At 39.5% G+C, this 288,358-nt stretch overlaps 1 protein-coding gene and 2 pseudogenes across 5 annotated transcripts; all 3 read right to left on the bottom strand.

Annotated features, from left to right (window-relative positions):
- Positions 1-19,874: 19,874 nt before the first annotated feature.
- Positions 19,875-20,292, bottom strand: LOC308507480 (small ribosomal subunit protein uS8-like; annotated as a pseudogene). The gene has a single exon. The product of its transcript is annotated as a small ribosomal subunit protein uS8-like (transcript).
- A 34,465-nt stretch (positions 20,293-54,757) lies between these two features.
- STAC (SH3 and cysteine rich domain) lies at positions 54,758-189,364 on the bottom strand. Of its 3 annotated transcripts, none has more exons than XM_081071934.1 (11): positions 189,086-189,364; positions 135,251-135,527; positions 107,707-107,807; positions 106,048-106,129; positions 104,805-104,920; positions 98,341-98,419; positions 92,010-92,074; positions 90,444-90,532; positions 69,813-69,864; positions 69,578-69,715; positions 54,758-56,508 (listed from the first exon to the last, which is right to left on the bottom strand). In XM_081071934.1, the coding sequence occupies exons 1-11, from the start codon at positions 189,194-189,196 to the stop codon at positions 56,410-56,412; spliced, it is 1,209 nt and encodes a 402-aa protein (XP_080928060.1). In that variant the 5' UTR covers positions 189,197-189,364; the 3' UTR covers positions 54,758-56,409. The 3 variants fall into 3 exon arrangements, with proteins under 3 accessions (XP_080928060.1, XP_080928062.1, XP_080928061.1); XM_081071935.1 differs by having other exon boundaries at positions 55,091-56,508; positions 135,251-135,494; positions 189,086-189,358; XM_081071936.1 differs by lacking the exon at positions 69,578-69,715.
- Positions 189,365-268,020: 78,656 nt separating this feature from the next.
- Positions 268,021-268,494, bottom strand: LOC308507448 (AP-1 complex subunit sigma-2-like; annotated as a pseudogene). Its single transcript has one exon. The product of its transcript is annotated as an AP-1 complex subunit sigma-2-like (transcript).
- Between the last annotated feature and the right edge of the window lie 19,864 nt (positions 268,495-288,358).

Raw genomic sequence — 288,358 nt, 5'->3', positions numbered from 1 at the left:
TGAGGAAGGCTATCTCAAATAAATGCATTACTAGCCACATTCTAGATAAAGATCCAGGCCACCTCCTCCCATTGAGGCTTCTTTGTTTTAGAGATCTTGGTTGATTACTATAACTGAGCATTTGAGTTACTTTTTTTTTTCTTTTCTCTTCCTAGTCTTTAAATTCCTGTTGTTATATTTTAAATTCACCAATAAAGAGACCCCATCCTTGACCTCAATAAAAGCCAAATCACCCTCCCCCTACCTTGCTATGTGTCTCCTGGTGTGCCTTGTAAGTTTCAGGGTCTCTAAGTAATAAACTATCTTTTTCTTCAAAATTTTCTAATGGTTATTGCCAAAGGGCTTCTGGCAATCCTAATAAGAACCACAGGGTAGGTCCAGTTGTAACATTGATTTAGAAAGGGGAGATGTCTGTGGGAAGCTCAGTGGGGCTCAGGAGAGTGCCCTTAGGCATTTCTAGCCAATAACAATACTATTCATATACTGAGACCAGCACAAAACAGAAATGCTTTGCACTTAGTTCATACAATTGCTATGATGTTGCGAGGTGATAGGAAATTTTCGACTCCATTATAATCTTATGTGACCACCTTGGTATATGTGGTCCATTGTTGATGGAAACATCAACATTAAATGACATATATATCTTTGCCCCATTATCTACTAACAGTAGCACACAGGCAAATTTTTAAATGAAACCTGGCAAGAATATAGGGGAATGTCTTAATTTACCTGAGAATGGAGATATTTAGAATATTCTGTAAACTACCTATGTTCAATCTTATTAATTTCTCCATTCTTGATATTAAATGAGATTAGGTCCAATTAGGAAAGTCCCCAAGATTGAGAACCTTAAAGTGGAATATATGGACCCCTCAGGCTTTTGTATGGGTGAAGACCACAGCATCCAGGATAAGCAAGGTTCTACTTCCTGGAATATCAGTATCACTTGATCCAAAGCTTCTTAAATGCTAAATTAAGCCTGGACATATTGTGCAATAAAATGCAAGATGTATAATAAAAATTTAAAGATATCACATAAGACTTCCAGGAAATTTTGATATTATGGTAGGATCCAGCAGCCAGCGTCCAGGACAGCTGAATGTTGAGTTCCCCAGTCTCTGCTATTAGTGAGTCTTCAGTGAAATGTTTGAGAAACCTGCAGTAAGGGCTTCACCTGTTTAAGGTGGCCCTTGTCATGGGGAGAGAAAGGATCCCAGATATCATCAATGTCTACCTTTAATATTGTGAAGATGTGGTCCTCATGCTGTTGGCCCTTTTCCTGAGGCCATTCCAGATACAGTGTTGAGAGGAGTTTGCAGATATTCTGGAGGGTTTTCTTCTTGGCTGACATTCAAAGGGAAACTTTTTTTGCTAGGGTTACAAGGAGGTCGACATCTCATTAACAGTGATGACAGATTGTAGGGGCTCTAAGAGAGCCTTATGCCAAATGTGGAACAACCAATATGTTTATGAAATCATCTAATCCATAATCAGGACATATAATGAAAGGGGATGGTGGCTTGGCATCAGCATTCACAAGGCTGACACCATGATATGTTTCTGTGAATTACAGATTCAACAAACTGTGCAATTCATGAGTCATGGGAAAAAAGATCCATCTAGGCAGTTCTTGAAGCTTGTTGAGGCAAGGTGATATCTTTAATCAACCTGAATATAAAAATCACACTCGTTGAGTTATTTTGCTCTTTTGTTCAAAATTAGTTTCCTTTGGTCCTTAGTAGTTTCTAAGGGATTTGAGAAGCAGAGGGGGTAACATTCTTTTCAGCTTTGCTGATTATAAATCTGCTATTTTCTAAAGATGTTATAGACATGCTACGATTCTTTTCTGTTGTCTTTCAGAAGCAACAGAGCTGTGACTTTCAGTGTGCTGCTTGTATTGACCTTGAAAAATTACTTGAGTTGTCTTTCATTGGATAAATTGAGAATCATAATTTGGCCACAAACCAGGTTGCAGACAGAGTATCTGTGAGATTACTATGGACTCTGGGGTTTCTTATCATCTTCTGTAGTGGAATGCAACCCCTCTGTGAACTCTGACCACACTGATCTCTATTTCATGGGTCATTAACTGTGTTCACAGCTATTTATTCCTTTATGACTATCTTAGAAAGGCCCCATATATCAGCTTCCACAATCACCTATCTGTGTTGTGTTTGGGACTGCAGGTCAAATTTAATATATATTCAACAAATCCATGCCTACCATGAACTTTAGTGTCTTTATCTGGAAGGTGATGATAATAATATTGATTTTTATGGTGGTCCTGAGGGTGAAATGGTCAATAAGTATGAAGCACCAGCACATTGGTGCTAAATTCCTGTCACTTTGAGTGCCTTTCCCTCACCGGCATATGCATTCAACAGGTTCTTCCAGGGCAAGGAAAGGTGATGGAGAGTAACTATATGCTCCTTCAGTATTTATGGATGTGGGTGGTGCCCAGAACTAATCAAACCAAGGGTGTAAGCTTATAGGATGAGCATCAAAAGAGGCAGACAAGTGTTGGCTCCATATCGTTGTTGCAATTGTTATATACACATTTTTTCCTGCTATGCCATATACTTTATAACCTACCTTTTGAGGAAGAAAGGTATAATTTTGTGTTAAATTTCAGCTACTCTTATGGCCCTGAGGTGCATTGCTCTCTGCAGTAGCATTTACCTATACAATGCTGTAGGATTTTAGTATTAGAGCTAAGATATGTGTGCTAAAAATGCATTCCATCAGTAACTGGAATACACAGGGGTAATGGGCTTGGCAGTGGAATCCAGTGCTAGGTTTTCACTACACCTGCCTCCTCCCCACTTTTGTTCTTTATTGTATCTGGGATTTTTGAACAATTTAGGCTGTGGTCAGATATGGTCAGGGAACCTGAAGAAACACTTCACAAACCTTAGTATGACCTCAGTATTTACAGATATACCTCTTTCTGGCATAAGGGGATTGTTTCATACTCATGACCTAGTCCTGAGGTTTATAAAAATAGAAATATTAGGCTAATTTATATTTTTTAGAAAGAGCCACTTTCCCCATTATCCTCAGAGAAATAATTAATGACACGTACACAGATATGATATGAATGTTCACTGCAGCTCTGTTTATACTAGCAAATAAATGAAAAATGAAAGTATCCATAATTATTATTGAGATATCAATTTCTTTGTAACCCCCACAAAAAGAATTCCACTTTAAATGTCAGTCCCAAAGTAAATTCTCTGAAACCACATCAGTTCTGTAAACTCTTCTCAAGCACAATATCCAGAATGGCCTAAAGTAAATGGTCAGTGGCAGGGCCAGAGGGAAAAAGGCCTCATCCATAAAATGTGAAATTTACTCCTGTCAACAGGAGCCACCTTAAATAATGGGAAATAATCACAGAGCCATATCTCTCCAAAGTTCTCAGTAATAGGCGAGAAGAGTGAATGCCTTCACCTGGGGGACCACGGTGTGGTGTGAGGGGGAGTGGTCTGGCATCATGCTGATGTTTTTCACCTGCATTTCAAAGTACCCTAGAAGTCTTAGGTTTTATTTTTAAAAATTAACATAAATTCTATATCTGCCTGCCAATGATTCACAATAATCCATCTTTTAATATTTAAGACGTTTGAAGTTACTATTATAAGTAAAATTGGTGCCCCAAGAAGCTGTGCCATGTTTATCCTGGGCTTTGAGGAGCCCATGGCCTTCTGCTAAGGGTCAGTCACCCCCAGTGTAAAGCCTAAAGTTGGGTGCAATTTCTCTGACACTCACTCTTAAAAATGCCTGCTCTGATGTTTCCTGAGGTAGTGGTGTCACTTACTGAGGTGGTAACGCCAGCTGTGCATAATGTCAGGAGCAAAAGGGAGAACCCAACAGCAGGAGAAGAGGGTAGATGTGGAGGTACTCTCAGGGGAAGCATGGGGACAATGCGGCATACCGTAGTGGTCTGGGTCCTTGTGAGGGTCAGTCATCCTCCTCAGTTTTGTCTCAGCAGGAACATGGCCACTCTCCTTGTAGTCAGGCAAGGACATAGGAAGACAGTCTGATTCTAGGGAAGGAGGCAGAGGCAGTACCGTTAAAATGTGAGGTTCAGTCAGTCATTCTGGCTGTAGTTACAGGTGAAATGAGGAGAAAAAGACCGAGTCCAAGTCCTGGGCTGTCTTGAAGGAAGTGAGAAAGCAGGGCTCACTCTGTCAGTCACCTGAGGCCAGAGTAGAATTTCCTTCTTGGTTCCAGACACTTAGATGGGATAGAAAAAGTCAGGTACTCAAGAGACCCTTGCAGAGGGGGAAACATGGGTAGTTTGGCCTTTGGTGGGAGAGGGGATTCCACTCAGCCTTTGCCTAAACTTGGGGGCTTCTTACTTTGCAATGAAGAGTTGGAAAAGGTAGTCTCCCAATTCCGTTCGCAGCCCTTGGCCTTGTATGATTTTAGAAGGAGGCATCAAGGATGGCTGTGGGACTGGACCCTGGACTGATAGTGTGTGCAGGAGCTAATGACCGCCAGCAGAAAGTAGAAGAAGAGGAAAGGCAAATAAATACTAAAAGCAAGAACATAATCTCAAAGGCAGAGGACTTTGAGAGTGATCACTAGCCAAGGAGTAATAAAAGGATTACTCAGAAGTGACTTCTGGCAATGTGTGTTGTCCAAGGAAAGCGAGAGGTTGGCTAAGCTTTCGGTGTAGTTTCAGCATGGGGATAAGGAGGCAACATTTGGTTAAGACTAAAAATGTTCAGGCATAGATTTACTGTGAATGAGTCACACACAGATGATCGGCTTGAGCAGCTTGAGGTTGAAACGGGCTTCAGGATTTCTCAGAGCTTCATAATTCATGAGAACGGCTTGGTCTCCCAAGGAGTTAGATAATTCCTACCATGTTTCCTCGAAAATAAGACCTAGCTGGACCATCAGCTCTAATGCGTCTTTTGGAGCAAAAATTACTCTGTCTACTTCACTGATGATTCACTGATATTACAATAATATCCTCCATCTCATATTTTCTCAACCTTCTCACCTTCTGTCCGCAAGAACCTGCCCAGACTCATGCATTCATAGCCTGGAAGTGGGAGGTTAATGGCCAATTGGGGACAGAAGCTGGTGAATAACTTCTCCTCTCTTGTCCTTCAAGTAGAAAATTTTACTTGGCTTCTCTGATGAGATTGAGCTCCAGTTGTCGACAGAAGGACTTGCTCAATAATATACCCTTTTATTGGCTTTCTCTCCTTTCCTGTTTTGCTCTCCCCAGTCTTCCGTTCTTCTGCCATGGGATTATTACCTGAAATAAATTTCATGCATGCTGGGTCTCAGGCTCTGCTTTCCAGGGAATCACAGGCTAAGATGCTGTCTTTTAGTTATACTCATATATCTTAACCTCATATGTTTACATCTTTGTTCTTCATTCCTTTCCACACACCTAACATTCCATATGAAATAATTTTTCTTCTGTTTTGAAGTAGTTTCTTTATACCTGGTATGGGACTGTTGGCAAAATAGTCCCTGAGCTTTGTCTGAAAATATCTTTATTTTTCCCTTGTTCTTAGAGATTTTTTTTTTCTGGATATGAAATTTTAGATCGATAGTTATTTTCTCTAAATACATTGAAGATATCATTCCACTTCTGTTTTCTGTTATTGCTAGTAAGAAGCTGCCTGCCAATGATTGCCATCTATTGTTTTCCTTTCTCTGGCGGCTATTGCAACATTTTTTTTTTTTTTTGGTTTTGGTTTTCTGCAGTTTTGCTATAACATGTCCGAGTATGAGCTTCTTTTTAATTTATTCTGTTTGGGATTTATTCAGCTTCTTGAATCTGTGAATTGATGTTTTTAGTCAGGTCTGGAATATGCTTAGCCATTTTCTTCATATATTGTCTCGGCTCTACTCTTTCTCTCTCTTTTCCCTCCTCGGATTCCAAGTAAATGTATTCAGCCCTCTTATTGTATCTTCTATATCTCTTGTGCTCTCTTCTGTTATTTTCCATCTTCTTGTCTCCATGCATTATATTTTGTATAATATAAACCTATATAAACTTTCCTATAAACCAAATTGCTATTCCCTCATTGGCAAAGTCAAATCTGCCTTTAAATTTTTGTTTATTGCATTTTTTATTCTTAATTTATATTAGGTTCTTTAAAAAATCTGCTGTGTCACTTTTTATCATTTTTAGTTATTTCTAAAACTTTTAAACTTGGCTTTTATGTCTTTGAAACATTAAGCTAGTATCCTATATCTGATAGTTACAATACTCTATGAATTTTTTAGAATCTGTTTGTGGTTCTGTTTCTTCTGTTTCTTGGTCATAGTGACGTGCTTCCTGTGTGCCTAGTTTTCTTTGGCTGTATGTTGTACACTGCACTTAGATTTTTTTACAGGAATAATTTGATGCCTAGTATGCTGGTTCTCTTTCTCAAAAGAGGTGTCTCTCTCTCTCTCTCTCTCCCCCTCTCCCCTCCCCGCCTCAGTTTGATAATTCCTCTTTTCTTAAAAATAATGTTTTGCCTGGATTTATAGACATCTTTAGCAAGAGGATTGGTCTGAATTACTCAGACTTCCATTACCGGAAATAGAAATCCCATTCAAGGATTTTGAGCAGGAGATGACATAATTTGTTATCAAATTAAAAAATATCAGATTGGCTGCCGTGTGGATGTTGAAAACAGGGCAAGAGTGGCAGCTGGGAGACCAGTAAGGAGGTCTTGCAGTTGACCAGGTGAGAGATAAAGATAGGATGGGTGAAATGGAGAGAAGTAGACAGATTTATTTCCGAGCCAGAACTGACAGTACTTTATATTAGACTATAAACGAGTTATAAGGGAAAGAATAGATTCGTGGGTGACTTCTATAATTTGGCTTTAGTAATTCAGTGGAAATTGTGCCATTTACGAGAAAGGAAGGAGTGATCACTTCCTGTTTGCCCTCACATCCTCTTTCCATTCTACCCATGTTACGCTGTATGTCATAAGACCCCTTATTTTCCCGGTCCCATTGTCAGCTGCTTTTGGTAGATTTGGTCAATGGAGGCAATGGCAGAAGACTGATTAACAGGAGGAAGGGACAAGCCATGGGTATTTCTCCCTTTGATTCTGTGTAATGTATTTCTAGCAGAGGTTTTGTCTTTTCCTCTAGCTTCTGTCAGCTTTTATGGTCCTAACTCTCACTGGATGGCACTGTCTTTTGGACTCTGATGACACCTCCACCTGTCTTTTCTTTCCAACCCTTCAGGTGCTGGTGACTTTCTGCTGTGACTAACATATGGGTTGCTCTACCATCTCTTGTTTCTGTCACCTGCATTATCAATTTCTGGTATTAAATCCTCTCTGTTGGAAAGACCTAGAGTGATTCTGTTTTCCTGACTGGACTCTGGTTAGGACTAAGTTGGTTGGAAGGAGAGGGGAAAGTAAAAACTGTCCTAACATTTGAGGTATTTTTTAGATATCAAAGTAGAGATGTCAGAGGTGGCTTGACTTGAACCCAGAATTCAGGGGAGAGGTGAAGAGATACAAATTTGGGACTCATTAGCATACAGATAACACTGAAAGCTAGAAATGGATTGTATGGATAACATGGAGAAAGAAGAGGAAGTGTCTAGGACTGCCTTGGGGAATTTTGACATTTCAAATTCAGGTGGAAGAAGAGGAATCTGCCAAAGGAAGTATGAAAGGATTGTCCAAGGAGGGAAGAGGAACATCTGTGAAGTGTGCAGTTGCTAAGAAGAAAAGAGATGTATAACAAAGAGGACTGGGTATGTCAAAGGAGTATGAGAGGTCAAGGAATATGAGAAGAGAAAAATAGCCACTGGATTTGTCAGCCTAGGGCTCTCTGATGACCATGACAAGAGCAAATTTATGGGAAACATGTGGACTGGAGTGAGTTGAAAGTAAATGAAAACAACTCTTCTGTGAATGTTTGCTACAGAAAGACACAGAGGATTTAGTTCTCTGGCTGCCAGTTACTTGTCTGGCTCGGCACTCAGTCTCCTTGGATTTTTTACAACAGAACCTGGGGATACTTCTCTTTGTCTGTGAGGTTTCCAGTGTGAAAAATGGGGACAGCATGTGAGCTTCTCAGTTCCAAAAATGAATTCCTTGACTTTATTTTTAATAAGAGTAAGAGCTGGTGAGTGAGACACATGGGGCTGTCCCCGCAGTGTTGGGGCGATGATGTTACAGCTCTGACTAGGTGTGACTAGGTGTGACCTGACACAGCTCTGACTAGGTGTGACTAGGTGTGACCTGACACACGAGCAGTTGTGATCCTGGAGGAAAGCCTTTCAGCTTGGCCACAAAGATGAAGATTGAGGACACTGGACATCTCACACATAGAGACATTCCCCCCCCACACACTCTTAGCTGTTGTTGAGCGCAGTGTTTCCCAACCTCTTATTAAGGAGCCTGGATAACCATTTTCCTACTTGCTCCTCCCCCATGAAATTTCTAAAACCACAGATATACTGTGTATCTGTTTATGTACCATTGTATATCTTTGTTTATACGTAAAAATGAGTAAAATTTTTTTTCACTCCCTGAAAATCATTTTTATTGTGATATCACTCTTGTGAGCATGCACGGTCTGAGTATAATAATTTTTTTTTTATCATCTCTAGAGGGGCTTGGCAATTTTTTTCTGTAAAGAGCTGATAGTAAATATTCTAGGCTTTGTAGGCCACATATGGTCTCTGGTCTCTGTTGCATATTCCTTTCTTTATTTTTTAAAAAATGACTCTTGGAAAATATAACAAAATTATTTCTAGCTTGCTGGCTGTACAAAAACAGCCAACTGTACAAAAACAGGCTGTGGGCCGGATTTGACTCACATGCCACAGTTTGCCAACTTCCTGATTTGTAATGGTAAAAAAGCTTACATTTCAGTTTAAATATACAATGTTGATTGCAGGTTTATGGCATGCAGTTTGAAATCTTTGATTGTGTTATAGATTTAAAAGTCTACACAGCATTCATTCAGTTATATACCACATAATAATTGACAGCTTCTTGTATACAAAAGGTATGAATAATTTTTATATCAGGACAAAACAACATACCGCTGGTTGTTTTGACTCATTTTAACTAAGTATTAAAATGAGTCAAAACAACCAGCGGTATGTAGAACATGCTCTGGATGAAACTGGGGGAAGGCTAGTGTGGTGTAGAGGGACTTGCTTCGGGACTGGGATCAGATAGACTTGGATTTGTATCTGCATGACCTTGGACAAGTTGCTTAACCTTAAAGAGTCTCAGTGTCTTTCATTGACAATGCTGCTGACAGTAAGCCACCATGACAGGGCTGTGGGGAGGATGAACTATAGGAAGAATACAAGGTACCTGACCTCCCACAGCATCTCTGGAGTGATAATTTCCTTTTGCTTTCCTTTGCTCTTAACATGACTGAACTGCAGAAATTCATGTGAGCGTTGTTATAAATTATGTTAGAAAAGCAAATATATACTCATTTCAGAGATGAAGATGATACTGGCACAATGTTTGTATAATGAGGATACTAATGGAATTCAGGAAATATGTACAGAGCACCTCGAGGAAAATAACCACCTGGACAGTCTGGTTTAGGAGGTCTCAGGGGCACTCGGAATGCTCATTTTTTAGAGCATCCCAGGTGTATCTGATGCAGGTAGTACATGGGCTGCATTTTGAGAGGCACTGCCCAATTGTTAATCAGAAAGAGTTGGTTGAGGTCCCTAAGACCCCATAAATATATAGTTTTCCTACCAGGTTTCCTGAGACTTCAGAACAGTACAAGGGGAAAGATGCCAGGTTCAGGGGTGGGGGGTGGTCTAACTTGGATATCTAACTGGACGTCCATGTTAAACAGGCTCCCAAATGAAACCAAGTCTAGCTTGATCCTGGCCCAGGTTGGCACCCTAGGTACTCACCCAGGCAAGTGGCCACAGCAGACAGAGGGGCTCCCACATGGTCCGGGGTATTCCGTCTGGTGTGGGGCAGAGCCTTGGACAGCTGGCTATTCAGGAAATGTGATCAAAGTCAGGAGAGAGATGACAAGAACTAGATGAGTTTCCGGAGTCTCAGCCCTTGTCCAGCTTTGTATGTTGGGGTAAGACAACCAGTTTTACTATTCACTAACTGTACGACAATGTCTCAGGTCATTTTTCAAATCAGTAAAATGGGGTACTAAGTTCTATTTTAGAGTGATGCCGTGAGGATGACATGATATAAAGTATTTAAAGGACCCAATATGGTATCTACACACTGTAGGTTCTTAACATACAGGGGTAGTTATTATGATCGTGGCTGGGTGAGGTCCTGGTTCCAGCTGAATCCTGGAGAGCTCATCAGGAAAGCAGACTCAGGCCAGTCTGGCAAGGGCTGGCCTCAGCTCCTACATGTATGCAGCCAGGTTTTATTTATTTATTTATTTATTTATTTATTTATTTATTTATTTATTTATATTTATTTATTTATTAGTTCCAGGTGCACAAAACAATGTAATAGTTAGACAATTATCATTTACACCCCTCACACAGTGACAACCTCCCTCCCCCATCCACTACCCCTCTGGCATCGCCCACTACCTCTCTGGCATCGCCCACAGCCATTACATTTCCACTGTCTCTATTCCTAATGCTGTGCTCCACTTCTTATAACTATATATATATATATATATATATATATATATATATATATATACATACATACATACATATATATGTATATATATATATATGTAAAATTGCAGTTGACATTCAATATTGTTCAGCTTCATCTTCAGGTGTACAGTGCAGTGATCAGGCATCTACATCACCCCTGAGGGGGTCTCCCTAATGGGACATTGGATACCCTACAAAATCTTTATAACATTATTGATTACATTCCCCAAATTGACTTTTGTATCCCCGTGGCAATCTTGTGGTTACCAGTTGTGCTTTCTAATCCCCTCATCTTACCCCTTATCCCCACCCTACCTCCCATCTAGCAACCCTCAGTTTTTCCTCTATGTCTCTGAGACTGTTTCTGATTAGTTCATTCATTTATTCTTTTCTTTAGATTCCACATATAAGTGAGATCATATGGTATTTGTCTTCCTCTGTCTGACTTATTTCACTTAACATAATGTTCTCTAGGTCCTTCCATATTGTTGCAAATGGTAAGATTTCTTTCTTCTTTATGGCTGCTTAATACTCCATTGTATAAATGTACCACAGTTTCTTAATCCAGTCGTCTACCGATGGGCATTTCGGTTGTTTCCATGTCTTGGCTATTGTGTATAGTGGGCAGCCAGGTTTTATGGCAGTAAGCATTCCTGGATGTCCATAATAGGAGTGTGAGGCATTGTGTAATGGCCCTCAGTGCCTTGGACAGAAGACCCATGGTCCATGCAGCTGAGCCCACAGGGGGAAGGGCTCATCCCCTGCAGTGTCGGGGGCTTGGCAAAGCAGCTCCAGAGAGCTGGGCTTCAGGATCCAGGCCAGCAGAGGTGGCCTGTCTCACTTGGGACTGAGATTTCCTCCCCATTCCAGCCAGCAACATCCATTTTTGGTGGGATTCACTTTCAGAGACTTTGTTTTTTGTATTGGGGCAAGTCAAGAATATACATTTTAAAGTATTCAATGACCTCCCTTCTACCAGCACAAACACTGTCTGGAAGATAGGAAGAGGGCGGTATGGAGCAGGCTTCTCACTTTTTTGTGTATGGATTTTTGGCAGTACACTCGGAGGGGTCATAGGAATCAATCTGGCACAAGCAAGCCCGCAGCTACCCCAGCTACCACCACTGTATAGCAGGGTCTCACTCTGCCCTTAAAGCATCCCGTCACTGCACTAGTCTCTGATTTGCTCCTCAGAATCGTGCTTCTATTTGAGCTCAATCATTCCTGCTCTGACCACACTCTTGAATCTACCCAGGGGACGGACTTCTCTCATTCTTCCCTTGTGTACTGTTTGACTTTTTTCTGTGCCTCCTGCCTCTCTTTCTCCCGTACATTGTCCTCTAGGGCACAGAGTGTCAGCTGATGAACCAGACTGTATCCCCTGTTGGAGGAAGAGTAGCATTTCCAGAGCGATCAACAGTTCTGGGGCACAGGATGTGAGAGCCATTTGCATAGATAGATAGGGGAGAGAGAGAGACATCCACAGCTCAAAACTGGAGCTGAACTGGACAGAGACAGATGGGGCAGCATTTATTTCTGTGAAAGAGCAAAATGTTTCCACGAAAGCCTTTTCCATAGGAGTTAGTGGTTGCAAACAATTTTCAAGCCAGGGTAAAACCACTCCTTGCTTCCCTGACGTCTTATGGATTAGAAGGATACGTCCCAAATATGGACTGACTCCATACACCCCTTGATTAGCTGGGTTGTCACAACAATGCTGGAGCTTTCTGCTGGTCTAGTTTAGTCAGAACATGAATTTAAATGAGTCTTTAGAATTCACTTCTGTTTTTCCTCTGGGGTACCAGAATTTATCTGTGATTTCTCTCTTTCTGGTTTGCTGGTGAAAGCACAATGTGTTCATGTTGACAGGATTTGTCTGGCTGAAGGTGTTTTCTGCTGTCATTTTGAATGTAAAATTACAATTATTATTTACAAAAATTTCAAAAAAACATATTCCTGTGGGGGTTAAAAAATACTAATCTTTTTCTCCCACCTTTTAAGTTCTTCTAGCTGGGATAATAATCAAAATAACAGAGACAGATTAACAGCAGAAAATAAAAATTTTAATACACGTGCATGGAGAATTCACATAAGCATGAAAATTCCAAAGACAGTGAGGCAACATTGGGTGTATAAGACATTTTTGGAAAAAGGAGATGGGGTTGGGGAAGGGGTGTTAGATTTCAGAAGTGATAATGGACCATTTACAGGTAGTTGAGGAAGAGTGGAACATACAACATATGTGGCAGGAGAATTCTTGTTAGGCAACTTAGAAACAATGGGATACAAGGGGTATCTGGTCAACAGCTTGGAGTCTTCCTGACTAATCCTGGGGTGAAGATTCTTAAGGTGATTAAGTCCAGGCTCCCTTCCTGAAGCAGGTTTCAGTTCTCTGAATCTCTTGAGAAGGAAAGGGGGTCAGGCCAAAGGTTCTTTCTGAATCTTTTCTTAACAGACAGCTTAAAATCAATATTCCAAAAAGCAGCTTTAGGGTGGCAAAATTCTGGTTCCCTTCACTCCTTATAAATGAATGTAAAGTTAATGTTGTGTGGAGATGTCATCATTTAAAAACCAAGGACACAAATGTCTGTCATTTGCGATCTACTTGGTTTTGGAGGCAAAAACAGTTAAATGCATTGCTCCAAATATGCTAACTTTTTACAGCTTTTTGAGTTAATCTCTGATGTTTAAAAGAGGCTGTGTTCATTTGCCCTGAGATTTGCAGAATGAAGTACTGACAGGCCAATTTTTTCAAATCCTCTAGGTGAGCATTATTCAAAGTGTGTTCTGAGGACTATACTTGGCCATCTGTTTATGACTGGCCCCCAAGGAGATAAGTATGGAAATGAGAAGATGTGTTTAGAAGTTTGATAAGCCATTGGACATGGCTGCCACATCCAAGCAATGATCAGCTTGTGTTTAAATGAAATAACAGACCAGTTCTGGTGGTAAATTTCATGGTGGGTCACATGTACCATAAGCTGTAAAGGTAGGGCCACGTTAAAAGAGAGAAATGAGTATCTTGAGCTTGCTGAAGTGGCTTTAAGCTCTCTTCTTCTATTTCTGTCAACATACCTCTTTGGGATTGGTTTATTTGCTATGAGTCTCTGAGTGTTATTCAAACAAAACACAGAAATCATTTAGATATACCGTATTCCCTGTGAATAATAGCGTTGTCAATCCAATTTAGCATTGCAAATAGATTTGTTTCATGAAAGCTTTTAAATGCTAACATACATGATGTTCACTCAAAATGTGCATATTGGTGCTTAATGTGGAGGCTTGCTAACTCATATTTTTCAGTTTAGTTACAAATGTGAAACAACAAAAATTACAACGATAATAATTATTCTCCATGTCCATTGCCTCTGTGCACACTTTTCATGAATAAGATGCACAGATTTTGTTCATTTCCTGTGTCATATTTTTTCTAATTATATTTATTGATGAATTTATGTATTTATTGACATGAAATTTTGTACCTGTTGAATCTAATAATAAAAAATATGGGTTACTTGTATATACATTTTTATTTTATTTTATTTTTCTAGTAATCTATTTTTGTTGTATTTTATAAAACAATGATTTTGTGATGGATTGGAACTTAAAAAAACGTGATTCTTTACCACATATATGTAGAAAAGTCATTCTATGGTAGTATTTCTCAAAATGAGGTCAGTGGAATACATACATTCAAATCAATTTGTGGAACTTACACACACTCCCTGAAGCAGAATCTCTGGGACAGGCTTGAGAATCAGCATTTAAACAAGTTGCCCATTCTGAGTCTTACTTAATTTGAGAAAGACCTGATTACAACATCAACATATACTCTATGAAAAGTACAATATTAGGTACGTTTCTGGTTTAGGATTCTTGGAGGACTGTTGTACAAAGGAAAGTACAATTGTGTTAGAAGTACCACATCCATCCCCGACTGCTTTACTCAGAGCTGATCATAAGGTTGTTGTCAAACTCGAGACAAGAACAGAATCCTGGATGGTGCTCAATAGGACATTATCCCAAGCCATAATCTTGTAGTTTTATTTCTGTGACTGTGGACAATGCTAAATGTTCATCACAATGGGTTGTTGGCAGGTTAATTGACAAATAATACATAAGAATCCACATGCAATGTCATGTATTTATGAACACGGTTGGCTCATTTGCTTTGACATTTTCAGTGACTGAAAGGAATCAACATTGTGGCTCTCTTGCGGCTTTTGTTTTGATAGTTAACTGTTGAGGAATGAGGAAATATATTGAAAACTGAATTTAATCATATCCCCTTCCCACTCCAAAGTGGGTCCTTTACTTAATGTTCTCATTTTTATATTGAAAGAAATCATTACTCTATCCTTGTATCAGTGTACTATTCTTCTAGCTCAGTAGTTTTGAGAAATTTATTTTAGTGGTGAACCTCAAAATATGTTTAACCCAAGAGAGGCTTAATGTCCTATGGCTATATCCTAGTGGCAATCAGTTTTGGTAAATTATACTCTCCTAGGAAAATATACATGCCATCCAGTTTTTCATAGTCTTGAGTAATGTAGCCTGGTGTAAAAAAAAAAAATATCTATCTCTCTCTCTCTCTCTCTCTCTCTCTCTCTCTCTCTCTCTATATATATATATATATATATATATATATATATTTCTTTAAATTAAAGTTTATTGGGGGCGACAATTGTTAGCAAAGTTACATAGATTTCAGATATATAGTCCTGTAATACATTATGTCTCGTTTTTATAATAAAGTTTTTTTAAAAAGTTTTTGTTTTTTTTGGAAAACAAGGTACCTTCAAGGTAGATAGAATATATATCGGTAAGGTCTTCTACTGCTCTATTTGGCTTTGGTCCAGCAGACTTCTGTTGGGTGATATGATTAGGGCAGGACGAGACAGGGCTTTCTATAGCCTATGGCTTAGAGTAGGTTCCACTTTTGCCTGGGTCTAAGATGCCACTGTTATTATACATACATCAGAAGAGTCAGTATTAAAAAGACTGACAATAGCAAGTATGGGTGAGAAATAGGGCTTCTGGAACTCTTAAACACTACTGGTAGTAAATTGTGCATAAATTAATATAAACACTTTGGAAAATTCTTTGGCAGCATTTACTTTGTGACAAAATTTCTATTCTAGGTGTATACCCAACAGAAATGTGCACACATATGTACTAAAATCAGTGCAAAACATGTTTATAACAGTATTATTCATAGTAACTCCAAGCTGCAAACAACTCAGAAGTCCATCCACATTAGAACGGATACATAAATTGTGATATATTCATTCATTCAATGGAATACTACACAGAAATAAAAATGAATTATCAACACACAGCAATGTGGATAAATCTCACAATGTTGAGCTGAAGAAGCCAGACCCTAAAGAATATTTTCAGTGTAATTACATTTACACGAAATTAAACCACAAGCAAACTAATGTCTGGGGGCAGAAGTCATGATATTTGTTGCTCTTGGTTGGAAAGAGGGACTTCTGACTGGGGGTCCATGAGGGTGGTTTCTGCATGCTGGTAATGTATTTCTGAATCTGGGTGGTGAATAGATGGGTGTATTCTTTTCTGATGAGCCTGTATAAGCATAATTTTGAAGTTCTCTAGACATTTGCTATAGTTCAATTGAAAAGATTATTAAAAAAAATGGCAGCTGCATATGTTGGGTTTTTGCTGACCTGAGATAATCAGCCTTCTTTGTCAAATCTTCTGACTCTTACCTTTTCCTTGCTTAAGGGACTGAGGAAGTAGAGGAATCTTCGTTCATAATCCAAGGTAGTTGAGAATGGATGATGTGGTCACATGTATTAGATTGGTCAAAAGTAATTGCGGTTTAAAAGGTTAAATATTTCAAAAACTGCAACTGCTTTTGCACCAAGCTAATAAAATAAATTGCCACTTCTCTCTTCCTGGTAGGTCTGGAAGGTACAATGTAACCCAGGCCAAGAGGGCCAGGTTTTGATCAGGTGGCCTGATTGAAAATTGGATGGACCTACAGAACAAGTACAAACCTTTGTCTCAGGAACAGCAAGACAGTCCAAAGGGTAGTGGCTGAAGGTCTACTTCGTGAGCACAGATCAGAAATGGGAGATGAAGCCAGCAAGTCAGGAGCCAGGCAGAGTAGGGATGGAGCTGGGCAAGGATGGAGGTGAAGCCTGAGGGTGAGGGGTACTGCCTCCTGTTGGTGCAAGGTTTGATGAATGGAGAAGAGCTGAGCATAGGGAGCAGGGAACAAGAACCTGACCTAGTGAAACCTTCCATGTTTTAATCCTGCAAATGGTCTTATGGATATTTGCTCCAAGATCAAGCTTCAAAATGGATAAAAACAAGTGCATAAGAGTTGCAGCATGCGTGTTACCCATTAAATGGGCCACCTGGAGTTTAGCTGTCTTCTTTAAAAAATGAAAATAAAGGTTTTCTGGCAAGGTGTTTATACTAACTGCTACCTATGGTGCAGTTAGAGCTTAAAATAGCACAAGGTACTGTTGGGGGCTGTGGGGGTGTTGTATTGAAGTTTGTTTGTCTTTGAATTATTGTTGGGGCCACAGTAAAACACAAGGAGGGAATGTTTTGCAAAAACCAGGAAGTTATAAAGTATTTTTTATTTCAGAACAATTTGGTTGTGCTAAAATGTCAATTAAATCAGCAGATGGTTAGCTATTCTTTACAAGTTCAATGACATAATTAAAAAGACTGACAAATTCTATGTACATTTATTCCATTTCTTTATTTAGAGACACGTCTTTCAAGTCAATTTTATAATCTTTTACCTGCTGCTCCCCATACCCTCCCCCTCATAAGCCTGGCAATGAAATAGCCTTGGGGTCCGGGGTACTGGCACAATTTCATATAGTTTCTTCTGGTTCGTCTGGATTATTATCTCAGCTTTTGAAACTGATGGATGATATATTTTTTAATAGTGAAAAGGAAAGATGTGAGAAGGAAAGATGTGAGAACGGTAAACTTTTCCAAAGTCACTCAGGTAGGGATTGGGAAAGCTAGAATTGGAATTCAGATTTTCCTGTAGCCACTGAGGGCTTACTCACTGCATGGGATCGACATGAGGTCTTGCTCAGATACACTTGTTTGGGGCTTAAATCATCGAATCACAGAAAAGCATTCAACAGTCGCTAGGCAAGTCAGACATGGACAGGACACTAACAGGAGCCAGTGTGACGTATTTATTGGTGTTTAGACCTAATCTGGAGATAGCAAGAAAGCAATAGAAGCTCTTATCTCTGACAGAGGCACCGCAGGGCAGTCCAACAAATTATGATAGAGATAGAAACAACAAGGGGCACTGGTCTGTCTGGGTCTCTTTTTATTTATTCTTGACAAATGTGTTTTATGAATTCTGGTTCTTTTGTCCCATTATAGAATGAAGCTATCTGCTTTGTGCCCTGACACCATAATTTTGTTCTAAGCCATTCTGTGTATTTGTATGCATTTCCTGGCACATTTGTGAACCTGCTTGTCAGTTCCATAAATCATTATAGATAAGCAAATCCTTCTCCTAACCTTTTGGAAAGATAACATGACCAGTATTTTCTGAACATATTCATGCCAGCCTTGCTTTGGGGAGATAAATGTGGCCTGCATTGATGGTGCATCACTAAATAGTAGCATGATTTATGAGGGGGGTGGGGCTTGTTTGTTGTAGCTCACCCAAAGAGAATTTTCAAATGTCTTCTTGGAAGAACCATAGTGAGTTTTAAGGAGACAGTAAAGATTTTTTGAGAAATCCTGTATTCAGGATTTCGGCACTGGTTTGTATACACCAAGGTGAGGTAGAATGTGAAATTTTTAATATGGTACCTTTAATTATCTAGATATTCTTTTTGAGGGATATAAACCTTATTTATGTTTTTTTCTGTATGTTTACATAGATTCCACCATCGAGGTCTCAACCAAGAAGCCTCCTTCCAGCCTTCTTCCAACTCCTAAAGATACATACATGCAGTCTGCTAGAACGAAGGGAATTTAACTAAGATACAGAGTAGAAATGGAATGTATATCGATGTATAGGGACCGTAGCATAACCATGATATTTCACACTAAAGAAAGGACACATCAATAGAAAAGCACATCGAGCATAAGCATCAGAGAAGGAAAATGTATCATGATTCAGACACAGGAGTTAAGCAGGGGTGAGTTTTAATCCCGGTTTGTTAATGGAGTGAACTTGGGCACTATTGGGAACCGATATTAAGTTCACCTGTTTTGCTGTCTTGTAAAATGAGGATAAGATGTACCTCAGAGTGTTGTCAGGATTAAAAGAGACATTATCCTGGCTTTCAGTGAAGCTTTCTTTTTCTCTCCGTGGTATGGAGAATTGGAATGATCATATCTACGCCTCAGTTTATACCCCATGATTATCCTTATTCCCTGCACAGCCTCTCTTTTATTATTTTACTCATTGCCCAGTTTATCTCCCGTTCCCAATCCTGTTTTCTGCTATCAACATGTACTCACTCCAGGGGAAAGTTGGATGTGTCTGCAGCGTGGTGTTCAATCATCTGACCCACTGCTCTGTGCTCATGAGCTGGAGAGCAGAGCTTCAGCTCCCAGGGCTGTCTTTTTACTTTAGTTCAATCTGCAGCATCTACAGAATTCCCAGATAATATTCTTCACTGTTGGCAGAAAGAGGTTGAGACTTTGTTTCAGGAAAAACAATCAGTCAATCAATCAATCAATCAATCAATCAAACAAACAGACAAACACATACATGCTTTTCTTTGTTTCCCTTTTCCTTTTCAGGGGACATCATGGGATTTTGTTTGTATATTTGCTAAGCATTCACTTATTCCATTCACGTAGATCTGCAATATATATACATATTTTTATTATGCTCATTTTTTTTTTTCTTTTTGCTGTTGGAATAAGGAGAGCCCTATCTAGATTTGACCTTTACCCCCAGTTCTTGGTGTCTTTGGTCCTGTTCTAAATCCATGTAGGTTCTGCCTGAATTCTCTTTGGAGGCAGATGTGACTAATTCCTAGCTCACTTTATCCTGGGTCCCTCAGCAGGGAAAACAATTTTTTTTAAAAATCACCATTAACTTTGTTTTTCTTAAACAAACGGAGTTTATGACAATCTTTAGTTCCCATTTTCTACTGCTGGTAGAGCAAACTGGGCTTTCCTTTTGGGGCACCTTGCCTCAACAGACTGTCAGTAGGCCTTCTTTTCTTTCATTTTTTTTTTTTTTTTTGTCATGGAGGTATTTTATTTGTGCATATGCATTACATCCCTAGAAAAAGAATCCCAGGATTTTCCCTCCTGTGTGTTTTCATCTTGCTTCTTCATGGTCCATGATTCCCTCTGAGGTTCTCAGTACAATGAAACCAAATTGGCGGGATGGGAGCAGGTTGTTCCGCTGTTTTTCTAGATCTCTGAGTTGTACATCAAATATGGGACTGATCACTCCACACTTGTTTAACTTGCCCATGAGGTTCACAATGGTTTTCCCAGCTCTGTGATCACCAGTGATTTCAAATTCGCCAATGTAACCATGTTTCATCATCACAATTAGAAAACCGGACGATGACCTTGGAGCATGGCCTAATAAGAACCTGGCATTTGCCTCTCTTCTCGGCATTGTTGATGCTCTTGAGAGCATCAGCCAGGATATTCATGTGCACCATTATGGCCACCTGGAAAGATGGTGGAAAGAGCCCCCTTCTCTTCTTCTAGGATTGTTTTCTTGGAGTTGCAAGATGCAATTTGATGTAGAAAGATCCTGAGGGAGTTGGGAGTTTTGAGGGCTGGTGGTACGGCATCCTGATTGCCATACCACCAGCAAGAGCAGGAGCAGAGTTTTATTGTGTAAACCTTGAGGCTATTAACACATCAAGTTTCATAATTTGGTTAATTTTAATTATATACCCTATAAAATGACCCTTTTTATACCTTTAATTCTGTTTAATTTGATTTTTATGTTACCACCATGGGTTTTTTTTCCTTTATTGTATTTTTTTCTTGTCAATAGTTTAAGAAATCCTTATGTGCAAGATGCAGTTGGGTTTATTTTTTAATCCAATCTGAAAATTTTCCCCTTTTGATAGGGGAATTTAATTCACATTATTTTTGTTCTAATGGAAATATTTAGCCTTTTGACAACTTTGTCATCTATTTACTTGTCCACATATTTTCTTTCCTTTTAATTTTCCTGGTCACTCATTAAATGTACATCATGCTTTCAGTTTTGCTCTTATTGTTTAACTTTTTCTGAAATATTAATCTCTATTTCTCAAATTTTTAAATTTGAAATCAACTTGATTAAAGGTTCTCCTTGTCATTCTTGGGATTAAGATGGTTTGTATTGCCCTCTTCCTTCACCATGCCATTTCCTGATCTTTGATACCCTAATCTGGGATAATAAATCTGGACTTTTATTACCGTTGAATATTTTTCTTTGTATTACATATCTGTAGGTTTGATTCTGTTCTTTATGAACATCAAAACAGAATTCAATTCTGACCTTCTGTTTTTATTACTTGCACCATTTTTTTCAGTGACTTCTTCATTTTTTCCAGTGAGTTTTTAATCTTAGCCCCCAACCTAACAACCCACTGGTTTCCCAACATGATACACTGGGAAGGGTCAATATTGGTGGGTGACTTGACCACTTTAGTCTCCCTCTTTGTAAAAAGAGAAAGATGGTGCATTTGCAGAGTCCTTTGCTTTGTTTGTACAGGCTGCTCTTTCTCTCACTATTAAAAACACGGCTGGGCTGTGGGGTGAAGGACTGTTTTACCCTTAAAGCCCAGAACACGCCTGTGTTTGTTCTGGAGTCTCTTCCTGGGAACTGTCAGAGTGGTGTCTGGGAGGCCACAACACTTCTGGTTGTGATTAGACTTGCTATGCTGGAAACAAATCGAGGGCTGGGCCCAGGCTGGCTCTAAGAAGCTGCTGTTGGAGGTGGGAAAGTCTCACATTCACACTCCTTGGATGACTCGTCAGAAACCTGGTGCTCGGATCTCCCATCTGGTATCCCAGGTCTCCCTGATGTTCCTCCTCCCAACCCTTAGCTTTCGGTCAGCTTTGCTCAGGCCTTTGTAGTCTCCTTTAGATTTAGTGTCACCACACAGAGGAATTTGGATGGCTCCTGAAGTCTTTGGTCAAGATCATATTTAAACTGAAAAACTTGGCTTTAAGCCACTTCAATGTGAGTCTATTCTGTCTGGACCTGACTTTTCATGCTGCGGTCCACCAGCCACCAAGTGGCTCAATGTAAGTCCTTCCTGTCTGAACAGAGTTCCTCTCTGCTTCCTGTGTATGTGGTCATCCCGGCCCCACCCCTCTTAGCCCGGAATTCTTTCCTGGGCATGAACATTTAGCAATGGAAACAGAACAACCTTCACCAGTGGCTCAAGCTGTCATTCTTCTTCTGTATGTATGATCACATCGTGCTTTTCTCCTATTGTAGATTAGTTCAGATCCCACCTGTGAGTCAATAATTGGTGACTGGGGAGTCAACATTTACAAACATGGTAATACCCAGGGGAATCATGTATACAGAGTGCTGGGCGGGAGGAGGGGAAGTTCGATGAAGAAAGGGAGTGGTCGTTGTCATACCATCCATCCTCTTGATCATTAGAGTGGGGATACTTAGGCAGGCAGGAGAACAGATGCTGGCTCGGTATTAGTCAGCTTTAGTAGTAACAAACAACCTAATTCTCAACAGAATAAAACCAAGAACTTATTTCCTTTTGACATTAAATGAAGGCTATGAATTGGCTGTGATTCTGGAGGGCTTTCCTGGGTTCAAGGCATCTTCTCATTCCAGGCCTCAGGCTGAAAGAGCAGCCTCTATTTTCTGCTGTTCTCCTTGAAGAAGGCAAGAATTCAAGAGACCAAAATGAAGGGAGTGAGCACATTTAAGTTTCTGCTTACAAATGGCAAATACGTTTCTCCACATTCTACTGACCCTCTCCAGTCATGTGGCCAGAGGGTCAGTGGGGTAGCCTGGAAAATGCTCAAAGTCACATAGCAAAGGCTGTTGATGAATGACTCACATCAATCATTGTAGGGGAGGGAGCAGGAGGTGAGAGTGAATGGGAGTGAGGGCAGGACAACACATGCAGACTCCTTTTTAAAGGAACTTAGCATTTAAGGAAATGGAGGTGTGGTAAATTGTGAGGGGGAGTGGTAGATCAAGTTTTTTGTTGTTGTTGTTTATTTTTTTAATGGAGGAGACATTTCTACATAGAAGTCTAAGAGAAAACACAAGGAGAATATTGTAAAATAATTTCATGCTTTTAGCCTACATTCTTTGAGAGGTTACTCTGTGTGGCCACTTTACATTGCCATCTTGTCAGTCTTCAACAGCTTATGAGTCAGGTACCAGTATTATCTTTGTTTTACCAATGAGGACAGCAAGGCTGATGTCATATAACTTGCTTAGTCACAGAGCAAGCAGAGTAGTAGATGGACTATGGAGTCTTGGCTTGTATCTTATTTACTAAATGAAGATGATAAAAACATGTCCTTCTCCACTATGCTCTGCCCCCACAACCCACCTCCCCGGTCTCCCCGGGGAGGAGGTCTCCCCGGTCCCACTGCTCCACCATCCAAGAAATCCAATATGCATGTAGGTGGTTTTTTGCATGTCCTGGAGTAGGTGGCAAATGTTTGAGTCACTGAGTGGCACAGGGTGAGATCATTCTGCTCATAGGGACATTTCGCCCTCCTAACTGACTCCAGGTGTCCTATAAGCATTGGACAGCTTTGCAATGAATGCGGTGGGCCTTTGGTAAGGCTTTCTGCTTCTCTGCTAGATGTCTAGATGGGGCCAAAGCAGCCAGAACTCTTGACGATTGCATCCAGATGTTGCCTTTAGTTGGAAAATAAACAGAGTCTACCTCAGCCTGTCTCTGGATTCAACAAAAGAAGTTTTGCATTTAGTGTACTTCTTGGTGGATTTGCTGACAAATTTCTTTTTATTTAGGGCCAAATGTTCTGAAAGCAGAGTCTGCATTGTATTTGCCAAACATGCATAAGAACACAAACAAAACTCATGTTTGCAAGCCCCAAATAAGTGCTTCTTATGCCATAAGTGCCTTTAGGAAACCATCCAGCACCCCAGTGTATAAGCTTTCTGAACAATTCTCCATAATTGTGTATGCAAAGGATGTATAGTCACAATTGTGTGAATGCCTTTAATTCCCTTTGATTACATGGCACTCTCTGTTCTACCTTCTTGAAATGAGGGTTCTTTATACCAATGGCTTCTTCAATTTCTTGTAGGTTCCTGTGGAGTGGAATTTTGTACAAAGAAATTTTCTAATTGGAGCTGGGGTAAAAGGAGAGGGAGGAGAAATGGAAAAGGACACCAAATTCTGAACAAACAAAAGAAAAATCCAAGTGTAAGTTGTTACATCCCACTGTTCTTCTCCCAAACAACTCTGTGGGAAGAATAGCATTGGTACCTCAGCCAAGTTCCCTCTGGGTGGTGGACAGGCTTAAACAGCATCTGGTGCTTCTTGGAGTCTTGTTGGGTAAAGTTCAAAAGGTCCAACCATAGGTAAGACAGAGGAACATGTGGGGGAAGCATAGTTCATACTTTTTATTCACGCCTCATGGTTCCCAATATCCATCCTCACCATCTATGCTGGGGATGGAGGTGAACAAGACTTATGAAGGAGTCTGATCGTCAGATGGTGGTTGTCCATATGGGACTGTGGATGGAGGCTGATGAGAATCTCCAGGATCAGACAACTGTTATTTCACACTAGCTGACAAGGAGACGGGTTGGCTGCTGGCAGTTTGTTGTCCTTATCAGAAGACAGTGAGAAGGATAACAACTTAGCACCATTGTGGTTTACTCAAACCTCTTAATTCTGGTGTTACAGGCTGACCTGATTCAAACTCAGGCTGTAGTTTTCAAATTCTCCATTTTACTCTCTCTATTCTACCAGGGTTGTCTTCCCCTCTCCCCAGTGCTTGGTGTCTTTTAATATTATCTTTCAGACAGAGAAAGTTGCTTTATAAGAATGTATTTCTACTTTTCTGATCTGTGTTCTGGCCCATGGCTTCTTTTGATTAGTATTTGAGTGTTTGTATGTTTTGTGTGAGTTCTGCAGTGGATAAATCCAACCCAGCTGTTTGGACTTGGGGCATGAAGTTCAGAGTGTAGGAGTGAGGAACATAAATATATGCCATTTATTGAGATGCTCGCACAATGAGACAAACACTGCATTTGGGGCCTCCTGAAATGTTATTTTCCCCTCCAACAGATATGCAAGGCACATAGTATCATTCCATTTTAACCAATGGGAAGACTATGGTGAGAGTATCAGTAACTTCAAGACCTTGGAATGCAACAAGGATATGTTTGACTCCAAAAGATGAATTTTTTTTTAATTCTAATAAAAACCTAACTCATTGTGGATTGCCAGGGTCTGTTTTCCTGTCTGATTTTCCCTTGGATCCCCATTTTCCCTCATCCCCATTGCTCAGTGACAAGTCTCAGTGCAGTCCTCTAGCGTATCAAAGACAGATCTGAAACCTATGTAATTTTACTAACAATTGTCACCCTAAAAAACTTTAATTAAAAAAAAGAAACTATATTATGCCTATTACTTGTGCATTCAAAATATTGAAGATTGAAGATAAGCAAAAAAAAAAAAAGGCAGATCTGATAGTGATAATTTTTACTGCTGCATTGCTGCTACTGCTCTCTGGTTGGATGCATTTTGGAAATGTGGTTTTGGAGGTTAGTTCCAGAGGAGCTTTTTCTAAACGGCATTTATAGGGGTGTAAAGGTACTAGAACAAGGTTTGCCAGTGTTGCTGTTTACAGAATTTTTCTAGACAAAAATGAGGCCAAGTAAGAGTACTCTGCAAAGGGACTGTGATCCTCCCCCTCACCCCTGCCCCTACCCAGGTGCCCTACATTGGGCTGGTGTATCCATCTGACAGCTTCTGTGAATTTCAGTGGTACTGGCTCACAGCTGGAAAGCTGGCCTTGGCTGAGGGATGCTACCGGGCTTGAAGAGCTGCAGAAGTGACTAATATTGGAGTGAAAGATCCTTTACTTTCAGAAGGAACATCTCTAGAGTGTGGATTTTACCCCGTAGACCCTCTGTAGATCAGGACAAAGCCAGTCCATACCTGAGACCACATCCTTGTTCAGGCTCCACCCCTTGCCCTATGCTGCTACCTTCCTTCCTTCACAGGTTTCTCCTGAGAATATGTTCCCAGGAAACCATGTATACCAGATTCTTGTCTCAAGCTCTGCTTCTATGGACACTGACCTAACATAGGCTGCTTACCTGTTTGGTCTACTCTGAGCACAATCTTGATTGTAATAGCTGAGCAAGGTCTCGTATTCCAACAGTCATGCCTCATAGTAGCATCTGGAGGACTTATTTAATGGATTTTAGGAGACATTAAAAAGACTATTTGAGAACAACTGAAACCACTTACTGAATAAAAACCATACAAACTTTTCAAAAAAGTTAATTTGCACATAAATACATGCAACAGCTATGGATTCTTTGTAATGGGGTGCATATACTAATTTCTAAATCCCTTTTCACTTAAACTTTGGTTAGAATCCTTGACCAGATAGATCTTCCCAATGATGAATGCCATGTGGTTTCACTTCTATGTGGAATATAAGAAAACAAAACGAAGAGAATATTCTCTCTTGTCATCTAGTCTGGACTTCCTTTTCTTTGTTTGTCCATGTTCTCCTGAGTGTAAATTGCTCCTCTTGGCCCACACCATTTTTGTCCTTGCAGGTATGCAAGGGGAGCAAAGTTTTTGTATCAGAATGTTGAGTCTCACTTTCTCTTTACATACTTGTTTCAAGTTCATTTTATATATCATCAAATTATTGGAAAAATCCTTAGCTAAATCCTTATTGTTGGGGACAAGTTTCCTTCTCTGCTTTAGGGACCTTTGTTGTCTATCTGAAGATTGCAGCCAGGTGCTGCAGCATTGTCGGTTTGTTCTGCATTACGCCTGCCTTTTTTTCTGAAATGATCCTGGCGAGAGTCTGAGCTGCAAAGCATCCCTTTTAGGATTGAATCAAGGCACCATGACCATCCCTGTTATGACATCACTCAACATCATTCTTGTTGCAGATTAGAGGGCCCATCTATTGAACTACTTCATGTCTGATATACTTAGAGTAAATGATTTAGTTTGGTATATATTTTTTGAAGTTTGTAGGTTTCTGAGCATGTTGCCCTTTTATGTTTTAAGTCAGTTTTCCTTCTGGATTCGTCTTGCTGATTCTTCAAATACTTAAAGGAAGGGAAGAGATGAGGATAGAAAATTAATATCTATTCTATCTACTTTCCTGATATAGGAAAGCAATCACTGAGCTAGGCAATGGGCTGGTAAAGCTTTTCTTATTTGCAAGGTCTCTTCACCCTCCCAAACCCAATGAGCCTTTCTCACTGACATGCCTTCGCTCCCACCAATCCCTCTGCTTGAATGCTTTAAGCTCTTCTTTCTATTTAGCTATGTCTCATCCATATTTTAAGTTCACATCTCACTGTCCTCAGGAAGTCTTTTCTAAGTGTTCCATTCTTGCATCACTTCAGCCTCTTTTGAACTCCTCCAGCATTATCTATATAAAAATAACAAATAGATGTCATTGCATATGTCTGCTCTGAGTGATTGGCGGTAGCTCCCAGGTCTAGTGTGTTGAGAGGATATTAAAATGAGGCTTCATCCAGGCTTATTGGGCAAAGGAGGTGTGAATAGCAATGTCAGCCATGGATATCAGTAATGGGGGTGGCTCGATGTTTGCCATACTTGTTCCATACCCCTCATTGACAATTTTATACTTCCTGCTTTGTTTTTTTAGTTATCTCTTAGAAACATTATCTTTCCCTCCAGATAGATTTTGCACTTACCTTAGAAGAGGACTGTATGCTTTTCTGTAGCCACAGAGTTTAGTTTCTGGCACATAGAATGTTTTCATTGTAATGAACCATTAATGATCTGTACTAGATTAATAATATCTATAAACCCCTATGGCTTCACTGTTCTCCAGATAGATAAAAACTTCTCTTGGGCATTCTCTTGACTATTTAACCCACAATCAATTTAAGAAAGTATCAATTTAAGAATTATAGGCATGAAACATGGTTTTACAAAGTTGGAAGAATGAAGATGAGATTCCAATTGATCCAGAAACATCATTAACACATACTCATTTGCCAGTGGGGATGTTAAAATACATATTGTTCCCATTGCAAAAAAATGATTTGTGAAAGAAAACCGCGAATTGAAGTGAACTTAAAACTCAAACTGGATCCTTTCATGGAAAACCAATTATGAATTACATCTTTATTAAATCCGTGTCTACAAACATGTAAAACTCACCAGATGAGGAACATATTTCTTCATTAAGTATAAATCCTAGGAGAGTTTACATCATTGCTTCTGAGAAAAGACAAAGAGAAATATAGTCAAAATCCAAAGTTATTAAATAACATAGGTCAAGGGTCAATAGTTTTCTTATTTAATTTTTTAATTCCTGAAGTTTGTGATGTAACATATGGGTGGTTGTTTCTTTGTGGGTATATAAGTAGAGTAGGTTATATCACCGAGGCTTGGACAGTAAAGCTTGGTTTGTATGTAATCGACCAAATATCAGAGAATTGTGAGACAGCCACAAGAATTTGATCACCTAGTGGAAAGTATAGAAATTATCTGAGGGTAATTTTCAAACTCATTCAACAGCTCAAGAATCTCAAGAAAGCATAAGATTGCTTTTGAGAATGACACTCTTCAGTGAAGGAACTAGAAAACACTACAGCTTGATACATGTGTCTAAAAGGTACACATATTAAGTGTGTCATAGTTGTCAAGCATTGTGCCCAATACTGCATGCCTTATGAAGATGAATAGATACAAAACAATTAGAGAGGGGATGAATGTCACAATTACGTAATTATGGATTCAGGCTGGCACTGGAACTAATTGTAGGAGTCCAAGGAGGTTGCTGACCTTTTCTGAGCCTCAGCTTCATCATCTAATGATACTGATTTCAAGTGCTGTTGTATGAACTAGGTAGATGACATGAGGTAGACCTAAAGATAGTTGAGAGAAAGAGAAGTTGCTTAAATAAGCCTTAGATGAGAAGCTATTGTTCACTGTGGGAAGCTAGACTATGAGATATGGTATGGCTATCCTTCTTGACATTAGTCGGGGTTCTCCAGGGTAACCAAACCAATAGGAGACATTATCTATCTATCTATCTATCTATCTATCTATCTATCTATCTACCCACCCACCTACCCACCTACCTACCTATCTACCTATCATTTACCTCACACTGATATACCAACATACATACATACATACATACATACATACATGTGTACATACAACCTTAGTAAAATCTTATTTATGGATAGGAAAACAAGGCTCCAGTTTGTTAGTGGTAAAAGTGGAAAGGGAACTTGTTCTTTCTGCTCTTTCCTCCTCAATAACCTCCTTCTTCCCCCCTCAACCCAGATTGTTTTCACTTCTGGCTTGAATATTCTATAATCTTAGTTCAAAGTTAAAGTAAATTAAACATGCTGCTATATTTCTGTTTATAGTAATATGGCAAAGAAGTTACTTCTATTTTAGGAAGTCTAAATGAAGGCAAATAAATACAAATAGGAACACAGAGTGATTTTACATCTATTGATACAGCCATCTTTTAAAGGCAAGAAAAGAGAAATCATTACTTACAGCACAGAAAATGTTCTTAAATTGTATATTATAACTTCTAGGAAGGAAAACAGAAATGTGATCTGTTTACTGGATCTTAATTTCTATATAGCTTTAAAAGTAAAACTTTTAAAAAGTAAACTTTCAAAAGTCAATGGCAGGAAAGATATTTCTCTGCGTTCACTACCTAGGTTATATGGTTACACCTTTTGGAACAATCAGATGGTATTACAGTGGTGGGTGAGTTTTATCTGAATTGCTGAAAATTGTCATAAAGCTTTATTTTTAAAACACCCATTTTATTTCCTCTGAATATATATAACGTTGCATAGTAATCCTTGACAAAATGCTTACAGAAGACTAATTTTTTAAAAATTAAAATTTATTGGGGTGACGTCAGCAAAACTACATAGGTTGCAAGTGTACAATTCTGTAATACATCATCTATATATTGCATTATATGTTCATCACCCAGAGTCAGTTCTCCTTCCATCACCAATATATTTGCCCCCTTTACCCTCATCTACCATCCCCTTCCCATCTTACCCTCTGGTAACAACTAAACTGTTATCTGTGTCTATGAAGTTTTTGTTTCTTTATTTGTTTGTCTTGTTCCTTTGTTGCCTAGAAGATTCATTTTTAATGATTAATAATTATGTTCTTGCATTGAACTTCTACTATGACATATATTTTGGAGTACTTTGGGGGAGATTCCAAATTAATAAAAAAGAGTTAGGTATTAGTGTAAGTGTTCTCATAATATGAATTCATACTTTTCCTTCATTGGCTACATTAGTAATGAAATAGAGGAAATCAACCTTTTTCTAAGCATCTGGAATATTTTGTAATTCTTCCAAAGGAGCCGGTAATTGACCCTTTTTAAGAGGAGTTAAGGATATTTCAGAAATGTAAGAAGAAAAAAAGGAAAAACACCTAAACTTTTTGAATTTTTGTCTTCACTACTGGACAAGCTCATGTGCATACTTGTAAGATGATAAAGTCATTCATAGTAGAGATGTATACTGCTGGGTTCCTTTAGGCCAGGGAGTGAGTTATGAGATACCTATTTTTTCCGTTTCACCTGTTAGTTTTCATGATGATTGGTTAATTCTGAATGAAATTCTGGGTTGATTGGATAGAGAAATGAGGATATGGGCAGTGGACAAAAATAACCCTTTAGCTGTGGTGATGCCGTAGTGGTGGTGGTGGGGTCAGTGAGGAGTCTTTACAACTTCAGAACAGGGTGATCCTCTGAGTGATCCAAGTAAAACTAACTGGGTTTGTACTAGGTCAGACAATTAAGATCACAAACTCATTTTAGAAAAAGTGCTCCATACCTCATTGCTGAATATCACCATGGTCAACTGCTAAGCACTCTCCTTGGGAAGCTATGCACTGATGCCAGTGCCTAGTCTACACTTCAAAGCAATTTTGGAACTCTTTTTCTGGAATGGCCATCAGAGCTGTCATTGTATTACCTAGATGTCCTGAATATCATCAAAATGTCTTCCTTTCAATATTTCCTTTATCTTCGTGTAAAGAAAGAAGTCATTGGGGGCCAGAGCAGGTGAGTAGGGAGGATGTTCCCATACAGTTATTTGTTTACTGGCTAAAAATTCCCTCACAGACAGTGCTGTGTGAGCTGGTGCATTGTCGTGATGCAAGAGCCATAAATTATTGGTGAACAGTTCAGGTTGTTTTTGTCTATCTTTTCTATGCAGCATTTTCAGCACTTCCAAATAGTAAACTTGGTTAACTATTTGTCCAGTTGGTTCAAAATCATAATGAATAATCCCTCTGATATCAAAATGCTTAGCAACATTGTTACAACAAGTTCATGAACTTAATTGTCTGACGTCATACGTAGTGAGCTCTCCACAAACGTCAGTTTAAATGTTGGCTGATCTGCCACTATTAACAGATCGAAAGAGACACTAAGGGAGCAGAAGAGTATCTTTGAAGTCTAGAAAGGGGGTCATAAGCACAAGTGTTTGTCATAAGCTTTGTCACAAGCACCAGTGTTCTAGTCCTCTTGGCCACCATATTGATTTTGGGGGACGGGAGCATCAGACATTTGGATCTGCCACAAACTCTTTTTCCTACTTTTTTGTGTGTACACAACTTTATGATTATAATTTATACTGCCATGTGACTTTGCCTGTGTAGGAAGATGTGTATATCTGTGAATATGAGCATTAGGTTTTTTAACAGTCACCATTTATAGAATGCCTACAATTATGCCAGCAGTATCAAGCATTTAATATACATTATCCTAATTTATCTCACATTAGTCTTATGAGGTTGGTTTTTTGGCTGTCCCCATTTCACAGATGTGGACCTCAAGGCTCAGAGGAGTTAAATCACTGTCCAGAATCATGCTTTTGTTAGGGGCAGGGCTAAAAGTTGAAATCACGTCTGTTAATATTCAAAGTTACTTTCTGAGCTCTTCACAGAGGAAAGAGTACTTCTGATATTCTTGGTAGTCTGGTTTTTCATTGTAAAGTAATTATGCTAATTGTTTCTCAGATGCTAGAGAAGTTGATTAGTCTGACTGAGTCCATGAGAAACTGATCAACTCGGGGCTAGGACAAAGCTGATTTCTGGATCTGAAAAGCTAAGACATTGGGTCTAGACAGGTGATCTCACCAAATTCTTCACCTGCTCCAGCCTCCATCTTTACCAGAAGAAATCCCAGCCTCGCCTGCTCTAGTTTTAACATCACATATCTCGAGAGGGGAGCTACAGCAGGCAAGGAAGAAAATCACCATGGGAGAATGTCATGAGCAGGACGTGATTACCAAAAAAGCAGTCTCACACATGTTTGTGTCTTTCCACAATGTCAGACTTTATTAGAATAAAGCCATGGATCTATTGCTACTGACTTGGTTTACCACAGACATTAACCAAAGCTCCGGCCAGAGGATAGCCTCCAACAGTTGAAGTACAGAGCTTTCACACAAGAGGGTCACACATGCTTGCAAGCAAAAGGGCTAGACAAGGCGAACAAAGTCTTACGAAAAGAAGGATGGGAGAGGGAGAGTCCTGTGTTCAGTGAGAATCCCTATGGTGCTGGGGTGCATAGCATAGTGTCAGGCATCAGGCCAGGCTGTGGAGATGGTCAGGAGGCAGGGCTTCAAGTGCTTGGTCTGGGACAAGTGCAAATGTGGCTGTCAGCTGTCAGTGAAGGCCTGAGCAATAAGCTGTCAGAGAGCTCTGATTTTATGCTCAAGACTAGGTGCGGTGCACCCATCTGCAGCCCAATAAAGCTCATCTGCAGTCCAATGAAGCAGTCAAGATGGTCACACTGCACCCTGTGTCTGGAGTTATCTGGTTAGAGCGTTCACTGGGCATTCCTTTCACGTGATGCTCTCGCATGACTGTCACTTTGTGACTGACGTAACTATCAGAGTCATAATTAATGTTCTATACAGAGAGTGTTTGTTTTGTAAGAAAAATTTTTTATTTATCCTCAAATTCCCAAAAGCTTCAAATTTGTAGTGTAACTATTTACTTTTAGAGACTTTACAATCCATGACGCAAAGCAGAATACTTTTATTTTAAAATGGATAATGCCAAAGCATGTCCTTGCATAAGTTTCTGATGTCTAGGCTCTCTGTATTTAATGTGTATATGTATAAGTGGTTTATTTTGAGCAGTTAGAGCACTGGTCAAGGGTTCTGGATTGTCAGCCTTCAGGTTTCAAAGTGCCCTGTTGAGCTGCATGGGAATTTGAATGGCCTCTCTTCTGCCTGGAGTACACTGCCTCTGTTCTGAGAGCTGTACTGCCTTGCAATTTTCCAAGCATTGTGCCCTTGCTGGTGAATGATCAGCTCAGCCAATTGTTTGGTCTGAGGCAAAATTATTTTTCTTTTCATTGAGCAGTATTTGGCACACAGAGGGCACCCAATAAATACTGCTTTAAAGAATGAGAGACTGGAAGTCTCAGGAGAACAGAGAAAGTGGAGGAGAGGAAATAATATAAGAAATGAAAATAAAACATTTATCTAGCTGTAGAAAGGCACAGGTTTTCCGACTGTAATTTCCTACCTGGTGCTAAGGAATATAAATTTCATCTAGTCAGAGTCTAGTAAAATTTTATACCTTTAAGCGGAAAGAGAAAATCCTAAAACCTCTGAGAGAAAAAAACACCTAAGGAATTAAAAAATTACACTGACATCAAACTTTGCACTAAGAACACTAAGTGCTAAAAAAAATTGCTGTAGAGGTCATTATTGGGACAAATAGTGAAATTTAAATAACTGATGGTTAGATAATAGAATTATGTCAATGTTTAATTTCCTGATCTTGATAATAGTACAGTAATTATGTAAGTTTTTTCAGGAAATCCACACTGAAATATTTAGGGATGAATAAGCATCTTACCTATAATTTATTCCCAAATGGATAAAAAAATAAAAATAAACAAATGCAGCAAAATATTAACTGGTGAATATATGTAAAGGATGTATAGAAGTTTTCTGTATTATCATTGCAAATTTTTGTAAATTTAAAATATCAAAATTAAAAGTTAAAAATTCTGATATAAGAATGTATTTTGAATTGAAAATGCTATTATCAGAAACTAATATCAATTAGTTGTGAGGGAAGATTAAGACATTGTCCAAAACCAAATCATAACATTTGCCATCCTCTATGAAATACTTAGTGATATTAGGTCAATGAAATTAAAATATCTAAGACAGAGACTTGAAAACTATGCAACACTAGTGAAAGAAATCAAAGGTGATATAAGTAAATGGAGAAACTTACCATGTTCATGGATTGGCAGAGTCAACATAGTAAAGATATAAATTCTCTTGAAATTGATATACGGTTTTAATGAAATTCTTATCAAAATACTGGAAATTTTTTTCTATAGATATAGAAAAGCTTATTCTAAAATTTATATTGGTATGAACTAGAATGGCTGAAACAATTTTGAAAAAGCAGAATAGAGTGGTAAAAACCAGTCTACCCAATTCCATGACTTATTCAATAGCTGCATTACTCAATACAGTGGAGTGTTGACCAAGGGATAAACAGATCAATGGAAGAGAACAGAGAACTCAGAGAACCACACAAATGTGCCCAACTACTTATAACAAAGGTAATTCAATGGAGCAAAGATAGTATTTCCAACAAACAATGCTGGAACATTTGTATAGGCAAAAAAATTAACCTCGACTTAAGTCTTACATCTTACGTAAACATTCACTGAAAATGGAACATGCAAAATGTAAAATTATAAAACTTTTAGAAAAGTATAAAGAAAATCTTTGGGATCTAAGGCTGTACAAAGAGTTCTTAGGTTTGACATCAAAAGCATGATACAGAAAAGGAAAAACTGATAAATTGGACATTATCAAAATTAAAAGCTTTACCTGTAAAGGACTATGTTAAGAGAATGAAAAGACAAGGTACAAGCTGGGAGAAAATATTTGCAAATCACATGTCCAGTAAAGGATAAGTTTCGAAAATATATAAAGAATTCTCAAAAACTCAGCAGTAAAAAAGCAAACAATTCAATTAGAATATGGGCAAAAGACTTGAAGAGGTATTTCATTGAAGAGGATATGCAGATGGCAAATAAACACATGAAGAGATGTTCAACATCATTAGCTATTAGGGAAGTGACAATAAAAACCACAATGAAATATCACTAGATACCTATCAGGATGGTTAAAATAAAAATAGAGACTACACCAAATGATGACAAGGATACAGAGAAACTCTGTCACTCATATGTTGTGAATGGGAATGAAAATGGTACAACCACTCTGGGAAACAATTAGACAGTTTCTTAAAAGAACTAAAAATGCAACTATCATATGACCATCAATTACATTCCATGGTATTTATCCTAGAGAAATAAAAACATGGTCACAGAAAAGTCTGTACAAGGATGTTTATAGAAGTGTTATTCATGATAGACAAAAACTGGAAACAATTCACACGTCTTTCAATGGACGAATTGTAAACAAACTGCAGTACACCCATACCACAGAACACTATTCAGCAATGAAAAGGGACAAATTATTGACATTGACACACATAATAACTGGAATGAATCTCCAGTGGATTATGCTCATTGAAAAAAACTAGCCCCTAAAGGTTACATACCCTATGATTCCATTTATATAACATTATCTAGATGGTGAATTATGGAAATGGACAACAGATTAGTGGTTGCTAGGAGTTAAGGCAGCCACGGGGAGCTGGAGGGAAGTGAGTCTGGGATCCGTGTACGATAGAAATGTTTTCTAGCTTGACTCTTGTCTATGTCAACATTCTGGTCGTGATATTGTAGTATGATTTTGTCAGCTGTTACCACTGCGGAAAACTGGATAAATATTACATGGGACTTCTCTGCATTATTTCTTACAACTGCATGTGAGTCCAAAGTTATCTCAAAATAAAAAGTTTAATTTAAAAAAACCCTCAAAAAAGTAAATTTTAGCTAGGCTAATCTAAGTTGGAAAAACAGACTCAAGGTAATGGCTCAAAGACAGCAGAAGTTAACGTCTCATTCATGTAACAGTCCCAGGTGGGTTCTTACCCACAGGATAATTTGGAAATGTAGTTCCATCTGTTTTTGATCAGCATCCACCAGAGGCTTGTTAATGATTGAGAGTGGGTCACCATATCCAGGGTAATTCTAGTGGGAGGAGAAAGGATGCATGGAGGTGGCCCGCCATTTCTCAAAAGCCTTGGCCTGGAAGTGGCTCACATTTTTGCTAATATTCTGTAGCAAATATGGCCACATTTAGGTCTGCAGAGGACTTGGCAAAGTAGTCTTTGTGGAGAGAGCAGCTTCTGAGATGCAATGATGGATGGGATGAATATATTTTACTGCAAATGTTTGTGCTCAAAATCTAAAAAAATCCAAGCAATTTGTAAGAATACAAAAAAAGAAAATGAATATCCTGGCATTATGGTTCTGTTCTTCCTACCCGCAGAGGTGATCACTGCCAGTGGTTTCTAGTATTTCTTTCCAGATTTTTTCTAGGGATATGTAATCATAGGTAAATAGACCCCCACAGAGAGACTGACCAAAATGAGTGCATGTTCAATATAGCATCAGGCTTTTTCTTTTTACTTACTAATATTTCTTTCCATTGTTCTCTTTATTTCTGTCTCTCCTCCCAGCCCTTTACACACACACACACACACACACACACACACACACACACACACACAGGGTTTTGATTTTTTTAAACATGCATTCTATTTCATAGTAGAGATATACTGTGTTGTTTATTTATATTGCTATAGAACCATTCTTTTTTGTCCTATAGATAGACTGTTTCCAATTTTATGCTATATATAGTAATACTTAAACAACTTTGGGGCAAAAGCTGTTTCTCTATTTAGTATGTTTCCATTTATCCGACTCAGAAATAGAGTTCCTAGGTCTAAGATCACTGGGTTCAAGGCCTTCAGTTTCATTTTTTCACTCTTGCCTCTTTTTAAGATGTCCTCATTAATTTCTCGTCAGCTAAGATTTTCTCTGCAATGGTTTACCGAATATACTGAGGCCAAAAGTCAAGTTTTATTCTTGTATCGGTTTGAATTTCATTGTTTATTTCTTAGTGTTTGTGACTGTCATATTGGTATGTATGTGGAAAAATAGACACAAGACCCAGTCTCATTCTTGGAAAATTGTAGGTTCCCATTCCCAGAGGAACATGGGATGGAGGGGGAGAGTTTTCAGTAAAAGGCCGATCTCTGGATCTGTTATCCCTGATTCTGTTCTCAGGATTTGTTGAGGTCATTCATACATGCAGTTCATGTTTGTTGACTTAGCAAATTTTTTTTTTAATCCCCTTCACCTTTTCCCCCCTTTTAAAAAAATTTCAATTACAAATTGACATTCAGTATTATTTTATATTAAGTTCAGGTGTAGAGCATAATGGTTAGACATTTATATAATTTAAGAAGTGATCCCCCTGACTAGTTTAGTACCCACCTAGCACTATACATAGTTATTACCATGTCATTGAACTTATTCCCTATACTTTACATCCCATGACGATGTTGTAACTACTAATGTGTACTTCTTAATCCCTTCAATCTTTTCACCCTGGCTCCAACCCCTCCCATCTATGTCCCCAACAAATCTAGTACTCATCTGATACCATACTAAGTTATTACAATATTATTGACTATATTCCTTTTGCTATACCCTACATCCCCATGATTATTGTGTAACAACCAATTTGTACTTAATCCCTTTTCCTTTTTTCACCCACACCACCAACCACCCTCCCATCTGGCAGCCATCAAAATGTTCTCTGTATCTATGAGTTTGTTAATTTTATTGTTTAGATTCCAAATATAAGTGAAATCACATTGCATATGTCTTTCTTTGTCTGATATACTCCACTCAACACAACATTCTCCAGGTTCATCCATGCTGCCACAGATGGCAAGAACCCATTCCCTTCCATGGTTCAGCAATATTTCATTTTATATATATTGATGGACACCTAGACTACCTCCACACCTTGGCTATTGTAAACAATGCTGCAATGAACATATGAATGCCCATGTCTCCTCGAAGTAGCACTCTTAATTACTTCAGATAAATACTTTGAAGTGAGATTACTGGGTACTTCATTGTCTCTTGTTACAGCCTTTGTTTTAAAGTTTGTTTTGTCTGGTATAAGTCTCCCCCAGCATTTTTTTGTTTCCATTTTCTTGAAATATCTATCCCCCATACTTTTATGTTCTATCTGTGTGTATCTTTCAATCTTAAATGAGTCTCTTGTAGGCAGCATATGTAAGGGTTTTGTTTTCTTATCCATTCAGCCCTCCTATGTCTTTTGAGTAGAGTATTTAATCCATTTCCAGTGAAAATAGTTGATAAATATGTAGCTTTTGCCATTTTATTATTCATAATTTCTTTTTTTTCGTCTTAAAGAAGTCTCTATAAGATTCCTTGTAATACTGGTTTGGTGATGATGAACTCCTTTAGCTTTTTCTTGTCTGGAAAGCTCTTTATCTGTCCTTTGATTTTAAATGATAGGCTTACTGGGTAGAGTAGTCTTGGTTGTAGGTTCTTGCTTTTCATAACATTGAATATTTTGTGCCAATCCCTTCTGGCCTGCAAAGGTTTTGTTGAGAAATCAGCTGACGGTCTTATGGGAGCTCCTTTATAAGTTACTAGTTGCCTTTCTCTTGCTACTTTCAGGATTCTCTTTGTCTTTAACCTTTGCCATTTTAATTATAATGCATCTTGGTGTGGGCCTGTTTGAGTTCATCTTGTTTGGGACTCTCTGCATTTCCTGGACTTGTATGTCTATTTCCTTTGCCACATTAAAAAAGTTTTCAGTCATTATTTCCTCAAATAGGTTCCCAATTCCTTGTTTTCTCTCTTCTCCGTCTGGTACCCCTATAATGTGAATGCTGTTACACTATTGTCCCAGAGGTCTCTTAAACTCTCTTCATTTTTTTTTTTGATTCTTTTTTCTTTTATCTGTTCTGATTGTGTGTTTTCTGCCAACTTGTCTTCCAAATTGCTGATTCAGTCCTCTGCTTCATATAGGCTGTTGGTGATTCCTTCTATTGCATTCTTCACTTCTTACTGGTTCTTTTTTGTGGTTTTGAAGTCCTTTTTTTATGCTTGCTATCTCTTTGTTGAAATTCTCATTAAGTTCCTTGAGCATCTTTATAACCATTGCTTTGAACTCTGTATCTGGTAGGTTGCTTGCCTCCATTTCTTGCCTCCATTTCTTGCCTCCATTTCTTGCCTCCATTTCTCCATTTCTCCATTTCTTGCCTCCATTTCTCCATTTTTTGCCTCCATTTCTCCATTCTTTTTCTGTAGTTTTCTCCTGTTCTTATATTTGGGATTCATTTTTTTTTCTGTTTTCTCATTTTGGCTGTCTCTCTTTGTTTGTTTCTATGTATTAGTTAGACTGCTCTGTCTCCCAGACTTGTCTAGGTGGCCTTATGTAGTGGGTGCTCTGTGGGGCCCTGGCAGTCTCCCTGGTCACTTGCTCTGGGTGCTTCAGGAGTGTCCCTTATTGTAAGTTATAGACACGCCTTGATTCCTATTGGCATGTCAGTGGGTGGGATTGGTCCTCAGGCTGATTGGCTGTGGCTTTTGGCCACATCCACAGCTTACAAACTGCTGTGTGTGGGAGTTCACCACACAGAGCAGGATTTGCCTCAGAAGGCTCTGGTGTCTGTTGAGACCACTCTTTGGGTGTGCCACTTGTAGGGCTAATTGTGTGGTGCTCTGCTGTGGTCTGAAGCCAACCTCCAAGTATGTTGGTTCTGGGGCCTCCTGGGAGGGGCTGTGATGGAGGTCCAAGTCACTTGCTGCCTGTTACTGGCTGGGGGCTATCCTGGTAGGAGCTACAAAATGATCTGCTGCTGTTTGTTGCTTGTTCTAAACCTGGAGGCATGTGGGAGAGGCCATGCTTCGAACTGAAGACATCTGCCACCAGTACTGAGCTTGGGGTAGCTCCACAAAAAGCACAGACACCTCACAGCCTCCTCTTTTAAGGTTCAGCTGCTCATAAAGCCTCATGCAATATGCAAGTTGGGTGAGGCAGGGTCTCAGGGAGTCACTAGAGTGGGAAGAGTTGTGGTCACCAAGTTAATGTAAATTCTGGTTTGGTGCCAGTGATGAGCCTGGAGTGACTCAGCAAAAGTCTCAGAGAACACCAAGGTTAGTTGCTGCCCACCTGAAGCTTGCCAGATTCTGACAGTTTTCCAACAAAGAGTGCAATGTGGGCAGGGCTTGCTGCTTCTGGAGAAAGGAGAAAGTGCCTTCAGCATTGTGGGAGTTGGCTGGGGCAAGGTCCCAGCTGAGCTCACCAGACCAATTGAGATTCTATTTGGCCTGTGGAGGAGGGCTCAACACAGGAAAGATGGCACTCGCTTAGCAGCTTCATGGAATAAGGACCCCACACAGGGAAAATGATGACTATCTTCCAGCCCTTGTCCTGAAGCCACTCACCTCAGTCTGTCCCCCATATTTCTCCAACACCCCTGACCTCCACCAGAGCCCAAGGTGAGTGCCTACGAGTGAGTGAGTCTGTGCACAGGCCGTTTAAGGGGACGTCTGGGTTTCCTGCAGCCTTCTGTTCCACCTGGATAGTCGGAATACCCATAGTTTTTCACAGCTAGATGGGCTCTTCTTCCTGGCACCAGTATTCCGGGCTGGAGAGTTTGGTGAGGGGCTGGGGTCCCTTGCTCCTCCAGGGTGTGGGGGACCTCTGTGGCAGAGATATCCCTCTTGATTCTCAACAATCACATGGAGGTTTAGGGTTCATTTCACACCTCTGCTTCTCCTACCAGTCTCAATGTGGGTTCTTCTTTATATTTTCAGTCATAGGACTTCTGTTCAGCTAGACCTCAGCTGGTTCTTCAGGTTGATTGTTCTATAATTTAGTTGTAATTTTAATGTGTTCACAGAAGGACATAGGCACAATGTTTACCTACTCTGCCATCTTGGATCTCTCTGTTGCCTTAGCAAATTTTCACAGAACTTAGCTGTTCTTTTTTGGGTGACTACTTCTCTTGAGTTCACAGGTCCAGACACTACACCGAGTTTCTGGCTCTGCCCAGTTTCAGATGCTTTGTTTGGAATTAGTAAGATCTTCTCCTCTCTTAGTTCTATACCTATCATTAGCTTCATATTAAAACTTTTTATTGCTCAGTCAATCCCACCAACAATCTTTATTCTGTCCTTCTGGTTCTTCTCTTGTGGGAAGTCTGTATATGTTTTTCTCCCTTGTCTCCATGGCCATTTATGACCTGGCCATTTCTCTCTTTATAAAAGCATCTGGACTTCTTTTTCCCTGTGGGAGTTTATTTCTATCTTAAAAGATTTCACAAGGTTCTGCTCTACTCCTCCAATACCTTTTCTTGGCTGATTTTCTTAGTTGCCCCTCTTGCCTTCCCTGTCTTGTCTCTTTCCCATCTGGTCTCTGTCCTCCTGTGTGCTTTATGCTTGGTTGCTTCTATTTTACTATTAGATGGTAGTAGAGTATGTTTTCTGGCAACCCCCAGTGGGAGATGGAAGAGGTCTGGTGAGCAAAAGGGGCTGATGAAGTACTGTTGGGCAGGCAGTCTAGAGAGATGAGCATACATTGTGGAGCCAGAGTAGTATGGTCACATTTGTGTGTGTGTGTGTGTGTGTGTGTGTGTGTGTGTGTGCATACATGTGTAGTAGACAACAGAAAGCTAGTAAAGGAAACAGGAAAGAAAATCTTAGATAAAGGAAAGAAATCAGGGAAAATATCAGGGACTTTAAAGAGGTCCAGAAGAAGAAGGAAGGAGGAAAGTTTCCTGAAGATATTTAAAAAATGTTGAGAGGGCCGGCCCGGTGGCTCAGGAGGTTAGAGCTCCATGCTCCTAACTCCGAAGGCTGCTGGTTCGATTCCCACATGGGTCAGTGGGCTCTCAACCACAAGGTTGCCAGTTCAATTCCTTGAGTCCCGCAAGGGATGGTGGGCTCCGTCCCCTGCAAGTAAGATTGAACACGGCACCTTGAGCTGAGCTTCCACTGAGCTCCCGATGGCTCAGTTGGTTGGAGCGCATCCTCTCAACCACAAGGTTGCCGGTTCAACTCCCGCAAGGGATGGTGGGCTGAGCCCCCTGCAACTAGCAACGGCAACTGGACCTGGAGCTGAGCTGCGCCCTCCATAACTAAGACTGAAGAGATAACAACTTGAAGCTGAACGGCACCCTCCACAACTAAAATTGAAAGGACAACAACTTGACTTGGAAAAAAGTCCTGGAAGTACACACTGTTCCCCACTCCTGTTCCCCTCCCCCAATTAAAAAAAAAGGTGTCGAGAACACTCTCTTTTCTTACAAAAATAAGCGGTGAAGACAGAAGCCAAACTATATTTAATTAAGGAAAAAATGGATAAAGACTTGAAACTCAGGCTCTGGAATCAAATTGTCTGTGTTCAAATCCCAGCATCACCATATACTAGCTAAGTGACAAGGGACAATCTCCTTGTTTCTGAAGTTTTTTTATCTGTGAAATAGGGATAATAATAGTGCGTATCTTTTAGAACTTTTATGTAGATTAAATGAAACAATACATGTATTTTACCCCATGGTCTATCAGAAAAGAAGAACTACTCTAAGTAATATAGAAAACCAAATTTATTATAAGGATTAGTCCCTGCAATTATAGAAACTGGAGGAGGAATTAATGCTGGATGTTGTCTCTTCATGTACCATTGAGTCTAAAGCAACATTATGTTAACCAAGTCAGCAGTTAAATAAGAAAGCTGGGTGTGGTTGAGAGCAAAGACAAACTGGAACCCATGAGGATGAATTGACACACACATCTGTCTTGCTCCACCTCCAAACTCAGTGCTGTGGCTGACATGCAGGAGAAACTGGTGCCCTTCACCAAGATGCCATACCTGCACATGGAGTAGTTGCAGGTAAAGACAGATCAGGAGATGGAGGAACTGATAGTGACAATGTAAGCCAGCTGCCATAGTGCCTGGTGCCTCATACTGACCTTCAGAGCATAGTGCCTTGTGCCTGATGCTAACCTTCCAGATTTCAAGTCTTATTCAAAATTTCTCTTGTGACCTGCACTGACGTGGAGCCATTTGGGGAAGGGAATTCTGGGAGATGTAGTTCTGGTTTAGTTATGTTGTCACAGTGCAAAGACAACAAAGCCACCATACCATGTTAAAGACGGGGTGAATAGTAAATGATAATAATAAATGTTAACTAATGGTATGCTTTAATTAAGGGTCCACCGGAGGTGTATGTTTGAGGTACAGGGAATTACTATGTGAGGTAGAAATCCTTCTGCTTCTTCCTGTAGTAGTTATTGACACTGTCTCAACTTGGCAGGTTGGTCCTTTGCCCTCTCCAGCTGCTGATAAGAGCACTTTCCCCCTCCTGTTGCATAAAAGTCTCCCTTCTTAGCTCTTTTAGAGTAATATTTTCCTCCTGAGAAGAGGCTTATTGCAACCACAGGAACTTTGCTCAAAATGGGAAGTTGGTGTTTTCTATGACAAGTGCTGTAACTGCTCACCTTTGGAGTTCTGGCTTATCTGCTTGTGCTGACATCACTGACTCAGACTTTTTACCTGATTAGGGCAACCCTCTCCCTCAATACCTGCCTCACCACGTCCCATAACCTTCCCAGCCGTGTTAGGAGAATAGTAGGCTGTTTTTATTCAAGGAACCACAACCATTCTCTGGAGATCCCTGCTGACACTCCATGCATTCCCAGGAAATACTGGTCTTCATGTATAAACTAAATATGTACATAAGGAGTGAAGAATCTGTAACAAGCCCTCTGATTTATCCCTTCCATGCTTCAGTTTATTTGTATGGAAGATAAGGTTGTCAGCCACCTTCCTCAAAAGGATATTCTGAGGTTTCACATTGGTGACTTGACATTTATTAACCAGGGTCATATGAAAGCCTTGATTTAATCTCCGGAAAAATGCCTTGAGTGTTTCAGACATAAGGACCATATAAGCATAAAGAATTTTTTCCATAGCTCTTAAAGGAGGTGGCGGTCAGTCAACATGGGTGTGGGCCAATCCTTGGTGTGTTCTGTTTACAGCTGTGTTCAGACAATTTACGTGGAGAATCAGGAGATCAGTATATAATACTCTGGTTTATTAACTATTAACTATTCACATACTGAACAATATTTACCATATGATAGCATAGACTCCTTTTAATCAACAGCTTACGATGGGGCAACAGCCTCTTAATAGGATAATACCACTTTTGGGGTACAAGAGTAAAAATTTTACAGCTTTCTATGTGCCAGTCACTACATTATACCATTTCATATAAATATCTCCTTTAATTCTCCCAATTCTTCCAGTAGATATTAGTATCTCCAAGGCTCAGTAATTTGTTGAAGGCCACAGGCTAGTAAGGAACTAAATCAGGGTTTCCAACCTTGGTTGTTTATATTGAGAAAAATCCATGCTCTTTTTACTATATTATAAAACACTCATAGTTGCCTTCTAGGTCGACAGCTAGATTGTTAAGCATTTACTATTTATGATCTTTTTGTGATGAGGTGGTAATATAAGTAAAGATAAAACAATCTTTTAAGGACAGTAGTTATTATTTTTTAGAGTACACAATTATATTAGTAGTATACCTAGATTTATAAAAGAGCAAATAATGCTGTCACTTTTTTTGTGCCTTTGTGAAACAGATTATACTCCTTGGAAGAAGGATTGTGTAAGTAAGATCAATAACAGCTGAATTCTTGTGAAGGGAAGGCCAAATACAACCAGTTCTGAAGGAAGCTCCAGGGAACTGAAGAATACAAATGTTAAAAAGAAACCAGAAGTATCATTAAAAAGAAAGCCTACTTGTGCAGTAAAATCATGGTGTTCCAGACCATTCCATTTCTGCTGTTTGGTTGGAGGTGTAATTTCTATTTCTCCAAGATCAACTATCACCAAGAATCCCTCGTGATTCATTGTCTGTGACATGATGGAAAGGTGACTTTCCAAAAGTAGCCTATTTGCTGTAATTATGGAAATCTCAAATCAGAAACCCAATAAAAATTATTTTGTGTTCATCATGAAAGGAAGATGTTAATAAACAAATGAACATGCATTTCACCCCACCAGTAGTCATCTGAAGAGCTGAAATAGTGAAACTTTCAGAAATAGGTGTTAAAAGATGACATGAATCCAGGGAAGAGACATTCTCAGGTCGGACATGTTGCACAATTGAGAGTGTTTGAAGAAATGTCCTGAGATGCTGACGGTGGAGCTGTGTCCTCTAGGGAAGGAACCAGTGGAAGAGCCTGGAGGGAGAAAGAGAAAGAGGCTTGTTGCTGCTCAAATGTATAGTTCTAGATGGAGGCTTTCCATGGTGACCAAAGTTTGTATTGTTATTATTTATAATTTTAATGGTCATCTAAATCCTTCTATAGAGAATGGGTCTTGTAAGAAGGAAGACCTCTTGCCTTGTGGAGCATTTTGGTGCATTTGGATGTGCAAAGTGAGTGAAGAAGCTGGAGAGAAATACTTTTCTCCCTTAAAAGAATGAGGCAAGTTTAGAGCTCCTGGGGGTAAGGTGGGAGGGAGAAGAAAGGGCAGGGAAGAAGGGGGGGTGGCAGTGTGTTGGTGGAAAGTCATATGCTAGGACTCCTGGACTTCTTTCTGACATCATCAGGGCAAGTCTACTAAACTCAGCACACGATTTATGGGAGCGGATTTCTCATAAACAATGGTGAGAAGGCCGAGTTTCGCTTTCAGCCTGAGATAGTGCAGAAACAGAAACAGCTTGTGGGGGAATAAGAAGAGGGAGGCAAAGGGGGGCCAGGAGAACATAAGTCTTTGGGAATTCCTAGAGATTTGATGGAGGCTTAATTAATCAGAGATTAGAGTTTATAAATAGATAACATGATTACAACATAGTAACCAGGGCTGGCTACATACTTTTATTTTTTTTAATTTATTTTTTCAGCTTTACTGAGATACAAATGACAAATAAAATTGTAAGATATTTCAAGTGTACGTTGTGATGATTTGATATTCGTATACATTGTGAAAGGATTCTGCCCATCTAGTTAATGAACATATACATCACCTCCCATATTTGTCTTTTTTTTTCATTTGCTTTTGGTGAGAACATTTAAGTTATATTCGCTTAGCATATTTCAATTATACGATAGCGTTATCAGCTGCAGTCACCCAATTATATATTAGATCCTCATACCTTATTTATCTTATAGCTGAAAGTTTGTACACTTATACCAACCTCTCCCTATTTTCCTCATCCCCCCAAACCCTGGCAATAATTTTTCTACTAAGTGTTTGATTTTTAAAAATATTCCATATATAAGAGATACCATGCAGTACTTGTCTTTCTCTGTTTGACTTACTTCACTTAGCATGCCTTCAAGCTCCATCCATGTTGTTGCAAATGGCAGGATTTTCTTCTTTCTCATTGCTGAATAAATTCCATTGTATGTATGTGTGTAAAAAACTCCTTTATCCATTCATTTGTTGACGGATCCTTAAGTTGTTTCCATGTATCAGCTATTTTGAATAATGCTTCAACGAACATGGGAGTGCACATATCTCTTTGATATCCTGTTTTCATTTTCTTTGGACATATACCCAGAAGTAGAATTGCTGGATCACATGGTAGTTCTATTTTTAATTTTTTGAGGAACCTTCATACTATTTACAATAGTGGCTTCACTAATTTACATGGAGGCTTTAGACTTTTTCAGGCCATGGACTAGACACTCCTAAGTAACACTCTGTAGATTTCAAGGGTTAAACAAACAAACAAACCTAGATGGCACCTCTGTTTGGGAGAAGAATTCAGTTTAATTCCCGAACCAGTTATTGAACATTCACTGTTAGCAGAGAACTGTGCCGAGTACACACAGGAAATAGATTCAGCTGAACATTCCACAAATGTGTGTTGCTGAAACTATGAAAAATATCAGTCCCTCCCTTTAAGTTGCTTATAATCAAGTAAGAGACAAGGACAAACAAGCACCTAGTTTACAAAGCAGAATGAGGCAGAAAGTCCTGGCAGGGCTTAGACAGCCAGAGAGCAGTTGATTACAGTGAGAAGTATGTTCAGAGAGATTATTCTCACCTCGTGCATGATGTACACTTATAGAGATGTTTTATAGAGTACTTACTATGTACCACGACTTATGCTAAGATCTTTCTATTTAATTCTCTAAACAACCCAGTGAAATGGGCATTATTTGGTATTAATTTTATGGCTGGGGCAATGGGCTATAAGTTCACACCGGGGGGGGGGGGGTGAGTGATGAGTCAGACCGGAACCCAGCTAGCCTGAATGCAGAGCTCTCACCTGTCACTATACTGCATGGAGTCTGGGACAATTTGTGGGAACATCTGGGCAAAAGGCTCACAGTCCCTCCTTCTTGATGCTAAGGCAAGTCTTATAGTTAATCTAAGTCACAGACTTATCCAATGCAATTTACTTTTAACATCATTCATAGCTTGAGACTTAAAAGTCACAAAATGCAAACAATTCCCATTCTTTTCCCCCATACCCCACCTGACCTGAGCTGTCTCTAAAAACAATAAAGATGCAGAGGGGTAGTTGCACAAAGGGGCCTTGTGGAGGCAGCCCTGTCATCAAATGCCCTTTAAGCTGTTTTACTGGAGGTGGTGATGATGGATCTGAAACATCACACCCTGACCTTGTGACTGGGACTGGAGCTGCATTCCCTGCCAAGGAACAGGACAAAACCATATCTCTAGTCCAGGTCTTGACCTTGATCGCTATCTTGGTGGGCTGTGCTGATTGATTTAACCTGCTATAGGCAAAGACCATGGTCATCTGTTGCCATGACCTGGATATGCTAAGAGGTGGGAGAGTGTGCTGGTTCTGACAGATGGGGCCGCGGATTTTTCTGATGATGCCAATACTCCGTGGTACTCTGAACTTATCACAAAAGGTAGTGATTTCTTTCTCCATGGCAATCCAGCGTGGCATTCTGGCCTCGAGGAGTTTAGAGGCTACTCACTGAAATACATTTTAAAAATTACCTCCAGTTAAACATGAAATGTAGATGTCAGTTTAGTGGTTTTGGTCAGGGCTATGTAGTTTTAGAGCCGCCGAGCTTGGTCTGGGGCCACCAGAGCAGTCCTCCCCTGCAGGGGCTGGGCTGACTTCTGTAGACCCAGGGAGCCACTGAGGGGTTTGAGAAAGGAGCCAACAGGAGCAAAGCGATGCTGTAGGAAGACGATTCTGGCTTTAAGGTGTGTGCCAAAGAACCACCTCCAAAAAAGGCTTTGCAATGGTGGAGGAGCTGTGAGCACACAGTGCCAGGATAATGTTGCCAAGCAGACTGGCAGACCTCGCTGTGCTGCCACGGGTCCCTTCTTGTTGCCCTATATGGCTGTAGACTCTGCCCCTCAGACACAGGCCTCCCTCTTTTCTAGCAGGCTCCCTCTCTTGTTCCTAAGAGTGTCTTCCCTTCTGTTTCAGCTCTCCCAATATCAACCGTTTCCACTGCAACCCCTACAGAATATTGATTTCACCCACAGTTCATGCCATCCCATCAGCCTCTTCTTATTCTTAGATATTTTCATCTATCTGAATCACCCCAAGTGTGTTATAGTCTCCTTATTTCTAACAATCCTCTCTTGATTAGACATCTCTTTTCCCCATGCTTTGTAAGTTACTTATTGCTGTGCAATGATTGATCTGTCTTGAAATAGAAATATAAAGTGCATTTGAAAGATGAACTGCAGCCAGGGGTGGCAATTCTTATCATCTAACCATGTCCTTATCACTGCACCAGAGCTCATCTCTCAGTCTGTTCCCATTTCACACAAAGCCAGAGGTCACTGAGACCCAAATTCACCCTTCCCCTCTAGAAGAAACAGAAATTGGGAGGAGGAAATATATCATTTACATTATCTACTGAGGCTATGAAATGTACAAGATAGAAGAGAAGTGTTATTTCCTTAAGAAAGCTGGGTTATTTCTGTAGGGACTGAGTTGCAATCTTGAGTGGTGTTGGTGATAGGGTCAGTGGAAGAGGGAAGGGTTAAAGAGAGCGGTGTATGGGAGACGCCTTCCTGAGACCTAGGCAATCAGACTTTGCTTTTTGTGTATAAAATGAGAAAGGAGTAGCTTTGAAATCACAGAACAGATAGCTTCTTAAATCTTTATCAGGGCCCAGTATGAATTCCATCTGAGAATGTGGGTGTGCCTGCATGCACCCCTTGGATGCCGTCCTGCGGACCAACCTGAGGCATCTTTTCTCACTTCCCTCATCCCCAGAGGCTGGCGCAGTCTATTATTTCCCAAGGAAGGAAATAATAGTTTCCCAGCTGGTTACACATCACTACCATGCTATTGGATATTTCCTATTCTCTTTGCTTAGCTGTTTCTGAGTTTTGGGAGCTGTTTCTTTGTTCCTCGTCCATATTTGCAGGCTTCTGTCTTTCTTGGCAATATTTTTAAGACACAACCACATGGTTTAGTTAGATTTCTCCTGTCATCTCTCCACCTTCCCAAGTGGCAGCGTGACCTGTTTCCTATTGGTGCTGTAACAAATGATACAAACTTACCGGCTTAAACAAGACAAATTTATTATCTTACAGTCATGGAGGTAAGAAGTCCTAAATGGGTCTCATTGGACTAGGTCCCATAGGCTCTCTTGTAGCGGTCAAGGAGACTCAGCTGGGGTCAAGCTTGCAGACCCCATCAGCAACACAAAAATCCTGCAGGTAACAGGACACATCTTCCCTAAAAGTCACGTTAGCATCAATCTGTTGTTACTTCAGCTGGTCCCTTTGAGGGTCTCACATTCCAAACTAAAGTCTCTCAAAATATTTTGTCCTTCAGCGGACACAGATGTCTCCCGGAGGTTCTGAGAAATACAGCCTGCTCGGTATTGCTACTGTGCTAATGATTCTTCACTGACAACTGCTCCTCCATCCCCACCACAGGGTTGCCCTGGAATCTCATCTGAGTCCAGCTCTGCTTCCCACGACTGCCCTCCTGGCCGAATCCTTGCACCCTCAATGTTCTACTCTCCTTTCTACAGAGTATATGGTACTGCCCCTCAGATGGCTGTTCTTTCTGTGAGGACAAGTAATGTTTCTTGGGCCTGAAAGCCCACAGAGTCCTTTATTTCCATCACTGGCTCAAGAAGATTTGCCTTGTACTGTTTCATTGCATTAAATTTTATGGTTTTAGTATTACATGTCTGCAAGAGTTATGGATTCTATGAAACTGATTTCTGAATATGTAAGGTTTTAACTTTTTTCTCTATGATTGAAAGGAGGAAAAACAACTTTGCAGCACTCGGGGTAAGCAGTGTCATGTTTCTGATCTCTCTATAGCATAAAGGCTCTTGTGAGGTCCATCGTGAATAGGACAGGAATCTGACCCAAATCATAAGATGTCTGTGATTTTTTTAAAACACTTGTTCTTTCTGTTGTGAAGAAGTCTGTATATGTGTTTCCATTTTGATGATGTTTTAACTTTTATTAACCTATACGTTTTTTTTTTCTGGGTTCCTAAACTTTAGGATTGATGTGGGATAGATAAGGTCATACCTGGATGGCTCACTGTCCTTGGGCAATTTCTCTGGAGATAAGACATGAACCTAAATCTTCTTTGGGATGAGACGTAGCACAGATAAGTAAGCAACCTTCTCCTTCTATCCCTACACCATGCTCTCAGCCAAACCCACCTCCTCCTCCTCACCAACTCCTCTACCTTCCACCTAATCTTTTACCAATACTGCTAATATTGCTCAAATATTCAACACTACAACATGAAGGGAACACACTGTTGGAAACATACTAAAGAATTAAAAAGAATTACCTCCCTGCCACAAAAACTAACTCTACAAAAATATCCTCATCTACACAAAATATTCTCCTTCATAATCCATAAATTCTAGTGAAACTAAAGTGTTTCAGGTATTGGAGAAATTATAAAAGAGAGTTCTGAAAAGCTACCTGACACTTCCAACCTAAAATTGCCTTTTTGGAAAGTGAGAACATTTTGGACATGAGACCTTTGAACTTTAGTAGACCCAGTTCCTAGTGAAATCAGCATAGACACAGTATATTCTTGAGGTTCATTGTTTTTTCTCTGTTGTAGCACTAATCATACATTTTCAGTATTCTTTTTTGTAATCTTTCTCGATAGACTCCAACAAATATTTGTTGATTTCACTGCAAAAATAACAACCATAGTAATGACCAAAGGAAAACCTGTGGTTTAAAACCAGAAGCTTATGGTGTACTGTGTCCAGATTTAGACTCTTAGGTGTGAATACATTTCATCAGTTCATTGTGTGGTTTTTTGGTCCTTACCAGTCTTGTAGGTAGCACACCCTGAAGTTGTGATGTGATTCCACCTAACAGTGATTGCTGATTTCATTGAAACTTTTCTCTCTGTCAAAATTCCTTGACCTAATGTTGAAAATTTCCAGGAATATTTTTGGAACCTCTTCACTTAAAAGTGGTTCCTTTACAGTTTTCTCCAGGGTATTATGGAGAATGTTGATTTAGAAAATGACCTTAGTGATTCATCCTAAATGTGGAAGGGGAACCTGTGGTGGACAGCATTGGATGTCATTTTCTTCCTTCAATGGCTGGCACTAAGGAAGTAATTGGAGGTCTGCGCAAAGTGTCTCTCATTTCAGTCCCTCTGTTGCTTGCTTTTGGCTTTCTTGTCTTTGAGAGAACACCTTAGCAAAAATAAATGAGAACACATATGACCTGAATACTTTAAACATTTATTTAGTAGATACATATTGAACTTTATACATTGCAGACATGACTTTTCTACCAGCATCCATTAAACATTTATAAAGATTACTTATATATTAGAGAAAAAAATAAAATGACAATTAATCCGTCAAAGCAAAAACCACATGGACCATATTTTCTGACTACAATACATAACAGTTTTAGTGTCACACACACACACACACACACACACACACACTAAAAAATCTAAGAGAAAAATCAAAACTGTAATTACAGAGTATTTAGAAATGAACAAAAATAGGAACACTTTAATATGGTCAAAGCTGAACTCAGAAGACAAGTCATAACCTTGGATGATTTTTTTACCCTAAAAAAGAATGAAAGTAAATGAATTAAGCACACAATTTTCAAAAACCTGGTTTAAAAGGAGAAGGTAGACAAAGAAAAATATTTTCATGCCTAGAAAAAAATAGGATTAGGGGAATAATCTGAGAGGCCGAGCAAATGAGGCCAGTGGAGGAAAGCTAAAAATGATCTACCATTTTTCTTGGAAATAGGTGTTGTACTTTTCCAGGGTATATACTTTTCCAGGATGTCAGTACATCCTGACTTCCATGAAGACATGGAAGATGTTCAGTAGCTGTTTAAACTTGATGATGAGATGATAAAAAAAAAAAAAAAAAATCTGCCATTTTTTTTTCATTTTAAAAGAGGAATATAAAACAAATTGCTATTATCTTAAAATTTCAAAGTATATTTAAAAGTTTCTACTACCCACAGGAAGATTGAGGATTATTTAAAACTCCTTATTAGAAACTGAGAAAAACATAAAAACAAGGGTAAAAAACTACAGGTGTTGTACAAAACACACAAAGAATGGCAACTGAGCAGAATCTAAAAGGCAATTACAGGATGTCATCAAACTAGTTTTAGTTCTTTGTTTTGAGTTGTTTACAAGTTTTTGTTTTGTGATCAATCTGTTAGACACACCTGCTCATTCAGTTTTCTGAGGGTGCTATTTTGGGCAATGCTGAACTTTCTTTTATTCCCAGATTTATACCAGCCTATGCTTTGCTGGTCAGTATCAGAGCAATACAAAGCTTCTCTTCCTCCTGAAACTGGGGGACCCAGATCCCACTTTCTCCTACTCCCTACAGACTCAGATTCCAGAATAGATTGTCTTGCAGCCTTAGTTTTTACTATAATTGTACACTTCTGTGCTTTTTAATATTTCATAGGTATTTTAATGGCAGAGGTTTTTTTATCATCTCATCATACCTATTAGGGGGGTACAATATCCTCCAAACTATGTTCCTTGGAATATTATCATTGATGTTCATAGGTGTTTCCTGGTTCTAAATCCCCCTTTATAGATTCACCATGAATATTAGGAAATTAAAGGCTTAGAGAAGTCCAGAGTGAAGAAGTATGGTTCACATTTAAAAATCTGAGTTTCTATTTAAGCACACAGCATTTTTTTCACAGCTGCCTGGGCCTGGCGCTAGGCTGGGGTTGACCAGTGGGCTTCCTCCCTTGCTCTCTTTTCCTTGGAGCAGCCAGTGACCCGACCAACCTTTGGACTTCTGTGGTGCTTTTCTTGCTTTTTACCAGTACTTGGCACCAGGCTATTTACATATGTTGTGATCTTTTCACTGATTTTATTTTTCTCTCTAATAGCAAAGAAGACTAACTCTAATAAGCTCCTACCATGTGCTACCTCACTGGTTTGCTTTAAATATGTAACCCAGATGCTTGACTCTTCCTCTTGATGGAGGAGTGTGTGTGTGTGTATGTGTGTGTGTGTGTGTGTGTGTGGTGTGTGTAGAGTTGAGGGCAAAAGTGGTCTGTGCAATCCACCCTACTATTAGCCCCCTGGACAGCTACACGTTGGCTCTCTTTTCAGCCCCACTGCCCACACTAATGGTGTCTCAGATATCTGCTAGTGATGGAGGTGAAAGAAATTCTATTCTTCACCTTCTGGAGCCCTGAGGAAGGTTCAAACAGTTCTTTATTTCAAATTCACCATGATAGAATCCAAGTCCTCCGGCCTTGGTGGTGAAGTGTCGGGCACAGCTCCCCTGGTTTAGTTACATATTCACTATCCCTCCGCTGGAGGCAGGGGCAGGTGGGAGGGGGTACAAGGCTGCTCCCTCACATGGACACTGTGCCACCCAACCCCTTTGTTCTTCTCATATTGGCACTTTCCTTCTCTGTCCCCTCATCAGAGTCTTTGTCTCCAGAGGCCTTCATCTCATCCTCATTCTGAAACTGTGGCCCTTCTTCCAGCCATTTCTTGAGTCTTAGAAACTTTCAAGACTTTGGTAGGTCATACTATCCTCATTCTTGCCATTTCTGTAGACAGGCAGGAGGAGAAGAAATGGTTGCTTTCTCTCTCTCTCTCTCTCTCTCTCTCTCTCTCTCTCTCTCTCTCTCTCTCAGCATCTGTGGCAATCTGCACTCTGAGAAACAGTTGCCTTTTTCTCTGATATCTGGATAACTCCAGAACTTAAAGGCACGCTAGATATCTTGCATGTGGAGGGTCACTTGATATTTGCAAAAACGTTTGGGTCTCATTGTGCAGAAAGAGTATTTTTTCTCCTTTCTAACATTGGCTCAAATGACAAAGTTCCTGTTCCAGTTATCTATTTCTGTATAAGAAATCACTTCAAAACTTTGTGACTTAAAAATGAAACCTAACCATGTTTATCTTGCTCATAAATCTATAACCTGGCCAGGGTTCTCAGCAGGACCCACTGCTTCTTCTTCAGCTGAAGAAATGGGTGGTCTCTCTACTGGGTCTCTCCTGCATGGTGGCTTCAGAGTAGATCAATTTAGGTGGTGGTGACTCAGGGTTTCAAAGGTCAGTCTTCCAAAAGATCAAAGCAGAAGCTGCAAGGACTTTTTTGACCTAGCCTCAGATGTCACGTGGTATCACTTCTGCTGTATTCTATTGGTCACATAAGACCAGCCCTGATTCAATATGGCAGTGAGCTACACACAGGCAAGAATATCCAGAGGCAGGGATCACTGGGGAACCCCGTGGAGGCTGGCCCCCACAGCCTCCTCCTATTCGACTGCAACAGACAAACTGAGTTTTTAAAACGCAAATTCAGTTTTCATAGCATGTGGCACCACCGTACCTAAGAGCTTCAGTGGATATTCCACCAGAAAGAAGAAATCGGAACACATGTTTTCTATGCTACTTCCAGCCACTGTGGTTTTTTTTTTTTTTTATTATTAAATGGAATATTGAATTAGAGGCAAAGAGCATTTGTAGTCCGGCATTCCGTTTTACAGAACGGCAGTCATGTCATGGTATCCACCCTGGCTTTCAAAGAATCCTTCTGACTCTCTACACTCAGTTTTGCACATTATATCAGAGAGGGAGGCAATTCAGATGCTGGCTTTAAAATGAGAGTAAGGCATCCAAACTACTGTGACAGCAGCAGCCATCCCATTTCAGCTCCCAACTTCAGGCTGAGCAGTAACAAAAGAAACAAATGGAGACTAATGATGCTTTGGTTTGGGAAACGATGCTTACATGCACAGGATATATCCACTTAAGTCTTTTAAAAGCCAATTGTTCTAATGATTTTATTGCTCTGTAACAGAATAAATCAAATGGACACTGATTCCAAGGTCATTGTGAATTGAAGTTTAACCACATTAAAGACTAATAGGATGCAAGTTTGAACAAGGAGAAAGGCATCACAGTATATTGCATTCTTGTAAACATTAGTACAAGTACAGAATAAGAGCTACTCCCCTAGTTAATGCTAAATAGGCCCCAAGTTCCTCCGCTTGCAGAGGCTGAAGCATTAAGGATTCTTTCCCATTTACATCTGCTATGGTAAAATATACTGCCCTAAAGAAGAATGGATTCGAAGTTGGCTACTTTTCTCATAAGATGCTGTTGGTTTTCCTCCAGGTTTCTGGTTCTCTGGGAGGTAGACTCAGCCTGCAAGAGGGAGTGCTACAGGATGGCACGAGGGAAAAATGCTGGCCCTAAGACAGAAGATATAAAATGGAAGTGAAACATATCACGGAGGCTTTGGGCCACACTCTCTTCCCCAGCTCCATCTCCTTGGGAAAAGGACTTCATTACTGAAAGGGCTGTATATCCTTCAATAAGTAACGGGGTAAGTAACCTTATCCCTACTCTGTCCTTTGTCTCTATGCCTTGTGTCCTGCTCTGTTACCTCCGTTGGTCACTAGAGCAGCAGGGGGGAACTCCCTGTCAGCCACCTTTGGGCAGATCAGGTCTTTGCAGTTGGTCTGCAAAGTGTCTCCACATCAACTTAGCTCTCACATCTAATGTACATCACCAGGATGTCTTCGGAGGACAGAAGAGACAGCACAAACACAAAGTGAGGGGCCCCGAGGGGAGCCCTGGAATGTTGGGGACTAGGAAGTATGACTTCCTGATGCTCACAGAGAGACTGTGTGGGGTCTCATGTAATGATGTTCATTAGTTGGTACTGAGGACAAAGGTCTGGAACCAGAATCACATTTGTCTACATGGATCTGAACCTCACCCTGGGGCCACACTGCAAACTGGAGTCCACTCCAGCGGATTAACTTAGGCCACATGGGCAGGGAGGGAGTTGAGTCCTGGGAGACAGCTGTGGTTACCACCCTGCTGCTGCCACCAGGTAGGATTCTCACTCTGCCAGCGACTCTTTCAGCCACATCCCCACCTTGGGCAGCCTGGATATGCTGTGCAATGGACCCTCTGTCTTGTGGCTGTTTCTCCACAGCCTTAGGCCCTTGAGTCTTGTCTCACTGTTTCCTGGGTGGCCGGGTCAGTGTGACAGCTCCTCTTGGTTGACACAGTGTGAGATGAGGCATTGCAGCAGAGCTTGCTTATTGCAAGAGGAGGAGGGGCCAGCAATCAGACATTTTCTAGGACATCCAGGGGGACAAGGCCTCTCTTCTTTCCACAGAGGACTCTGATAAAGCCATCTTGTTCTTCTTCAGAAGTCAGGCAGATCTGAATGCCAAGGAAGAAAAAAAACCAGTGTCACTAAGAAAGAAGCTAGAACCTGCAGCATGAAGCCCTGCTGACTAAGGTCAGCAGAATATCAAAATGGAAAAGGGAGAGCAGTGTCAGGGTGGGAAATTTTGACTCTGTGAGAAAAAGTTTTGGTAAAAAGATAGGCTGAACCCTGGGTTTGGAACTAGGTCCAGTCATTGAATGTTTTCTGAGATCCAGCTTGACGAATGAGGATCAAGGAAACCTTGAGAATCTACCATCTTAGGAAGCCTTGGCAGAGTGGAAACTTTCCCTTTCATTTGGAGGTGGAATGGAAAGATCAGCTCAGAAGATTAGTCTGGGTAGAAAAGGGTGGAAAGTGAGGGAGAACCAGAGGAACTCCTTTGGACCATGAATGGGGTGACCAACTTATATTAGTTTGCTTGGGACTTCCTCAATTTTGGCACCGAAAGTCCAACATCCTGGGAAATTCCTCATTCCCAGACAAACTGGATGTTTGATTATCCTAGCAAACATTTTACTCTTCAGGCCAAGTCAGAGATAACTCAGTTGTCTACGGACCCTCAATTCCCTCCTTTCTGCTTTTACTCATTCATTCAACACATTTTCATTGGGTGCCTACTACGTATGTGCTAGGTACCATTCCAGAAGCTGGGAAAGTAGTGAAAAAAAAAAAAAAAGACAGATCGCCATTCTCATACAGCTGATTGAGCAGGCCTGGAAAGACATTTCATTGATTAATTTTATGTGTGATGAATGCAAGGTTCATGCTATTTTGATCACTAATTATTCAGTGACCAACACTTAGCAAACTGACAATATATACAATTAATATTTTTTGAATGAATTAATGAGTGAAGAAAAGGGTGCCAATGTAACAATATATGGCAATCTTATCTAGCCTAGGGGGTAAGAAAAATATCCCTGAAGAAGTGACATTTAAGCAAAGAGAGGGGAGTATTGTGGGAGGGAAGGAAAAGTGAGTAGAATATGAACAAATTCCATTGTCAAGAGATTGTGCCACTTTAGAGTAACTAGCTAGAGCAGTAGTTAGAACTGTGGATGGAGGTGGTGAATAGTGTCAGATAAAGCCAAAAATACTGGCAGGGCTCAGAATGTGCAGGAAACCCCTGGTAAACCCTACTAAGTCCCTTAGCTGACCTTCTGGACCTATCTCATTGATTGGAACTGGGTCACAAGCCAACCAGCCAACCAGCAAGGAGAATAAGACCAATTCAATCAATTCAGTTAGGATTTACTTAAGTTATGGAAAGCAGAGATGGACAAGAGAATGAAAATCAAGGCTCTGTAGTATGGGAAAAGCGCAAAAATGACTTGGTATCAACCAACAGTTGGGTGTTAAAGGATTCTAAGTGGAAGAAAGAGATAGATTTCTTTAAAGTAGTTCTTTATTCTTTCTTTTCCTCTTCTCTCATCTCCCCTCTTTTCTTCTTCTCTGGTTACCTGTTGTCATTCTTTCCTTTCTCCTGTCTCCTCTCCTTTTCTTCCTTTCTCGCTCTCCCCCTCCGTCTCTCTTTTCAGAAAGAAGACTCCCAAAGGCGGAACCAATTTTCTTCCCACGGCTGACCAGTCCTGACCGTGCACTCAGCTTGCTAACAACAGTGTAGACCTGACCTGGGTGCATCACGTGTGTAGCACTGGTGAGCTGAGCATTTCAATGCCAAGGTGGGTGCAGTCTATACAGAACAGAAGCACCCCACATACTCAGCACTCCATCTTCAGCCAGCCCAGTGCTTACCTAACTATCAAGCCCAGCTACACTCAGCCCCTCAGCATTGCTCAGAAACCTTGCATTCCTAATAGAAAACATAAAAGTTATGATTTTCTATCGTAAATGACTTACCCCATTTCTTGTCCTATGTCTCAGAGCCTAGATTCTTTGCTGGGCTGCAGGTTCAACTTGGTAGTTAAACACTCAGCATTAAATTTTTGGTCTTTTCGTGTTAATTATAGTTGTTGTTGTTATTCTTACTTTAATACCACTCATCCATATTTCTGCTCTGGTTTCTGCATTTATAGCTCTACCACCCTCCTGCTTTCACACCCCCTAGTTTTTAAAGACTATGGGACTGGACTGGATTTTCCACACTCCTGTCTCTACTTGATATCTGGTTGCTGACCCACTCACTGGTGCTCCCTTTCTTCTCCTGTGTTGCTCCAAATTCTGCTACCTGACAGTTAAGTGCCCCTATTGTCTCAGTCCCATTCCATTTTGCTCCTACTTGGCTAAAGTCCTACAGTCTAACCAACTATTAACATCAAAGGTTGTCCTCTGTGTTGCCTCCAAACTCCTTAGCATTCCAATGTGCTGCCACTTATAAAAGATAAGCAATCACTTTATTTAAATATATATATATATATATATATATATATATATATATATATATATATATATATATATATATATATATATATTTAGTTTTGCCTATTATTTCTGGACTGAGTCTTTCCCTCAAAATACCCATGAAAAGACAGGGGGTTGGAGGTGGAGAAGAAAGGTCATAACATTAATGCCGAGACTGAAGGCCATTCCACAAGCAGACTGGAATTTCCATAAGACCTTTGGAGTTGAACTCATAGATGACTGAAGCAAGTTGTGCTGCTAGATTAAAGATAAAAAGAAGAGAATTCCCCCTCTAAGGTCTGTCCCAGGCTCAGAGATTCAGCATCTGTCCAGATCAGAAAACCGGCCAGCCATTTCTCTTTTACTATGGGCTCTACTTTCTAATGTAGCCAAAACATACTTTTTCTTTCTCACACTACCCTCTTTCCAACCAATGCCTCTCTTTCTACATCTATTAGGAGACTGTGGTCCTCCAAGAAAGATATATGACAGGAAGTAGGGCAAATTAGAAATGGCACAAATGTTTCCTGGAGGCAAGTCCCCAGCACATAAAACACAGTGGATGGGAATGGAGACAGAAAGACTATGGGAGGTCTCGCAAGAAGGCAAAAGTAGTTTTTCATGAACTGCAGGAATTTAGAATGCTAGGGGCAAGAGCAATGGTGATGAAAGCAAATCCTAACTCAGCCCAGCAGACCGATGTAGGATGAATGCCTCTTAGATTCCAGAAGTTACTATGAGCCAGGCATAACTATCTGTGCCTCCAACTAAGCACCCCTGAAGGCACTAGAGTGGATCCTGAGCTGGACCCACCCTGATCCACTCATCTTTTCAGCTGGGGAACCTCAGCTCTGCACCGATCACTCCTTGTCCTAGGATAAGTAAATCGCTTGAGGCAGACACTGTTGGTTGATATCAATAGTCATTTCTGCTTTTCTTCCTATGCAGCAGAGCCCTGGCTTTGTTCTTTTGTCAATCCCTATGCTACATGACTCAGGAAAATCCTAATGGTCCCAGTCTGTTTCCATTCTTCTTGCTAGTGATTCTCTTAGTGCTTCCATGGGACTTAGTTTCAGCCAATAAACCAGGATGGGAAGGTGTGTTTTCCTCTTCAAAGAGATAGACTAGGAAGAAAAATCTCTCCTTGTCTGGAAGGGATTCTTGGTATAGCTGCAGTCATCTGTGACCATGAGGGGAGGTGGCTAATATTTCAATATGGCAGAGCTGAAGGGTAGAAGAATCTGGATCCCTGACTATGGGATCAAGCTGCTGAATTACAAATTGAAGAACTTGCTTGTAACCAGAACTCTTATTATGTGAGTAAAAAAATACCATTTGAAGTTGATTCAATTTGAAGATGCGCATTAGTTCACTATTGCTGTTATAACAAATTACCACAAATGTAGTGATTGTAAACAACACAGTTCTATAGGTCTGATGTCTGGTGAGCTCAGCTAGTTTTAACTGCTTTGGGTTTTACAAGGCCAAAATCAAGAAGTCAACAAGGTACTATTATTATAATTATTATTTTTGCATTTCTCTAGGAGATAATTCAGTTCCAGGCTTATTTAGGTCATTGCTAAATTCAGTTCCTTGTGGTTGTAGGACTAATGTCCCTGTCTCCTTGCTGGCTGTCATCCAGGGGTCATTCTCAGCTTCCAGAAGTCACCTGCATCCCCTAACTTGCGGTCCTTCCTGTACCTTCAAACCCAATAAGGGTGAGTGGAGTCCTTTTCACATTTAATCTCTCTCTGATCTACTCTTCTGCCTCATCTCTCTTCTACCCTCTTCTGCTGCATTTCTCTGACTCCAGCCAGATACATTTACTGTTTTTAAGGGCTCAAGTGATTAGCTAGGCCAACCTTGACAATTTAGGATATTTCCTGTTATAGAGTCTATAACCGTAATCACATCTGTAAGTCCATTTTCCATGAAATCTGGATTTGTTTTCTTTGGCTGCTATAACAAATTAGCACAAATTTAGTGGCTTAAGACAGCACAAATTTATTATCTTGCAGTTCTGAAGATCAGAAGTTCTAAAATGAAGGTGTTGTCCAGGCTGCATTTCTTCTGGAGACTTTAAGAATCTGTTTCCTTGCCTTCAGCTTCTAGAGGCCACTTTCATTCCGTGGCTCCTGACCCCTTCCTCCATCTTTGAGGCCAGCAGCATAACATCTTCAAATCTCTCTCTGATTTCTGTTTCCATCCTCACATTCACTTCTCTGACTCCCACCCTCTTGTCTTTCTCTTATAAGGACTCCTGTGATTACACTGGGCTCACCTGGATAATACAGGAGACTCTCCCATCTCAAGATCCTTAACCATCTGCAGAATCCCTTTTGCCATGTAAGGTAACATATTCAAAGTTTGGGGATTAGATTATGAGGCTGTTATTCTACTTGCCACAAGACGAATGGATCAAGACTATTAATATAAAACATTAAAAATATTAGAGAAAACAAGGGGCCTATAAGTGAAAGAATAATTATCAGATATATTGAATGAAGTAGGTTAAAGGAGGACTCGGTCTCAATGTTTTGAGAGAATTTCTTGAGGTGAAGAGTGATGTAATGAGATGTAAAGAGAACATGCTGCAGAGGAAAGGAGGCTGATCGAGAAGAAAACACTGCAAGGAAATAAGTACTAAGTTAAAATCATTATTTCTTCACATAGGTTGTTTATCTCTTGCTTTCTTCTTCTGGTACCCCTGTGACACAAATGTTGTTATGCTTAGTGTCCTGGAGGTCTCTTAAACTCTCATTTTTTTAAATTCTTTTTTCTTTTTGCTGTTCTAATCAGGTGTTTTCTGCTACCTTATCTTACAAATTGCTGATTCAGTATAGTGCTTTATCTAGTCTCCTGGTGATTCCTCCTAGTGCATTCTTCATTTCAGTTATTGTATTCTTCACTTCTGACTGGTTCATTTTTATGGTTTCTATGTCCTTTTTAATGCTTGGTATCTCTTTGTTGAAATTCTCGCTAAGTTCCTTGAGCATCCTTCCTTATAACTATTGTTTTGAACTCTGTATCTGGTAGGTTGCTTGCCTCCATTTTGTTTAGTTCTTTTTCTGGGGTTTTCTCCTGTTATTTCATTTGGGATGTACTTTGTTTTCTCGTTTTGGATGCCTCTCTGTTTGTTTCTATGTATTAGCTAGATCTGCTATGTTCCCCAGTCTTGGTCAGGTGGCCTTATGTAGTACGTGCCCAGTGGGGTCCAGAGGCACAGTCTACAGTCTCCCTGATAACTTGTACTGGGTGTTCCAGGAGTATTCCTTGTGTGTGAGTTGTGTGTGCCCTCCTGTTATAATTGAACCTTGGATGCTATTGGCATATCGGTGGGTGAGATTGACCCTCAGGCTGATTGGCTGTGGGGCTTGGCCACATACACAGCTTACAGGCTGCTACGCAGGGGGCTTACCCCATTGAGTGGTATTTGCCCCACCAGGCTGTGGTGCTTGTTGAGACCACATTTTGGATGTGCCACTTGTGGGGCTAATTGGGCTATGCTCTGAAGCCAACCTCCAAGTATGTTGGTTCTGGGGCCTTTTGCGAGGGGCTCTGGTGCAGGCTCAGGTCACCCACTGCCTATGACTGTTCATGGCTACCTGGTAGGAGCTGCAAAGTGACCTGCAATTGTTTGCTGCCTGTGCTAAACCTGGAGGTGCATGGGAGAGGTCATGCTACGAACGGAGGATATTTGCCACCAATACTGGACCTGGGGTAGCTCTGCAAAGAGCCAGGAGACCTCAAGGCCTGCTGCTACCTGCCAGCTCCCCTAAGGTTCAGCCACTGATAGAGCCTTGTACGATATGAGAGTTGGATAAGGCAGGGTCTCAGGGAATCACTAGAGCGGGAAGAGTTGTGGTCAGCAAGTTAATGTAAATTTTGGTTTGGTGCCAGTCTGAGCCTGGAGTGACTCAGCAAAAGTCTCAGAGCACACCAAGGCCAGTCGCTGCCCGTTGGGGGCCTGCCAGACTCTGACAGTTTTCCAAGAAAGAGTGCAATGTGGGCAGGGATGGTTGAACCTTGAGAAAATGCCTCTGGCATTGGGGAAGTTGGGGTTGTCTCGGTTTCAGTGAGTCAGCAGGGTGGAGCCTAGGAGCCCACCAGGCCAATGAAATTCAGATTTGGCCACAGAAAAGATGGCAGCCACTGCTGGCTGCATGGGAGAAGGACCTCACACAGGGAAAATGCCGACTGTATTCCAGTCCGTCCCTTGAAGCCACACACCTCAGTCTGCCCCTCGTATGTCTCCGAGTCTTCCTGAGTCACCATCCCTTCGCTGGAGCCCAAGGTGAGTGCCTGCGAGCGAGCGAGTGAGTCTTGTGCACGGGCCATTTAAGAGGACGTCTGGGTTTCCTGCAGTCTTCTATCCCACTCGGATGGTTGGAATCCCCACTGTTTTTCACAGCCAGATGTTGTGGGGGCTCCTCTTCTTGCCACCATACTCCTGGCTTGGGAGCCTGGTGTGTGGGGCTGGGGTTCCTTGCTTCTTCTGGGGTGCTGGAACCTTCATGACCAAGATATCCCTCCTGATTCCCAAATGCCAAATGGAGGCTTGGGGCCAGTTCTGCGTCTCTACCCCTCCTACCAGTCTCGATGTGGCTTCTTTGTTATATTTTAGTCATAGGACTTCTGTTTGGCTTGACTTCAGGTGGTTCTCCAGGTTGATTGTTCTATAATTTAGTTATAATTTTAATGTGTTCATGGAAGGATGCAGGCACAGTGTTTATTCCACCATCTTGCATTTCTCTTAGAAACTGTGTTTTCATGAACATTCAGTGATTAAGTTAAAAAATATGTTGGGAAACTAAATAGAATATGATATCAAAATGTGAATTAGATGAAAAGTTTAGTAGGAAATATGTTGATAATAGCTTGATGGTTGAATTACCTGTGATCTTTATTTACTTTTTTCTACTTTTGGGGTTATTTTCCAAATTTTCTCCACAATAAATGCAGTTCAATTTTATAACCTAAAAATAATTTGTTTTTTTTCTTTAAAGATGGATAGAACACAAATGATAAATAGAAACAGTTCTAGAGGAATGACATAACTATAGGATGAGAAGTAATTAAAAATACTTTATGATATTTAAAGTTGATTTATAAGGACATTTTTAAAATTTCAAAAATACAGAAAACATATTCATGTCAATGCAGACTCTAGTTGTGTTCACAACAAAAGGGTAACTTAATTCTATTTGGTGACAAGGCTTCTGTGAAAATTTAATATAATAACTGAGACAAATTAATCCCAAAGGCAGAAATGTGATTTAATCAAAGAGATGCATTGCATTTATTTTCAGAATCAAATTTCTTCTATTTCCTTGCTAACGACCATTTGTTTATATTTTTAGAGTTATAAATATCATATTGGCTATTTTCTTATGCTTACTAGGTAATTTTACTTAGGTGGCATTGGCCATTGCAGATGAATTCTCCATTAGGCTTTACTCTGAATGATGATGGCAGCAAGGCAAATGACCTTGCTAAGCACCCGTGGTGGCCAGGTACTGTGGGGCTTTACACAGATGATAACATTTTACCCTCATCTCCAAATCAAGAAGGAGATGCTACTACACATATTTTACAGATGAGAATATTGATATTCACAGGTGACTTTGCCAAAATCCCATAGGCTATAAATCCATTTCTGTGTGACACTAGAATCCATGTTCTTGCTACTACATTATACTTCCCTCAATTAACAAGCATGCTTTGAAATTTTACGCTTAAAATAATTTAGGATACTAAAGTGGAGACAAATTTTGAATTTTTTTCTCAATAGATTTTTAAAATGTAAATGTTCTTTTAATTGGGTGACATTTTTCAAAAATTGGTTACCACATTAATGACAAAGATTGAAAATAGGAATTTGTGTAGCAGTAAAGAGATTTTAGTGGCTTTTGTTGACCAGTATGTGATTGGAAATAAAAATGCCTTCAATTATTACAAAACTGTTAGGTTGGTGCTTAAGTAATTGCAGTTTAAAAGGTTAAAAATAATTGCAAAAACTGCAATTACTTTTGTATCAACCTGCTGCTACAGGACTTCAAGTGAGGTAATAAAAATGAAGGTCATTCTCAAAGGTTCACTTTGCTCACAACGCCTGAGAGTTTGTAAAAGAGACTGATACTCTGCCTTTATCCTGAGGGGTTCTGTTTCAGCAGGTTTCAGGTGGAATCAAGAATTTGCATTTTCAGCAAATTCTGATTCAGGGGGTCCAAAGATCATGTCTTAATATACACGAGGCTGGACAAATATCGGGGTTATGGCACTTTCCTAAGGAATTCTGGTCAGATCACGTAGCTCCAAGTTCAGGCTGAAAAGCTATGTTGTGTCTTGAGCATGTCTAATTGAAGAGGCTGGGTTGTCTTGCTTTCCCCTCACCCCGCCGATTGTTAGTTCAGCTGTGAGAGTGGAAAATGCAGGTGTGAACCTATTTCCAGAAAGTGTTTTTTTGGGGCAATATGGCCAAGAAATTGATAGAAGTCATTGAACAGATGTTTTGCTTCTGGAAATTGATCAACTTGAGCAGACTTTAATTTGCCTTCTGGTTTCACTGATTTGTATTTTAATAGCATAAAAACAATGTCTAATCTCAAACAGGAAGAGCAAGATTTTTCTGAGAAAAAAAATCAAACATCCTGGCAAAATTATTTAATAACACTTTGCCAAAAAAAGATGAACATCCTTCCCAAATTTATTTCATTCCAAAGACTTTCCAAATTTTGGGAACAGGAAGGATACAGCTGGGTAAACTTGGAGAAGTTTGAAGCACTGGCATGGAATCCACCTGGGAAACATGCTCATTTGCTTTGTTGGGGTATGTGTGGCATTAGAGATGGAGTCTCAGTCTGATGAGGATGATTCCATTGCCTGGAATCAAGAATGACTCACTAGGATGCCCACATAAGCAAGAATTTATTTTTAAGGGGCCCTTTGGTCCTAGGGCACTTGCCTTTATGACATGTGCCTTCCCTGGGAACCAAACTAAATAAATGGTGCTGTACTGTTCAGTTTGTTTCACATTGTCCAGGGCACGTGGCTGAGTGAAAGGTATTGATTTGGAGCTTGCAGACCTATGTTTAAGTCTGGTCACTTAGGAGGTTTTTGCCCTCTTAAGCAAGGCACGTGACCTCTATGAGCCTTTGTTTTCTCATTTATAAAATATAAATAGTGAATAACTAACCTATAAAATTCATAGGGCATGTATGGAACCTCGAATGAAATGTATATAAGCTTTATAAATATTGTATAATATATATTATGACATTTAAAAATAATAGTAGTGATAATACTGATAACAATTGTTAGTTATTGTGACAATGTCTAAGAATTTTAATCTGTTCTTTCATTCTTTGTGAACCAGAGGTTGGAGATAAAAGGTTCTCTCTCATGAAGCAGATGTAAAAACAGGGCATCATAATCCAAAAAGGAATAGCTGTGAGAGTTTTGCATATATTCTTGTGGGAGACAGAGTGGTTTATATAATCTGCGAGGGATACAGGGTGTGGTGGGGTTCCCCAGAGGTGCTGTTGTTAAGGGGAGTCCCTCAGATGCCACTGGTCTTTATAGGCAGATGATGGCTTCTGTTATCTCCGGGGAGCACATGGGCAAGCAATGTGTTGGACAAACACCAGCTCTAGGGAAAACGAGCAATTTTGGGCAGAAAATGAAGGAGCAGGAGATCTTTTGCAAGGTGTAATTTATGCTGGCACATTGACAGCTTTTGATCTCTTTAATATATACTGGTACTTATATATTCTGTTCACAAGTGACCAGGTAAAGGAGAGGTTGTGTAATTTTTCAAAATGCCGTCTGTCCTAAAATCGGTACACCTTGTAAGCATTTTTTATAAGTAGAAAGAATGCAGATTTCAAGTAAAACTGTGAAACCAGAGAGCTCAGTGACCCATTTTCCTAAGGATATAAGAGATTTTGATAACCCCAAACCACTAGATGGCATACACCTCTGGAGGATACTTGCATTTCTATAAGTAAACGCTACTGCAATTAGATGCAATAACGGTGGCATGTGGTGGTGATGGTGGTGCTGGCAGTGGTGTGTGTTTGTGTTTATGTCTGTGGGCATGTGCAAGATTGAGGCCCAGGAAAAATCACAGCAGCCCTGTGTACGTTTCCACTAACTGATTCAAAAGACTGAGTATTTTTAACTTCGCTTCTTTTAAAATTTAGTTTTTAAAAATTTACACTATGAAAGTAATTTAAATGGAAAAAAAAAAGCCATTAAACAAATCTTCCATTTTTTTGTTTTCCCTCATGTTTGTGTTAATTTTTTTTACCACTATTGTATCATTAATGTTTAACTTACTCCTTTACTGTTTATAAAACCATCATGTAAGATGGTGATACAGTCTTTGAAGATCTCTATCCTCTTGCCTAGGTCTGTCCTCAGTTCTCCAGAGAGAGGAGGTCTGATTGGACATGTCCCAGCAGGGCTTTATCAACATCTGTTAAAACATCTCCTTTCTGGTCCTTTCTGGGAGGTCATCAGGTCATCTTGTCTCCTGTGCCAGTTTTGTCACATTCCTTCCTGATCTCGCGTTCTCCTATGGGCCATCTGGTGCTGTAGGATCCTGAGATTCAGACAGGCCTGTGGTGTGGTGGCAGTGGTGGGGCTGTGGTGAGGAGGACTTTCAGGATTCTAGGTCCCATCTGGTTCCCTGTGTTTCTAATAATAAAGGGCATCAGGCCCCATTTTCCTCTCTCCCTTTGTATTTACCTTGGGAGAGTGGTGAGTGGGATCTGGGTCTGAATTCCAGCATTCTGCCCATAATACTATCATAACACCATCAAAACTGCCTTGGTTCCTAACACTAGCCACTACAGAAAGTATTATATTATTGTTGACTTACTCACCCCATTGTGCAAATTTTCTTATTCTCACCATATGGACACCACTGTGACAATTATTATCTGTTTTTGCATATAGTTTCCCCCTCCCTGCCATATTTTAGATTATTTTCTTTGCTACATTATAGATAAGGGAATTTATTCATTCATGAGGTGGAACAATTTCATGGCTCTTAATACATGGCAACAAATCAGTATACAAAATGAGTGAACTAATGTATCCTATCATTTATAAACATGCCAATTTCACTGACTCCATCCCCAGCCTTTGTTGTAATATATAGGAAAAATGATATTCCAAATTATTTATCTCTCATATTTAGTAACTTTTATTTACTTGAATGTAAAGGGAGGGAAAATTTAAGATTTTAAAAAGCTGTTCCTCTGCATTATAATTTTTAAAAAGATTTTTCTTTTAGAGATTCTTTTGAATAGCCATAAAAAGATAAATCATTATGTTTTGAGGATGTATTTGTTAGTTTGAAAGTGATTAAGTCATTTGGAGCCATGTGTGGCATATAAAATCGTTCATCAAATTGGGTAAACAATTTTTTAAAAAAGTTATAAATCATATAAAATTATAAAGTAATGGCTGATTTTCTTGTGGGGCTTGGAAACCGTCTTTGAAGGCAATTCCCAAACTGACATTCAAGATGTGTTTTGGGCAACTCTACTGAGGAAGGAGAGTATTAAAATCATTAGTGCAATTTTCATTTTGTATTTCTTTGTAGGGTGAGCCTCATCATTTTTAACCAGAGGTATTGATTGCCTCAGAAAATATCAGAATTGTTGTATTATGAATGCAGATAGAAGCAGTGGCAAGCTTTTGACTTCCAACATGGGAAATTTGAGTTAACTGAGACTTTATTAGGAGAGAAAATAAATTTCTAATGTCTAATTTCCTAAAGCATCCCCAAGTATATTAATAGCAATCTTAGAGGTCTGAGTATCTGAGTATATTATTTTAGTCTGTAGTGAGGATACAGGATATGACATGAGGAGAGTTGTAGTTAGAGAAGGGGCAGGAGGAAAACCTCCCTCTGCTGCAAGAAGACAAAGAGAGGCAGAACAAGACAAAAGCTGAGCTGTGCATGTCTTATCTCTTTGCCTCTGTCAACATTCCAGGAGTGAGATGGGAGAGCCTACAGCAAGGAAGTGAAGGCATATACATACAGAGTGTTCATGCCTCACTTCTCAGGGAATTGACGTCACCATAATGAACTTCACATTTAACATGATAGTGGCGCAAGATGGCACCAGACACCTCTACATTAGGTGAAGGGGAATATCTAAGACATGGACCTGAGGTAGATCCTAGTTATGGAGTGGTGTGAAGGTGTCATGGTTTCCAGTGTGCAGGCAGAAGCTTGGATAAGGAAACCTGAGAGGGGTCTTTGTGACTGAAGGCAAATGCAGTGAACTGTGGAACACAGTGTCAAATAGCAACACAATATTCCCAAGAGACCATGAAAAATTAACCATACATTAGTGGAGATCAGCACAGAGCCCACACTGGAGTAGCTGCTCACGTCAGAGACCAGTAGTCTTCAGAGAAAAGGATGGAGACTAGATATCCTCACTCTCCTGCCATGATACACATTTCCTCTTGTAAACAGATATTACCAAATGAGCTTCTTAACTTTTTAGTTTTACATGTTTAGATGCTACTACACTAATATTATTGGAGTAAGCATATCTTTTCTCAAAGTGAATACTTTGAATGTGACCCTACTCATTGAGAAATATATGTAGTGCTATGTTTGTTAAAATGACTCCTACCCTATTTTGGTCATACTTGGTATGCGTTGTGTACTTTACTCACCTGGTTCTCTTTCAGTGTTATCTGCCCCTGTTCCTTACACCCAATGAAGGTTCTAACACATCTAAAAATCTTCTCATTTTGTTGTACTCTCTGAACAAAGTTGGCTGGAAAGAAGCCAATCCTGTCTTGAATTTTCCCCTGAAAGGAAAAAGGAGGCATGCATCCACAATTGTAGCATTCATTGTAATTATAGTAACCAAATGATTTTTTTTCTTAAAGAAAGAGACACACTTACTTTCCACCAGTCTTCATTGGAGTCCTCTAGAAGAGTAATCATGTCTCCTGGTCTAAAAAAGAATGAATGAGTTGGGTGGGAAAGTAGAGAGGGGAGAAAAGAAAAAATGGTATTTAAAAGTTGGAAGTAATAGTTTTTCATTTATACAAACAATGCTAAAATAAATAGAAATAAAATTAGCATGACTATACCAGTTCTTCATGCCCATAAAAATAATTTTGTTAGATATTGAAATTAAGTGTGATTTCTATGTTGTATTAAAAAAATAATTCTGTTTTATTTTTATACATAGATGATCATATTTGCATTGTAAAAAAACTCCAAAATTTGGAAGTTGGTAAGTTTCAGGTGCTAGTTGCCCTTTGTAGTCTGCCCTACCATTCCCCTCCCATTGCTCAGAGGTGACAAATGTTAATGGTTTCCTGTATCTCCTTCTAGACCCTTTCAATGCACTTACACTTACACGTAGATATACACATGTAATTTGATTTTTCTTTTTTAAATATTGACATCTAGAATTAGTCATTATTTTTATCATTATCTGTGTTTTCTCAGTACCTTCTTGAAAGCTGTATACTTTTGCTTAGCTCCACTTTCCAGGCCTGCCACCTTTTGTGTTGCTATAATTTGGAACTTTTCTCTAGACGTGTATGTGTGTGAGTGTGTGTGTGAGTGAGTGAGTGTGTGTGTGTGTGTGTGTGTGTGTGTGTGTGAGATTTTTCATCAAGAATTACTTGGGTTTAACTGAAGATTTACATGTTTTTGTTGATGTGGTGGTTATTTGCCACTTCTCGATTTTCACATCCACATGTGTGTTTGAGTGTTTGGATGTGTGTTTTAATTCCTTCTACTCAGCCCTTGCTGGAGCTTTTATAATCTGACGACTCATTTTATTTTCAACCTAGGAAAATTTTCTACTATGTTTTTTACTGTTTTCTCCCACTCATTTTCTCTCTTTTTTCTTTCTAGAACTTCTAGTCAACACGTGCTGGACTTTCTGAATCAATTATCCACACCTTTTGTCTTTCTTACACATTTCTTAACATTTTTCTCCATCTATGTTCTTAAAATTTTTCTCAATTTTATCTTTCTGATCACTTATTTTGTGTTTAGACTTGTCTCTTCTATCATTTAGATGCCTCTGGTTCCTTACTCCCAATGAAGGTTCTAATACTCCTTTTTAAGAATTTTTAAGAAAAAAACAAATTAATTTCCAAGGGTTCTTTATTATTTTCTAAAGTTTCCTTTTCATATTTGCCGCTTTCTGTTATGGATACAATATTATAATGGATTTTTTTTTTTTTTTGGGAGGGCACAGCTCATCATGGCTCATGCGGGGATCGAACTGGCAACCTTGGTGCTAACAGCACCATGCTGTAAGCAACTGAGCTAACTGGCCATCCCCTTATAATGGAACTTTTTGAGGATATCATACTTTTTTTTATTTTTTTTATTTTATTTTTTTATTTTTTTATTTTTTTTTGAGGATATCATATTTTTTAAAACAATATTTCTTCTCTTTATTGAATTCTTTATTTCCTCTAGGATTAGTTGGCTTATTCTTTATCTTATTATTTCTCCTTCTTATCAATCGATTTTCTCCAACATCTGTGTTTCTTGGTTGTTTCTTTATAGTAGTTACTGGAAATAGAGGTAGTTGTGGGTAGCTGGGTGAGTTTCTTTGTGATTACATACATCTGTGTCTGTAATGGCTCTCTCTCCCAAGTGTGAGGGCTAATTGCAGGTTCTGTTTAAGAGAGCAGGGTATGTCAGTTGATATATCTCATTTTTGGATGCATGAATAGGAGGCAAGCTGTCTGGGGGCCTCCGACCTCTACTCCAATCGCTAAAAGAATGAGGGCTTTCTTAACGTTGGTGAGGGAGAAGATAAGCTTGTTTACCTGCTAAGTTGAACCACCTTTCCCTTCCCCCAATGCTCTCAAGAAGATCTAGAGGTCCAGAGTTATCTAAGCAGTTCTTATTCTTGCTCAGAGTTCTGTGCTCACAGAGGAACCCTCCTTAGGCATGGGTTCCCTTTCTTTCAAGTACAGGTATTGATTGAATTCTGGAGTCAAACACCATTGCTGCTAAACATCAACTGCTCATTGTAAGCACTGATGTGATGTTCTATACACAGGTAGGATTCAGTATCTGTTATATATTGCTATGACAATGCTGTGTAACAAATAGCCACAAAACCTCAATGCCTCAATCCCATGCTTGGGTGCTGGCTTGCTGTTGGCTGAGATGACCGGGGTGACTTTGCTCTTTTCCATGGTTCTCATACCCCGGAAGGCTAATTTGGATATTCATGGCAATGCCAGAATTTCAAAAATAGCAAATGGAAACATGTGTCGTGTGGGGTGGCCTGCGGGGTCTCTGCTCCCGCTCCCCACATAAGAACGCAGGATATGGCTAAGCCAAAAAGGAACACCCACGGAGCCATAAGTAGGGGAGTCATACCACTGTGGTCTCACTGGAGGCTGGGTTCACACGACACGCAACCTGCTGTCTGCTTTGCTGCCAACCAACCGACCGACTCTTCTCCACTCTCCTCGACTTCCCTCCGTGGCTGTGGCAGTTACATCAGTGGCCAATAGCTCAACGGTTTCAGCTGATGGCCAACCAGTCACAGCTGACGGCCATCTACTACCCGAGCCAGCACCTCTCCACATGAGGCCGAGAGCCTGGAAACTGTTCTCTGGGGCTGTGTCCCCACATCATGCAACACAGAAAGCCCCTAAGCCCTAGGCTCAGAACTGCTACATTGTCACTTCTGCCTCATTTTATTGGGCAAAGCCAGGTAAGAGGCCAATCCAGACTCAAGGGATGGGGTAACAGGCACCACCTCTGTGGTGAGAGGAACTGCAGAGTCTCATGGCAAAGGGCATGAAAATAGGGAAGGGTGAAGAATTGGGTTATAATGCAATGAAGCCATCAGAGACACCTCATGCTCTTCAATGAATTTGCTGTGAGTTCAGTATCTCTCTCTGTATGTGTTCTTACTTCTAAAGTTTTTTTTTTTTTTTTTTTCCCTGAGTACTCTGGTTTCTGTTCATCTTCATTTTTCTCAACTCGATTCTATTTGTTGTAGTCTGCCAGGAAACTCTCAGGATTTGGGGGTCTCTGATAGTATTATTTCTTGTTTTCTGGTACTGTTATGGATGCATTCTTTAAAAAATATATGCATTTTCTGACATTTTAAGGGATTATAGCAAGAGAGGAAGTAGATTTGTGTGCTCATTTTGCTCTTCTGATTCAATCTCCTCTGCTGTCATTTTCAATTCTCAGTTAATATCTATCTTCGTAGGGGATTCCAAATATAACAGGCTTGTTGCACCTGAAACATTAAACACAACTGGCATTTGGGTATTCCAGCAGTCACAGTTTCATGCTGATGCCACAGAAAGTGAGATGGCTGAAAATCACTCTTTTCCCAGGTGAGGGATTTAATTAAGCAGCAAGGATGAAAGTCGATGCAGAAAAATCTCTCTAGCTCCAGCAGATTTTATTTAACCTAATAACCTAAGAAACCATGTGTTGGTATCAACTACAAAGACTTCACAGGTGGTTTGGTAGAAATCGTTCAATAGGGAATAAAGCTGGAGATTAGGGGAGGCACCTTTTCCTAAGTGTGCAAAAGGATGCTGCCTGAACCCAACCTCTATTTTGCGAGTCTAGATAGAGACTCACTTTTTCCTGTGCCCAGAAGTGGACAGTCCCTGAGCCCATGGCCCATGTTAACCAAACCACACAGTAGAATAAGGCAAACCCTGAAATACAAGCTATAATTTTACGAGAACTACCAGACATACTCCTGACAGTGTGATGGAGATTCTGTTCCTGAAAAAGAGCTCCGCCAGTATCAGAAAGTGGGTTGGTGAGCAAGGAGAGTTACATTCATCCAATGTGTTCTTTTTATATTTTAAATTTATCTACTCATTTAAAAAATATTCTAGGCGCTGACTCTGAAAGAGCCATTTTTCCAGGCACTGGGTATGCTCTGGTGAATAAAGTCCTCACTGAGGCTAATATTCTAGTGAGAAAGTTGCATAATAAACAAGCAAATTTATAATAAAACAATAAATACATAATGTGTATATTTTGTGAATTGTCTTAAGGGCAATGAAGGAATTAAACCGGATGCAGTCATAAAGAAGAGTAGATGCCTGACAGTAGTCAATGCTCTAACCATCTTATGGAGACAGTGAATGTCTCCTTTTCATTGGAGGGAGGAACTTGCTCTAGGGCAGCCCTTGAATCCAAGACAGCAGCTGTCTAACATTTGGATCAGCCTGTGGATTTGTGCTGCCCCACACCCCTGCCTGGCATCAGCCATCAATCTCAGCATGCTTTGCTCCTGAGCCTGCACTTAGACTTACCAGTCCTTTTTAACACTGGGCCCCAGGTGGTGGATCTGAGTAGGCATGCAAGATAAAACCACTCTGTGTAATGCAATGTTTTACATTTATTGTTTTAAATGTGTTTTGACCCAGTTTTTAAATTCTGGCTAGAGGCTGCTCAGTTCCCCTTAAGCCGCTGGTTAAATCAATACCCCAACCACTTCCCTTTGGGCTCTAAAACTCCAGGCCATTAGACACCACCAGTTCCAGCCCTAACTGCTCTGAGGGCCAGGTACCAGACAACTAGGGACAGCCCTTATGCCCTGGAGCCAGGGAAATGATCCCAGTTAACTAATTCACGAGGAGCCTGGGAAACCCAGCTCAGCCCAGCTGTTGGCCACACCTAAGCTGCCCCTATAGCTCCTGCTTGCTGTTATGTGACTCCCAGTGGCCCATGTGGCCCTGTGTGGCAGGCCTTCACTCTCAACTGGGAGTTCTCTTCTCAGATTGGTTCTCCACTTAGCTCTTTTCTCTCACCCGTGGTGTTGGGGTGCTATGTCCTGCCACCAAAGAACTAAATCCAAACATTCTGCCCACCTGCCCTTCATAGGGAGTGCCTTGCCATTGTTTCCCAAGGTTGGAGGCCTAATGCCTACAATTTTCCTTCCTCTCATTGGTCCTAGGATGGACATTGCTGGTGTAATGACACCCTGCCTCCAAATGTTTCATACCTCTGGGCTGACCAGGACCCATTCCATGGAACAATTTTTTCTTAGTTCAGGTATCACACTCCAAATGTGTTCCGAGAAAGCCCTGCTCTGGTCTAACAGCTATTCTCTTTTTTACAGGTAACTTGATGATCCTGATCCATTATGTGTAGATTTTATAATTTAATTCCTTATTTCTAAAGTCATGGGGATGAACTTGTCAGGCCCCCAAATACTTATAAAAGGTTCCCTTTGCTTAATTCAATCAGCACGTCCTAAGTTCAGGTACAAATTCTGCTTGCACTGGAACTCAGAATTATATAGCATGATACAAAGTATAACGCAATTCATAAACAATGGAAGCATCTGTTTCCTATTTGTTGCAGATAGATCAGAGTGCCACAGATGGCCTGTTTCTGTTTGCTCAGTAAAATTTGTATTGGGCCCAGAAGAAGATTTTCAGTTTGGCTATATCATGATTTTATGGAAAGTCTTGAACTATTGAGGGAACTATGAGCTATCAACAAGAGTAGGAATAAAATAAAAAAAGCTAACTACAGGATTATTGTTTAATCTGTGAGCGTGCCTGTGTGTTTATGTGGTTCTGCATGTTGCTATCTGGGTTCACTTTCAGCAGTCTTTTGCTTCTCTCATTTCTCAATTTTCCGCTTAGACATAAGAGCCCATCTCTTCTCCCACCAGGTGAACTGGTTTCAGGGACTCGGAGAGCACCATGTGCACTGATGATATGAATGATACAAGTGGAGCCCAGCCAGCTAGAGGGAACTGTTCTGCAAGGTGTTAGGAAGGTGCCTTCGTATTCTGTGGGTGGGAGCTCCGGGAGGGTGGAGTGTGAGTTGTTCGGAGGTCCCCCCTTGCCCAGCCTCTCTCCATTCCCCATGTGGAGCACAGAGTCCTAGGACTGGAGACCCCGACACCTCCTGATGAGGTCCCTGCTTCTGAGAAACATTGTCCCCATTGTCTGGGATAACCTGAGACCTCACACTGGCCCTCTTTTGGAAGACATGGTCAAGGCAGGATGCCCTGGGCCTTCTTTGCTTTCGTAATGGTTGGGACATACCTCATATTTTGGAAAACAAAGGATATTTGTCTTTCTTTACCCCTCCATCTTTGCCTATGGAGACGAAGAAAATTATATGACATTCAAGTATTTCTTGAATACTTATGACATATTAGATTAGATATTAGATTGCACAACTGAGTGTGCACTAAGTGTACAGAGATGAAGAAAGTTTTTAAAGCATCAGTTGTCTTATCTGAAGGCGAGAATAATAACTGTACCCACCTCATCAATAGTTTTGAGGACTAAGTGAGGTGATGCTTATAAAGAAATGTAGATAAGCCCATAACAGATGGTGGCTATTGTGGTTAAAACATCGTTACTGCCCTCAAGATGTTGGTAATCTTAAAGGGGAAAGCCTGTAAACTGGTAATTTATAATCAATGTCATTGCTGAATGAGAAGTAATAGGCCTGGGGGCGCAAACAAGTGTGGAATTGACCTGAAACAAAATCCCAAACATATGTGCCTTTTAAAGACTCAGCTACGTAATTTATATTTGTATAATTATACACGATGCACAACAAATACATAATGAACATATATTTACTTTGCAAAGCTGCTGTGTGGATTAAATGAGAATACATATGTGGAAGTCTTTAGCACTGTGACTGAAATCCAATAAGGGTTTACAAATTACATTTCCTCCTAAAAATGTAAATCTTCACTTGGAAATTAGACGATCTAGTGATTACTGCCTTTTAATTGAGTGCCCTTTTAGGTGTTTGGAAGGGACAATTGGTTAATGAAATAGCCTCTTAAGTGGCCCCTGACACTGTCCTGGGGTATGATTCAGAGCTTTGGATAAGCTTTTTCCCTCTCTTTTACATTCCCCATCCCTTTTGGCCCTCCACACCAGGTGTGGCAAGGCCTGGGGGCTGGAGCTGATATTCTACCACCCAGGGGCTGATTGCAATGTAGACGCTGGAAGGATTGAGGAGGGCAGCCAAATAGCCTGGAGCAGAACTTCAATGTTCACTGAGTGATGTCAGCATGACATGTTGCATTTTCACACAAGAAGGTTCAGAGAGCCTTCACAGTAATACGCAGGGGTTAAATCCACTTCTAACACCCCTAGATCGAGCTGCCTCTTGTACTACCCAAGCCTTGTGAGAACTCATCAGAACTCTCCATTTTAATCTGCAAGTACTTTGAGATATCTTTAATATTTCTCACCCTTTCCCATTCATTAAGCAAAAAGAACCCCCAATGAAGCCTACAGCAACCATACTCTCTCAGCCAAAATAGATGTTCTAGAAAAACCAGGCTAAGGGTAACAGAAGAAGAAGCTAGCCAAACTGCTCCATTAATTTTAAATCTACTTCTTAATTTTTCACTAGACCTATTTTTCAATTTCCGTAATCCTGGTCTAGAGCCATTTAGTCTGAGAACATGGGTAGGTAACAAGGAACTACACAATTTGATTTTGTCTTAAGCCTGGTATCCGTAAGACTGCCAGCACTTTCCCACATTAAGAGACTAGCTCAGAGAAAAAGCATTCAGCTAAAGGGAAATTTGGATGGGATTTGGTAAATTTTCCTGAACTGTCGTGGATCACGCTCTCCAGGACCTAATTGAAAGAGGCATTTGAGTGAGAGGGAGGCTGCTAAACACATTAGTGACATTTGGGAAGATCTGGATTTCTTGACACAGTGCAGTATCAGAACATAATATGCATCAGAGACTTCCCTCAAATAGCCTTAATTGCATTTTGATGTCCTGGTGACTGTGAAGATTATTTTTAAATCAAATTGGTGCATTAGAATTACATTTAGTTTTAATTAAGTTGATGCATTTGCCAAGCAGTAATGTACTTAGAGAATGGAAACAAGACACCCAGGGAGTCTTATTCTGGCTGACTCTGTCTCAAGGGCTCTCCTCTTCTTATTTTATGGAGGGTGTATAAAACCTTACAGAGCGAGGGACATCATCACATAAGTTATAAGCCAAAAATCCAGTGTGGACCATATACTGAGTATCGGCACTGAGAATTAGAACACCTGCCTTCTGGCTGGGGCTATGCCACTGGCCCACTGAGTATCTTTGGATAAGTCACAGTTGTTCTCAAATCTGACAGATAGCCAGAATCCAAAGGAACATTTAACATACAGATTTCCAAATGGGATTTGACTCTCTAGGCCTGAGTGGAGCCCAGGAATCTCTATTTTAATAATACTCTCCAGGATATTTTTATGGCTTCTAACAAGAATTAACCATCTTCACCACAGTTTTCTCCTCTGTAAAATACTACTTGCTTGGATAACCCAACAGATTTGCCAAAAGAACTCAAGGGGGTGTCAGAGAAAATTGTGAAAGACTTTGAATGGGCAAATGATTATCGATCTGGGTGTCTAACTTACCTTTCCAGGTCACCTCCCCCTTTCAACGTCTGAGCTGTTATTTTACATTTCCACAAGTTGTAGAAAACTGGTGATACATACAAATGACTATTGTCCATAGAAATGCAAGTAAATTGTGTCTGGTGGAATCTAATGAATTGTTACTCTGTGAATACTGACCACTTTTGCATGAATCTGTAAATTCATACCAGCACTCATCATTACATATATGCGGTTCTTGAATTCTCCTTTGAACCAAATGTGATACATTACGAATTCTCTCATTAATTAATGAGTCTAGTAAAAGTTCTGACATGTGTACATTTTATATTTGTATAAGAGTCATGATTTTACCTTAATTTTTACAAATTATCCTTGAACAAGAGTGACTTTTCATTAACTCATTCGATAGGCTACAAGCTTCCTGGTCTTACAAATAAGCTTAACAATCTTAACAGACTTGTAAGAAGTGATGTGAGTGGCCAACAGGGGATAAGTTAATACATTGTCTGATCCTGCTGATTAAAATATAATTGTCAACCTCATCAGAGAGGAAACCTACCACAATCAATGTAGGATGGAAAGTTTGGGGTAAGAGGAAGATGAGTGGACTTATAGCTTGCCTCCCTGGCTTACAGCCCTGAGTCTCTACTTTCTACCTGTGAGTTCTCAGTCCTGGTTCTTCTACCTTATCCCCTAAAGGGTAAAGAACCATAAATTTGCTCATTTGAATATGAACAAAACACTAGATGCTTTAAGCTTTACAGGATTTTAAGATAGTCTTTCCAGAATGAAGCTGGAGTGAATGTGGTTATCTCAATATGCTCCTGCTCCCGCAATGAATTTGCACCACCTCTTTTGTAATGGAGTTTTCATGTGCCCCCCACTTGGTACCTCTTAAAGTAATTCTCTTGTTCAGCTATTTGACCTATTCTTCCCTTATCCTTTCTTCACTGGAGAGAGAGAATGACTGCTCACTCACCAAGCTGCACAAGCACTCATGTCCCCTTTCCTGAAGTCCTGGCTTGGCTGTGCTGTCACCTCCTTGCAAAGCCTTCTCTGACTTCCCAAGGCTGCTTGGATGCCCCCTTGAGGTGCTGTAGCAGCATCCTGGATTCTCTCCTGACCCACAAGATCTCACGCTGAAGTGTACCTTCTTGTGTCCTCTTATGCCAGCCCCCAGCCTATGACCACCTGAGCTTTTTGAGGACAGGATCTATCAGTTGTTCACCCAGCAGAGAGTAGCTGCTCATTCATGACATGATGAGCAGTGGATAGATGAAACATCCTGGAAACAGCCATACAAGGGTTAAAATCAGTTTTAACTCGATTTCCAATGGTGCTTTGAAAAAATCAGAAAGAGATGAATTCAGGCCATCTCATCTGCAGAGGTTCTTGTGAATTTTAGCTAATGAGACAACTGGTTGCCCGGTTTTATTCAGACTCACCCATGGAAAGAATCTGAGACTCACTGCTTCCAAGAAAGAGTCTGGTGATTCAAGAATCTAAATCTTAATTTGGGGTTATAAAAGAAGATAGGTTTTTCTTTAAAGCCCCTCAAAACTAGGTGTACTGACTCACATTGAAATAACAATTGATATGTATCCCAAAATTTAATACATTGAAAAAGCAGTTCCTCTTTTCCTCTCTTGGCTCATAAGATTTGTGTCACTTCTCTCCCTCTTGTTCCTCTCCTGCCATAATGAAGCATGGCTATTATATAAATCTGTTTGGGGAGGACTAATAAAAATGAAAATGTCTTAGATGTGGGAAGCCAAAGTAGATTCTTTGGAATAGGCATTATATAGTCACTAAAATATGCATTTGAAACTTTAAGTCTTTTATTTACTATTTTTAAAGATTTTTATTAAAATATAGCTAACATACAATATTATATTAGTTTCAGGGTACACGGTAGTTATTCAACAGTACCCATCTGGCACTATAGTTATTACCATATTATTGATTTTATTCCCTATGCTAAAGAAGTGATCACCATGATAAATTCAGCAACCGTCTGACACCATACCACACTATCACAATATTATTGACTATATTCCCTATGCTGTATATTACATCCCCAAGACTTTTTTTTTTTTATACCTGGAACTTTGAAACACTTATTCCTCTTTATCTTTTCCCCCATTAAAATTTTTTTCAATTACAGGTGACATTCAATATTATATTAATTTCAGGTTTACAGCATAGTAGTTAGACATTTATATAATTTATGAAGTGGTCCCCCTGACTAGTACCCACCTGGTACTATACATAGTTATTACTATATTATTTACTATATTTCCTATGCTTTACTTTACATCCCCATGACTATTTTATAACTACCAATTTGTATTTCTTAATTCCTTCCCCTTTTTCACCCTTCCTCAACCCTCTCCCATCTGGCAATCATCAAAGTGTTCTCTGTATCTATGAGTCTGTTTCTGTTTCATTTGTTTGTTTGCGTATTTTGTTCTTTAGATTCCACTTACAAGTGAAATCATATGACATTTATCTTTCACTATCTGACTTTATTACACTCAGCACAATACCTTCTAGGTCCATCCATGTTGTCTCAGTTAGCAAGATTTCATTCTGTTTTATGGCTAAGTAGTATTCCATTGTATATATGTACCACCTCTTCTTTATCCATTCATCCATTCAGGGACACCCAGGTTGCTTTCATATATTGGCTATTGTAAATAATGCTTCAATGAACATATGGATGAACATGTCCCCTCAATGTAGTGTTTTGGGTTTTTTCAGATGAATACCCAGAAGTGGAATTACTAGGTCTTTCTTTGTCTCTTGTTATAGTCTTTGCTTTAAAGTCTATTTTGTCTGGTATAAATCTTGATACCCACACTTTTTGTTTATTTGTTTCCATTTTCATGAAATATCTTTTTCATCCCTTTACTTTCATTCTGTGTTTGTCTTTCGATCTGAAGTGAGTCTCTTGTAGTCAGCATATGTAAGGGTGTTGTTTTCTTGTCCATTCCGTTCCCCTATCTTTTTTTTTTTTTTTTTTGAAATTAAATTTTTATTTATATACAATTTAAGTGTTGATAAAGTACCCAGAATTACAGTTTATATATATGTGAATTTTGAAAATGAAATGACACTTTTAACACAATTTGACCTGAAAAAAATTCTACATACATGTATATGATCAAAACATAATCTTTTCTTGTTTGGGAAATTTCCCATGCACAGTAATCTCTTTTAAAGTCAACAAATATGAATATATCCACTGTTAACTGTGTCCCACCTAGTATTCAATTTCTGCAACTACTATCCTACAAATATAAAATTGCTATTAAAATCCAGGTTCAAAAACTGTGTTTTTGAAATTTATAGTCACAAAATTAGATAATAAAAGAATATACATAATATCAAAATTAGTATAAGAATAGCCACATGCTACTTAAATACGTAAAACAAACCTATCATTTTTTTACTTCAAATGCAGTTTTCTACATCCCTTATATTGTATCAACATTTCAGCGGAGCATATAAGTAGCTAGACTATACAGAAGGATACTGAATCATCAACAGACTAGTCAAAACTAGGGCTTAATTATAATAAACAGTGAGTGTAGGGCAAATGGCTTATTCACAGGGTTAATTCATCGTTCCCCTATCTTTTGATTGGAGCACTTAATCCATTTACATTGAAAGTAATTATTGATAGGTATGTAGTTATTGCCATTTTGTTATTCATATTTATGACTTTTTTTTCATCTTAAAGAAGTCCCTCTAAGATTCCTTGTAATGCTGGTTTAGTGGTAATGAACTCCTTTAGCTTTTTCTTGTCTGGGAAGATTTTTATCTGTCCTTGGCTTCTAAGCTTTGCTGGATAGAGTAATCTTGGTTGCGGGTCCTTGCTTTTTATCACTTTGATTATTTTGTGCCAATCCCTTCTGGCCTGGAAAGTTTCTGTTGAGAAATCAGCTGTCAGTCTCATGGGAGCTCACTTGTAGGTAACTAACTGCCTTTCTTCTGCTGCTTTTTAAAATTCTCTCTTTGTTTTGAACCTTTGGTATTTTAATTATAGTGTGTCTTGGTATGGGCCTCTTTGGGTTCATCTTGTTTGGGACTCTGCATTTCTTGGGCTTCTATATCTATTTCCTTCACCAGGTTAGGGAAGTTTCCAGTCATTATTTCTTCAAATAGGTTTTCATTTCCATGCTCTTTTTCTTCTCCTTCTGGTACCTCTATAATGTGAATGTGAGTATATTTTATGTTGTTCCAGAAGCTCCTTAAACTATCCTCATTTTTTTGGAATCTTTTTTCTTTTTGCTATTCTGATTGGGTTTTTCTGCTACCTTATCTTCTAAATCACTGATTTGATCCTCTGCTTCACCTAATCTACTGTTGATACCCTGTAATATATTCTTTATTTCAGTTATTGTATTGTTTATTTCTGACTTTTTTTTATGTTTTCTATCTCCATTTTTATGTCTTCTATCTCTTTGTTGACGTTTCCCCTGATATCATTGAGCATCATTATAAACTGTTTTTGGAACTCTGCATCTGTTGGATTGCTTGTCTCCATTTTGTTTAGTTCTTTTTCTGGAGCTTTCTTTGTTCTGTTGTTTTATTTGGAATGTTTCTTTGTTGCCCCATTTTGGCTGCCTCCCTGTGTTTGTTTCTATGTATTAGGTAGGGCTGCTATGTCTCCTGGTCTTAGTAGAGTGGCCTTATGTAGTAGGTGTCCTGTTGGGCCCAGTGTCACAGTCTCTTGGTCGCCAGAGCCAGGTGTTCCAGGTGTGTCCCTTGTGTGGGTTGTGTATGTCCTCCTATTGTAGTTGAGCCTTAGTTGCTGTTTGTACATCAATGGAGGAATTGACCCTTGGGCTCATTGGTTTGTGAGGACTGGCTTTTACTATAGTGACAGAGCTGTTGTGCAGGGACTGATCCTATGGGGAAGGATTTGCTTTAGCAGGGCTCTGGTATCTGCTCAGTCAGCCCTTTGGGTGTGTCATCCTTGGACAAGGTTGGGTGATATTCTAGCTTGGTTCAAAGCTAGCCACAGGGCATGTCAGACTCAGGGTCGCCTAGGAGACCTGCTGCTGCTGGCCAAATTCAGCTGAAGCCTGTGCCCTTCCCAGGGCCACCTGGCATGAGTCACAGAGCAATTTGCAGATGGCTGCTACCTGCTCTGTGCTTGGAGGTGCCTTGAGAGGCAAATCTGGGAATGTAGGCCAGCTGTCCTTAGTGCTGGGGTTGGCGCTGCTCAGCCTGAGGTATAGGACATGCAGAAACCAGATTCTGCTTGTTTGGGTTTTGTGAACCTTTGAGAGACTTTAGGAAAGTCTGTAGCATGAGCCAAGGCAGGTGGTTTGTATGAAAAAGTCACTGGAAGTCGTTTGGGTGGGCTTGAAAGTTGGGTGGGGCGTGGTCTCAGAATCACCAGGGTTGAGCCAATTGTGTTAAGCTGGCTGATGGAGACTCAGATATGGCAGCTGCTTGTGACTGCACGCTGGGAAAAGGGAGAGCTTAACAACAACAAAAAAACAATGGTGCCACCAGCTCCTCTGTCTAGGAGAAAACTGCCCCTTCAGCCCTCATCTTGAAACCAGACATCTCAGTTTCCCCCTATACGTCCCTGTCACTTCTCCAGCTACTGCCCCAACGCTCTCTCAGAGTCAGCAATTCTGTGAGTAAGTCCATGCTCAGTCCCTTTAAGAGGAACGCCGGGGACTCCAGCTGCCCTCTGTCTCACTCAGCCACAATCTCTGCTGGTTTTCACAACCAGAAATTATGGAGACTTCATTCCCTGGCACTGGAACCCTGGGCTGGGGTGCCTGGTGTGGCTTTGGGACCCCTTGCTCCTTTGTGGGCAACCTCCTCAGCCGAGATATCCCCCCGATTTTTAATGGTCACATGCAGGTGTGGGACCAGCCCGTTCTGCATCTCTGCCCCTCCTACCAGTCTCAAGGTGGCCTTTTCTGTATGTCCTTAGTTGTAAGGCTTTGGTTCAGCTAGACTACAAGCGATTCTTAATGATGGTTGCTTTGTAGTTTAGTTGTAATTTGATGTGGTCATGAGAGAAGATAAGCACAGCATTTACCTGGTACACCATCTTGATTGGAACTCTCTCTTTTATTTACTCTCGATCCTTTATTTCAGTCTCTCTGTGATGTTTTATGGGTTTGTGTTTACTTGGAGTTATTTACATCTGCTGATTATTTACATGATACATCAACTCAGCAAAGCCACAAAACTTATTCTTATTGATTTTTAAAAGATGTCTTGGTATGAATAATAAATGATGGCTCTGAGACTGTTTGCAGACTACTGAACCCCCAAACAGTGAGGATAATGAGACTGGTTACATTGTTAATATGGAGCGCAGGATTTACTTTCTTCAAAAAGCTAAGCATGTGTTATTAAGTTCTTGTTAATAATTGTGTGTGTGTGTATGAATGAATGTGTATTTGAGTGTGCATGAGTATGTGAATGTGTGCATGTGAGTGTGAGTGGGTGATTGTGTGGTCACGGAGCTCTGACGATGAGTGTGTGAGAGTGTATGTGCACATGTAAGTGTATCACACACACATACTCACCCACTTGCCCAAGAGGATGATTTGACACATGGCCAATGTGAATGAACAAGGTGGTACATAATGATAATGATATCAGTGCTGATTATAATGGGGTTCTCCAATTTACATGTCAAGTAGCATTTTAAGGAGCCTTGCTCATGAATTAAGCCTGCAGTCCATAAAGTGTAATTTTCCAAACTCTTTAAAAAAAACCTTGATAATAAGGGTTATTGGTGGAAATTGTTAGAGACCCTTAATTACAGAAGGTCATCTACTTACTATACAAGCTCATTACACTCAGAGGAACCTGAGTGGCTGTCTAATGCTTCCAGACTGCAAATCATCAGTAATAATTAGAGATCCCACACATGATGGCCTCACATATTTCATGTCAATGGTAAAATTCCATGCCTATGGTGTGTCATGTCAACAACTGCAAAACCTCCTTAGAAGATTAAGGACAGAGTATCACAGCCTCCTTAGCTCTGGACCAATTAGATAAAGTCTCATTGGATGTGCTCATAGGCCAGAGAGAGCCTTTGTGTTTTCTCTACTAAATATCCTTAGGGTAGTGTTAATGAGGTTGCTAGGAAGACTAGGAAATAAAACATATTGTGAAAGCATGCAAATTCTGAAGAGAAGGTATCTAAAATATACTGTGCACCTCGCTTTGTACAGGACATGAAATTCCATCTTTCATTTATATTATCTTGTTAAATGAAATATTAAATGAAATATCCTCCCTAGGAAGGAAAAAACTGAGGCTCCATGAGATCAGTTTGCTCAAATTGGTGCAGCTAGTGAGAATCAGAACTGGAAGGAAGGTCAGGTCTATGTGGCTCCCAGATATCGCTCTTTTCTGTCCTGCTACATATTCTTTTCTATCTCTGCCCATGATGGTGGAAAGATAGAGCATTATCATGGGATGTGAGCTCCTGCAGTTTGGAAAGGTAAAGGTTAATAAATTTACAAAGGAAGTTTATTTTGCACTGAAACTGTAGCAAAACAGACTGTGTGGAACCTTTGTCATTAGACAGCATTTGGAGACTAATGATGGGACCATAGCATTTCTAAGAGGAGTACTTAGTGCCTTAAGAATAAGGGGGCAGCACCTGGCTTCTCATCTCTGTGGCTCATTCCTCCACCCTCAACTGTGAGTGCTCAGTAAAGAGGTACAGTAGCAGGGATTCTTGCAAATTGTCTTAAACCCTTTGTTCTTTATGAATACAACCATGGGCTAATTTGGTCTCCTTTTCTATAATTTGTTCTTGACAAATAGTTTTATCATGGGGTGAAGGTGCTTCTCTAGGAAACAGTTCCTGGCTAACCCCTCTGAGCTTGGTTTGCTTCCTCTGTTATAGTTTCCATTATATTGTCACGAACTTGATGTGCCCACTAATTGTAGATGTCAGGCACAGCATTAGTTCCTTTCATCTCCACAATATTCATTCGTTCATTCATTAAATATCTATTAAGCATCTACTATATTTCAAGAACTGTACTACACAGTTAGCAATTATGGATTTGTTCTCAGGAAGGTTAACCAAAGAATTCCAGAAATACATAAATCTCAGTTGAGAAAAGTGCTTTAAAGGAAAGAAACATGGTGTCATGAAAATATATAACAGAGAAAAATCAGATTGTGGGTATCAGGAAAGGCTGCATCAAGAAAGCAAAACCTGAGCTGAGATCTAGTGGGTTCATGATAGTCACTGGAATTGTGTGTGTGTGTGTGTGTGTGTGTGTGTGTGTGTGCCCGTGTGTTGTGATGATAGTGGTGTTGGGTGGGTAGGAGGGTGGAAGAGGGGAGGAACAGACTGCAGGAAGAAAAATCCCTTGGCAGGTGGTAGTGTGGTCCTTCTGGGGAAGGAAAGAGGTTATTGTGGGTGGAGCAGAAGTGTGAGAACACAAAGTAGAGATGTCATCAGGGATGAGACAGTATGGGTTCTGGAGGTCCCTGAAAATATTCTGGTCTTTACACATGGGAACTGGGAGGACACTGGATAGTTTTCAGCAAAGATATAGTTGTCATGAGCAGACCTAAAGCAGGCATAATGACTATGTTCTTTTACAAGAGGACAAGCAAAGGCTCGGATGTGCTTCATGGGGGAGGGGTCGTACAGCGAGTGAGAGGCCTAACTTGGACTCAAACCCATGTCAAGTGATGCCCACACTTTTTTTCTTAAACATGTAGTGAACCCTTGTTGATATGATCATTCTCATTCTCTCATTTCTTAAATCTGTAAAGGAAGCATCTACTTCTGGAGGATGAATAGAACTGATTGGAACTAACATTATTAAGCTCCTACTATGTGCCAGATATTGTTGTCTTATTTAATCACAGCCAACCTATCGGGGCAGGCTTTGTATTCCCATTTTCCAGATAAGAAAAAGGAGGTTCAGAAAGTGAGGTAATGTGCTCTATTGTTAGAAAGTAGAGTAGCTGGCATTTGAATCCATTTTATCTGACTCCATAGTTTAGACAACCCCAGTACACTGTACTGTCACCTTAGAGTCCTCTCCAATCAAAATGGATGAGAAGGGAAGAGTGGGAGGCAAGAGTAGAAACACAGAGTCCAGGTAGGACTGCTACACCAACCCAGGAAAGAGGTAAAGGTTGGGATGGCTACAGTAGATTTTAGGCAAAGACATCCAGAAGGACTTGAACAATAAATACCATTTGAGCACAAGGCAAAAGGAAGCCTCTGGTGGCTGGCTTGAAGCCTGGGCAGATGGTGACATCATTCACCTTGGGGAGCAGGTTTGTAGGAGGGTGGGTGGAGCTGCTGCGTGCCATGCACGCCTAGAGTAGGCAGGTAGGGATGTGTATCTGGAAGTCAATAGAGAGATCTGGACTGCTGGCTGTTGGCAGAAAATCTTTCCTGATTACTAAGCAGGTATGTAACAAATGCTTGCTGAAGCGGTGATTCATCTGCTCTGATGTCTGACGGTTGGTTTCGCCAGTGGGGCCTTCTTTGCCCTCAAGCTCACATTCCTAACATCCCCTGTACTCTCATGTTCTTTGTTCTCTTTCCTGAAGACAATGCCCAGCAGGCTTCCCTGGATCAGAATGCAGGTAGATAGGAATGGTATTTTCTTAAAAGAGATTTTTTTCTACCTTATGTTTTAAGGAGAAAACAATAATTCACAAAGTCCCAGTTCCTCATTCAAGGAATTTCACCAAATCCCCAAAGCATGGCCTTACACATTCTAAATCAAGTGCCTGGCTTTTAAAATGGGAACCTACAATCTCTTGGCAAAAGAAAAAAAAAAAGTAAGTACAATCAATCACTCCAATCTTGCAGTCTATGTAATGCAGACACTTCACTCCTGGGAACGAACAGTCCTGTGTGCTTTGCAGCAGTTTGTAAACGTTTGATGCGGGCCTGACAACTTGACTTTTAATGGCCTGCAACTGACTAAAATAAGCACAAAAAGTTACGACCGCCACCAGGCAGATAGACGTCATTCCTCAGCACCCCAATAACATTCTTTGTTTAGCTGGATTTTTTTTTCCACCTGATCACTTCAATATAAAATTCTCATATAAAATGGTGGGACTCACACACTAAGTAATTGTTACAATTTAAATTTGAGACTCCCAAATGATAATCCGAAGAAGGACAAAATATACTGTATTTATTGCAAAGTAAATACCGGGGTTGCCAAAAAATTACATACACATGACTTGTATTCATCTTTTGTTATCGGTATATCGTGAGTATTACAATTTTAATACAGTTTTTTCCTTTCTTAAAATGTGTGTATATATTTTTGGCACCCTCTGTATATGGCGCCATTGTCTTTGTCAGCAGATAGGTAATTGCGGACCATCAGGGAAAGGCAGAGCACCACCCCAGTGAATTCTAGGTGGGCTCTAACCTTCAGGGCTTGTTACATCTCTGATCGACTCGGCTTCACTTGGTAAATGCTTTCTCCTCCTGCACTGATGCCAGACTGTTCAGGTAGCATTTACAATTCCAACCAGTGACTTCAGCATGGCACTTCTTACACAATGATAGAGAAAACTCAGATGTACAAAAGCAGAAATAAAAGGAGATGTGGTGTAGACCCTGAACCCTGTTCTGGACAGGCCCAAGAGTCACTTGGAAGCAGACCCTAGAGGAATACTGGAACACAGCTGACCTTGGGAGTGAGCCAGGAGGAGGTACCAGACGCTGGCAGGATACACACATCTGCCATAGAGGCTGCAGCATGAAGGGCAGTGAGCTGCTGAAGTTGACCCAATGGCTATGGAACCAGGAAAAGAGGGTCTAACTGGAACTTTTTTGGTAGCTCTCTCTTTTTAAGGGGTTTTGGGGAAAGTGGAAGAGGAGAGGCAGATTTCACTGAGGTGGGGAACCATATCCTAGCAAGTGTGAGAGGGACCATGCCTGGGAAATATCACAAGCCTGAGGATGTGGAGAAGCCCAGGTAGCCCCAGGGTGGAGAGACAAGTCCTTCTGAAAATGATCTAAAGGGAATGACTGGTGACTGGCAACATTCAGACAAGTGGAGTCCACCCCGAGATGGAGGGTATTTCACTAATGCTCTGACATTTCAGTAGTTTTCAGTGCTAATTTATCTTTCCACTCTCATCATATTTGGAAAGAACAAATCTCCAAGGGCCCATTTGACTGGAAAAGCAGCCCCTTCTATCCTGCGCTAGGACTGGAAAACACCATGCCTTCTCCACGGATTACTTATGTTTTGGGGAGATGAATCAAATAAAGGAGTAAAGCCTTTTCTTCGAGACAGGCCAGTAAACACCATATTATAAAAATTGTAACAACTACCAGTTACTGACTGTTTATAATGGCCAAGCACTGTGCTGTAGGTTTTATGAACATTATTCATTTCATCCTCACAAATACCCGAGAGGGGAGAGGTCATTATTATTCTTTTATGCATAAGGAAATCAGTGTGTTGAGATGTTTCTAAATTGCTTAAGATCACACAGATGTGAATGCAGGATTGACTCCAGTTTAACTACCCTTGAAACATGGGAACCTAAACTGTGGTCAAGAAAAAGGTTCAGATTTCCTAAGGATCCCAAAGCTCACCTAAATCTCCTCCCGTGTCAGTTACCATCAGTGGGATGGGTCCTACCTCAGGGTGTGAGTCAGGGGGAGGTACCAGTCTCCAGCAGGAGAAGCAAACAGTTTACATTTGAGTCTTCAATCAATGTTAATTTGGGTATTCAATACATTTTTGATTTTCTATTAGACACCCCAGGATGCCAAGAGCATTTGATGCCCAACTTGCATGAAAACTCCCATTAGCAGTTCTGTAGACGATGTGCTGAAACAGTGCTTCTTAAAGCATGGCTCCAGATCAGCAGCATCGGAACCACCTGTAAACCAGTTAGAAATGCAAATTCTCAAGCCCCACCCCAGATCTGCCGAATCAGAAACTCCAGGGATTGGTTCCAGCAATGTATGTGTTAACCAGCCCTGCAGGTGATTTGATGCACTCGAAAGCCCGAGAATCACTGCTCTAAAGCCTGAGGAGGTAGCACAAATTGAATTATTTTTTTCTACATGGAAACACATCGACTTAAAATATTTCTTTCTTTCTTTCATTCATTCTTTTCTTTTTCTTTAAAACATGTTTTTACCTCATTTCCAAATCTTCATTCTCCTGTGGTACAAATTTATACAAGGCAACGTAGGTGTTCATCTGTAATGGGTCTTTGGAAAGAAGTCCCTGAAAGAGAAAATAAAAGAAAAATGAGAGAAGGAAGGAAGAAGAAATGGAGAGCAGCAAGGGGCGGGGGGGAAGGGAAATGGAGAATTAAAGCAGTGTAATCCATTGTATGGCTCTTAAGTGTTAAAATATCTAACCATTATTAAACACTGTGTTTCAACCATAGGTTTATTTTTAATTTCTTAGCTGAGTTTGATTTCATTGCAAACCACTGGAAAACAATCACGTGGAAGTCTTTGTCAGAGATACTGTAGTTTTCTTCAAGTAACTTTTTTTTTTGGTATAGTTGTTCATGAAAGGTTACATGGGGTTAGCCCCAGGAATGAGAATATTCTCTCTATACAAAGAGTGGCATGTGAGTTGAAGTAAACAATTTTCTAAAATTGACTTTTCATTACTTAGCCTAAAATTTGGTATCTGCATATCACAGGGAACCAGGTATATTCATCTGGCAATTAGTTCATTCACATTGTGGAAAAAAACATAGATTTTGGCATCAGGCTTATTTAGTTTATATCATGGAATCATCATCTAACTGAAATCTTGCAATAATTATAATAAAAGTTACTATTTTTGATAGCAGTCTGTTACATGTATTAGCATACTCAAACCTCACAATTGCCCCATGAGGTACATTCTATTGTCCGTAATTTGTAGACTATACAAAGTTTTACAAGTATTATAGAAATACTAGCTATTATTGTGAACCAAATAAATGTAACTATATAAATGTCTATACTTTGTAATACATGCAGTAAATTAAAAATGATGTAACATGTAACAAAATTATGTAATATTACATATCATATAAATTAGATATTATATATTCCATACATTTGTATAATATGTAATATATGTATATATAATATACAATTATACACATATATATAATTGTATAATATATTTAAATGCATGATAATAAATATATTATATACATGTATATATATGTTTCATATATATATTTATATATATATATATATAAAACATAAGCAAAAGTTGCACAGGACTATATCTTTTTTATCTGATTCACTCTGCTATCCAAAGCTCAAGTACCTTATGCTATATATTTTTATTCTATTCTACTCTATTCTGTTCTGTTCTATTCTTATATATAAATGAACATAAAATATATAACTATATACTTATATACTATAACATAATTGTAACAGATTATGTAATTATATAATTTACACACTGTAGAGTATATACCAACTTCTATGGAACTAATATAATGGAAACAAAAAGTGTACAATACAATACTTATCTTTTTTACCTTTGATATACCTTTTATATTTGATATTCCTATGTTACTCCATGTTATCTATTCTATGGCAAATTATGCTACATTACTGTATTGTATGCTCTAAAAATGCTGGCCTGGGACCCACTGCGTTGATACCATGACCCACGTGGGTGGTGACTGGCAGTATGATCTAAGGACCCTGTCTGGTTTGCCTTGTGTGACATCCATAAATACCTGGTGGTTTATATTCTTTGCTTGGTCTCTGAAGTCATCAGTGCCATTTTCTGGATACGTAAACACTGAAGGAAACAAGAGAAAGTGGGAGCTTTATGAATCCAGTCACTATATTTTGTAAACATGCCTGAAAAATATGGCTTTATTTATTCCCTGTCCCGTAGCTTCTACTTCACTTCTCACTGCCTTTTCCTTGTCCTTAGTGACCCAGCTGTCATGTCGCTTTCCACATCATCCCTGCCTCCCCATGCAGTGTCCTGCACCACCGTCTCTGCCCGCACACACCCTCCACATGCCTCCATCTAGCACACATCCTCTTGAGTGTTTGGCAATTGTGGGTTCACAACTTGGTCTCCTTTGACAGAGCTCTTCTCATGAGCAGAAACCACGTCATTCATCTTTGTTAAATGTATTGAATGCTTTGTTAATTTGATGGAAGGGGAGGTATGGCATCATTTAATTGTATTTGAATTACCTTTTCTAAATACCAGATTCTTTTATCTATTTTCAATATGTTGATTCTAGTTTCTTAATGGTATCTATATTCTAGTTTGCAGATTAGAGCTTTAGTTTTAAACTTCAAAATATTTCCTTGATCTAGTATTATCAACGCATTGAAGCTGTTATGTGGAATAAAAAATAAAATCGTGTTTCTGATTTAGTTTGTTCTTGGGATGTATAATTCTCTTCCTTTTGCATTTAAGTAGCCGCTCTGTAGCTTTTGATAAAGAACACGGCTTCTCAAAATGAGCAGGAGTTTTCACTGTCCACACACAGCTGTGGGAGGTCCCTGATGGGTATGAGAGCCCTGCCTTAGCTACTTCCATTAACCAAGTCTGCCCCAGTGACCACCGTCATGGCCTTATTTTCATCGGGTGTATTCTCCTTAAACACAAATGTGGCAAATGCGTCCAAGTTTATACAACACAGTTATGCTTTCTAAACTAACCTACCAGTTAGATGACTTGATATTTACAAGTGAAACATTGCAGCTTTATTTTCCCCTTTGGTCTCCCTTGAGATTATCAAGGAACTATCAGTTGAGGATGAGGAACACACCACAGAAAGCTCTATAACCTATTTCAGTTAGTACATTGACAATCTTCCCTTGTCCTTAAAATGGACTCAATAACTGTGATGTAGAAAACACACTTCAGAACAAGAGCCCTTGTAAATGTACCAATGCTTAGTACATATCTATTCTCCACAGGTAATAGTTCCAGAGCATGTGGACGCAATTCCATTATCCCTAGGAAGTCAGTAAGCCGTCATTGGAGGAACTCTGGTTTGCAAGTAAGTGGAAAATGCAAATCTGATCCCATGGACCTTGTCTGACTCAATAGTTGGCCACTCAACTCAAGAGTTTAAAATGAGCAAGGCCAGCAAAACTTTTCTCTGGTATTATGTGATTACCTGAAATCCTGGTGTAAATACTTGATTCCTTAATTATCAAACTCTATACTTCTAAAAGAACATTGAATATTTCAGTGAAAACACGCAAAGGGAATCTTCCTGGAAAATTCTTGATTGGAGCTAAAAAGGGGGATGACATAAGCTACATATGCAATGATTAGTTTGGACTGGTTTTACAATTTTGTAATTTCACATTATTTTAGCTTTTTGTTGAATACCCACTAGGCATCTGGTTCGAACTGTGTATCATTTTTGTGAACTCCACTAAAAATTATTTAAAGTGACCCCAAATGTGTTTTCAGCTACATGATTGCAAGCAGAAATGGAACAGTGCAAAAATGATTTTTAAAACCCATTCCTTCCAGAATCAAGTCTAAGACACTGATTTGAGGGAAAAGGAATAAGGAAAGGTAACTATTTTACTAAAATTATATCATGCACACCTTTTATGTTTGGTGCTTTAAATGCATTTTATTAAAAATAACTTGGTTGTTGATCATCCAAGACAAGTATTCGAAGAATATGCCCTTTACGTAGACATATTTTCTAATGTCACAGATGCAAAAAGAAGCTCTAGTTTTGGCCACAACCCCAAAGGACTTTCCTCTGCTCCTTTTTCATATTCTGTCTGTCTTTTTTGCTCTGCAGTCCTGCCAGGCCCATGTCCACCATTGTTTTCTAATGAGACGATTATTTGTTTTTTCTTCTTTAGCCAGTTATATTACTGGCTTACCTGACATTGATGCAAATTTGCATCCTTAGAACAAGTCCAACTTGGTAATTATGCATTACCTTTCAAAAATACATTATTGGATTCAGCTTACTAAGATTTTGTTTGAGATTTCTGAGTCTATTTTCCAGAGGAAGAGTGGCCAGTGATTTTCCTTTCTCATGCCATCTTTGTTTGGTTTTGAGGTTAGTATTATACTGGCCTCAGAAACTAAGGGAATGCTGCTGCCCTTCTTCCTTGCCACTCTGTTGTCCTGAAAAAGCTTATGTCATGTGGAAATATTTTATTCCTGACACGTTTGGTAGAATTTACTTATAAAGTTGTCTGGGCCTGGTATTTTCATTGTGCAAAAATTTAAAATATTGATTCAGTTTCTATGATGATTAGAAGCAAATTCAAGTTCTCTATTACTTCTTGAGTCAGATTTTGGTCATTGATATTTTTTCTTGGTGCTGAAGATACTAAGTGTGTATTGCAGAAACACACCGTAAATATTTGCATCTGTAATGTGGGAATTGTCCACTGGAGGGGGACCAGAACCAGAGGTACCTGCCAAAAGAGCCATTAAAACATTTGCTTCCTTTTTTTGGTGACAACTCAAAATTTGAAATTTAGAAGCAGTGCATGCTAAAGGCAAGGATAAGTTTTCCAGATCTGAGCTTGGACTTTTTCCTTCTGGGCACAATTTCTTTGCTTTAGTGCAACATAAGGGACTATTGGGCTCCGTAATATCCTCAAGTGGATTTGATTAACCCTGTCCATTTTTGAAGAGTATTTTTAGGAATCTGCCTTGCTTATGTTTCATTCTCTCTGCCTCTCTTCCAGGAAAGTTATGATCATATACAGTCAGACTGAAATGCAATTATGGAAGTTAGCCAGTAACATCATTATTTGGCATTTTGAGCTGAAATAGGCAGCCTAGTTGTTACTTCTTCCTTTGCTCATGATCTTGCTTCTAGTGAAGTTTCTGGCATTTAAATCAAAGGTGAAAACCGATAACTCTCCCCATCCATATTTCTGATGCTTCCAGGAACAGTGTTGAAAACAACCAGAAACACTCAGAGCTGCCTAAGATTTTCTATAAAAGAGATAGAAGAGACTACACTCTTAGCAGTAAAAAAATGAGCATGCATTGTACTCTCTTCTAAGGTGGCTTTGGAAATGTTCCTCAAAGATTTGATGTGACACTTAGCTGGCAGAAATAATACCTGTGTGCACTGTATATTTGTTAGAACATAAATGAAACATGGGCTTGGCAAGGGGGTCCATGGTGAACACTGATGCTTATTTAGCAAGGAGAATCATGGGGGAAGCCCAAGTGCTGCTTCTGAAAAGCCAGCACTCTCCTTGCCATGGCATTGAGAAGCCTAGTGGGAGCTGGGACCCCAGAAGCAGAATGTTTTCTCTGGGTTGTTTCTCAAACCGCATGGACGATGGATGAAATCCGATCAAAGGAAAATGTTTTGAAGCAAACTGCTGCATAATTAATCCCTCTAGCTTCCAAGGGTGTGTTATAAAGAAAGCTACTCCTGATCAAAAGAATGGCTAATAGATCTCCAAAGATTTTTAGAGCTTTATTGCTTGCTAAGTTCTTTTAACAGATTTCTTTGAATGAGGCTGTGAAAATGTCCCTTAACATAAAAAAGATGGCAAATAATCAGCTTTGGAGCTGACTGTGTTACTCCGTGCCTCAGTTTCCTTATCTATACAGTATGTGGGGTGTGTGTGTGTGTGTGTGTGTGTGTGTGTGTGTATTGGGGGGAAGGGTGGACTCTATGACTTATAATCCTGCTTCTCGAACTTAGTAAAATTCATATCACAGATTCATGTCACAGATTTGTAAGCAAATTCTGATTCTGAAGTTGTTCTGGGATGGCCTGAGATTCTGCATTTCTAACAGGCTCTTCAAGTGGTGCCTGGGCTGCTGATCGATGAACCACACGTCGACTAGTGAGTCTCTAAGTTGCATCTGATACTTGATGACCTTATGATGACTTCATTAACAGCAAATATACTTCATATTGATGATTCCTAGATATAGCTCTTCACATTATAAAATCCTATGAAGATCACTTTGAGTAAGGAAACCCCCAGGGCAAATAGAGATCTTAACTACTAAAGGAATGGGCGAGCAATTGCATCCATAAAGCTGGACCAGGATGGCTGAGGCAGCTGAGGAAAGAGGAGGGCCCAGGCTGGGCATGATTTTAAAGAGCTGGAGATAAGATCTGCTGACAGATTAGATATGAGAAGGGGTTGTCAAGGCTGATGTCAGAAGTTTGGCCTAATCAACTAGTAGAATGGAGTTCCTATTTATTGAGCAGGGGCAACTATGGAAGAGCTGGTTTTTGGTGGACGAGTGAAGGAATCCAGAGTCTAGTGTTAACTTGAAGATGCCTATTCCATATTCAGATGTCATATCCAGTAGGCAATAGGTGTCTGGGGCCAGGAAAGAAGCTTAGTGCTGGAAGTGGAGTTTCAGAGTCATCTGAATGGTATTTACATTCATTATCTCATTTAAAGATCACAACACCCTATGGGGTCAGTGGTTTTTTAGAGATGAGGTGATTGAGGCAGAGAAAAGCTAGGTCACTGCTTCACGGACACACAGTCACCAAGGCAAGTCCAGGGCAAGCAGGGGCCAAGGACCAAATATGCCCAGCATAGTTAGGGAAGAGGAGGGCATCACACTGGTAAAAAGCGTCTGGTAAGGTGCAGGTAAAGTCAGACTCAGGGGACAGAGCAGTTGACCAGACCTGAAGCATTAAAATGCAGGCATGTCTGCTTTATATACCAGTTTCTGGTGAGTTGGTTCTTCAGATGCTCAAGAACTCCAGGGTTGCTGGCCAAATTCAGTTGCTGGGCCTTCAATGCTGGACAGACTTGAGCTGGGACGGTCCTGCCGTGTTACTGCCCACTGAGAGAATCCCCAGGCAGTTGGCGCTCTTCAATTTGTCTCTCTAACGGCACTGCTAAATGCTCAGTGAATGTTTGCATCGATCTAAAAGGACAGTTTTCCCCATGTGACACCAAAGAATCCTTACCCTTGCAGCGTGCTTTAAGAAATATTGTGGGCTTGGCAAAGGGGGCCATGGTGAACACTGATGCTTAATTAGCAAGGAGAGTTGTGGGGGAAGGCAAGCACGTGCTGCCTTGGGACTCACAGGCACAGTCCTAACTAGAGAAGGGACATACCGGTACATGGATTCCTAGAACTCAAGAAGTGGGAGTGATACCTCGTAAGATTGCTGCTGACAAAGCAGCTATGGGATATTGAATGCAGAACTTCTGCTTCCATTCTGGAAAAGGCCAGGCAACTAGGCAAGTGGAAAACCTACCCAGGGTGGCACATCCCCACGCTTCACATCTGGGATGAGAGTCAGGAGAGATGGCTTCTCCCTCCATGATGCACTCAGCCTGAATAAATGAAGTACGTCAGGACGTGCAACCTTGCTGGATTAGGAGTGACCTGAGGACACACTTTGTGACCTATGTACCTTTGCTGGTGATAGTGTTTTGTAAATATGTTTTGAATAAAGAGTGGAGATGAAGCTGCTGATTGCTTCAGAGAGGCTTGGCAAGAGGCCTCCATAAGGTGCTGGTTATGTTTCCTTAAGCTCTGGTTTCAGAGGCCGTTCGTTGTTAATGTTAACAAGCAACAAGATGCAGTTAGCATTTAATCAATGTTTTAGAAATTCTTGTAACACGAGTTTAAACTATTAGGAAATTAAATAATAATAAAGAATGTTTGGCTCGATTGCACATATCAGAGCCTTAGTTATCTCTTCAGGGAAGGAGTCAAGTGTGAGGCACCAAACCCACTTGATTTGAGGTACTTCAGGTGTAGCATGGAGTGGCTTCTTTGTGGCATAGTTTGCTAATCTCATGTAAGTCAGTGGGGGAAGTGACACATTAACAAGAAGGTCTAAAAGTGACTCTTAAACCCCAGTATCACTAAGTCCATTCAGGAGACAGGACTCAGGGACCGTTATCGTCAAATCAGTGAAATCCACTAGCAATTCGGCCCAGTTTTTCTCCAGAATGTTGAGCACTTGCCCAGATTGAATTCCAGAGCCAGCAGAGGAAAAGAGGGGACTGGAAGTCTTCTTTCTCCGCCCACTGACTCACATGACTAACATGATTGGCATTTGTACTGGGCAGTGCCTGATGCCCCATTCCCTCACTCACCGCTGTTGCTGCGTTTCCGTAGGTCATACCCTCCTCCTGGCCCATCAGCTTCTTCAGGAACCTCCACAAGGTCTGAAGTCTTAGAAAAAAAGAGGGAACAGCATGGAATAAGCAGTGTCATATCAGTGGACTAACTGAACAAATTTCGATGTCAGTAGAGGAACTAAGGTGGAATCACGATACTATCTTAAAAATCCAATCACTGCTGTCTTGTCTGGCTAATTTCAGAGAGGCTGTGTTTTCCCCCGTGGGCACTGTCCCCCTTTTCAGGTGTCAGTGGCAGTCTCAGGCCTTGGCACATGATAGGTCCTCAATGAGTGTTGCACGAGATGCTTGGGTCACAGTTAGGTTTCTTCCCAGGAAGAGACAACAGAGAGAAATCAGAATTTCCGCCCATATCCTGTCACTTAAAATTTTCAATAAAGCGATAGCTTTTTCCATAGGTGAGTTTTAAAGATTAATTATAGAGAATAAGATGCATCATTGAGGGACGCATTACTTAGGTACGAGTTAAATGCTGTTTCCATTGCTGCGAAAATCAACTGTTTTTGAAATACTTATTCTGCCCTTTTTAAAAAACAAGGCAAGTCATAATTGTTCTTCTACTTAGGTTACAGAACAACAACAACAACAACAACAATAGCAGCACTGTAGTAATGGCTCCCGATCATTTATCATAGAAGTACTTTATACGCATCATCTCGTTTATTCTTCACAATAATCCTATGATAGGAATCTGAAGCCCAGAATCAGTAACTCTACTTGAGGTCCCACAACTAAGTACTGGGCCTGGGGTTCGAACCTCAGGTTTTGTCTCACACTCTTAAGCACTAAGCTTCATCCAGTGCTGTGCTAGAGCGACTCATGTGGGCTGCTGGGAGACTTCAGTGTCTTCACTGTTGGTAGCTTGAAATTGGTCACAGTGGGAGTAGTGACACCATGGAAATTGGCAAATGCCACAAATTAGGGTCCAGCCCCAGATGATAGTTAAACATTTATTAGCATATCACTGATTTCAAATGGCCTCTTTCAAAGGGCCAGATGCCCCATTTGTATCTGCCTGGCTTCACCCTCTTTACAAGAGGAATTTAGGGGGCCTCAAAGGAGAGTTTTAAAAACATTTTATTTATATCTTATCAAGAGAAGCACAAGTTTGCCTGTCTAACTCTCCTAGTCAGCGCTAGAGCACTTTAGTACCACTCTCCAGAGACTAATTTTTATTACAAAAATTTTAAGTTTTTATTTTTTTCAGCCATTCTTACTTTCATGATGCATCAGAAATATGAAAAAAAAATGTCACAGGGTCTCTAAGTCACTTTCACCCTGCTCCTTTGAACCTCACTGCTTCTGAACAAAAGTTATTATTCTATTAATTTCATCTCATGAAACTGAAGATTATTCATAAACTTGTTATGAATAACGTTGGCCAACCAACTCCTAAAAGTTTTTGAATTGAGTTTCGGCAGGCCTTCCCAAAGCCATTAAACCTTTTATGTTTTAGAGCATTGGAAAGACCATTAAAGGAAACATAACGATTTAGAACAAGCCAGGTAGCAACTTCCCGACAACGTGAGGCAATTGCCTCCACAGCCCTGGAAGAAAATCAACCTGCAGGACCGAGCTTTGCTGTGTGCAAATATATTAGCATTAGGACGTGAGACTGCAAGAATGGCAACAGGCTGAAGTTCATTACCATTTGACCCTGCAGGAAGGAAGCAAAATCGTTTTAAAGTACCAATCTATTGATTCTATTTTCTTCCATGGAGTCAAGTTGGACTCTGCGGAAAGGGTAAAGTGACAGATATTTAAGCACAATTTGACTTGTCTTTGTCTCCCTGTGAGTCTCAGAACAATGCTTTCACAGAACAAAATTCCAAGAACTATTTACTGATGACACCAGTGGCAGGAAGCGTAAGTGGACTGTAATGAACGAGCATCTTACTGACATTCAGAAAAGTGTGCTTTTTGTCCCTAAAACCAGTCTGTAGGGTCCAGACGTTGCTAGAAACAAAGTTATTTTAGACAGGAAAGCAAATCTCCCTGATGGTCTCGCTGTTTCTTAGCATGAGTCCAAAGTATGGAGGCTGATATGTTCGTTGCCTGCTGTGAGTGTTCCTGACGCTGTCCCCTCGTCATGAGTTCAGCAGAGCCCAGAAGTGCAGGAACAGCCATCTGGGGCTGATGTGGACAGGTCAGGGCCATCCCTGGGGAATCCTCCTTTCTGCTCTTGTCTCCCTTGGCTGGTTGTCCATTTGCTTTCCACCCATGCTGGCCTCAGACAAGCCTGGGAGATGCATGAGCTATGAGCACAATGAGCATAGATTGGCTCCCCCCATATATGTGAGAAAGGCCTGTTCAGCATGTAGCTCAAAGGAGACAGGTCTGCCTGCTCTGCCATTGCTGTTTGCAGTTTTCTTTTGGATTGCTGGGTTGTATTTACAAAAAGTCTTGACTTGTAAGGAAGGGGTGGCTGCAGGCTAAGAGCCAGCTCTATGTGGCTTTGGGGGAAGCGACTTGGCAGCAGTGGCCCTCCTCACTGTGATGAGAAAGGAGCTATAACATGGTACATGGGGTTAGGGACATGGAAGCATTCTTGCATCTCTATTCCTGACTTCAGGTCCAGCCTGATGGCCACTGTAAATGTGTGATTCAAGAGCTGTTCACACAGAGGGGGAGCAAAACAAGTGCGAGCTAGTGAGAGAGAATATGAAAGAGAAAGAGGAAGGGCCGGCAGGGGCTGGTTTCTTAAGTCCTCCATTTAAGTCCTCCATTTAATTCAGTGATTCTCAATCTTTACTGTGCATCAGAATGACCTGGAGGGTTTGTTAAAACACAGATTGTTGGGCTTCCCCCTTAGATTTTCTGATTCTATGGGTCTGAGAAGAAAACACACATTTGCCTTTCTGACAAGTTCCCAGGGAATGCTGCTGCTGCTGATCCAGAGGCCACACATTGAGAAGCACTGATTTAACACATGGCAGGTTTAGGTCCTTCTTAGAAGTTTAGAGAGTTTGACTGAGAAGGATGTTTGTTCATTTATTCATTCATTCACCACATATTTAGTGACACTCTACAATGGACTGACAATGTATTGATCAGTGGTTCCCAAACTTTATCAGGATTCAGGATTAGCTAGAGAACTAATAGAGCGCACAAAGGTCCAGTCTTGTTGAAGTAGCACATGGCCTTGGCCTTCATATTTTAGAATGCTCTTCAGTTATTTCTGATACCAGCCAAAGTTTGAGAATCATTGGCATTAAGTAATGGAAATAAGAAGTGAGAAGAGTCCTTGCATTTAAGCAGCTTAAGACTAAGCTAGTTGAGGGGGGGACTGGAGAAGAGAGAGAGAAAAAAAAAGTAAAAATTATCAAGCAATATTCAAATCACATGATTAATGAACTGGCTGCCTATGGGAACCAAGGGAAGGGCACTTAACCCAGACCAGGAAGAGAGATGCTGTTTGCAAAGAGGCAGAGACGAGGTGTGGGCAAGACCCAGTGACTGGAGAGAACATGGCAAATTGTGCCTGGAGCTGAGGGCATGAAAATGAGGTGTTGACTGGATCCCCGAAGGTTCTGAGGTCAGTTTTCAAGACTCCCTTGTTAATTCTTCCTCATTCTTCAGACATTTCTTGAGTGTCCACTATGCACCAGACCTCGGTATAATGAAATGAATAAGAAATGAGGCCCTGATTTATAGCGGCTCAGTGGCTAGATCAGGAATGAGATGCAAAAGCAGATCATTGTAATGCAGTAGCCTAAATCATATAAGAAATAATTTTTATTTTAAAGAAAAATTCCTGAAGGCTTGTGGGAGGAGCAACTCACCATGTTTGGGGAGTCTGAGAACTCTTTACAATGTTTGTAAAAACCAAGCTGGGTCTTAATGAATTTCAGCTGGGGGAACAGCATGTTCTAAGGTGCGCAGATGTTAAAGAGCTTGGTGAGTTTGGGGGAAGGAGGGTCTTTAGACAGGCCTCATTTGCCACACTAAAATACTTGGGCATTGCCCTTTGGGCATAAGCTAGTCAACAGAGTGTTTTAATCAGGAAAATTGAGTCTTTAATTAGGAAAAAGAGTCTTTCTTTAAAAGATGATAAGTCTGGAGATACTGCTAAGAGTAGATTCAAAAAGAAGAGTGTTGCACCGTTATTCCTTTATAATAATTTGGGAGAGAGGTGATGCATTCAAACCTCCAGCATTGGTGACAGAGAGGGACAGTACTTTTGATATACGTTTCTGAGTTCTGAATTATAGGACCTAATCAGCAATGGAGCATGAGTTAGTTTAGACATGCTCACTTTGAGATCTGTAGGACTGGTCTGAAGCTTGGGAAAGCGGGTAAAATGGGAAACCCCTCAGGGAGGCATCAGCTTAGACATGGTGGTTGGACAAGAGGAATGTGAGAAAGGTAACCAGGAAGAGCATGTAGAACATGAAGACCAAGCCAAAGCACATTCCTGGAGACGCCCAACCAAGGAGTGACTGGAGGACATGATAGAGGGGACAGGCTGACCAGAACCCTTGAGTGACTCAGGGGTTTCCTACAGAGGCCAAGTATGGACCCTGTTAAAGGGTGGCTCTGGGAAACGCTCTTCTCAAAGACATATTTACCTTCCAAATGGATTACAACCTTTTTTCACGTTCATAACTCCAGTTCAGAGAAAACCTAGCTAAGGCTTAGATGCTTAATGAAATAAAACAGCAATGACTTCCACTTACTGAGCGCCAGTTATGCCAGGGCCTGTGTTAGGAACTAACTTACTGATACTATTATTATCATCCAACCCCTGCAGCAATAAAGTATTTTTATATAATATAAATCCTGTCCATATGCACTTTGTATGTTTTTATTACATTTAGCACCATTTCTAGCCTTCTTTCAGTAAATGAATGACCATTATCATTGGGACTGCCAATTCGATTTATAGCATCTTTAGGGTCAGGATTAAATATCTTAAAATGTCACAAATTATACCATTTTGAGGCAATGTCTACTAAAGCTAAATACTTTTCATCTTTACTATGAAATCCTTCAATACTTACATGACATAGTTATTATAATACCCTTAACACATGTGTGTTATGTTCTTCTTCCTAATAAAGATAGGGTAAGACATATAAAACTGTATTTAAAAAATGCTAAATAAGCCACCATCCTCTGCTTTCTTCTCCATCAGTTTGGTCTTCAGAAATAAGTTGTGAATTCTGATGGTTAAGAGCCATGTCCTCCAATTCTTTTGTGTCCCCTCCAGTGATCGTAAACTGTAAGTACTTAATTCATGTTTGCTAACTAAGTAGTAAAAGAAAGAACTAATTGACTTCAATTTTACGTTGAGCAAAGAAAAAGTGTAAGAACTGTTTTTGTTTCTTCCCTCTCAGATATTAGTGGAATGTAGGAAGAGCAGGACTTTTAGAGAGTTTAAAGATGGCCTCTAGGATAACCATGTGGCATTAGTCAGAGGACCTACAAACCTACCTATTCATCCAGCTGACCTACCTACCTACCATAGACTATAATCTGTTATCTTGTGTTGACCCTCACCCAGTGAGGACGCTACCTTACCTCAGTTTCTGAGGACCTCTCCCAGGGGTCTGCCCACCCTTCTCCCACAATCCACCCTAATCACTGGATATTGAGAGGACCCTTTGGGGAAGACCATTTGGAGGCTCATCTGTGTCTTGCCCAGAAGTCCCCAGTCCAGCAGAGGCTTCACTAATGGAACGAATAACTGGGTACAAGCTATCCTAATTGGAAATATGAATTGGAAGGTCCTTGTCTTTTTGTAGGAGAGAGGGTGGCCTTCCGCATGAGCTGCAGAGTTGGGCGGCGTCTTGGGGAATTTATAGAAATTCTGGTTGGGACCGCTAGAGGCAGGATAATAATAGTAGGTCACAGAGATGCATGGTACACTCACTTTAGATCAGGCATAACAGGAGAGGTGCTTGGGATGATGAGTGTCCCATGGAGAGAAGACTCACTAAGTCATAGGTCAAGTGCCTCTGGAAGGCAGTTTTTGTGTGAAACCAAGGATGTACCTCGCCATAGAGAGAAAGGACTGAGAACACGTGAGAAATGGCTGGGTTCTTGAACTCAGGTGTATCTGGAAGGAGAACTGAACACAGCTGAGACTCCTTGTTTTTGCTCATTGTTTGGGTCAAATTTTTCTATGTTCACTGACATGTTATCTAATATTGGTGGGAGGGTGAGGGAGAAGGAGGACACGGAAGAGCGAATCAAGGAGCCTGAAGCCAAAAGTGTGGTCTTTGAGGAAAAAAGTAAAAATGATTCCTAGGTGTTGGCAACAGCGGGTTAACCTTTAGTGTCCCTAAGCCCTTTGGGTTTCGCTTTGGAAGCTGCCTGACTCCCAACACACCCACCCTTATGATGCATTTAGGTGGAACCCCTCACACTGCCCTGCCTGAGAGCACCCTTATGGACTGAAGGAGGCAGAGGACATTTACAGAGGTTCTGTGAGGTGAATCAGAGCCACTGCCGGAGCTGCTCTTCTTTGTTCTCTGAGCCAGGGAGGTGCCGAAGCGGAGGGTCTCGTAGACAGGGTCCACCTTATTGCCACAGGCTGCAAAGGAAGAGAAAGCTCATCTGAGACAAAGGTTTCCTCAACTCATTGTCAGGAATGCAGCCAACCACCTGCCAAATCTCCTGGGTTGCATCTTGCATCACTTACCACATGCACCAGAGAAGCAGTTTCTGAGCAGCAGACACAGTAACCCCTGGGAAAATGGAGCTTTTGTGGTCAGCTTTCCTCACAGATGTGCTTCCCACGGCATGTGCCCATTTGCCAGGTCCCTCCACTGCACCCAGCACTCTCTGCTCCCAAAGGCTTCCTGGTGGATTGGTTTTCCACTTTGCTTATCCACGCCCAGGACTCCAATTTCAAGGTTCTTTCAAGAGATTATCTTTACTTCCCCTAAAGAGCTCTGCTCACCCATGTGTGAAGCCTTGAGACACAAAGTTTGCAGTAGGAAGCAAGTATATTTGAAATAAATGGACATGACCAGGCTTCATGTGTTTCTAATGCAAAGCTTTCTAGTGTATAAAATTTGTCCCCACCCCTGCCAAAAGGCAAACATCGATGTAGAGATTTTCAGACAGAGAGAAATAAATAGAAGTACAGTGAGTGATATTGTTACAGGATAAATGCAAGCCAGAAATAGCTATAAATAGAAGGCATTTTTTTTTGTCCTCATTAAAGAATAACTGATATTCATGGAGTTCCTTCTCAGCATTGGTCTATAATTTATATTTATTTTTACAACAACTATCAAAGGAGACCATTGCTGTTCTCACTTTATAGCGTCTGACAGGTTGAGTAGCTTGTTCAGACACACAGTTAGTCAGTGGGGAGGCTGGGCTTTAAATCAGGTCTTTCAGGTTTGCCATACCCTCTTCAGGTTTCCACTCCACCACGCTGCTGATGGGTGGTGTAGCATGTGAGCAGCCTTCAGGACTTGCGTGTTTTTTGAGCTTCATCAGGGAGAGGATGAATATTCCTACAGAATTTGGTCTACCTTATGTGTCCCTTCCAGCAAAATACACAAACAATCATAACCCCATTAAATGCACCAACCCACAAACAAATGCCCAAACACATCCCACTGATTTTGCAGCCCTGGGAGAGCAGCAGCCATTAATGCTAACATTGCCGTTCAAAACCCAGCTCAAACCATCAATGTCCCCACTCACCAATGGGCATAACTTCTTTAATGCATCCAAATTGTTCGTGAATGAGCAAGGGGGAGCTGTAGTAACGCCGAAACCCCTTTGGCTGGAGAGAGAGGAGAAAGAGAAGGGCTTAATGTCACTGATGAGATGGAGAAAACCACATAAGAACTATAAAAATCAAACCAGTTGGTTTCTCTAAGGGCATCCCCCTGTCTCCCTTTAAGTTGCTGACTTGTCCTATAATTTATCCCTGGAGAGCAGGGATATTCAGGTGGCAATAAGCAAGCTACCCTCCACCCGGGAAGCAAGCCCCAGTCCCGGCCATCCCTGTCCTGCTTCTCCTCCCTCTGCAGCCCACAGCAGCCTCCCTCATGTCCCGGCTCATTATCTCCCAGGATACAAATGGACCATTATGCCTTATTTTACCACAGCTTATTATTGTAGTTTATAAAATCATAAAAGGCCTGGGCATGGGAAAGCAGACCTCAGAAGTCAGCCTAAAGGCCCTTGTATGTCTGATGAGCTCTCCCCAGAGCCACATGCTTTGTGTTCTAGATTTCATTCTGCTTTTGTGACCTCTCATCCATGGCCTCTGTCTTCGCCTGTGGGAATCACCATTGGAGGAGAAGGGGAACAGGTGAGGCAGAGGTTTTAGAGAAGAGGACTTCTTCGATTAGACTGAGCTGATGAACTCTCTAACAACTTCAACTTACGATTGTATATCCTAGTATTGAAAGAGAACTTAGTGGACCAGTGCCTACTAGAATTCCAGAATTGTATCCAATGTTCCTGGCAGTGGTATCCTCCTTGGTTTGGCTACTGCCAGTGATAGGAGGTGGGTGGGAGGAGCTCTCACCTCAAGACAGGTCTTTGGTGACGTTATCTCCGATTGTTAAGACTTGGTACCTACTGATTCTAGGTCTTTTTCTTGGAGCCACAGATGACAATAGGATCCTTCTTGTGCTTGTCTTAAAATGTTTTGAAGACAGCTGTTGTGGCCTGAGTTTCTCTAGGGTAGACATTCTTGGTTCCTTCTATAATTCTTTGGTCATCCTAGTCTCATGTATCCTTAAATGTGCTCTGGGTTGCTTTTTATCAATATGTGGCAGACTCCTGAGGTGGTATGATCAGCCCAGAATGGGCCAGGGTTACCCAACCTCCCTTGGTTTGACCACCATGATTCTATCAAAGTGCTATAGATTTTTATTACTTTCTCCACTTTTGAGAACGTGGTTAATCTCTATCCCATTCATGACACCCACTGAGCTGTCAGCCAATTCAGTACTAGGGTGACCAAGCACCCTAGTTTGTCTGGGGCTGGGGGTGTGGTTTCTGGGGTGCTTGATTTTCACTTTTAAAACCTGGAAAGTCCAAGGAGGTGGGACTTCCTATGCTAAAACTGAGACAGTCCCAACTGGGACAAATTGGTCACCCTGGTAAGTACATTGAGTCCTTTTGCCATGGGGAACATCCATCTCTTAGGCTGACGAACCTCCACCACTGCTCTATGGTTTTGTCAACTAGGAAGCCAAGGGGACAGGCCAAGGCTCTGGGGCTGCCTTTCTGGTGTCCAGTTGTCAAGGGTGCTGTATGGGAGGAGATTAAATGCAGTGATCTCACTGGGGCAGGCAAGTGCCTATGCAGGGGGTTCTGGGATTCGGTTCTGGCACAAGCCCTTACCAGCTTGCCCATGCACCGCTGGGGTGCAAGGCCATCCATGCACTTGTGGTGAATGCTCATCTTACAGGCTTTGCAGCGCAGTCCATGCTTAGCATTTGTTCCTGTCAGACATACGGTGAGCTTTGGTTAGGATACAACCTACTCTTTTCTGGTGACTAGTATGAAATCACTGAAAAGTGATTACTTCCATAGCCCAGGTAATTCTTCTTAATCTGTGACTTTTGCATGAACCTTTCAAAATGGGCAAAATATTATGGTCAATTCTTTACCTTCTCTCGCATGTTCTACATAAGGTGTCAGCTCTTGTTTTCTCCACTCCTTTTCTATTCATTACTCCAGAAAATCTTAGCCACTTCCACTTTCATTGTTCTCTCCATTCAAGCTGTCAAATTTCAGTTTTGTTGCTCTTCATATAAGTCACTTGTTTCTGCTCTTCTGTATGTATTGCTGAGTAGAGCAAGTCCTGAAATTTTGCCATTTTATCTGAATTCCTATCACTGAGTCTGAGCTGTTGGATAAACTCTCTGAAAAATGACCAGTAAAGGGGGGAACAGATATCACACTGTGTATCACAGCTGATTATAGATACAACATGAGGATATCTCAAGATATAGAAAATCCACCCTCTTCTCCACCATTGCCTCTTCATTTAAACCACCATCATTCCTTGTCTGGACTAATTCCCAATTGAACTAACTTTATCTGTTTTTACCTTCCTCCGGTCTGTGCAGAGTGACCAGGGTAATCTTAAAAATGTACTTGAATCACCAACTTCTCTTGCTTAAACATCTTTCAGTAAGTTCTTCTGGCTTTCTGATGTCATACAAAATGTTCACCATGGTGGTGAGGCTTTGTATGATTTGCTGGGAACCCATTTCTAACTTTCCCTCAGGCAACCCCTCTCATTCACTCTGCTCTAGCCACAAGATCTTCAAGTTCCCTGAATACACAAGCTCTTTAATGCTTCAGGGTCATTACGCATGCTGCCTCATATGCCTGGAATGCAGTTTCTATCACTCTTCACTTGTCTCACTACTCCTCATCCTTCAAATCACTTGTCATTTCTTCAATGAAGCTTTCTTGGAAACATTCCCCTTCCACTGTCTAAATTATCTTTTTCCTATTATTCTTTCTCACAGCACTCTGTCACAGTACTTTTTATCACAGTTACTATTTATTTCAGAATTTGTTTTTGTCTGCCTTTTCCTCTGGACTCTAAATGCAATGTGGCTAAGGACTGAGTCTGTCCTGTATACCCAGCTCTCAGTATGATGGCCAATAAATATATATTAAAGAAATTAATAAACAAATTCATAATCACATATGTACTGAAAGTGGTGATTGATTTAGGCATTCAGAGCTGAAAGAAAACTTGAAGATCATCTATATGTTTGGTTTTATTTTACAGATGAAAGCCTGAGGGCTCAAAGAGTAGAATGATTTACCTTGCATCTGAGGGGGTCCTGCCTAGTTTTACTCTTTCACTGCTTGAACCAAACATTTTCTCTCTTTATTTGGTTTGTTTAACCTACATTAAGATGCAGTTGGGGATAATTAGATGATAAAATAAGAGAGTACAAGAACCTAAAATTCAGTTGGAAAAAGCAATGGGAAAACCCTTGACTCAGCAAGTATCTAGAAACCCTTCAGAAGGTATTACCTGAAAACTCCTTTTAGGAAGGATTCGTTTAACATAAAGCATGTCTGCTGTTTTAACCACGGAAAGTCAAAGAGACATATAAACACACCATAAATTACTGTATATGTGTGCCTGTTCATAAATACTAGCTGGAAAGTCTTTTTCTTTTAGAGTAACAACTTAGCTGAAAGACAGCATGCCTTCAAAAGAGAATTTAGAGAATGCTATTTGTGCCCTATGTGAAAATGTAAGTAAGAGCTTCAAAGAAGAAAGTCATTTCATTGTGTGATGGACTCTGAAATAGCACCATTATATATTAAAATATATTTTCCTTCAGACCTAAACATCATAATTTCAGTTTTTCATGTGTTTTTTTTTTAATACAATCCACTGTTTTGTACAAGTCAGACCACCAGCAATTATTTGATTTTAGGGGTTCCAATTTTCACTGTGGAATAACAAGAGTGATTGAAGAGGAAAGCTTGTATGCTGTGGCTCAAAAATAGTTTAAAGGAATAATTCACATCACAACAGTGTTGTTAGTTTACTGCAGCAAGATATGGTGAAGCTATGTTCTTACTTGTGCTATTACTAGTTACCGCCATCACAAAGATATCACTTGAATGTGGCCTTTATGTCTCAATAGAGTGAGAAAACTGTGATTTTAAATTCAAATCTTTCTCATGCTGCCGCCTCTTTACACTTAAAAAAACTACTAACAATCTTGAAGCCTCAGCTGTTTCTTCACCAAATGGAGATAGTATTACTCTAAGGGTTGCTAATATAGTAATAGTGTCAAAATATATGCAAAGGGGATTGCACAGGTTTAAATACTGGGAAACAGAAAGATGTCACTGGACTTTGTGTAAACATGGAAGACTGGCCACATGAGTTTCATACCAAGAGATAATATGCTTTGTAATTTTAACCCCATTAAAATTACAGTCAAAGAATAAAAACTTGGTACAAACCCCAAATAACAAGGTTACTGGAAGGAGAAGCAAGAGTAGAAGAGAGGTAAACATATATTTAGAAAATGGAAAGCAACTGGAAGAATGATTAGAAATTTCTCAGGAGAGAGGAAGACTGGCTCTACAAATAGCAACTTGTAAACAAGAAGGCAATGGACCTTCAAAAACTGTGGAATTTCAAAATTCTGAGAGAAAATAATTTTCAATTTAGAATTTTATACCCAGCCAAATTACCAACAAGTATGAAGGCAGTACAAACACATATTCAGATCTTCAGGGATTCAAAATATTTACTTTCCACATACACTATCTTAGAAAACTACTGAAGGATGTGCCTTAGAAAGACGAGGTAATAAATCAAGGAAGAGGAAATTGTCAGATTTCCTGACACAGAGGAGAGGTAAATAATATGCTCATATGAAAATACTGTAATAGCCCTAGACAGGTGCTGTAAGATGAAGTAAGGCAGTAGACTTGGGGAAAATGGAACTTAAACGTTTATTGATGTTTTTGAGATTTTGATATTATAATAGATATGGCATTTCACAGATATATGTGAGCATTCATAAAACACAAATATAGGTGCATGAAAAGTCAGGAAAATGAAAAAGGTGACTTCTAATTTGAGGAAATTAAAACCTGTGTAAGGAAACAAATGTAATCATAGTACAATGCTTGAATTAGAAGTTAGCACTAGTGTATAAATTTATTATCTAATTAACACAATTATGATAAAACTACTTGGGAAGGAAGGAGCAAGAAAGCAAATATTGTGATATAACATTTTTGAGAAGTTGAGAGCAAGGAAGAGGGGGACAATCAGGGGATGCTAGAGGGGTGAAAACTGAATCTTCCTCTTCTATAGCAGGAAGCTAATTAATATTTGATTAATCAATAAATATTAGTAGAAGCAAAGCATTTAGAAATATTAAAATAATGCCAGAAACAATTAAACAGGTTACAAGTGGCTGCCTTTCAGAGGATGAGACAGTTTCCACTGTAGAATTTTCAGTATCATAAGTATTATCTTTAAGCTAATCTCATGTACTACTGTGACAAAAAAGCAAATAAATTAAGTTGCTGGAAACTGGGTCATGTCACCTCCTTGGAATGATCTGGTCCTTGGTATTGGAGATGCAGGAAAAACATGGGTCATATCATCACATAAACTATCAGTTCTTCCTGAGATTTGAACTTCCGGGATAAATCTAAGACAGTTCTATGAGTTATAATACAACTGAAAATTGTTATGAAAGTTATGATATTCAAATGGAATTTTGAACGGATCAATGTGAGCCAATACAACACTGATTAACTATCAGGCACTGGGTTATTTTAGGAGCATGGTTTCATACACCATTACAGATAAGTGAGCTGTCCATAGAAAACCAAGTGTTGAAGCTCTAGTGAATGAAGTCTATACATAGATATTAGGAGAAAATATTGAAGGGGTATTCTCAATGCAAGTGTCTAAATCAACTACATTGGATGACAACCCCCCCCCCTTTTAAAAATGAAATTGATTACATATATCTTTTAAAAAAACTGGCCATAGTCATTTTGATAAGATTTTGCCATTGAGACATTGCTTAACCCTTAGTCAAATTTCATATAGTATCAGAATTGAAGATAAAAAGATGATTTGCAATTGAGATCACTTACCTAGAGAAGTAATATAAAGAATGAGTAAAAATGAACTTGTGTAAAAAATGTCATGTTAGTATAGTACTTAAATAAGCAGTGAACAATGGTTATAATTGTTACTAACAGTTAGTTTGTTTCCAGATTGTACAACTGTGGAATTACGCCTACAATTTATTTGATTAAAATTAATGTAAATTAGACAATGAAATAGACCACTGTGATTTGGGAAAAAACTTTTCAAAAAAATCTAAAGCTATGTATATAAAAATATGAATACCTATAAACAGATCCATAAATATTTCTTGGAATTCATGAACTATTTATAAATGATTCAAAGGTAAATACAGATGAGCTACTTCAAAGATGTTCCCCTGTTCTTATAGGTTTAGTTGCTGGACTCCCCTCAACCCCACCAGTATAGGCCATGGCTGGGAGAGGAGATTGCAAGGGATCAAGAGTGTGCAGAGTCTAGAGAGGGACCATGTCACAGAAGGGTCTCAAAGCCAGAGATATGAAAACAAAAGCAAGGGGTGAGTTTTCAGTACCTGGGCAGACCAGAGGCACTTGAAGGCTAGGGATTATAAAAACAGTAGTAAAGATGACAGAGTTAGTATTTTTAAACTAAAGTTATAACAAAACCTCTGCTAGGTAATAAAAACAGGCATTATAATGCAGCTAACATTATTCATGGAGGTTTACCTTGAATATACACCAGCGCAGGGAATGAAAAAGAATTATGTGGGAATCAGTTAAGAAGTCCTCCACGACGGGAACCCTGTCTACTTTCCTGGCTTTCTTTTCAACACACGCCACTCATCCTTTGTTTTACCAGGTCATGTGTGTTCCTGGCAAGGTGGCTGGATCATGCCTCTTGAGGGTTGCTCACACTGTGTCCTCTGCCTTTCCTGTTCTACTGCTAAACAGCTTCTCACCTTGAACTGCTCAGTATTTTCCAAAGCTGCCTGCACACACACCTTCCCTCCTTCCACGACTACAGGACCCACCTCTCTCCTCTCTTCTCTCACTGTTCTAGAGTACCTTTCACAACAGGACCTTGCCATGGAATGGTGGTTTATTCACTTCTGGAACCCCTGCGGCCAGGAAAGTGCTTGGCACAAAGTACATTACTGTCCGTCAGGAATGACCAGCCTAGTCAGGCCTGGGCAAGAGAGGTGCCAAGGCTAAGAGAAGGTTGGGGCTCCACTCCACTCACACTATGGAAAGAGATAGATATCTTCTTGTGGCCCCCTGCTTCTGGGAGGCTTGTGTGCCTACTGGGCTCTAATCTGCCTGCAGCTCTTTGCTGTATGGGCTCCCACCTGACTGGTCTTGCCTTCCATACCAATGTTCCGGGGTGACTAAATCCTGATTTGTTGGGACCCAGAGCTCTGTAAGCTCCAGGTGACCCTACAGTCCAGGCCAGATACTGTTCCATCAGATGCCTGGCCTAGGAAGCCAGCTGAAAGCTGATTCTGGGACTCCCTCCCTCTGTCTCTGACACTGTCTCTTCATATGTTCCATGAAGCAGATGCTGACTACTCTCTGGACCAGAATCAAATTAGCTGTGCCCCTTGACTTTTGTCATTTTGCTTGTGGATTCCTCCTGGCTCACAGCTTACACTGGCCTCTGCTTCTTCCTTCTAGTATGAATTCCATCAAGCCTCCCAGAGGAGCTATTACAGCGTCTGTGAATGCTCTGTCACCCTCACGGATGAGAGATGCCTTAGATTTCTGTTCCTGTGTTTACCTCATATATATTATAGCCCGGAAGTGCCCGCCACTCTACACCTACACAAACCTATTTGTAGGCGTGTGTAAGCATAACTTCAGCCACGATTTCATGCACTGATGCAATGAAAACCGCCTGACTTCACACATATAAACAATGGCCTGAATGATCTCATGTAGAATTTTGATTTCTGGGACAGAAATGCATACATTTTCTATCTTTAGTGCCATTATTAACAACATGAGGCTTCAAAATCTGAATAATCACAGAAAGATGGGAAGGAGCCAGTGCTCCACAGTGGAATTAGAAAGGACGCATACAGAACAGAGCTTGTATTCCCATTACTCTTACACACTACTTCTCTTTGATGCCAAGTAAGGAGTTGGATTTCTTCTCTGCTGAAACTGAAAGGGTAAAATTAGGGCATTCATGGCCCTTTTAGCTGTGACTATCTCTTATGATGATAAAATAAAAATACAAGGATGTAACTACAGTCAGTGAGGATGGGGTTGGAGGGTTGGAGGAGAAGGAGCAAAGAGGCACCAAACATTATCCTTAGAAGATTCTAGGTCTGCAGCTGTTCCTATCCCGCACCCCCCTTTGGAATAAGCATTCAGATCACATCTGAGGTGGGTTACAAATAGGTCCTTATAGTTCACATATGTGAACAGGAATTTTCAGGTTGAGCTAGCTGGCCACTGGAGAGATGCGGGTCCATGTAACCAACACGTGTGAGGGATCTGCTCTAGTGCCTCACGCAGGCCCTTGAAAGCACGCAGAAGGAAAGTGCAGGAAATAGAGTCCTTCCCATTGCAGACTTTATTGCCAAGCCCTCTAAGTGGGTGATTACTGACATGATCAATAATGTCATTAGGAGTCCAGGCCGCAAATGCATTAGCTGATGTAAGTGTACACTCCTGTTTCGAGTTTTGATATGCATTTACCCAGGGACCTATTTTTTGTTTTGAAAATGGCATTGATGTCATAGATGCCTAAAAACAGTGTTCTCATCTTGGTTGATTCTTTTAAAAAGAAGAGTGGAGCCAGGGTGGAGAAGTATAAGTGGAAGAATACAAAAGTACAAAAGGAGGGCAATTTTACAACTTATTAAAACTTCTGTGCATACATTGTATTATATTTGTATGTTCGTATCTGGATCTGTGTGCATGCACATGCATATATAATATATAGACATCACGGTGGGATGGAAGAAGTTGGGCCCAAGGGATGAAAAGGTTTAGATATCAGTCCTTAGCTCTCAGACCTTGGACAAGGCACTTGATCTCTGAGCCTCAGTCTCCCAATCTGAGAAAGGATGTTTTGAACACAAAATGGGAAAATCAAGGGGCCCTCTCTTTGGTAAGCATAACTCACCATGAAAAAGTAAGCAGTGATATGGCTAGAAGATGTACCATCTGCAACTCTGAATAGTGACTTTCCAAGGGCATGACTTCCAGATTCCTTCAGGCTGAACTGGACATTGCAAACTCAGGATTGGATCAGGTATGGCCCAGAGAGAGCATAGTCTACATTCTATACCGAAATCTCTCCCTTTTTAACACAACTTACAAACATGTAAGTTGATCCTTGTTTTGTAAAAGTTTATCTCAAATACATTTTGAACATGAAGATGACATAAAATATTAAAGAAATGTATCACTTATAGAATAATTCACTCCATGGTTCTTTTATAAATAAAAGTCATCCTTATGTATCAACTAGATTAGTATTTTTATTCAAATACTTTTTGAATATTTAAATAACAATATAAAATAATTGTATTTCATTTATGTATTACTGTGATAAGTGAACTTTTCAGGGACTTCAAACAAACTGAAAGAGACCAAAAGGATGAATGTTCTAAGAGCCATGGCCAAACAAAGAGAATTAGAACTACTGGTTAAAGCCTGTGTGAATGGTCCTTGTGCACAGAATTGATCCCTCAGCTTTCTAAGAATATGTCTACCGTGTAAGGTTGGGCTTTCTTTCTTCTGGAGAGATCTTCCAGGGAACTTTATCAAAGAGCTATACCAGGAAAGGTTTGAGAATGAGGAGAGAATATTTTTTAAAAAGCAAGACAAAAATGAATGGGTATGCACTCTCATTTACACTATAGACAGATGGGCTGCTGAGACATCCAACTTCATGTTTCAGATCAGACTAGGATTTGGGAAGCTTGGGCAAGGATTGTGGGAAAGTGGTAAGAACTGAGAAATGTCAGTTCTACCGACATTGGTGGTTCCTTTTCTTATTTTCATTTGCCGCTTTGATTTATATGGAAATAGGGGAGAAAAAGAGGCTGAGGGCTGGAGAGGATCATGGAGGTTAGCCTTCTCTGGAGTTTACCCCTCAGGAGGGAGAGAGAATGGAATTACTCCCCTGTGCTTACTCTCTGGTATTCATCTCTCCCACACTGAGCAGGACACCCGTGTGACACTCACCACAGCACTAGAAATCGTCCTCTAGTGTAGTATTTTAAAAATGTAGTTTTCAGGCTAATCAAGTGAAGACATAATTAACAGGAGGGAGGCAGATAGCTCCCAATTCCTTCTTTGAAAAACACCTACATTCCAAGAATCTGGAGATTTTGGCAGCAGAATGGATAACTTCTTCAGAAGAAAATCCTTCAACAATGACAAGTTTGGCCATAAAGTTAGGAGGTTCCCCCCGCCCCCTTCTGAGGAGTTAGAATAGGGGCCAGAAAAGTTTCTCTGTAAAGGGCAAGAGAGTAAATATTTTGGGTTTTGCAGGCCACATGGTTTCTATTGCCTCTATTCAACTCTGCTGTTGTAGCATGAAAACAGACATAAATAAAGGAATCAAAGATTTTTGCTGTTAGGAACGTAGGTCTTTCTTAAAAGCACAGTGGCACAAAGTGAACTTTCGGAAAGTGTGGGATACTCTTTGCTTTATCTCATTTGGCTTAAGGAAGCTTTCATGGGAACATTCTGTTTTCAAATAGTGGGGGAAACCTGTAATAAGTAAATAAATGAGCATGGCTATTTCTGTAAAACTTTATTTATAAAGAAATTTATATTCCTATAATTTGAATTCTTAAAATTTTCATGCATCATGAAATATTATTATTTGTATTTTCTTTCAACCATTAAACATGTAAGAACCATTCTTAGCTCAGGGCTATATAAAAATAGACAGTGAGCCAGATTTGGCCTGTGGGCCATAGCTTCCCCTTCCAGTATTTTTTTTTTTTTATTGAGGTGGAATTCACATAGCATAAAATTAACCATTTTCAAGTGAATAATTCAGTGGCATTTAGTACATTCACAATGTTGTTCAACCACCACCTCTATCTAGTTCTAAAACATTTCATCACCGCAAAAGGAAACCCCATACCCATTAAGCAATTACTTCCTATTCTTCCCTCCTCTCAGCTCCTGGAATCTGTCAGCCAGATTTCTGTCTCTATGGATTTACCTATTCTTGATATTTCGTATAAATGGAATCATACAACATGTGACCTTTTGCCTCTGGCTTCTTTCACTTAGTATGTTTTCAAGGTTTATCCACACTGTAGTATGTATCAGCATTTCATTCCTTTTTATGGCTGAATGATATTCCATTATATATATATATATATATATATATATATATATATATATATATATATATATATACACACACACACATATATGTATATATATATTCTGTATATTATAGCTTATTATTAGAAATAATTATTATTCTAATCTGTCATATAAGTAGATTACTCATTCTGATTTAAACTATTAGTGAATGTGGGATGGAAGGATACTCCATAGTATAATGAAGGCTACACATCTGAAATGAGCCTCTGTGATACTTAATGAACAAACACTGGAGATTCTCTCTCACCAGTCCACCAAAACTGCTCTCATCAAGGTTAGCAGACACCATCACCTGGCAAATCCCAATTCCTGGTCATAGTTCTTCCCATAATTGATCTACCAGTAGTATTTGACAAGGCTGTCCATTCTCTCCTCGTTAACATATTTTTTGTCTTGGATACTAAGGTACATAGTACATCTACTGCATGGTCACTGTTCCCCAGTCTCTTTGCCAGTTCTTCCTTTTCTATCCAACTTTTGAATGTTGGAGGGCCCCAGGGCTCAGTCTTTCGTCCTCTTCTCTTCTCTGTCTATAATTACTCCCTTGGTCATAGCATCAGATCTTACTCCTTTTTATACTACTTATATGCTGAGAACTCCAATATTTATATCTCTTATCTAGAAAAGACTCTCAAACTCCACATCTACTTATACACCTGAGTACTGGACATTTTTCTATTTGGCTGTCAAATAAACATTTCAAATTTCAGCATGTCTGAAATGGAATTAGTGATCTTTTTTCCTCCGCACATACCCCCGAACCTATTCTACCTAGAGTTTCCCCATTTCAGTTGATGGCAATACCATTCTTCTAGTTACTTGGGCCAGAAACCTTGGCAGCATCCCTGTCTCCTATTTTTCTCAGGTAGTCCACATGCAGGAAATCCAGCATGTGGGTACTTCCTTCAAAATATATCAAGAATCTGGGCTCTTCTTAATTCTTCCTGCTGTATGTTGATCTCTTTCTTGAATTACTGTAATAGTCTCCTGTCTTCTCTGCTTCAATCCTTGTCCTTATCCCACCAAAGTCTCTTCTTCACATAGCAGCCAGAGTGACCCTTTGCAAATATAACTAGAGTCCCATAATTACTCTATAGAGTAAAAGCCAAAGTCCTTACAATGGCCTGCATAGTTGCACAAGATCTCGGCCCTCCTTTCCGTTTTGCTCCTCATTCATCAATTTGCTCATCATTCATCACCCCACACTGGCTACCTGGCTGTTATTTACACAGTATGCTTCTACCTTAGGCGTTTGCTGTAGTTGTTTCCTTCACTTGGATGTTCTTTCCTCAGAGTTGTCTCAACTTCAAGTCTTGCTCAGATCTGATCTCCTCAACAATGTTTACCCTGATCATCTCACATGATGCTGCAACCTGCCGCTTGGATCTACAATCCTGATCTTTCCCACTCTGCTTTATACTATTCTTCTTTCCACAGCACCTCTCACCTTAGAAAACCTATCCATTCATCCACCCATCCATCCATCCACTGTCTCCCCAATATTAACTCTACAAGGGCAAAGATCTTTGCATAGCTTCCACTGATGCATTCTAAGTGCTTAGAACAAAACCTGGCACAGAGGAGATACCTCATAAATACTTGTTGAATGAATTCCTATTTAAGTTGGAAAGAAGACAAAGATGCTTGATGTTACTAATACTCAACATGTTATTATTAAGTAAGAAAAAAAAATGAATTGAAGGGATGCCAATTTTCTCCAAATAGTTCTACAGATTTACTAGAATTCCAGTTGAAATCTCAATGGGATTTGGGTGGGGGACTTCAAAAATGATTCTAAAATTAATCTTGAGGAGTAAATACTTGGGAATAGCAAAACACATTTGAGAAAGAATCTATTGTAAATCATAATAATAAACCAGAGAGCTATTGGTGCTGAACAAACAAAATAACCAATAAAGTGAATCGAAAACCCAAAAATATACTTAAGTATCTTTAAGGATTTAATGTTTGATAATAGTGACCTTTAAATCAGCAGTGAAAACAAGGAATTATTCAACACATATTGGTGAGTCACCTGGCAAGTTATTTGTGGAAAACACCAGATACTTAACCCATAACATATTCTGAACCAAAATTTGGATGGGTTAAGAAATTTTCATAAAAGTTGAAACTATTAAATTAATTGAAGAGATACAAATACTAGCTTATTAATTCTTGGCCCTGGTTCCCTGCTCGCCATGTGCTGTACACTCTGCATGTGTTGACATGAGCAGCAGGCTTTGTGTTCCTTTCTTGGAACAATGTCCTTCACGGCGTGGCCATCCCCTGGGTTCCTCAGAGCATGTTCTGTAGTAGAAAGTCAAGCTGCAGACTTCACAGACTATTCCACTTCAAGTGCCTCTGGTTGGAAACGAGAAAGTGCCCATTTCCCTTCAAAATTTAATGGGCAGCTTTCAATGTTTTATAGATTTCAAAGCACTTTTTTTTTTTTAATCCAAGTTTTCTGAGCAGAGTTTCTGAGCCTCTGCACTATTGATATTTGGGGCCTGATAATTCTTTGGTGTGTGTGTGTGTGTGTGTGTGTGTGTGTGTGTGTGTGTGTGTGTGAGAGAGAGAGAGAGAGAGAGAGAGAGAGAGAGAGAGAGAGAGAGAGAGAGAGAGAGATCCTGTGCGTTGTAGATGGTTAGCAGCATTTCTGGCCTCTACCTACTTAACACAATAGCACCCCCATCCTGAATTGTGACAACCCAAAATATCTCCAGATATTATCCAATGTCCTTAGGGGCAGGGTTGCTAAATAAATTATAGAAAGTCCAGTTAAATTTTAGTTTAAGATAAATTAGTTTCTAGTATAGGAATATCTCAAATATTGTATGAGATACTTATATCCCAAATATTGCTTGTGACACACTTATACTAAAAACTTATTGGTTGTTTTTCTGAAATTCAAACTTAACTGGGTGTCCTGTCTTTTTATTTGCTACATCTTGAACCCCTACCTAGGAACCCCTACCTTGAACCCCTCCCCAGTTGAGATCCATGGATGTAGATAAACAATTATTTTCAGCTTTCTATTTCTGAGGAAACTGAGGCTTGAGGCGGGGAGTCCTTGGTCTAAGGTCAATGGAAAAGAGGGTGCAGAGATGAGATTCGAACCCAGGTTTCTTGATTACAAATTCCCTCTTCGTTCCTGTACACAGAAGAACTGCTTGTCTTTATTCTTGAAATGCTGAAAACTGAGAGACCAGCAGGATCAGGACCACTTGATAGGGGGACTGTGCTCAGGATCACCAAGGATTAGGAAGCTTCCATATGTTCTTTGAATTGTGTTGCTATTCCACACTTAACAGATGGAAAATTGAAGATCAGGTAGCTTAAACAATTTACCCAGGATTATATAGCTAGTAAGTGGGAGAGCTGCAATCCTAAATCAGGTCTGACTTCATCCACACCTGGCATTGCATCACTGGCTGGTGTCCTCGAATTATTTATTTCTTCCCCTCAAGCAACTAGGTTTGACCGAAACCTTTTAGCTATATTTTCTGGTTGCATCAAGGTATCAGATTTCCATCACATTTGGAAATTGGGGATAAAATGATGAACTTGTCGAGAACTCTTTTTAAATACCATTTCAGACCAAAGCCAAATAGTATAACCACCTGATTTGCTTTTTGGAAATGATGCTTCCCATGTGAAGTCTATGAAAAGAATAGAGCGACAGTGGTTAACCTGGATAAATCTGTAGGCTATCTCTTCATCTGATGAGAAATTAAGAGTTGACTGCTATATTTTTCTTTTAAAGAAAACCTGGCACGTTTTGGTTCTTTGTACTCCACCGGAAGGTGCTTCTAAGAATTATAATGAGTTTGGTAGGGAGTGGTGAACTCTCATTCATCCTTCAGTTCCCTACTCAAGTGCCACATTCTTTATGGAACTTTCATTGACCTCTTCCTCCTCAGGTAGAACTATCGTTCTCTTACTTCAGTTTCCCTAGAACTTTAGGTTGGTGCAAAGGTAATTGCGGTTTGAAAGGTTAAAAATAATCACAAAAACCAAAATTACTTTTGCAGCAATCTAAATATTTCTTGGGTTACATATTTACATATGTATCCCCAATTATTTATAAGCACCCCATATTTATTAAGTATCTGTGGAAAGAATGAAATGAATATGTAAGAAACAAATTTATGAAAATTTAAAATTAGCTCTCTTCTCTGTTATTTCTGTACTTCATTTTCTCTTTCCCAAGTACCTAACGCCTTCTACATAGGTCTTAGTGATGTGTGGAATTAAGAGTGTGTAGTGCGGGGTGGCCTGCGGGGTCTCTGGTCCTGATCCCCACATAAGAACACAGGACATGGTGAGGCCAAAAAGGAACACCCACGGAGTCATAGATAGGGGAGTCAAACCAATATATTCTTGCTGGCGGCTGGGCTGGAGACACAGGAAGCAGGATCTACATAATCTGCAACCCGCCGTCCTAACAGCAGTCCGCGCTTGCCAACCACCGTCTTCTTGCTAGCCCCCATTTTTTTCTGCTAGCATAGCCACAGCAGTTATATTAGTGGCCAATGGCTTACGGGTTACAGCTGATGGCCAACTAGCCACAGCTGATGGCCATCTGATTACAGTTGATGGCCATTTACTACCCGAGCCAGCACCTTTCTATGTGAGGCCGAGAGCCTGGAAACTGCTTTTTGGGGCTTTGTCCCCACAGAGTGTCATCGAATTTAGTTAGAAAGATAACTTAGTGCCTTGCAACATAAAGAGCGGCCTATGGACCAACATCATTGGCATCACCTGAGACCCTGTAAGGAATGTAGAATCTCAGGCCATAACCCAGATCCACTAAATCAGGATATGCATCTCACCAAGATTTCCAAACGATCTGCATGCATATTCAATTTTTGAGAAGTCCCGCCCTGGAGATCGGTAGCCTAGAGATAGCAAATACATAGCGTACGTGTTGAAAAAGCCCTTCATTTTGTGTACATGGCAGACATCACTAATCAATCACAATAGTTATCTCATTGAGCTATGATGCAGGTTTAGAAGCTTCTTTGGGCAATCATTGGCAATCAATTAGTATGGAAACCAACGTGCCCTCCCAGATCTAGTCAGCCCTCTCATTTGACAGATAAAGAAACTCAGGCTCCGAGAAGCAAAGTGACTTGACAAACATTATACTACTCCTTTATGGCAGAGCTGGTTTTAAAATACTAGTGTCCAGCCTCATGGTCTAATGGTCTTCTTGTTGCACCATGCTGGTAAATTTAGCAGACATAGCTCAAACCTCTTTCCTAAAAGGAGCCCTAGGTTACCTGTCACTGTCCTCATAATGTGGAGAATTAGAAAGAGCTTGAGCTTTTTAATCAGAGCAATGCAGCTTAATCTTCTCCCAAACTCTAGATATCACTCAATAGTGAGAAAGTTTTCTGTAAAAGAGCAAAAAGGGGAACATATTTCCCATCGCAGTTGAACTTCAGTCATGGGAACTTGATTAAAAATAACCCATTCTATCTCTCCCATACTATGATTTCAATTGAACAAGATGGTTTTCAAGTTTTCCGGGAAATTCACTAATATAGTAATTCACCAGTGACTTGAAATGCCATCAAGCAAGCAGAAAGGACCACTAAAAATTGTGAAGACTGCTGGGCTCTCTTTCCCTCCCTATATTCCCTACTCCTTGCTATACTACAACTTTTCCAACCCCTTCTTAGCTTAAAAAAAATTAATGGCATTCATTGTTTATAAATGCCTCTGTTGATCTTTCCTATTTCGGTTCTTGACTACTAGTGGAAAAACTCTCCCAACTTCCCCCGCCCCTCACCCGCACTGAGCTTTAAAAATAGCAACAGGAGTTGGGTTGGCTCAGGGCTTTGAGTTTGGAGTCCATAACCTTTGCCCTCTGGGTCATCAGTTCACATTGTGATACCAGGGTCGCCAAGCTTTCCTTCTGTTTCGTATGTTTGGCTTAAAATTCTGAGAGGCGATGCTCTCCTGGATGATCATTTTCTCATGACTATCTGGGCAATCTCTGAACTTGACACCCCTGACCCCAGTATTAATAATCTCTGCTGCTCTGCCTTCGCCTCTTCTCTAAGGTCTGCAGTTTTCACATTCTCATTTGCTTTCTGCAGAATTGTTCTTCTAGCTCAAGTCTTGAGAATTTGTATTTATCCTCAGACCTCCCAAGAATGGATTGACCAATCTATGCCCCACTCCTTCTCTCCCCCCAAAGTGCTTTCCAAGGAAGTTGGCATAGGATTAATATTAACCTTTCATATATAAAGATAGCTTTAATAATAGTGAACGGCTTTTCAGTTTTATAGTAGTTCACAAAGAACATTCATATATATCACTTTGTCAGTAAATTCCATTAAGTAGTTACTGTTATTTTCAATCTCATTTGAAAGACACTGGGATTGAGAGAAGGTCAGTCAGTAAGTACCCAGCCCTGACCCCTCTGCACCATTCTGCCCCCTCTCCTGACTCTCTCTTGTAGGTCTGTATTTTGAGTTAGTTTGTAATGACCCACTTGTACATGTTCACCAGTACCATTGATGATGACTGTTAAGGGTAGAGAATGAAATTTCACCTTCTACAAATCTGATGAGACAAAGACCTTACTTTCCCCCCTTTGTCAGCTACTAAAGTTTTAGAATAAGCATCAAGCTAGGGGTTTGAGTGTAATTCTTCAAATCTCCTTTTCAGAGATATCAGGCTGATCTCATGCAAAGTGATACAGTCCTGCATCAAACACAGTCAGGCTCATTCATTGGCCCTCCTGAGTTTTAATAACATACAGTTCTTGTTACTTCTCTTGATGGCATTATAAACAGGATGAAGATGCTACCTGGATCTCCTATTGTGAGGGGTCAGGCACAGGCTGAAGTAGGTATGAATTTTTTAAACCATGATCCTGCAATGTCAATGGAAACACATTTCCTGTGTGGTAGAAGGTGGAAGTGTGGGAGTGTGTGTATGGTGTATACATGCACGCACATGTGTAAGGGTGTGCACTCATGAACTTGTTTGTTGTCATGTTGTGGGGGTGGGGTGTGCAGGGTAGCTATAGGCTTCTGGATTTTTCCAGAAATAAGCTAAGCTTTTCAGATAAGCTTAGCATGTGAAAAAATAATCTATGCTTTGTTTTTCTGGCTGTACAACCAGGCAGTGTTTGATAAGTTACAAAAAGAATGCTTTAGTAGGATTGTGCCATGCATTTCTCTTGCCCCCATCCTCTGCCCTTAATGGCTGGGTCACAATGTACAGGTATCTCCAATAGACACACACACACACACACCTCTGCCTGGTGCTTTGAGCCTCAGACACATACAGGAGGCTGTCCCATTTTTTACTACTGGCCCAGTTCTATCATTTTATGGTGTGCTGTCCACTGTGGCTGCACAACCAAGGTGACCATTCCAAAGTAGGTCAGTGGATCATTCCCTGTTATGGCCACTGAATGGACGCGCAGGCTACACAATTTCCAACAGGTCTTTATCTCGCTGTATTTATAATTGGAGATCTTATTCCTGTAGACCTCTAGCCTCCAAACACAGAGCTAATCGTGGGTCCAAAGGCAGGCAGCCTCTCTACATTCGTCTGTCATGGCTTGGGCTGAATCTCAAGCAGGAAGGCTTGAATCAGCAATAGCACAGTCAGGACAAAGTGTTGCAGCTTCAAGTTTAGGAACCCTCACAGTGTATCCAGGACTCACAGTAGTGCCTACTCTCTGTCCACCCAAGCTCCACCTTCAATGATTTCTGCTCCTTTCCTTCTGCCCTGGGCACCATTTTTATTTATTGGTTGATGGGACAGGGAGAAAATATATGAAGCCCAGTGGGTCTTGGAAGAACATGGAAATATATATATACAGAATAGATTTGCTATGATATTACTAAATAGCATCTAGCTGGTGACTTATAGGAAATAACTAAAAATTTAACAAAAAACCATCTTAAATGATAGTTATCTCCTTTCTGGTCAGTTATATATGCAGTGAAAATACTTTCCTGTATTGTCATTTCTTTCTGCTAAAGTATGGTCTTAAAAGGCCCAAAATACAAATCTCTTCTTTTGGGCAAAAAAAACCCACTTATTTTTCTGAAAGATCCCCTCTATGCCATGATTCAGGAAATCAACAAAGCACTTGCAAGCATCATGATCTGTAATTTAATAAGAGGGACAGTCTCTTTCCTTTGGCTGACTTTTTCTTCTTCTTCTTTTTTTTTTTTTTTTTTTTACAATTTTATCCAAATCTGACCATGTAAGACTTTGGTCAATTACTAGTAAAATAAACAGTTCACAAGAATGAAGTTCCGCATTTTCTTTCTGACATTGATAAGATAGCAGTAGTGTCTGGCAACTTGGGAAGATTTTATTTTCTGGAAAGCTGTACACATATAAAGATTCTCTTTTCAGAACTTGGTCCCTTTCTTATTCTTAATAGTCATGAGATGTTTAATGATGGGGTGGAGGAGGGAGGCAGTGTCCATGTCTTCCTAACATCACCGTATGTGTGCATTAAGAAAAACAGAATTAGGAACACATGCAGAAGTGCGACCGACATCATTGAGACTAAGCAGACTCTGACAGTTCCTTTGGCTTCCTGACTTCCCCAAACTGGTCCCCCAGATGGAGTTCAGATATTCTCCCATCAGTGATCTGGCTTCAGGACATCTCAGCCTGATCAACTGGATGAGGGTAGGGGATGGGATGCCCTTGGGATGCCCGTGAGAGCATCCTGAGACCTATTAGACATACCTTGTCCTCTGAACACTGCAGAGTATTGTGGAGGGAGGCCCAAGAGGTCTCAGCTTAAAGTGGCAGGAGCTCCTTCTTACCTCTTCCAGTTTCTACATAACTTTTGTTCCCTTTCCTTTTGCTACCTCTTAGTCTCCTCACTTGAATTTATGATGATGTTAGATATCGGCACAGGGCCTGACACTCAGTGTTTAATGGATAATTTATTATTGGGATTATCCAGAGTTCCTCCTTCTTAATTCCGAATATGTTGCTTTGTGTATAATAAACATAATCAGAATCATAATTCTGATAAAATATTTCTCATTGGCTAAGCACTCGTTATCTATTCATTTATTCTACAAATTCATATTGAACACCTATTACAGAATGGGTGCTGGCTTAGTGCTAAGGATACTACAGTGAACGCGACACATCATAGCCTTTGCCCTCTGGACTCTATGCTGTCACATTTGCCAGGTGACTGTATTACATAACCTATTGTCTTTACTCATTTCAAAAATGCCATAAGAGAAGACATATTTTGAAGGGTTATGTACTATGTCGAAAAAGACAATTATAGACAACATCTGCTTTTGGCTGACAATAAAATACAAGAGAACCATATATAATGATAAATGAGTCAAAAGAAGAAATTAAAAAAATATATCTGGGTAAGTGGGGAGGGTGGTGGTAGAAGAGTGGAAAGGGGGTCAAATATATGGTGATGGAAGGGGAACTGACTCTGGGTGGTGAACACACAGTGTAATATCCAGATGATGGGTTATAGAAATGTACACTTGGATTAAATTAAATAAATTTAATTTAAAAAACCATGGGAGAATTCATGGGAAATATAGGGAAGCAGAAAATAAAATTTCACAATCAAAATGCCTTTTAGGGGTAGTGGAGGATATGACAGATGATTTAATTATTATCATAAAGCAGCAGTTCCCAATCTTTGGATTTCATGGACTAATATGGAAGGGGAGAGTGTGCTATTAGCTTCAGTAAAAGCAAAGTGGCAAGAACATAAAACCACAGAATATGGCTGAGGGACATTAAGTGGAAACTACCAGAAGCCCTGAGTTGGATTCTGCACCAATCAGCCCCAATCTGTAAGAGATTAATTAGCCAAGCAAGTGTGGCCCATGGCAATTCACTCCCTATGCCTTTGGTGCTCATGTTCACTTCTTGAAAAATATTACTGCAAATATATACTGAATAACTGAGAAACAAGGTAAAAATAAGAGCTTAAAAATGGAGATGTTATGTAATAGTAGAACTGGTGGTAAATGCTGAAATCACTTAGAACTAGAAATGTCTAAATAGATATATAAATCTTGTTATAAAATATACACATATCTTAAGATTTATTCTCAAAGGTCTGAATTGCAAAACATTGGAATAACAATAAAAATCTGGATTGACAAGAGTGCTATATTTAATTTGCAAAAAAAGGAGTGGAAATACTATTGGTGGGGTAGGAGTTGGGATTAAAAGTTTTGTGAGCTTATCTGGAATAACAGAGGACTCAAAATATAATATTTATTTTTACTTTTTTATAACTTGAGAAATGTAGAATAGTGTTTTTTTAAAACCTCATTAGGAGAAGAATATATTATACATCTTCCAAAATACAGGAGGTTAGAATAGGAAAGAACACATAAACCACACACTGCTACCACACACACACACACACACACACACACACACACAATGTAAGAAAATGGGAAACATAAAATAGAAATCACGTAGTAATAGACAGAAGGAAAGCCAAATATTTCACTTATAGCAAAGAATGCAAATCTATAATCCTCTTCTGTTTAAGAGTAAAAATTCAGGTTGAGGAAAAGGAGGAATCTAAGATCCAATGAAGTATATTTTCAAAAGAAGCACTTAGATAACATGACAAGCAAAGGTGTAAAGTTAAAGGGTAGATAAAGTCATATCAGGCAAATATTTAAAAACCAAGTTGGAAGTATTATCACAGTGGGATTCATAACAAAAATATTAAACAGGATAGGATGTCATTTTATTTGATAGGGATATAATTTACAATGAAGATACCCCTGTGATGTTCCTTTGTACACTGAGTAATGTTCCTTTGTACATTAAATTATGCAACACAAATGAAGTAAAAGATGACAGATGAGAAAACCAAGTTTCTGTGTCAAGCTTCCTTTTGGGCAGACTTGGGTAGCCCTTGGGCAGCCTGGATATACTTGGGAGTGACTTTCAGAAGAATTAAAGATTCTGCCATGTTTTCCTCCTATATTGCTTTTAATTCACTTCTATTTCTGTTGGTTAGTATTTGAAGGCAGATTATGTTTTTCCCCCACTTACTAATTACTATTTTTAAATGCTTGCTAAGTGCCAGGTGTGTGCTGAGCTAGCTGCTGTGGGAATAGACACATAAATTAGAGCTGATTGTGTCTTCAAGTAGATCACCAAAGTCTAATCTGTTTGGGAAGTGGCATGCAAGTTCAGAGAAAACAAATGGTCACCCAAGAACTGGAGAAAGCATATTAATTGGGTCTTTATACATGTGGGACTCGGATAGATGGAGAGAATGGAGCAAGAAGGAAAGGTATCCCATATGTTACAGAAGGAAGAGCAAAACACTAAGGCACAGAAAAATGGGCTCGGAAAATAATATTAGGACCTTCCACACGGAATAGGATGTCTGAGGGAGAGTGGGGAGAAATATAGTAACACCGGCAGTCCTCTCCACCTCTTCTAATCCTGTCTTCTCTTGTGGCTGCAGGTCAAGGATTTTCACATTTTCAAAGGGATGACATGCTGGTCCCATGTTCTGCCCCAGAGCATAACTAGCCCCTAACAGGCGTTGCTTCCATTTCTGTGTGAGACTTTAAGATACGTCCTTTCTTGGAGCTCACCAACATTCATTTCTATTCCATCTTTGCTGGAAGGCATGTGGTTTACTTTCTCATTTATGTAATTTTCAGTGAGAGATTTCTTAAAATAAACATTGCATGGCAGTAGGCCTCATTTTTCAAGAAACTAATAGAAGATGGTGGCTTAAAAGTATTTTGTGCCCCTTTCATTGAACAGTGCTGGGTATAATATTTTCTGGGAACACTGGGCCTAAATCGACATCTCAATAACTCTTTAATGAATTTGCTTTTGCAGGCATTGGAAAGGCTTTGTGAATGGTTTACATCAAAGAAATACCTGCCACACAGTGTTCAATAGCAGCCAAGCGGAATTAGGGACAAGTAGACATTAGGAGGGAGAACTCTTTAGTTATAATCCATTTGCTCCACAGCCTCTGTTCTCCAATGATAACACCTGGTTGTTTTCAGGACAGCAGGGCTTCGAAATGCTAATGTGTGCTATGAATAGCTAAAGGAGTAGAGTGCACAGCATTTTCTAAACATATATTTTACAGTGGAAAATCCCTCCTCCCCAAATCTAGGGAGCCTACTTCCAGAAGCGTTTAGAAACTTTTTTCCTTTTAGAAGCTTTTCCTTTTATTGTCTTGAACTGCCTCATTGTATCATCCATCATTGCACCCTTGAAACCCTGGCTGAGTTTAAATCCTCTTCTAGATAAGCTCTCCTCAGCTATTTGAAGACAAAGACCATGTTCTCCCAAGTCTTCTCCATACCAAACGTTGCCAACTCCTGCAGACATTCCTCATCTGGTAGAGTCACCATCTCCTTAGCCCAACTGTGCTCCATTTTCTTACTTTCACTTAACATTCTGTTTCTAAGATTAACACGATTCTCTCAAGGGGGTTGGATAAGCAAAGAAGATAAAGAAATGATGTTCTGTTGTACTGGGCATTACATTGTATGTTGTCCTCTAATAGAAAAACAGCAGGTAAGTTAGTGCTATTGTTCAACAGTGAAGACACCAGAGATTATTAACAACCCTGTTGGAAAAACCACTGGAGTTTGCACACTGCATTTTAAGATGGACACATAACATGGCTCCAAAGAAAGGATTTGAAATTTAAGAAACATTTCTAGAGAGCATTTGTATTTTCTTATTAAGCTATAAAGCTTCTAAAACAATTGCCCAGTTAAATGATTGATGGTACCTCAGAGTTTTAATTTCATTCTGCGAGTACACAGATTTGACATTTGCTTTTTAGTATTCCCCTTGATTTCTGTTTGGCCTTTCCAACCAAGAGACAGCTTCATTGGTGAGTGAACACTGCTTTGTCTGTTTAGTTGTGTGTGTGTGTGTGTGTGTGTGTGTGTGTGTGTGTGTGTGTGTATTTTTCCCTTCAAGGTTTGGTTGACCTGGCTTTTCTGAGCAATTGGATGAGGTCAGAATAGGTCAGGAAACAATTAAACTAATGGTCAAACAAGATTAGAGCAGAAAGGTCCTAGACTCAGTGTAATGTAATATTTCCTCATGTTATATTATTCATTATAATGGTAATGCAATGTTATAGGTGCAACAATGCCAAAGGTCCATCTGCATTTTAAATTCACTCCTAGTGGAAGATGATTTTATGTTGCGTCTTGTAGCATTGGAGTATGTGTACAGATGCAGCGTGCTGTTGGTGCCTTTTCCAGGTCTTACTTGTCATACTGATGCTGTAAGTGTTGGCTGCTAATGGCTCACAGGTGCCCTTTTTTTCAGAGAATTGTTCTCAGCCAAATGGGGTCCCCCTTGCCTGAGATATCACACCCCACTTCCTCCTGGGGGCAGCCATGACTGAGTGACAGAAGTATACAAAGGCCAGCTCCTTTGTCTCAAGATGGCACCACTAGCTGATATAATATCTGTGCTCCAGAGCTCCCTATGAATGGGACCAGTCTGACGCCAGTTCCAGCTGAGGCCACGTCCTCAGCTCCTCCCCCTGCGCCCCCTCCTTCTCTGATTGCCCTTCTCCTGAGGGCACTCCCCACAACAAACCACGTTCACAAGTATCTCTGTCTCATACCCGTTTCAGGGATTTTTACCTAAGACAAAGCCATTATTTCCCCCAGTGCTTGCTACATGGACAGGTGGAATGTGCATGATTCTTTGAGCCTGCACTAACTATACAAAGAAAGTTGAAATTTTAGGCAATAAAATCTAACCATTTTGCTAAATATTTGTATAGAAAATATGAGCCCATTTAATAATCCATGCCTTCTAAGTGGACGCCAACTAAAAAGATTTTGTTAATTTAAAAATAGTTTTGGAAACAAGGTATCTGGCAGTCAATAGAAGAATGGAGTGCCTTGGAAAAGCCTCCTTAATATGTGGAGTAGATTCATGCATTGAGCTAGTTACATTAGTAACTAACACATGTTGAATTGTTCAAGTCTTTGAAATTTCAATGAGATGCAGATTACCACAAGGAAATACAAAGCTCTCTCGAAATGAGTCATCATAGACAGTTAATTCAATGTAATGACAGAGTGTCATAGATGGAATACATTTAGTTGATGCATAATGAAGATGAGTCCTCCACCTAATTCCCATTGCCAAGGCCTAAAGATGGCAAGAGTGGATGTGCTTGGTGGAAGAAGTATGTTCATCTAACGAAGCACAAGAGGATTATCCTAGTCTAAAGCTAGGTCTTGGGTCCTGTTGACTCAAAGGCTGGGGCATCTAGCATTGGGATTGATAGGCACACTTGACTGTGTATTTCTCATGGGTCTCCATGAAAGCTTCGGTTGATCACGTTTGGCTTTCATAGGTGACCAAATTTTCTGCAAAGGAATAGTCTAAGGAGGTGATCATAAAGGGTAGCAATGTCCTGGAGGCAAGATTAGATGAGCAGGAAGGCATGTCGCAGTGCCTGCTGAACCCAAGAGGCCTGGGACCTGGGTCAACAGGGGAGGAGTAATCTCAGGTGTCAAGTCCAAGGGCAACAGGGAATGAGTTACAGAGTAAAACAGCTAGGGAAATTATAAATGGGTAGGCAGGGAATGAGGCTGGGGTCCTGGTCTACCTTTAGTGATCCCATTCTTGTGGCAAGTATGTAGCCTTTCCATCTTTCAGGCACAGGCATTCAGGCAATGCCCGATGCGAGGCCTTGTAAATCCAACTCTGAGTGTCCATTTCAACTCCAAAGTCCTAGACAGTGAGGATGCCAGTTTCCTTTTATTTTTAAACAATTATCCATCCACTAGAAAGTGCACCAATGATATTTGATTTTCCTTGGCCACCATTATGTAACCTTTGGTTCTTATTTGAAAGGAAAAAAAGAAACAACTGCTTTAATATGTTTTCCAAAATGTCATTCTAAGAGGTTAATAGCAGGTGGTCTTTCCCTAGAATTTAGAATATGAAGATGACCTGTGGCTGGAAGAAACAAATCTTCAGGTGATATATGTAGAGACAGGAGACTAGGTTTGAAGAGTAAAGAAAGTGAAAAGGGGGAGATCAACTGTTCTCTGTTATTACAGATTACAAAGCCCTATGCATTGTTTCAGGAAGTTAAGACATTTATCAACCTCTACTTTACCTCACTTCTCTTCCTCTCCTCACCTCCTCCTTCCTGCCTTTTCTCTCTCCCCTTTCCCTCCTGCCTCGCACTGTCTCTCTAATCCCTTTCTTCTTTCCTAGAAGGAGTCTACTGTTTGGTTTACTTTGTTTTCATCTGAAAAGAGCAGCATGCCTTGGTGACTATTTTTTCCCTCTTTCTTTTTTAAGATAAAAAGGCAGCTGCAATACATATTTGTGATGAAGAAACATATAGTGTAATTCTCTTTGGCACAGGGCATGTTTTGTGTGTGTGTGTGTGTGTTTTCAAAATAATCTTTTAAAATTGTTGCTATACTTGAGGTGTACCTAGAATCCTCTGTAGAGTAATAGTTGTGACATTCCTCCGACCTGAACTCATTTCATTAATCATTTAAAAACAACATGTTCTGTTTGTCTTTTCACACTGGTCACGATGAGATTGAAAACGCCGACTTTTCATCACCTTCTTAAGCATTATAGCACTGCCTTGACAAGGCCTGGTAGAAATTTGTGTGGAAATTGAAAGGGATGCGTCAGAAGCTGACAAGGCAGATACAAAAACTAAGTTGGAAACCAAATTCCTTATTCTCTGAACATAGAACATGGTGAGAACCGCTCCCCACCATGCTCAGAGTAAGATGCCAGGCGTTACTTCCAGATGGGGAAGTGAAGTGGAAGGGTGGTATGGCTCCAGACTTAGCGGAGTCTACCAAAGAAAGAAAGTTAGTAATCCAGAGGCCAAGTTTAACACTGTGGTAGATTGAATTGTTGACCCCATTCTTCACCCCTCCCTATACCTGTGCCCTTTGCCAGATGGCTTTGAGTGTACACTTCTCCGTCCCTTGACATGGGCTTGGCCCGTATCCTGGTGGAATGCTAGCAGAAGAGACAGTGTCATCTCTAATTGAAGGCCTTAAGAAGCTTTGTATGCTTCCACTTGACCTTGCCATGAGAAGAACATGATATGGCTAGCCCACTGGTCCAAGGTAAGGGTAAGAAATAAGAAACAGGAGAAGACGAAGTGACTGAGCTGAGTCTGGATCAGCCAAACCCCAGCTGATTTGAAGATGCCTGAGTAAGAATAAAAGCAAGCTACTTTAAGTGCTGGAGTTTTACAGTATTTGTGATGCAGCATTGTTGTGGAAATCCTGACTAACCCAGCACTGTTCCTACGTGGGGTGTGTTTGAAGGAAGACCATGAATAATAGTAACTAGAAAATGAGAATGTGAGTAGATAATGGTTTTCTAAAGGTGAGGACAGGCCTTGTGTGTATGGTCGCAAAAGGGGCTGGCATTGCACCCCACTTTGAATATCCCTCTCCTTAACTGGGTCTTGGTCAAGGGTGAAGCGAATCGCAGAACCTTGCCTTCCTGGCCATACTGGAAACCACTGATCTGTCCAAGTTCAATGATGACAGACACTGGCCTCTGTAGGAAGCAACAAACATTCCAAGTCTCATTTCAAAGAGTATCAGTTATTTACGTAAGAAAACACCTCTGAGATGACCTGTGCCTAACGGAAGTTAAACCACACACTGCTCACAAAGCAAGCCATTCAATTACAGGTCAAGTGTATCAGTTAGATGGTTAGATTCTCAGTGAAATTTGCCTTTGAACTTTACCCCTTGTTCCTAACCCTTCGCTCTATAGCCACACAGAATGAGTCTTTTGACTCTTCTAGTATTGTATTTTGAAATACAGCTGTACATCCTTAGACTTTCCCACACCAAACTCCCAGGGTTTACTCACAATTTTATTTTGACATACCACTCAGCATTCTGATCACTCTCTTCTAAACACCCACTTGGTCATAAAATATGCAATGCAGAATTAGAGATAATCCTTAAAGTGTATGCAAAACATTGCTATGTAGGTGAGGGACTAATTACTTATTTCAACATTATTTTTTGAAATAGTTATGCCTATTAAGTTTAATTTTTTTCCCCGTAAACTAATTTGGTTTACCCTCCGAATATCTCTCTTTGTTTCAAGGAGAGTAACGACTATTTTCTCCTTTAATAATAATGATAATAATACCAACCCCAATGGGCTCTCTTTACTGAGAGCCTACTAGGTTCCTGGTACTTCCCCTCTGCCAGTTCATTAATCCATACAGAACCCGAGAGTGGTATTATCATCTCCATATAAGATGTGGACACAAGTTCAGAGAATGTGAGTCGCTGGCGCTAGGTCACCAACTGCATGGGGCTCCAATCCAGGCCGTCTGATTCTATGCTTGTGCTCTTTCTACCATCGTCACTCCCTCATTTTATTTTATCTGGGAAGGACAAGGGCTAATTATGACACAGGAATATCCAGGAGCAAAACATGGGTCACTGTCCTCCCACTCTGTGCATCAAACAGAAAGGTATGTCTTTGCCCACCTTGAATGGAAAGGCCTCTCATTTGTAATGAGACATTACAAAGCCATCAGCTGGAAGCCAACAGTCGTATGACTGTCATCAGAGCCAGGATGAGAAGGAATCAACAGAAGCCAGTCTTGTGATCAGCCAAAGTTTTCTTCTATTGTTGTCATGGATACTATTTATGCTCTGACTGGATACCCTTTCCTGGGTGTGCACAGGCAGAATGGCTTTGTTACAACGATAGCACAACCCTCTGCCTAGTCCTGCTTCCTTACCTATTCACAAATACTGTTCCCCCAAAACACTCCCAAACAATCCTCCTGTGTGTATGTCTCTGAGGTACAGAGTCTGTCTGCTGGTACTTGGACCCATGCTACACCACTGTCCCTTGGCTTTCCAGGGTTGTTCTGGGGCCTGGAGGAAGGGATGGGGGAAAGCCTTACCCACAATCATGTGGTTGCAGACGTCACAGAAAGTGGGCTTCTTGAAGATGTATTCCTGAAAGGCATGGGCCTTGCCACTGCCTGGGTGCAGGCCAGCCCTGGTGGGCGTGGATGTCAGGCTTCCAGGGGCAGGGAGCGGGCTGGAGCTGGGGCTGACCTCAGCCAGCATGTCTGCTTGCAGCTTCACATCGCTGTTGGTTCGCTGGAAGAAGTTGTCAGCACTTTTGCTCCGTAGACTCTTGGTCTTGAAAGAAAGTGATCGTTTTAGTTTCTGGAGCTGCAATGCAATGACAGAACAGACTCTCTTAAAATCAATCGTGCAGACTCATGCTGTGGGGGTGAGGTCTGCTCCATGCACTTCTCTGTTCCCACTGACACCCTTAGACCCTAGGAGGCTCATATGTGCCCCTGTGTTGGTGGGGTGATGTCAGTGCCTAGAGAGAATTTGGCTGCCGCCCACCCCACCCTGCCAAGCCAGACTATAGAAAGAGGTTCCATGCTGCCTTTGCTTCTGCCCCTGCTTCTCTCCTGCCCTCTTGTGGTCCCACCGATGGGGTGTCAAAATATCCCATGACACTGAGTTTTTCACACCATTTGTCTTTTGAATTTGAAACATTGGAAATGTTAAGTGTACAAACACCTGGGCTCAAAGGCTGGGTCTGTAATGCAGGGACCTCTGCTGGCCTTTCTCTTTTATGGTCACTTAACAGTCAGGTGTCTCTATGCACAGCAAAGTAGGAGAAGTCACTGTCAAACTCAGGATCAATCTGGCTAAACCAGCCACAGAACACAAACCAGAAACTCCCAAGCCTGCTTGGGTCTGAAGCACATGGCTAAGTAACCTTGTGCACGCGTGTGCGTGTGTGTGTTTGAGGAGGACACAGTGTGGAATTATCCATTTGACTTTCTCTACTCTTCCCCCTGCCCTGCCGCTTGTTTTTGGCCATTTGGCGAATTAGACCATTTCTCCTTTGCCTGGGGACTCATGAAGAGTCACCAAAATGGGTTTGGAAAAGTACTAACTTCCAAAAGTCTGGGTTTGGTTTAGTCTATGCCTCCAATCCAGCCCTCACGTTGGAGCAAGATAGATCTTTCAGAAACACAGATGTGAGTCATTGAAACTGTTGTTTAAAACCCTTCATGAAATTTCGTTTGTTCTTAAATTTACAGAAGAGCTCAGTGTCGTGAGCTCCAGGGAGGGGCAAATTCTGGATCCTGATGATAGTTTGCACCAATGTCCACCTTGCTCTGTCCGTCTCAGCCACAGTGGCCTTTTAAAAGTCTCTGGTATTTATTCTGCATTTTTATCATCAGCCCCTCTGCCTAGATAAAGGAAAGAAACCACTTAGTATCCGTCTGGCCTTTAATAGGTCACTTTGTCTTCATGGTAGATCCTTTTGGAATTGAATATCCGTGGGGACTTGGCCTGTTGCTGGGAATGAATGTCTGTGGCCTAAATCTGCAGACAAAAAGGTGCTACATACATTATTCTCAAGTGAGGTCAGACACCCCTACAAGATAAGCAAGGTGAGTTGGTCTGGCCTTGCCAAGCCTAGCCACTTCTGCGTTACCCCCCCACCCCCCCGCCCCAATTTCTCCCTAAGAAGATCAGGCAGATGTTGTCTGTAGTGCTGGGGGGTGACTGCAAACATGCTACAGTTCTCTACCTTCCCCTTCACCATCCCCCTTTGCAATGTGACTTTGCGGCTCCTCACATCATTGATGGAGCACGTTTCCTCACTCCTCGAATCTTATTGGTTTGGGGAATTTGACCAACAGAAAGTGGGAGAAGCAACTTCAAGCCAGTTCCAAACCCAGACTGCCAGCTGCCTTGCATACTTCCATCGTCCCTCTTGGAAATGTGCCAAACTGTCATATGAACAAACCCAACTTAGCCTGAAGGGTGATGAGAGACACACATGCTCCAGTCACCTCCCATCATTCAAGGGAGACCCCAGAAGCAAAGCCACCTGCTTTGCTTCCCTGCAGGGAATAAAAGAGTCTGGATGAGACCAGAAGAACTGTCCAGCTGAGTCCTACTCAAATTGTCACCCACAGACCATCAGCTAAAGAGATGGTTGGTGTCTTAAACTGTTAAGTTGGGTATCTATTGTGCATACACAACACAATGCTGTTCTCCTTACCTTCCTTGCACGGGTTGTGATTGTACTTTGTTCATCTGAAGCTGGCTATGGCTGTGTGAAGCCAGCTTTCTACCTCAGGAAGCCATATGGAGGGAGGCCTACAGGGCCCTCTAGAGAAGCTCCCCTGGGACTAGCATTGGGACATCACCAGCCAGAAAGGGCTAGCGAGAGAAGCAACATCCTACGTGGAAAGGTAAAAAATGGTGGGCCAGCCAAGATTCTTCTCTGTCTCATTCCCTCTGCCCTACAGCCCAAACCCAGCAGAGGAGCTGGAGCTATTGAAGGAGGAGAAAGGAGTAATTTTGTAGTTTGTTGCTGTACCATGATCTAGCGTATCCCGACTGATATAAGAGAATGGAGTCACGAGCCCCTGGAAGGACAGCGTTTATTTGGAAGAGGACCTTCTGTCTCCAGCAAAGCTAAGTGAGAAGGAGATATGAAACAATCACTCTCTGAGACTGAGTCAATCCGAGGAGAGGACCTGAAAGTGGCAAAGAGAAGAACAGACTTTCTACACTTGAAGTCCTTCTGGCTATCCACTGGACTGGGGCCAGAGGAGGGGAAACTTAAACAGGAGGGGAGATCAGAGTTGTATTTTAGACAGATTTTAATCAGTTCAAGTGACTAGGAAGTTAAGGAATCTGCCAAGATTTTGTTGTGGGCTGTGCAAACCAGGACGAGAGAGGTTTATCAAAACAAACAGCATCACGTAAGATGAAGTCATTTTCTGTTTTTTTCCCAGGGAGTTCAGATGGTTCAATAAATTGGCTACCTTTGTCTCAAACATAGAACAGTAACACCTCCTCTGATTGTATCAGGGCACGTTCGTGAAGGTTGCCGAGGATAACGTATGATAGAGCTGAGAATTCTACATGATAAACATGGAAGGAGGATGAGAAGGAAGAACAGGGAAGGAAGGAGCTGGGAGTGGGGAGCTAGGTCTTAGCTTTACCAGGTGATCCCTCTTCATCTTCCAATCATTCAGTGAAGACTTTGTTATTTCCTCCTGGACAAATGAAGACTGAGAGAGGTTAAGAAACTTGTCCAAAGTCATACAGCTTATGTGAGTAAAGACCAAGGTTCAAAATGAAATCTGCCTTCCTCTAAACCCCATGCTGGTACGTTGACAGAGGATGGGTGTGGGGATAGAGGAGACCTACCCCTCATCCCCAGGGTGATGGAACTACTTTTGGTGGTCAGTGAGGGTGGGAAGGGATGTGGAGTGGGAAAACAAACCTGCTTTTGGAGAGCTATTGCCTTAATTTTGTATGTTTCAGATTTCTTAAAAATTATAAAGAGGCATGCCTTCTTTATCAAAGGGGAGCATCAGACATCTGCCAATTCAGGGAAAGCAATGCGGTGACGCCTCCGTACACGCACTCTGGTCTCTCTCCTGTGCTTGTGTGATTCATGTAACTCTTCCATCACACGTGGTGTTCTGTGTTCCCCAGAAGTTTAGTATGATGCCAAGAAACCCGTAATAATTTTCTTGCCCTGAGGGATGTGGCTGGAAATTGTGTCAGAGACCTTTGGAGCCTGCCTGCTTCTAGAACTGGAGAATTGGCCTTGGAAGCCAATGTGGCATTTCTTATTCAAGTGGACAGCTTAAAAGAAATTCCTACAAGTTAAACAAAGTCCGAGCAGTGAGCTCAAAGGAACATGCTTTCTCCAATTATCCCTAAAAGAGCAGAGGCCAGATGGGAACATATGAAACGCAGAAATAGAAGCAAATTCCGATAATAGCAGATGTCACAAAATGAATAGCTTCCACGCACCACTGCCACAGCCTAGCTCCATTCTGTTTATAATAATAATGGTAAATGAAACAGATAGTTTTGAGTACTTTACCATGTACTAGAAACCTCTCGAATTACTTTATTTCATGTAATCATCCCAGCAACCCTATGAGTAGGGGATCATTCATTCACTCACTTTTTAAAATAATACATTCAGTAAATACTTATTGGGCTACTACTATGAGCCAGATACAGCCCTTGGCTTTGGGGATACAGCAATGGAAAAAGTAAAATCCTTCCCATTAAGGTTTTAACATCTAGTGAGTGGAGACAGAAAATAAACAATTAATAATATAAATTTGGGTAGGGATAAGGGCTATGAAGGAAATAAAAGCAGAGCCAGGCTGTTTTAGAAGATGACAAACGCTTCTCTGACAGGTAACATCGGAGCAGAAACATAAAGGAAGTGAGGGTTTAGTTCCTTTGGAGAAAAGCATTCTGGGTAGTGGGGAAACGAAGGACAAAAATGTCTAAAAGAGAGCAAGATGGTTGTATTTGAAGAATACCAAGAAGTCTGTGTGTTTGGAGCAGAGAAATGAGGGAGAGAAAGGGCAGAGAGATCAAGGGAGGGCGAGCTTCATGCTGGAACTTGCAGGTCATGGCAAGGGCTTTGGGCAGGGAAGTGACAGGGCCTGACCTTTTTAAAAGGGTTACTCTGGTTGTTGTGTGGAAAATAGACTATAGGAGGAAAAGATGGAAGCAGCGAGACCAGTTGGGAGACTCTTGCAATTATCCTGGTGAGATTTTGGATTGACCAAATATAATTATAGTATGACATGGTTGAGTTTGGGGCATGTTTTGAAGATAGAACCAATTGGGTTTATTGAGGGACTGAGTGTGGAGTATGAGGCAAAGAAGGGAGTCAAGAATGATTTGAAGTGTTTTGGCTTGAGCAACTGGGTCAACGGAGGAACCACCTACTGAGAGAAAGAACCCTGGAGAAGAAACAGGTTGGTGCAGGGAGTGGGGTAGAGAGCAGAATTGAGTTTTGGGTAAGTTAAGTTTGAAATGCTTACTTTGAATTCAAATGTTGCTGCCAAGTAGGCAGTTGGATATTTGATTCTGGGATTCAGGGGACAGGTCCACGCTGCAGTAACACACCTGGCAGTCATGAGCCTATAGATGGTATTTGAAGCCAAGAGACTAGACGAGATTACTATACAGTGAGTGCAGACACTGAAGAAAAGTGATCTGAGGACACAGCCCTGGAACATGCCAATATTTAGAGCTCAGGGAGATTAAGAACAAATAAAGAAATCTGAGAAGGCGGGCCTAGTGAGAAAAGAGAAGGATGAGAAAGAGGGATGTTTTAGAATCTAAGGGAAGAAAATAATTCTGGGAAGAGAGAATAATCAGCAGCATCAAATGAAGCTTGTAAGTCAAGTAATATGAGGTATAGGGGTTGGCCATTACATTTGGCAAAAGGAACGTCTTTAGGAGACCTTGACAGTAGCCTTAACAGGAACTTCCCAGATTCAGTGAAGAGGTGAAGGTGAAAACCTAACAAGATTTCAGGAAAGAATGGCTGGAGGGGAAGTGAATGGAGGTAAAACATGGGCAGTTTTGCTATAAAGGGGATTAGTAAAACGAGGCAGTCGCTGGAGAGGGGTGTAGCATCAGGAGAGGTTTTCTGTTTTGTATTGTTTAAATATGGAAGATTATTTCAGCATGTTTTCAATCCAGTGACACAAGAGAGAAAGGGAGGAAATGCTAGAGTGATGTCCTTGAGTAGATGAGAGGGGGCGAGACGCCGTGTATTGGAAGAAGGATGGACTTTAGATGAACGAGGTCGTTTATCCATCAGGAAAGAGATACATAGGGAGACAGTTGGTGCTGGTTGGACGTGGATCTTCTTTTTTGATTGCTTCTGTTTTCTCAGTGCACACCAAAACAAGTCTATCTCCTGAGTGAGTGGAAAGGGGAAGTGCAGGGAGGAGATATTGGAAGTTGGAAGAGAGAGAAGCTATGGAAGAGCTGTGTCAGAGGGCAAAGAATAAATGGACATGAGCAATGCACAGGAGAGGGATGGGAGGATGGCACCGAGAGTCCATTTCGGGTTATTATCTCATTTTACAGATGCGACAACTGAAACCCAAAGTTAAATGGCTAGTAAGTGGCAGAATGAAGATCTATAAGCGGGTTTCTAACTCCAAAGGCCCCTTAAGCCAAACAGACTCTCACGAGAAGGTTTTCCACCCTGATCTCTTCTTAGTAAAATTCCTCTGCTTGGTGTGTTTTATCTTCCTGAGGCCAGCTGGAATTTTAGCAATAATCCATGTGGTCGCCATGTTCAGCACTACTTCTACGGCAATTAATTGGGGGAGAGCAGAAATCAGGCATCATTAGAGCGATGGAACACAGAGAATTACAGCCTGCAGGTGACTGTAGTGGCATGCTGATTGATTTATCAGTCGGTTCTGCAGTGGCACATAAAGTTAATTAACCAGCTCGCGCTTGATCATTTCAGCCAGCGTCTAAAATCCGCACTATGTGGGAGAGCCGGGGATTTGGAGGAAATGAGTCTCCACCCACACAGGCATAAATCAGCAGGCACAGTTACCATGTCAGTCCAGTTTCCTGCCTGTTGTCATTTAACCATGCAGTTGCCCCTATGGACATCTCTTTTGCTATTTAAGACCACAATGATGCACTGGCTTTTGCTTCTGAATTGAAACGAGGTCATCAGAGAACATTCGGCAAGCAAATGTCTCATCCTGGATGCCCGTATGTGATCTACATCTTTGATTTTAAGATGAACATTTTTTTTTTCGCATTTTAGATTTTCTAACATAAGGCTATGCCTTCAGTTGAAATGCTCATTCTTTTCTCTTTGAAAAGTTATTATTAAATCAATTGATGACAAGGAAACAGGTTATTTGTCATACTGTAGCATAATAGTCCCTGTGAACAGCTTTTGAAACCTAGCACCCTTCATACTCCATCAACCATGCAGATTCACGTCATTTATTCCAAGTTCAGCTGATGCTGTGGTTTGTCAGAGAGCTTCCCACACTCACCCCTATTATTTTACCCATGGCTCTACAGTCAGAGTGAATATTGGGATCTTGAGAAATGTGATGTCTATGGTGAGGACTGACTTTCTCACCAACACTTTTACCCATCCACAGCCCGATTTCCTTTAAGGCAAACACAATATATCCCAGGTCCTGATTTGATTTAGTTTGGATGGTGACTTTAAGTCAGAAATCATCTCCTTGTATCTACCTGGCTTTGTCACAACCACCTGCTAAAACCAGTTGTTAATGAATGTATCACTAAAGCAACAGCTAGTGAAAACAATCAATTGCATGCTCTGTCACCAACGAGCTGTGTGGCCTGGGTAGGTCCCTCAACTTCCTTGTCTTGGGTTCCATCAGTTAATGGAGAGGATGGACTCAGTAGTTGCCAAGTTTTCTCCATCTCTGGCAATTTGGCACAGTAAGGGAACACGAAAGACCTTTCACAGCCTCTGCTTACAGGAAGTCAAAGATCTAATTCTGGAGACAAGGAGAATGCTTAAAACTATCCAATGGTGACATAAGACCCTCTAGTTATATTATCAAGTGATAGAGAGAGTGTTTTGACTGTTGCCTGCTCTAATATGTCATAAAAGGGAGCCATCAATGGGGTCTGAAATAATCAGAGACATTCTTTCAAACCTTGAAGGATGAATTGACTTTAAAACAATTTAACCGTTTAAGTGCTTTGATAACCCCCTCACTTCTAGGTTATATCCAAGCTCCTTATTGTGGAATACAAAACCCTTCCTGATGGATGGGGGCCATCAACCTGCCCAGCATTATCTCTAATCACTTCTCCTTTGCCCCAGGCACACAGACACACTAAGAACAGCTCCCAGATTTTTAATGATGCCTAAGCCTTCAGTGCCTTTTTTTGTGCCCTGAAGGGGCATTCCAATCTACCTGGAAAATGCCTGATTCTCCTTACTTCTCTCTGGAATTTTTCCCGATGTTCCCTGCAGGTAGATTGGGACCTTCTTTCCTGTGTGACCGCAGTGTACAGCAGGCCAGTCTGTTGTGGGAAGGGTTGGAACACAGGGAGACAAATGAGTGTTTTTCTACTGACCCTAAACCTTGAAACCAAAGGAAAAGTTCCATTCCTCAATTTCAAAAGGGGAAGGGAGAAGTGGTGATACACAGTCAAGGTAGAAGAGCTGCAGTTGTGGCCAGCCAAGACCAATGAATGGGTGAAACCCAGAAAAGCAGGGGGGAGCCCTAAGATGGACTGAGGACAAGCAAGGGAAGGGAGCATCTTCTAGGGTACAAATGTCAGCTCTCAAAGAGAGAGAGAGAGAGAGAGCACTGTGAAGGCTCTGAGCAGGTTCTAACATGTCCCCGCCACTCCCAGACGTCCTCCTGCTGGTGGACAAAGCCAGGGTATATGCATGTTGTGGCCTTGGCAGATCACAGGGGGCTTATCTGTTTACTCTGGTCCTCTTTCACGTGTTTCATGGAGATGGCACTGGGACCTTAGGTTAATGGTGGGACCTTGGCAGGTCATATGGAAAAATTAGATTCTTATAGAGAACGGCACAGAATTGATAACCCTGTGTCCTAGAAGCGCATCCGGAAGCAGTCCTCCAGCTCAATTCCTCATTTACAGACATCAAGTCAATAAATGGCATACCATTTCATCCAGTTTATCAGGCTCCAAATCTTGGAATCATCCTTGACTCCAATTTATCTCTCACATTTCATATCCAGTCCATTAGCCAATATAGTCGTCAACAAGACTTTCAAAATATATGCAGAACCCACCCACTTCACATCACCTCCACCACCATCATCCCAGTCCAATCTGACATCCTGTTTCACCTAGAGAACTACTTCCTCAAGGTTTCCCTGACAAATATGTCAATTATATTCTATTTTCGTGCTCCATTGTACTCTACTTTCCGCAAAGTAGACAAAAGTGATTATTTAAGATAGAAGTCAGACTGTTTTAGTACTCTGCTAAAAATCTTACACTAGTTTCTCATTGCAGTTACAATAACATCTAACATACTTTCGAAGGCCTACAAGGTCCTACATGATCTCACCACTGACCATTCTTACTACCATCCTTCATCACTTACTCTGTTCCAGTCCCTCTAACCTCCTTGCTGCTCCAGAAACACACCAGAAACATGGCCATGTCAGGGCCTTTGCTCCTGTTGTTCTGTCTTCCTGCAATGTTCTTTCCTTTTCACAGTTTGCTAACTTCTCACTTCCATCAGGTCTCTACTCAAAGGTCGCCTCATAAGAGGCCTTCTCTGCCTCCAATGCTCTATCTCCCCAACCCTCTTCAGAACACTCATTATTATTGTTTTAAAAAGATTTTTATTGGGGAAGGGGAACAGGACTTTATTGGGGAACAGTGTGTACTTCCAGGACTTTTTTCCCAGTCAAGTTGTCCTTTCAGTCTTAGTTGTGGCAGGCACAGCTCAGCTCCAGGTCCAGTTGCCGTTGCTAGTTGTAGGGGGCGCAGCCCACCATCCCTTGCTGGAGTCGAACTGGCAACGGTGGGGTTGAGAGGACACGCTCCAACCAACTGAGCCATCTGGGAGCTCAGAGGCAGCTCAGCTCAAGGTGCCTTGTTCAATCTTAGTTGCAGGGGGCGCTGCCCACCATCCCTTGCGGGACTCGAGGAATTGAACTGGCAACCTTGTGGTTGAGAGCCTGCGCTCCAACCAACTGAGCCATCTGGGACTCAGCTCAAGGTGCCGTATTCAATCTCAGTTTCAGGGGTTGGATCCCACCATCCCTTGTGGGACTCGAGGAGTTGAACTGGCAACCTTGTGGTTGAGAGCCCACTGGCCCATGTGGGAATTGAGCTGGCAGCCTTCGGAGTTAGGAGCACGGAGCTCCAACCGCCTGAGCTACCGGGCCAGGCCTCATTACTATTTTTTAAAGCTTTTTATTTTGAAAATTTCTGAACCCATAGAAAATGGGCAAAAGTTGTTCAAGGAATGTTGATAATACCTTTCACCCAGATTTGACAATTATTAATGTTTCACAATATTTGCTTTTTATTGTTCTCTCTAAAATATAGATATTATTGCAATTATTATTGTCATTGCTATTATTATCATTACTGAATATATTACATATTCAGTATGTATTATCATTATTTTTTGGGAATTATTTGGGAATAGACTTCACAACCGTTTATCTCTAAATACTTCACTGTGTATCTCCTAAGAACAAAAATGTTTGTTATGTAAATACAATGCAAATAATTAACAGTGATGCAACACTATATCTACTATGCAACGCATATTCAAATTTTGAAATTAATATTCTTCATAGCATTAAAAATCTGCTGCAGACTTAATTGCTTTTAGTTTTCATGTATATTTAAGTCTCATTTTATTTGGAATAATGTCTCAGCTATCCTTTGTTTTTTCGTGACATTTTTATTTTAAAGCGTAAAGAACAATTGTCTTGTGCTATATCCCTCAATCTGGGCTTGTCTGATGTTTCTTCACAATTAAATTCAGGTTACACATTTTTGTCAGAAATATCACAAAAGTGATGCTTTGAACTCAGTACATCATATCAGGAGCATATGTTATTTCTGACTTTGTATTTTTATATTATATGCTCATTGACTTGTTGGTTGATTATCTGCCTCCAAAACTAGAATGTAGTCTCCGTGAAGGCAGAGAGTTTTCACTATTCTATTAACTTCTGTGTCTCAGGACCTCAAACAAAGCCTGGCACGTGATTAGGTGATCAACAAATATTGAAAGACTGAATTCAGGTGTGGCTAATTCTAAAGGTCAGGTACACTTTTAAAAAATATTTTCATTAAAATATAGCTAACATACAATATAGTATTAGTTTTAGGTGTACACCATAGTTATTCAACATTTATGTATCTGGAGAAGTGATCACCATGATAGGTCCAGCAACCATTTGACACTGTATCACTTTACATTTGCTATCACAATGTTATTCCCCTATGCTGTATATTACATCCCCATTACTTGTTTTATTTATTTATTTTTTATTAAATAGTTATAGGTGCACAAAACAATGTAATAGTTAGACATTTATCATTTATATCCCTCACACAGTGACAACCCCTCTCCCCCCATCCACTATCCCTTTGACATCGCACACAGCCATTCCCACGACTTGTTTTATATGTGGAACTTTGAACATCTTATTCCCTTTATCTTTTCTCCCCTTTTTTACTTTTTCAATTACAGTTGACATTCAATATTATTTTATATTAATTTCAGGTGTACATCACAGTGGTTAGACATTTATATAATTTAAAAAGTGATCCCCCTAACTAGTCTAGTACCCATCTGGCACTATTCATAGATATTATTTTATTATTGATTATATTCCCTATGCTTTACTTTATATCCCCATGACTATTTTGTAACTTCCCATTTGTATTTTCTAATCCCTTCACCTTTTTCAACTTCCCCCAACCCCCTTCCATCTATCACCCCAATAGATCTAGTACCCATATGACATCATATATAGTAGTCGCAATGCTATTGACTATATTCCTTATGCTATACCCTACATCCCCATGACTATTGTGTAACAACCAATTTGTATTTCTTAATCCTTTCCCCTCTTTTACCCACCCCAGATCCCCTCCCATCTGGCAACCATCGAAATATTCTTTCTATCTTTGAATTTGTTTTTGTTTTATTTGTTTATTTTGTTCTTTAGATTCCACTTATAAATGAAATCATATGACATTTGTCTTTCTCCATCTGACTTACTACACTCAGCACAATACCCTATGTTGTCATAAACGCCAAGATTTCATTGTTTTTAATGACCAAGTAATATTCCATTGTACATATATACCACCTCTTCTCTATCCATTCATCCATTCAGGGACACCCCAGTTGCCTTCATGTCTTGGCTATGGTAAATAACGTTGCAATGAATGTCCAGATGAACATGTCCTTTCAAAGTAACATTTTTGGTTTCTTCAGATATATACCAGAAGTGGGATTATGAGGTCCTCTTTTTGTCTTGTTATAGCCTTTGTTTTAAAGTGTATTTTGTCTGTATAAGTATTGCTACCATAGCTTTTCTTTTTTTTTTGGTTCCATTTTCATGAAATAGCTTTTTACATTCCTTTACTTTGTGTGTCTTTTTTCCTTTTTCTTTTTTATTAATTTAATAAATAATGGTTGATTTATGGTGATAATGGTTAGTAATATTATGTAGGTTTCAAGTGTACATTTCTGTAATACATTATCTATGTACTGCATTGTGTGTTCACTACTCAGAGTTATTTCTCCTTCCATCACCATATTTTTGGTCATACGTGAGTTTCTTGTAGGCAGCATGTATATGGGTCTTGTTTTCTGATCCATTTAGCCACCCTGTGTCTTTTGATTAGAGCATTTAATCCATTTACATTTAAAGTCATTGTTGATAGACATGTAGTTACTGCCATTTTATTATTTATTTATTTGTCTTAAAGAAGTCCTAAGAGTTCTTATAATACTGGTTTAGTGGTGATGAACTCCTTTAACTTTTTCTTGTCTGGGTAGCACTTTATTTTTCCTTAGATTCTAAATGATAGCTTTGCTGGGTAGAGTAATCTTTGTAGGTCCTTCCTTTTCATCACTTTGAATATTTCCTGATAATCCCTCTGGCCTGCAAAGTTTCTGTTGAGAAATCAGCTGTCAGTCTTATGGAATCTCCCTTGTAGGTAATTAACTGCTTTTCTTTGGCTGCTTTTAAGATTATCTTTTTGTCTTGAACTTTTGGCATTTTAATCATGATGTGTCTTGATGTGGGCCTTCTTGGGTTCATCTTGTTTGGGACTTTCTGTGCTTCTGCACTTGAATATCAATTTTCTTTGCCAGGTTAGGGAAGTTCTACATCATTATTTCTTCAAATAGGTTTCCATTTCCTTGTTCTGTCTTCTCCTTGTGGTACCCCTACAATGCAAATCTTAGTACACTTGCTATTGTCCCAGAGGCCCCTTAAACTGTCCTCATTTTGAGGGGTTCATTTTTCTTTTTTAAAAATTTATTGGGATGACAATTGTTAGTGAAATTATATAGATTTCAGGTGTACAATTCTGTATTACATCATCTATAAATCCCATTGTGTGTTCACCACCCAGAGTCAGTTCTCCTTCCATCACCATATATTTGATCCCCCTTACCCTCATCTTCCACTCCCCACCCTCCTTACCCTCTGATAACCACTAAACTATTGTCTGTGTTTATGAGTTTTTGTTTCTCATTTGTTTGTCTTGTTCTTTTGGGGGTTCTTTTTTCTTTTTGCTATTTTGATTGGTTGTTTTCTGCTACCTTATTTTCTAAATCGCTGATTTGATCCTCTGCTTCATCTAATCTACTGTTGATTCCCTGTAATGAATTCTTCATTCTGTTATTGTATTTTTTATTTCTGACTTTTTTTTATGTTTTCTATCTCCTTTTTATGTTTCCTATCTCTGGTGGCTGTGCAGAACAGGGACCTGTGACATTCCTGGATGGGGAAGATCTGTAAAGTGTGCAGGTGAGAAGTCATGCCAGATGATGCCCACTGGGATGTGGAGGAAAGCTGAGGTGTTTCACAAGTTCACAGATTTGTGTTTCACAAGTTCACAGATTTCTCAACACAGTTACATTATCCTTTGGAGCATTGGAAGGTTCCACCTGTCCAGAGTGCGACATGATTGAGGCCTCCTAGAGCTCTTGTTTGTAAAATTCCTTAGTGATTCAGAAGTGGGAACATGAGTGTGAAAGGTGAAGAGGAGAAGCAAGGTGGAGTCTGACTGAAAGAACAGGCCACAGTTCATTTTCCCAATGCAGGTTCTCAAGCCAGGTGAAGCTTGAGCTGGGTGTTTGTGAATAGAGGTAAGAAGGAGGTTGGTGGTGGGGATGAGGGAACAGCAGTGAATTACCTGTCAGGCTAACATTTTGCTTTTGATGGACTAAACTTTTAATACGTGGAAATGAGACTCTTATGACTAACAATGAAAGCTATGACATGCTCAAATGCTGTCAAGAGACAATAAACAGAATTCCAACAAACCTTACTAGAAGAGTGTGAGAGGAAAAATATGAGGCTGATAGCTGAGGGCACCATGGTATATTCAGGCCATTAATAAACTGGTTTTCTTATCTCTGTTTAAAAATTAGTTTCATATACATTAGATAATTACTGGCAAGAGCAGAACTTGAACCCAAGGTCTGGAGACCTCTCCTATAGGTTCTAATATTCTGTAATTATATTAACTCAATATAATATTGATGTCTTGAAAAAAGTAGCTAAGAAAGTCAATTTATATGCTGAATTTTTTGTGCATCTCCTACATTGTGTATGATCTTTTAACTTTTCATCTTCAAACTGCTGCAGAATACCTCTAAAGCTTTGATTTACAGGAACCTAGTAAATGGCTTTTGATTAAATAGCTTTCAGCTTTAAAGGCAGCTTGGAGAATCAGAGTGGCAAGTAGAATCCTAACTCTGTTTAGAGCCTCATCCGGCATTTTTCTGGTTTTAACTACATAGCTAAAGATAAGATAGGGGGCAATTTCCTTTGCCAAATGAACAACAAAGATTTTGCTTCTTCTGGGTAATAAATGAAAAACCCCAGAGGTCGATTATACCAAATGAAGGAAAAAACTACAGGTTTTAAACATTAGCTCTTAGGTGTTGGAGAATTATTCCGACCTTTTCAAGTCAGTGGGCTCTGGATTGCTTATTTATGAAAGGGCAACCCAGTGAGAAACTACACAACCTACTTCTTTTTGTCACTTTTTATTTTTAAATAATTTGTCATACAGAAAAATTATAAAATAGTAGAGTCCCCACATACCTTTCACCTGTTTCCCCCTAATGTTAACATCTTACAAAACTATATTAAATTGATTGGAACCAGGAAATGAATTCTGATATAAAACTCTTAACTAATCGATAGACCTTCTTAGAATTTTGCCAGTTTTCCCATAATGTCTTTTCTCTGGTCCAGGATCCAATCCAGGATTCCATATGGCATTTATTTATGTTTCCTTAGTCTCTTCAATCTGTATCAGGTCTTCAGTCTTCCTCTGTCTTTCATAACCTTGACCCTTTTGAAGACTTCTAGCCACTATTTTGTAGAATGCCTTTTAATTAGGGTTTGTCTGATGTTTTTGTGTCATTAAATTGAGGTTACATATTTTTGGTAAGGATGGAACAAAGTGATGCATTCTTTTCAGTGCTGCATATTAGGAGATACGTGATGTCAGTATGTCTCATTAATGGTGATATTCGCTTTGCTCACTGGGTTAAGGTGATATTTGCCAGGCTGCACCACTATGAAATTATTCTTTTCTCTTTGTAATGAATGAGTTTCATGTAGGGGAAATACTCTGAGCCTATGCAAATATCCTGTTTCTCATCAAACATTTGCTCTCGAATTTCAACATCCATTGATGATTCTTGCCTGCAGAACTTATTACCTGATGTTTGCCTAATGGTGCTCTTCTAGTTCCATGAGTTCTTTCGTATTTATTTGTTTATTTTTGCTTTTGTTTTCCCTTGCCTTTCTAATCAAATCCACAAAAACATCTCTGAAAATGACATCCAGACTCCTGGCACCTATGTTTTCTTCTATGAATTCTATGGTTTCAGGTCTTACATTCAAGTCTTAAATCCATTTTGAGTTAATTTTTTTTGTATGGTGTAAGATATTGGTCTAGTTTTGTTCTTTTGCATATCACTGTTCAGTTTTCCCAAGAGCATTTATTGAAGAAACTTTCATTTCTCCACTGTATGTTTTTGGCTCTTTTGTCATAAATTAGTTGTCCACATATGGGTGGGCTCTCAATTCTGTTCCATTTGTCTGTTTTTCTGCCAGTACCAGACTGTTTTGATTACTCTAGCTTCATAGTATAGTTTGAAATTGGGGATGATGATATCTCTGGCAACAAAAAGAGAAAATACAATTCCTAGGAATAAAGTTAACAAAGGAAGTGAAAGACCTATACTCTGAAAACTGTGAGATGTTGTTGAGAGAAATTGAAGATTACACAACAAAATGAAAAGACATTCTGTGCTCATGGATTGAAAAAATTAACATTGTCAAAATGTCCACATCACCTAATGCACTCTACAGATTCCATGGAAACCCTATCAAAATCTCAATGGCATTTTTCACAGACGTAAGACAAAATGTCCTAAAATTTGTGTGGAACCCTAAAGACCCGAAATAGCCAAAGCATCCTGAGAAGAAAGAACAAAGCCAGACGTATTCTCCTATATTTATTAATTAGCATTCTACTATAGAATTCTCCAGTTTCCATTCATTCATTCAGTTATTCATTTCAACAGTATGGACTGAGAGATATTTGCTTTATTCTAAGAGTTACAATTTACTACTCTCGTTATTTATTTTGTTGCTCAAATTATCACAGGTTTGGTCATTGGAAGCTCTTTTAGTTTGGCATCTGTGTCTTTTTGGATATCCCCTAATTATTTTTTAACACTTCCTTATTTTCTAACACTACGGGATTCTCCAGGCTTATCTTATATTTTCCCTAGATCAGTCTTGAAGCCAACCATTTTTCTAAGCCTCCCTGGTTAGTTTTATTGAGGAATGGTACTTACAAACTGATACCTGGGTACTAGATGTACCCATTGCTACTGGGGTGTCATTGATGTTAGGCTCTCTCAGTGGACAGAACTAGTAGATATATGAATGAGTATTCCTACATTTATTTTTGTATCAGTCTATATGTATAACTATTAAAAACCATGAGTTTATGCAGACCCTTTCCCTTATTTATTAAAACATGGCTTATTGTTCCCTGGTTGATATATGTGTGGTTGGATTCTAAGGTAGGGTCCTTTAGACTACACCAGAGGAAGAAGGGAAAGAAATTAGTTGGGAGTAAATACACAGGACACAAACAGAGAAATGGGAAAAAAATTGAGGAGTGGAGAAGCTACTTAAAAGAGGTATCAGGCAGTCACTTAATAAATGGTGTTTAAATTAAGTGGATGGGAGGACCTTTTCTCTTGTACAAATATTTACTGACTACCTGCTGTTTGTCATCCATTCTGCTAACAGAATGGATGGCATGCCCTTTGTCCTTGAGGTTTCATCTCACTTGGGGGGGGAATATTATGGCAGTAAACTTAGTTTGGTGAGGAAAAAAAAAGAAATAATGTAAAATACCAGTATCAGTGTTGGAAGAGTATTTGAGGCAGAAAGACTATGAACAAAGGAAGGAAAATGAGGAACAGCGCAGGAAGAAAGCTTCAAGTCCAAGGCCTAGGAGGGTAGACAGGGACCTGAAGGAAAGGAGCTTGAAAAACCTGTCAATAAGCCTGCACATTATCCATAGCCACAGATAATTGCTGAAGGGTTTTAAGCAAAGAAGAACTTAATTCATATTTACATATATGTACATTTTATAATATTAATAATGATAAATACATATGGTAAAAAAATTGTACAATATAAAAAGGGAACTTACTGAAAAGGGAACTTACTGAAAATAAGTTTTCTTCTGACATCAGACCCCTAGCTCAAGTCAGAGTTAAATCTCCATTAGTAGCTTCTTCTTGTAGAAATGCTCTGGGCATATACCTGCATATAAGTGTATAGAATACCCTCTTTTTAAAAACATAAATGTGAATACTTAGCGCACATTTTTTTCTGTATCTTCCTTTTATGCTTCACTATATATATTGGGATCTTTCTATCATACGTATCTAACAGAATGGAAGATTTAACTCATTCTTTAATTGCATGATAATATTCCATTGAATAGAGATACTGTGTTAACTAATTGTTCCTCTTTTGATGGAGATTTGATTGTTTCTAGTATTTTCTTGAGGCAGAGACCTGCAGATGTTCATCAAAATCCATTTTGATTTTATCCTGGGTACGTGGTTTTCCCAAAGCTTTTGGCACATAAATGCAGAAATGGGACTGCATTCTTGCTAATGGAATATAATAAAATGAAATGTATCACTTATGAAACTAGGCCTTAGGCTGTGTGCGTGCTTGCTCTATGCCTTCCCCTTTCACACCAGCTTCAATGGATGTGGTATTGATCCCACTCCAACCACGGATATTATGACAATGCCCTAGGGATAGGTAGAGTAATATCTTAGAGGAAAATGGGTCCTTGAATAACCCATAGCTGCCCTGCTAACCTAAAGACTTTAACTTGCGACAGAGAAATAAATGTCTACAAGGTGTGATAAAAAAATATGGTGAATTTTTTTTTTAATTTATTGGGGTGACAATTGTTAGTAAAATTACATAGATTTCAGGTGTACAATTCTGTATTACATCATCTATAAATCCCATTGTGTGTTCACCACCCAGAGTCAGTTTTCCTTCCATCACCATATATTTGATCCCCCTTACCCTCATCTCCCACCCCCCACTCCCCTTTTAGTGGTTACCCTCTGGTAACCACTAAACTATTGTCTGTGTCTATGAGTTTTTGTTTCTCATTTGTTTAAATTAAAAACATTTATTACAGTAAAAGACACATTGCCATTAATCCCCTCAAAATACTCCCTGTCGTTTTGAACACACTTATCCCATCATCCTTACTACTTTCTGAAGCAATTCTGGAAAGTCCTCTTTCGTGAGTGTCTTTACTTCATCCTCCATCATGATGTATTCTCTGTGTCACACATCGCTTCTGGTATATGGCAATTTCTGTCAAATAAAAACATTACGTTGTGTCCTCATTCACCTTATTCACCAGATCTGGCACTGGGTGACTTCTGGCTCTTTCCCAAAGTCAAAATGACCAAGAAAGGAAAACGTTTTGAAATGATTAAGGACATCAAGAAAGCCATGATAGTGCAACTAAAGATACTCACAAAAGAGGACTTTTCAGAACTACTTTGGAAAGTGGCAAGAACGAAGGGATAAGTGTGTTTGAAGCAAGGGGGAGATTTTGAGGGGGAATTAATGGCAATGTGTCTTTTATTGTAATAATTATTTTTATTTAAACATTCACTGTATTTTATTTTATCACACTTCATATATTTTTTGAGCCATTGAATATTTGTTGGGTTTCTTTTTTAGCAGCATATCCTTCCACTTAATAATATGAGTATATTTCTATTACAAGCAATACTGGAATAAACATTTTTTTTACATACATCATTGCAGACACATGCAAAGATATCTAAGAGCTACAGTGCTGAGTGCAAATTTGCTTGGCCAAAAATGTATTTTTAAATTCACAGACCCATTGGTTCATATAAGAGAATGTCTTTTTCTCTACACCTTGGGCAATGCTTGCTATAATTAATTTTAGGTAATGGGTTTAAAAAAAAGTAGATGAACCGTAAAAACTTTCAATTTCTTATCTATCAGTAGGGCCAAATGTAATTGTATATGTTTATAAGCCAATTTATGGGGCTTACATGGACTTAAATGCTCAAAATTTAATATATTTTTAGTCAGTTATAGATCTTTTTATTGATATGCAAACATTTTATAGATTTATAAAAACTGCCTGCCATTTGTGTGGCAAATATTTTTCTCAGTTTGTCATTCATCTTTGACTTTATTCTTTGACTATGTTTACAGTGGATAGATTTAAATTTTTTATGAAGTCAAATTTATCAACAATGCTGCTGCTGCTGCTGCTGCTAATGGCCAACATTTATTGAGGATTTACTATTTGCTTATTCTACGTGATCCCTGAGGCCGTTGCAACTCAACTAATGTTATAAACTCACACGGACCTCCCGACTCACTGAAAATATAAGGATTCTAACAACATCCACGTGAACACTAAAGAGATCATAGGAAACTTTTCTCACTACATTTAGGCACAAATTCCAGGTCTTGAAAAACTCTTTTCATTTAGAAATGAGGGAACATAAAACACAAACCAATACTATGGGGTCTGTGAAAACTCCTGAAACATAAATGAGTAAAGATTATAACGCTCAGGTTCTAAAAGAAGAACATAATTATGAAAATACTGACTATCGGAGTAAAAAGTCAATTTTATGTACTCTCTACTTTACGCTCTCAATAAACTTGAAGACATATAATCTCTGCATAGTAAGATATGAAAGCTAAGATGATCAAAGTAGATTAGAAAGGGAGGGCTCTGGAGGCATTAAGGAAAGAAATTGTAGCAACTAGTAATACCACAGTAAAATTTAAAACAATAGAAAAAGGTAAAAGCAAGACAGACTAGCTCTGGAGAAAGGTTCTTAATGGGAGGGCTACGTTTGAGAAGCTCTCACGGAATACCAAGCAAAAATACAAGCTGAAAATCATTCGAGAAGATACTACTAGAGAAGATATAAGTAAATAATTGGGTCCTGAAGAAGACTTCAGAATGACGAGAGCAGAAACATTTATTTATTTATTTAATAAAATTCCTGAATTTTATTTCAGCTGTTAATTTCACTTTATTTTTAAAAAACTTTTAAAAATTAGTTTCAGGTGCACAAAACAATGTAATAGTTAGACATTTATCATTTATATCCCTCACACAGTGACAACCCCCCTCCCCCCATTCACTACCCCTCTGATATTGCAGTTGATATTCACTATTATTCAGCTTCAGCTTCAGGTGTACAGAGCAGTGATCAGGCATTTACATCATCCCTGAGGTGGTCTATCTAATGGGACAATTGTCCATCGGATACCCTACAAAATCTTTACAACATTATTGATTACTTTCTCCAAATTGACTTTCGTATCCCCGTGGCCATCTTGTGGTTACCGACTGTGCTTTCTAATCCCCTCACCTTCTCCCTTATCCCCACCCCCCCTCTCATCTAGCAACCCTCAGTTTTTCCTCTATGTCTCTGGACTGAGAAACATTATTTAAATATGAGAGTTCCTGGGCGAAATGAGGAAAGAAGACCCAGTCTGTCAATGAGGGAATCATCACGTGCCCGGTCAGCCTAGTGACAAGAAACATCTCTTTTCCTGCCAGCATATTAATGCCCCCTGTTAGAACCTGGAGGTGTCAAAAATTAAGAAGGGCATTGAAACATATAGGTAGGAAAATGGGTCCTCTGTGAAGAAAGAAACCTTAGATTTCATATTTCTCTTCTATAACATGAAACAATGTAAGACAAATTATGACCCAAGTGTTCTTAATCTAGACAAATTACCATTCAGGAGCAGAGAAAACAAAAGACTGGAAAATATGGAAAACATGAAGCATAAAATGACTTGTGCTTGAAATAACTTAAACACGGTTAAGTTAAAATGACTGGTATAAACAGTTCACAAAGAAAATTCACCTGTTATAAATACTTAATGAAACAGATGACACATAATTTAGAAGTGTTTCAACAGTAATGACAATAACATGACTTGTAGTAATAAAACATAAGCAGTGTGTGTGTGTGTGTGTGTGTGAGTGTGTGTGTGTGTGTGTGTGTGTGTGTGTGTGTGGTGGGGGCAGATTGGGGAATGGAGGAGAAAATCAGGTTGTGCTAATTTCCTCATTTTACATGGAGGAAAAGTAATAAGGACAGCAAAAAACAATAGTATTAGTTAGAGCTAACATTTGAGTCTCTTACTATGTGTTGCATATTGTTTGGAGAACTTTAGATGTATCATCTCTTTTAATTCTCCAATCCACCCTATTAGATAGGTCCTATTATTACTATCCTCATTTAAGATACAAGAGGACATTATGTGCTAGTCCACTCTCAATATTAGAAAGCAGAAGCACATAGCTGCATAAGAGTTAGTAAAAATGTAAAAGTCGCCATTAGTGTATTAAAAATTTTGGGTTATCTTCAACTTATTGGAAAGAAAAGTTCAGATAGCAGAGAATAGTTTAAAAAAAGAAAGTAAAAAATCAAGGAGCATGAAAACCTCCAGAAACAGAAAATAAAACGACAGAGATGAAATCAAACATATGACAGTAAGTATTAATGATCATGTTTCTCATCAAATACATTTTAAAAATAAGTAGCTTAGAAGATTCCCCACTAAATCCAAAGTAACTCCTAGAGATTAAATAAGGGAATGAGCAAAGAGGAGGACGAATGGTAGTAAAAGAGAAGGCTTTGCAGTGTTAATATTTTAAAGAGTAGAATGTGAGTTAAAAAAAATTAGTGGGGGGGAGTGGGAAGTTAGTCATTAGGGTGCAATCCATGAAGTGTAAACAGTTGTGAGTGGTTATGCACCAAATAACAGGACATTAAGAATGTATAAGCTAAAAAATTTTTAAACTGTAAAAATGAAATAGAAATGAATCAGTAATGAAATACTTTAACTGATTTCCTTCAATCTGTGATAAATCTAACATTGTAAAAGAAAGTATAATATGTCTGAACCATTGAATTTATAATGTATATTTAATCAAGAGTATTAAGCTCTTTACACTTCAGTAAATACATTTTCTTTTCAAGGGCCTATGGAACACCCATTAAAAATTACCTTATAAGCAACCACAAGGGAATACTTAATGAGTTCCTCAAAATAGATGATCAGACAGGATATATGTGATGAGCGAAAGGACTAGAATTTAATAGCCAAAAGGTACACAACATAAAAACACCTAACCAACCGGAAATTAACCCCACTTTCTCATTAGCTTGCATGTACACACACACACACACACACACACACACACACACACACACACACCTGCTTCTGTTTTAGAGTACTCAGAAAATAATGATGAGAATAGCAATCATAAAAATTTAGGAGATATAATCACAGTTGAATTCAGGAGTGATTCCAAAGCCATAAAAGCTTTCATTGCTACCAATGAAAGAATGAAAATTGGTGAACTAAGAATGTAACTAAAATAAATTATAAAAAGAACAATAAAACAAGTACAAGTGAACCAGGAGACAGTGCTTAATAGATTAAAAACAAATTAAAGGAAATCATAGATTAGATAAATTCCAGAACTAGTTTATTGAAAGAAAATATTAAAATAGGATAAGCTTAACTTAGTCTAACAAGAGGAAAAGAAAATATCTCCACTAAATACACAAAATTTAGAATGAGAAAAGATGTATGATCACATACGCAAGTGATTTGAGATCCTTTACTGAAATACATGAAAATTTGGTTGAAAAAGATAATTTTCTAAAAAAATATAAATTGCTAGGATTAATTTAGAAACGGTAGAATAGCTGATTAGCTCAATTACTATAAAAATGAGAAATTATTTCTAAATAACTACCTGCAAAAAGGTGGCTGGATCCAATGCTTCATGGGCAAGTTCACCCCAAAATGTAAGTTACACATAAGTTCTATGCCTTATAAGCTGTTCCATAGCATAGATATAAGTGGACGATGTTCCAAATCCATGCTTTGTTAATCTAAAATAAACAATGCTAGAACTCAACAAAGAGAATGTGCTCAAAAGTGTATAAACATCCACATTCTACAAACAGATTTCATTTTTGAACATGGAGGAAAACATTCTAAATAACAATACTAGGAAATCAAACAAGTCTATGTATTGAAATAATTATATTTTGTGGCCAACTAGGGTTTATTCTAGGAACAAAGACTATTATTTACATTGTTCTGTTCCCCCGCCCCATGGCAGACTCTGCTGTGTACCCAACTTTCAGTCCTTCCTTCTCTTTTTCTTACAAAACCCCATTTTGTTTGGAATAGCACTGTGTGAAGCTTTCGTAATAGCTGGAAATGCCCATATGACACAGTTCTGGCCAATGAAATGTGTATCCAACGTAGATTTCTCCCCAGAGTTGATTTTCTGATAAAGGAGAGAGACTGAGTTGGTTCTGCCTTTCTCTTTCTCTTTCTTGTCCTGAACATAGACATGATATCTAAAGGTACAGCATCCCTCTTGCCATCTCAAGACAATAAATAGAAGGACATAAGCCAACAGGACAAGGTGGCAGAGCAGAGAAAAGGAATAATTACCTGAGGGTTTTGCTGAAGAGCTGAGCTAAGGCCAATCACTTTCTACCTCCAGATCTCTTGCTTTGTGAGAACACCAAACCAATATGTGTTTGAGTTACTGTAAGTTAGATTTTTTGGGGTCACTTTTAGCTAAAATCATCTTTAACTCATATAGCAGATATCTTTAACTAGTATAGCACATATATGCTATGCTCCCATGGGGATATGCAAGTTTTTGACAAAGCCAAAATGCTATTGCAGCAAAGTAAATCACTGAAAAATTTTGAAATATGAAAAGACTGGGACTCAGAGAGAGTAAGTGTTTGCCCACCGTCATGCTGATAGTAAATAGTGAGGTTAGAAGTGAAATCCAGGTCTCTCAAGATTCCAAAATCCACGTTTGTGCCCCATTCATGCTGCCTCATCACAGGGTGAGTGTGCTGCCTGCTGCCTCATCCCTTGGCCTAATGGAGATATAGGGGCCTCTCCCCCTCAGACACCTCACCCAGAGGAATGCTTTCTCCTGGGCTTAGCTGCCATGGTCTCACTTCCTATAATGGGGGTGCAACTTTGTTGGCAAAATATTGCCTGTCTTTCTTGGATGCTTCTTCAAGAGCCACTTTAGAATATCCTCTACCAGCACCCTTTGGTCTTGGTCATTCTTCTGACCTGAGATGAGAATATGTTTTGGGTATTTGAGGAATGCCAATGTATGTGGCTGTTCAATGACAGAGAAAGAGAAAGAGAGAGAGAGAGAGAGAGAGAGAGAGAGAGAGAGAGAGAGAGAGAGAGAGAGAGAGGATCTCAAAGACCTTGGGAAGGACTTCGGATTCATTCTCTGTGTGATGTGAGTCATTGCCTGACGTTGAATAATCTGTATATTAATAAAGGATTGTGCTGGCTTATGTGTGGAGAAAGGACCAGCATTTCTACAGACAGATGATGGCTTGAGCCAGGGCCATGGCTGTGGAATGGTAAAAAGCTGCACGTTTTGGACATATTTTGAAGTAGACTCAACATGATTTCTTAGTGGGTTGGATGTGAGGTGTGAGGAAACGAGGACAATCAAGGATAAGACCAGAGTTTTTGGCCTGTGCAGTTGCTGTTGCAGAAGCGGTGATTTACTGAGATGATGGACATTGGGAAGACGCATGTCTGATGTGGGGAGGGATGAATACTGAGCAATTGTTTCTGATGGGTTAATTTTGAGATGACAGTTAGCTATCCATGTGAAGATGTTCATATCCCCTAAATTTACAGTCCCAAACACCATGCCATACTGTTTTTGTAAGCCAGAGGCCAGATGGCAAGGCAGCAGAGTGAACTGTATGAATTATGAGATATGTTTCAAGATGAACCCAAAGATCAATCAGGAATTACAAACAAACACAGTGAGATTTTAGCTTTTTCATTTCTATTTGCTGTGGAACCCATCAATATGTTACCAAGAAGATGGGGGTGTTTGTTTGTTTGGTTAATTGTCTCAGCCTGAGATACATAGTGATTCTATTTTAATGCAGACAATAGAGAAAACTGTTCCCCTTAAAGATTTTTTTTGAAAACAAACAAAAACCATATACAAATACACATAGAAACATTGTTGTTATGTGGTAATGTAATCTGTGGCAAGGGTTCTGGGGCGCTGATTGCCCCAAATGGTCATGCTGCCTGGGTCTGAATCCTGGTTGTGATTCCTAATAACTCTATTAACCTTTCCAGGAATGGAAAATATAGGCTGTTGAAATAATTCAAAGAGACAATCCCAATAAGCTCTTAGCACAGAAACTGGGACACAGTTTCAATCCAGTAAATATTAGCTGTTATTTCTTATTCACAGAAACATGTGATAGAGACACACGTAACCCACTGATCATGTATCTTCACACCCATGCACTGATAAACACACAGCAGTAAATCTACACTTATGGTACACGCACTCATATGCTATACAGAAAATGCCTTCCATTTTCTCATTCCCTCACTGCCTGCCTCCTACCTTTGACTTGATAACATCCTTCTTAATGCTTTTCAAGAATAGAAAGATTATTTTCTTTTTCTTCCAAAAGAGCTGGCTGTTGCCTGCCATGGCTCACGGCTGGCTGTCCTCCTGAATGAATGACAAATACTCTCAGTAAATCACTTTCTCCAAAAATAGACCACCCCAGATAATCTTTAGCTTCAATTCTCATTTCCATACACCTTGAAAAGGAAAGGAAAATTACATTCTTTATAGAGACTTGCTGCTAATCTACCCCAAGCAATGTGACTCAATGAAAATAAACAAATCTCCTCTCCAGTTTTGCAAAATGCCCTAGTTTTGCATCATCTGTTTATTGGATTTATATGAAATAGAAATGGAAGGATGGCAGATTTCTCCCAATTCTGCCAGTTGGATTTTCATTCTGTCTGGCTTTATAGACCTGTTTACCTGGAGTCTTTTGCCTTGATAATTTAATGCGTGACTTGCCTTCTCTATGATGTGAATGAATTGAATGGGTACCTTCCAAGTCCTAGTGACTGTGTAGAAGCTGATTTTGCAATCAGCACTGTAAGACAACTAAACTTTGGAGGAACACGATTCCCCCCAAGAGTTCACTTGGCTTTCTGGGGCAAGGGCCATTTGGTTCAGTTCACATCATTGATACTGCTGGAATGCATGTTTATGGCAAAAATAATAAAATAAAATAAAAAATAAAAACACAGCACTTAGAATGCATTTTGTATTGGAAAAATTAACACTATTGGCTGAATGCTAATGGAGCCTGAGTATGAATTCTATTTATCTCCTTATAACCTTAATATGCATCAACCAACTAAATTCTGAGTTGGATCACCCTGATCCCCTGATTTGGATTGATTGAAAAGAGGCAGTCAATCAAAGTCTTAATACTAGATCATTAACAGCTCCTCCAAAGTCTGTTTTGGCACACTCACTTTGGATCTTCACATGGGGAATACTGAATCTGGAAGACTACAGGAAATGTGCCAAATCTATATTTATATCCTAGATGCCATTCGGTAAAATCAGGGGCAATGGCTTTTTGTAAATTTCATACTTTGACATCATTTTTCATGACTTTGACATCATTCCCTGGACAGAAGTAGCTCCTCTGTACAGTAATGCTGCTATTATCTTTATTGTCATCATCATCTTTATTATTATTTCCAGCTACAGTATGTGAAGTAAGAAATCACAATATTTTGCACTGAGACACACACACACACACACACACACACACACACAATCACTTAGGTACCTACAACTGCAAGTATTAGGAAATCCAGATTCAACATAGCTTAAACAGCAAGGATATTGCCTCATATAACAAGATACTGTAATGCAGGGAGACATAGCGGTGGCTAATTCAGCAGCAGAATGACATCACGAAGGACTTGAGTTCTTTCCATCATTTTACTTTGCCTTCCTCACCCCAGCCTTATAGAGGGCTTCCCTGATGGTCTAAAATAGCTACTTGTTCATAAATATTCAGCAGCAGAAGAGTGACGGCATCTTCCCTTATGTCGGTTTTTATCAGCCTGGAAATCTTTTCCCAGAAGGTGGCCATCACACTTTCCTCCTCTCATTGGCCAAAACCATAACACATGGCCCTTCCTAAACCAATCACTGGCAAGAAAGATGAAACCACCAGGCTTAGCTTAGACCAATTTACCTCATTGGTACATAAACTGAGAACAGTGTTTCCTGAAGAACACGACTATACAGAAACGGGTGGAAATCAGAGCAGTATTAGTATTTTATAAGAAAGGAGAAAGGAGTAAATGGCTCTGGGGTAGGCAACCAATAGTGTCTCCTAGACATATAGAGACCCTGGTAGAGAATGACTGGACTAGTGGTAGGCAAAGGAGGGTGAGTAGGAGGAGTCAGGAGGGAAGAAGAAGGGCAAGAATAAGACAAGATGGACGATGGACTTAGGGAACAAGAGCACACAATTCCCTCCCCTAGAGTGTGGGCAGGACCTGGGCATATCAGGTCACTTCCTTGGATAGGTTCTACTAAATGAGAAAGGCACAGGAAAATCACTCTGGTGATTACTATGTTATATAAAACTCCATCTAGCAGATTGGAGTGAGACTGTCCTGTTGGCCTTGAAGAAATAAGCCGTGTTACGGTATGAGAGGAGGGAGCTGTGTGGCAAGGACCTGAGGTGGCCTCTAGTTACTGAGAGTATCCCTGGCCTGCAGTTATTATGGCAAGCAAATGGACCTTAGCTATATAGCTGCAAAACCTGAGTTCTTCGAACAACCGGTGAGCTTGAAAGAGGACCCCACACCTCAGATGAGATTGCAGTGCTGGCCAACACTTCAGTTTCATCCTAGTAATATGCCAAGCCCAGCAGCCCGCTGGCCTGGACCTAGACTCCTGACCCATAGAAAGTGTGAGAGAATAAATATTTGTTGTTTTAAGATGCTAAATTTGTGGTATTTTATTAGGTAGCAATAGAAACCGATACACCCACGATGGACTATTGGATGAGTGAGAAATAAATGTATTCTTTGGTGTTAAGTCATAAACTTTGGTGGTTCGTAGCAGCTAGTGTTACCCTAACTAAATATAATGGTTAACAATGTTGATCTTATTAAGGCAGTAAATGCCCCACCAAATGTGCAGGGACTGTCTCCTGTGGAAGTCTTGTCCTAGAGACGGTCTCCTGGGGCTGGCCCACATCCTGGCTGTACCTGCTAATGAAATGGAATTTGAACAGCAATGACATATTAGTTGTCACCTCCAAATTACAGCACTTTTCATTTATGAGATCTGGCTTGCTCCAATTAATTAGAATCTGGGCCAGATACATAAAGCATGATACCTCTGAGAACCATCAGGACTGTCTGTCACATTTATGCAGTTGGAAAGGCCTTGTGTTTCTGCCAGGTGCTAAGATTTTTTTTTTTTTTTAGCAAAAACAGGCATATTAACATGTAGTCTACTAGAGAAGTAGAAGTCCAGTGTTTTTCAACCTTAAAATGCCATATAACTTTTTGAAAAGACCCACTGGCTTTCATGCAAATGAACATATAGGAACTGCCATGTACTGTGATAGCAATCCATCTGTACTTTCTCATTTAATGTTTACCACACCCTGAAAAGAAAGTGTGATCAAAACAGAGGCTATGTATAAGTTCAGTGACCCAAAGTAACCTCACAGGGTGGTCCGATCATAAATCCTCACTGGGCGGGTCCTGGTGGGTAGTCATGCTCCAGGCATGTAACTTCTTTAGTGAAAGGATTTTAAGCATACCCTGTCCGTTGTTCTTGTGCATGTAGGTGAACATATCTTTGAAATGCCAGAAGTAATACCCCTTCCAGGGTATTAGATCTCAAGGGACACATAATCAGGGTATAAGTCTCAAGGGACACATAATCTGGTTAACTATTCTGCAGTCCAATCATAGAGATTTCCCCTCCTTCCTTCCTCCCAACATCATGTAATAATCTTTACTTCTCTCTTTAATTCCAAATGTATAAAAGGAACTGCAAAACTTATTTTCTGGAACATTTGAGATCTTGCTTCCCAGCATATTGTCAGTTTGGCTCAAATAAACATAAAAATTCTCTACAGGTTTGGACATTCTTACGTTGAACAAAAATATGAATCCCACTTTATTGATGAGGAACTTGAGGCTTAGAGAGGTTAAATCATCTGCCTAACATCATAGCTTTTGAATAGCACAGCCAAGAATCAAACCTAAGCCCATGTGACTCATTCATCCAGACATGAATTCATTTATCATTCATCCAAAATTCCAATTCCAGGCCCCAGTTATGGACTGATAGATACTAGCACAGCGTTAGATAAACTTTTTCTGTAAAAAGCCAGTTAGTAACTATTTAAGGTTTTGAGGGCCATATGATCTCTGTCACAACTACTCAACTCTGCATTATAGTGTGAAAATGGCCATAGACAATATATAAATAAATGAACGTGGCTGTGTTCCAATAAAACTTTATTTACAAAAACAGGCAGTGGGCTGGATTTGGCCTGCAGCCTGTAGTTTGCTGATCCCTGGTCTACGGGGAAGTCTGCCACATTATAACACATCCTGGTAAGGGCAGAGTGATGTGCACAAAAGGAGAAGTGCCCCACGTGTTGGTTGTGAAGCTGTGCTACCTCACACCCCCTGCTGCTGGAACCATGGTAGACACAGGCTCTCAGTGAAGGGATCTCTTTCATCTTTCATCTAGGGTCATGCCTTCTCCCTGGAAGCATGGCTGATGGGTGTGAGGGTTCCCCAGTTTGGAACAACTCTTATGTAGCTCCAGAGCCCCCCGTAGAAATGGCTGAGGCCTTTGCTGTGGCTGCACTGAAATTTAACATCTCCCTGGGCTCACTTCTCCTTTTTCTCAGTCCCTTCCAGTGTTTGTTCTTCAGGGTGCCTCTTAGTAGATTCCCTGTATGTGATTCTTTATCTCAGAGTCTGAGCAGTGAAGCCGATATAAGCGGGCCATTTAACCCAGCCTGGGGGGGGGGGAAGTGGGGGAGGTGAAGGAGGGGGGAAGGAGTTGAGGGTTGAGAAGGAAGTTTCCTGAAAAAAGTTGTGTCTTAAAGAACCACTAGAACTATGCCAGTGGGAGGGGCAAGAAGTGGGAGAAGTGGAGAGTCTTCTGGTTAGAAGGAAGAGCAAAGGCAAAGATACGGAAGCAAGAAACGCATGATGGGTTCAGGGAACCACACGTGGTTCAGAGTTGCTGGAGTGTGATGTGTGGCTGAGGAATGAGCTAAATGTGAGGCTGAGAGGGAGGCAAGGGCCCGATCATGCCAGTCCTTGAAAGAGCAAGCCGTTCTACATCTGTGGATGGAGAAACAGCCTAGAGGTGTGGGTGATGGAGGGAGCCTTCTTCACCTTGTGACCATGAGGTAGGAGGTATAGAGGCTGGAGGAGCCTGCGCTGGAGAGTGCTGCGAGGAGCTGTGTGTCTTGGGGAGAGTCTAGACTCAGGGAGTCCCCCAGATGGCGGAACTGTGCAGACCCTCAAAATATAAGAATATGGTTATCATGCCTCAAGGTTTCAGAGGACACAGGGAAGGCTGGGGTCTTGGAGAGTCTGGTGCAGTAGGTCAGGGAGAGCAAGACCGGATCAGAATGGAGACAAGCTAGAAGGCAGATGGGTGTCTGGGTGGGCTTGCACTTGTGGTTAAACAAAATGAGGTGAGGCCTGTAGATCAGGGTGAGGTTGCTTCTCCAGTGAGGGCCCAGAAAGGGCCTCAGTCAGAATTGGGGAACTGGCAGTTCTCTCTGTTGGTGGCTTGACGTGTGGGCACTGTGGCTTCACCAGGGCAGTCACAATTAAAGGCACAGGAGCTTTAAGAGCCAAATGAAAGGAGAGTGAAGATTGGAAGGTGTGGGTTGGGACATACAAGGAAGGAAAGGACCTGCGTGATCTGCTCTCCTGGCACAAGGACCTCCTGAAGCCCAACTAGTTCCTTAAATCACTGTCTAGGCTTTACTATTTCATAGTTATAAAAATAAAAAAGTATTATATGACTTTTCAAAAATTTCAAATAATATAGACGTATTTATAATAAAGAAAATTACTTTATATCTTTCCTATCACTGACCTTAGTATTCTGTATACAAACAACAATTGGTAACAAGTTGGTGTGTATAGTTCCAGATCAATTTCTGTGAATTTACTAACATATACTTTTAGTTAAAATTTTCTTTCTTTCTTCCTTCCTTCCTTCCTTCCTTCCTTCCTTCCTTCCTTCCTTCCTTCCTTCCTTCCTTCCTTCCTTCCTTTCTTTCTTTCTTTCTTTCTATCTATCTATCATCTATCTATCTATTATTACAATGCTTCTCGCATAAATGAATTATCTTATACATTTTGTTCTGTGACTTGCTTTTTCCATCTCGGATTATAGACATATACATAACAAATTTTACTGATATTTTTCTATGCTATGAATATGGTATATTGTACGTAATCATTTAATATTGATGGAAATATAAGGTTATTCTAAGTTTTGCTTTTGTAAGCAATGTTGTAATGAACATTGCCATTCATGTATTTATATGCACAGGTACATTTAATCAGAGTAATATAATAAAAACTAATGTGTGTTGGTGCTATGGATTTGGCATTGTGTTAAGTGTTACTCATTTAATTTTCACAATTACCCTATGAAGTAGGTTTCATTATGATCCCAATACAATTGAAGAGACTATGAGTTGGAGAGTTTACGTGACCTGCTACTAATTCCCCAAGAAGAATGCTGGAATGGACTTGCTAATTTTCCTTTTTAAAAAATGTTCTGTGGAAATGTAATGGCTCTGTGCGATGTCAGAGGGATAGTGGATGGGGGGAGGGGGGTTCACACAGTGTGAGTGATATAAATGATACACGTCTAAGTATTACTTTGTCTTGTGCACCTGAAACTAATAAAAAAAATGTTCTGTGGTTAGACGGCTGGAATTAACTTGAGTTTATGTATTTATTTAGAGTGGATTGACATCTTCAAAATACTGAATCTTCACACCTAAAAAATGTCATGTCTTTCCATTCATTTAGATTGCCTTATCTGTCTTTCAAATATCTGCATGTTTCTTTACATTGGATGTTCGTATTTCTTTTTAAAGATATTCCTAGGTATGTTGTTGTTGCTGGTGTAAAGAAAATGAATGGATTTTGTGTTTTGCTTTTTTGAGTTTGTAGCATATTGTCTTGTTAGTCATAAGAGTTTCAACTGATGATTTGAAACAGATGGACTTACACATAAACTGCTAGTCATGGCAACTGTGTCTCCTCATTTCTAATAGTTATTCTTCTTGCTTATGTTTCCCACCCTGGCACTTCTCAAGCGATGCTGAGTAACACAGGCAAGAGTGTGTTTCTTTGGCTTGTAATTCACTGCTACATGGGGTGGTAACTGCAGTTTTCTAGTAGATACTCTTCAACAAGTAAATAAATCCTAGTTTACAGGCATCTTTTTGATAATCAGGAATTCCAATTGATTCTGCATCACTGGAGTCAGAGCAATTTTCTTCTGTTTTCTATCAAAGAAGATTGCATAGTTTTTGCATATTTTGCTGCCCTTGCTTTTTGAGGGTACATGCTCCTTGGTTATGAGAAATTCATGTTTTCACATACTGATGGCTTTGTGAATGCTTTATCCAGGATTTAATTCGTATCTATGCTCTTTTAGGAGATGTGTTGATGACTTTCTTTTCCAGAGTCATCCTAACAACTTAACATTGGATTGCAGTCAAATGTACTTTTCTGTCAGAATCTGAAGCTATGGCAACCTTCAATTCTACTCAGTCTAACACCCCTCTGGTTCTCATTTTGAGAAGTTCACCTGTTTCTTTAATTTCTGGGGTTTCGTATGGAGTCTTCTCTATTCTTAAAGTTGAGAAGTATCATCATGATTCTGAGAGTTCTGTATCTATGTTTCAATTTTTTCATATCATTTTATATTTTTGCTTTTCCTGATTGACACTTTCTTATATTTGACTTTCATTGCTCAGCACTTTTCGGGGCCCTTCGTATGAACATATAAATCCAAGTTTCTTCTATTTAATTTTCTATTTTATTCATTTTCATTTTAACATTTTACTATTTTTTTCTTTAATTATCTCCTCACCTTTCTTTTAGCTGTTCTCTCTTAGCGGAGATGACTGATTGGTCTCCTGTTTCTACTTTCAATATCTCCTCAGGCCTTTCTCTTAAAATTTACCTTGCTTTTACTATGTCTTTTTCTGTTTTATCTTCCATTTTACTGATTCAGTCTTGGAATTTGTCCACCCTATTTTTCAAACCTTGCATTGATTTTTTTCAAAACTTATTTTTCCAAAAATTCATTCCTGTGCATTGATTGTTCCTTAAAAAAAAAAAAAAAGAAAGAAAGAAAAGAAAAGAAACCAATTCTTTTGATATGGTCACAATACTTCTTGCATCTCTCTGATGATACCCATTAGCAAGTTTTAAAATTTTTGAAGTCTGGAATTTAACCTAGGACAAGAGCCTGTGTTTCTAGCTCTTTGCATGCGTGGGGAATGAGAAGGAACAACAGGATCTCTGTACTGGGAACAGCTCTTAGTCACTCTTGTGGGTTTATGTCGGGACCACTCTTTGCTCTGCATTTGCTGACTCTTAGCCTTAGGGACTCTGGAGCTCTGCTGGGAGCATCTCCTCTCATGTCTGTAACTAGTATCTCCAGAACCTTTGTCAACAGTTTTCTCTCATCTGGTTTCTCCATTACTTCAGTGTTCTCTGCTTCAAATCTTCCATGATTTCCTCACAAATTCTGCTGATGGTATCTTTTCTTGTTTTCCCACTCTGTTACTGATGTAATCTTTCATCATATAGTTTGTTTTATCAATGGAACTTTGTGAGGAAAGGCGATTAAATACTTATACCTTGTCGGGATTCTGAAGGACGAGTGTTTAGGGATCTTTACAGCAGGGCTGACAGTTCCCCTGAACAAGTCACCTTCTCAGCCTCAGTGTACTTAGCTGTTGTTTGGATCAAATATTAACTTCCCACAAAGGGATTGTTGGAAGGATAAGAAATGGGATTTAAAGGGCCTAGGAGAATTGTAGGCAACCAGTAAACAGGGACTCAGTAAATGGCACCTGCTATTATTTGTTTGCACTAAAGTGATTTTACTGGGCCTCGCTGGAGGGAAATACTATCCATGTCACTAGATAGACTATGAGACTCACCTTGACACAGGACACACAGCCTGCATCACTTTGTGACAGAGGAGCAAGCCCCAGCTATACACAGACTGGGTTTGGCGGGCACGTTAACCAACTGCTGTAAGCTTCTGACTTCTCATCTGTAAAGTGGGCATAAAAACAAGATCTGGGAAGGTTGGTGTGAGGACTAAATATCATAAGGCATGGAAAATGGCATGTACGGGACGGACTAGGCAGTACATGCTAGCTTTCCTCCTTCCTCCCCCTTTTCCTCCCCTCTTCTTCCTCACTCTTACCCTCCATCTTCCTCCTTTCCTTCTTTTTCTCTTGCCGTGTTTCCACTATTCTTCTTCTTGGTATTGAACCAGGATCTGGACCATTTATTAATCCTTATTATTTATTAAAAAACCCTTATTAAATGTTTATTCTTTCTTCGAGCTTGTAGGAAAGAAAAATTAAAAACAGATGTTAAGTTCTTCCCTACAAGTTACTGCTTTAGGAATGTGGAAAAGTTTAAATCATCCACTCAACAAACCAACCAACCAACCAACCAACCAACCAACCAACCAACCAACCAACCAATAGGGACTGAGAGTCAGAAACGGATAGGAATTTCAGTGTAGACCCCTGTCAGCCACATGCCGCCAGGCAAGCCGCTTCCCTTTCCTGATCTCCACCTCCATAGCTCCCTCATCTATAAAATGAGGGTTAAGTGAAATGATGTGCATGGATCACCTGGCACAGCAAATCTGAGGGAAATGGCTGTCCTGCCTCCCATGCCCGGTCTCTTGCTCTGCCAAACTCTGCAGTGGGGACCACAGTGCAGGGCTGGTTCATGGGTGCAGGCCCTGTGTGGTGACACAGGGCCCTACACTTAGAAGGGCCCTGCATTTGCTTTAATTCTCTGTGGTTGCTGGCTTGAAATTCTTAATAATGTTTAAACAAGGTGCCCCTCTTTTCATTTCGCACTAGACCCCATAAATGAAGCAGCTGGCTTTGCTTAGTGTGACAATGCATGGCAGGATCCATATTTTTGTCTTCCCAACGGACAGAGAGGCTCTCAGGTGCCTGAACGCAGCAGCTCTGGAATCCTACAGCTGTCTGTGGCTATAGCTCTCCCAGCCTCACTGCTCTCCAGGTTCCTCAAACAGCCAGTGCAGGCTTCTTTGGGCTCCCTGCAGTCCTTCTAACTATAGCTCTAATGTGACACACTTGCTATTTATTCTCCAGGTCTTTAAGGTAGCTCTCTGCAAGGTTTTGGAAAGGATACGACTTACTGCCTTTTTTGTTAATGACTTTGAAAGGAATGAGCCTTTTTTGAGCATAAGAAAACCTCTAGGAATATGCTGGGAAAGGCAGGCTCACGCTGTGCATAGGCTAGTGTGTGTCCTCGAATATAAAATCCCAAAGAAATGCAGACCTAGGAGCTTCCCAGGCTTCCTTCATGAACCTCAGTTAGCCATCTGCTCCTTTATTTCCAGAGGAACAGAGACTAGTTTTCACAAGCCAATAGGAGTCCAAAACGTAGGCACAGCAACCTTTTTAGAGGCTTGATTTCTATGGTAGTTGTTTCAAAATGAACACAGAAGGTTGTTTGGAGGTTTGAGCAAGTAAATCTCAGCCTTACGAAGCCAACCTCCTTTGCCTTCTTTCTCCAAGTCCACAGCTGGAGAAGGAGGCAGGGGTGTGGGAGAAGGGCAAAGAGGCTGGGCCAAACCAGCGTGGCCCTGGTGCTTCCCTCCTTGCCAGCTGAATTAATTCTAGCAAGCTGTGGGTTGACAGAGGCCATGGCCAGGGCCCTTACATATATGTAGACCATCTGGAGTCAAGAGAACGCCTGTATGTAATTATAGCCAAAGTCATAAATTAAGAGGGTGGGCACCACAAACATGCAGAGTAGGCAGTTACCTCATTGGCAGTGGTTCTCAAAGTGTGGTCTCTGTACAAGTAGTGTCAGCATCACCCGAACCTTTTTAGAACTGCAAAATCTCAGGCCTCACCCCTGGCTTACCAGATCAGAGACTCTGGGGTCTGGGCCTAGTCATCTGCATTTTAATAGACCCCCTAGATGATTCTGATGCCCACTCAAGTTGGCAACCAATGGCTCTACGGCATTATTTGAAGGTCATCATAACGCTTCCCAACCCAACATTAATGCCTAAATAGTCCGTCCTGTGGCTTTGAGTTTTAGCGCTTGTTGTATAATTGGGAGAAGAACTCAAATTCTCCGCACCTGTTTCCTGAACTCTAAAATCAAGGATTGTCTGTGATGCTCTCCAATGTCCCTTCTGCATTATATTTTCTATGCACTGGGATTCAAAAATATATTTTATACACACTCTCAAATAGTTACATGGACAAATGATCATGGGACAATAGATGAGCAGTTATTTATTGCAATGTACCTATTTATATAGTTCTAGCTCTATGTCAGTTTACAGATGTATTATCTGTCTGAAGCTGGAACAGGGTAGCCCAGGTTTTGGAGTCAGACTACCTGAATTTGTCACAAGCTAGTTATCATCTGTCGAATTGGGAAAGCGCCTGTGTTGCAGGAGATGTGACAATTAAAGTGTTCAGTGTCAGCTCTGGCACATAAAATCTTCCAAAGGGCTGTCACTCTTACTTTACTGCTTCACTCCCTTAGACCTCAGCATTATCGCCACCCACTTTTAAGCACATTAACCCCTTCCTTTCCCTTGTCCATTTCCCCCAATATTTCTCAAAGCACTTGAGCATGAGTACCCCCATTTTGTGTGGGGTTGTGTGAAGCATAGAATTGTCAGTGGCTGTCAGAGCCCACGAAGCCTGCAAACATATTCATCCAGGCTGATCACTCCAGGCAACGATTCCAGGTATGGCCTTTGGTTTCTCCATGACTTCAAAGTCAGTTGGGGGAACTTTTGTAAAAACCCGTGAATGCATGTGAATCAGTTTAGCCCAAATCTTTCCAAGAGTCCTGAGTTAGTTAACAGACAGCAGTAGGTTTCTCTATAGGCATCTATCCTAAGGTTGAAGGATGGCCATATGAGAGGACAAGGTCACAAAGTGTCTTGAAGGAGCAAGGCAGTTGGGCCATTTCCGTACGACATATAAATTGGCCAACCGAAATCTCTCCAAGTGCTGTCCCTCTCCTTCAAAGGTTGTTTTTCATGGGGTGGGGTGTAGAAGGTGCCATCTGTGCCCCCTTCCCCAAGATCCCTAGTTTCCTCTCCTTCTGCTCTATGACGCTGTGGTGTGTTAGGGGGTATGCAGCCACTTCCCATGGCAACAGCTCTTATATGCTTTCATCAGGTTTCACCTTTTTTCAAATGTAGCACTCTTTTGCTGACCAAAAATTTTAGCAAAATTCCTAACTGGAGAGTGTGGAAAAGGGCAGTGACTGTGTTGGCTGAAGCACACCTGAGGAGGGGGCACGGTTGGTGCCCTGCTCATATCCTCTCTACTGGGGCCCTAGCACCCATCTCCCAGCTGCTTTAGTTTGCAGATTGCTCTTTCTTCTGACAATTGCCCTCAGCTAATGGGAACTGTCTTCCCTGGGAGAGTATGCAACCACAACTCCCCTCACCCACCCCGGGGCCCAGAGACTGAGGGATACAGAGTAAAACAGTCCTGCCATATTGCCTAAGGCAGGGACAACTCTGATGTACCTTGTGCTCCGGGGCCCCCCGTGGATCAGGCCAAGGCTCTACTTGAGACCACATTCTTGTTCGGCCCGGTTCCTGTTCTGTCCTCCCTCGCTTCCTCCTGGTGGATTTCTTCTGAGAATACACCCTCAATGCACTACTTGCTTCTGAACTTCTGGCTCTGCTTCTAGAGACCCTAACTTATGGTGAAGAATAAGGGAATAAAAAATATAAGTCAGGAACTTCTGCCGCTACAGCAACTTTATATGTGGGAAGCAGGCTTCCTCAAAGTTCCTCTAACATGGCCATATGATTTGATGAGCGTGATTCTGTTTCTCTTTCCTCCCCTTCCTTCCTCTCCTTCTCTCCTTCCTTCCTAACTCCTTTCTTCCTTCCAACATATCTTCATACATGGTAGTAGAATAGTCTTATTACAAAGCTTAAACTGGAAGGTGGCATTTTAGTCTGACCACTAAATGAGGTCAAAGCTGTTGCTTTCCATATGGGCCTCTGTCTGTCTCCCAGCTGCTGTCCAGAGCCTGGGAATCAGGTTCATGGGCTGTAACTACTAGATTTAGGCTCTCTGTGCAGCTGTCCAACCAGGCTGTGGGCAAACTGACAAGTGAAGTTCCAATTAAGAACCAGAAAGGGTCCTGCCACGAAGCTAAATGGCTTGGCATTTTGCTCTTGGCTCCTGATATACAAGTTTAAACTATCTCCCATCTTCAAATCCACGATTTATTACAAATTAGAATATCAGGTTTTTTTTTACTTCCTGCTGTCTGCAAAAGGCACCGTATAGGCAATCTCAGAAAAGAACTTTGCCAAAATAATTCTGACCACAAGAACAAAAAAACAAATCACATATGAAACAATACATGTTGCTTTCTCAGACAAGTTCATAAAATTCATGAAATTCTAGAGCACTTGGGTTATCAGAAACAGACTGAAGTTATTCCTTCTGGAAGAGAGACCAACACCAGTAATTAAGAATCTGCACATTTGCGAGGCTTTGGTGGGTTGAGTTGTGGTTTGACATGAAGTCTCCTGGCTTTACATCCTGTTCTTTCTTGCATTCATCAGAAGAACCATAAACTACATATTTTAATTTTGTAAGCTGGATTTTTTTTTTCCTTTTGCTCCTTTTCTTTTGCCCTGTGCAACTTATTCATGGAACATTTATTTTGATCATTTCACTTACAGGATATATATCTGAGAGAGAGTCCAATGTAACAGTTAGAAAAAAAAAATCCACTCCATAGAAAATGACAATAATGAAACCTTCTGTTTAGGAATTTATCTTTTAAAATGTTGTTTGGAAGGTCAGGTCCATTGGGGGTGATTACCTGCAAACTGATCAACACATTAAGCTTCCAGTAAAACCGTATTAATGAAACAAATGGAACCAGCAACTTCAGCTTAATCAACTTGCCTTTTAAACAAGAATTAAGAAATATCAAACCTATCAGGGAAACCTAGCAACTTACATATAGAAAATGCAGCCATGAACCAGAAAATGTAAGCAAAAAGTTTGATGAATCACTACCAGACCAATCACTAAATAAAAATGAAAAATGAAAAACAAAACACTGAAAAACAAAAATCCTCTATTTACTTCCCTGATAGTAGGTTTAATTTCTATTTCGTTTTAAGGAACATGAAATTCCAACTACCGTGTTTCCCCGAAAATAAGACCTATCTGGACCATCAGCTCTAATGCGTCTTTTGGAGCAAAAATTAATATAAGACCTGATGTTACATTATATTATATTATATTATATTATATTATATTATATTATATTATATTATATTATATTATACCGAGTCTTAATTTTTGCTCCAAAAGATGCATTAGAGCTGATGGTCCTGCTAGGTCTTATTTATGGGGAAACACGATAGTTTAATGATTTGCTTTTCAATACAAAAGCGAATTCGAAGAAGCCAATTAGAAGTCTCAAAGTAGCCCACACATAGGGATGGCCTTCATGTAGGAAGAGTTAGAAAAATGTTAGAATCAGGCACAAGAACTGGGAGAGTACATCAGTATGGAGTCATTAGCACGAGGGGAAAAAAACTCTACATGCAAAAGATTCAGTAACTGTTGTTTAAAATGGTGATCCTGAGTAATCAGGAAAAGGAGATTACAAAAACAATGTAATTGCCTTGAAATTTACAAAGCATTTGTAGCTCTGTTATATATGAATGAAATTCCATGTGCCCATATTCTGCTTTTGAAAGCAGGGAAATGTAAACCAAATTATATACAGATTTGCAAGCAAAATTGCCAACAGGCAAATGCTTGAAACATAAAAGGACATGTTCTCTGTTATCAGGCAGGCTTGAGTCTCCAAGATGGCTCCTTTTCTGAGCATTCTTGCCTGATAAAGTTTCCCTGTACTTCTTTGCAATGGAAAGGACTCATTTCCCTCAAAATATGGAACTCCAAGAAAAAGATTCTGGAAGAAAAATTAGCAACTAACTTTGCATGGTAGTAATCATGTGTTATGAGAAAATGATCCCTAACAATTTTCAAACAAATCCAATGTAAAAGATTCATTGCATTTGCACGATGTGATTTTTATTGTTATTTTCTCAAGGAACTTTATCTCAAATTTCTTAATGAAACTCAGTAGGAAAATACTGTTCAATGAACAGAGATTCAATTTATAATTGACTTTATATATATACATATAAATATGTATATTTATATAAAAGTGGAGTATATATATATAAAAGTGGAGTATATGTGACTTGGATATATTCCACTTTTTGCATCTTTGGTTCCATATCTGCTAAAAAATATATAGTTAAAGAAATTAATCTAAAAATTATGTGAAGCTTATGACACTCCAGGATGGGGATTTACATTGTACTTTTAGAATAAGATTAATCAGGGGAAGAGGACTCAGACTTTTGCCAGAACTATGATCAAGGGGGTTTTCTATTATAGAAATAGGAACTATTGTTTACCAGAAAGATTCCCTGACTGAGGAAATTATTCCAATCCAAGGTCTTTCTCCTTGACCCTTACCTGGTTTTTAATTTCATAGAGTGATGGCCTATGCTTATAGAAGCCCAAAATCAAAGATGGCTCTGGCCCTTGTCGCCTTTTTCTTACCATGTGAAGAAATATGAATGTAGAGTATTATGACTAACAACCAAGCCTTCTAACTAAGGGTTGTCTGACAACCTACACGGATCAAACAACATAGCAGAGAAGACCTACAGTAAAGCACTGACATTCACAATCTGAAATCTTGATGACTTTGCATCTCATTCGGTCCTGCATCTTATTTTCTTTACTGCTAAGACTAGCTCTTATTCTCTCTTTCCTTCTTATCCCACCCTTCGAGATCTTGCCTGTCTCCATGTTTTTGACTGTGATCTTGCTATTCAGTTATTCGGCCTTTGACTCTGTGTAGTTTCTGGCCAGATAAGGGTCCTCCTGACTGAAACCAGCATCCACTCCTTGTGCCATCTCTGAAGATGGCTCTCTGAGGAGGAAACAGTCACTTCACTTGTCTTTGAAAATCCTTCCATGCATGCTCTTTTCTCTTCCTTCCCATTTCCTCTCTGTCATTTTCTTAAGACTGATTGTTCACCTCCCAGGCTTTAGGTTCTCTCCATGACAATCCATCCTTCACTTCACTATTACAATATTTATGGCTTCTCTTATCCTCACCCTTCTAATCTAAGTCCCTGTGCTTGGCTTCTAAGACCTGCCTCTGATCTCTACCTATTTTGACTGTTTCTTCCCCATATGCAATAATGGTCAAGCCAATTATATTGTTTCCATCTTTGAAAAGCTACCAATAAAATTAAGTTTATATCCCATCTTCTTAAAGTGTACCATAACTGCTACCAATTTACATATGCACAGAGCTTCATGGATCATAAAAGATTTTGATATGTGCATCTCTTTTAATCCTCCCTTTAACTCTTTAGGAATCATCCTTCGTTTCTCTTTCTCCCTCACACCTCACATCACATTCATAGTAAATCTCATTGATTTTACTTTCAAAATATATCCTAAAACTTAATCACTTCCCAAATATTTCACCAACTAATACCTGGTCTCACATGTCATTCTCCCTAATCTGGATTACTACAGCCTTCTAAATGTTTTCCTTACATCCACTCTTGCTATGCTATAGTCCTATTGTATACAGCTGCTAGAGTAATCTTTGTAAAATGTAAATCACGTATGTCCAAATCCTCTTTCTCCATGGCTTTCTCAAATGGTGATCCTCAAACTGCTAACAGAAATCTAGATTCCTCACCATGTCCATTAAGACCTATAGAATCTAGGTAGCACTGTCCATCAGAATGTCCTACAATGATGGAAATGTTCCATAATAAGTGGTGTCCAAAGCAGTAACTACTAGCCACAGGTGATTAGCAAGTACTTGAAATGTGGATAGTATGACTAAAGAACTGAATTTTTAATTTCAATCAAATTTAAATTTGACTAGCTGCCCGTGGTTAATGTACCATATTGGACAGCACAGATCTAGGTCTTAGACTCATCTCTGAAGGTGAGTCTAGCTTTCTGGACTCCCATCCCGACATTTTTTTTCTCTTGTTCACTTAGAAGCAAGCACCCAAGATTTCTCTCTGCTCCTCAAAAATGCAAGCTATTCCTACCTCAGGGTCTTTGTCCGGATCTCTCCCCCACTCCCGTCTTACTCTAGATCTTCAAATGGCAGCTCATGCCTTCACTTCATTCCAGTCTCTGTATCAAAAATCACATGTTCATAGATTTCTTTCCTGGTCACTCAAAGTAAAATAGCTCTTTACACTACCCCTTTCTACACTGTAGACTTCTATATAGCTTTATCATTGCCTAAAATAATATTATGCATTTTTCACCTTGTTTACTGTCTGTCTTGTCTATACTCTCCAGAAGTGTGGGTACAGAGGAGGTTGAAAATTGGCTTATGCAGAGCTGAGGATTTTCTAAGTGATTCTGAACAAAGGGACACAGAGGCAAGGGAGTTCAGGGTGTTTGCAAGGGAGAAATCACAGTGATGATGAAAAGGAACCTGAGAACTTAAAATGGATGTGGGAAAGAGAAAAGGGAGTAGGCTTTCCAGTTTAATGGGTTTTTGCTCTGGTGAGGTTGAAATATTATTCAAAGAGAGGTGTTAGAGGGCATTAGATGGAAAGATGCAAGTCGATGGTCACAGAACAGGAAGCTTGACAGGGAGATTCTGGAAAAGGTGCAATCATTGTGCAGACAAAATCTCGGGAACAGTTACAGAAGTGGGTGATGAGGTGGAAGAGAGTGGAAGACAAGATCTTAGGAGGAAAGATTAAGGACTAAAGAAGTCAGGATATTTGGAAGAGTCATCTGCAGTATATGACAATTACCAAAGACTATGACAGGAGTTGGGTTGAAACGAGTGAGAGTGAGCCTGGCTCTACCATCATGAAGGATGGAGAGACCTACTTGGGGTGGGTAGGTGACTGCTGATGTTGACTGGGTAGATGAGCCTGAGCACATGGACTTTAAAGCTACAATTTTAGAGGAAGAAAGAGAAGAGTCTGGAAGCCGTAGTGAGAGTGCCTTCCCAACTACCAGGCCTGATAAAGGAGAAAGGAGCCACCACTTGAGAGGCCTACAGGGTAAAGACTGGGTGTCAGAGTAGGAAGCGCAGGGAACATCAGACAAGAAGTTATGGAGAAAGAGGAGTTTGCTGAAGAGTGAATTCCAGAGGGTGAGAGTGGAGGGTATAGATAGTTGGGGAGGGTGGTAGATGAGGGTGGATTAGCAGATGTGCAGATTCGTATGGAGATGAAATTATGAGACAGAAAGGGGTCTCTGCAGTTTTGTGTTTCTTCTGGTGATTGACATCATTGGGAAAAGGAGTATGATAAGATTCCTTTTCAAGCTCTCCAAATTACCTTGTTCTGATAAAACTGAGAATGTTGGAGGTGGAAGGAGGGAATGTGGGGCACTTCCCAGGGGCACACAGTTTCCAGGGGAACTCTAGCACCTCTTTGCACTACTCTTGCTTATGTTAGTTTGGAGGGCAAGGGAGCAGTGGCACACTTGGGAGTCCAGGGTGTGTTGGATTCCTCCTCTTGACTCTTTCTTTTGTGTCTGACCTCAGTCTTTCATGCTGTGGTCAAAGCTGCTCCTAGGACTGAGGAAAACATGCTGACTGAAACTTTAGCTATGCAGACCTTTAGGAACAGGCAACAGGTACAACTTTCAGTTTCAAGTAAATGAAGCATCTCTGGGGCCAACAGACATCTTGTCTCTTGTTTATCTGCTGCCAAACAACTTCTCTGCTCAGGTGCCCTAAGGGATGTGGAGGATAGGATGGCTTCTGGCGTCCTGGCTTGTTATTCTATGGATGATGAGAACACAAGAAGAGCATACAAGAAGAAGCAGGCTGGCATTTGAGTTGAAAATGATGAGTTTAGTTGAGGGTAGGTTGAATTTAAAATGTATGGAGGGCATTTAGACAGATTGTCCAAGAAGCAGCTAGATGTATCGGTTTGGAACTCGGAAGAGTGATGTCTGTGTTGGATTCTGATATGGGAGTTATCAGCTGGAGGCTGAAATAAAAAGACGGGGTAAAATTTCCCAGTATAGACCCAGAGAGATTATGGAGAATGAGGAGGGCAGAGGGCTGAGAATAGAATGCTGGGGAAAACCAACATTTGAATGTGGTTAGAGGAGGGAGTGACAGCCAGTAGGACTAGAGAGGAATGGTTATAGCAGTAGGAAGAGAGTCAAAGGATTGGAGAGATTCAAGGAGGGAGCAAAGGGTTCTATCTCTCGGTAAGGTGCAAGTGTGAGCTCTGCTGTTTAATGCTCCTGATTCCAAATCCATAGTTAAGGAACCAATATTATATAAACATACAGAACTGCAAAAAAGTGTGTTCACAGGATAGGAGCACAAAGAAATCCTGCTAGAGACAGCGATGATGAAGTGAGATTGAAGGAAGATCCCAGGGCTGTCCTACAACAACTCATTCAGAGATGTTACAAAGATTTAAAGGAACTGGATGATTTCCTAGAAAAATATAAGTCAATAAACCTGATTCAAGCCAATTTACAAAAAAAATAGAATAAAAATTTGGAAAAAAAGTTTTCAAATTTTATTTTAAAATAGGTGCGAGGTTTAGATATCATTGGCAGATGTTTTCAAACATTCAAAGAGGATATCTGGGTTTTATAAACTGTTCCATAGAAAAACAAACAAAACAAAACAAAAACATTCATGGAATCTTCCCAGGTCATTTTTAAAACTTGGCATATCCTTAAAAATAAAAGCTGACCAAGGACACAAAGTTACAGTTACAGGACAATCTTCCTTATGTGTATAGATGTAAAAATAATAAAGTATTGGCAATCAAAACCCAGCAGTTTATTAAAAGAAAATCCCCATGGTCAAGTAGGACCTATTCCAAGAATGTAAGAAGAGTTTAATATTAGGCTATCTATTAATATAATCCATCACATAAAGAGGCCAAAGGCCAAAAAAAAAAAAAATCACATGATTACCTTGGTACTTGCCAAAAAGTCATTTGAAACAATTTTATATTACATTCCTGATGGAAATTCTTAGTAAGCTAAGAACATTACCTGTCTTTCACGCCAAGAAAACTGTCTCAGTTTAATTGTGACATGAGTGGGAAGCCTGGATTTTGTGTAGAAGGGAGTATTAAGGAATGGTTTAGTTGGAAATGGATTTGTCTTGAAGTTAAATTTGCAAAGCACCACCTTATATTTCTCAGGCTGACTATGTAAAATTGCAGTGGATTCCAGAGTAGCTCTAGATGCAAGAGAGTTGAGGCCACCCCTTAGCACCAACACTGTACAATGTACACTTATAGACAATGTACACTTACAGCAAAACATCAGTGACATTTAAAGTGAGTCAAGTACCAGCTCAATACTTCTATTAATATTTACCATATTTCCCACCCAATTCCCCCCCCCCCAACCCCCAAAAAAGAGAGAATTAGAGAGGTAAAATTATTATTGTAGATATTACGATAATCTAATAATAATAGCTAACATTTACTTACTATGTGTCAGGCACTGTGTTTAGCACTCAGCATAGACTGATTAATTTAACCCTAAAGATGATGTTGCGGAGTGCATGATTATGTTCACTTTACAGAAAGAACAGTGATGCTCAGGGAAGGAAAGGACAGAGAAGCTTGTTAAGGCACCCCAACATGGCGGAGAGGGATTTGAACACAGCTGTGTCTGACTCCGGAGTGTGTGCTCGGAACCAGTAAGCCACACTGTATTTCTTTATTAATGAAAGAAAAAAAGTGATCTGAATGATCTCAGATTACAAAATTAATATAAAATAAATATCCTAGAAGTAAGCTCTTACCAGTTAGAAAATATAAGCGATATAGTTCTTAATAGTAACCTGGAGTATAAAATACCCAGGAATGAGCTATTGGGCTACCCAGGGAATGGAGCAGGAAATATCTGAAGAAAATTCCCAAGCATTTAAGAATGGCATAAAAGACATTTCAGTAACTAACTAAACATAGATACTATATTCCTGGATGAGCAAGCTCATTATTTGTAAAGATTTCACTAAAATGATCTTAAAAGTTTCATGCAATTACTTTCAAAATAAGATTTTTATAACTCGATGGGGAAACAAAAAGGTGAGTGCAGTTAAATAAATAAATAATAAAACTCTCAGAAGGATATTTGTATTATCAATTATCAGTCTATTATAAAGCTACAATAATTAAAACATTATGATGACAATGCCAAAGTATAGTGATAAATGCAAAATCATTAACATATTAACAGATGACTCTAAAAGAGAACTTAGGACATATTACCATTTATTACCATGTAAGTGTAACATTTCAAATCAGTGAAAAAAATAATGAATTATTCATCAAATGGTTTTAGAAATGCTTATTAATATTTGGAAAAAATTAGATTTCTATCATACCACATAAATTCCAGATGGATTAAAATGATAAAAGTGAAAAGTATATATTAAGGATCTACAAAAACATATAGGTTAATAGGTAATCTGCTCCCAGCATGGGGAAGACCTTTCTAAATATAAATGGAAAGAAGAAACCATAGCTGAATAAATTTGTAATATTTAACATAGAAAAAAGAAATCTTCTATGTTGAAAATATAATAACATTGAAAAAAAATTTTAGTTTGGGAAAATGTTAGCAACATATCTGAAAGATCATGGTTTTAATATTTATAAAGAATTCTGAAGGAGCAATAGGAAATGAATTAATACTCTGTTAAAATATACAAGGACATGAATAGATAATTCACAAAAGAAAACAGACAATTTTTAAAATGTGAAAAATATTCTTCTCTAGTGAATAAATGTAATTAAAACAACACATCTTTCTCCTTCAAATTTGCTGATTTGCTATGACACTACAATTCAATAATAATAATAATAAAAATAACCTGATTTAAAAAATGGGCAAAGGTCTTGAACAGACATTTCTCCAAAGAAGATTTACAAATGGCAAATAAGCACATGAAATGATGCTCAACATCACTAATAATTAGGGAAATGCAAATAAAAAAAAAAGATACCATTTCATACCTATTAGGATCTAAAAAACAAAATATAATAAGTGTTAGTGAAGATGTGGAGAAATTGAACCCCTTGTGCATTGCTGATGAGAATCTAAAATGATGCAACCATTATGAAAAACAATATGATTCCTCAAAAAATTAAACACAGAATTACCATATAATCCAGCAATCCCACTAATCACTATACACCTCCCACCCCCCAAAAAATGGAAGCAGGGACTTGAATAGATATCTGCATGCTCAAGTTCATAGCAACATTATTCACAATAGCCAAAATGTAGAAGCAACTCAAGAGTCCATTGGTGGATGAATGGATAAACAAAAGATGGTATATACATACAATGGAATATTATTCAGCTTTAAAAAAGAAAATTCTGATGCATACCACAACTTGGATGGACCTTGAAGATTTCTGTTAAGTGAAATAAGCCAGTCACAAAGAGACAAATATTATATGATTCCTCTTCTATGAGGCATTTAGAGTAGTCAAGTTCATAGATAACTGAAAATAGAATGGTGGTTACCAAGGGCTGGAGAGAGAGGGGGATGGGAAATTAGTGTTTAATGGGTACAGAGTTTCAGTTTGGAAAGAAGTTCTGGAGAGGGATACGGGTGACAATTGCACAACAATGTGAATGTATTTAATGTCACAGAACTGTACACTTAAAAATGGTTATATTTTAATATTTTTACTTTGTGAAAACTGAGAAAGAACCTAAACATGCAATCAGAAGAGATTGACAAACTAGGTGGTATAATAATGACATGGAATACTATAGCATATTTAATATTCATGTCATTGATTATCTAAGAGAATGGGAAAACTTTATAACATTAGGTGGAAGAAAAAGCACGCTGTGCATTTATGTATACACTATTCCAATTCTGTTACAAGTGTGCGTGTGTGTAAAAGTGGAAATGTATACCAAAGAAATACAGCAACATTTTTAACCATCCTTATGGTGGTTGTGTGATACATGATTTTTTCTTTACATTTTAAGGTGTTTTCCAGTGTTCTACATTGAGTACTTATTACTTTTATAATCATGAAGATGAGACATAGTTAATCTTGTAAATCCAGCTGTATCTCAGTAATGCTCAAGATTCTTTGGCAACGTGGAGGACAACAGCAGGTCACTTTCATCAGAGCCATTTCTTTGAACTGAAGTATAAATGGGAAATAAAGAAGTATAAATGGGAAATGATTCCTTCAAGTACCTAGGATGGTAGGGAAAGGATCTTGCCTTCTTTGACATCCTACCATCTTTATGGTCTAGACCAGTGTTTCTGAAATTTGGCTGTGCAATGACATCACTAAGGAAGAGTTAAATAAACAAACAAACAAACAAACAAACCCAAAACAACTGATGCCTGGGTCTTTCACTCAGTGACTTCAATTTAGCAGGTCTAGCCTATGGCCTGGACTCCCCAGGCAAAGCCAACGTTATAGTTTCTTTCATCTCCTCTGCTGAGTAGAAGTCAAATTCTTTATCCATAGGAACAGCTTCACATATATCTGGGATGCACTGGGCACAAAATAGGCACTCAACACATTACTGCTGATTGATGTCACAGAAAACTTTCTGGGAAATACAGGGCATGTCCTCATGATTAGGGATTTCTTCTCCCTAGCTGGATGGTGGTGCAGGTTCAGAGAGGACCATCCAGGAATGAGGGAGCACCTTGCTCCATGGTTCCAATAGGGCATTGGGGGGCTTATATCACCCTTTCAAAATTGAAGTCACATGTTGGTGCACTGTGATTTATCTTCTTTGGGGATGCAAAATAGCTAAGGTGAAATCTCACGGCAATCAATAGCATAACTAAAAATCCAAAGGGAAGAAAACTCAGTTATACTATTGGAATGTCAGTTTTGGTTACTGAAATTCTTCCAGTGATGACGTTTGGGGCTGGCTAGTGACAGAAATCATCTAATTTGAAGCAGGAAGAGAAAGTAATCAATGTTTTATGCTTACAAATGCTTACAGCATATTGGGTGTTTTACATATTCTCAGGCTTTACAAAAAATCATGCCAATTGGGTATTAGTATCCCAACATTCTAGCAATTAGAAAGCTGAGGCTCAGAGAGGTTTGACAACATACCCATGGTTGCAAAGGTGGCAATTGATGAGAAGAGTTTGAATTCTTGTCTATTTGACTTCAAAACCTATAATCCCTTCATAGCATCAAAATGTGACCCTGGGTCATATAAGTGATGGCAAAAGACATCCATACTAAACCTTCATATTACACTCTAGTAAGATTTCTATGTTGTCAATAAGTCAGCAGGAGACAAGACATTCATTAAACTAAGGGATGCTGAAATGTGATTTTTTTCTTGTATTCAGTGGTCTCTGTCAAACATTTAGAAAATAACTTAGGTTGTGGTCTTTCTGGAATAGTTACTGGAAAGATAGAGGGGCGAGGTTCATCAGTGGCTTTCCAACCCTTTCAACTCAACAGATTTTATGAAAAAGAAAACCATAAGGTAGTGGTAGACTACATGACTGCTTCTGCTTACAGGAATTTGCTCTGAGGAATTGTACTAGGGTATATACACCAAGTTTAAGGCAAGGTTCTTACACAGGGTATTGCCAGTAACTATCTGAATGATCTTAGGCAAATCACTGCCTTTCTCTGGGCCTGGATTTACTCCAGAGAGAGAGAGAAAAAAAGGGTGGATATTTAAATGAACTTTAAAGGCTATAGACACTTCTTGATCTGATATAAGCTAAGAACCCTTTCCCCAGATGATGCATGATTTTGAATGTTCTGTTTGTTTATAAATCTTCCAAAGACCATTCGTGAACCTCCAAAGAATATACTGACACTTGATTTAAACAATCTGAATATGTGATCATGGGATGATAGTCATGTTTACAAAAAGAGCCCTTCTCTTTTAGAGGTACAACCTGAAATGGTTAGGGATAAAAGAACTTGATGTGGGGGGGAGGGGTGGGTAGTCGTGGTAGGTAACAGGTAAAAGAATTTATTATTGGTGAAGCCAGGTGATGAGGTACATGATGGTTCTTCTACACTTTCTCTACTTTTGGGTATGTTGAAATTTTCCATCATTAAATAAACTCACACAATAAAAATTATCCATAATTTAAGAAAATACCTGGAATAGATGAACTCTAGTGTCCCCAATTCTAATACTCTACGATTTTGCATTTTAAAGAATCTACAAAAAATGAACTTCTGGAAACACTTTATGTGCTCAGGGAATTGAATCATTATCATTCTTCTTCTAATGGACCCTCTGTACTAAAGGGTTGTTGTGGTCCCATTTTCCATATGATTCTGTGATATTCCATTGAATTACTTCCATAAATATACTTTGGGGGAAAGGGCAGCAGAACTGGGTGCAAAGAAGCTGGACAAGGATTGGTTTTTAATCATTTCGCATGATAATGTGGCTCAAGTTATTTTCAAATATTTCTTAAGATGAGAAGACCAAAATAATGTTGCAAATGACTTTTAGTGGCATGAAAAATACTCAGTTAGGATGTCAGGTGACACAGGACATATAAAACAGTATGTAAGCATGAGAGACAGGTGCATGGTAGTCGAGAACTGGTGTTCCACAGTCATGCCACCTGGGTCGCTGCCATCCACCTAACTATGTGTTCTTGAGTAAGTCACCTAACTTTTCTGAGCTTCTGCTCTCTTATCTATAAAATGGAAATAATTGTACAATCTCCCTCAAGGTGTTATTGTGAAGAGTCAAGTCATGCCCGACATATAGCAAGCATTTAGTAGATGCTCACTAGTGTTCTCTCAACGGTGTAAATGTAAAAACAGATGAAGAAAGACCTAAGATGTAGGTCAAAATATTATCAGTAGTTGCCTTTGGATTGCGACCAATGGGTGATGTTTTTCTTTATTTTTGTATGGACTTTTCAAATTTCTACAAAGAGTATTTGTTATTTTTACAATCAGAAAAAAAAAGTTTTTCTAAAAAGTACTTTTAAAAGTCTTTCTTGAAGTTTAATGCTCAGAGGGGCCTGAACCAGGCTTGTCCCATGTGGTATTTTGACGAACAGACCGCTTCAGAGGAGAGTAAATTGGAATGATTACTAATGTCTTGCTCACATTTTCCTCACCAGGCTCTCATCTGCAGGAAGATTCTTGTAAATGCCAAAGAGCCTTCAAACGTGGTGTTCCTGGTGTGGAATGAATACAGCTTTCCTCTGTTCCTTTTTCATGCCACCCCGCCTCCTTACCACATATTTCTCCACACTAGCAGATTAGCTTTTTGGAGGGGCACAGGCCCCTTGGAGAATATCACAAATGCTATGTCAAGAAAAATTCATTTAGGCACACTATTTTGTACTCAGTTGACTGGGGTTCATGCTCCTAGCCCCCACTTTTCCACTGACTGAGAACACCTCAGCCATGACAGCAAATTTAGGAATGTATAAACACACGTCAGGCATGTAGACCACTCTAAGAACAATGGCCGTGTACAAATCTGAAACTATAAGCCAGATAAATTGGTGGATAATTACGGGTATTACATATGCAGTTTTGGCTTTGCCAATGAATTTACATTAGGATATCTATAAATAGCAAACCCACATGGTGTGTTAGAACCATGCTGCTGTATATCCAAATGCTAAGCCCTTTCCAGAACCCACCTACTGCAGAGCAACAGGCCCAATTCAAAAAGTTTAATGCCAGTTACACTCCTGAGTTAAGCTACATTCATTTATAGTATTCCAGATCACCTTTGAAACAGCCACTAACCTGTATCACTTAAGTGCCGGACAGTCAAGGATGGACAAAGATGAGACACCCAGAAACTTCTGGTCGGTGGAGAAGTGGTACATGTGTGTGGGTTGTGAGGTTGCTTTGGAGTGGATCACTTATGGTGAGATGGATCCCATCTCCTTTTCTCAGGTAGGAAAAGGAGAAACATTAATTGATTCCTTAGACTATTCTGGGTGGACTTTTAAGTCATCTCATCACGTGTTCTTCACAATGACTATGAAAAGTGAGGCTTTGCCCCCATTTCCAACTGAGCTTTAGAAAAGTTGACATACATGCCCCAGGTCAGACATTTATCAGAAAAATGTTAAAACGAAATAAAAGTAATGCAAAGCTCCCTGTCTTGGGTTCCCATCTTTGATGGTTAACTTCCGGAGGCTGCGATAGGTACCGTGCCCAGCACCGTCAATTACACTGAGAGACACTTAGCGATGATTTTGATCCTGCTGTCCTGTCAGTGGCTTCTGTGGGTGTGTGGGAACCGAGACAAGAAGGGGACTCTTCTTTGCCTCATCTGACTTGCCCTCCACACTGGCACCCCACTTTCCTTCACTCCTACACAGGGATTGTGCCCTTCTCCCATCCCAAAGATGCCTGGGGAACTCACAAGGAGATCAGTATAAAGAGCCAGGAATCTTGCACTTAAAAAAAAGAAAATCCATAGAACTACAAACTCCGTGTTTCGATTTTCAGTCCAGGCTGTGATGCCACTTGGCATCTCACTGCCAGCAGCGGCATTTTACTTGATCCTCTTCCAAATTTCCAAACACGTGCCTGGCACCCACGACAGTTTCAGAGGAAGCATAAAAGTGACAAGAGAAATGCTGCGGGGTTGGTTTTGTGTTATGTGTGTTAGTGTAACTCCCACAAAAACAACTGAAAGTTCCTGAGTATCAACTTCACCAGAAGAGCATCGACTTTCCCGCGAACGCGACATGTCCCTTTGCCTAGTTTTTCGGAAACGAGCGGTATCTGGTATCTGAAGTTCAGGACGAGCCCCGTCAAGCAGAGGGTCTGAGACCTTTGGGATACAGACAACCCTTTGCTGGCCCTCAAATGCCCTGGCTTTTCTGGAGAGCATCCCTGGGCTGTCTGCTGCTCACCGCTCAGAAGCCGCCTAATACCTATACGCGTTTTGGGTACAAACAGGCACAGAACAACCAATCTACCACCACCCAAGAAAGCCATCTCTGAACCCGGAGTCCTGCGAAGGCTCGGGTCTGTGTGGGCCAGGAGGCTGGGTCCACCTGAACGTGGTCCAGCATCGCCAGCAGCGAGTCCTACCGGACATTCAAGTCTCAAGGGAGGTACAGTCCTTGAACCCTGGTCGAACTAGGGACGCATCTCAGCCCCCCGCGCCAGCGCCAGTTGGGAGGAAACAAAGGTGGACAGAGAGAGGGAGAGAGTTTGTGTTCTCTTGGGGCAAGTGCGCGCGGTACCTTGGATTCCTGGCTGCTGGTGGATGCAGGAGACGGTGGCTGCTCGGCGCTTGCCGCCTCCTTGGGCAGCCCATCCACGCCGTCCTCGCGGGCGCCGCTCGGAGGGATCATTGTGGCGACGCGGGAACGGTGTTGGGCTCCGGGAGGAACAGCGAGGCTCGCCTTCCTCCGGCGCGCCCTCTCCACCGCGCGCTGGGCGGCTCAGCTCAGGGTCCCGGGGACTCCCATCCTCGCCCAGGCGCAGACGCGCCCTCCGCCGGCTTTGCCCCCGCCCTGGCCCTGCCCACCTCCCCCGCACTCCCGCGGGCAGGGGAGAGCGCGCCCCGCCCCGCCGCGCCTGCCGCCACCTCGCCGGCGACCGCACAGTCGTGACTGCCACCTGGCAGCGGGCTAGTGGGCTCGGGCTGGGGCTCACTCGCCCGGGAGATGCGGGAGGAGGGAGGTGGCCCCGGGGCGGGGCTGCGCGGCCTATGCCGAGGTAGCCAGGGCAGGCCGGGGACGCGCGGGTGAGAGCTCCGGGAGCGCACAGCACCGGGTCCGGGGTGGTTCCTGAACAGGGATAGCGAAAATTCAGACCAAACCTCGAATGAATATGCACCCTGTGAGTGATTCAGCCGACAGGGACCACCTGCCACAATTCCCTTATTCCTCACCCTAAGAAACAGCGACTCTAAAGGAGATGGTGACTTCGCCAAGTTATTTATAGGGTTCGGTGACGGAGATGAGGCACCAGAGCTGGGGTTCCCTGGCTGGAGGGCACTCGGCTCTCCCCCATTTAGCTTTGGACTAAAACAGAGAGAGAATGCAATGTGTTCGTGTCCTCATTTTGCTGTGCATGCATGTGCTAAGCCCTTTTCATCTTATTTAATCGCCAGAGCAAGCCCTACTACGATCACTTCCGTTTCATAAACGAGAAAACTGAGGTTTTAGGGAGGCTAAGTAATTTGCTTTAAGTCACTGAACTATCAATGGTAAAGCTGGGCTAGGAATCCATTTTGTCTTCAAAATCCATGCTTTTTGGCCTGTGGAGCCTCAAATCTAGGCCAGAGCTTCATTGCTGTAGAGCAACTGGGTGGTGCAGCATAGCAAGGAATTGAGGGCTGCTGACCCTGGTAAACCCTTCTGCCTTAGTAGATCTATTGGAAACACAGAGCTGGCCCCATCTGATCAAGAGGCAGAAGGATCCAGTGTTTTTCTGAAGGCACAACCTCAGTATGCAGAGAAAGGAAATATTAATACATCCGGATATTTATAAGACTTCTTTATTTTGTTCATGCATACAAAACTACCTCCTTAATTTTCTAGCAGAAAATTGTAAACTGAAGTTCAGATTTTGTTTATTAACAGTAAATGTTTGCAGATTCCTGGGTATGCAGCCGGTGCGAATCACACAGGGTCCTGCACTTGGTTTAATGCAATTCTGTTGCTGTGTTGAAATTCTTAATAATGTTTGAATTATTAAGGGGCCCTGCATTTTCATTCTGCACTGGATCCTGTGAATTATGTATCTGGTCCTGCAAGTTTGCCTTAGTGCATGTCCTTTGGAAAGAACCTATTCCTCTTTCCATCCTGGACATCAATTGAAAACTCTGATCTGAGTGACAGCCTCTTGCTCAGCACTTGGCTCCCAGAGTGCTCTGCGGTAGCCACCAGTAACTTCTCCGTTGACCAGGCCAGAATGGCTAACCCAAATGGCCACAGCGTTTTTCTTTTCAAAACACAATTCCTGGTTGTTCGATAGAGACAAAATTCTAACAGCCAAAGTCACAACAGTAGCAAACAGAACACACAAAGCCGGGAGCAACAGTACCAATACATCTTTATCAAGCATCTATTCTGTACCAGAGAATGTGCTCGAAACTGATGGTACAACAGAGAGAAAAACATAGATTAAGTCTGTTTTCCTGGAATTTAGAGTCTGGTGAGAGAGACAGACATTAAGTAAATCACACATGCACTTGTACACACACACACACATACACATTTTTCATGAACTGTGATAAGGAAAAGTACAGGACTCTAAATGTGTGCAGCTGCAAAGCCTAAACTAGTGTGAGGACAGAGAAGGGTTTTCTGAGGAAGTGAAGCCCCCAGGGCTTACAGGCAATGCCAGTCATGGTGGGCAAGCTCCTGGTGGCTTTCACCAAGGATGTTTTCATTTTGGATTTTATTTATTTATTTATTTTTAAGAATTAAAGGGCAGCTATGATATGCCACCCTTCGTTTTAGTAAAGGCTTAGCTCTGATTATCTATAGTCATTAGCCAGTAACAGAGATTTAAATGTTATTTAAATTTTAAAGAAGTTAGTACCTCCTTCCTTCTTACCCCACCCCTATCCTAGTAACAGACATCCTTGGTCTAATAAATAATAGCTACCTTTCCTAGGAAATTGTGGATGTAACTGTAGTTTCCAAAACTGATCAAGACATAGTTCATGTGTTCCTTTCACATAAATCCTTTTCCATTCCTTTTTTGTTGTTATCTAGCTAACTTTTCTTATTGTTCAAAACACATCTCCAAACATTTGCTATTGTTGAGCTCTCCTTCCCTGACCTCTGTAGTATGATTTAAATTCTGAAACCAATGCCATGTCCTCATGGCATCATCCCCTAAATAATCAATGATGAAGCTGCCTGTCCTCCTAACTGGGCTATGAGCTCCATTAGGGCAAGAACCATGTCGTGCTCATCTTTTTTCCTGAGCCTCTGGGACATAGGTTGTTACGAAATGGTGAAAGGAGGCTGCCTATGTAGACTCCTGAGCCATAAGGTGGCATTAGCTACTCCAAGTGACTTTCATACACTGAATGGAGAAAGACTCTGGATGTTTCTAGAAAACAGTGGGATTTAAAGTTACACAAGCTCCTTGACATTAAGAATTTTGATTTTATGGCTTACGAGAGGATCTTAAACTGAGAGTCATGGCTGTCTGTGAATGTGGAGTTCATTGGTTTGCATTGAGGTAAGGGGTCTGCAATAAGGACAGGAGGTTCACAGCTCATCTCTAGAAATAGCTGTTGAGATGTACAGAATGCTGCTTTGTCTGAGTCTGTGGGGAGAGGGCTGCCAGCAGAAATGGATGGCTGTATATTTGTGTAGGATGCCTTGAGGCTTGGGTCACATGCACTGCTGCTTTGGGACTGGATCACCATCCTGATTCCAAGTCCTGGACGGATGAGAGTCTTCCCATGTTGTCGTGAAAGTCAGCCCTGAGCTTGTACTGAGGGGACATTGTTATATTGATAGAGATGTCCAGAGGACAGTGGAGAGGACGGATGGTCTCCAGGTATGGGAAGTCAGTGGATGGTAGACTAGCAAAGTGATTCTCAGAGGACACCTGATAAAGCACTGACACCCCTGAGCAGAAGTGTACTTTTTCATGGCTCTGTGTGAGATAGCCCCTCAGATCTCCCAGTTGTACTGGAGATGAGACCTCACGGAAGACTGGAGGTCCTGCAATGAGCAGCTGCAATGACATTTTAGCTGTGGCTGTCAAGATGACCTCATTTCTCCCGTAGGCAGGTGAAGCCTGGGGAAATTCACATTGCAAATAATTATCCTAAATCTCGAGTCTGTATTAGGACCCTGTGATTTTTGTAGCTGCCTTTCATAGTCCATTTCACTTTGGTTTCTGGTTAAATATCAAGCCAGCAGAAGTGTGATGTGTGCAGGAAATTATCTTCATAAACTTAAAGTGGAAGTGCATACTCTTGGTTCATTTACTCATTTATTAAGGTGTAAGGAGGGCAAAACCTTCCTTCTGATCACACGCAAACGCCTTTTGCAGTAACACTGCTGTGCAGAAGAGTGTATAATGCATTCAATCTTCTCCCATTGCTCTGCTTCAAGTGTGGATAAAGAGACTGGACTTTCATTCTGTGGACTTTGACTTTTTCTAGAGCCATTTGATAAAGAGATACTATTAAGACTGCTTAAATAAGTCATACTTATGGAGGGCACCGAAAGAACAGCAAGAAAATGGAAAATGTAAGATAATCAGAATGTCCAGGGGATGGAGAACTGGCAAGGATAAAGGAGAGAGGGTCTCAGGGAAGAAATGGTTCTCAATGTCTGATGCATCAGAGTTATTATGGTGACGAGATATATGAGAAGGGCATAGGGCTTGGCAATTAGGTTGTTGATAATAAGAAGAGCTTACATGTATTGGCGATTATACAATGTTATGAATATTTTCTATATGTTATTTCATTTAATCATTACAAAACCTCAACAAGATAAAGAAAATTAACCTAGGTTCTACAGTAAATGTGGAAACAAGTATCTGAACTCAGATATATCCTGCTTCTGGGCCAAGTTTTGGCCACTTGACTCTACCGTGCCCGAGACCATGGAAGAACCCTGGTCTGATAAAGAGGCAGCAGACTTTAAATGGAAGGAGTGGTGGAAACTCAGAGCCAGAGACATCACAGAAGACACAGGGAGAGTCTTCAAAGAATGAAGGGTGCCAACATCATTCTTTTACCTTAAAAGTTAATACTAACCAGAACTACGTTTTGAAGGTGATAGCCAACAAGTTGCTGCAAACGAGGCAGGAGGCCCCAACCATGCCATCCAGCCTGTAAGGAACACCAGGAATCCAGCATTCGTTGTCAGCCTCTGGCTACCTTGCCTGATGCACCTGCTTATAAACCCTGAGCAACCAAATGCTTTGCCCAAAATCTTAGCACCACAACAATAGCCCCTCCTTTGGGTAGCTGTTAAAGCCAGACTGCAGGCCTTGCCACAAGTCGTGATTGATCTCTCCTCTGCACCAAAGGTAATAATTTAATTTGTAGACTTTTACGATCGGGGTGAATGAGATCCAGCTGAAGCATCCTTGTCTTGGTTTTCTAAGTTCCAATCAATAATAATAACAGCAATAATAATAGAGAGCCATATCTGAATAACACTGTTTGCGTGGAATTATCTCCCATGGGAAATTCCTAGAAAAAAGCAGCAAGGTCTTAGTCTCCTACAGCTAGCTGCTTTCTGGTTAAGGTCTGGCTCTCTCCTCTAAAGAGAGAATGGCTGAGCTGCTTCTAGTTGGCTCTTACCTCTGTGGAATAGGGGGGCTTGAATCTTTATTCCCCGTTTAGTGGAAAGACCATGAACCTAAAGTCCAAACATCCCAGCTCTTCTATGTAAAAGTAAGGAGATTTTAAGTGATTGATTTGAGCTCTCTCAGCCTTGGTTTCCTCAAGGCCCAAATGGGATAATAATCCCTACTTCATAGAATTTCTGTAAGGATTAAAGGATTAAATGCCTTCATCTTGTATTGTTGTTGTTGTTTTTGTTTTGTGATGATCACTAGTCATATGATTTTGGTCAAATATATTTTATTTGAGTTGGATTTTCTGTTTATTATAGCCAAATGCATATACAATATCAAAAGTAGATCTCTTCCACATTTCTAAAATTGTTAATAGTTCCTCACTAAATCGTTTAGAAACAGCAACTACCTGAAGTTTCTTATATATTTTGGTCCTTTGACTAGTAATGAGCATTTAACTTTACATGAGTTCAGGGTAATAGTTTTAGAGGCACAAGGTCCAGCCCACCCTTGCATTTTTGCTCCTCAGAAATGCCCGGGCTTTTCTCTCTCCCAGCTTTGGTGCTTCTCACCATTTCCTGCATCTGAGACTCCCCCACCATTATTCCCATGGACAGCGCCATTTGGGTTTTGGATCTCAGCGCCTACCATCTGGATATGTCCTGTTTCCTTCTTTTCTTGTTGGGTGTCCTTTAGAATGTAAGCTTCATGAGGTCAAGGGCCTTACGTCTCCTCTCCTTTCCTCTTCATCATATATCTCTGATGCTCTAGGTGTCATATAATAGCTGCTCAGTGAATGTTTGTTAAATGAATGAAAGATAAAATGTCAGTGCTGGAGTGGAATTTATAGGTCCAGTGAAAAACTGTTTCGTAGAAGGGAAGATGGAAACTCACAGAGGTTACATACTTGTGTAAAGACAATATATGGCACAATGATCCAATGTCTATTTGCTCACCAATGCCAATGGTCATTGCTTTATTCAGATTTGGAACACGTGACTAAACAACCAGCTGCCCAAGTTTCTTTTCTGAGTTTTCAAATTTATTATGATATTAGGCATAGTATTTTGAAATACTCTTTTCCAAAGCAATAGTATATCATTATTCAAGCAGTATTCAAAAAGAATACTGAAGAAATTAAAAACCTTCCCAAATTCCACTACCTCTTAGTAATAACTATTAGCATTATGGTAAGCCTTCTTGTAGAAGCACATGCAAATATGGGTATATTTTAAATTTACATATATTTACATAAAAATGATCTGAGGACACTCACTGTTTTTGTAACTTCCTTTCCCTTCAATAATATGTCCCAGAGACAGTTTTATGTCAGTAAATATGCATACATTTTCCTTTTTTTTTAAATTAGTGTGTTTTCCACAGTATAGATGCACCATAATTTTATTTATGAAGGATTGTTTCTGTTTTTTGGAACTATTAGAGAACGATTAAAAACTCATTATCTCTTTATCCCTAAACATGAACCTGGCAGGGTAGGTAGTATTAAACCCATTTTGTGGATGAGGTCACCAGAAGCCTGAAAAACTTTCTGACTTCCCAAATGGGATATGGTAAGTGCAGAGAGAGAGAGTCCAGCTCACATCTTCTGACTCGAAACCTCAGACTCCTCACATGTAAGCGGACAGCAAAACTCTGTGATCACTGCTGTGTAAGAAGCCTGCACAGCCTGAGTTGAGAGCCAGCAGGGGAAGAACGAGGTCCACCAAGAGGAAAGGATGTTGGAGAAGGTTCCTGTGGAATTTGAAAGGTGACTGTGATTTTTCTGGAAGGAATCTGGAGCAGAATGTACAGTATCAACACAGACATAGAAGTGTGCTTGAGCAAGGGTTGTTCAGGTTTGGTTCTTAGAACACCGCAGTGTCGTTTCTTTGTAACTTTACTGGTATGTGGGCAATGCTCAAAAAAAGGGGCAGTGGGGGGGAAGGCTGGAGCTGGACAAACTCTTTGATTAATAGTTTTAAATACTTTTACAAATGGCCCATGGGAAAAGCTGTGTCTCAGTCAGCCTGGAAGGAACACTATTGATTAGTAAAAGAGGGAGGGGGCAAAAAGCATCATAAGGATTTCTGGAGCAAGAAATGGGTCACAGAGTAGGGAAGGGCCAGCATTCAGTGACTTCTGAGAGACACACAGAATCTTCCCACCTGGCAGCCAGACCCAAAGAGCTCTGGTTCCCTAAGAGGCAGGAACCCATTCCTTATATAGGGCCCTAAAATTCAAACACACATGTCATTTGCAGATTTACAACTTCTAAAGGATTATAAACATTCAACCTGTTCGTCATTATGTATCTTAAATGGCATCCTTGGAAATGAATTGTAGGACTGACTTTCAAAACAAAGAACAGGAATTATGGGTTCCAGTAAAAACAGGTATAGTTCTTGCTCTTTATCCCAAAAGCTTTGCACTCACTTTGAAATAAATTCCAAAAGCTTGCAGAGTCATGCTGGGGGCAAATGCCTCTCAAAAATTCTCTTTATAATATTTTCCAGGGAGGGGTTATATCACTGCTTTGTCCTTCTGCCTTCTGTAACCCTCTGTGTTCCTCCAATAACTTACTTGGCAGCCTTGAGCCATCCATCAGGCACTTGACGACGGGCCTGGAAAAGATGACTCAGGCATTAAGAGTTTTCTTTCTTCCATAGCTGAAGCGAACTTACCCATAAAGCCTGGACTTAGGAAACATACCTGCGTTTCATCTGTCTTCCTTCTTGCAGAGCTGGCCAGAAAATGGGGATTTTGTTTCCTCAGTTAATGATGCTAATTTATATCAAGGGACCTAGAATTGTCACCATCATTCCTTGCAATTCCCTTTTCTCATTTTAATTCATTTTATTAATTGTCCCAAATGTGACCCAATTCTCACTCAAAATTCCCTTCACTCAATGGCACTCACTATAATGTTTTTAAAATATATATCTTAGACATGCATGGATATTTGAAAAATATGTTTTTAAGAGTTTTAAGTTGCATAAAACACATTGCACTATAGCACATTTCCTCTTTCTAACTTATTTCAAGAAACAGTTTGATTTTTTAAACTGCATTAAAAGTAAAATATGCAGAAATCATTTAAAATGGATGAAGACCCATGTTGTTAAATGCATTCTCTTTCATTGTTGTATACAATTTGACTGTATGAATCTGCCATAATTTATTGAATCCAATGTCTGTTGATGGACTGTTAGGTAGTTTTCATTTTTTGCCTATCGTGAATAGTGCTGCTTTGATTATTATTGTATATGACTTTTGGTGCTAACGTGTAAGCATGAATTATGGGTTCCAGTTGTTTTCTCCAACATGGATACTGCATTATTTTAATTTTATCACTGTGGCTTTATTTGCATTCCCCTGACAACTAACAATGTTGAGCACCTTTAGGTGATTTAATTCCTACTAAAAAAAGAAATCTCATTTTTTAGATAATCTGACTGGGTAGCTTATTTCTAAGCACATGAGCAATTTCTACTACTTTTGCTTTTTGGTAATATTGAAAACTCCCAGACTCCTGCATCTACTCTAAGAATCCTTAGGAACCTGGAGAAGTCGATCTTCTGTTTCCATATCTGTTTGTTTTCTCCAGTTTCTTCTTCCTTCTTGGGACTTACTTTCCCCTGAGTCTACATCACACAGTCCCAAACTTTTGGGGTTGGAAGAGATCTTAGAAAGGTATATCAGTCCATTATTCATACTTCACAAATGAGAAAACTGAGCAGGTGATTTACTTCTCCAAGGTCATCTTACCCTCTAACCCCTGTTATTCCACTAAGTGACATCCCTGTCTTTTTTTGAACATTCTCTTCTCAGTCAGCCTTTAATTCCTCAGTCTTCCAGGCCTCTATTGTAAGAAATATAAGAAGAGCCATGAAACTAAGACCTATTGAGAGGGTGAAAAATTAAGAAAATCTGCTTTTTGTGGGTTTTTAGAGAAAAAAGTTTCACTATGTATGCATCTTGCTTCATAAAATATCTACTTAGCAGTGACATTGCTACTTTTTTACAAGTTGTACAGGCACACTCTTCATGGGAAGTCCTATTGGGAGTGCTTGGCTACTCAATATTTTGCGGGAGACGTACATGGCTGGATTATTCTTAATTGTCATGATAGGTAACAAAGAAATTTTGAGCCCCAAAGAGAAATTATTACATAATAACAAACTTTTAAAGGATAATTTTAAATTAAAGTTATTTTTGTTGAGCTTCCCTATACTGTGGACCAACTCCTGATTCCCAAACTCAGGAAATCAGACTAATTATACAAGATTTGACAATTAAGTTCACAAACTCATCTTAGAAAAAATGCTATATACTTTATTGCTGAATATCACTATGCCTTTGGGACCATATCACTCCCCTTGGGAAGCTATGCACTGACGCCAGCATCTAGTCCACCCTTCAAAGCAATTTTAGAACTCTTTTTCTGGAATGGCCATAACAGCTGTCGTCACATTACCTTTCATTCTTGAATGTCATCAAAATGTCTTCCTTTCAGTATTTTCTTTATCTTCAGGTAAAGAAAGAGGTCACTGGGGGCCAGATCAGGTGAGCAGGGAGGGTGTTCCAATACAGTTATTTGTTTACTGGTTAAAAACTCCCTCACAGACAGTGCTGTGTGAGCTGGTGCACTGTCGTGATGCAAGAGCCATGAATTGTTGTTGGTGAAAAGTTCAGGTCGTCTAAGTTTTTCACGCAGCCCTTTCAGAACTTCCAAATAGTAAACTAGGTTAACTGTTTGTCCAGTTGGTACAAATTCATAATGAATAATCCCTCTGATATCAAAAAAGGTTAGCAATATCATTGTAACAAGTTTGCGAACTTAATTGTCAGACCTTCGTAGAACAATCACTGACAATGGATAATGACCAACCTTGAAAATCAAAGTTGTTTTCATCACAGCATCTAACAGAAGAACACTAAAACCTCCTGCAGTTCCTCAGCAGGCCAAAGACCATGAAAGTTGTCTGGAGGTGTTGTGAGAGGCTCTTGGGGCTGCTCCTGTTTTCTAGAAAGTGAACCCTCAGAAACAGGATCATTGTGAAAAATCAATGAGAGAAAAGTACTATCACACAAAAACATTACAGTTGAAAATGATGTGCAATATGAAAAAAAGAATGTGTATTTCATCACATGGGGAATATTTGACTAAAGCCACACATGTATCTAACTAAAGAAAAAGTCGGCTGCTCAGAAAAGAGGGATACTTTATAAACCTTACTTATCAGAAATTATAGTATGATGGTAGTGTGAAGCTGCCACATGCTAAGAGAGGCCTCCATTGTTTAAATATTTATGTTGCCATTAACAACAGCAACATGCTATAGAGTTTTTAAAGAATGCTTTAATGTAATTCCTCAATGCCTTGCTCTCCTTTTTTTTATAATATACACTCTCTCTCTAGTTAATGGTTTCCAGTCAATACTCTCCCACCTTTTATATGCGTCTTTCTAAATTATTTTTCTCTCCAAAATTGTTAGTTCTTCCCTACCATACACACATACCTAATATTATTTTACCTTTTCAACAGAACACTGGTAGAATATCAGTATCTCATATTATAACTCCCCATCCTAAACCACACAAAGTATGGACTAGCCAAGTCTTATCTCCACAGGTGACCACAGTTTAACCAGACCTAAGTGCTGACTATAGAAGCACTATATTTTCACCTACTCCTTGGTTCCATCCTTCTCTGTTGTCATAACCTTCCACGACTTAATACGTTTTAAAATTGCTGCTTCATCTCCTCTAATTAAAAATTTTGTTGACACTTGCTTGGTGGTTGAATGGCCTATTTCCTTGTTTCCATTGCATTTCAATGCATTCTGTAATGTTATGAGTAAATTCTGACTAGGATCATTAAAAACAGTCTAGACTACTAGATAGGACAGACACAACCAATGATTGGACAGTCTGTGACTCACTGGTTTCTCTAATCGTAATCTTCCACTGCTCCTGTGATTGGCACCACCACCCCCACACTCTAATTCCCACCTGTGCAATATTCTGTCCATAATCAGTCACTCTTACTTTCCATTGGTAGTCAGACGTGGGGTTGACCCATGCAAAGGAACCAGCTCTAGACGTCACTTTAAATAGAAGATGCTTGCGTGTTACATTTTGCAGATGTGTTGAAGCACATGAATTAACCACATTTCCCTGGCAATTGTACTCAAATCCAGGCTGCATCTCAACTTAGCTTTTCCTTTCTTTCTAGAACTTTTTTTTCACCTGATTCCACATCACACAGTCCCAGACTATATGTGGTGTCATATAATAGTGTTTGGTCCTAAACAACCTGACCTGAGATTTCCTCAGTATTGTCAACCTCTGTCTTAGACGGGGGTCCTACTACATTAATTATTGTGGCTTATCCATAACCAGTGGTCTGAGCCATCCCATCTCAATCATAGGACACAGTTAGCAAAGGTCAAATGCACTACCCAACAGCAACGAGCATGTACTGAGGGCTGATTATGTGCCAGCCAGTGTTTAAAGTGCTTTTATGCTCATTATCTCGCTTAAGTCTGGGAGGTAACATCATACTTTGCAGAAGAGGACCCTGTGACTCAGAGATGTGACACCTCTTGCCCAAGAGAACAAAGCTCTTAAGTGAAGGCATTCTGATTACCGGAGTCATGCTCTTGTATGTTATACTGCCTCCAAATTGAGCACCCTACTAGAATTCAAAATAACAGTGGGAAATTCAGAAGTATTCTTGTGATTTAAGTACCTTATCTCTCATTTACAGGCACATAGAATTAGAGTCTATGGTATAAATTAGTTCAAACAAATTGCAGGAACTGATGCTATGAACATAAGCAAGGCTTTTATTGAAAAGCTCCCTTATTAATTTTCTTCGTGGCTGGCAATTTGGTTTTGTGGCCCTTATGAATATGCATGTTCTTACACACATTCATATTTTAGGTTCAGATGAAACTCAGACTGAAGATATAATTATGGTGTTGCCTACTAGGAACAAGCCATTTGTAAATACATTACTGAAGATCTTTTCATTGTTCCACTGTGAAGGATAAACACGTTACCTTGATCAAGGTTTTGCATTTCAGAATTACTGCAAATGAGGGGAGCACTGAGGGACAGGTGGCGCCCAGCTCAAAGGTGAAATATTAGCATACAACTAATTTTCAAAAGGAAAAATTTCAAAATGTATTATAAGGTAATTTGCAACTGCTTTATATTTACAGCAATTTTTGACTTCAGCTGGAATATAAACACTCATGGTTATGAGACTATTGATGTTACTTAAAAGAAATTAAATCTACATTATCGAAAAGGGGACATTCACATATTTTCCTAATTGTGTTCCATTAGGGCAGAATTTTAATTCTTAGGAAATTAATTCTGTTAGCCTTGATGTTTAAGATAGAGAAGTGGAAAGAATCGAACCACTTAGCACTTAATTTTTTCAGGAGGCCATTAGCAAACCCACATATCCTTCCTGTGATGTAGTCAAGTATTATATTCCTCCCCACGCTTCCCCCATGGGAGATGAATCAGGAAGACATTATGTACCACTGAAGTCACAGAATACAGAAAATTCAGCTGCTCAGACTTTGTTGTGCAGAGGCAATGGTTAAAAAAAAAAAAAAAAGAGGTAGTTGAATTTAGGAAAAAAACACACAACAACATAGCACTTCACCAAATAGCATTTTCATACCTATTAACTGATATATGAAACATCCAAATAAATGGAAAAAAATAAAACAAACAAACAAACAAGTGATCCCCATTGTTTACTTTGAAAACATGTATTTTATGGCTCTAGTAGTCACAGAGCATACAGCACCCCAGAGGGCCACTCCTGATTTCTGGAAAAATTAAATTCTGGGTATAAGCATGTGATCATATCATTAGTCACAATTTTTCTAATCACTATTTATCTCGTGCTAGGCACTATAAGTACTTTCTATGTATTATCTTATTTAATACTCTCAACAACCTCAGGAGACAATTGCTATTATTATTTCCAGGTGATAGTTGAGGAAGCCCAAGTTTAAAGAGTGAAGTAAATTACCCAGAGCCACTGCGTGTACCAATTAGATTTTATTCTATAACAAACCACATCCAAATTTAGTGCTTAGAACAGCAATCACTTTTCTCAGAAGTCTGTGGGTAAGCAACTGGGGTGGGCTCTGCTGGGTGGTTCTACTCCTGGTCTCCCTGGACTCACTCACCCAACTGAGGTCACCTGCCATGTCTCAGTCTGTTGTCCAACAACAGGCTCTCGGGCTGTGCACATAGTGGTCTTGGTGTTCCCAGAACCCAGAAGACAAGCTGCAATGCTCAAGTGTTTGGCAAACTTCTGCTTGTGTCACAAAGCAAATGACAGAGCAAAGCCAGATTGCAGTGGGTAAGGACTCCTTGATTAGAATAAAGTCACGTTGTGAAGAGGAGTAGAAGAAGTTGGGCTGCTTTTTGAAACCCAACACAGTCAGTTAGTAGGTGGCAGAGCACATTCCAAAGTCCATGTCCCTAATGCTAATCCTAAGTGCCTTTCAAAAACAGATCCCTCTAGTTTTCAAGAATACTCTCTTATGGTAAGGACCTTTGCCTTCTCTTTATTTTATAAGCCCTTGCTGCCTTCCAACTCCCAACAAAAATGAGTTCTCTCTGTGCACCCCTGTTGTGTGTATTCACCCACCAGAGCATTTATCACATTATAATGAAGCATTTATCATAATACAGTGTTCACTCTCCAGACTCGGCAGGGATTATGTCTCATTGTTACCTATATCCTGATGCTTGCCCCAGTCTTGCGTTTGTGCTCAAAAATGACTTGCTGAAGAAAGTCAAGATAATTTGCTTACTTGTAATAAGCTGTTTCAGTCATAATTGACAATGTCATTGAATAGTTAGCAGTGTTTACTCTCACGTTCAGTTAAACAGCGTCTACTCCTTTGTAAAAGCAATGATACACATTTTATTTTTAATCCCCAAATTTTAGAAAAGTACTCCATTTCTTTATTATTTTAGGTAGCGCCTATGATATCAGCAACATTAGTTAAAAAAGAAAAAAGAAAATTAGGTGCACAGAGCAAGAAATTACTTTAGAACCAACTTCACATCCAGTTTAGTCATATCAAGGGCGGGGTGTGGCTGGGGTTCCCTAGACTGTCTGTGTTTTTTAAGAAAGGCACTTTCTGTACCCCCAGCGAAACAGGTTCTTAGAAGCAGGAGTTTCCTACTTCCTTTTTGGAAATTTAGCTGTGCTGTTGTGAGTACTGCCTGGACCGCTCCATGGCTAAATTGAGAATCATGGCTTTACCTGTGTTTTCCTTCTTTCCAATTGCTGACGTAGACTACAGCATGCTTCCTTGGTTATTTCAGTTCTTGTCTCTCCCCACACTTGGTGAACTCCTGCATGTCTCTCTGGGCCTTACCCTTCGTCTGTAGGCTATTGTTTGAATCGTCCTTGCACACTCTACACGCATGTGCAGGTCACTGGGCGAGGACACCGGCAAGCATGAAGAAACTAAAGTTGGCACAATTCACAGTAGGTGAAGGAGTGAATGAGACCTAAATGGAAAATACTCATTGATCAGAGACCTAACTTTTTAAAAAAAATTTATTGGGGTGACATTTGTTAGTAAAGTTACATAGATTTCAGGTGTACAATTCTGTACCACATCATCCATAAATCCCATTGTGTGTTCACCACCCAGAGTCAGTTCTCCTTCCATCACCATATATTTGATCCCCCTTACCCTCGTCTCCCACCCTCCACCCCCTTACCCTCTGGTAACCACTAAACTATTGTCTGTGTCTATGAGTTTTTGTTTCTCATTTGTTTGTATTGTTCTTTTCTTGTTTTTGGTTTATATACCACATATCAGTGAAATCATATGGTTCAGAGACCTAACTTTTTCTTTAATGTTCCCAATACAACCAAAGAGTTGGTACAACGCTAACCTATCTATGTTCCCCAGATTAAATGGAACAATATTTAATATTTGAACGGTTACACAAAGCACTTCTGTAATTCTACACTTACCATCTGGGAGATCTTGGCAAGTTACTAATCTGTGAGCTTCAGTTTCCTCATTTGTACCCTATGATTTACAGTATTGTTGGAAAAATTAGCCAGATCTACGCATGCAAAGAACTCAGGACAATGCCTAACCCTTGGGAAATGATCTATGAAATGACCTACTGTTATTGCCGTGATTAGTCTTATACAGGACATCCGTGTTTCCTGATGTAAGTCCCAGTTCTTAGCTTAACGTACTGTGTTTTGTTATTTTTGAATTAAAACTATTTTAATTTAAAATACATAGTAATAAAATACATAGAAATAAAAAAGAGTAACCCACATTTCTACTACCATTAGCAACTCCAATTATTTTCATTTTTTCATGTTCCCATTTCGTCCTTATCCATACACATAGGTAGTTTTTTTCCTAATTACAATCATTGTCAAGGAAGCTATTTTGGTGTGCATTTAAAAAAATTTTCACTTAGTGTTATACCTTGAAAAATATTTCAATCACTTGAATTTTAAAGATGCAAGTAGCAATAGTAAGATAGGGTACAAGTGTTGTCATCTATAGTAAATAACATAGTTCCTTATGTTTCCATAATGCTTTGCAATTTTTCATATATGCATTTTTATCTAACATAGTAATGTTAGAGTATTATACTAATAAAATACTAATTATTATAAATAACTCTTTGAGTGCCTGTTCTAACCATTATCGTCCCTATTTGACACTCATGGAAACCTAGTGCCTTACTCAAGCTCACAAAGCTGATGAAATGTTAAAATGAGTCTAAAACTCCAGGTCTCCCAGCAACTGCTCCAGTCTTTTTTTCCACTTTACCACCCCCTTCCAGAAAACCACCATTGGTGGGTTCTGGTTCCTTCGCAGCATACATTTCCATTGGGCACACATGTATGGCCATGTAATTTTGTCTCATTTATTCACTTGTATGTTTTTCAAGCTTGCTTTGGCCACATGTCTTGGGCACACCTCTTATGTTGGCAGGATCAGCTGGTATAACCTTTAAGCACTTGTTATAGGCATTTATTATCCTGAATCTTCTATACAAGTCTGACCTCAGTGATTAAACCAAGAGCAGGACAAACATGCATGTCAGCAGGAAATCTATGAGGAAACTTTTACCTTTCACTTTAAAGATGAATGCTTTTTCTATTGGTGTCATTTCCGTAAGAATATTTTTCTTTCTCCTGGAGCACAAGTCAAGGTAGACCTGGGAGCGCCAGGTCAAGGTGATTCTTCTTTCACATATAGTATTTTCCTCTGGCATTATTAAAACCTCACCAATCAGAGCATTTATCACTCTTGTTTTGAAGGTTCTAGACAGGAACTTAGAGTTGAGATGGCAATTACCATAAAGCCAAAGATAATTGCCATTGTATGGCAAAAGTCACATAACAAATGTAATCATCGCCTTAATTCTGTTTCCTTTTTGATCAAATCAGGACACTCTGAGATGCTCGTTACTATTCTACCTGCATCCTTCCTGTACTATGATTCTATTCCTATTTCCTGATGTATGAGTATTTACCCACCCACAAGTACCTACTTTGTTAATTGTCTAGTTGAAATTTTTTTACATTCCATAAGTGCCATCACAAAAATATTCTCTTGTGAGCTCCTGTGTGTTCATTTTCTTATTAATATAGCTACATTCAAGTGCTATTGAAGTTTTTTAAAACTTTTTCTCTGTGGGTTCCTGAGTTATGTTATTTATTCATTGAACACATAAATATTAGCATGGCTAAAATTATAGACACAATGACTAATGCCTACAAGAAGACATATAAAATAGCATAAATTCAAAAAACTAGACCTAACTTCTAAAACTGAAACCAAAATGCTGACAAGTATTTGGCCTTGTAATTCCTATTTTATGATCCTTGGAGACTGGCAATTTTAGAATTTATCTTCTGTTTGCAAGACCATGAGACCAAGAGAGATTGTACTATTAAATTCACCAGACATTTTAAGCTTATTAATTTGAAAAATTACATGTGGTATAATTGTGTTATAACAATAGAACATAGTATATTTAAATGACATGCTGGTAGGTAAGAACTCTCTTAATGTTGCTAATAAGCATTATTTTATGTTTCAAACATGTGTTAGTTTCTATATAATCTTTGTCTATGAACTTACCCAGAATTCTGTACTTCATGTGCCATGAATTTCATTCTAAGATTTATGAAATTGAGATCTCGTGAGTGACTAAAACATTGTTCTTGGAATTGATATCAAAGAGTAAGTCAATTTTCCATTACTAATTAGTATACAGAAAACAACCATTTGCTTAATTGACTGGTCATATTTTTTTTGGGGGGGGGTATATTTTTCAGATCTTTGCCACTTCCTTTCCTTCCCTCCCTCCCTTCTTTCATTCCTTCCTTCTTGTTTGCATAAATACAAATAAGATATACAACATAAATGGAAATTATAAATAAAATATTAATTACAACACTCGTGTACAAATGATCCAACTTAAAAATGAACACAGTTCTCTCCCTCAACCCACAGCTATGGCTTCATGGGGAGTTTCTAGGACCAATTAATAGAAAAGGAAAAGGTTGGTGTCCTAGTCTGTTTGGACTGCTATAACAAAATACCGCAGACTGGGTAGCTTTAAACCAACAGATATGAATTTCTCACAGTTCTGAAGGTGGTTTCAGAGACATCTCTGCTCTGACTTAACTGACATTATGCAATGATGATGTATGTGACAACTCTTGTGATCTCATGTGTTCCCTGTGTTGCGATTTCAAACTTTTCTAGACAAGAGAAAATACTGGATGTGCTGGTATGAGCTACTGGGTATGCCAGCCGATCTTGCATTTGCCTCTCAAAATCCACTTTCTACCCCTCTTCTGCACTTTCCATCCTGCTGGTTTTTTTCAGGAAGGGAGCCCTATATAGAATTCATCAATGATCTCTCTTTCAGGATTGCCAGGTAAAATACAAGATGCAGAGGTAAAAAATACGAATTTCAGAAAAATAACATCAAACTTTAGTATAAGTATGTCCTGTGAAATATTTGGGATTTACTGATCCTAAACGTTTATTTGTTGTTTATCTGAAATTTGAATTTCCCTGTGTGTCCTGCATTTTTCATTTGCTCAATATGGCAACCCAACTTTCATCCCATCTGGTTTTTGGCTAAGATCCACTACCAGGAAGCTCTAGTAGGCAACTGACGGGAGATAGGGGAGAGAGTTTAAAATATTGATTTGCCTGCCTCCCTTTGTACAGGGACACCTTGGGCTGGCTTTTTTCCTTGATTGAAGCTCACTCTCTCTTCCAGGGACCTGCTACCAGTCCTTCTTCCTGACCCTGTAGGCCGAAGGATGGAAACAGCTCTACTGTTAATATTAGCCCTGTGTCACTGTACTTTCCTAGTGATCTCTTCAGATCTTGTTATAGCTTTGTAAATAGTGTTTTTGTAAATCGACCCTCCTTAAATTATCCTGCTGGAGGAATACTGACAAGATCAAAGTCAAGGTACTTCCAGAAAATTGATTCTGTTGCCGAGTGAAAGATGAATGGAATTGAATCCTACAATTTCTTATTTAGTCCAATACATTGCTTTCTCTTTGGATCTGTTTGAGTCCCTGGTGTGTGTAGGCATAGGAATGAGTCTCCATCCTCACGGAACTTATGATCCAATAAAAATGAATGGAAAGGAAACCAAGTTTAGTTCGTCACCATCTTAGCTGTTTTATATACATTTGCTCAAATAATTCTCCTAATAGTTCAATGAAGAAGGTGTTCTTACCTCCATAGATGAGGGAAGTGAGGCTGAGAAAGGTTAATAGGAAATTTTAAGCATCTTTTCTGAAGTCGTATCACCAGAGCATGCCAGAACCCTCGTTCTAATGAGGCTCACTTGTCTGGAAGTCATCTAGCCAGTAGTTTTGAGCACATACTATAAGCCAGGTATTGTTCTCAGCATTTTACATATATTTACAAATTTAGTCCTCCATAAGGCTCTGTAAGGTAGGTACAAATACTAACACCATTTTACAACTAAGGAAATTAGATACAGTAAGGTAATTTTCCCAAATGGTCTCATAGGCAGGAAGTAGTGGGCCCAGGGTTTGAACCCACGCAGATGAAGCCCAGCTCATGTGCCTACCCATCTTGCCACAGTGTCATGTCCCAGGGCTGTTCTTGATCTTGTGGGCCAACCCCAAAAACACATGACATAAGCCAACTGATGTGGACCTCTGGAGAAGTGGTCATATGGTGCTGGGCAAAGGGTCTTCTTCCTGCCAACTGAGATGCTGAGCAATCCTTATATGGTTGTTCCTACATTGAGGATGGATGTTCTCTGATTCTGGATGTAGCAGCAATAGCTAAGGGCCTCATTTTTCTCTGGTTCATCAGAACCTTGAACAGAATAGGCCATTGCCTCCAGCTGCCCCAGAAAGACCTCAACTTCTAAGCTTAATTTTCAGAATCTGGCTATAGCAGCTTTTATAGCTCCCCTCAATTCTTGAAAACCACTGAGGTATGGAAACGTTGAATTTTTCTCTGACCTGAACTATCTTCATTCCAACATAGAGAGAGCATTTATTTTCTAGCAATATGAGATAGTCCAATTAAGGAAGGTAGTTAGGGCACATAAAAAGAGAAGGATGTAAGAGGGAAGCAAAAAAGACAATTTTTAAATTAATAGCATTGTTATTTTCAGATAGCATAGCTGTCTATCTGAAAAGCACAAGGGAACTAATTTAAAGACTATTAAAACTCATTAGAGAGTTCAATTGGGTGGATGGTTAGAAAATTGAAGTGGAAATGGCAACAGCTTTCCTCTCTACCTGGAATAAATGAGAAATATAATGCAAACAAGGCCTCATTCAAACAACACGCATACTTTTTGAAATATTAAGAAATAGACTTTATAAACTTATGTAGAACCTATATATAATACATGAAATAAAACTAAATAACAAGAGCTAATATATGCATGACGCACACAGTAGGCATTTTGTCTGTAACTGCTGAACCAGTAAACGGAGGACAGAACTTGATATTTTAACACCTTATTTTTGGATGGGAAGACATTACCAAATAGATGTTGAGCGTCACTAAAATAACTGTCCATTTTATTTCCAGTAGTCTGATGCTGGGGCCAGCTTGGGGCAAGTCTGAACTTGAACAAGTCGCTTAACTCTCCCATGTTTTAATTTCCTCACCTTTAGAATTTAAGTCATCCCATGAAGTTGTCAAAATGGCTAAATAATAAAATTGTCTTTGAAAGATATTTCTATAATGTGACAGGTCATGCACACGCCCTTTGGTAATAGAAGTCAGGCCTGTCAGTATTCATGCTGCCTTGGACAGGGCCACCACTGACAGCTTATTATTTAATGACAGGGGCTCAGGTACTTCTCGAGCATGGCAGTCAGGTTCCACAACCAAACAGGCAGCTGTGAAAGCAGATTTCAGGCTCAGGCTCCCTGACACTGCTCAGAATGACCTGAATATGACACGCCACTCAATCTGAGGACTCAATTTGAGGGCTGTCTCCAGGACCTTTGTGCTCTGATATCAGTGCTCTTCCAGCCTCTGTAGTGACAACTGCAGGATAGTCTCCAACAGACTTGTTACTTCACCCACATTAAAAGGCAACTGTGACCCCACAAAACTACTGAGTTAGTAGGAAGCTTACAGGAGTATAATTATGTGGGCAGACACTTTTCAACCTTACCATAGGAGAAAAATGGGCAGAAGCATTTGATAGCCTTGTGCAGGGAATCCGACTGGAGTTTACCTGGCACCTGAACTATGCCAGCCCTACCCCACACCTCCTGTCCTAATTCTTGGCTCAAAGTTTGAGATGGCTGTGGTAAACATTTCCTTGGAGTCTGTTGTGAAAAAGCTGCCACCCCTGAAATAAAAACAAAACAAAACAAAACAAAACAAAAAACAAAAAACTGGAACACATCAACTGCAGGAGTTTTCCAAATTAGTCTTGAAGCTCAGAGCTGATAATGGAAATTGCCTTGGTAGGACCACCTAAAGGGAGCTTTCTTTGGGAAGTCTATTTTTAGCTTAGAGCAACAAAGACCCAGCAAAAAGACTGCTCCTGTTTGGCAAATGATGGAATGCACACACGCTGGAGTGGACTTCCCTTCCTTTTTCTCTCTCCATCACTACCCTCATAAGAATTAAGATGGAGCCTAAAGATTAAGCATCCCAGGAAAAGACTGTACAGCCCTTTCTCTTTCATGCTTGTGATCCCAATTTTCTTAATTTCACTGGCAGATTTCCCCATTTGAAGGGATTGGAAAGGAGTGGGAACTTCTTAGCTGAAGCACCTTCTGAAACATAGCACACCCTTCCTCTGACATGTATCTGCACACTAGCTGCCCCTTTCCATGCCTCTGCTGCTTTATTTATTGGTAGGTGAAAGACAATTGCTTTCTTTTCTGAGTAGTTGTGCTTCTCCAACTCCTTCACCCTTTCTATTACCAACTCTCCTCCCACCTTCTGTCCCCATAAAAAGATAGAAAGGAAGAAAAAGCTGTGAAGGAAAACAATTTAGGACTCCATCTTTTGCTTGGACTGCTAAAATCAACTCCCAGATGTGTTTTTCATTCTCTTGTCCTGACCACTCTTTGAAAACTGCCGAAGGGATATTTCCAAAACAAACTGGTCATGAGTCCCTTGCAAGTCTATAGGCTCCTCAAAGTAAGCAATCATCTTTGTGTCCTTGGCTCTGGACCCGTCCCTGGCACATAGTACATGCTGAACAATTGTTTGCTTAATTGGGATAGAACTGAAGGTCTGTCATTCATTAACATGCGTGACAACACTTTCTCATAAGAGTAAATAGAGCTCGGGGTGTGAGTACAGCCCTCATCCCCAACTTTCGACAGTTAGTCCATAAACACTTTGTTCTATGAGTGTTTCCCTGGCAAGGAGTGAATTACTTACCAAGTGAAAAGAAGTAACCTGGAAAACTGTTGTAGATTTCCACCAACATGTGAGAGATGTTCTGCTAACCAACTCATTCATCAAAGCTGTGCCTTAAAGGTTTTTTGAAACTGCTGATATTAAATATTTTATGACAAATAAAACAGCAATTTCACATAATTCAATGTCATATTTACTGAGAGTCTATTATGTGCCAGACTTGCTAAAAATATAGTGGGGAATAGGCAGACCCAGTTTCTGCCGTCATAGACTTTGTAAGTCTCACATGTAACATACTTTGTTGTTACTGTGTTGGACTTTGCGACAGAGAAATGTCAGGTGCTATAGAAACATATAATGGAGAGGGAGGAGAAGGGAGCCTTGCAGCAGAATCTGCTACCTTTTTGCCAGAATCCAAACTCTCTTTCTCTTCCTGGGAAATGTAGCTGTATTACGTTTCCCAGTCACCCTTGCAGTTAGGCATGGCCATATGACTGACATCTAGACAATGAATTATGAGAGGATGAGATATGTGCTAATTTGGGGTTTGGCCCATAAAATCTCCCATCTGTGCTCCTCGCTCCCCTTGCCCTGGCCCACTTGACTGGGAAGGAGATAACCACAATGATCTTGGAAGCCGTATGTTGAAGAAGTTGGAGACCACATCAGTTTTTGTCCTTTAATTATTCTGCCTTAGATTGCTACATGAGTGAGACACATACTTCTATTAGCTTCCCACCATTTTTTGTTGAAATCTATTTGTTACAGAGCTAGCTTTACCCTAACTAATATGGGGGACTATGTAGTTTAAGGTCAGAAGAGACCTGGTGGAAGTACCACTTGAGTTGAGACCTGAAATAAGACTAAGGTTATCGAGGCCATGCCTGAAAGAGAATGTTTGCAGAGTGCAGGAGTACTTACACTGGAAAGTTGTGGCCGAGAGGATCTTTTAATCACGTTAAGGATCTGATTGAATAAAGCCCGAGGAACTTATAAAACATGAAAAAAAAAAAACTACACACAAAATACGGGTCTTTTTCTTCTGGGGGAAGTCAAGGAATGTTCAAAGGATTTGAAACAGAAGAGTGACCAAACTGCATAGAGCAATACGTAAGCATTTTGGGGAAACTTAAATGCCACATTTTCCCTCAAGTGGCTGTGGTCCTTTACGCTTGGCACATATTTCCCTAACTGTGGGAAATGAGTGTGCTTGTGAAAATTAAGCACAGTCAAATTACTTTCTCCTCCTGTACCAGCTCCTCCTCTCTCCTGCCTTATAGCTTGGGGTTTGTGAGATTTTAGAGCAAAAGAATAAGGCAGATAATCCTTCTGAGTAAGAGTATTTCCCAAGACCCACAGCAAACCCAAGAAGGCAGAGGTGGGAAGGTTACCTTTGGTATTTCTGCACCCACATTTTTCTCTTTCTTAGTCTTCTTCATACAGCATACTTCCCCCACTTTTAATGACTAGTAAAGGGAGACAGTATGTATTCTTTCCCCCCCATATATTTGTAATAACAAATATTTGGCGAGTGTCCATTATGTGCCAAGAACTGTGTTAGGCTATAGAAATGATATAACAATGAATGTGACAGGAAAAGTTTATACTTTGTGAATCTTACATTTTAGTGTATGAGATGGACGATTAAAAAAATCATGTAATCATACCAGTCAGTATAAATATTGTGAGGAAAAATAAAACTAGGAAGGAACCCAAGAGGGATTGCTATTTCATATAGATTTGTCAGGGGAGAGTTATCTTTGGAAATAACATTTGACCCAAGACCTGAATGAAATGAGAAAGTAAGCCCTCATAATATCTGGAAGAAGAGCCTTAGAGGAAGATGGAGAAGCAACAATGAATTTTCCTGGGATGAGAGTGTGTTTGGCATACATGAGGATCATGAGTATGGTCAGGGAAGGAGACAAAGAGAGCGTATGGAAGCCACTCTTATTCTAGAGTGACTGTGGGTATACCGAATTCTGCACCCCACTGAAAACCAAAATCAGAGGCTTACCACTGCAGAATGGGAGGTGGATAAACTTCACTAAATAATCCAGCCAGTTGCTAAGCAAATAAAAAAGCTAAAAAAGCAAGTAACAATAACAAGCCCCAGAAGGGGAGTACCAGCACCCAGAATTGTTCCAATATATTATATAAAATGTCCAGTTTCCAAGAAAAATTTTAAGAGAAATGCAAAGAAACAGGAGTGTGTGAACAATACACCGTAAAAGTGCAGGCAACAGATCATCTGGCCTGTGAGAGAGACCAGATGTCAGATATAACAGGAAAAAAAGCCTTCAAAATAGCTATTATAAATATGCTAAAGAACTAAAGAAAATCATGATTCAAGAAGTAAAGAAAGGTATAATGATAATGTCTCATTAAATAGAAAAACATCAATGACAATATAGAGATCGTATTAAAAAACAAATAAAATTTCTTGAGTTGAAAATTAGAATAAATGAAATAAAAAAAATTACCAGAGGGGTTTAACAGTAGGTTTGAACTGGCAGAAGAAAGAGTTAGCAGACAGAAAGATAGATCAACAAAAATTATGTAATCTGAAGAAGTGAGAGAGAAAAAATAATGAAGAACAATGAACAGACCCTCAGAGAAAGGTTGGAATGTCAAGTGTGTCAACATTTGTGTAATGAAAATACTAGAAAGAGAGGAGAGAGAGAGAAAGGAAAAAAACTATTGAAGAAATAATGGATGAAAATATCCCAAATTTATTGAAAAACACTAATCTACACATCCAGGAACCTCAAAAAACTTCAAGTAGAATTAATGTGCAAAAAGATCCACAGATAAACACATCATAACAAATGTGCTGAAAGCCAAAGACAAGGAGAAAATCTGGGACAACAGTAGGAGAAAAATGGCTCATTATTAACAAGGAAACTCCAGTAAACTAACATCTTCTCAGCAGAAATAATGGAGGTCAGAGGCAGTGGAATAACATTTAAAGTGGTGGAGGAAAAAACTGTCAATCAAAAATCCTATAAAAATAGTAAAGCTATTTTTGAAAAAAAAATTCAAAATAAAGACATTCCCAGATAAACACAAACTGAGAGAATGGGTTTAGAACCGACTCATATTATGGAAATACTGAAGGACCTCTGACTGAAAACGAGTGATCCCAGGTGGTAATTGAAATCAATGATCACTGATACAGGTCACTATGTAACTGTAAAAGATAAGATAGATGCATATTTTTTCTTCTATTCTCTTGACTTATTTAAAAAGTAATTGTGGACAACAATATGTATATAATGTATTGTAGTGTATTTACCAATAACAGCACAAATGAGGTGAGTGGAAGCAAAGCTGTATTGGACTAAAGTAATGACTCCAGATGGGAACCCAAATCTACAGAAACAAGTGAAGGGAACCAGAAAGGACAAATAAGAACATTAATATAGCAAAAGCTACAAATATATATTTTCTCTTTGTTCTCTCAGCATCTTTAAAAACGTAAAATTATTCATAGTAATAGTTAAAACAGTGTATGTTGTGTTAGTAACATACATAGATGATATATATATAACAATAATACACAAAAAGCTGTATGGGAGTAACTTCTATACTAACTGTAATCGAGTTAGAATAAATCTGAAGCTGATTCTCATAAGTTAAAATGCATATGGTATACCCTAAAGCAACCACTAAGGAAATAGCTTTAAAAAAAAATAGCTAAAACTCATTTAAAAAACTTAAATACTACATTAGAGAATATCCACTTAATGCAAAAGAAAGCAGTAAAGGAGGAATGGAATAATAAAAAATGTATGAGACACACAGAAAACAAAAAGTAAAATGACAGACATAAAGCCAGCTATCTCAGTAACAATATTATATGTATATGCAAATCTCCATCTCAGAGTGTGTTCCCAGGGAACCCAACCTGAGCCATCTCATGCCAGTACAAGGCAGCCACTTGCCTGCTGCCCCTGATTCCCATTTGTTGTGGAGACACGAGACTCACTGGACCCCATGTGGCAACCACACATACAGAGGCTGGAATTGCAGGAGAATTTATGCCCTATGGGTTAAACCTTTTATCAAAAGGAAAAGGGAATTGGAAGACAAATTCTCCTCTCCCCTCTCATGGTTCATTGTGAAGCATAGCAATCATACGGTCTCTCAAAGAAGGTCCTTTGAAAGTAAACAGTTGGCTGGGCTTGATAATAAATGGAGCCATCTCTGCAACTGTTGCTTGTCCTGTCCTTTCTTCCCTTTCTCCATTTTCTTTTTAACTAGTACCACTATTAATTTTTTAAAAAACTTTTATTGCAGACTGTTTCATGTTGAATTTCAATTTCTTAGAGAACCAGAGATACATAGACTAAGTACTACCTAAGCTTTAACTATGCCAAATTCTCCAAATTTGAACCTATCAGAAAATAAGAACTACAATATTATTATCCCACTCTCAGAGAAATGCAGCCTACATTAAAATTAGAAGCCTTTGACTGGGAATATTTTTGTAATACAATTTATAATTCTTTGTGATCTTGACAATATTGACTGTGTAATGTTCCACCAAAAATATATCACTAAAGTTGCAAGTACAAGTGGGTTATGGCATATTTCAGTTCTATTTTTAGGTTTGCCTAGTATCTAGATATTCCCCAGTACTGTGATGTGAGATTCCCAGTCATCTTTGGTATATTTCAGAAGTTTTTTTTTCCTCTTCTTCCCATCTGTGATAGATAATTTTATGAGTCAACTTGGATGGGACACAGTACTGAAATATTAGCTCAAAACTTATTCTGTGTTTCTGTAAATGTACATTTATTTACAAGATCAACATTTAAATCAGTAGACTTTGAGTAAAGCAGATTCCTCTCCATAATGTGGGTGGGCCTTATCTAGACAGTCGAAGGCCTTAATAGAAAAAGACTGACTTTTCTGATTAAGAGGAAATTCTTCCAACAATCAACTTTGGACTTAAATTGCAGCTCTTTCCTGAGTCTCCAGCCTGCTGGCCTACTCTAAAGATTTTGGACTTTTGTCTAGGTCAATTCCTTAAAATAAATCTCTATCTCTATCTCTATCTGTCTCTATCATCTCTATCTCTATCTCTATCTCTATCTCTATCTCTATCTCTATCTCTATCTCTATCTCTATCTCTATCTCTATCTCTATCTCTATCTCTATCTCTATCTCTATCTCTCCTGTCGGTTCTCTGGAGAATCCTGACTAATACACCAGCTAAGAACAAAACAATTTAAAGTAAAAGTCAAATAAAATTTAAGGCACTTCAATTTTACATTCTGTAGTAACTTTAACACATTAATATCTACAAAATTGAAAACATGCGAAAAATATTTTTTTCCATTCCATATTGGAGCATATGATAAGGAATTTCTTAATATTAACTCTCCAAGCTTTATTATACACATTTTCCAACACCTTTTAATTTGTTGGTTTCTAGGAAAAGATTTTAACATTAAGTCTCCAAATAGAAAAATTTCCAATTTGTATGTGTAAACCTTTTGATTTTTAAAAATCACCTTTATCTAGAGAAGCCACAGAATTTGTGACCTCAATATGAAGTTCTAAAGCAGGCCAAAAGATGGAAAAATTTCTGTCCAAATTTCAGCTAGGGGAAAATCATGTTGACAACCATTGTTTTAAACATAATGCCTTTTATTAATGCCTGATCTACACCTTCTTTCCATCTCTTTTAGCTTTGGTCCAACACATCTTCTCTTTCTAAAACAAATTTATGCCTGAAGTACAAGAAATAATTATCGAAAACACACAGAACTCTTAATTTAACAAAAATACAATGTGACTAATAAGATGGTCTAGTTAATTCCATTGTACTCAGTGCCATTCAGTATATGTGAGGACTGTAAGCCATCCTGGAAATAATAAAAACTTAGTTTTCAAGATTCTCATACGTGTAGTTCAAAGACTGCAACCGACTTATCCAGCCATCTCACATATACACACGTGTTTCACTGAGAAGTTTCAGAAAAAAATGTAACTTATGACTGAAAAATGGAAGTGGTACATTTTCACTCAAGTAAACTCTAATATGTTTCAAATTATTTTTTTTTAAAACTCAATTAGCTACCAAAGTAATTCACCCATTTCTAGCACACAGGTCGATAACTTATATAACCAGCACTGCAATTAAGACATAGAACATTTACACCTCCCCAGAAAGTTCTTTCATGTCCCTTTGCAGTCTATTGTATAAACTTGTACGTAGAACGACTTTTACAGATTTAATCGGTAACCAGCATTACGCCTGATGCTATACCAAGTTTCATAAGTTTTCTGGTAAGCTAGCCCTTCCTCCTCTGCAGTGAAACCAGAGGTCTCCTTAAATCTATTTGTTTCCCCTTTTCCCATCTAAATCCTTTGTCATTGGTTCAGTTTCCATTGCTATATAGTCTCTGTATGTTTCACAGAAATATTTCCTACTTGCCTTTGAAGGCATAATTCCTTTTACTCTGACAGACTATTTCCTTAGCTTCCCTTTCATCCTCTTTAAATTTCCTCCATTCCCTGACTGCTTGATCAGCCTTAAGCACTGAAGCGAAACCCATTTAATCTGGCAGAAAGTCTAACCTTCAGGCTTATAAATTACCTTGGCAGACCAGGTGCCCGCTGCCCTTCCTGACACCCCAAAGAAGGCTGTGATTGAGTGCATGTAGCACTGATATGATGACACGATATCTGCTCCCAGCCACGGTGGTCTCCACACTGTTCCCCATCATTCTTCCTCTGATGAAGGGAAAAGGGAGGAGAAGGCCCTCTCCTGTCGGTCCTCTCAAGCTTCCCACGGACTTGGCATCGCTCCCTCATTCATCAGGTTAGTGCTGCATTTCAGGCCGAAGAGTATCGTGGTTAATCGTGGGTTAAGCTAAATCTCTAAGCTTCCATCTCTTTCTGGGGCTGTTTGAAATTTCCTGCTATCCTAGCCCTCATCTTGGCCTCGTCTTGCAAAAGAGTCATGTTTTCCTTTGTGCCAGCTTTCAAGCCGCTGCCACCCCATTCAGGCGTTCAAGATTATAATTTCGTAGAATAATCCTTGAATTGCTTCCCTTGAGGCTCCTTTGCTTGTCTCCAACACTCATGCTGAAACCTGGCCCTGTAATCAATCAAATGTACACTGACTGTTGACGGAAGCATTTCCCTGAGAAACTTCATCTCTGGTAGGATGGAGTCCGTTCTGCTGGTTTCAGTGCTGGGCACAGGTCCTTGCCAGCCTCATCCTCTGAGATGAGCGTTGGTGGAGCGTCCGTGGAGAGGGGCTCACTCCCTGCTCCCAGACTCTTCCCTTGGGCCTCTCCTCAGGTGGGTGGGTCCATCCTTCACCTCCGTTAGGATAACCGGTGGCCACATTTAATCTGATGCAGGAGGAACATGCCCCTGTCAGACCTAGGACAGTCCTTTGCTCGTTGGGTGACTCCAGATGTCTTAGGTTAAGCTTCTTAGAAGCACAGACTGAACACTTGAGCCGAGCAACCAGGCAAATGAAGAGCTGTGCTCTTTGCGTTTTCAGCACTGAGCAGTTTGGGCAGTGACACGGGGCTCACCTCATCATATGGCTTGAGTTAGCAGTAAGAAGGCCAGCTCTCTAGCTGTGCTCCACCTACCACCTCTCTCCCACTTGTAGGGGTGCTGCACCAATGTTCACCAGGGTTCTTCCTCTAAGCTGGGCAAGTGAAGGTGCTGGCTGGAGGTCTAGCATTTAAACACATTTCCAGTGAGAAGCACATGCAACTAGGTGATTGTTTACAAGAAAGAAAGGCCAAACCAAATGATTTGCCTGAAGTACATTATTTTTCAGTCAGCTAGACCTGAAAAGTGCTATGAAGAAGCTGCTGGAAGCAGGCTGGGCCTGCTCCTTACTTTTCAGTTTTTTTATGGTCTAGACTACAAGATGAATCGCTGAAGTCTATTTGTAATTCATTCCCCATGGTCCTAGCTGGGATGTGGAGAGAGGAAAGTGACATTTATCAGAAGACTGCTTTGTGGTAGCTATTGGGCTGGGTGACGAGCACTGTCTGTGGTTAGAAAACCATTTCTCATATTTCATGTTCAAAGAGCTGAATTAATGATAATAGCATCTAGTATTTGTGTAATATTTCATTATTTACAAGTATAACATCGTTTTGAATTCATGCACAACTTTGCTAAGGTAGTTGTTTCACTAATTTAATAATGAAAACCAAGGCTCATAAAGAATAAGCAATTTTCAAGTGATATGTTTAGTAACTTTTGTTGAGAAATAGAACTCAAATACTTTCTGACTCTTAGTCTAATATTCTGTTCCCCATACTTTGGCATGTTGCCAGTCGTTACATGAAAAAGGAAGTTCTATAACCAAAATGTTTGAAAAATGCTGGGATATACTGGTGTCTGCCTCAGAACTCCCAGAATTTTACATAAATTAATACAAAATGCAAATTGCCAACAGAATATAGGATGTGGTGTTTTCCAAATTTATTTTGTTCTAGAATCATTTCTAGAAATTAATGGTCAAGAGCTTGTGTTTCATGTAGCCCTAGATAAGAGTTAAGATTGGGCAAAATACTTAAACCTCTCTAAGCACTTGTGTCCTGTCTGTAAAAAAAATTATAATAATAGCTTTTGCATAGGGTGGTTCTGAGGGTTCATTGAGTGATGCACTTAGCCCAGTGTCTGCTACACGTATTTGCTTAATTACATGTAATTCCCGAATTACACATAATTGTTTTATAGCTACATATATAGCAAGCACAACACTGCTGAATTCAGTCTCCTCAAAGAGGAAGGAACAATTCAGGGAAGTGAAATGATTTTCTCAAGCTCGTGTGTTCAGCAAAAGAGAGAACTGGAACAGACACCTAGGTCTTCTACACCCCAAGACATAACTGTATTTATCAGAACTAGAAAAAGGAAACCAGATATTTGTTCTGATATAAAGGTCTGAATGAAAACTGGAAGATTGTGGTCCTTACCTAAATTTTTTTAAAGAGGTACAGTAAGCATCTGATTATTTGGCAAGAGTGAGATGTGTTATGCTTTTTGATGAAATTGATTTGTAACTCCCTGCATTGCTAAACCACTAATTTCAATTCAACTATACAATTTGGGAGAGTTGGAGCTGTGCCATTTTGCCAGAAAATGATTAAGACAAACTCTAGGAATATTGTGAACTTTATCAGGAAAATCAATTCTTCTAACAAGGAAGTGAATCACTATTGACTTTTTCCCCTCTCTAATTGGACTCAGAGCCCTGATAGCTTTTCCTAAGTGGTGGCAGTTTGCTTTCAGCAAATGCATTTTTCTCTTTGCAGTGGCATATAACATGCTCTCAAAAGGCTGGGCACTCTCTTTCTTTCTCTAATTTGTCCTATTGTTGAAGGTGAACATGGAAGCTTCTAGACATCTGCTGTTCACAGTGACAGGATGTTCATTAGGCTTTTTTGTTGCCCTAAATGGATAATCTCCGTGTTCTTGTGATACGTAGGTACAAGGTGGTGGAGAAGGGTGGGATTCACAAAACAGATGATGCACGATGAGAAAATGGCTAAGAAGTACCTAAGGTAATTAGTGAGGCGGCAGGCCGTACACTTGCAATCCCAGATGCCTATTGTGCATGTGCTACATAGTTTATGAGCATGACAGAGCCAGTAACCTTCCTAGAGAAAGGCAGGCACCTGAGCCTATGAAAAGACCGAAGGCCTAGGCTGTTGACTGCTGCCTGAGGCTTCTGGAAGGGGTGGCTTCTCTAAGCAGGTGTAGCTCCTCATGAGAAGTGCTAGAACTGAGGACACTGCTGGGTCTGTGAAGTTTGGAGAGAGGTAGAGTCAAGAGAGAATCAGTCCCTGAGCCTCCAACACCTGCATCTCAGCTGGGAGCCTTCTTTTCTTGCCTACAACTAATTTCCCTCACTTCTTTCCCTTCTTTTATTTCCCTGTATTATTATTTCAATTGAGAATCTTGATTTAATAGATTTAGTGACTGAGATGTAAGTTGTTGTTTTTTTTTAAATATCTATCACTTAATTCTTTGTCTTGCTCTTTCCCATTTTCTTCTACATTTTTCCTACCTGGCTCTGCTGGAGAGGGTTAATTCAACAGGCCTGGCATGCTTCAACCCACACATTCCCCAGAAAGGCCTATTTAGGACTGGCAGGTGGCTGGCTCCTGGGAGAATGAGCTCTATGAGCCCTTGGGATATTCTGCCCGATACAAGTATTGTGTGCTTGAGGCCTTGGGCCATGTGATACCAGTACTAGTACAATGTGATTTATGGAGAGTTTCTGATTATAATAACTTTTGGTTTTACAAATATAGTCTGCCTTTTTTACTGTTGGAGGAAGTCATGGAGCAACCAGAGGCTCCTCATTCCCTCCCGTCCTGAGAATGCAGTGTTCTGCCCTCCATTCCCCAGCTAGGAACCATTTCAAGGTTGGAACCTGGGGGGTAGGTGTTGTTGAGACCATCTGGATGGAATACGGGACTGAACCACGTTAAGGCCTCTATATAAGCTTCCAAGATTCTGGCAGGTGGTGTGGAGGGATAGTCGTCTTGTGGGCGCTAGAGAGGAAGGAGCCTCGTAATCGTAAGTAGCTTCCCTTGCTTGTTAAACCCTCCACGTACCAGTCAGGAGTGGCCTGACTCTCTATTTGGTCTTCCTCGCCCCTGTGTAGGGGGCCAGTTTGTGAACCAACAATTAAATAGAAATTCTTATTTTTAAGGTTTTTAAGAATTTTTATCATTTTTTTTATTGTGGTTTGCGTTTTTTTTTTTTAATATCTTAGATTATTTTCTACCTATATAAGTTTAACGTATTTTACTTCCATATTTATATGTTTAAGCCACTTGGAACTGTGTGATTAAGATCCATTTTCCAGTTTGGACATACATAACTAATGATTCCATGGCCATTATTAAGTACTCAATCAGTGTTCCATTGATCAGAAATGCCCACGGTGTAATAATGCAAGCTTCCACCTATGTGAGAGTGTATGTACATGCTTTTAATTCTCTTCTGTAGTTTTTCTGTTATTTTGTTCTATTTGTTTATCTTTGTGCTTTTAGCATATTGTGTTTATTATTATAAGTTTAATACGTCTTGCTATTTAATAGGGTAAGTCTTCCTCCTGTTCTTCTGCAGACTGTCTTGGCTGTTCTTGCTTTTGTTTTTTCCTTACAAATTTTACAATAGCTGGTTGAGTACCTGGGAAGGAGGGAGCATGGGGAGGGGGACCTTTGGGATTTTGATCAAAATTGTATCAACTCTATTAATTGGTTTGGAGAATTGACACCTTTATGGCATTGACTTGTCAAATGGTCTAAATAAACAGCGTATGTCTGCTGTTTATTTAGGTCTTCTTTAATGACTTTCATTAAAGCTTTATGCTTTTCTATGAAAATTATTTAAACAACTTTAATAGTATTTTTCCTACGTACATGCTGTTTTTGATCCATTTGTGAAAGTTCTAAAATTACATTTTCTAATTGTTAATGGAAATGTGATACTGTTTTCATAGGTAATAGTTTTGCTAAACTCTCTTATTCTAATAACTTATTTGAGTTTGAATTTTCACATATACAATTCTTGTCGTGTGCAATTGTGTCAGAACTGTGTCTTCTCTTCTATTCATTGCTCATTTAGTTTCTTTTCTTTCCTTATGACACTGACTAAGAGTTTGAGCAAAATACTAAGTAAAAGAGGTGATGGCAGTTATCCTTGCCTTGTTCCTAATCTTAGAGGAAATGCTTTTGACATTTGAACATAAAGTAAGATATTTGCCTATTTTAAAATATATATATATATATATATATATATATATATATATATATATATATATATATATGTATCGTGTGTTCATTTACTAGGGCTGCCATCACAAAATACCACAGACTGGGTGGCTTAAATAACAGAAATTTGCTTTCTCTTAGGCTAGAAGTCTTTGATCAAGGTGTCAGCAAGGCTGGTTTCTGCTGAGGTGTCTCTCTTTGACTTGCAGATTGCTTGGCTGCCTTCTCACTGTGTCCCAGTGTGGACTTTCTCTGTGGCATACATCCTTGGTGTCTCCTTTTGTGTCCATGTTTCTTCTTCTTATAAAGACACCAAGCAGATTGGCTTAGGCCCACCCTAATGGCCTCATTTTAATTTAATCACCTCTTAAAAGTTGTATCTCTAAATACAGTCACATTCTGAGGTACTGGGCGTTAGGGATTCATTGTATTTTGGAGGAGACACTTCAGCCCATAGCATATGGTTTCTTTTCTTTTATTCTAATGTTTCAAAAAAAATTTAAATCAGGCATGTTTGTTTAATTGTAGAAATGCTTTTCTTGCATCTATTAAAATGGTCTATATTCTCTTTTTTCTTTAGTACATTGCTAATTACACAAGTAAATTTCTAATATTCATACTGTCTTCTTTTCTAAAGTAAGTTTTATGTCTGTTCACATGTTTTGATATGTAATATTTGAATTATATTTCAGATCTAAACATTTTCTAATTTTGATATTAATTTATGTGCACCATTATTTATTTAGAAATGGTTTTTAGTTTCAAAAATATACATATTTTCATAACTCTTTTATATATAGTTTTCTGGTGTAATTGTTTGCTGATCATAGAACACACCAGTTCCAATCCTACACATTTTCACTGAGACTTGTTTTGGCATAAAGCATGGCTAATCATTGTAAATTATGTATGAAAACAATGTGTAGTATCAATTTTTTTATGTCTATTTCATCAATCTTATTAACATTGCTGTTCAAATTGTCTGCTTATTTAAAGTTTTTAAAATTTGTTTTTCTTAATCTGCTATTTATTGAGAAATTTATGTTGAAATCTCCCATTGTGATAGTGGAGTTGTTGATTTTCGTATATTTTGAGTCTATGTCGTCGGGTAAAACTAGACTAGCTAAATAAACAAATAATATATCTATCAAAATAGGGAGGGCAAACATTCAGCAAAATTACCTTTAGCTGTTTAACATATAAATATGTTAAAAGTTAGATTTCACCTTTTAAATTTCAAATTAGAATTTCATTTGCAAAACTGTAACTTCATGTATAGTGTTCAAATATTCAAATCCACAGTTGATACTAAAACAAGATTATGCCTTCTATGTAAAATAGTAATATATCTACCTATATATAAAACAAAAGTCATCAGTATTAAAATGATAAATTAACAAAACCACCATTGTAATTTTGGACATTAGCACAAATCTCTGTCTATGCTTGAAAGAGAAAAAAAGCAGTAAGGCTTATATAATTTTTTTGAAGATGTAAATATACATAGAATGCAAACACAAAATTCTGCTGCCTGCTGACAAAATCTACTTTTTCCAATTATTCATAGGACATTAATTTAAAAAATGGGTTGTGGAATGAATAACAAAGAAAACCCCAATTAATTATATAATCCAGAAATTATATGGAATTATGGGAACACCATAATGCAAACCTTACTGCCATGTGCAAAGCATAGCGAAAAATGGGGAAATCCTAAGGTCAAACATGTATTTCCTATGAACTATTGTAAAGCGGCTAAGAACTTGGACATGTAAGTAAGGCACTCATAAATAATATTTGTTCCAATATGGAATTAAAAGTTCAATTACATAATATTAAGGAGATAATGGTAATGCCAAAATGAAATACCAAAACTTTTAGAATGAAGTCAAAATTGTATTTCCAAGATTCTACGTATTCACTTACAGCCCTTTACATTTAAGCACAAATAGTGGTGCTTTTCAATCACTGCCTTTAGGCATTTAGCCATATAATTATAAACATTGATCTTGCTTTATAGTCTGTATCTTCTCAGTCTTCTTCTTGTTGAGTAGAAGGTAGATATAATTTGGGACTGTGGAGGAAGCGAGGTGGGTGTGATCACAGTAGTTCTGGGGAACCAAGGTGGGACAACTGGGGCATAGCCGTGGGGGCAGCTGAGACTCAGTGAAGGACCAGAACGCCTCCTCATTAAAACCACCTCCTGATTCCAAAATAACCTAGTCAAAATATGTATGGCCTCATTTAAAAGATTGTTCGAAAACAAAATCATGTTTTTTTTTTTGCCCTCAGTCAGCCATAGGAAGAATTTAATGTGTAATGCTTCTTTCATATTTTTAGATTTAAATTTTTTGCTCACAGCACCCTCTGTGACACTTGGACATCAGCTGTGTTGGTTTTGTCTGTGTTTACATAGCAGATAAGGCACGTTCTCTTTGATTTAGCACAGCTGTGTAGCAGCAAGCTCTTGCAGAGCCTAAGCGAGAAAATAAACTCCATAAAACTAAAAAAAAAAAAAAAAAAAAAAAATCATATTAAAGTTACAGGACTTCCTGGGGGTGGCTTGTAGAATGAGGAGAGATCATCTAGCTACAGAGATTATAGGGGAAATGTTGCCTTTTCCAAGCAACACCCACTGTCTATATAGCATGAAAGATAAAATCTGTCGTCTTGTACTTGAAAAACTGAAAATACAGTCACAATTCAATAGAGAAAATCTGAAACTGAAGAAGGATTTGCAAATTCTACCATTTTAAAACTTTATTGAATAGACGCATGTATACCAAAAAAAGTATGCATGTATCATAAGTGTACAGCTAATCAAATTTTCATAAAATGAACACACCTATCTAGCTAGCACCCAGATTAAGAAGTAGAATATTACCAGCACCCTAGGAACCCCTCTTGTGCTTGTTTCCAGGTAGTACTCCATGACTGGCAAGTGTAACACTGTCCTGATTCCTAACAACACAGGTTCATATTGGCTGTTTTTGCACTTTTATAAATTGAACCATGCCTCACATACTTTTTTTATGTCTATTTTCTTTCATAAGATTTGTTTGTTGGACTTAGTAGTATTGTTGCATATCATTGTAGATCCCCCATTTTCATTGCTGTATAATATACCATTCTGTAAATATATCACAATTATTAACAGTCGATTGGCATTTGGTAGTTACTCATTTTGGGCTCTTAAGAATAGAGCTTTTATGAAAATTTTTGTGCATGTCTTCTAAAACATACATTATGCATTTTGGTTAGGAGTATGTATGTGTGCATAGTTTCATTTCTGAGGTTAATTTGCATTTCCTGTATGGCTAATGAAATCCAGTGGCTTTTTATATGGTCCTTGGTCATTTGCATATTTTCTGTTGAGAACCGTCTCTTTGTCTATTTTTGTTTTAGGTTGTCTTTTTTAAAAAGAGTTATTTATTTAGGATATTTGGAGTTATTTGTTGTGTGTGTATATTGCAAGGGTCTGTCTCTCTCCCCGTCTCCCTCCCTCCCTCTATTCCTCTCTTCCATTGTGGTTTGCATTTCAAGTCTCTTAATGGAGAATTTTGGCAAATGGAAGTTTATAATTTTAATAAAGTACAATTTATCATATGGTCAGTGTTTTTGGTGATCTGTTTAAGAAATCCATTCTCAAGATCAGGAAGATATTCTCTTATGTTTTTTTAAGAAAGCTTTTTCATGTGGCCTTTCACATTTGGATGTATTTTTCAACATACATTTGTTTTGAGTGTGGATATGGTGTGAGAAGAGGTCCAGATAATATTCTTTGTTTTCTATGGATAATCAACTGATACAGCATCATTTATAGAAAGGTCCACCGTCTCTATTGACTAGAATGTCATATGTAACATAAATCAGGTGATTATATACTATATTTGGACCTGTTTATGGACTCTGATTTTAGTTCTATTTGTCAAATTTTTTAGCCTTATTTCAATACCATGTTGTCCTAATTGTAGCTTCATAATATGTCACATCTTTATTCTTCTTTAATTTTGTGTTGGATATATTCTACCTTTAGCATTTCCATTTACCTTTTAGAAACGGAGTCAACAAGTACAAAAAAATACTTAGAATTCGCTTGGGATTGCATTGAAGTGTTAGACCAATTTAGGGGACATTTGAAATATTTCTAATATTGAGCCTTTCAACCCATAAGTATAGCATATAGTTCCATTTATGTTGGTGTTATTTAAATTACCTCAATATTGTTTTGTAGTTTAGTATAATAATTTTATAATATAGAGATCTTCCCTTTTTTTCCCAGGAGAACTTACTTGAACAATTTTGTAACACAGGTATGTCCAAGGTGACTTCCTATAGCGTTTGCATATCCGAAGTAGACCTTATTTCATCTTCATTTTTGAAACACTTTTGTTGGGCGTTTCATTCCACCTTGACAGGTTTTTTTTTTTTTTCCTTTTATTACTTTAAACATAACGCTCCCTTGTCTTCTCATTTGAATTGTTTCTGTATCAGCTTTCTATTGCTGTCATAATAAATACCATAAACCCTGGGATTCAAGCAACAAAAAATGTGTTATTTTATGGTTCTGTCAGTCAGTTGTAAGTCTGGTATGGGTCTCACTGGGCTAAAATCAAGATTTCGGCAAATCGAGTTACTCTCTGGAGGCTCCAGGAAAGAGTTTCCTACTCATTTGAGTTGCTTGTTGAATTAAGTTCCTTGTGGTAGTGGGATCAAAGTTACTGTTTTCTTGCTGTTTATAAATTGAGAGCTGTTTTCTTAGCTTCTAGGAGTCACTATACTCCTTTTTGTGGGCTTCTTCCACCATCTTCAAAGCCAGCGATGGCAGGTAAAGTCCTCAGTTCACATCTCTCTGACTACAGCCAGGAAAGGTTCTCTGCTTTTAAGGATTTATGTGATTAGATTGGACAAGCTGGATAAACCAGGATAATCTCACCATCTGGAGATTAAACCTTAATCCCACCTGAAGTCTCTTTTGTCACTGTAAAGGAATATACCAGGGGCGCCAAAAAACTATACACATATGACTTGTACTCATCTTTTGTTATCAGTATATATTGAGTATTACAATTTTAATACAGTTTTTTTTCATTTCTTAATATGTGTATTTATTTTTTTGGCACCTTCTATATTCATAGGTTCAGGAAATAAGGGCATGGAAATCTTCTGGGAACTATTATTCTTCCTACTAGTTTCCAACAAGAAATCTGCTGTCATTCTTATCTTTGTTCTTCTGTGTATAACGTGTCTTTTTGTTCTTGCTTCTTTTAAGATTTTCTCTTTATCACTGGTTCTCAGAAATTTGATTATGATGTGCTTTGATATAGTTTTTTTCATGTTTTTTTGTACTAGGAGCTTATTGAACTTCTTGGAGTTTTTAATTTTATAGTTTTCATCAAACTTAGAAAAATGAGTTATTATTTCTTCAAATAATTCTTTATTTCCTTTGTCCTTTCAGTTTATATATATCATAATACTTGAAGTGGCCACAGAAGTTACTGAAGTCATTTCCTTTTTTTTTTGATGTTTGAACTCTCCATATTTCCTTTTGGAAAATTTCTATTGCTGTCTCTTAGAGTTCACTGATCTTTTTTCCCCCCTGCAATATCTAATCTGCCATTAAACTCATCCAGTGTATTTTTCATCTCAGTCACTGTGTTTTTTTATTTCTAAAAGTTTGATTTGGATATTTTTATATTTTTCATGTAACTTACCTTTTTGAACATCTGCAATTCAGCTTTAATGTTCTTGTCTGCTATTTTTAATATCTCTGTTAATTCTAAGTTAGTTGTGATTGGTTGATTTCTCTCCTCATTATGAAGAGGAGATATTTTCCTGTTTCTTCGCATGCCTAGTAATCTTAGAATAGATGGCTTTGCAAGCCATTCTGTATTTTACTTTGCTGGCTGCTGTAAAATTTTGTATTTCTATATATATTTTTAAGCTTTGTCCTGGGATACAGTTATCTTACTTAGAAACAGTTTGATCCTTATGTGTCTTGTTTTTGTGATTTGTTAGGTGGGACCAGAGCAGCATTTAGTCTAATTATTTCCTACCATTGAGTCAAAGACCCTTCTGAGTACTCTACCTACTGCTCTGTGAATTATGAGCTTTTCCAGTCTGTGTCATGGCCAACTAGTCTCAGCCTTGGGTAGCTTGGGTGGGAGCCTGGTTCTCATACAGTCCTCTCTGATGGTTCTTCCCCAGCCTCTGGGAGTTTCCTCACATGCATGTGTTTATCTCTGAACAGGTGGCAAGGACCTTCGCAAGATTTCCAGGTTCTCTCTGGGCAACTCTCTCTCCCCGTGTCTGACCTGAGAACTGTAGCTTCCTTAATCTCCCTAGAATATAAGGTCTATCTCTTCAACTCAGGAAGTCTGATGGGCTCTTCCTGGATTCTCCTACACCACGGACTAGAAATTTTCTCAAAGTAGTAAACTGGGGCAATTGCAGGGCTCAACTAACATGTTCCCATCCTGCAAGGATTACTGTTTTATGTTCCCTGAAAAGTGTCTTGAAAACTGTTGTTTTATTTTCATTTTGTCTATTTATTTTTAATTTTTGGTTGTTTCAGGCAGCATTCCTTATTATTCTATTAATCTTACCTATTTAAGAAAAAGAAACAAAACATTATCCACACTTCATTTACAGAGCTCTTTGATCTGGTATATTTATGCATTCATCATGTATCTATCTTTATGAAATGGAATAAAACTTTATGTTTTAAATGTAACGTAAGCAAAATATGGAGGAAAGATTGACTTGCAGGTCACATGCTTAAAGTAGTTAGACTATGAGAGGTTGGAGTATTTCAAAGATGAAGGGACAGTGATCTTTCAGGAATTTTAATGAAAGAAGTTCACAGAAGGGTTTCCTATTATAGGAGTAATATTTATGTCAGACACATTACTGTCTTTATTGGAATATGTTAGGTCCTAGCTAGCATTGATATCTTTTTAACAGTAAATATTCATGTTTTAAAGGGCATTGCATGTGTGAAAATATACTCTGTACCATGATCTAAATACCATACAAGGGGAAAAAAATCCAAATTCTAATATTCTAGGAGCATGACATTTCTTTTTTTTCCTTTCCATTCTTCAGTCCCCACATTAAACTGTCCCTCAATTTCTATAGATTATTCGATCTAAATACTACCTACCATAGGTCGTAGTCCTACTCCACACGTTATTATGAATTGACACCATTGTTGACAGTTTCTTAACTGATCATTACTTTGTCTTTATTCTTCATGTGCCTCGTTGTAAATGCTACCAAGATGAAATTTTGAGTCCATCACTCATTTTAAACCATTGATAAGCTTCTGGTTTGAGAACAATAATATAAGGTTTATACTTTCTGTTTCTTTATTTTATAGTCATAAAATGAGGACAATAAGAACAGAAAGATAGCTCAATCTTTAGTGAGTATCACCAAAACTTGTATCACCAATAGGCTGAACAATTATAGTATAACAGAGGTGTGGGAAGACTTAAGCACTCAAAATAAGCCACATAAGCCCTTCCCTATGTGTGTGTCATGACTTCAAGTACAAAACTAACACTTCCTCATTTGTAACAGCAGACAGTGAGTGCATGATCTGGCAACAAGAATGTCCCTAGATCTCTCTTGGTACAGAATCTGAACCAACTGAGCACTTGTGCAGGATATAGTCTGTTCACAAGGCAATTTTGAAAAGAGAGACTTACAATGTGAATCACACAGATGTTTATCTTGGTGGGCTGGGAAGAAGTTAAAGCTAAAAATTCACATTTGCATATACAAAATCCTGTCTCACAAGAACTCCTGAAAGTCAGTAACATGGCCTTTTCAATGAACTGTCTGCTTCTAGCTGATGTAGGAAAAACTAATTTCATTCAAATGTGAACAATAAATAGAAAGGACCCAAAACAGGTCTTTCATCAAATGCTACCAATGAAATAAAAACAACTACAACAGATAATTGAAGAAATGGAAAAAAATTACAAATAAAAATATTTATATTACCATGGCAGAAGTGAAAATTGCCATTAATTTATCTCCATGAATTAAAAAAACAACAACACCCAACATGAATGAAGCAACTGTCTCTCTAAAACATGAGCGCAAGGCAGAAGCAAAGATATGAGAAACATAGGGCGAGACAATAGAAAAAGACAAAATGCCAGTTAGATAAATGTGAGGAAAAATGAATTAGAAAAAGACAATCTAGTTTTTTAAAAGAGGGCAAATGATCTCCAAAGGCACTTGAGAAAACAGGACATCCAAATGACTAATACTCATATGAAAAGAAAATTTAAAGCAATTTGACCAAAATGAAGAAAATGTCAACATTCTAAGTGTATTGAGGATAGTGCCAGATAAATTTTCATACAGTGATTGTGGGAATGTACATTAATAAAATTTTTGGGAAACATGGGGATTGTATATAATAAAGTTGAAGATACATGTAGTCTGATAGTCAATAATTCTGTTTACCAACACTTTCAGTTTTTCTTCTTTTGGACACATGATAGAATTCTTGTTTCCATCCCCTTTAACTTAGCTATGGCTATGTAGTTTACTTTGGCTAATTCAATGTTAGCAAAAGCAAAATGTATTACTCATTTCTGCCTGAATGCCTTTAAGAGCCAATGCATAATTTGCAATATTCTATTTCTGTTGACATAGCAACCAGTCACTCTTCAGATGATGGGAACTCTAGCATCTTACCTTGCTGAGTTAACTCCCCTAACTCCTCCACTAACCCAAGATAGACACATGGAGATGTAGAATAGGTGAGAAAATAAACCTTTTTAACCACTGAGATTTGGGGATTGTTTGTTACCAGAATTTAGCCTAGCTCATCTCTGACTGATACACAAACTCTAGGTATATGCCCTGGAGCAGCAAACTTTTTTTGTGCCATGTACCTTTTGACAGTGTGGTTTCCCATACAAACTGAAATTATTTTAAATACATAGAATATACGTAGTTTACAAAGGAAAACAATTGTGTCAGAACACAGCGTCAAATATTAAAGGAATAAATTTGAACTATAGTAACAATTGTCCATCTTTATTAACATATTAAGTAACAACAGCTAATGGTCTAATAGCAACCATAATTTCAAAATAATGATAAACACAAATGGTATTTCTAGATATTTGCAACCATAATGTGATTTAAAATATCTATTATTTCTAACAATGACAAAATTACAAAGATACCTGTGACAATGTTACAGGTGCAGATATTGCTTTTCTTTTGTCTACATTTGTAATGAAAGGAAAATGTTGCATTTCAGGTTGAAGTTAGTGAAAATTAAAATGTAATATTTTTCCCATTCAAGTTCATGGACACTCTAAATTCTATCTAGTAAAAAATTGTAAATATTGCCAATCTTGTTAAAAGATAAAATAAGTAAGCAATAGTACATTCATACAATGAAATTTTATTTAGCACGAAATTAACAGTTTTCAGTTGTATACAACTACATGAAATAATCTAAGCTCTGTGATTCCATATATAAAATTCCAAATTAGGTAAATTAAAATATAAGGTCTAGGTTGCCAACATAGGTGCTAAATTTATAAAGGAAAGCAATGAATGATTATGCCCAAAGTCAGTTTACCTCTAAGGGAGAAGGATGATGCTCTAATTGGAAAGGTCATGTCTAGGGGCTCAGGGTTTCCGCAAATGTCTTATTTATTGACTTGAGTTCTGGTTGCCCAAGTTTTAACTGTATAGTAATTCATGAAGTTATGCATTTATATTTCATTCCCCCTTTACCTTTCTACATGAGTATTATATTTTATAATCAAATGTTTTATTGAATACAAAATTGCATTAAAAAGTAGAAATGTGGAAAACCTGGTATGTAAATGCAAAATTTGGTTCTTCTGGGAAAATAATTAAATTGAGAAGAAAAATAATCTTGAGAACCATTAGCTAATTAAATTTAGAATAAAGATGTGGGAGGAAATGCACAAATGTCCAAAATCAGCAATAATAATGGGGAAATCAACGTAGACGTAGGGGAAATAAAAGAATCATTGGAGACTATTATACTCAGATATATACAATAAATTTGAGGGCCTGGGGGGAGGAGATGATTGTCTAGGAAAATAAATATTGCTAGAACTAACCCCAGTAAATACAGAAAATTTAAACAAGTTCATTATTAGAGCAAAATAAAGGAGTCAAACACTACCTCACTATAAAGATATAGGTGGTTTCAGAGAACAATTATACTATACTTTTAAGGAAGAAGAAACTCCAGTGATATTTAAATTATTTCATGGTACAAAAAAGAAGGAAACTTTCCAGATTATTTTTATAGAGTAGATATGCATTCTGTAAAAAGTCTGACAAAGAAAGCACAGTAGAAGAAAAACTACAAAATAGTAACCAAATAGTTACAACTGTTAACACAAATGTCTTAAAGGGCAGCAGATGTATTCTAGTGTGTTTGCTGTGCTTGATGCTTTAGGAGATGTAGTGATTGACAAGTTGCAGTGCCTGCCCTCAGGTAGCCTACATTTAGAATAGGGGATCAAAGTAGAAACATGACTTTATGACATAGCAGGGTAAGATAAGGACTAGCATAGATGACCCACGTATTGCTATGGAGGCTCAAAGGAAGGTGCTTGGATGGATTTGTTTGGGGTATATGCATAACAACTTGGAGGAGCTGTTCTTTAAGTTGAGTGTTGAAGAATCATAGCTAACAGCCTGTTCTGACGTTGTTCTGCCCAAGTCCAAATCCCAAGCGTGGGGCTCAGTTACCATTAGCTTTTTATGTGGCTCCACCTCATAGCTAGGCTCATCTTTAGAGTCTTGGTGCCCTGAAGAACACAGGATCACGCTAGGTTATTTCTGTCGGAACTGCTTGCTTTCCTTACATACATGTACTAGATTGCAAAAATGGCCACAGTTATTTGTAGCTCCTTCCATCAAGAAGCAGAATCTATTTCCTTGTCCCTTGAATCTGGACTGGCGTTGGGATTTGCTTTGACTAAGAGACTGTGGTGAAAATGGCAGTGTAACGGTTCCACACCTACTCTTCAGGAGGTCTTGCAGTTTCCACTCTCTGTTTTGGGAACCTAATGGATAAGTCTGGACTATCCTGCTGGAGGATGAGAGGCTGTGTGGGGAAGGGATCCTGTCACCCCACCTATCCCACTCCAATACCAGATGTCACCCTACCCCTACCAAGCCAAATCTGGCTGATGCCAGGAATTTCCAAAATTTTTCAACATTTTATTTGTGAGTAGTGACTGCATTTAAAAATTATTCTGTATTCTCATTGACACAGACAATAGTTTAGTGGTTACCAGAGGGTAACGGAGGAGGGAGGTGGTAAACGAGGGTAAAGGGGATCAAATATGGTGATGGAAGGAGAACTGACTCTGGGTGGTGAACACACAATGTGATAGATAGACAATGTAATACAGAATTGTACACCTGAAATCTATGTAACTTTACTAACAATTATCACTCCAACAAACTTTAATTAAAAAAATTATTCTGTATTCTTTATGGTGTCCAGCTGGATGTGAAACACAAAGTTGATGGATTTAAGTGACCAGTTCTCCTTAAGACTGTGAGGCATGTGAAAGCTTCTCAAAAGTGAGTCAGAAAACCCAGTTACTACAGCATTAATAAACTAGGGTTCAGAGCAAGACATTTTGTTTCTAGGGTTTTAGTTCCTTCACCATGAAATGAGGAAGAACAGTTGGGTCCCCAGGGTCCCATTGGGTCTGATGTGCTCTAATTTCAGTACCTCCTGCCGTGTTGAGTCACTTTCCAGGTCCACTGGGCACTAGTCAGTAGCAATTTTCTGCTGTAACAGAAGCTAATTTCTATTTTTCAAGTGTATATTGTATTATTTAGTTTTAATTTGCTAGTTACTCATATACCAGTAATTCACCAGTATTCAGAAAATAGAGGATTCAGATATCAAAAAAACATATTTCCATAATCCAGACATAAATAATGTTAACACTGTTCACACTCGATCCTTATTTCTGTAATCACAGATGTATTAAAAAATAGGGTTCTAATAACATACTGTCCTTCCAGTTGTTTTTTTTTCTGTATCAGGATTATGCATAGGTCTACATGTTGAATGGCTGCGATATATCCCATAGATGAACCACCCGTCTATGGTTTCACACTGGGCTATTGCCAGATTTTACTCTTATCAACAATATTGTGAAAAAACAGGACAGAATTTCCTAAATTTAGACAATAAATATTTGGAAAGCAGAACATCAAGCAGAGCTTCAATAAGGATATTGTCCAAATGATGAAAAATAAGTCTATATTTTTATATGCTTCATTTTGGAGTCATATGTTAGCCACAGTTTCCTAACTTCATGCCTGAAGTGGAACACTGAAAAATTCTGAAGACAACAAAAGTGTCTGGACCCCCTACTGAATCTAATTAAAGTGAGGGTCTCTGGGGCCATCTTTAGATGCACAGCCAGCCAAAGCTTGCAAAGATAGCATTTCTTTACCATATTTGTTTATTGACCTAATTAGAAAAGTGCAAGAGAACAAACCTCTTTTAAAACCTTGTCCCCATTGACTATAGATGAGCCGATGTCCCCAAACCCTGAAACACATTCAGAGGTCAATAAAATGAGCATCTAGAGAAATAACTTCTTTTATTTGCAGACTGGCAGCAGAATTTTATTTTAGCCACAAAAAAAGATTTAGAAGTCCATCAGAAATGATGAAAGCAGGAGCTAGGCCTGAGGAGAAATCACAAAACCCGAATATACACAGACTGAGCAGAATACTGCTTCAGAGATGGTGTAAGCGGTCTCTTCCCATGGCCTGCCCATCTCATGCCTTCTTCTATTATTTTTCCTTGACACCATAAAAATTTTGTCCTCGTCACACATACCAGGCCAGATAAAAGTTTTTAATACCTTCAGTCAGGTCTAACTTAACATATATACACACATCTCTTTTCTTGCCTGTCTTTACTAGAATGTGAGGCCATTGAGGGCAATATCCATGTGTTATTTTGCTTTGACTGCACCTGGCACACAGGGATAATAATAATAATAATTATTACTGTTGACTATGTGTTGGGGATTGGGCTAAATTTGTATATATGCCAGGGTAATTAGTTAAACTATTTTTCTTCCTCCTTGGTCGTTTCCCTCCTTGGTCGGTTGTCGGTTATTTGGGTTCTCTGCCTCCATCTTTGGAGGGCAGCAAGCAGATTATCACTAGCTCGTCTGACTGGTTATGACTGGAGAGCTTGTGCTTGATGTTCTGATTGGTGAGGTAAGAGAGTAAAATAATTATGAAGGGAGAAAAGAGTTATATCCCACTTCCCCAGGCCACGACAGTTGAAGATAAATGAGAGGTTCAAGTTCCTGGAATACGGAATGTTTAGTTTTAGAACCACAGAAATCTCTGGCAACTTTGGCTGGTTCGTCACCCTAGATGGAATGACGGTGCCCTTTGGTGGGCGATCCTGTGATGTTCACCTGGAGGGAGAGGATGACTCTAGGTATACGTACTCCTAAATTTGCCAAAGATTGTCTTGCCCCAAGTGCAACCCAGAAATGACAGAGAGGCTGGACGTGGAGACCCCATTGAGTCTGTGATCATGGGGATCTCAGCACAAGCCAGTGTAGAAGATTAGAGACTTTAAAGTATTTGGTTCCTGGGCCAGGTATGGTGTGAAGAACTGGGGATACAGGGATGGCTAACAAATCACTGCCTTTGAAAGACTGAAGAATACAAAATAAAATGTATACTATGGTAACAGCTGCAACAACAAAAGAGGGAAGCAGCCTAGGGTATATTCACTAGGAGAATGGGGTACTGGGATGCCATTCTTGGTATAATGATGTCCTTGGGTAGATGGTCAACCACTGCCTCAGCAAGTTTATATGTGGGGGATAAAGGGCGCAAGGGTACATTTAAGGCTTCCTTGAGAAGCTTGCAAGTTAATGGGGTTTATACAACACATCTGTATCAATGACTTAGGGCAACTCCGAGGCAGCAGATGCAGTGCAAACTGATGTAACAAGAAGAGTGGAAGTCCTTGGGGGCTGCCTCAGAATAAATGTGCCTCCAGAGAATGAAGTTTTGAATCCAGGAGTCATACATGGCTAGAAAGCGATTACAAAAAAAAAAGTGAACATAGAGTAACATTTCTAACTTAAAAGGGGACAGTAAGTTGAATGGACAGCTTTCATATGTCCATGGACAACTTTCAGAGCAGCCCCCCTTCTCTGTAGGTGTACTTGGACAGAAGAGACAATATCTGGAGAAAGGATTGTCGGGGGGTGAGACTGACTTGATTATTTCCTGTCAACACAAGAGGGCTCTTCAAATTTTGTTCCAAACTTCAGGCAAACATCTTCACCCTCACCTACCAGACTTGTTTTCTTCAAATTTTGCTCTGAAGAGGCTGGCTCCAGGCCTTATTTCCTTGCTTCAGTAAAAGCCACTATTCTTTGTTACGTTTTGTATATACTATTCAAATCAGTTTTATTGAGATTCCAAGTAAGATGTTTGAAATCTACCGACAATGAAACCCACCACACTGGACAATGACTATATGTATATAGTCCTAGACGACAGCAGTAGCATCTGGTCACCGGCTGTGTCCCGCACAGAACCTGTCCCAGGGGAGAGCCACAGGAACCACCCTCGGAGTGAATGGGGCAAGCCGAGGCACCTTGAACTCTGTGACAAGTCAGATGAATAGAAAGACATAGGGTTTGCAGCAATCCCTTTAAAACACTGCTTACGCTTCTCAAAATGTTTAATAAAGTCGAGAGAGTGGTACTGTCCTCAGTTGGAGAGGAAACTCCTCGTACACACGGCTGCCACTGATGAATGCATTTCTTCCTCACGAATTCCTGGCAGAGATGGGCTTCCTGCAGCGCAGCTCCCAGGATCTGAGAGCCACTAACAGTTGTGTCAGGAGAGGTCTTCCTCTGCTAGTAAGCTGCTTTAATCACATTATGTTTGTTCAAAGAAAGTATGCTGAGACTCACTGGACTGACTCATCTGAAAACTCCTGACAAATCTTAGAACAGCAGTCTTTTCTTCCCTTTCCCCAAATTCTTTCTTAAATGCAAATAAATCAATCGTGCATAGGTATTGTAGTGCAAGCATATAAAAATAAAAATATGTAACCAAGCACCCGCCCTGGGTGCCCTGGGCAGAGCGAGTGGGCTCCCATCGCTGTGGTCCTACTTCTCAGATGCACTTCTCATACTGTGGGTGCTTTGGTAAGCTCTGTCTCCCACATTAGCTGGTGGGTTTCTCCAGAGCAAGAGCAGGGTGGAAATGTTTAATAATTACCTGTGGTGTTAGGCCGCTTCCTATGCTGTCTCATTTAACTGGATCTATTCAAGTACCCTTAAGAGGTCAGCATTACCCATAACCACCCTCCAGTTCAAAATCGTTAAGGAGCTGGAGTGAGGCAAGCAGCAGAGCAGAGACTGACTTCACGCCTATCCTACTGCAGGACCCCACATCCATCCACACACGAGGGTCCTGCTTTACTTCCTTCTGTTCTCAGTGACCACCTCAGTGCTTGCCTATGTTCACAGGGGGGTTGGCAGGGAGTGAAAGTGCTTCATATCTGAATTTCTGTGAGAAGTAGGTGGGTGTAAGAAAGTACGTGTGAAGGTAGGAGATTTGATAGTGGAAAAGGTTAGAGAAGCTGCCATTGAGAAGAGGAAGTGGAGTGGGGTAGGGAATCATGGAAACGGGTCGATATCTTTGATGTTGAGAATTTGAATTTAGAAACGCCAGTGTGAGTGGGTGTGTGATTTTTTGCAACAGCACTCCACAGCCTGTGTGTAGGCAATGAGAGGGAAATAAGGATTGTGTGGGGACATGTGACCGAAGGGCAGAGGCTAAGGGAAATAATGACCCATACATGTAAAGTGGTTGAAAGGTGGAGCCTGAGATCTCGTCTTGATGGGAAGAGAGTGAAGGCAGACAGGACTTGAGAGAGAGAAAGTTCTACAAATGATTAGTGCAGTGAATTTAAGGAACTCCTGAAGCCTTAAGAACTAAGTGATAGATGGGGGTATCATAACTCAAGATTGAAAGATTGAGTTGAGGGGATGATGAGGTCCAGCCTGTGGTCAAGGGAATGTGAGGCTGAAGTGGACGTAAGGAGGAGTGGAGTTGAGTGGAGTTGTTCGAGGGACTGAGAAGTCAGGCTGTTGATTGTGTCAGCCTCTTGCAGAAGTTCTGGAAGTCTGCTTCTGGAAACAGCTGCCTGTGTGCAAGTACTACCTCTGTGGGCCTGAAGTCCAGGACCCTGCGGTGGGCTTGGTGCCACTGATGGTTTGTCAGGCTCATTGGGAAGACAAGCTGGACAGAAAGCATGTGGAGAGCTAGGATAAACTGGCCCACCAGGTCCCTCTCATTTGTTCATCTCCTTGTCTGACCATCACAAACTTCTCAGAGCAGGGCGTTCAGCACTGGACAATGAAATAAAATTATCTGGAACTTAGGGAAGAAATTGCCATGAAAAGAATAGCTGGGTGTGAATCAGCAGGAAATTGATCCAAGATGGCTCATGAAAGGGCGAGAAAGAGAAAGCTGAGGATAGAGCAAAAGGAACTGAATATCTAGAAAAGTGAGAGGGACCCTTTCAGTACAGCACCAAGGTACAACACCAGAAACCAAGGAGAGTGCTTTGAGCGGGGGCCGTGTTCAGCACAGCCACGCTCAGAGAGGTGTAGCAGTGAGGTAAGGCTCAGGCCACTTGTTTGAGAGAACATCATCAGCCAGGCCACACCTCTGCCTGGAGCAAACTGACTTCTCTGGATCCCGGTCTGGTGTTCTCAAGAGATCCCATCCAGAATTCAACATGCAGCATAATCTTGCTAAGAGAAGGCAGTAAAACGAGATGTTTGTGTTTGACCCACTGAATTCCATTGTGAATCTCTGCTTCTGATAAAGGCATTGGAAGACATGGCCTTATCTTTTCCTTTCTAGTAAGTCGGTCCATTGCTGTTTGCTATGCTAAACCTCCGTGTAAAAAGTCTCTGATCCACAATTTCTGAGGGTTTTCTCAGATATGCTGTTTCTTGTACCCAGAAACTCACTTATTGGTCTTACACTCTATGTAGACAATTACAACGTCAGTACATAATTATTCTGCCTGTTATTTCTAATCCTTGTACCTCTGAGTTCTAAATTCTAATTTAACTAAATTAAATACACATACATATGTACTCACATAGACATATGTCTATGAATATATTATACATATACACACATATAAATGTAGAGAATGTGATTTTTTTCATACCCATAATATTTTCTGCTTCACTATGCCGTTAAGATTATTTGGTTCTAAAATAAGAAATCAGTAAGTATCTAGTTGAATGGTTTTTCATAGACTTTGAGAATCTCTATCTTATTTAGGGTATATTTTAAAATGTTCCCAATCATGTAATTGCATACACAAATTATCTCTTTTCCTGCTTGATGCTAAGTTGAACTTTTGCGTTCCTATGTACATTATTCTATAATTTTTGTTTTAAAATCACATTCAAGCGCTGCAATTTAGTTTTTATAGTTGTTTAAAAATCTTATAAATAGAAGAGACCTTAAAATAAAAACCAAGCATGAAGCTTATGGTGCTAAAACTGCTTTTTTGGGCTTTACAGAAATTTATGCCTAATCCTCTAGAGCAGGGTTTCTTAATCCAAAACTACATTCTTTGAAATATTATGCTCTGCTCTCTTCTGCCTTCAGTATCAGGACTCTTGCACCTCACCGGCGTCCAGGAAACTTCCTCCAACCTAGTCATAACACCTGCATAGTCCCAGGAATACAATCAGATCTTAATACATGTTAGCTCTTCTACATATAGTAACTACTGTTTATTTCATGCATTCAGTTCATTGGTCTACAGATCTTCTCACCTTCCCACTTTACTTGGAGTGAACATATTAACTCTTTTCTCTACAGAATTTTATTGCTTTTTTTATTTGGAAAAATTAAATATAAAACATATCTATATACTTACTGTCTTAGAATTAAAAAATCTAACTTTCTGTTATATTTTGCTTATTTTAAAAATACAAGACATAAAACATGGCGAATAAAATGAAAGTTCCTTTGATACCCCCTCAGTCCTATGGCCCCATCTATGATATGCCTGTTATATGCCCAATTCCCATAATGAGTTATTCTGTTACTAAGATACCAGTTTTGACCTACTTATCCAGATCCATTTAACTATTCCTATATCAGGACCATAATGCTTTAATTACCATACCTTTATTATAATTTGTGACATTTTGACTTTCTGGCTTTTTGTTACATTTCTTAGTATTGAATTGTTATTTTTGGACTCTTCTGTCTTATAACTTTCAGAATCAGTGATGTTGAATCAATATACGAATTTGGGGAGAATTTATATCTTTACAATGTCAAGTCATTTCATTCATGAACACAGCATACCTCTTCATTTATTCACGTATCTTGACGCATCCTTTATCTCCTACATAGCAGTGGACAATTTCTCCATAAAGGTCATGTTTATCTTTTCTTAGGTATGTTCCCAAGTATCTTATGCTTTTCGTTTTTACTGTGAACAGAAACCTTAAAAAACTCACTTTGATTATTGTTGGTTGGGTGATAGAAATGGTATGTTTATGAATTGTCTTACACCCATAAATTTTCTTATTGGTTCTTGCACTCTGTGTAGACAACCATGGCATCTGTAAATAATTGTTCTGCCTGTTTCTTTTTAATTCTTATACTTCCTCCTCCCTCCCCCCCCACTGTCCCCATCTTACTGACTTAGTAGTGCCCTTTCAAACTGTACTATTTTCTAATCTCTAAGTATGATGCCTTCCATGTTGATGTATCTGATGGCTATTGCTCATGCATTTTATCGTTCTTGTTAGTGAGCTCGTTTTCAACAGGAATCCTCTCCTGTGCAGGTCTCATATTGTTTAAGTTTATGGAAACATTCCTATCGGAAGTTTGTGAGTTATTTCTCCTCCAGCTTTTGTGGTTCATATGTTCTGGAGTAGTTTTTGCATGTTTCTCATCATAAAAGTATTGTGTATTTTGGGTCCCAGTCCACAGCCTAGAAGCGTTGCGTTCTTGCTGCTTGTTTGGTTTCTACCCATGTCCTAGGGCCCTCACCCACCCCTTGGTCCTATCCTTGGGCTGATCATGTGAGCTTTTTAAATGGGGACATACTGATATCATTCCCTGGTTTATTTGTGCAGGAAGCTGAGGTAGTTAGGGCCTTGACTACCATATCCCTACTGCCTCCCTGAGGAGTTTTGTTTGTTTGTTTAAATAAAAGCCCAGCCTCTAGGGCCTCTCTATGGTTTGGTTACTCTGACAGGCCACAATTTTAGTTTCACTCATGACTGAAAGTTTTCCCTCTAACTTTCCGGTCCTAGCAAAATGTCTTAATTTTGAGCTTGGCTTCCTACTTTGAGTTTTAAAAGTGTATTTCATTTGCATTTGTGTGTGTGTGTGCATGTACGCACATGTGCATGTTGTTTTGGAGAAAGATATTCATCAAATATTAATTTCTTTCAGAAAAGGAAGTAATCTAGTGCAAGGGAGAAAAAGAAAGCCCAATGGCAATAACACAGGTACTTCATAAAAGCATTGCAGTCTTTCTCTTTGGGTGGAGGTGGGGCAGGAAAAGAAAAAGACCAGGATATTTAAAGACCTGATGTATAATTTATGTGCAGGGTTATTTTTACAGGCTGTTGTAATAGCAAAGGAGATAGAGAGACATCAGCAAAAGCCAAATGAAAGTGGAGCTTTGATTAATCTCAAAATAAGTCCCTAAGAAAGAAACTCTGAATTCCATAGTTCCTCCCCCAACAATTATGGGAAGGTGTGGCTATTTAAAAGCCTCACAGAACTGGGGAGGAAAAAATCAGGCAAAACCCATTTCCCCTTCAGATAAGATCACTGTCAATGTCAGCATTCTCTCCAGCACCAGTAATCTGTTCTGTGGTCTTGGAGCATCTTGAGAGAGAAAACTAGAATGCTTTGCTCCGAGAGCTAAAGTTTGACCATTGCTGTACACTTATGTAGTGCCACATATAATTTGTTGGTGATTAGTAAAAAAAAAAAATATATTCAGCAAGGTTGAAAAAATAGTCAATAATTTTTGTCCCTTTTGATGCAATTAAATGAGTGACAACTGGGTCCCCAAACAACAAATACCTGTGGAATGCCTGCTGTGTGCCAGGTACTGCTTTAGGCTCTGGGCATTCAGTAGTAAACAAAGTTTCTGTCCTTTGGAGCTGATAGTATAGCTGTGGAGGACAGATGATAAGCATGTAAACAACACTATGAATAACATAAGCGATAAGTTCTATGAAGACATTAAAATTAGGTAACTAGATAGAGAGTGCCTAGGTAAGGAGAGCGATTTAGAGACCGCTGATGAGAAGAGGTGATATTTGATCTGAGTTTTGTATTATGCAAAGAAGGGAGATGGGGAGTAGGAAGAATTCTACACAGAAGGTAGAAAGTGCAAAGACCTCCAGCCCAGGGTAAAGCACCATTTTCTAGGCACTGAGAACAGACCAGTGCAGCTGGAGCAGGTGGGAGGAGAGTGGGAGCAACAAATGAGGTCAAGGGGACACACATATGCTGGTCTAAGGAAGACATGTATATACCAATCTGGATTTTAATAGTAAAGCATGGAGTTTATTTATTAAATAACTGTGGGGTGGGCAACTAAAAGATGTTACATGTGTTCCTTTAAATGGGAACATTCCCTGCCCAACTAGAGGGGAGGATTATTATCGATTGTGTCTATTTGATCATAATTTCTTGTTTGAGTTTCCAAGTCACCTTTATTTTCCAGGGTACAGTATTGAGCATCAGTGAGGTTGAAGGGTGTACTGGTCATAGAGCCAGGGCTGGGTTACACCATACTGGCAGGTGTTACTGCCCTCATAGAAAGTAGCTGTGGCATGGGGAGGAGCTCCTCCTGCATCCCTCTCGTGGATGGCAGAGCCTTCCCACTAGCATGGCTACATAGCCCTTTCATGTTTTGTAAAGGAAGGATATTTGCCTTCTGTGTCTAAAGGCAGAAATACAACCATCGGTCCCCATGACATTTGCAAAAACCTCCCATTTCGAGGGCAAATTATCCTTATAACAGGATCATTCAAAAAATTGAAAAGATGAGCAGTAGTAGTTGTCCAAACAAGTAATGCATGAAACGTGGGGCTAAGGGCAAAGAACACGTCTCTTTAAAAATTTACTCATGAAAAAATACACACTTGGTATTAGCGGAAATGTCCCCACAATGCTTGAGAACAAGAGCGGTGCTAGAAAGCAATTTGACAATCCATTTCAATAGTTATAAAAGTATTCTGTCCTTTGACCTAAGAATTTTGCTTCTGGGAACTTAAAAAATATTTTTTAAAACTGTAAGAATGTTACTTAAACATGAGTATATATCACTTATGGCAGTATTTATAATGCATGAAAAGAAAACAAAATTGAATATCTCCAAACAAGGACAATAGTCTCTTGATGAATTGGTGTGCTGACATTTAAATTGATCCTTATGAACTTGCTATGGCTTCGTGAAAAATTGCCTAAAGTGTAACATTGAAGTGAACAAGGCAGAATAGAAAAGATGAGCTCACCTTACTAGCACTCTAAAAATTATATCAGCACATTTAGAAGGACTGAAAAATGAGTAAGAAAATATTGAAACTGGCAGTCTGTACCTATGTTGCCATTTCAAGAATTTTCTTTCTATGCTTTGCCTCTTATTTTATTTAATAAATTAAAACACATTCTCGCAAATAATTTGTTTGGAGACCTGTTTTCACCGTGGAGGTTGGAAAATGGCATCCTGCTAATCCAGTCCTGCCTTCTGGCTACTGCACATCCTTGCACATCCTTCTTCTGAGCTGTGGGGAAAGAGGAGAGCAGACAACTGACAAGGGACTCGGGGCCGTTTTGCATGTCACCTCTCGCTCAGAATCATGGGTGGATGCTGGTGGCAGAAAAAAGTCAATTCCTTCTGCTGGGTGCCCTCATCTAAGTCCGGAGGAACATTCCTCCCTGAAATACATACACAGGAGATGCTATTATGACAAAGGATTGCACATGGCCCGAACTGGAAAAGCTTCCATTTGCAGCATTTGGAGAAAAAAAACAACCAACAACTCAGTACCAGAAGAATTGTCAGAGAAAATTCAATGAGCCAACTGAAAGGCCATGGGAGAGGTTTGTTCCTTCAGCATGAAGGCACCAAAAATAATTGTGCTTCCTCTTTTTATCTAGTTCATAGTTATTGGCCTCAGTGGGAACCATAAAAAACAACAACACATGATCCCTAAAGCTCCAAATGCCTCACTTGCAATCTTTAGCAGATTTAGCTTCCTAATGATCTTCCCATTGAAATATCCATGAAAACACACATATACACACAAATAGAACATAAGCATGGCATTGATAATGAAGGATATTGTTCAGCAATGGGCTCTTTTCTTGTAAAAGTTTCTTAAAGGAATTGAGAAATGTTGGAAGTTCACTCATTCCCAAACATCTCTAAATAAGCAACATGTCAAGGCAAGAGAAAATGAGGAAGGCCTTTTACCTCAGTCCCTGGGATATCCTTATGTTAGAAACACAGGGCCTGTGCTGCTGCTGAACAGATGTCCTGACTGAATATCCTCCCACTCCCCAAGCAGCATTTGGTCCTTCCCCACTCTCCTCCCCAGCCCAGCAATACCACTGTACTATATATTCCAGAGATGGCAACGCTCAGGAATGCTGTACAGCTGAGGGTAAAATGGAAAAGGAGACTACTAGTGCCTTCTGGGATAGGAAGTCACCAGCGGCTGGGCTCGGGGGTGGGGGTGGGGTGACAAGGAGCACATTGGAAACAGTGGCAAGGGACTGGATCTCCCTATACCCTATCTTGCATATGATTTGCATATTATTTTAAAAGTCATCTCAAAATCAATCGACTCTCACATAACCAGAGGCCATGGACAAGAAGACGTGCCCAGTAGAGCTGCCCTAGATATGGGTCGACTTGATGCTGGGCATTTGTCAGAGCCTGTGCACAGGACTTTCCCTCAGCTCCTTGTATGAGACTTGGATTCTGACAACAGCAGGAGGGTGACGACAGGAACAGGAAGCACAGGCACCCCATGTGTTGGAAAATGCAGGGCCTGCTTAGGGCTCTCTTTCTTTACTCCGAGGACACAGAGATCAAGTTAGCTAGCATGAGGCTTAGGGGGAGATTCTCTTACATAACAGAAGGGAGTGTGTTCCCTAGATGTGCGGAGGAAATGTGAACCTGTGAAAACCATTTACTGCAAGTCCCCCCCAAAAAAATTTGGCTAATATTTACTCTTTGCCCTCAATAACGTGTGAAATAAAATGGTTTACGAAAGTAGAGATTCAGAGGGGAAAGCTACGGAAACAAAGTTGAAGAATCAGTATAACCCAAACATCATGTTAGCATGACTGGAAAAGAGATCACAATGGAACAATACCTTTAATATATTGAGAAAAAAGGATTCCCCACAAAGAATTCTATATCCAGTCATAAAGGCATTTTTACACATGCGGGGTCTCAGATAATGAACTTCCCATACATCATTTTTGAGGAGGTTTCTGTAAAAGTCTGAATAGAGGAGAACTGTAAAAACCAATTCTCCCCGATGCCTTGCATGGCGGGAGTTAGGGGGTGGAGTTTTCTCTTGCCTCTGGCTCTGTCTGCCATTCTTTATCTCTGAAGTTTATATCCATCAGATGAAACATGCCACTGCCACTTTTATTGCTCCATTTCCCACACATTAGTTTTTGGAGAGTTTTAGTCTCTTTAAAAAGGAGGAGGGAACACTTCAAAAAGCAGCAACCCCTCTGGCTCAGCAATTCTTCTGAGAGAAGTATGTAGACAAAGCTGTATGAAGACTGACATAGCAGCATTGTTTGAGCTGGTGAAATGCTGGGAACCCAGTGTCCATCACTAAGTGACGGCTGGCACAAGTCCACACATGGTAGAATTCTATGTAACAATGAAAAAAGGAGGTGAAGTCATCGAACTGACATGGCAAAATGTCCACTGTTTGTCAATCAGTGAGACATAAGAGTTGCAGAATAGTAAAACAAACGTGTTGGAACACTACTTCCACTGGCTCTGTCCTTCTCCATCCTGCTCTAGGGCTCTGGGGGCTCACCTATTCAGGTGACACTGAATTGCATTCTTGTCCTTTGGTTCTGGGTTGAGCTCAGAGGACACTGGAGGGAAAGAGCTGACTCAGGCCCCAATGAGGTAGCTTTCTCTGTGTACCCTCTGGTTTCAATGTGGAACTGCTCCCCAGTCTTAGGGAGGTAGGTGATGGCACCACTGTTAAAGCCCTTGAGTACTGTTTTACCTGCATCCATACTACTACAGCTTTATGTCTAATTTGGCCATGAAACTCTCCTCCCTTTACGTACTTTAATTTGAGGGTGCTATCTGTTTTGTGCTGTGACCCTAAGTGGTCACGATCTCCTATTACAACAATGATTTCTGTATGGAAATCTAGTAGTCTGGAAAGATAAAACCAAACTGAATAGTGGTAAACTCTAGAAAGTGGATTCAGGAGAAGAAAAAGAAGGGACTGTAACTTTCACATTTTCTCCTCCTCCTGTATTATTTGAATGTTTGTGATGAATGTAGGTCACATTACATGAAATATAAATTTGCTATAATAGGCTACTAATTTAAACAGTAAAAAAGGATCCAAAAAACAAAAAAGCAAAAGTAAAATCAGTACTTAAATTTCTGATTAACAGACCTAGGATTTCGAACCAGAATCAAGTTACTGAGAGCTTGTTTATACTAGCTTATTTTATGTCAGCTGGTTTATATGAGTATAGAGGGAGTGCCAGGCTTCTGATTTCATTAAAACATGTGTTTCAAAGTATTTCTCATATCTCAGGATATAATGGGGGTAACTTTCGAATTTTTGTAATTACAAAAATGTATTCAAAATTCCTCAGTGAAACTTGATGAATAGGACTATTGCATCTCATGATTTACGTTTTACTACTTATGTTACATATCAGCTTCCTTAAGATTTTAGTAACTAATAGTTGAATTTCACTTTCTGGATTTTTTTTTTTTAGCATATTCCATTGCAGCATGATATCTAAGATTTTAAAGTTATTTTTATGCTGTGCCTGTACTTAATTGGTGGGTTTCAGTTCTCCAAATGGAAATTTCATTTTGTGTCAGGACTTTGGAATTAGAGGTTTCGTGCTATCAAAATATAGCATTTCCTTTGGGAGTTGGGGCCATTATAATGAAGCCAAGTGGGACACAAGTTCAAGTTATTTTGCGGAAAAACTAAAGCAAGCATGTATCTTTTGACTTTCAGAATTTTACTTCCATGAAATCAATAGTTGTGGCCAATTAGACTTTTTAATTAGTAAGTTTTCCATTGAGGACAAACTCAACTGATAAAAAAGGCCGCACAACACTTTTGAGATAATTTGTTCTGAATTTTGTCTCACCTCCACATTTGCTAAGACAAGCATTTATGTTCCTACTGGTGGAACATGATAGAAGGGTATATTCCTACAGGGGCATAAGTTTGGGTTCCAGAAAGCAGCGTTCAGGTGCATAAGAACTTAAAACAACCTTTTAAGAACATGTTTCATTCATCCTTGGTAATTTAACAAGCATGTGCACAATTTTTGACCTGGGGAATATCAAGGCAGCGACAAGGGTTTGTCCTTGAGAAGCTCAAAATCTAATTAAAGTAACAAGGCACATCTAGATAATGTGCAGGGCATCTAAACCTGAGGAGTGTAGCGACCCCTTTGAAGGAATACAAAGTCCTTCAGACCCTTCAGGTTGATTTAAAATGGTTTTATTATGTTACCTGCGTAAGTATAAACAAGAATAACAAGTATAAATGTTTAAAGTTTTACATGCTCTTTAAAATTATGGCTTTGTTCATATAAAAGCCAAATTCAATTTGCAAATTAAATAAAAAAGAAGCTACAGATTAAAATACATACATGAAGTTAACAACATTAATTTAAAGTGATAGGAAACATGGTTATGTAGAAACCACATGGACACACACAGAATGAACTTGGACCACCTTGCTATGGTTGGTTTTTGTTTTTCCCAGCTCAGGATTCTTTGATTCTGTGCCTGGGTGATGACTCCGTTCTCTTGCAGGTACCGTGGACCTTTCTCCCCCAAAGTTTGCCATCTCACTCTTTGCCTTCACGTAGCTTGAATGTATCTTTTAAGAATGAAGACTGCCTCCACTCTTGCTTTGAGAGATCATTATTAAGATAGTGCTCAAACATCAACTTTAGGCACATAAATTATTTATGGATAGTTAGATCAAAGGTGACCTGGATATGAAATATTTTAATATTTACTAATGCTTATAAAACATAACTTAAAGTTATGTTTTGAGATATTTAAGGGCTGAGTATATATCCAAAGTCATCTTCAGGAATCAGTAGACCCCTATTTAGGAAACTCACGTATAGGATATAAATTAAACAAAATACAATCATATAACTCCCAATAAAATAAGCAGTGAGACAAATATAGTAATAGTCAAATTAGTTAGGAAAGTAAAAGTCTTCTGGGTGAACTCTGGAAATGTTTTAAGAAGAATTTAATCACTCAATACTTTTTTTTTTTAATTAATTTTATTGGGGTGACAATTGTTAGTAAATTTACATAGATTTCAGGTGTACAATTCTGTCTTACATCATCTATAAATCCCATTGTGTGTTCACCACCCAGAGTCAGTTCTCCTTCCATCACCATATATTTGATCCCCTTTACCCTCATCACCCACCCCCCACCCCCTTACCCTCTGGTAACCACTAAATTATTGTCTGTGTCTATGAGTTTTTGTTTCTCATTTGTTTGTCTTGTTCTTTTTGGTCTATATACCACATATCAGTGAAGCCGCTATGGAAGGCAGTGTGGAGGTTCCTCAAGAAATTACGAATAGAATTACCATATGACCCAGCAATCGCTCTCCTGGGTATCTACCCCAAAAATATAAAAGCATTTCTCTATAGAGACACGTGTACTCCAATGTTCATTGCAGCTTTGTTTACGGTGGCCAAGACATGGAAACAACCAAAATGTCCTTCGATAGATGAATGGATAAAGAAGTTGTGGTACATATACACAATGGAATACTATTCGGCGTTAAGGAAAGATGATATAGGAACATTTGTGACAACATGGATGGATCTCGAGAGAATAATGCTAAGTGAAACAAGTCAGACAGAAAAAGCAGAGAACACTCAATACTTTTTACTTTATTGTCAGAGAAGGCTCTCAGGTGGTTTTGAGGATGCAGTGTCCTTTAGTGGACACTCTTCGTCAGAAATATTGCAGTTTCCTCCATGAATTATATGTGCTTCTAAAATACTGTATTGAAAGCACCACTCTATTCATTACTGGGAGCTCGGTGTGCTCCTCAGAGCTGAATTCCAGTTTGCAAGTCTTCAGTTTCTCTAATTCCTCACCTGCAGAATTTAGGTTGCTATTTCCATTAGGCCATGGCAGGTCTTTCAGGCCCCAGGTTAAAACTCATTAAGGTTCTAGAACAAAATGCTTAGTTTCTTGTTTTCTAATTGCCAATTTCAACTTCTTTATTGCCAGTTACTTGGAGCCCATGTTTTAATTCCAGATTGGTCTTTTACATCACTTGCTTTCCAAACACTGGGACATCCCTGAGCAAGAAATGCTGTCATATAAAGAACCAGCAAATATAACCTGACAAATGTCTGTGCAGCCCAGCATAAAACAATCTGCTGTGCCTAACTGTACTTGAAATAATTATGGCAACTGGCTGATGTAAACTTCAGTGCATTACAGAATGAACACAGAGCTGACTCCGTATTTACATTTATATACTGGTGTCTGGATATATACAGAGTGTGCCCAAAAACAGTATACGCATTTTAAGAAAGGAAAAAAACTGTATTAAAATTACGCTGATGGTAACTACTTTGAGCACCTCTTATATTTGCAGAAGTCAAATGTGACTTGTATTTATCTTTTGTTATCGGTATATATTATTACAATTTTAATACAGTTGTTTTTCCTTTCTTAAAATGTGTATGCATTTTTTGGCACCCTGTGATATATATGGTGTAAATTATTTATTGAGGAAGAGCTTTCAAAAGAAATCTGTGAGAAAAAGGAAGAAGGATAATGGACGAGAGGGAAAGGAACTGAGTACAGATGTACTCACTACTTTACTATCTGACTTAGACAGAGTATTGCCATTAGCCAGGGGTAGAAGGCACAATGACTTACTTATTTTTGTAATCTTGGCACTAAACAAAGAACCTGGCACAGATAGGGGATCATTGCATTTTGCTGAATCAGTAATGCTTTCTCTTTTATGGACAGGAAGCCAAGGAGTGATCAAGTCTCCAGAACAGTTGTGGTAGACACTGTTGGTGCCCAGCCAAGCTTCCCTTAACCACAACCCATTCCTTCAACTTCCATTAGTGTTGGCTGTTAAAGGCTTACAGCTGCCTCTTCTTGGAAGACTGGGAGCACCTTGAACAGATTATGTATCTCTTCTCCTGGGCTGACCACAGTTAGTGTCTGACTGACATGGATGTACCAAAGGCCCACCCTCTTGTCACTAGGCAGGGATACTGCTGCAGTGTGGTTTATGTTCACAGTGCCCTGTGGAACAGGGAGAATGTAGAGTTCCCTGAGACGACATCTGTACTCAGTTCCTTTCCCTCCCCTCCATTGTCCTTCTTCCTTCTTTTTCTTACAGATTTCTTTTGAAAGCTCTTCCTCAATAAATAATTTACATCTGAGTCTCTGTCTCAGACTCTCTAGAGAGCCCAACTGAAAACAGTGATGTTCCTTGATGGAATGTAAGACCAAGAATCTATGTCTTTATTTAAAAGGGGGATGGAGAGTAGAGAGCTAGCCATAGACATGTGAGGAAGGCTATCAATTGATGAAACTATCATAGATTTAAGAATGGATATTATTCATGTCCTGTTGGCCAAACTCCCTAATGTGAAATAAAGCAAATCTGATTCACACAGTTATAACCCTGGCCTCCAGTTCAATTGCCAGACTGATGGGCTATCTTCTATGTGCTAAAGACCTTGAGAAAGCACATTAATTCATTAGCTAATTCAATAAACACTACATGTCTGGCACTGCATTTGATGATGGAGTTTCAATAGTGAATAAGTGACAGTCTAGAGGCCCAACCCTGATAGATTATCATGCCATCAGGAATACTTCCCCCCCGCCACACACACACTGTGACTGTGACCAGACAACTCAGGGACCAGACAGCTCAGCTCAGGCACTTCAGGAAATGTGACTCTAGACATGTCATTGAACTTCCTGATCCTCAGTGTTTCACCTGCAAAATATACCTGCTTTATAGGGCTGATGTGGGAATTCTACCACTCATCCTGGCATTTAATGTGTTCTAACTGGGAGCTAGCAATTAGTGCTAGCATAAAAGAGTATTTGTCTCTACAAAATGTGATTTGTCTGTTAGTATGTTAACCTCTTCAGATTCCTAACCCACTGAGAAATCTACATTTGATTGGGGGACAGAACATCTGGGAGCTCTTTGAGGTATAACATGAATTATTAATTGATTAAATTTAATATAACTAAATATATAAATTTACTCAAAAGCAGACACCACTGTACATTCATTATGGTACTGATTATAATATCAATTATCAACATTTAAAGAAAATTTATAACAGAAAAATAATTAAAATTAAAAAATAATTATGTTTCTTCTGCAAATTTGCAAAAAAACAAACAAACGCAACCCCCCCCCCCAAATCTTATATTTTATTTTAACAGTGGCCCCCAGAAAATATTTCCTCTGGGAGGGTTATTTGTAAGTCTCTGATCTAAGGTCTATCCTGGCTGTTGTCTGCAAAGTAAACAACTTGAACCTTTTTTCCCTCTTGTTTTTTTTCTGCAATGGAAATGAAGGATACGGATTACATCATTGGCTCAGATAAATCTTACTTTTCAAATTAGCTAAGGCCCGGAAATGTTGCTGTGAATCAATGCTTTGCCTATCAATTTCTATGTTAATTGCATGAGGGAGCTAGAATGTAAAGAAAATAAAAATGCCTTGTTGAAGCTTAGATAAATCAACAGTTTTTTTGTTTGCTTGTTTTCAATGAGAACGACCTGTTGTCACTCCTTTCATTTTGACTTATGATTTGTCATTTGTGGATTATCTAAATGTGTGCCCTAAAGATGATCCAGCTGGAATCTGCCCCAGAAATAGGGAGAAGCAGTTTTTCAGAGGCAATTTGACCTCAAACCCTGGGCAGGCCTGGGGACCTATTGGTTCCAGATTATGTGCAGCACGCTACCTGTTTCCTGCGTATGACTCCCTAACTTGTTTTTCATTCCTACACAAAGTTATGTGTAATCCACAGAAAGTTATGCTTTTTCGTAAGGGGGAATGGTGTAAAGTGAGAGAATTCTGCTCTCGGAAAACAAAACACTGTTCAGACTCAACATATCTTTCTTCCAGTCCTCATTTCCCGATTCAAGAGTTCTGTCCTAATTTGTGAGGCATAATTTTTTCCCTCAGAGGTCTGCTCTCCATGCACTGTCCCCTTGCAGACGTCCGTACCAGTTAGTTATCTTGGACACAGTGGCTGCTCTGTCACTATAGTGAGCCTGAGCCCTCAGCACCTACAAGGGAGCCATCTGCAGATCTCCTCTTTTCCCTGGAAAATGGCAGCATATTGCGTCTCTGGTGTCATCTGACCTGTGTTTCTCCTTGAGGGCTCCTGTCTGAGGGAGCAGCTGCTTTTCCTGCCCCCCTGGGCTTTGCATGCAAGTTAAAAGCTGAGTAGTTATGGAACGAAGACTGTAATAACCAGAGCAGGTGAATTATTTAACACAGGAGGCCAACTGAACTACTTTTGAGTTGGGAGAAATACCAGAAACTTTTCACAGGTCCTGCTGCCTTTGGTCCTACCTATTATAACATCTTTGAAGTTAAAAACAGTAGATTTGCATTTCATTCTGGGAAAGTTAGAGTCCTGAGGCTTCCGTTTTATGATTTCCTTTTTTTTTGTCCTTCCTCTCTGTGATGAAGCCTCTTCAGAAGTTAGGCTGGTATTCCTTTGAATTAATTGCAAATTTCTGTTTATTCACTTAATCTCTTTCATATCTGCCTTCCATTCCTCCCCCTCAAGGTTGTAAGGTATTTGAAGACGGGTCAGACCTGTCTTTTTCTTCATCTCTTTTAATCCCTAAACCCTAGCAGGCTGCTTTGGACAGAACAGATGCTTATTCTTTATTGTTGAATGAATTTATAAAGGAAGAAAGCAGAGAAGGAAGGAAGGAAGGGAGGAAGGAAGGAAGGAAGGAAGGAAGAAAGGAAGGAAAAAAGAAAAGAAAGAAGGAAGGAAAGAAGGGTCATGCAGAGCGCCCTGCGGGGTATCTGCTCCCACTCCCCACATAAGAACGAAGGACACGGTGAGGCCAAAAAGGAACACCCACAGAGCCATAGGTAGGGGAGTCATACTACTATAGTCTCACTGGCAGCTGGGTTGGAGAAACAGGAAGCAGGAGCCACACTGTTCGCAACCCTTACTGCACTGCTTTCTACCTCAGCCCCCATCTTCTTGCTAGCCTCCATTTGCTGCTGGCATAGCCACTGCAGTTATATTAGTGGCCAATGGCTCACTGGTTACAGCTGACGGCCAACTAGCCACAGCTGATGGTCATTCAATCATAGTTGATGGCCATTTAGTACCTGAGCCAGAACCTTTCCATGTGAGGCCGAGAGCCTGGAAACTGCTCTCTGGGGCTCTGTCCCCGAAGGGAGGGAGGGAGGGAGGGAGGAAGGAAAGAAGGAAGGAAGGAAGGAAGGCAAAATCAGTTTTTGGGTAATTACTACATGCTAGCTCTGAAAAACACAAAAGAAGTCAACATAAAAATAGCTTCACATATCATTCATGAGGGCTTACTGTCTTTCTGGCTCATATTTTAAATGATTTACATGCAGTGTATCCATTTTCCCATACAACACCCTGTGAATAAAGTTCTATTTTCATCCCCATTTTATAGATGAGGAAGCTGAGGCTTTGAGCTAAGATGAAAGAGTCTGGGTGGGAACACTGGCCATCTGTTTCCAGAGCTCATGCTCTTAAATGTTATAGTTTAGAATTTTGGTCTGAATTCCTTTGTCTGATTTTCAAGAATTTTTATTGTTGAGACAAAAATCTTAAAAAGAAATTAATAAAGGATAATTTGGGGGATCTACTGAATCTCTGATCAGGAAAGTATAAATGAACTGCTGCAATGGAAAGACCGCTGTGTGGACTCTGCTGGTGGCTTGAGAGTAGGGGCAGGGGGATTCTGTGAGGGTGCTGAGGAGGAAACAAGGATAAAGATAAGGGAAAATTGAAACAATTCCTTCTACTTCCATAGACACCTGTTAATTCCCGGAGGATAGGAGAGGTGGGTGCATAAGCATGTAGAGAATGAAGAACACCAGGCCAGGAACCAGAGTCAAAAGGAAAAAAAATCTTCTAGTCCCAAGGGGGAATGGCTGAATCAAAATATAGCAACTGTTGACTTCACAAGCTAGTGAAACCTTTTCATGCTGGAGCCTGGCTTCTGGGTGCCCACAGATATTCCCTGTGCAAGACAGTGGCAAGAGAGTTGTTTCCAGAGAGGCTGTGGGTACCAGAGCTTTGAATTCTAATGAATGTGCTAGACGTGAGGTGGGAGGGGACCACAGGGCCATCAACCAAATCACAAACTGAGGCTCTAATTCTAGGTGTTGGCATGGCCAGCAAATAGGGTGGAGGATGTAAGGCTGAGGACTCTTGAGTGTGGCCCTGCCAGCGCACAAGGGCCCTTTGTTTATAGTCAGGGCATTGGGGCTGTAGCTTAGCTGTAGGATGGAGGAATGGCAACAGTAAGAGACTTAGACCAAGGCTTGAGGAGAAAACAACATGCTAAAGCCCCTATTTGGGCCAGCAGGAAATTGAGACCTCTGAGAGAGGATAAAGGTTACATATTCGAAGAGCTATCTAAAGATAGAGAATATGAAGCCAACGTGGGTTAGTAACCCAAGGAGCAACCTTAACAAAGATGTCACAACTAAGGATGGGAGAATGCATGAGAACTGGGCCCAGACTTAAGGGGTACAGAGAGACCTCTGGGAACATGACCAGGACATGGGGTCTGTGCCCAGGGATGATTTTACCAGGAGCCTGAGGGATTGTCCATGAGTGGTGAGAGAGCCGTTAAGGACTGATTAGGATACCATCAGGTATGATTTGGCCATGATAATATTTCACAGGTCAGGATACTTTGTGAAATTCTCAATTTTCACATGGAAGCACCCCATTGTTTATAAAATGTGTATCTATATGTCTTAGGTAGAGTTCTCGAGAAGAAGAAACTGATAAGGAGATTCATCTGCAAGTGATTTGTTGGGAGAAACCTCACAGAAGACACGAATAAGGCAGTGAGGGAAGCAGGATGAGGTGAGGGCAGGAGAAAGAACTGAGCTAGGATGTAGTCTTGGCTAGGGACCAGCGGCAGACGGATTCCTCGGGGAGACTTGGAGCACAAAGTGTACCCCAGAGTAGGTTCAACATGAGACAAGGGAGCCTGACTTTGGTATCCCCTAGTCATTGGCCTCTGGCTGCCTAAGGCAGAAGGAAGAGGGTATAGGTGCAATCCCCTGGGAAGGCAGTTTTTCCCAATGAGCCCAGCAGAATTCTCTTGACAAAGGGCCAGCTGGGAGCCATTATCAGCCAACACTCACACAGCTGGCAGTGTGCCCAAGCCAGGCAAGAGGATTTAGAAGGGTACCACCTGCATCCACTGTCACACACGTGCGAGTACATGCGTAGGTATGGGAAGGGCACTGTCTCTATTTTCTGCAAAGTTCTAGGTGGGGACAGTGCCGACAAAAGGCTAGAAAATTAATGATCTGACTTTGTGTGTTGGTGCATGGCTGCCCTTGAAGGAGTACAGTTCCTTCCCATTTCATGCTCTGAAATATAGGCCCTCAGCCTCATCCTGGGGAGGCCTTGCAATCTCCCCAAGATGTGAAGTACGTATACACCCCCTTCAGACTTCACTCACACCTCCTTTATCGCCTTCTGTAAGCCTATGTTTTCCACCCATGTGTCTCTGAGATCCAGCTACCACCCATACCCATTTGGTCATCATTGCTCAGCCTGTTTGTTTCCTTAATGAACTAGTAGACTTACATTCAGCACTTAAGGGTACCATTCAATTATTTTTCCTCCCAGTCTGGTTTAACATCCTTGCTAGGGTCTAGGCCACGGGAGTGAAGGGAATGGGTCAGTTATGCATCTGATACAATGCTAGACGCAGAGGGAACAGTTGACCAAAGCCTGTAGATGGATTTGTGATAGGTAGCTCTTTCATCCTCAAAGACTTGGTCATGATTTCCTGCATATACTCCATGAGATGAAAATCACAGATTTCATTGTGCGGTCGGGTAGAGGAGGGAGGCCAAGGTACATCCCTACTTCAGACTCATCACCCGCCCCCTTCATTATACAAAATTAGTCAAGGAATGCTTCATGTGATAGGCTACTCATTCAAATCAACAGAAAAACTTCATATTCAGCTAAACTGTTATGCTGTATGATTTCTGAAATATCAACTGAAACATTCATCAAAAGAAAAAATACCTTAAAATAATTTTAAAATAAATACTACATTATTCTTCTACTTTCAGCAAATCAAAAAAAATAGGAATTGGACTTACTCCTCCTGCCTGAAACAACTGAAAGCTCAAAAAAAAAAAAAAAAGGAAGAAAAGAAAAGGAAAAGAAACAAAGCAGTGTTTTCAGGCACTCTTTGTTGTTGAATGGAATGGGCAAAGCAGGACAGTGATTGCTGAGATTCAATGGGAATGGGAAACAAGTAAGGGGAGCACTTTGAACAGAATTTCCAGGCCATCATTGAGAGGGGAGGAAACCCACATGGGGCCCAGAAATCTTTCTGATTGAGGGGATGTAATGATCCCCTCATCTATACTCTACATTTGGAGTCCAGTGAGGACAAAGCATTGTATCTAGAGTTTGCAGAACAGAAAGAAAGCCCAGGGAATCAGTTACAGAGATCTATATCTATAGAGGGATCCCTTGAGTCTTCAGCTGACCACACATAAATGTGAGCACATCAAGGTGAGGCAGCCGCCCAAAGTCAAGGAAAAACCACATGAAAGAAGCAGAAGGGATAAAATCTGAGGAGTTCACACAGGGCCAGCATGGTCCATGTTCCTACCCAGGAACCTCATAATTCGTGTAAGTACTAGAGTAAGTGCTACAGTAAGTACTCAGGAGGCTGTTGCCTCGGTAATGCTGAAACATTCACCCCAGAATAAAGGCCATTCTGATCCTGCCTTACAAAGATGAAAAGTCAGTTTTGAAAGATCAAAATATTTTCAAATAACTGTATCCCTAGATGAAGATCTAGAAGATTTACAGGAATTCAAAAATGTCTAGCACCCAGCACAATAAGATTTACAATGTCTGATATCCAATAAAAAATTACCAGGCATGTGAACAAGCAGGAAAGAAATGATTTATAATGAGGAGAAAATTAATCTATAGAAATGATGCCATTGATTTGAAATAGTAGACACGTACATTAACACAGTTATTATATTTAATATGTTCAGGAAGGCAGAGAAATGATTGAACTTGTTAAGAAGAGACAGGGAAAACATAAAAGAGATGATGTCAAATTTCTACTGATAAGAAAGACAATGCCAGTGATGAAAAATAGACTGAATGGGGAAAACAGCAGATTAGACATCGCGGAAGACAATGTTATTGAAATAGAAGACACAGCAATAAACACTTTCCAAAATGAAACAGAGAGAAAAATGCTAGAAAAAAATGAACAGAACTTGACCAATAAGCTGTGGGAAAACTTCAAGTAGATTTAAATGCATTTAATTGGAGTTCTGAAGGATGGGGAAGAGGGAATAGAAAAGAATTACTGAGGAAACAGTTGCCAATTTTTTCTTCCAAATTTGATGGATACCATAAACCCACATTATCTCAAATAACCCAAAGATCAAGAAAACTGCATTAAGGTACTTCTTAATTTCTTTTTTTTTTATTGGGGTGACAATTGTTAGTGAAATTACATAGATTTCAGGTGTACAATTCTGTATTACATCATCTATAAATCCCATTGTGTGTTCACCACCCAGAGTCAGTTCTCCTTCCATCGCCATATATTTGATCCCCCTTACCCTCATCTCCCACCCCCACCCCCCTTGCCCTCTGGTAACCACTAAACTATTGTCTGTGTTTATGACTTCTTGTTTCACATTTGTTTGTCTTGTTCTTTTGTTGTTTTTGGTTTATATACCACATATCAGTGAAATCATAGGGTTCTCTGCTTTTTCTATCTGACTTATTTCGCTTAGCATTATACTCTCAAGATCCATCCATGTTGTTACAAATGTTCCTATATCATCTTTTCTTACCACCGAATAGTATTCCATTGTGTATATATACCACAACTTCTTTATCCATTCATCTATCGAAGGAAATTTTGGTTGTTTCCATGTCTTGGCCACTGTAAACAAAGCTGCAATGAACATTGGAGCACACGTGTCTTTATGCATAAATGTTTTCAAATTTTTTGGGTAGATACCCAGGAGAGGGATTGCTGGATCATATGGTAATTCTATTTGTAATTTTTTGAGGAACCTCCACACTGCCTTCCATAGCGGCTGCACCAGTCTGCATTCCCACCAACAGTGTATGAGGGTTCCTTTTTCTCCACAGCCTCTCCAACTCTTGTTGCTATTTGTCTTGTTGATGATAGCCATTCTGACTGGGGTGAGGTGATATCTCATTGTGGTTTTTATTTGCATTTCTCTGATGATTAGTGATGTTGAGCATTTTTTCATATGTCTATTTGCCATTTGTATGTCCTCTTTTGAGAAATGTCTCTTCAGGTCCTCTGCCCATTTTTCAATTGGGTTGTTAGTTTTTTTGTTGTTGAGTTTCATGAGTTCCTTGTATATTTTGGATATTAGACCCTTATCGTAGGCACTGTTTGCAAAAATCTTCTCCCATTCAGTTGGTTGCCTCTTTATTTTGTTGATGGTTTCTTTTGCTGTGCAGAAGCTTTTAAGTTTCATATAGTCCCATTCGTTTATTTTAGCTTTTACTTCCATTGCCTTTGGAATCAAATTCATAAAATGCTCTTTGAACCCAAGGTCCATAAGTTCAGTACCTATGTTTTCTTCTATGCAGTTTATTGTGTCAGGTCTTATGCTTAAGTCTTTGATCTGTCTTGAATTAATTTTGGTACATGGTGACAGATAGCAGTCCAGTTTCATTCATTTGCACGTGGCTATCCAGTTCTCCCAGCACCATTTATTGAAGAGGCTGTCTTTCCTCCATTGTATGTTTTTAGCTTCTTTGTCAAAAATTATCTGACCATATTTATGTGGTTTTATTTCTGGGTTCTCAATTCTATTCCATTGGTCTATGTGTCTATTTTTCTTCCAATACCATGCTGTTTTGATTATTGTAGCCCCGTAGTACAAGCTAAAGTCAGGGAGTGCGATACCTCCAGCATTGTTCTTGTTTCTTAAGATTGCTTTGGCTATTCGGGGTCTTTTGTGGTTCCAAACAAATCTGATGATTTTTTGTTCTATTTCTTTAAAAAATGCCATTGGGATTTTGATGGGGATTGCATTAAATCTGTATATTGCTTTGGGTAATATGGCCATTTTAACTATGTTGATTCTTCCAATCTATGAGCACGGAATGTCTTTCCATTTCTTTGTGTCTTCTTCACTTTCTTTCAAAAAATGTCTTATAGTTTTCAGCATACAAATCCTTCACATCCTTGGTTAAGTTTATTCCTAGGTATTTTATTCGTTTTGCTGCAATTGCAAAGAGAATTGTTTTTTGTATTTCTTTTTCTGAGATTTCATTGTTAGTATATAGGAATGCAATGGACTTTTGTACGTTGATTTTGTAGCCAGCAACTTTACTGTATTCGTTGATTATTTCTAACAGCCATTTGGTGGAGTCTTTAGGGTTTTCTATATATAGCATCATGTCATCTGCAAAGAGTGATAATTTAACTTCTTCATTCCCAATTTGGATCCCTTTTATTTCTTTCTCTTGCCTGATGGCTCTGGCAAGGACATCCAACACTATGTTGAAAAGCAGAGGTGATAGGGGACAGCCCTGTCGTGTTCCTGAACATAAAGCAAAGGGCTTCAGTTTTTCACCATTAATTATGAGATTAGTTGAGGGCTTGTCATATGTGGCCTTTATTATGTTAAGGTATTTTCCTTCTATACCTATTTTATTAAGTGTTTTAATCATAAATGGATGTTGTATCTTGTCAAATGCTTTTTCTGCATCAATTGATAGAATCATATGATTTTTGTCCTTCATTTTGTTTATGTGATCTGTCACATTGATGGATTTGCGGATGTTGAACCATCCTTGTGCCCCGGGGATGAACACCACTTGGTAGTGATGAATAACATTTTTAATGCATTGTTGTATTCCATTTGCTAGAATTTTGTTTAGGATTTTTGCATCAGTATTCATCAGAGATATTGGTCTGTAGTTTTCTTTTTTTGTGTTGTCTTTACCAGGTTTTGGTATCAGGGTAATGTTGGCCTCATAAAATGAGTTAGGGAGTACTGTCTCTTCTTCAATTTTTTGGAAGAGTTTGAGCAGGATTGGTATTAGATCCTGTTTGAAGGTTTGGTAGAATTCACTAGTGAAGCCATCTGGTCCCGGACTTTTGCTTTTGGGAAGGTTTTGGATGACTGATTCAATTTCTTTACTGGTGATCAGTCTGTTTAGATTTTCCAGTTCTTCATGGTTCAGCCTTGGAAGGCTATATGTTTCTAAGAACTTGTCCATTTCTTCTAGGTTACTGAATTTGGTGGCATATAGTCCTTCATATTATTCTTGCATGATCCTTTGTATTTCTGTGGTGTCCGTGATAACTTCCCCTTTCTCATTTCTGATTTTGTTAATTAGTGTCTTCTCTCTTTTTATCTTAGTGAGTCTAGCCAAGGGTTTGTCGATTTTGTTAATCTTTTCAAAGAACCAGCTCTTTGTCACATTAATTTTTTCTATTGTCTTTTTGTTCTCTATTTCATTTAGTTCTGCTCTGATTTTTGTTATTTCCTTTCTTCTGCTGACCTTTGGTTTCACTTGTTCTTCTTTTTCTAGTTCTTTAAATTGTAACATGAGGTTATTTATTTGGGATTTTTCTTGTTTCTTGATCTAGGCCTGTAATGATATAAATTTCCCTCTTAAAACTGTTTTCGCTGCATCCCCAAAATTTTGGTAGGATGTATTTTCATTGTCATTTGTTTCTATGTATCTTTTGATCTCTCCTCTAATTTCTTCTTTGACCCAGTCGTTCTTTAAAAGTATTTGTATCTCCATGTATTTGTGCTTTTTCCTGCTTTCTTTTCGCAGTTGATATCCAATTTCAAAGCCTTGTGATCAGAGAATATGCTTGGTATGATTTCAATCTTCTTAAATTTGCTGAGGCTGATTTTATGTCCCAATATATGGTCTATCCTTGAGAATGTTCCATGTACACTTGAAAAGAATGTAAAATCTGATGTTTTAGGATGAAGTGCTCTATATATGTCAATTATGTCCATTTCATCTAATGTGTCATTTAGGGCTGCTATTTCGTTATTTATTTTCTGTTTGGATGATCTATCCATAGCTGTCAATGATGTATTTAAGTCCCCTAGTATAATTGGGTTTTGGTCAATTTCTCCCTTTAGTTCTGTTAGTAGTTGCTTGGTATTTTTTGGTGCTCCCTGATTGGGGGCATAAATATTGATGACTATTATGTCTTCTTGTTGTATAGTCCCCTTTACCATGATGAAATGTCCATCTTTGTCTCTTGTTATCTTTTTCACCCTGAAGTCTGTTTCATCTGATATCATTATGGCTACACCTGATTTTCTCTGGGTACCATTTGCTTGGAGTGTCAATTTCCATCCTTTCACTTTGAGTCTTTGCTTGTCCTTGTAGCTGAGATGTGTCTCTTGGAGACAGCATACGGTTGGGTTTAGTTTTTTGATCCAATCTGCTACTCTGTGTCTCTTTATTGGTGAGTTCAGTCCATTTACATTTAGGTTGATTATTGATATGTGAGGATTTCCTGTCATTCTATCTTTAGTTTTCTGGTAAGGCTGTGTCTCTATTGTTTCTTTGCCTTTTTGTTGTTGTCTGTTATTTCTGTGTGGTGGTATTCTATGATGTTTCCCTCTGTTTCTTCTTTTATTACAGTATATATTTCAGTTCTGGATTTTTTTTGAGTGGTTACCCTTAAGTTTATGTAAAAGAAAGTGTGATATTTAGAGTATTCCATTTTCTTCAGCATGTTTACCTTTTCCATTCCTATATTCCGGTTCAGGCCTTTACTCTACCCCTTTTTATGTTGCCACAAATTGTCCCTGTTGATTGTGGTCGAATAGCCTCCTTTAGTATTTCTTGTAGTGCAGGTCGTGTATTAGAAAATTCCCTCAGCTTCTATATGTCTGGAAAGGTCTTTATTCCTCCTTCATATCTAAAGGATATCTTTGCTGGATATATTATTCTTGGCTCATAATTTCTCTCTTTCAATAGTTTGAATATTTGGTTCCACTCCCTCCTGGCTTGTAGAGTTTCTGCTGAAAAATCTGATGATAATCTAATCGGCTTTCCTTTGTAGGTTACCGTCTTCTTTTCCCTGGCTGCCTTGAGGATTCTTTTTTTGTTGTTGATTTTAGACAGCTTCAATACAATGTGCCTTGGAGAAGGCCTGTTGGGATTGAGGTAATTAGGTGTTCTATTTGCTTCTTGGATTTGAGGATTCAGTTCTGTCCACAAGTTTGGGAAGTTCTCATCAACTATTTGTTTGAATATATTCTCTGTTTCTTTCTCTCTTTCTTCTCCTTCTGGTATACCCATTATTCTTATATTGCTCTTCTGATAGAGTCAGAAAGTTCTTGTAGAGTTCTTTCATTTCTTTTAAGTCTCAAGTCTCTTTCTTCTTCCATCTGTGTAATTTCTAGGTTTCTATCTTCAATGTCACTGATTCTTTCCTCCATCTGGTCAACTCTACTACCTAAGCTGGTTATTTCATTCTTCATTTTTTCTATTGAGTTCTTAATCTCCAGAAATTCTCTTTGGTTCTTTTTTAAAATTTCAGTCTCTTTCGTAAAATGTTCATGTTGTTCTTTGATTGCGTTTCTGAGTTCATTACATTGCCTTTCTGTGTTTTCTTGCATCTTGTTGAGTTTTTTCAGAACTGCAGTCTTGAATTCTTTGTCATTTAAGTCACATATTTCCATATCTTTAAGTTCCTTTTCTGGAGACTTTTCACTTTCTTTCTGAGCTGTCTTGTTGCCTTGATTATTCATGGCAATCACTGATTTATTATTTATCTTCCTAGACATCTACAGGAGTGGCTTCTGCAACAGGTTGATAGGAAGAGGTATTTCTTTTGTTTGCCAATACTTGTTGGTAGAATGTTGTATTTTCTCTCCGACTGCAGACTTTTTTCCTCTCTCACACAGTAGTGCTATGTTTCCTCTGCACTATTCCAGCTTCTCTTGGGAAGGATTCCCTGGGAAACAATGGGGGGATTCCCTGGGAAATGGGCTTCTCCTCTGTTAATAGTTTGCCTGAGTCATAGGGCGCCACGTCTCTGTGGGGAGAGCTTTTGAAGTTCTAATGCTCTTTCTGCACCAGATTCAGAGCCCGTATGTTTCAGCAGTTCTGTTTACTCCTGCAGGGATCCGCCCAGATAGGTGGGGCCAGGGGCGGAGTGAGTTGTGAGAGGTGGCCCAGCGCAATGGCAGCGACCACCACCATAGCCGGTTCTGCTTCCACAGCTCCCTCCCCTTTGCCGGAACTAGTTTGGCTGCGAATCTGTGTCTGCGGTCTACAGTTCTCAGAACAGCGAATATCCTGTCTTTTTGATCTGACACTGCTACTGTTCCGCTTCTAGGACCCGGCAGGTGGTGGTGGTGGGGGGGCGGGGCGAGCTCTGGGAGGGTAGGGAGGGGGCGGCTAGTCTCCGTGCCTAAGGCTTCCGTTCTCTGCTCAGCAGTGAGGGCTTAAACCACCGTTTTTAGCCTTCTTCCCTCAGTCTTTTCTCCGAGGTCTCTGCTGTGAGCATTGGGTTCAGACGTGTTATATGTTGTCCCCTCAGCCCTGTGGGCCATAAGCAGAGCCCTAGCAGTCCGAGTTCTTCCCTGCCCTGCAGCTGCAGTAATTCCGGGATGCAGGGAGCTCAGAGCACTGAGCTAGGTCTGCGTCCTGTGGCCTTGCGGCTCTGTCTCCGCAGTTCTCCCTTCCTACCTCCCCCGCTCGCACGATTCTCCCACCTCTCCCACTTGCACAATTCTCCCACCTTTAGGTGAATTCAGTAGTGGGCCTCTTCGTCTTGCCTGTGTGCTGTGCAGGGAGTCCTTTGTGGAGTTATTGTTGTTAGATTAGTTGTAAATTCTAGGGGAGCTTTACAGAGGCTCACCTCACGCCACCATTTTGATGACTCAATTTAATTTCTTAATACCAGTATTAAAGTGAAAATCTTAAAAGCACGTAGAGGACAAAGGTCTCTAGCTACCATCATATTTAATGGTGGGAAACTTGAAGCTTTCCTTCCAGGATAAAGAACAAAGCAGGAATGTCTTCTTTCATCACTTTTATTCAACTTTGTACTTGAGAGTCTAGATTGTGCAATTTGCAGGAGAAATTAAACAAAAAGCATCCAGATTGGAAAGGGAGAAGTAAAATTATTTTTTATTTGGAGACAACACAATTGTCTGGATAGAAAAGCCTACAGGATCTACTAAAAAGCTCCTTGAACAAATGGGAAGGTTTAGTAAGTTTGCAGGAGATAAGATCAATTATACAAAAGTTAACTATTTCTTTGTCCTAGCAACAAACAATCCTAAAGTAAAATTTAAAAATGCCATTTATCATAGCATCAAAAATTCGAAATTCTTAGAGAAAGTCATGTAGCTACTACCCTCTCATTCTCATAATCAAGTACCCTGGAAAGTGACTTATTTTCACCCCTGTCTTTCCTTGTTTCCCATCCAGAGGGCACACATTCCTGCCTTGACAATTCCACCAATGCTTATCCATATCACCAGTGCCTTCTTTGCTAACAAATATATTTTTTCATTAAAAAAAAAAAATTACTGTTCTCTCTTGCTCTCTTTATTGCCGCTCTCTTCTGGTTCTTTTAATATTCTGAGAAAAAATTTCAATAAATTTCCTGGATTCCAGAATGATCTCATAATTATAATGTTTCCTTTACTCATTCAATAAACATGTACAAATTTAGTCATTGAATTATATATATCACATTAAAAATAAACTTATATTGTAGGGAGGATATAACAAAAAGAATTCATATTCTTGGGGAAATATTTGTGCTCCGTGGAAATATGGTGGGGCACTGTGGAGTAGGTATGGCATTTCACTAAGTGGGAAGGGCATAAACAAACTATGAACACAAAATGCTATGTGGGTAACATATTTGGCCTTCTGCTTTTGAAGAATTTGGCATCTTAATTCATAGGGTTCCTGTCTTCCTGTTATGATCTTACATGTCACATGTCTGAATGAATGACTCAAACAACATCTTGAGTTCAAATTCAACAACCTCCCATAGCCACATCCTAAACCTTGCAGTCACTAGAATCTGCCCCTTCCCTCTAAATCATAAATTTAGATTTTTCCAGTTTGCAGTCATTTCAGTCTGCTGACTGAGTTTCTTCCATATCTTCTGCCTGTTGACCTCACCTAACCCCCTGACCTCTCTAACTTCTCTCTATTTTACATCTTCTCCAGTCTTATCTGTCCATCCTGAAATCCTTCAATCATTGCTTCAATAACTCTTTTGACAGTATTCTCAGGTCTGTCACCTCTCTGGCCTTTTGGTGCGTTCTTACTTATGTGCTCAGGCTTTTTAGTGCCTTGGAAATGATCTGACTTCTGAAGAGATAAACACCAAGAAGTACAAACCATGAAAACACAGGACGTGTGTATAAAAACAGGACATGTGTATATAAACTAGCATGCCATTTTATCTGTGTGCATATGCGTATATACTTGCCTTTGTGTGACATTGTGTATTGTTGGGATTACAGGTAACCCCTGTATTACACGGCACCTCTATAGCACGGTTTCACTCTAACACAGTTCTAGAATTGGGGAAAACCCTCGTACAGCATGGCATCCTAGAACACGGTTTCACTCTAACATGGTTTGAGAACTAGAGAAATCCCCGAACAGCATGGAGCATAATAAGAGGTTTTAAGAGCAAAAAATGTCTTGTTTGAAATTAGGGAAATCCCGGAACAACACGGAACATAATAAAAGCTTTTAAGAGCAAAAGATAACTCATTTGAAATTTTTCATTCGAGCTTGGAAGTTGTATCAGATTTGACTGCAGAATTTTAAAATTTATTAGAATTTTAAATCCATTTTGTTCATGGAGTATTAAGTTCAGAGGATGAAGATATCTTGTTAAAAGAAAATGCGCTTGGTTAATGGTGCTTAGTAGTGATGACGAAATCTTTAATACACATTAATATGTTATCCTTTTGGTGAAAATTGCTTTAATAAAGAGATTCCTCTTAATTATAAAAATATAATAATATGTTTTTTAAATTTTTGGAACCTAACCCACCTTTTTGTACTAGTGCTTTGTTTCACATAACACGGATTTGCATAACACATAATTTTTTAGGAACCTAACAACTGTGATTTCGGGGGGGGGGTAGGATAGGGAGGAGGGGATGTTACCTCTCTTAATCTTAATCAGATTAAGAGAAACAGACCTATCTATGACCCTTAAAATATCCAGGTACTTTTCTTTTTTCTGTATCATTCTAATTCATATTTAAGTCTCTTGTTATCAATTGATTAACGACAGTTCCCTTTAAAAAAAAATTGTGTAGGCCTGAATGAAGCAGCTTAGCAAAACAGTAATGCTGACAAGACGTCATCTTACACCATTAGCTAACATGGATATGAAGGCAGTGCCCATCTCCAGAGTGCGAAATGCCACAAGAAGTCATCAACAAGGAAGGAGAGTTATGTCAGTCCAATTTCTTCAAGAACACTACGTGGGGTTTCGGCTTCCTCCTGCAGTAGGTCAGCCTGCTCAGTTGCTTTAAGGACATTTTTCTTGGATGTTTTCTGAACTTCCCCTCCCAAAAGAAACTCATCCAAAATAAACTAAGCCTTCTCAAAATTAAAGATGATATCAAGTTCACGCACACTGCCAAAATACTTGTCAAGTAATTCCATGTAACGATGAATTATTTCCAGGGTAATTAGGTCATTGTCCTGATCCTCAATAACACAGCAAAAATACAGACTGGCATGTCTCTTGTAAAGCATCTTCAGATCTCGCCACTCAAGAAAGCTGCACATTATAGGTTTCCGAGCTAAAACGGTTTGAACAAGTTCTCTTGTGATCTTTTTCTTCTCTTTGTCTGATAATGGGACATACCATGTCTGCAGTCGAAGCTTTCCCTGACGACTAAAAAGCAACATAAACTGCATGGTGGCTGCAGGCAGCCGACGCAGCGAGCAACAGCCGAGGCTGATGCTGAGGGGAAGCCCCTGTCGCTGAGCTGTGGAAAAGAAGCCGTGTTGCTTGTAGGCAGTTGCTTCTTCTTGAGTCGTTCACATTTAGATGTATTTCTACCTTTGCTTGGGATGATGTCAAACCTTGCTAGCCTTGGAATCATTTTATCTCTTTGAGGCAATTTTGCATATTTCTGCTTTGATCCATTACATATTGATTTTGTATTTTGGTACTTATTTCCAAATTCTTGGGGTTCTTCTTATGGATGCTTCCCTGTACTGACTCATGCAGGCAAATATAAGCACTTGTGTGCGCACGTGCACACACACGCACACATACACAGAACATTCACAAACAACTACACAGACAACTATGTTAAGTCCACAGGATGACGGGTATCACCAACTACATATTTTATGGCAGCACAGACACAGCTGTCACCAACTTAGTTAAATGACATAGTGAGTCACAAGGAACCAGTGGCACTAAAGGAAGTAGGGGATATTTCATACTTTTTGACAAGCGATGATTGCCGCTCATGCTCAGATGCAGAAGGATAATGACAGCAATGTGCATAAACTGGAGGTAATGGATGATCCCCTCTTCCCTCATGGTCTCTGAGCTGTTTTATGTGCAGCTGTCACTATCCATCACACAGCCAATTAGAAGCAAAAGCCTGTTGCAAATGAATGCCTGAAGAATGTAGATAAAGCTGGGGACATGAACCTCTATCCCTTAGAAGTTTTCATGCAAAAAACATCCCACAAAAAACAGAAACTTCCTAAATTCCTGGTTTACAGGAGGTTTTGAGGATCAATTCAAACCCACGACTGCTGAGAACAAAGTAGGTGCCATGGTGGACACTGAAAGGGGGACTCATATAAGTACAAGTTGGTCACTGATCGAAAAAATGATCATAAAGAAGTAGTTGATAGGTAAATCATTTAGGAAAAGAAATATGCCATATGCATATAACTCTCATAATCCTAGAAAATCTGCATTTGTAGATGGATTGACAGGAGATTCCAGTCGTTTTTTTCACGATTTGGTCTCCAAATCTTCACCTTTATAAATTACCAAGAAAAGAGAACCTTAAGTCACCTCTCAATGGGTTACACAGATGTATCTCACTTCAAGTTTGTGTGTGTGTGTGTGTGTGTTTGTGCGTGTGTATTTGGTGAATTTATATTACATGAGCTAATCTTCAAGTACGTAAGCTCTAAAATAGAACTTTCATACAGCAAGAGAAGTGAAGTGCTCCAGCCTCCCCAAAGAAGCAGTGGGACCACGTATAATGTGTATTCCACAACTACTTACAAAGGGATACAGATTGTTTTCCTTCAACCCCATAGCCTTGATTTAAGAGATGTTTGAAATTTGAAAGGATGAGTCATTCTTGTGAGAATAATAACACAGAAGTGCCCCAAATAATATATTCTTCAAATGCCCTTAAGTTTCGGACATTCGAAGTCCTGTCAGAGATGGCCATATGAATTAAACACTAGTCTGTTTCCTATTGTCTGATTATCTATCTATCTATCTATCTATCTATCTATCTATCTATCTATCTATCTATCTATCTAATTCGTTTAATCTATCAATCATCCAGAAAATACATGTTTCTGAATTTTATAGAGGGTAGAATTTACTGTAATTTGTCTCTTCTTTCCAGAAAATTCAATCCTAACTTGACTTTTATTCAGTTCCTATTAAAATCTTCTGAGAATATTGCTGAGAAGCATCACATGAGAAGCAGTCCAATTTTATGCTCTTTCGTTTGTTTACTTATTAACTGATTCATACAGAACTGTTCAGGCTTAGGGGACAATGAAAAAAGACTGTTTTTTCCTTAGTAGATCCTAGAGTATGAGTTGCACAGGTAAATGAGTAAGTGATCCAAGTACTATGAAAATTTATAGGAAGATCAGCTGAATTAGAACCCCAGTGTCAGGGAGAAGAAAACCTCCCAGAGAAGATAGTGTGTGAGATGTATTTGGAGGATGGAAAAGAGCCAAAGAGGTATTCTCGAGAGAAGGGGGTGCCATATGCAAAGTCCTATGACATCAATGTCATAAATCATTTAGTAAACAGCTAAACAATTCTTAGAACCTTTGAATCATAAAAGGCCAATTGGGAACTGTTAAGAGATGATGCCTGAGAGGAAAAGTAGGGTTCAGATGATGATTGTCTTTTGTGATCTGATAAAGTGAATAGAATCCATGCCAAGGGAAACAGGGGGCTTGGTATGATCCATCTGGCAGCAGGAAGTAGAACTGATTGGGGCATAACAAGAGGGAGGCAGAGAGACTAGGAAACCATTATAGTATCCAGGACGGAAAGATGAAGACCTGAATACAGATAGTGATGGTGGGGATGGAAAAGAAAGAACCATCCTGAGGGGTGTTGAGCGGAAGCCAGCAGAATGAAGTGACGAATGGAAAAGGGAGGAATGGAGATTCATGATTCTTTGACAGCTGACCAGCATACTAGTTTCATGGCCACAGTAGTCTTTCTTCTTTCCTTCCTTCCTTCCTTCCTTTCTTTCCTTCCTTCTTTTCTTATGCCTGGCACGAGTCTTACATATAACAGGTGCTCAAATTTGTGAAAAATGGAAAAAAAAATTGTGGTATACATGCCACCTAGATACTATGTAATAATTAATAAGTAACCTTTTCAGAATTGTTGATGTTATTTATTATCCAGATTCTTTGATGAGGAAGGTGGAGTTTAAGATAATAAGTAACTTTCCCAAGGTCACACAGAACTCATAACCATACACACAATGTAAGCCATAAATTCTATTACTGCATGTAAAACCTCCTCCTCCTCCTCATCATCATAAATGTATACACCATGAAGAAAACATTGAGCAAAGGGATGAACAGTTTGGAAAAAATATAAGTGACAAACTAACATGTAAAAAGGTTCAAGCTCACTATTCAAAGTAGTACATACTCAAAATAGTTTAGTACCCTAGTGCAGTATTCACAAAAGTGCAAATTCAAAGAACAGGATGTGTGCATCCTTTTGGGGGGGGTTTATCAAGTAAGCAAGTATTTGTTTTATAAAAGGATACATGTAACATTTTAAAAATGTGGGAATACACACACACACACACACACACATACACACACACACACATATATATTTGGGAGGTAATACTGTTTTTTAAAGTTAATTTTTGAAGTATAACAAATACGTTGACTGGTATACGAATCATAGATATATGGCTTGATGTATTTTCCTAAATAGAACACATCTTTCTGGCCACTACTGACAATGAAAGAGAAGGCTGACAGCATTCCAGAAGCTTCCCACCTGACACCATCTTCCTAGCCAAAAGTTACCTCTGTCCTTACATTAGCATCATAAATTCATGTTGCCTGTTTGTAGACTTTGCATAAATGGAATCAGGTAGTATTGTTTCTTTCCTTCAAGATTATGTTTATGAGATTTAGCCATGTGGTTGCATGTGGCAGTATTTTGTTTCATTGTCATTGCTGTATAATGTTTGTTTGTAGGAATGTATCATAATTGATTTATCATTTTACTGATGATGACAGGTCATTTAAGATGTTTGAGGATATACTGAATAACATGTTTTTGGTGAATAATGTTGATTATAAACATCGGAATTGAATTCAGGGACTTAGCTGCAGTAATTAGTAGATATCGACAAACAATTAATCATTATGATTGTACCAATTACAATCCTGCCTGTAGTGACTAGTTACACCATAGGATTGCCAAACCTTCAGATTTTAGATATAAATCTCGTGGGTATATGGTGATATAAAATTGTGGTTTTAATTTGCATTTTTTTGTGACTAGTGAAATTGAACACCACGTCATATGCGATGTTCGATATCCTCTTTTGCAAATGTCAGTTCAAATCTTTCAACTATTTTGGATTATGGATCTTTTATTTTACTGATTTTCAGCATATATATGAGTTCCTTTTTGAGTACGTCTATTCTAAATATCTTCTCCCACTCCTTGGGTTGCCTTTCCAATCTGGAATAGTCTGATGTACAAAAGTTCTTCATTTTAATGTAATCTAATTTATCAATTTTATTTCCTTTTTGGAAAGTGCTCTTTGTTTCCTGTTCAAGAAAATTTCACCTATCCCAAAGTCGTGGATATATTCCTATAATTTTCTTTGAAAGCTATTATTTTACTTTTTATATTTAGATCAGTGATCTTTCTAGTATTGATTTTTGTGTACATTGGAAGTTGAACATCAAAATTCATTTTTTCCAGAGGAATAGGGGGGAAGGAATGGTAGATGAGGGCAAAGAGGATCAAATATATGGTGATAGAAAGAGAACTGACTCTGGGTGGTGAACACACAATGTGACATATAGATGATGTATTACAGAATTGTACACCTGAAATCTATGTAACTTTGCTAACAATTGTCACCAAAAAAAATTTTAATAAAAAAAATTTTTTAAAGTTAAGTTATTCTGTATGGATGTGTAATTGACTCAGCACCATTGTTTTTGAAAAGACTACCCTTCCCTCACTGTTCTGAAGTAACATTATTTTTTTTTCTTTTTTATTAAATTTATTGGGGTGACAATTGTTAGTAAATTTACAACATTATTTTTTACTTAAATCAAATGTTCTTGTATTTGACTGCTTCTAGAATATTCTGTTCCATTGGCCTTTTTGTCTGTCCTCGCACCAACATCACACTATTAATTATTGTAGCTTTATAGTAAGTACTGATATATGGTAATGTAAGTCCTCTAATTTACTTTTATGTCTTCATCTTAAATATTGTTATAGACATTTTTGGTTCTTTGCATTTTCATTTATTAAAATCTGCTTGTCAACTGAAAGGAACCAGCTGAGATTTTGACTGGGACTACTTAGAGTCTCTAGATCAAATTGAGGATAATTTATATCTTGGCAACATGAGTTTTCATATCCATGAACTTGTATATCCCTCTATTTATTTAGGTGTTCTGTAATTCCTATGAGAAATGTTTTATAGCTTTCAGTGTAATGATGTTACACATATATTAGATTGATGTCTAGATATGTGCTGTGTTTTGAATTATACTGAATTACATCATTTATTGAATTTTATTTTCAAATTTTTTATTTAGAAATACAGTTGATTTGATTCATTGATCTTGTATCCAATGATTTGCTGAATTTATTTGTTAATTCTAATAAGCTATAGAGTCTTTTGAATTTTCTGAGCTTTGTCTTTTGCTTTCCAGTTTTGTCTGTTGTTCTGAAGACATTTGGGGAGTTTGAAAAATGACTTTTGCTCTTGCCCTTTTAATTTCATTCTTCTATTATCTCTATTTTGAATATTTGTGTATCCTCTTTGAGCTCTCATTTCTTAAAGGCCAGGTTTATTTTTTTATTTAAATAATTTTATAAAGATGTGTTATCCATCAAGTTTCATGGCATACTGTTTTTGATATAAATAATTCATTTGCTTTGAGTTCAGGGAAAGTCTTCCTGGCTTTCATATGGTACGCCACAGGTATTTTTGAGTAGTTACATAGTGTTTATTTTTCTAAAGCATTTGTACAGCTGTTCAACACCAACTTTTTCTTCCTTTCACTTCTTTCACACATCAATACTTGGCATATGTCTCATATTCTTGGTTCATCTTTCTGCCTTGAGGAGGTTTGGTAAGTCTTCTGCTTCCTTTGCCAAATGTAATCAATGCATCCTCCTCTCAGCTTTTGCTTTCCCAGATCCAATATTTATGACATTATTAAGCCCTTCTTCATAGAAAAGGTTAGAGGTGTAGCTGCATTCTAAGCTTATCAAATATCCTCTTTTCTGCTTTTTATTTTCCTGTTTCATTGGTTTCAGGGAAGACAGGTGGACAGAGGCATCTTGACTGTTTCTAAATATAACGTGATTATTTAATTGTATACAAAATATCACACAGCAATTTCATCCTGTATGCATAGTACAAAGTCATTAACACTTGAAATGATTTTAAATATTGATAGGGACCAAAAAAGCTGTAGGTTGGAGGCTTAAAATAGTGAAACTTACATGACTTATTTGGGACCCTATTAAATGTGTTTTTCACTATTGCTTTATACTCTTCCATGAAACACAAATGAAATGTTTCTGAGAGATTCAAAAAGGCATTTGAAAGTTTATATTGCTTTATTCTACTGACTGATCTCTTTTTATTTGTTCCCTGTGTGCAATTTGTGGTTGCATTAAACATGCTGAAATTTGAGACAATTCTTTTTTCTTTAAATCCTAGTTGATCTATTATACAGGAAGAAGGGTTTTATCTTTTCATGAACAGATGGGGAACAAGTTGATCTGGTTGAAACTAACATTAACTCTTGCTGCAGCAAATGCTACATGCCATTTCTCAGAACAGTACAAAACTTACCATCCTTTTGCTTTCTTGAGTCATTAAATCTATAGTGCTGATAAAATCCTAAGTACTGACCAACAATTACAACCTGAGATTTTGACTGTCAATTCTTAGCCTAAGTCTGTGGTTTACTCACAGTAATACATTCTGTCTTTTCAAAAGATTGACACAGGCTAGCATCCCAAATTTTTGACTGAAGTTGAATTTTTCTCTCAATTATCCCTTTTGATTCCAGACGTGTACCTGGAAGAAAAGGACAAGCAGGTAAGAGAATGAGCATCACCTTTATTGAATACTTACACCACCTAGTCACTGAGCCAAACACATTACAGATTTTTATTTCATTTCATCCTCACTTTCAAATTCAGATCCTTGTTCCTTATTTAAATATGAGAAAACTGAGCTCAAAAACACCTCTTCAAGGTTTTACAGGTAGTAAGTGGAAATTCTGGAATTTGAACTCGGGTTCCATAGCTGGTCTTCTTGAGGAGCTTTCTCAAGTCACAGTTACTCAGTGACTGTGTAATGCCTGGTCAGTCTGATTCCAGATTTTGTTCTTTCAGCTGTTTTCTTTACCGCCTTCTTAGAGAGAGGAGTCATTTATCCTTGTCAAGTACTGGCACAGTGCCTGGTATGTAGTAGAGACTCATTATATGTTTGTCTGAGTGTGAAAAACGGAAGTTGGCTTGCTGATTTATATTTGCCCAGCATGCTTTGCTACTCAAAGCAGAAAAAAAGCTCATGGATATTCTAAGATTGTTTATTCCTTTTATTTTTCCATGTTCGTCTTTTCTATTTTGCTTTCTGTATAGTAAAAAATTCTAAAAGTCTAGGTAGCAGCTACACCACTTAGGGGAAATGTTCAAAATGACCTCCACACACACCACCCCTCCCCCCCAATCACTGAAATACAAGAGAGAAGAGGCTGCATGGTGAAATAATGGGAATTTACCGAAAAAGCTGCTTTTTATAGACTTCTCTATAAAAATTTAATTTTTATAAGCATATTACAGTACTTAAACACTTCCCAGATTTTAGAAGTGGCTTTGGTTTAGAAAGTTAAGATGATATAATCTGAAGATACATTATGGTCTATTAAAATCATTTCTATTTTGGAATAACTTTATGGGTGACATCACCTTTGAATGATTTATTACTAGTTATACTTCATGGACGAGTTTATGAATTCACATAATATGAGCTTTACTCTTTTGGAAAGTTAGGACTGTGTTCTGGTGACAATGTTGTCTACATCCTGGATTATGCTTGGCACATTTATTCCCTCAATAAATCTTTGATGACTGAGTATTAATTAAACGGAAATTTTAAAGAAGAATGGTACATTTAACTTAAATTATGTGTGATCAGAATAGTAGGGAACAATCAGCCTATAATAATAAATAAGCAGCTAATATTTATTGAACATGCCAAGTATCAGGTTAAGGACTTCACAGACATTGTTTTATTTACTCCTCACAATATTTCTATGAAGTCCGACTGATTTTACTTTCATTTTACAAATGTGGAAATCATGATTTAGAGAAGATAATTCTTCATGATCACACTGCTAGTAAGTAGGTGAGCCAGCATTTAAACCCAAGATTCAAAAGCTCAAGGTGTTATGCAAGTTTCTATTTTTTTCAGTCTTCGAGAGCTTTTCTCACACGAGAAGCTGACAAACAATAAAAGAGCCAAGAAGGATGTGGTCTCATTGATATGACCATCTATCACTTAGACCAAGAAGAGCCATCTGCGTGCAAATAATGACTGGAGGAGGTTAGCATCGGGTTTGCAATGTAACCAATTGCACGAATGAGTCACACTGAGGGATACTGGGGTTTAAATATAAATCCATCTCTATAGCTCATCCTGAGAGGTTTCCATGGAGAACCACATCAATCTGACTCTATTAATGAATTCAAATCGGTTACCAATATTCACTCCCATGAATGTATTCATCCTAGAGTCAAAGTACCCCTACTATTTGTTTCTGGGAAAGGTGCTTAGAAAACATATACATTATCTTTCTCCTTATGTTAAATTACTAAATCCTAATCATTGTCATGCTTTAGGTCTTCATTTATTTATTTCGATAATATTTATTAAGTGCTCTATGTATTCTATGTGCTAGGTATACATTGGTGAACGACCCATCCATGGTTCCTACCATTACAGAATTTACAACCTAGTAGGAAAATAGATAATAAACAAGGAAACAAATATGTAATTACAAATGTAGTGACTGTGGAGAGAGAAAGGATCAGAGTTCTGTGCTTTCAAAGAGTGGCTTTAAAACAACTATTTTATGAAGATGGCAGAAGTTTTGATATATACCTGTGTATATGTGTGTGTGTGTGTGTGTGTATATATATATATGTGTGTGTGTGTGTGTGTGTGTATGTATATATATATATATATATATATATATATATATATATATGTAGTACATGGAGACTCAAATACCTAACAGTAGTTTAGTTTTATAGTACATTAGGACAAACGCCTTTAGCAAGGTGTTACTAGGAATATATGGTATTTGTCTTGTTTCTGGTCCAGGTCCTCTCCCTGTTCTTTTGTTTTTAATCATCCTGGCTCCACTCTTTCAGTTCTGCTGCCCCAAACAGTCCATATCCAATAGGGCTTCATGCTGGCCCATTGCTTGCTTCAAATATTCTTATTATTTCTTCAAAATTATGTGAATACAGTTGCACAAAGCCAGGTCTTCAAACTACAGAGTCTATCGTTAGTCGTACTTAACTAGGTAGAATTTGTTGAAGGCTCTGTGGGCCATTTTCAAATCTTACTAAAAAATTTTGTCAGTGCCTAACCACTGCACTGTACACCTGAAAGGAACATAAAACAATATTGAATGTCAACTATAAGATGCAAAGTACAGCATGGGGAATATAGTCAATGGTATTATAATAGCTATATACAATGTCAGAGGGGTAGTAGACTTGCTGGGGTTATCGCTTTGTGAGGGGTATAAATGTCTACTCATTATATTGTTTTGTACACCTGAAACTAGTAAAAAAAAAAATTTGTCGGGTACGTACTCTTGGCCCACTATTAAAACAAGACAGCTCAATATCAATGAGGCTAAGGAGCTTGGCCAAGGTCACAAAGTTCAGATGTGGCTAAGGTGATGACTAATGTGGGTAAGTCTGACTCTACAGCCGATGTTGCCACTACTATGGCAACAGGCTGCCTCCAATGTACGTGACAATCATCAGTGCATATGGTCTCATAAAGGAATTGCATCATAGCTATGTGGAGAGATTCCTGGGATAAATACAAGTGTTTCTTCATATCAAAAATAAAAATAAGCTCTCAAAAATTATTACCACCATATTACCTCAGGTAAATGTTCTAATATTAGACATTAGGGCCTTATTTACACTGTAATTTGGCAGAATCTTTTCTTTTCCATATAAAGATGAGCATAGTTTAATAGTCCAAATAGATCTTTGAAACACATCAGAACTATAATCCACATGCGTTTGTTCTTGTCATCTATTTTGGTTTTGGAAACAACTTCAGAATCATATAGCACCATGGGTCACATCCGTTGCCCCGGAAAAAAGTAATTTTGTCTCACAAGTTATTTATTTCACAAGTTATTTCCCTAGGAATAAGAAATAAATTCTGTCTAGTCAATTGTGTTTCTTTCCCAATTTCCGATCATTTCTGTGGGGGGCTATGCTGAGAGATAGGGTTTCAGAAACCTGAGAGGACCCAGAGAGACTCTGCCCAGGATAGAGGCAAGGCCAGGCAGGGGCACTAAGGTAAGAGCCAGGAGAGTAATGTCAGGTGTGAAGAAGGCTGAGGCAAGTCTACAGAGAAAGCAGAAAGGTCCAAAGACAGGTACGTGTGAGGGGCAGGTAGAGGTAAGCAGTTCAGGACTGATGTTACAAGGAAGGGAATATCTGTGCCATCTTGGAAATGGTGTCTGTGGCAAAACCAAGGGCAGGTCTGTTGAATTGGATATGTGCAGTTCCAGGGAGCCTCTCCTTCTGCACAGTGTTTCCTGCATCCTCTTTTGAACTGTTGCTCAGTATTTGTGGACAGAACAGGGGAAGATTATCCCAGCAGGTTCTTCTATGTCCTGTACATGGCAACTACAGTCTGCCTAAAGTAGATTATTACCATTTTTGCAGAGGATGAAACAGATGGGACGAGTCAAAAGAGAAAAAGTTACACCCCATTAATACTGTTTGTTTCACGTGGACACCTACCCAATTCACAGATCTCTGAGGGAACACACAGTAACTACGGCTCAGCACTCGCTCTAAAGGTGCAAACACTTCCGGGTTTGGCAGAAATTTTAAGTCTGGCTGCGGCCCACCTAATTAAGTTTCTAGGAACCTCCAGCCTACCCATGCACTCCTTAGAGATTGGACCATGAACAGGTGTTTACTTGCCCCCTCCCGCCGTAGACATACGAGTAAACCTTATTCGTGTGGCCTGCGATGGAGTAGATGCTCAATAATATTCGATGGATGAATAAAAGAATAAATGAATGGCTTTGTAAATTTGACCAAAGAAAATTACTCAGTACACTTATAAGGAAGTGAGGAACAAGAAGGCGAAGGTCGAGGTAGGGAGACCCACCTACGTTTCTTGTACTGTGCAGAGGAATTTTGCTTTCTTTAAAAGACAGCTGATATCAACTAATGTCAAACAAAAATGAAAGAAATTGGCAAATCTTCTGTTGAGACTGTTACATCTTGTGAAAACCTCTGCTGATATTAGTAGTGCTTCTGTCCCATAAACATGTTTGTTTTATTAAAGCCCAAATCAAGTTTGTTTCTCTGAACAAATCAATCCGAATTTCTCTGAATCCTTGTAAAGAGTGACTATTTGCTGGTTTTATGACCACAGACTCTCATTTATTATTATTATTTATTGTCTTTTAAGAACAAGTGAAATTTTACTGTTGAAAATTGGGCATTATTTTTATAGTGAGAAAGTAGATATTTTTCTCTGTAAGGTTAAAAATGTTTCAATTAAAATACAAGCAAACTTTAGAGCGGGTCTTGAATGTGTCTGTCTGGTTTAATCCCTGGGTAGCGAACACGTTCGTGGGAGCCCACAGATTGCTTTGTCTGATTTGGAGAGGCATTTGTGGATATGAGTGTACCTAAGGGTACAGACAATACATATATTGCCACCTACAATGGCTGTGCCACTTTAAAGTTTACCTTATAATGCATGCTCTGTTTTGTGCTAGTCTTCCAGATCTTGTCCTCTTTAAGTCTGTCTGGATTTTCTGTAACCACTTGGTAGAGATGCCCAATCTTTAAAGAGAGGTTCCCGATGTTACTACGGTCCTTCCATAAGCAGCTTTTTGAGGTCCTGTCTTCTTAGGATCTCAGATCCTGATTCCCCCTGGTGGAGACATTTCATTCTGCTTTGGTAATTTGTCTCCCACCTCCATGAAATTCCTCTGCTCTCTGGTTACTGTTTAAAACCTTTTAACAGCTAAGACAGTCTCCTTTTCTCCTGATTCCCTCTTGAAGAGTAGTTAAACCTGGGCACATCTCCTTTTTTCTCTTATTTCAATCTATTCTGGTCTTTAACATCTAATTTCCCCTTTTATATCTTTTTAGATCATAACATTTTAACCTTTCCTTTAAGAATAACTCTTTCTCCTTCTACCTTAACACGCCTTTCTTTATTTTTTTCATGAGAGTAACTATAATTTTCAAAGCATTTGTTATTGCTTAATTTATTGTATGATCTTATGGTGTCAGGAGTAAGCTTTTAAAATACTCAGAATCTTTTCGTTTGCAAGAATTTCCTTAAAATGTTTCTTTGTCTTATCTCTAGAAGATGGCACATTATCTTCATAATAATTACCCTCATTTGATTTTTGTTTTTTGGATAAAACTAACCATTTTTCTGTGGGTGAAGTCTCAGTTTGGGTGTCTGAAATCCAAAGGTGTTGTAAACCTATGCAAATCTAAAGTCACCTTGAATACATGCAGTGGGCAGTTTCTTTGAACCCATGGACAAGTCACATAAATTCCAGCCATAATTCTCTGGTTCTAAATCCAGGGTGTCTGGAAACTCGAAAGCAGCAAATATTGCCAGGCTCACCAATGCCTAAAATAATAAACCTGCCTCCAACTGCTCTGTAATTACAGATGAAGCTATGACTCTCTGGTTCAAAGTCAAGCTGAAGCAGCAGCTGTATGCTAAGACCCTTGTCCGGCCGATCTTTTGCAAAGGCTTGCCACTCAGCCCTGCGAGTTTGCTTAAGACCTGTGTGGGTTGTGCTTTTCACGTGTCCCGACTTAGCTACTGTCTACAGGACAAAGCAGTCATAAGCTGCAGTGACTTACTGAGGCCACCACTGATTAAAGGTAATATACAGCTCCTATCTAGACTGTATGAGATAAAAACTGGCCATGTGCAATGTGAGCCCCTATAAGCCATCACGATCAGAAACCCACAAGGTCAGCTCCACAAAATGTCTAATGTTCCTTTGTTTCACAAATGACACGCATTGTCTAATTTTTTTTTTTTTAAGATTCACAGTCAATGCTTAGATTTGGGGATTTCAGAGGAGCCCCAAATGACACTCTTTTCTAAACAGAAAGAAGTCAAACAGATGGTGATCAAAATGACAACATTTTTTTTAAGGCTAATAAAGCCAATTCAGAATGTGGCTTATCTTTGTAAGCAGTTGAGCTTCCTAATACAAACCCGAGAATTAGATATTTTTGCCCACGCAGTTACAACCATTATTGGGCAACCCAAGGATTTCCCATATGGAAGCCTGTTTTTGTCCCTGTGAAACTCTTTCATGGAGGAGCAAGCCAGAGCCTTTACCTTCCTCTGTGTGGCCTAACTCCCAAGAGAGAAGCAGGGTGGGCTCAGCTCAATGAAGTTACAATCCATTGAACAGTACAGAAACATTGCTTTCATTTACATTTATCTGATAACTAATGAGGTGGAGCATCACTGCTCAAAACTAAGAACAGCTGAGAGGATGCTTTGACCTTGGAGAATGTCCATTTTTCTACCTGCCTATGCTTCTACTAGGGCCACAAATATGATTCACAGGAACACTGTGTACTCTATATTCCTTGAATATATAGACAACTTTAATTGGTGGCAATGTTAGAATGGTGATATCAGCATAATTGTGTTTAATTCCTGACCCTTTTAGAATTGCAATGTTAATGAGTAGCAAGATCTTACATTTATTAAGAGCTGCATGGTTTACAAATATCTGTTACATGTATTACCTCATCCCTTGCAATGACCTCTAGGTAAGAGATGTTACTCTTTATTTTATAGAGGGAAAACATATTCCCGAACATTAACTGATATTTTTCTTAATGCTATAACAGCTAATTAAGTACAGGTGCAAAGACTGGAATCAAGATATTTTGACTGTAAGCTCATTTCTTTTTTCTAAGAAATGAAATGACTTAAAAAGTATATGTTTGTTGGTGTGTGATCACAAGGAAAAGGAAATGCAGAGAAGAGCCTAGAAATCCTTCCCCCCTCCAAAAAAGTGCTCACCTCTTATCTATGCAAAGAATAGCTTCCCCTAGGTTGCTGAAAGGTCAATTCCTGGGTGATTTATGGGGATAATGATCAGGAGTCTTGCTCTCTTCCTCTTAAATTCAGGTGATAGTTAACACAGCCATCCAAGGTTACTGAATCATCCCATCGCATTGTTTTCCTGGCCAGCAGAACTACTGCAGTAAACAAGTGACCTTTAATGAAGTCCAACATGCTGGATTACTTCCACTTGACATAATAGGGATAATATTAACTCATCCCTTCAGAGACTAATTTGCCAAGTATGAAGAATTCCTCTATCTGACTTTCGCCCAAATAATGGTTTGTTAGGCTAGGAGGCATCAAATTTTAAAGGAAGAAATTGATCTATTTACAGAGATGCTGTCAAAGTGATTCAGAATGCCTGAAAGAACCACATTAAGGCTGTTCATAAATCAATAATCATCCTAATGAAAAGCGGAGAGAACAAAGATAATACAAAGTTTGTAAATTACAGGGGATGGAGCACGTGATCAGAAAAGCTAAAAAATTATGAAGCTCTGCTACTTCTTATTTACTCCTTTTGTAATAGATTTGGAGAACATGCATGAAAACATGCAACCACATTTTATAAAGTAAGAGAAATAAGAAATAAAGAATACATTCTAAACTCTTCCTTGTAGCATTTTAGTTCAAGGCCACCATGCATGTTCTAAGGTTCTAAGCACACAACTCTTTGCAATACTCCAAGTTTAATGTTTAGTGACTCTCCTAGACAGTTTCATAGACCTGTGGCCTTTCTCAAAATATTCTCTCTGGCAGGAATACTTTGCTTAGACTTGTATTTACAAAAGCCTTACTTTTCTCTCACAGTCCAGGGCAAATGTCACTTCCTCATTGAAACCATCTTTCATTCACTTCTTTCAGAGAGAGTCACTCTTCGGAACTTTTTCCTGCAGCATTCTAGAGACATCTCAATTGCAGCACTCGCCATCTTGGGTCACGTTGTATCCTCTAGCTTCCTGTGAAGTTCATGGGTCACAAGGAAGGAGTAGCATTCTTAGTGCTAGTAATAATAAGGGGTCTCAACTAGTAAATGTTTATTGAATCATATCAACTACATGTTAATAAACTTCTATCACTGAAACCACCTTTAAATGTGTTGGACTCTTATACACTTTCTTATGAGAAATAATTCAGCTGTTAACGGTCACTCCTGTAGAGAAAAGTAGTTTTGAAGAAGTTCCTCTCTCCTTAGGATTTTAATTCTAAACTTGCCACAAAACATTAATTCAGGAGTTGTCTCAGTTTTTCAGAGGAGAAATTAAGATTTTTGAATCCATAATTTTTACATTTGTATGTATGTCAACTGAAATATGAAAGAGCTCTGTTTTTAAAACAACATAATTTGGGGTCACTACATTGAATTAAAGCGATATGAAGAAACTAAAGTTCTCTGTTTTAAGAGGAGTCAACTTTCACAATTTCACATTAAATATTCACATGCTATCAAAAGTATAACAGGCTATGCCAAAATTATATTTCTTGGAGCAGATTTTTATGTCATAAGGAATATGTCCTAATCATTTCAGTATTAGAAATTTCCAAAGCATTTTGTTTTGACTTCATCTCATTTAGGAAAGCAGGAAGAATATCACTTCAATAATCTTTTCCCCTAAAAATTCTTTAAAACTCTTACATGTTTTCCGTGACAAGTGAAAATCACTTCAGAATCACCGAGTAGAAAAGAAACAAGCTGTTGTGGATGTGTTTAAGGCACATTCTAGTAATTTGCACTTTTTTCTTCTTACTATGAGCATAGAAGTTCTGTCTCCTTTATGTAAACTTTAGTTTTCCACGTAGTTTGGACATTATTGGCTGAAGTGAAAGTCTGACTGTTATTCAGGGAAAGAAAAAAAACTGTTTTCTCAGTTAACCCTCAAATATGACCATTTTATTCCCTAGAGGTCAACTCAATGTATGTAGCACGTTAGATGTCTGTAGTCCAGGGGAATTTTATGTTAAGTTCACCACTTTGTGGTCTTAAGACCATTTACCAAATACTAATATAACCAGACAGCTAAGCAATTCATAGATGCTTTTTCCTGTCATCTGATATTCTTCTGGCCTGGAATACCCTTAAAACTTTTCAAATCCACCCTCTCTTAACCCCCTTCAAGATATTTCCATGGTTCTCTCCCTGTCCCAGTCTTTGAGGTTTAAAGACATTTCTTCAGAGTCGTCTTTGCTGAGGAGTCCCTCTGATGTAAGTCCCTCTTAGTTGTCTACTCTGTTATTCCCTCCTTCCAGTTAAAACAAATGGTACCATCTTATTACTGCCTGTTATACCACTGGACTGTCAACATCATGACGGCAGAGACCAAGTTTCTCTTGGTCACTGCAGCATTCCTAACACCTAGCATAGTATCAGATATTCTCAACAAGCGCTATTTAATACAAATTTAATAGGAGCCACATATGTAATTTAAAATTTTCTGGAAGCCTCATTAAAAAAGTAAAGGGACTCTGGGTGGTGAACACATAATGCAACATATACTCATAGAAGATGTATTATAGAAATGTACACTTAAAGCCTATATAATTTTAGTGGAGTGACATTAGTCACCCCGGTAAACTTAATAAACATTAATTTAAAAAATAAAAATAAAAAAGTAAAGGGAAACAGGTAAACTTAATTTTAATGTATTTTATTTGTTCTATAATACGCATTTAATATTATCATTGCAGCAAGTAATCCATATAAAATATTGTTAGCGAGATGTTCTTTCTCTTACTAAGTTTTCAAAATCAGTATTTATTTCACCCTTACTTGAAGTATAACCTCTTTTAGGAGTAACCACTTTTCAAATGATCGATAGCTGCATTTGGCTAATGGATCCCACGTTCAACAGCACAATTCTAGATTGTCCCTAAATAACTGTGGAATGCACGGAAGCTACAGTCTGTTGACTGTGGATGTGTGGTTGGTGCCCCGTCTAGCTCCCCTGAGATCCTTTTTATCCTCTCTGTGCACACATCTCTACCTTTTGTGTGCTTTGCTGCCAAGACCCATACATCCACCTGCAGAAGACTGGTCCCAGGACACTGGAGTCACCTGCCTGGTACAGAGAGCCAGAAGCGTCTAGAAGTTTTATATCCCCTGCAGCCCCCAGACAACAGGGGGCCTGGATAGCCTACCAGTGATGGGTGTGGAAAGACAAAAGCCAAGCTCTTTTGCCTCCATGCAAGGCACTGTGAGGTTGTGATTTGCTTTCAGAGCTCCCTGTGGGATCAGGCTGAGCCTAGGAGTTTGCCTGAAATCACTTCTGGCTTTGCTTATTCCCTTTCTCTATCTTGACTCTCCTGCTGTCTTGCTGATTTCTCCTGGGAAGGAAGCACTTTCATGATAAAGCCCTTGGTTCTAAATCCTTGGCTCAAAGTCTGCTTATGGGAAAACGTGAAGTGCTCAAATTGTAGGATGATGTTTTTAATGCACAGTTGTTGGGGTTGCAATTGCTTAAGCAAGAGCTTCGGTTCTGTGTGTATCAGGAACAGTTATCATGTCTATTGTGTCCCCCCTTGTCTCAGATATAGCATACTCTTGATAAAAATTCAAACCATAGAAAAAAAGGTGAAAAATGTAAGTGTGCTACTCCTTCTCTCTGTTACAATAACTGCTATAAATCTTTTTGTGTGTCCTTGAATACATTTCTCAGATGAATTTAACATACATGTATAAATGTTATTATATTTATAAAATATACTTAATGCTTTCTCTTTATATAGTGAGATCAGAGATATTCTTTTGCTCATTACTTATTTCCCCAATATGTTCATATTTTTATGACTGCCTGTTTCACTTTATACATGTATCCCAATTTATTTTACCACTTTTCTTCTTCTTTGCCCATCTTAACTCTTGATTTGCGTCTAGTCCCTGACAGATTCAGATATCTTTAGGTTGTGCTATGACCATCTATTTAGATATGCATTCCTGCCAGCTGATTTTGACCAACAATATTCAAATGTAAAGTAAATGCAACTTCTGAGTGCAAACACATCTCTTCATTCTGAGGTAGTAGTCCTGAATCTGGGCTCCAGGGAGGTCCTTACCTTAAATACTGTATATGGGGGTTATTATGCACAGGTATGCATTTCTGGGAAGAGGGATCAGAGCTTTCATGAGAATCTCAAAGACATCTGTGGTATTTAAGTGTCAGGATTAAATGTACAAATAGACACTGTGTGATGTACTTTATGTGAATCTCCCGTAATTTTATCATACCCATCTCTCCTCATAATATTAGCAGTTAATTAATAGCAGCTTCTCAATTAGCATACAGATTCTTCAGAGGCTGGGATCTCGCCTCACCCACATTTATATCCCTCTGCTGCCTAGTTCAATAATACAGAGAATGCAGTTATTAATCATTTCTTGAAAAATGACAATGTTTTCTCCTCATAAATTTTCAGTGGAACACCTTCCTTCTGCATCTGCCTTTTTCCTTGCTTTGCTTTGATCTTGGGGTTGGGGGTCTATGGAAAGAAGATTCTTTTCTGTAGAGATGACACGTAAGTCATTTTGAACCAAATATATAACCTTGAAGGCATTGAGCAGGACTTAGACCGATGCAAACATTTCCTAATCCTTTGTCCTCATCAGGGCATGGCTTTAGCTGCTTGGACTTCTACCATTATCACTGCCGCTTGCAGTCAAGAATGGTAGGCACACGTCTGGTTTTCCCTGTTTCTTTGATCACTGATATTTTGTTATGTAGAATTACAAATTAATTTAGAAGGTTCTTTGAGTAGTGAGTGGCCAAGCCATTTACTACGGTCTGAATGTTTGTGTCTCCTCAAAATCTATATGCTGAAATCCTAACCCCCAAGGGGATGATATTAGTATTTCAACATATGAATTTTGGGGAGACATACACATTCAGACCATAAGCAAATGGCTTAGCCACTCACTATTTGAAGATACTCTGAATTAATTTGACCTTTGGGAGATGACTAGGTCATCATGGTAGAGCCATCACGAATGGGATTAGTGACCTTGTGGTAGCAGAGCCTGGAGAGAGCCCTTGCCCTTTCCGTCATGTGAGGACAGAACCAAAAGACACCTGTCTATGAACCTGTAAGCAGGCTCTCACCAGTCACTGAATGAGTTGGCGCCATGGTCTTGTACTTCTCAGCCTCCATAACTAAGAGAGAAAAGAAAAATTCTCCTGTTTATAAGCCACCCAGTTTATGGCATTTTGCCATAGCAGCCGTAATGGACTAAGACACTGTTTTCTTTAATCAGTTGGTCCCCATGACCAACGTGCCCCCAGAGACATGAGAGTTGCTTTCCTTCTCCACTGTCCAGAAAACTGTGAGAAGTTCCTTGTGGTAGGTGAGATGCCAACGGCAGTGTCCCTAACAGTGCTGGGTCACCATGTCAGTGAAGTGGTCAGTGTTGCTCACCAAAGTGCCACCTTAAAGTGGACACACTGGCAGGGGGAGCCTCAGTGTGGAAGAAGTGAACAGAGAACAGAAGGTGATAAGTACATGTTAATATGAAACTTGGGGATGTTAGGCTGAATGCATCATGTTTTATTCTTTTTTTATGTGAAGTCTGTAAACTTAAGGAAAGTAATAGCCATTTGACCTTAAACCCTTTCCTTCCTCTGTATCTTAGACATTGGACTAGCTCATTGCTTTTTGAATATTGGGACATAAATCAAAGATACATTGATGTGTGTCAGGTGTGCTTTGTACATAGTATGCATGTAATAAATATTTGGGGATTAATAGGACAAATAAATGCTAATGATAATAATTATAATGACACTAAAATAGTGATAACTAAGCCCATGAAAGAACCTTTGCACTGTATACCAGCTTGTTTAATATAAAATCCCATTTTACAGATATGAAAACTGAGATACACAAAATTAGTGAGTAAATAGGGT

Source organism: Rhinolophus hipposideros (genome assembly GCF_964194185.1).
Source record: "Rhinolophus hipposideros genome assembly, chromosome: 14".
NCBI lineage: Eukaryota > Metazoa > Chordata > Mammalia > Chiroptera > Rhinolophidae > Rhinolophus > Rhinolophus hipposideros.
Note: the sequence above shows the minus strand (reverse complement) of the source record. Positions and strands in the feature narration are given on the sequence as shown.

Bases quoted from the DNA above. Each gene is read 5' to 3' on its own strand.
- STAC (XM_081071934.1), bottom strand. From the start codon at position 189,196: ATGATCCCTCCGAGCGGCGCCCGCGAGGACGGCGTGGATGGGCTGCCC. The intron at 135,528-189,085 runs GTACCGCGCGCA...ATTGCATTGCAG, and splicing joins CCAGCAGCCAGGAATCCAAG to CTCCAGAAACTAAAACGATC. The intron at 98,420-104,804 runs GTAAATGTCCTC...TTTTTTTCTAAG, and splicing joins ATTCACCTCACAGAACCTCT to ACTTCAGACCTTGTGGAGGT.